Source organism: Cupressus sempervirens, chromosome 5, assembly GCF_028749045.1.
Source record: "Cupressus sempervirens isolate cs-2001-9-10 chromosome 5, ASM2874904v1, whole genome shotgun sequence".
NCBI classification, from domain to species: Eukaryota; Viridiplantae; Streptophyta; class Pinopsida; order Cupressales; family Cupressaceae; genus Cupressus; species Cupressus sempervirens.
In genome coordinates this window covers 390,837,517-391,125,874 of record NC_143122.1, presented here as the reverse complement: position 1 = coordinate 391,125,874, position 288,358 = coordinate 390,837,517, and the positions used below count along the sequence as shown (strand labels likewise).

The following is a 288,358-nucleotide window of genomic DNA, read 5'->3' as shown; positions in this document are numbered from 1 at the left end:
TTTCCAATTTTCAATAATCAAAATTTTTGTTATATTAGAAAGGGGTTTCTAAGAATACAGTCACAATAATTTTCTACAATTTTATCTATAATTTTTCGTAGTCAAGTTTTTTTAATTAATAATTTTTTCTTCTTCAAAATCTACAACATAATTATTTATTCAATAATCAATACAGTAAATTAATAAACAATATGCAAACACCTAGGAAGACAAAAAGTAGACAAATATTTTAATAAAATTCTACAATGAATTTTCAAACTCTACCTCAAAATCACAGCTAAAATTTAAGACAATCTGTGAATGCATGCAAATCCAAACCCTCTGAAACTTTCAACAATTCTTTTGATCCAATTCTAAATTTTGCTTTCCAAAACTTATGTAACTAGAAATGAGCTTTAATTTCCTTAGTAAAGAGTTTTTTCCCCAAATCAAGGCTTTGATCATGCAATATGTGAAAACCCTTTGTCTTTAATTACTATATTTTAATTTTCATGCACACACTTTATGCAATTTAATTAAAATAAACTTTATTAATTTAAAGCTTTCTCTCCTTTATTAAATCATGCGACGTTTTTAATATAATATTTGTTAATTTAACTAATAATATTATTTAGAGTTTATTAAAAATAAAACTCTTAAATAAATTATTATTAAATTAAATAAATATAAATGTGCCTAAATTATAACTTTAATCAAATGTTTTAAATTTAATTCTTTCATACACATTTTAAAAATAATAATTAAAATATTCTCTTTTTTTTTCCTCCACTTATTAATTAGTGCAAACACTGATTAAAGCATAGTTTATTATTTAAATTAATAATAATAATCAAAGCTTATTGTTTAAATGTAATTCTAATTTAATTATTATTAAATAAATAATTATAATAAAGTAATATTAAATCTTTAATATTTTAATATTTTTAATTATTTCTTTTTGTCCAACTTCTTAAATTAAACTTTTGAATTAAATCTTTTAAATTGAAGTACATATTTAATTAATTAATAATTAATTAAATATCATCATATTCTAATTTCTCTTTAACCAATTTTCTAAATTTAGACTTCTAAATTAAAGCACATATTTAATTAGTTGTTAATTAATTAAATATTCTTATGCTTTAATATTTTCTTTTTAATCAAATAATATTTAATTATATGATTAACTCAAATATTATAATTAAATTATTTACCAAATAAATCACATAGCAAAATCCTCATAAAAGTAACATTACCAAAACTCAAAATCAAACAACACGGACAAAGATAACTAACGGGTTTTAAAAACGGTGGAAAGTTAGTTACGAGTTCTCTTTGCAAAACAAGTATTTAGGCTATGGTTGGGATTGGACCTGAACATTATCTCCTCATTCTTACCATTGAGTTAATGTGATAGGGCATGCTCATTTTAGTAATTCAGGGAAGTTGATGTTCGGTACCCACATCTTGCATAAAAGACAAGAATGTACATGTATATAAATATATCTAAACTAAACAAGCAATGGCAAGGAGTGGTACATCATGTAGATCCCAAGTAGCAGGTGACTATGACTCCCTCCCTTAACCACATCAAACATGACAAATAGAAAAATAAAACAAACACACGCACCATACACATGTAAGTATGGGGTAAGTACCATAATAATTATAAGTCAAATGTCAAATGCTCAGATAAAATAATGCATCATTACGAATATGAAGTAATCATCATTAAAGCATCATCTGACATTGCTATGAAAAGAATCACAATTATTAACTATGAATCATTAAAGCATCATTAATGCACTAGTAACTATAATCATTAAACAACACATGAAATATAGTCAACTAAATAATCATCGATGATATATCTCTAGTCCAAGTTATAAAATAATATCTTTGAAACTAACACATCCATGAAATAGGCATAAAAGAGTTTAATAAATATTAAAAATAAATAAACTATGGGTGGGCACAACATACCTTTTAATTTGTTCCTTGTCATTGTGCCTTTAGACTGATCTCCAATGATTTTCTCAAGTGCATGATGCCTTTTGACATATCCAACAAGTTTAGGCTCCTTTTTGAATTCACTTGGTTCACCATGATCTTCTAAATCATGCTTGGCTCCCATTGTCTATGACTCGGGTCCATCAGATGACTCAGTTTGCACTAGCTAAAACTCGGGTCCTTCTGACTACAACTCAGGTCCTTTAGACTATGATTTGGGTTGTACTAGCTGCAACTCAAGTTGAACTAGGGATTTTGGGGACTTGGGTGGTGAAAACAAATGATTTGCTTGAACTTCAAGTAAAGTGGCAGGTTCATTGTAAATAAAGTTTATGTAGTTTGCAGGTTCTTTTCTACTTTGTTCTTCACACTCTTTTGCAAATTCATCAATCTTTACATGTGCACTTTCTATAACTTTGTGAGTAGAAAGTTTCAAATATTTGTATGCTTTGCTCTTATTGGAGTACCCTAAGAATATGTCTTCATCACTTTTCACATTAAATTTTCCTTTTTTTGACTCCTTCAGAATATAAAATTTGCTTTCAAATACTTTGAAATAACAAACATTAGGTTTATAGCCATACCATAATTCATAAGGTGTTTGATCTGAGTTCTTCACTTGAACTCAGTTCAAGGTATGAAGTATTATGTTGATTGCTTTCTTCCAGTATTTGATAGCAACATTCTTCTTTATCATTAGTGTCCTTGCACAATCCATAATTGATCTATTCCTTCTCTCAACTATGTCATTCTGTTGAGGTGTACCAGGTGCAGATACCTATCTTTTGATTCCTCTTTCATTGCAGGATTCATTAAATTCATTTGAGATGAATTATCCTCCTCTATCTAACCTTAGACACTTTAGTTTCTTTCCTGTTTCTTTCTCATCTCTAGAAAGATGCCATTTGAACTTTTGAAAAGCTTATGATTTATCCTTTAAATACATAATTATCATCATCCTATCTCCACATTAGCTTTGTATGCAAAGGTTTGTATGAACTAGCTCCAAGACTTCTTCAAAATGATAATTCTTGCTTTTAAAACTTGTATTTCCCATCTTTCCAATTTGACAATTTTTGCACATGCTCTTATTAAGTTTCTTTAGGCTTGGAATGTCTTTAAACCTTTTATTCTTGCTTATGTTGACCAGGTTATCAAAATTCACATGACACAACCTTTCATTCCATAACCAACTTTCTTCTACTTGAGCTATGAAACATGAATTTTCAGCTAGATCTAGGTAGAATAGATTACCTCTTATTTGATTGACAATTTCAACTAGATTTCTTTTTTCCATCCAATAGCTTGTCTTTCCTATTCATGAATTCTACCTTGAACCCAATGTTATTCAATTCTGCCACACTAAGTAGATTACATTTTAGTCCTTCAACCCAATAAGCATTGTTACATTTGAGTTCATTGGTTAGTGCAATACAACCTTTTCCTTTCACACAACAAGGTTCATTATTTCCAAATCTGACACTCCCACCATCATAGTTTTCCAAGTGCTCAAATTTTAATTTATCACCAGTCATGTGGTGAGAACAACCACTATCTATGATCCATGTATCATTCTTACTAACATGAGAAATGAGGGCCATCTTATCATTCTCATCATCTGATCCATCCTTAACAACAATGTAAACCATTTCATCTTCATTACTACTGTCAGAATCTTTAGCCATGTAACAAGATTTCTTACCTTTATCCGTGTAGTCTTTTTAGCTTTTGAAATCTTTCTTACCTATATGCTTGTCATGCTTCTTTTCTTCTTTGCCTCCTTTGTTTGGACACCTTGCAACAATGTGACCAACTTCGTCACAAGAAAAATAGATCAAAAGAATTTTTCCTTTGTACTTTCCTTTGCCTTTGGGAAATCTTATTGCAAGCAATGCTTTGATGACTTCAAGATCATCATCAGAACCATCTTCATCTTCACTATCAGACTTTTTTCTTTTAGATTTTGCAGCTTTCTTTTTTAGTGATAGTTTGGCTTGAAATGCAGACTCAAAGTTACTAGAGGTAGGAACATAATTATCAAAGTTATCTAACTCAAAGATTGTCAACTTTCCCACTAGTGCATCCAAAGTTATGTCATTCTTAGGATCACATCTCATTTCTTGAATAGTTGAAACTCTAATTGCATAAACAAGAAGAAGAGTTTTGAGTAACTTGTTGACCACTGTTATATCATCAATTTTCTCACATGAGGCTCTGATTGCACTCACACTAGCTTTGATTCTTTCACTATCATGTGCAATGTTCTCATCTTGTTTCATCTTCATTTGATCAAACTGACCTCTAAAACTTTCTACCTTAGCTCTCCTCACATTGTCATCACCTCCATAGATATCTTTTAGTTTGTTCCACATTTCATGAGCAGTAGCACAATCTTTGACTTCATCAAATTCAGCATAATTGAGAGTGGAAGTAATGTCAATCATCATTATGATATGATTCTTCTTTTCAAAAATCTGATCTAGGGTCAAAGTCCCAGTAGGTGCCATATATTTGATCTCCACATATTTCAAACCTGTGTCACCAATGGTTTCCAAATAGACCTTCATGAGTTCTTTCCATGCTTGGAAGTTATCTATGATCGGCTTAGGAATCTCCCTTTTGTAAGACATCTTGATCTTTAGCTTAGGTCATTGAAACCTTCTCTGTAAGCACCAAAGGCTCTGATACCAATTGTTAGAAATATAAGAAGAGTAACTGAGAGGGGAAAGGTGAATCAGTTACCACAAAACCAAATCCAATATCCCTTAAGATATCAATAGAATACAAAACCAAACTTTGCTAAAATTGAAATTTTTTTGTAACTCGGTTAACACAAGAACACTCAGTTTACACTAAGAATTATTGTCATTTGCTAATCACTTAAATAATCACTTCTTAATATGTTTAGTGTGTTTAACCTTACTTAACTTAGTTATAGACTCATAAAGCAAATAACATGAACTCAAGAGACACCAATATTTAACGTGAAAATCCAATTTGGAAAAATCACTAATTGTAACTAGTTATTGTTTTTCACTCTTCTAAAGTGATCCCTATTAGGAGCCAACCTTGTTAAAGGTTACAAAACACACTATTAGGTGTGACCATATTAAAGGATTTAGTTCATCCTATTAGAAGTGGCCTTCTTAGAGGTCTTTAGACACTTCAATCTAGAAATGCCACCTTATTAGAGAATTTAAAAAATAGCAATTAGGCTAGCTCTGTTAAGAGATTTAATTCACTACTACAATTATTAGAGAGTAACAATGACTTCACTTGATTGTTGATGCAACTATCTTTGTTGATTTTAGATCTTTTTTCTAGCTTGAATACTCGATCCTCCTTGATCAAAATGTTCTTTGCAGCTTGGTCAACTCAGATACTCTGATATCCTTCCAAATCACTTCCTTGATTTATCTTTTCAATCCCATGCTTCTTACAATTCAATCCTCAACTTGACCTTATATTTATATGATTTATCTTGTCAAGTTGGCTTGAATACACTTTCAAACAAATAGTATTCATCCCTTGAGTTGGCTGGAACTAACCAACAAAACTCTTAGATCCAATATGCTAATACAGAAACATTTTTTGTTAGTCAACCCAACTCGGTCAACACTAACTTAGAAAATACTTTCCTTCAAACTTCCTTTGGTAATTGAGTGAGCTTGGTTTACACTGGTTCCATGCCAACTTCCTTTGGTAATCGAGTGAACTTGGTTAACACTGGTATTGTATTGTCTTTCCTAGAATGCTTGGCATACAAAGGAAACTTCTTTCAACTCCCAAGTGAGCTCAGCTAACACTAATTGCTCAATAAAAGGCTTGATATTTGTGTAACATCAAAGACAATATACATTTAAATTATTGTATCCAAAAAAGATGATCATGAAGAAGACCACTAAAGCATGTAGAAGATGTAAATTTCTGTCAAAAAGTAAATTTTGATCTAAAGAACCTCCACTGAAATAGAACCTGACTAGGTAGAGAAGACTATAATCTACATGAGTTCTCTCATAAGACACTACTCAAATCAAGAGGCACACAAAGGAAAACAACTAAACTCAAAGATACATATGGCATAAAACACCAAAGCCTGAAGTGTTGATCAATCGAACACGGAAGGTTGCATCCAAAGTAGGAATGAAATCAAGAGTGTCTATATGGTAAATGATCCATCTCACCAAAATGCATAGCTACCCAACTACTGTATTTGCATAGTACATAGGAACAAATACCAAATATATAGCTCACTCCATCAAACCAAAGAAGCGTAAGACCCAACAAAAGAACCCCCCCTAATGTAGACAAGGGTGAGGTGACAAACAACTGTGGACCAAAAGAACTACATGTCAAGGAACCATGATCAAGATGCATAAAATAATTCATATATGTGTACTATGGTGATCAATATCAGGCACAGCATGAGGCTAATGTCATGGGAGGAAAACTCACTGACAAAGGAAGATGGAAAACAAAGGCAAAACATTGACCCCCCATGACACTTTAATCAAAGTAGTGCACATATAATAAGGCACAAGATATAATGAATCTCAAGAATGTAGCAATTTGCATGAGTGCCCTCAGATGATACTACTCAAATCAGGAGGCAAAACAAGGAAAAACAAATGAAATGAAAATACAAATGGAATATGGCACTTTATCTCAACACATTTGTAAAAAGCATACAATAGATGTCTACAAAGACCAAAAGAGACATAAGGCTGATATTAAATATAGTACAACTCATAAAAAAAATTGAAGTAACAAAGTCAATCCCTGGATCTAAAACAACTAAGATATCCACCAAAATGCAAAAAAGAAAAAATTTGAATACAATGTATCTAGAGCATATTTTAGAAAAATAACTAGCATCACTAAAAAGAGCTCTAAAAAACCTTTCCAATGATATAAAGAATTCCCAAATTGAAGACTAGATGCTCAAGATATGTCTCTTAGAGTGTAAAATATAGCTCCTAACTTTGACAAAGAAAAAAGCTATCAAAAAGGCATCAAACAAATAACTACATGTACCACCATGGCGGGCTTGGAACCATCTTTCTGGTAATATCTTACTTTCATAAAATGGAGTTTATATGGCCAAGATATGAGCAAAAATGTGAAGGTAGGTCCAAATAGAGCTAGAAGGATTTGCAAGGTATGTTGATGTAGTGTTGACATCAGCAAGTGACGATCTCAAATTTTATGGTCAAATGATCATCAAGGCAAAAAAATACTTTAAAATGACCCCTACAGAAGAAAAAAAAACTAGTCACCAAAAGCAATACAGAGATGTCGAGAAAAGGGGGTCAGTGCTAGAAAAATAATTCTAGTGGCCAAAATAGCACATGTGTTTTAAAAATCATGTCGATAGCAAAAAAAATAAGAAACCAAGGCAAAAAACATATGCTAACATAGCCTCCCAACAATGGAAAAATAACCAATTAAATGCCAAATCCATTGAAATGTCCAGAAACTACCAAAAAAGTAGATTCCAACTGGATGAACCAATAGGTGCCACATGGCATAAAGTGAGAAGTTCACACATAGAATGCATACAAGGAGGAAGGCATGGAGTAGATGAAGACTTTTCTGGAAATCATGCTAAATTATAAATGCAACCCTAGTCTATTAAATCAAAAAAACTAGCATAACTAGAGGTAAAGTTATAATTGGTATAGGGGGTTGGTGCCACATGACACTTGAAGAAGAAGTCCCATAGCACCCAAGAAGAAAATTTTGGCTTGTCGAGCACTGAGGTGGAGGGTTGTGGAGCACATGAGGTGAAAGCCTCGTTCTATTGTCAAAGGGGATCGCGTGAGGATTTAATGGAGCTCCACAAAAAAGTGCTTGACCAAACCAAAATAAATCACAGGTTCAATGCATGAACCAAGATTGGGGGGCCATGGCATGGGAAGCAAAACAATAAGGTGTTGGGCCCACAGATGAGTGTGTGGGCCAAGGTGAGCTCGTCCCAAAAAAGTGCCCCAACCTAGAAAGTGTGCCCTCCAAAAAGCTTGCAAGACTTCAAAAAAGTGTAAAATGTTCCAATTGCATGGTAGAAAGGCGAGTGAGGACCCCAAAAACAATCTTTCAAAAATGAATCCAACCCCTTTCAAGGTGCTAACAAGTAAAGAGCCATTAACTCGTATAAAAAAAAATCCTTCAATTTTAAAAAAAAAAAATCCATTTCCTTCTTGAAAGGCATGTATAATAATTTATTTTAATAAAATAAATGGACTGCATTTGAAAAAAGTTTGACTTTATCTTTTTAAATAAAAAACTATCATTGCCTCTCGGTTTACTTGCCTAAGTCATATAGCTTAGGTGAAAAAAAACTTTTCCTGAAAAATAACTTTGTACAAAATAGACCAATTTTATATGGAAATAGGGGTTTTCAAACACTTTGATCTCAATGGTGGTGTTTTTTAAGGCTCAAAGTGCTCCAAAACATAGGTCCCCCAAATCTAATACAAAAAAAAAACTCTACAAAAACCAAATCTGTAGACCAACTTGAGAACTCCCATGAAGAGAATAGGGGCAGGCATGAAGATCTAGAGCTTTGATACCATGTTGAATTTGATGAAAGATCAACCCCACAACTCCCGCGAATCACTTGCATGCAAACACCTATCACAGAAAAAGAGAAGCAAAAGTTATGGAGGTTGGAATTCACAAATCCATAGAGGAGACATTTTTTATGAGAAAAAAAAAATTGCTATTAATCAAAAGTGAATGAATCAATTGTAAATTATGAAGAGAGATCATCTTTATAAAGGATATCAAAACCCTAAAAGGTAAAACCTAGGTTGCATTATAATAATGTAAAAAATAATTAATTATTAGATGCCTAAAGTTTAGCTTGAGTAAAATAAAGTTAATTAGAAAATATATAATTGCTCTAACTAATTTCATACTTTTTTGGATGAGGTTATTACTTTGGAGAGTAAATTCATCAAATTCTAGACGCATGTACGTATTGCCATAGGAAAGAAATGACAGGACCTTTAGAAGTTCATCCCTAAAGTTTCATAGTTTGTATGGCCTACACATGTTTAGATTTAAAAGTGGATCAATGACTACATGATAGTTCCCAAATCAAAATAGGTGGAAGCATGGACCAACAAGGAGGAGGAGGTCACTATGGGAGAATAAAAAACATAAAGTTATATCAAATAGTTTTAGTTTATATGCATAGTTAGTTGGTAATTGGATAGTTATTTATGAATAGTTGTATTTTGAAGAGATGTGAAGCTTTCGTTGCATCACTTCATTCTTTATAAGAAGGGGTACCAAGGTCTCATTTTCATATAATTCATATAGATATAGTTTCATATATCAGATATAATTCCTTTTGTGCAATATTACTAAACAAGTTCAACTTTAATGATTGATGCAATTTCAAGGTTTATGCAATTAACAGTATTTTGTTGTTGTTCCTTATTTGAATGGAAATATAAAGATAGTTTCATTTGATGCACAATTTAGATATTTGGTGTTCAATAACTCATTATCAATATTTTCCTTTTGAATTCATGCTATTGTTGATAGATTGAACTTTATATGCATCTTTGATTATCAAATATTGCATGTTATGTGATGTTTGTCTAATTGGTCTCCATCACTGGGGTTGAATTCATTTAGACTAGGGTTCATATTCTTCAATTTCTTTGTCCAATAATTGATGGTATGCACATTGTCTTTAGAGCTTGATAATACTTTGTTCTTGTGGGTTAGACTTTATTCACCCAATGACAAGGGACTGGTCTTGCCAGAAATTAAGTTGATTAACAGTTGTAATTAGTGAAGTTCTTTACCTAATTATGTAAACCACACTAAGTCACCTTCATTCATTATTTTCATTTATCTTTTACATCCACCATAAAGAATCTAATCCTAGTTTCTCTTTGGGAAGAACTTGCAATCTCAAGAGTATCATTTAAGAATTTTTCAAAAGTTAGTTTGAACTAGTATGAAGAGTTAAGATATCGATATAATTGCCTATGTTGGCAGAACCTAAAGACAAGAGGATTTGATCAAGTATCAATCCTAGATGTTATCCAAATTATTTTGAATTATCCAACATTGAGTAGGAAAGGATCATAGGTTTTCAACCAAAAATCTAAGGAACCAACCTACCCAACTAAAGGATTTACAATAAGTTCCAAAACAGAACTCCTAGGTCTAGTTAGAGACTACCTAATTAAGGGATTTTAGAATCTTGTTGCTAAACTATTGGGAATAAATCATTAAGAAATTTGACCCGTAATTGCATTCTTCTAAAACTTTTCAGATCCTTTATGCTCCTTTTTTCTACAATTCCTTTGTTCTTCACTTTGATTTTCAATAACATGCAATTACTCCTTTATACTTCTCCACTCATGTCATACCAATACTTTTTTATCTTGATCATTCTTTTATCTTTTCATCAGTTATGCTTCTCCAAAGTTTGTTCCTTTCCCTAACTAGGTTTTCATATCACTTCTTAAATCTTCTATGAACCATTTTGACCTTGGATATCATCCTTAATTGTTCACTATGTAATCTTCGATGAGCTTTATTTCTATTTTCTAGTTCTTCCTTAAATACACCATTTAAATATTTTCACCTTTATCCATAAATTATTTTGAGTATTTCGTTGACATATTTCCTTCCATATGTCATTTGTGTAGATCCAATGAATCCTTTGTTGTAAAGATAATTCTTCTGATTTGTTAAATTATTTTATTATTTACCGATACCTCTCCTTTGTTTGGATAGTGGTGTTCAAACCTTATGTTTTGATAACTGACATAGTTATATGATAACTCTTCTTCATTTCTCCTTCCGATAGTGGCTTTAGTTTTCCTCTTAGACTTATCTATTCATCTCTAGCTCTTCTCTGTAGATGCACCTTGCTTATGTGATTTTAGTATGTGGCTTTCCTTTACTTATGTGGTTTTACACCAATGATAACCATACCAAAAACTTCGTTTATAATATGTAGAGTATTTTTTCAAGTAACAATCTCCCCATTTTGAATTGATGACAAAACTCATTATTATTCTATCAAAATTTTCTTATTATGCTTCCCCCCTCCCCCCCCTATTTTCTTTACTATGTGCCTTATAGTTTCCTGTTAAGATTGTGTCTCCCCCTATGTACTTGTTCTCTTATTCTCCCTTTTTCTCATTTGTAAATTTTCATTACATTCTCCACTTTTTGTAAATTAAATTTGTAAATGTTGATATTCTTCATTCTCCCCCTTTTTGGTAGCAATGCCAAAGATTATATCATATTTAGGTAATTGGGGTATTTACTAAAAGTCTTTGTACATGTTCCTGATGTTTGTCATTGTTTTTCTCCATAGCTCCTTGAGTTGATTTAATGTAGTGATGTTGCTCTCAACTTTTATTATTATTTTTGTGATGTTCTCAGTTCTACTCACTTCTAACATTTTGGTAGCTATCTTCACTTGTATTTAAAGTATTTCCATAAGTGGTTTCACTATAAAATTAAATTTTAGTCTTCATATTTATATCTCTATCAGTGCATGTTGTATTGTAAATTTGTGTGACTTCTAGAAAATTTTCCTTTAGCTTCTTCGATAATGCTTTTACAAATTTTGTTTCTTTATGTACTAACTTGTTGTCTTCTTATTTCTTCAATCTCTATTTGTATTTATTTATGAGTTCTTTGATATTATGATTGGTGTTAATTGTGTCCACAAACTTCTTTAATTGATCAATAAATAGTTCATCTCTATTTGTTAGTAGTAGACCTAAAAATATATCAACTATTTTTTGTAAAAAATAATCTTCTTTTCTCTTTTTTCTTAATCTATTTTTACTTCTCTAGACTTTCTTTATACATTTCAATACATATCTACATTTCTTTGTGATTCAATGTATTTGGATGTTCTTTAAGTATAGGATATTTTGCTATTTCGTCATGATTTCCATCTTCAGATTTTGATTCTCTCTTTCTTTTCTCTTGTTCGTTAGTGACTTTAACATACCCTACAATGTTCTTGCAACTTTCACTTCCTTTGTTTTTTTAATTTGTTCTTTACCCTTCTTAATATATGTTACCTTCTTCTCGATAGGTATTACTTCTAATGTTTTATCAATAGCCTATACCATATTGGTGACATGTGCTTCCTTCTTGGTTCTAGTATATACAACTATAACTTCTGATTCATGTTTTGCTTTCTTTTGTTCATATTTAGTTTCATATGTATCATCCTCTATTTCAATAGGTTCATCTTTTGATGTATTACCTCCTTTTAGTAGTGTATGATCAATTTCTAATCCTTCATCCTCTTTTTCTTTTGTCAAGTCATTGTATCCTTCAATTTGTCTACTTACATTATTCATTCCATAAATTTCTCCTATGTGTATTAGTTCCTTTGATTCAAATTCATGTGGTATACTTATATCAAAAATTGTTTTACATAGATGTAGTGATTCATCTTCTACTTCTTGTTGTATTCCTGCCAATATCTCTGTTGTCCTACATTTTATAGGGAATTTATTTTCACACTCTTCCATTATTGAATTGATTTCTTCAAAACTTACCTCTAGTTTAGTGATAATTAGTGTTCTTTCTCTACTTTTTCTCTATTGTTCAACTACTTCATCCCATATTACTATGATTTTTCCAAGCAATTCTTTGGGAATATTATTCCTTAGCTTATTTGGGATTCTTCTAAACTTATAGAAATGTGACAATATTGGTTCTTTTATGAGCTTCTTGTCCTCTTTTGACCATGATCTATACTTTATTTCACTTATATTTCCAATTGTTCCATGTTCTTTTATTCTTTCATATATATCTAAATTTGTTCTAGGAATTATGATCCTTCTCTACTTTATTGATGGTTCATTTCTTTGCCTACTTGTTCCTATTGAGGCTTGGCTTCTTGCTCTTCTTCTAGGTTGATATGTTGTGTCTCTTATGGTTTGAGATGTTGTCCTTGTTATTGATATACTTTCTTTATCTTTCTTACTAGTTGCCTACTTCTTGGTAATTATCTTCTTTATTATGGCATATGTTGCAGGTGTTCCTATAGATTTTTGTCTTCTTGTTTGACTACTCCCTACACCTATATCAACTTTTGATATCTTTTGTTCTGATGAAATCTTCTTATACACTTCCTCGCAAGTATTAAACCAACTAGCTTCATCATAATTTGTTAGCCTCACTAGTTATTTAATACTTGTAATTAATTAATTTTCCTTCACTTCATAACCTAATGGTTGTGACCAATATGTTATAGGTTCCACAAATTTGGCAATGCATGAATGTGTACTAACTAGAAAGCATATATTATTGAAGAATTTGAGCAATACAAATCCACAAATCCAATAGAATACTTGCATGCAAGAACTGCCACCATGCAGAAAAGACAAAAGAAGGCAAGGGTTTGGCATTGAAAATATGCAAGATTATATTTATCAGAAAAAAGAATGAATAGAAAATACAAGAGATTAATCCTTATATAAGGAGATTGTAAACCCTAAAAGGGAAACCCTAAGAGGTAAAATACATTCAATAATTAATATTTAATTATTAAATGACAATACAAGTGCGCAAAGAGAAATCTGAAGAAGGGAGTAAAAGTTAATTTAATTAATATAATTAAATTAATACTTTACTCTAGCCCCCCCCCCCTTACGATAAGCAACAATGCAAGAAAGAAAGCAAAGGAACCACAATGTTGAATACAAACTTGGGTCCCAACAACATGGCTTAATGAGGTATCCAATCACAATAAAATATCTACAAAGTGGAGAAATGGAGAAAACCACATGGGAAAAACTCTACTCCAAAAAGAGATGAAAAGAAAGTACAAATGATATGTCTCAAGAGGCTCTCTCAAAACTATAAGTATAATGAAACCCCCCATGATGGAGGCTTGAGACTCCATAGCCTTCCCCCCCCCCCCCCCCCCCCCAGCCAAAATGGTAGGACTCTTATGTCGATAATCGTACCAATCTAGAAGGAACAAAGGTAGTAGGCAAGGAAGATGAAACCCCTTAATATAAGGTGAAGGTAGAAATCCTAGCTAATGGTCAAAAGAGAATACATGAGAATCATGTAATGAAATTTCCAATGGAGGTGGGATAATAGATGTGTTGAATCTATCATGTAGAGGAGATGAATGTCCTTTGATATATCCTCAATAACTGCATAAGGTGGCTTGATGAATGGGGTGATGATATCAGGGAATGTTGAAGAGTAATCTTATGCAACATATGGAATATTAAAAGGAGGTGGAGGCATAGAACTCACAACATTGGTCGCGAGAAGAATGCATAAGTTCAAGTGACCTGATTTCACCTCAATAGGCTCTTGTGAAGAAAGAGAGTGATTCTCTGGTAATGGAGATGGTGCACCAAAATGAGATAAAGAGTACAAGTGGGAAGAATAATCAGCAGTCCCTATAGCAACAATATTTCTTGTCTCACTATCTCTAATGTGCACTGAATCTTGTGTGAACTTAACTATTATCCTTGTCCCATTGTGAGTAATCTCATAAATAGAGAGAAGGTTAGAAGACAATGGTGTAACACATAGTGCATCATGAAATGTACCATCACCAATGTTAATAGAACCTTTCCCACATACAGTCATAATATCTTTGTTCCCCATCAAAATGTGTGGAGTGGGAGAAGCTTCAAAAGAAGAGAACAAATCTTGAGAAGATGTCATATGGTGTGAAGCACCTAAATCCAGTAGCCATCTAGAAGAATGTGGAATAGTAGTTGCACATAATGCATGACCCTTTTGCGTGTATTTTCCATATGTCTAAAATGATGCTGAAGAAGACCTATGAAAGTAGAAGAAGGAATGTCAATATTTCTCTTCCGAAGAAGAGCAGTCAAATATAAAACCTATTTTGCATACTCATCTATATTCTTCTCATAGTAACATGACTCATCATGATTGGGCTTTTGAAAATATGTACATTTTTGTCTTTCTTTGATGTTTCTCTCTTAGAAGAATTTGGGCCTGAGGAGACCTTAGTACTAGAATCCTTCTGAGGCTTTGTAGGTTGTGATTATTATTTATTCTCCTTCTTTCTTGAAGATGTGTGAGCTACCAATGCTTGATTCATTGATCCTATGAGAGAATCCAATTGAGATAGCTTAGCTTTATCAAGCCAAATGATCACAAAAAACCTTAAAGGATGGCATGGTAAATTGAGGACCCAAAGCATCCTTGGTGGAATAAAAGGTAGAAGAAAAAATCTGAAAAAATCCCACAAAGCTAAGAAAGAATCAAGTAAATATACTCTACATCAATCTTGTTCTTCTTATAACCCTGTAACAAATATCTTTGTTGTTTGAATTTCATCAAGTTGTCCTTAATGGAGGGAAAATAATTAGGTACAAGGAAGGTAAGCTCAGCCTCAATCTGAAGTGTCCTAAACTCATTAATAGTACCAAATAAATTCTCAAACTTAGCCCACATATCTTGAGGGGTATTGCACCCTTCAAGATGAAACTAAAAACTATTTGAAACCTATAAAGCAATCAACCTCATGGCCTCATTTATCTTTTTCATGTGTTGCATTACCTCAAAAAACCTCTGTAATAATAGTTGCACTTCATCTAAACAAGACCACAACCCTTTTGCATGGAGAAGTTGTTCCATTAGGGTTTTCCATATATGATAATTGTGTGGGGTCAGAAGTTCTAGACAAGAAGAGGTTACTCCATATTAGATATTAGAAGATATATCTTAGAAGATATAAGTTCTCTAGTGAATTCTTCATATTAGAGGTTACCCTCTAGTGATATCTAATATCTTAGAAGATATTACTTAGGGTAACCTCTAATATCAAGATATCACTAGAGAATTCTTCATATTGAAGATATAATTATGAAGATATAAGATAACCTCTAATTCTCTAATATATGAAGATATATTAGGTCGATCTAATATCTTCAAATTCTCTAGTGATTACTTATTATAAATGTTCACTAGATCTTTGTTCACACATTAGATCATTATATGCTATACCTAAAAATATTCCTTTAATCAATATTAGCTCAATCATCAATAATACTCTCCATTTTAATTAATCACTTCTTTACCTGATAACATAAGACACATTTCCTCTAATAATTTTTTAATGACCAAACTTATCCTTTGTCTCATCAATGCGACTAATCATATTTATAGATGTTATAGCTCTAATGTTATAAGAACTGATTAATTTTTAATGAAGTTCTAGTTCCCTAAATAATTGCTTAGTTTCTTAGTTGATGGATGAATTCCCTTTCCTATCTAACACAGGGTCTTCCACTAATGTGGATGCAACTTCATCTTCCTTCTTTACCCATATTTTTTCATTTCTTCTTTGAGTTGCTTCTTGTTCATAATTATTTTTCATTTTATCTCCTTGTCAATAGTAAAGAGATATTTGAAATTGTAGGTTGTATGTCCAAATGTATGACAAATGTAACATGTTAATCCCTTTGCTCTCTATGGTTGTGCATTTCTGTTCTTGCATTTTATTGTCAAAGGACCTATCTTCTACATTGAAAATACTAAACAAGGTCATTAACCTCTTTTCTCTTATAGCTTACCAATTTATTTTTTGTCAATTGTCTAGTTCTATATTCTTCAACTTTGAGTCCATAGTGATTGCATTTATAAAAAGATCTAGTAAAGGTTTTCATAGATGTCTTATTGACTATCTTGGATCTATACTCATGAGCCTTAAGTCCAAACTTGTTGTAATTGTAATAGTAGCCATTATAATATATTCCTCTTAAGGTGTTCACTTGTCTGCTTCTACAAGAATTTGTATTATGGCCAATTTTCCACAATTATAACAAGTCGGCTTATAAAGATGCTTACCTTTTTTGGATTCCTTAGGGGTCTGTTGTTGTTGTTTAGTTCTAGATTTTTATGATTCTCCAATTTCTAGTTTTCTATTGTGGATATAACCCAGTCTAGTTGTATCACCCAGTTTCCTCTAACTTTTTAGCTTTTCATTAATTATTTGCATATTTTGTTCAAATTTAGTGATTTCTTTTTTAGCTTTCATTTTTTTCTCTAATATTTTATTTTCTTGTTTTGATCTTTGATTTTCTTCTTGCAGTTGTAGGTTCATGTCACCTTCTTGAATCTCTTTTCTTTGTTTATGTAGGAATGGAGATTTGTTTCTAATTATTTATTTGGTGTCTCTCTTTTCTATTTCATGGATTTATTTGGCATTCTTGACAATCCTCATTCATTACAGTGTTTTTGGGCTTGATCTTCATGCTCTCTCTTTGTTTTATTAATCTTTTCAAGTAGTTTATTATTATGTCTTAACAGGTTTGTAATAGGAGCATCTAATTTCATAGAATTGATACTTCCTCTAGACAATCGTTCAAGGTCATCAAGGCTTATTTATTGCTTTTTTTACAGTTCTTTCATTTTTGCAAATGCAAGATCTTTAGTTTTCTCTTCAAATATTATATTAGGTCATTAGTATGCTCAAGGGCTACTGACACCTATAGCTTTCCATTATCCCAAATATACTCCAAGTTGTTAAACTACCCTTTTGAAAACCATTGTTATGATACCAACTGTTGGAAAGATTCAAATAGGGTAGGATATTGGGGGGTGAATCTGTACGACACAATTTTCACACTTATATAACTTACTAACCATAAGTCAATAGACTTTATTGTGGTATTACTAATATATGTTTTATTGTCGACCAGTTTATCAATATCTTGTAACTTAATACTAATACATGAAATGTATAACTTTTCACAAGAAACATAAAAATTCACATGCATAACACTTAACATAATATTTTGGTCTCACAGAAAACCCTTGGTTAGAGGGAAAAAACTGTGGGAGGGATGGTACCCACAACTCACCACTGTAGTAATAAGGTGCTCGGTTAAGAGCTTACAAAAATATCATCTTCTACATGACTTCACCCTATTAGGAGTTGGTGATACCTTGTTAAAAGTATCTAAAGTCCTATTAAAGTCTAATATGTTAAGATATTTTATCACACTTATACATTGTCCACCCGATTAAGGGGTTTACAATAAGTTCCAAAATATAAATCCTAAGTTTGATTAGAGGCTACCCAATTAAGGGATTTGATAATATTGTTGCTAAATTTTTAAGAATAAATCAACAAAAATTTTGACCTATAATTTCTTTCTCCTAAAGCTTGTCAGATCCTTTCTTCCCCTTCTTTGTTATACAATTCCTCTATTCTGCACTTTGTTTTTGTAATGATCCCATCTTTTAGCAGTTGACCAAGTGTGTGTGCGTTAGCCTTGTTCTACATGGTCTCGAGGGCTAAAGAAGGGTTTAATGGGATCCTTGAGTGTTTTGGCCTAGTCATTTCCAGTTTGGGCCAAAATGAAGTTGATTTACTCAGTTTCAGGCATACATACTATTTTTAGTAAGTCGGCAGGACACAGTGCAGGTCAATTTTGGTGATTGGATTCAATACTCCTCGGTGAGAGCTTTCCGATGAGCTATCGCTCGCATTATTCGGAGTCCGATTGCTAATACATTTTAATGTCTGAAGTTTTATTAAAGTAACGTCTAATTTAATTGTAAAATATTAAAGTGTTACTTTAATATTTATTTTATGGTGATGTGTACCCAAGGGAGACATAAGGGGTATTTTAATATATGTTTTATATATTACACGTCTTTTATCTCACATTTCCCATATGAGTTGAATGGACCCTTGGAAATAGAATAAAAGAAAGCATTTGTGGCTTCATTAGACAAGTTGAATATGAGAAGAAATTGGTGTGTGAGTTGCAGCTCCGTTCTTGGCATTTGAGGATGTTTATCCTCTCTTGTAACATTCTAGACATCATTCCCTTGGGGTTTGGCCTTTGGAATTCTTTGTTATCGGCTTCATTATCAGGCAGTTTAGTTGCATTTCCGGCTACAGGCAGATTTGATATTTTTCTCATATCTTCTTCACTAATTGTCTGATGCTTATGCCGCTTGGTGGGAATGGTATTATGAAGGTAGTGGACTGATTGGAGGACAAAGTATTGTAGCAGCAAGTTCGTAAGCATGGGCTAGAGTATTATGTCAATACTGCTGAAGTAATTAGTGAGTTGATAAATCTGCCATGTATTTGGTTTTATGAATTCTGAAAATAACATTTTATTAGCAACAGTTCATTTCCACTTTGCATATCATTGTAGTTTCTTTCTTGTTTATGTTGTATGATACCAATTCCATGCACGAAACACAACAAATAATAAACGTTTGATTTTCGGAGTTATAAGGGGTTTAAAACATTAAATGGAGAAATAAGAAGTTGAATGCAAACTGTTTGACATAATTCCTTTCAGCAATTTGGTTTAGTTTTTTGGGACATCTAGGGGTGCCCATTACAGTGGTATCAGAGCTATAAGTCCTGCCATCCTGTGGAGGTCTTATAGGGAATTTGGAACAGTCGGATAGAGGGAAAAAGTGTTTGATGAAATGTCAAAACACTAAAATCAAAAATAAGTAAAAAAACACAGGCTAAGCATTTATGTTTGAGCATGCGACAAGGGTCTTATAATTTCCGCGATACCAGAGCAAGACAAAATAGGATTTCAAACTTGCAAAGCAAACAGTCTAGTACATCCGTGCAGGTGGACATTGAATCCAACCATACAGACACAGAGGAGATATTCTTTGATCAGGACAATAATATGGGTGATCGAGATGACAGGAATACAGGATTAGGCGGAGGTGGAAATGCTGGTCCAGATCAGGGGGAGGTACTGTTCAGACAGTTACTGGATACGTTAGAGCAAGGGCAGCGTATGCAGCAGGAGTAGAATAGGCGAATGGACATGATGTTGCAGCTTATGGCTAGACAGATGGGCATCAATATTGATAATCTATATGTTGCTCCAGTGCAGAAAGAAGTTGTTTCATCAGGTGGGATCGAGACACATATAGAGCCACCTAGCTATGATGCTGGTGATATGGAGTCCATCGATGTGGGATTAGAAGAATGCAAGGATACTATCATATCAGCAGCCACTTCTATGTCAATTGAACCATCCAACGAGGAGTTTGGCAGTATGCATGCGGTTGTAGATGTGTGTTCTGATGATAGTACACTTGTTATTGCTAATGAGGTGAGCAATATAGTGATAGAGTCATATTATACTATTGATCAACAAAGTGTTAATGTTCACTCTTGGGATAGTACTATGTCCAACATGGATGCAACATTGTCTTATGACAATCTGATGTTTGAGGCTGATGTTGATCATTCACCTGAGTGGAGTTGGGCTCAGTTTTCACCATCTACAAAGATTCAGTTTTATGTTTCAGCAGTTGGGAGGAAGAGGTTTCATAGATCTTCTATGGAGCCACCTTTTGGTGACATCCAGACCTATACTTCATTAGCACAAGTTTTGGGAGCTAACTTGCAAGACATGTGGTTGGTCTTAATGATGTTCATTTCTAGTTTGTTTAATGTCTATATGGATATAACATATTACTTCAATTGGGATCCAGGTGGAAGTTGGAGTTCATTATGTTACTAAATTGCTTGAGGACAAGCAATTTCAAGGAGGGCAGATTTGTAATGATCCCATCTTTTAGTAGTTGACCAAGTGTGTGTGCGTTAGCCTTGTTCTACATGGTCCTGAGGGCTAACGAAGGGTTTAATGGGATCCTTGAGTGTTTTGGCCTAGTCATTTCCAGTTTGGGCCAAAACGAAGTTGATTTACTCAGTTTCAAGCATACATACTATTTTTAGTAAGTCGGCAGGACACAGTGCAGGTCAATTTTGGTGATTGGATTCAATACTCCTCGGTGAGAGCTTTTCGATGAGCTATCGCTCGCATTATTTGGAGTCCGATTGCTAATACATTTTAATGTCTAAAGTTTTATTAAAGTAACGTCTAATTTAATTGTAAAATATTAAAGTGTTACTTTAATATTTATTTTATGGTGATGTGTACCCAAGGGAAACATAAGGGGTATTTTAATATATGTTTTATATATTACACATCTTTTATCCCACATTGCCCATATGAGTTGAGTGGACCCTTGGAAATAGAATAAAAGAAAGCATTTGTGGCTTCATTAGACAAGTTGAATATGAGAAGAAATTGGTGTGTGAGTTGCAGCTCCGTTCTTGGCATTTGAGGACGTTTATCCTCTCTTGTAACATTCTAGACATCATTCCCTTGGGGTTTGGCCTTTGGAATTCTTTGTTATCGGCTTCATTATCAGGCAGTTTAGTTGCATTTCTGGCTACAGGCAGATTTGATATTTTGCTCATATCTTCTTCACTAATTGTCTGATGCTTATGCCGCTTGGTGGGAATGGTATTATGAAGGTAGTGGACTGATTGGAGGACAAAGTATTGTAGCAGCAAGTTTGTAAGCATGGGCTAGAGTATTATGTCAATACTGCTGAAGTAATTAGTGAGTTGATAAGTCTACCATGTATTTGGTTTTATGAATTCTGAAAATAACATTTTATTAGCAACAGTTCATTTCCACTTTGCATATCATTGTAGTTTCTTTCTTGTTTATGTTGTATGATACCAATTCCATGCACGAAACACAACAAATAATAAACGTTTGATTTTCGGAGTTATAAGGGGTTTAAAACATTAAATGGAGAAATAAGAAGTTGAATGCAAACTGTTTGACATAATTCCTTTCAGCAATTTGGTTTAGTTTTTTGGGACATCTAGGGGTGCCCATTACAGTGGTATCAGAGCTATAAGTCCTGCCATCCTGTGGAGATCATATTGATAGCTAGATAAAGATGTATATTAGTCCAGATCAAGATGTGATGTTCAAACAATTATTGGGTACATTAGAGAAGGGGCAACATATGCAACAGGAGCAGAATAGGCGAATGGATATGATGTTGCAACTTATGGCTAGATAGATGGGCATCAACATTGATGATTTGTATGTTGCTCCAAAGTAGAAGGTAGTTGATTTCTTAGGTGGGATCGAGACATGTATAGAGCCAGCTAGCTATGATGTTGGTGATGTGGGCATTTCGGCAGAGTCAGTAGAGACATGTGTGCGAAGTCAGGAGACCACATATGAAGCCTTGTCAGGGGATGATGATGTAGCAATAGTGGAATTAGGAGAATGCGAGGAGACTATCATATCAGCAGCCACTTCTATGTCAGTTGAAGCATCCAATGAGGAATTTAATGGTATAAATGCAGTGGTTGATGTATTTTCTAATAAAGCCACACATGTTAATGATTATGAGTTTTCATCAACTACAAATTCAGTTCAGTTTTCTGTTGCAGCAGTTAATGTTGTTCCTATGTCCATATATTTCAATGCGGCAACACCTATTGTTGATACAGTTAGCATGAGTACATATGGTTCACCTACAACTACATCTTTTTCAATGCATGATGGTGATAATATGCATTCTAGTCCAATATATATTATGTGGATGGATAAAGGGAAGAAGACGTTTCATAGATCTTCTATGGAGTTGCCTTATGGTGACATTCTGACTTCATCAGCACAAGTTTTGAATGCTAGGCTACAGGGATTGGTCCTGAGGATGCGGATTTTCAGTTGGTTTAACTTCCATATAGATATCACCTATTGGGATCCAGGAGGAGGTTGGAGTCCATTATGTTACTTAATTTCTTGAGGACAAGCAATTTCAAGGAGGGCGGATTTGTAATGATCCCATCTTTAGGCCTTCACATTCTCCAAAGTCTAAGTGGAGGATAAGAAAAAATTAGGGCCAAAATGAAGTTGATTTACTCAATTTCAGGCATACTTACTATTTTTAGTAAGTCGGCAGGACACAATGCAGGTCAATTTTGGTGATTGGATTCGATACTCCTCGGTGAGAGCTTTCCGATGAGCTATCACTCGCATTATTCGGAGTCTGATTGCTAATACATTTTAATGCCTGAAGTTTTATTAAAGTAACGTCTAATTTAATTGTAAAATTTTAAAGTGTTACTTTAATATTTATTTTATGGTGATGTGTACCCAAGGGAGACATAAGGGGTATTTTAATATATGTTTTATATATTACACATCTTTTATCCTTCTGCACCCAAGCTCGTGCAGTCATCTTCCTTGTTCTTTCTAATAATGACTTAATTTTTCCTCTTAGACTAATTGATTCATCTCTATCTCTTCTTTATGATCCACCTTGCTTATGTGATTTTCCTATTTGGTTTGTCTTTACTTATGTGGTTTTCCAGCAATGATAACCATACCAAAATATCATTTATAATGTGTAGAGGATTTTTTCAAGTAATGCCATGTTGAGTTAATTTCAACATTGGGTCATCTTGGGATGAAACAGTGGTATAGTTAACAAGAGTGGTTTCTGTGTTTTGTTGGGTAGACCTTAGCAATATGATGTTGTTGTTATTTATGATTGTCGAAGGAATTTTATTTCCTTCATTAAAAAATGGCCAAAAACTTACTTTACTACCTTTGAAGGAGGAAGTAATGAAAGCTAAGAACCAAGTATGATGATAAATTACATCTTGGGATATTGGACTACTTCATATAAAAAGGTGATGGATTTGTAGCAAGTAGCTGAAAGGGTTGTTGAGGTGATATAGTTGTTGATAAATATATATTGAAATAATTATTATGTCAAGATTTATCAGACTAGAGGTTGTGGGAGTAGTAGTAGTAAGATACTTGATTATGGAATGTATCCTTCAAGAATTATGGATTCGTAGAGTTGTCACTGTCATTTCCTTTCAAATAGAGAAGATTTACAAGTCAAGAATAAGTACGGGGTTTATATTCCAAATCCTATCAAATGTTCATAAATTATTTTTATGGAACATCTTTGACTCAGCTATGGCTTCTTATGCAAGATTTTCCTTTAGTCATTGGCAATCTTACATCACCCAAAAAATATTTCCTTTTAGTTTATCTACTTACTAATCTTTTGATAATTTTCTTGTTGTTCTATCTTACAATCAATCTAGTTGTATTATTCTCTTATGTGACCCTTATGGCATGGTCTATGTTTCATGAAGTTCCTATGTATATCTTCACATCATGTTTTGATGTTTCCAAATGAAGTTATGTTAAGATTGGTCTGGTCCTATATTGGCTTTTCTATTCTAATGGTCAGGGTGATGAGTTGCAACTTGTGATGGAGATTCATGACATGTGATGTGAATTAGTGCATTTTTATATGTTGTTATACATTTTATTGATCCTCTCATACATTTTCATGGAAAACTGTATTTATTTGGGGTTGTTCTTGTCATTTAGGTCCTAACCTATTTGTTTGTAATACATTTCCCTTTGTCTTGGAAATTGATTATGGTCGGGTAAGTTGATTTGTGATTCACAATCTTGTATATATATAAGGTATTAATTCTCATTTAGGAAGGGGAAGTGTGGAAAGAGTTCTCTATGATTAGGAAATTATAATAAATTATGAGAAGTAACTAAGATAACTAGTGTTAATTTGTGGTTTCATAATTTGAGGGATGATTAAGTGCAGAAACTGTGATGGATGTATTTATCTTATTATAGTCATATATTTACAATGGTGAAGTAATATCATCATTTTCAAGCTAGCTTGATGATGATACAATGATATTTCTTCGATTTTGTGTCTTTCTTGTGAGGTGGGTATTTTAGATATGGTTTAGTCTGGTTTTTTAGGATACTCTATTAAGATAACTAAGGTTGTGGGTGGTTTCACTCTTAATATCCATCACTTAGGTTTGCATTATTTAATTCTTGTAGTTGTATACATGATTAGATTGATTTGATTTCTTATGCTTGATGTTCTTCATTCCTTACAAGTATTTGACATGGGCTTATAACTGGTAATTTATAAATGTATGGAGTTTGCACATAGATTTGTAATGACCAAGGGAATAATGTGGAAACTTACCATGTTTACTAATTGAAGGTATGTTTTAAAACTCATTTGGAAAGCTATAAGGAAACTTTTAGTGGTGACATATTTTTGTTTTGTACATGTAAAGTCCTTCTATGTCAAAGTGAGTCTCTTATCTATGAACTTGTATATGAAGGATGCTAGCCCCAACTAATGATGTAACTAAGAATGTTATGAATGTATGTGAAAGAGTAATATCAGTTGTTATATTTGATTGATGTCAAAGTCTTAGTTGCCTAGACATTATGCAAATTCAATAGAGTGCCATATCATTTGATTGATGAAGAGGATTTAAAGAAAGTGGGATGATAACAGGGTTGATAAGTCTGGTATTCAATGGGAACTTGAATGAGTTAGGCAGTGATAATGTGGTATTGTTTTGATTATTTTACAATCATGTGATCTTGTAATGTAATTTTGAATTTTATGTATTCACCAAGCTATACAAGCTACACCAAATGACAAGGTGAAAGAAGGATTACAATATTTCCTAAGTGTTTAGTGAAAAGGAAGTTAAAGTTTAGTCTTAACTGAGTAATTCATATGTTAACTGAGTTATTTATTGATTGAGTGAAATGTAATAATCACCAAGTATGACTTGGAAAAACAAGTTAAGGAAGATGGAATATGAGGCAGGCTTATGGGAAAAATTAAGAATGTTTGAAAAGTCCGAAGGCTAAAGTCAAAGTTTGTTACAAGATCTACAATTGGAAAAATGTAAGGAAGCAAAGGTGTGCGGAATCACTTCCTACGCTAATCTTTGAGAGGACGATTATGCAAATTCAACTAACTATTGCAGAGATCTCAAGAAATGCATAAAAACATAATCAAAATAATAATGAACATATAACACAGTGATTACCATGGAGAAACCCTTCCGGGAGAAGAAACACCACCCTCCAAAACCTACACAATGTATTATCAAACCAAGATGATTACAATACACTTGTAATGCAAGTTCTTACAGGAGCGCATCACCACAACTCGAACTCAGAGAGACTCCTTCTAGCACCAAACTTGCAAATTGAACTCAATTACACAAACACTTCCCCAAGCCCTCCTTTTATAGTGATTTTACAACTTGGAAACCACTTGTGGTTTTACAAAACCATGGGCAAAACTACCATGCCACATGTTACCCATTTTTTACATTTAAATTTCCAATATAGAAAAACAACTAGGTTAAAATAGTAATCCCGTCCACAATTTTGTCTCTTAGTTTAAACCCCCATAAAAGTCATAAAACAAGCTAACTATGCTCTAAAAATGGCCCTCCTATATTCTACTATGGGCAGGGCATCTTTTCGTATTTTATACACTTTTTTCCAAGATATAAACAAGTGGAAAACTTCCACAAAAAAATTCTAGAATTTTCCAGAAAAAGATTGCAAGGTTGAGACACATGTTCTCAACATTCTCCCACTTGTCAAACACCTTGCAAGAGTCAAAGGATCCTAAATATCATGGACTTAATTGGTAGGGGCCGAGAGGCCCATAGACTCTTAACACCATCTAAATTTTTTTGTGCTCATGGCTTTAATTAATGCATCAACAACATTCACCAAAGTCTCTACCTTTTCCAACTTCCTCTTGCCATCCTCAACCATATCTCTCACAAAATGATATTGTACATCAATGTGCTTGGTCCTCGCATGAAAAGTTAGGTTCTTCGCTAGGCAGATTGCACTTTGGCTATCACTATAAATTGTCACTATACCCTATTTGAACTCTATATCTGAACATAATCTCTTTAGCCAAATGGCGTCCTTGCAGGCATGAGTATCTGCCATATACTCTGCCTCGGTAGTGGACAAAGTGACCACAACCTTTCGCTTGCTCATCCAACTGATTGCACCGCCAAATAATGTAAACACATATGCACTAGTGGATCTTCTTCTATCAACATCACCAGCCCAGTCTAAATCCACATAGCCTTGAATATCCAAGGAATGCTCATTTCATGTTCCATGAAAACATATCAAGTACTCTGAGGTACCCTGCAAGTATTTGAAAACTCTTGTTACTGCATCCCAATGTGCTCTTCCTGGATTAGACATATAACAAGAAAGTACTCCCACTACTTGGGCAATGTCTGGTCTTGTACAAACCATAGCATACATCAAACTTCCAACAATGCTCTGATATGGTACTCAACTCATCTCTTCCATCTCCAATGGGGATGTAGGACACTGTGAGCTAGAAAGCTTTGTTCCCATAGTAACAAGAACACTCAATGGTCTTGAATCCTACATATTAAACCTTTTCAAAATATTACCAACATACTTACTCTAGCCTAGCCAAAGCTTTCTGTTTTTTCTATCTCTTATAATCTCCATTCCCAGAATATGCCTAGCTATACCAAGATCTTTCATTTCAAACTTTATCGAGAGTTGAGATTTTAACTCTACAATCAAACCTTTTCCTTTGCCAATAAATAACATGTCATCAACATACAAGGCAATAACTAGGAAACCATCACCATCAAACTTGAAATATATACAGTGATCAGATTTAGATTGCACAAATCCCAAACTCAACACATATGTATCAAACTTCTGGTACCACATTCTAGGACTCTATTTTAAACCATACAAGGATTTATTGAATTTATAGACCAAATAACTTTTACCTTTTACCACATAGTGCTCTGGCTATGACATGTAAATTTCTTCCTCCAAATCTCCATGAAGGAAAGCAATTTTCATATCCATTTGCTTGATCTCTAGGTCATAAGCTGCTGCAATAAAAAGAAAAAATCTAATGGATGTCATTTTGGCTACTGGAGAAAAGATCTCACTATAATCTACTCCCTCAACTTGAGAGTAACCTTTTGCAACCAAACATGCTTTATACTTCTCAATGCTTCCATCTAAACCCATCTTCCTTTTGAACACCCATTTACAACCAATAGGCTTCCATCCTTCAGGAAATGGTACAAGGTCCCATGTTTGATTTCTCTGAAGAGCTGCCATTTCTTCATCCATGGCTATTTTCTAGGACTCTGAATCATTCATACCAAGAGCCTCTTGTACAGATCTTGGTTCATCAATATTAGCATTCAATGCAAATATGCACCTCCAATCATCAAGAGAGTACCCATACCTTTTAGGTGGTTTCCTTTGTCTAGTAGACCTTTGAACAATATTTGTTTCAGGTTCATAATTAGGTTCTCCCTCTTCCTCTGATGATTTAGAATTCGTAGAGCTCTCTTTAACATCTCGTCTTTCTAAGGGCCTCGATTCAACTTTCTCAGGTGTAGTAGGAAGTTGAATCACATCTTTCTTTTCTTCTATATGTTCTGGCTGCACTGTAAAAGAAGAAGGCTTAGTTTCTCTAAAAATTACACTTCTAGAATAAAATACCTTTTGTGCAACAGGATCCCAAAGCTTGTATCCTTTCACACCATAACTATATCCTATGAAGATACCTTTGACATCTTTGTTGTCCAATTTTGTTCACTTCTCCTTTGGCACATGAGCATATGCCTCACAACCAAACACTCTTAGATGTCTAAGTGAAGGCTTGTGGCCTGACCACGCTTCCATTGGAATCTTATCAACAAGAGTTGATGTAGGAGACCTATTTATTAGGTAGCAGGCAGTGGCTACAGCTTCAGCCCAAAAATTTTGTTCTAGTCCCGCACCACTCAACATACTCCTAGCCTTCTCCATCAAGGTCCTATTCATTCTTTCTGCAACTCCATTCTGCTATGGAGAATACAAAGTTGTCTTCTCTCTTTTAATACCACAATCTTTACAAAATGTGTCAAAATAATTGGAGCAAAATTCACCACAATCATCAGTTCTCAAACATTTTATTTTCTTTCTAGTCTACAATTCAACCATTTCTTTAAATTCTTTGAAATGACTGAAAACTTCAACTTTACTCCTAAGGAAATAAACCCATGTTCTTCTACTGAAATCATCAATGAAAGAAACATAATAAATTGATCTACCAATAGAAGGAACATCAACTAGACTAAATACATCTAAATGGATTAGATCCAAAATACATGAAGACTTATGAGAACTCGAGTAAAATTGAATGTGGTTTTGTATACCATAGATACAATGCTCACAAAAAATTAAATTCAAGATTGCAGTCATTTAACCAATCAACAAGGTTCTTATTTTTCAAGGTCTGTAGACCCTTCTCACCTATGTGGTTGAGTCTCTGGTGCCATAACATGGTCTTCTCTATAGGAAACTTTGATTCGGTAGACAAAGCACCCTTGGGTACCCAAAAGCCATGACCATTTGTTGAAAGAGAAATCTTCTCCTTCTCCAACTTAGTAGTCTTTTTCACAATCTTACACTAATACATTAGGGGTCAATTTGCGATGGCAAGCAAATGTAATGTGTTTTTGGCTCTCTTTTTTCAATTATATCCCGATGACATGGCAATTGCGACGCTAACAGGATATAAGAGAGAGAAAAAAAATGTTGCTCATTTGTTATACAACATGAACCTGTTCTGCTACCAAACGCAATGTCGATGAATGGAGGCAAGGGCAAGTTTGAGGTGAGGTGGCTTTGGTTTTGAGGCGAGGCCATTTTTGGACTGAGGTGGCTTTGGTTTTGCTGGTGAAGGGGAGCAATGGAGCTGCTAAAGAAGTAGATAGAGTGGAAAGCCTCCCAGGCCAACCCCTCGTAGGTCTTGTTCAGTTTTGCTCCATAGGTCTTGTATTATTTTGTGAGTACCCACACTTCCCTTGTTTCATTTTTTGGCTTCTTTAAATGCCCTAGAAATCAACTTAGAATTGTATTGATTCTTTTCAAACACTTATCTTAGGTCAGACATCTCTGGTCAATTTGTACCTCAATGTAGACTTGAAATTCTCTTGTAGCATTAGTGTTTAGTAGAATTTTTTTTTGGGTAGCATGGTGATGATAAGATGTCTAAAGGTAAAGGTAAATATGTTATTTTTGGTGAACACTTGATAGAAATTTGAACAATCAAGCTTTAGAAAATGAATAATATCAAGGAAGGGCTATTAAAGGCAATTTTCTATCACACTACAACTCCATAAACTTATGTCAAAGGAAATCTCAAATGAGATCTAAAAAATATTAGAGGAAAAAGCATCAATATAATGCCTAATTCACTAGATTATTAGGAATGTGATCTTTGCTATGCAAGATTAGAGTCTAGAGAGAACCACTTGTGAATTTTCAATTTAGCTGTCTATAGAATTGATTGTTCATATGGTTCCCTTAATATTGGAGAAACTATCCACTTTATTCCTCTCAGGAATAAAGAACATAATTCTGATAGTACACATGAATACATAAACTAATATGCACTTTTAAGCATTGTTTCAATACAAAATACCACATTGATTTAGAAGAAACCAAGTTTCTCCATAAGGAATAATATTATTGCAAGTGGAAATTAAGAAGTATTATTGAAATTAATAGGCATTTTCATAATCCCAATAGAGACGAATGGTGAGGTTTAAGTTACTCCTACCAACCTATTGTAAATGCTCACAAATAAAGTTGTACACATTCATTGGTTTCTTCTTCCTCCCAATTTATTACAATCTCTTGGCTTTGTTTATGTAATTTTTTTGTACTTATTAATGCACCTAACCTTAAAAACACTGTATCACACACTTGTTTTTTCTTGCAATGAACTCTAGCATCAGCAATGTTAAAGATTTTATTCTGTGATAGAAATCTTTATCTCTAATTTTTCTCTATGTATTGAAATTGAGATAATACCTATGAATTTTGTTTATAGTTGGATATTTGAGATAATATTATATGAAGTGACATGTGTCATGCATTTGGAAATATGAAGAGACTTGTATTTGGAAATTGAAGAGAACATTGGTTGTGATATGAAGAGTCTCTCAATTATATATATGTGATTGCTTTGTGTGTTGAGATAACGTATCAAGTTGAAAGCATTGTACTTGAACATTTTTATATCAATAAAAAATATATTTTCCTAGTGTGGTTGGGTCTTTCCCTTCAAGCCGAAGTGTTCTCCTAGAATAAATGTCTTGTGTCTTTTGTACCTTTTTTGTGTTCTTTGTTGATGTTTATCCTTACTTCTGGGCAAAACATTAACAATCAAGGGGAATGAGGCAATTTGTACCAAGATTATTTGGGAATGGAGAGATTTATGGTCCAAGCGTGAATGGGTAATGAAGGTCTAATACAGCACACAATGTCTGAATCAACATTGGAATTAATTAGTCTTACAAAATGGTTGATATTAGTTTGCCATGTTGATTGTGTCCTAGGTATAATTAGTTCTGGTATGAGTCTATAAAGATAATACATAAGATAAAGCAACTTCAGATGTGTCAAGCAACTATTTTGTCAAGGGTCATAGTTATCCTTATTTAGGATTGCCATAAAATGATGAATAGAAAAACCCTTGATCTCTCCTTAGCAAATAAATCATATACCAATAATCTAAATGCATATCATGTAAACAATCTTGGCAATAAAGAAATAATAATTGTTTCCACATAACCCATAATAGATTTGAAAAAAATACGGAATTAAAATCCACATGCAAGAGAATAGACAACATACCCACAAAATTGTGACACAAGATATACCCTGGGAAACCCTCATTGAGGGAAAAAACCCAGCCTCCAAAAGCATCCATCACCATGTATTATTCAGCGAAAAATACCATTGTCATACAACCATGGAAGCCTTCATGGCCATAGCCACAACCAAGCAAACTATGTGAACAAGCATGAATCCACACATCCCATGCCATGCTTCCAACCTTCACAAATGCTCCCTTGGCCAACCTGTCAAGCCTTGTCCTGCTTGACTCTTGCCTTTCTCACTCTTTCTCACTACAACAACTACCCTTGTGGCTACTTATATAGTAGCAAGTCCCACAAAACCACTAAGTGGTATTACATAAACCATGTGCTAAAACTATGTGCTACCTAACCCACTAACCCCACATTTAATATTGGGCATTTAATTCTTTTCTCCAATATTAAATAATTACATTAAATATTATCACAATGTTACAATACAACTCATTAAGAATATTCTATGAGAATCTTTACATGTTGCACGTCCATCTAGGCACAACATTACATAATAAAATAATAAAATATAACAATATTATGTAATGTATGCAACACCCATTATCTCAACAATCTCCCACTTGTTGTATACATTTCATAGGGTCAATTCGTAGCCACATAAATGAACAAGGGAACAATCCCTTCCAGCACATCCACCATCATGGATCAAAATATACCAAGTGCTCCATCCTGGTACCCGCAACAAAATCAAAGTATCCAGCATCTCAAACATGAATGATCTCACCTCCTATTATGCCACTGCCACTGGACATACATAGAAGCCATCCAAAGAGAAAGCCACCCAACCTATTGCATTAGAAGATCATAAAATCATTTACCAACTAAAACGCCAAGCACAAAAAACCTGATCCAAAGGTAATCACATGTATTCATAGTTGTCAAAATATCCATAGCTAACATAGCACCCACAGCAAGTGCCAAACCCATCCAACTGTCCATACCTCAAAGGTATAACAAGTGAATCTCATATCGCCGACATATCAAATCTATAACCTGCAATCACAAGCCTCAAGAGAAATACTTGCCACATATATACCAAGAAGCTCCCACTGCAAAAGATAATGTCAAATCTATAACCAATCCACTCACAACATCTCAAAGAAGTGAATTCATGTAGTATCAAGGACATCCACAATACATAATCCAATATCCTGCAAGAATAACTCTCATAACTAGTGTCCAAATTCTCCACAACCAACAGAGGAAAGAGATAAAGGAATAACCATGTCATCTCTCACATGACATACATGAGCACAAACCAGTGATCACAATCTCTAACCAATCTCAAATCCAATGTAAGTGGAACTGAACATCCAGGAAGATAACCAAGATCGGAGAAACCATGCAAATCATAACCTGTATTATGTCCTTCTACACACACCTCTAGATGTAAATTGTGCAAGTATGATCTCCTCCATAAAACCCCAACAAGAAGCCTCAACAACACCCAAACTATACCATATAACTAATCATGGATGTAAGCCTCTCACAAGAAGATCAAACTCATAAACCATTCCTAAACCAAGGAATATGCCCAATATAAAACCATCTCCCAAACTCAACCAGCATAACAACATATGCAAATGGAGATAACCAATGCTAAACCATCTCTCAAATGAACCCTCCAGAACTAACTCATGTACCATAGCTCAAAATCCATATCCATGAAAGACAAGCATAAATATAATGCCACTGAGAGAAGCAATGGGCTATACCTCTCAAGTAGCAAACCGCCGAGTAGACCAAGAGTGGGGAATGAGAATGCTCATCAAGATACCCAAGACTCATCTAAGAACAATCTCCTCTCAAGTCCATATCAGGTGACTGCCCCTCGGACTTCTTGCTGAAACCATCAACCATCCCAACAAATATTTCTCTAATCTAAGAGAAATCAGCATCACCACTATCTCTAAGTATCCATGAGCACCTGTAACCAGTCAATCCATGCCAACTCCAAATGCAACATAATATCATGAAGTATCCAACTTATGATCAGTGTACTCAATACCAAGAAACTAAATCAAGATCAATGTCAAAGTTCCAACCATGGCCTCAGGAACATAAACATGACAACATGATCTAACCATCTCAACCAAAGAGATAACATGCTCCACATGAGCATACTATAACATGTCACAACTCTAAACGCGTATCAAGAGTATACCATGACATAATAATGAAACCATCCTCATACCAAGGATAACATGTCAAAATAAAAGCATAAACCACACCTTTACCAAGAACCCTGTGAGTCCTCAAGATGCAACCATCTCCACACACCATGAAGAAAACCATCTCCACATACCAGGAAGAATCATCTCCACATACCATGAAGATAACCAAGAACTCCATGAGTCCTCAAGGTCTAACCATCTTCATACACCATGAAGATAACAAGTGCACCATGAAAATGTCAAAGACACTTCTGCAGCAATAGGATCTAAGAAAAACCTCCAACATCTGCAAACACTCAATAAATATATCAATGCCAAAAACTCCCACTCAATCGTGGTACCAAGTCACTGATGGCATCATAAAATCCATCTCCTACATAAAGATCCTAAACCAAACTAGGAACTAATCCTGCACTATCACCCCATCATTGTCATAAGCTCCCACTAAACCATGTATCCAAGCTATCCATGACATAATGATGAAAAAATCCATCTTCTAACCATGAGAATCAACCAAGCCATCAAACCATCAAAGAACTCAAAGTGCACATCATGAGCTCCTCAAAAGAAACCAAATAACCATGATCCTCAACCAAGAAGATATACCACCATAACTAAATCAGAAATCCAAGCTAATGAACATCAAGGATGTACCTGTATATCCAATCATGTCATGCCAAAATCCATGACACCATGATCACATCCATGAACCAAGCATCTGGCTCTCAATATGTCCAACCTATCAGCATAAAATAGTCAACCAAAATCCTCCACCATGATTGTACTTGGTAACAACATATCATCCCTTCTATAACCAGCAAATCATGTGACTTAGGCATAGACAACCCAAATCCAAGCCACCAATCTGAATATGCATCAATAATGAAAGATCAATAGGCAAAGACAACCCATAACCAAGCCATAAATGCAACTTGTAAGTATAGACTGCTTACAACACTGCACAACTTGTAGACTCAACAAGTCATCATACATATCCAAACCAAACATTGATAACCATATCATCATGAGACCAATCTGAAATATCAACTAAGTACACAATGACATCAAATCTTAAATCTCCAATTCCATAAACTCATAATGTCACCATAGTCAAAATATACCTATAAACTATTTAGATAAATATATCACCAAATATATCATACAAAATTTACACCAAATCTGAACCAATGTGTAGATATCTCCAAGAGTTTTTCGTTGACTACTCAAAATCCAAAATCTGACTCCGTATGCCCAAGTTATGCCTTAATCCATGCTCAAAATAAATAACATCTGACTTTAGGGCTCTTAAAACCTGATAAAATATCAAAATCATAGAACCAAACCTACACCATGTTGTAGTGCTCTGAATTAGCTTTCCAACACCTATAAGAACTCTAAAATCTGATATTCTGAGAGAAAGTTATGGTCGTTTTACTAAAACAGTCTTTTTACCATTTTCACTGCGAGTTTTCATTTTATTTTTTTATTTTTGTGACGAAAATTCCGACGGGATTAAATTTGACGGCCATCACGGGCTGAAACCAAAAAAACTCTTTCATTTCCTCTGAACATGGCCAAACTAGGGCAAATTATATATCAAAATTTATGGAAATGTCGACTCGGATCCAATGGTGAGGTTTGTTTTTACCCAAGAGGTCATTTTTGCAAGCTACCCCCCAAAACTCTCATTTAAATTAAACATCCAAAAAACTCTTTTGTCCAACAATTTCACATGCCCAAAATATTTTAACATCTCATCATAACAACAAATCCAAAACCTTTAGATCTGCAATAAATCATTCATATATCTTGTCCTTTCTTTTATCCTCTCATGCATTTCCATGGATTCAATCTAGGGTTACAATAATAAAACCATAGCTCTGATACCACTTGTAAAGAATCTTAGCAATTAAGAAATAATAACTGTTTCCACATAACCCATAATAGATTTGAAATAAACACGAAATTAAAATCCACATGCAAGAGAATAGACAACATACCCACAAAATTGTGACACAAGATATACCCTGGGAAACCCTCATTGAGGGAAAAAACCCAGCCTCCAAAAGCACCCATCACCATGTATTATTTAGCAAAAAATACCATTGCCATACAACCATGGAAGCCTTCATGGCCATAGCCGCAACCGAGCAAACTATGTGAACAAGCATGAATCCACACATCCCATGCCATGCTTCCAACCTTCACAAATGCTCCCTTGGCTAACCTGTCAAGCATTGTCCTGCTCGACTGTTGCCTTTCTCACTCTTTCTCACTACAACAACTACCCTTGTGGCTGCTTATATAGTAGCAAGTCCCACAAAACCACTAAGTGGTATTACATAAACCATGTGCTAAAACCATGTGCTACCTAACCCATTGACCCCACATTTAATATTGGGCATTTAATTCTTTTCTCCAATATTAAATAATTACATAAAATATTATCACAATGTTACAATAAAACTCATTAAGAATATTCTATGGGAATCTTTACATGTTGCACGTCCATCTAGGCACAACATTACATAATAAAATAATAAAATATAACAATATTATGCAATGTGTGCAACACCCATTATCTCAACATATCAATCCATTGAACAAAAGTCATCTTATGTAAACTAAACTTTTGTTTTGTTGCAAGATGTCCAAATAATTAATTGGATGCATATATGCAACAAATTGAATAAAAGATAATTGAGGTAAACTTTAAAAAAAGTAAATGAATGTAGAGCTCATAAGAATATTTCTAATTAAAGATAGCAGGCTTCCACAATCCACATTGAATTCTGTAGTATGTTTCTGGAATTTGATTGTGTAACATTATTTTTATAATTAACATTTCAAGTCATACAGCATGATCCAATTTTTGGTTCATTGAACTCTTTCATCCTAATGATGGATCCTGGAGTATGATTCAAACCGTAGAAAGCATGTTTCGGAGCTAGAGGCTGCTATCTCAGCAGTATGAGTAGCAAAGTAGCTAGGAGCCAGAAAACTTCTTGTTGAGGGTAATTCACAAATCATTGTAAATGCAATAATAAAAGGGACATGGGGGCTTAGCACTTGTAGAACTACATAGATCAAATTAATGCAGAATTAGCTTCTCTGGATGACTCCAAATTATCACATTTGAGAAGACAAGGCAATAAAGAGGTCAACACCATATCTGATTAGGCACTATCAACTTCATCCATTGTGATTATTTCTTTCCTTTCTTTTATTGGCCACCACCAACTTCATCCATTTAATGAGGTAAGCAGGCAACGATAGTGATGTGATGGGAGTTCTTGGCGATCCTTGCTTGAAGTGCCACGTAAGTACCATCAATTAGGTTGAAAATGATTGAGAATGTTTGTCTTGTGTGCCCCCAGAATTGAATCCTCGATACAAGCTAGATTTGGTAACCACATTGTTTTTTGAGAGGCTTTTTGCAATTGGAGTGATGGGAATTGCTTTCACTCTCACTTGCACCAAGCAACAAAATTCTTATTATGGGAAGAGTAAGAAGACTAGGGTTGATAAAATGTTCAATTTTATGGACAATAAATTAATGGAGAGTCTTTTGCTTTTGTTGAGGGAGTTGTTCCACCAAGTTGAGAAACATCACAAAACAAACACCGACATCCATTCCAAGATCATGGTATGGGCTCTGCAATTGGATGATCATGATATAGGCTCTGTAGTTGGGCATTGGGTGGAATGGAGGAGCTTTTTGCAAAGTCCATTCCAAGAATTGGGGTAAATTTGGGTGAAAAGAAGAGTGGACTGTCAAGGATTAAGACACCAAGTACATGTCATTTTTGGTGGTTTGATGAAAGATTCAGAAATAAGAGGTTTATAGAGGCCAGAAAGGGATAGTTTACAATGAAAATGGCGGTAATGATCAAGTTCCTGGATGAAGATAAAGAGAGCTTCATTTTTCACTTTGTGTCACATTTGCCGTATCATTCAACATCCCTGAACTCTCAAGAATCAGTCCTCATAAATTATTATGAGATTAATCTAGAATTTGAAGATTCTTGAACGTAAACAACTTTGGTGAGAGAATTTTTTACAACTCATTAAAAGACAAGCTGAGAAATCATAACTCTGCTAGTTCTCCAATCCAAATTGAGATACAGCCCTGAATTTTGTTTTGCAAGTCAAATACTCGAAGTTTTGTGCAATTTTCAATAGGAGGAGGAATAATAGCTTGCAATTTTTTCTTTACTCAGATTTAGTGTCTCAAATAGAGGAAGATTCCCTAACTCTTCTAGTACCCCACCTTTGAAATAATTTTGAATCAAATTCAAAATTCTCAATTGAGAACATCTGACCAGATTTGTAGGAGTGACATCACTTAGTTCATTCTTTGAAAAGTCCACAAATACTAAAATATTATTGGCAAGACATATAGATAGCGGAATAGAGCTAGTTAGCAAGACAGTTGCAAATTTCACGTCACTGGAAATATATTGAAGAGCCTCCATGTTTTACTTGTTGTAATCTTTGTAATGTATTGCTACAAATTGCTAACCAAAGCTCCAAAACAATTTTTAGCAGAAAGAATATCAACAAACAACATTAATCATATTTAATTCAGTACAAATAAGCTCTTATGTTTGCACTCTTGAAATGCGAACTGTTAAGAAGATTCTATCAAGAATATGTATATGGGGCAATTGAAATGTATTTTTAAATTCTCACATACATTCTACTCATTATCGAAATTATGGAAGAATTATATATTTTATTATGTAGATCCACCAAATATTGGTCACCTTTCAAAGTAATAAGAAGTTGCTTCTTGAACAAAATCTAATTGCGCAAAATTATCTTGATTGTTAACAAAATGTTATATCTTTAATATTCAATTGCAAGCACTTAGGGAAAACTGGAATCAAATGCAATATATGAACAGTTAATTTTGAGAAATTTGGTCAATAAAATAAAGGAGAGGAAGAATCAGTTCAACCCATATAACAACTACTTCATGGGACTTCTAACTGTATGTAAGAAGTTAAATATAAAAATTCAAATACATCAGGACCAACATAAAACCTTCATGAGTTCAGCGTTCAAAAGGATATTGGATAAAACTATCCATCAAAGTAAAACACTTGTACCTTGATTTTAGGTGAAAGCACAACATTACAATCACGTTGGCAAATCCAACTCCAAAACACAACCCCACTGACACTGCCCACCATCAATCCATCTCGTCTACATCTCCATCTGCATCTGTCACTACTGTGTTGTTCCTTTGTGTTTGGCCACCTATTTCACCCCCACCAGATCTCATTGCTCCATTTTCAATATGCCCTATGGATGTCCCTATCTAACTATATATCTTTTAATTGCATATAATAACTAATTTATGTGCTTTTTCATGACTATGTTTGACTCATATAATTGTGATCTCTCTAGCACTATGATGTCATTTAATATGTCTTGCTAAAGCTTGTGAATTTTGTTCCTTTTGCCATGTCATGTAATATGTATTTCCTTGTCGCTTATATGTTTTGAAATTGCTATTAGGCCTTGTATCTTGTATAATTTGATTGTTGGGGAGCTTTTACAGCTAAGCAAGAAGGTCATTGCACGAGTTATAGCCATGCGCTCAAGTATGAAAATTGTATATTTTTTAATCTAATGTATATTTTAACTAGACTTTTAACTTATATGTTTTGAAATTTCTTTTAGTGGCTTAATATTGTAAGGTCTCTTGAAATAAGACCTTCAGGCAGTTGGTCAAAGTTTTACAAATAATCTTATCCACAAATTCGCCTAGAGCAATTGACTGAATGTTATAAAAGGTGATTGGGTTAAATGTCTTAGGAATAAAGTCAAAGAAAGTATTTTTAAAATATTAAAGTATTTAGCTAAGTCTAAGAAGATTTGTGTACTTTTGACAGTTTTGCTTAGTTTGTGAAAGTTGTAGACCGAAGTTTTCATAGCCCGATTTTTGCTTCCTATGAAGAACAATCATGTCAGATAATATAAGTGAAGAACAAAATAGGGAGACAATTGCTAGATTGTGGTCTAACTTGAAAAGAAAAGGTGATGGAAAATGTTATTGTCCTTGCAAAATTTGTAAGGGCTTAAACCATAGAAGATTGCTAATCAAAACAATTAAGAGACATTGTAGGGAGAATGGTCACATTGAAGGGGGGCATGACTATCATCCACTGGTAAGTTGTTCATTATATCATTTTAACAATTTATATACATATGAAATCACTTGATGATGAGTTGATTATAATGATTTATTTATGTTAATCAATTTTATATAGGTTGATCTCCCTAGGGAAGTACATCATATGAACCACAACAATTTGAAGAATATGGTTTTCAAAGTGGAGGAACATGGAGGTGTGAATATCCAAGGTGAAGATAATGATCCCATGGAAGATGACGATCATGTGCCAGAAAACACAATTGAAGATGATGGTATAAATACATTGATCCATGACACATTTAGTCCAAGCGTATCTGATCATGATGATGATGATAGCCTCGATGTACCTCTACTTGAGAAGGCATACGAGCCCCTATACAAAGACTCCCAAACAACTCTTCTCTCTGTTGTATTGTTGTTGTTGAACTTGAAGGTTATGAATGGTTTATCCAACATAACAATGTCACGTATGTTAAGGTATGTCATATATGTCTTTATAGTTAACAAAGGGTGAATAATGTACCACTAATATTGTTATATTAACAACTTATATTTTTTACTATAGATTGATAAGCGAGTTTTTGTTACCACCATCAAGTATTCTACCTTGCTCATATCGAGAATTATCTACTGTTATGAAAGATATTGGAATGGAGTATGAAGCAATACATGCTTGTCCCAATGATCATATTATATATTATAAAGAACATGAATTTGCAACACAATGCCATGTATGTCATATGAGTAGATATCAAACAAATCGACTAACAAATAAGGTGCCTCAAAAGGTTCTTTGTTACATTCCCATTATTCCACAGATGCGACAATTATTCAGGTGTAGTAGCTTGGCTCAATTTATGGATTATCATGCATGCAATAGAAGTCGAGATGACATTATTCGAATCCCTGCAGATGGTTTGGCATTTATGCACATAGAGGAAAAGTGGCAACACTTCAAAGAAGAACCTCGTAAACTCAGGCTCTCATTGGCAGCGGACGGTGTCAATCCATTTGGAGAGATGAGATCTGTTTACTCAATGTGGCCTATTTTTGTTATCAAAAATAACATTCCTCTATGGATGTCAATAAAGAGGGAGCACATTATGTTGGAAATGATTGTTCCAGGTATATTATCATTTGATAGTTATTAATTTACATGTACTTACAAATCTTGTAGTAAAATCATCACAATAATTATGTAATGTTACTGTTCATTCAAGTAGGTAAATATCAAGTAAAAGATATGAACGTATATATTGAGCCTCTTATCGACAAGTTGGTGGAGTTATGGAACGGTGTCACTATGTATGACATGTCTAGACCAATAGGACAAAGACAATTTCAATTCCATGCAATACTTGCATAGACAATACATGATGCCCCAAGGCTAACACATTTTTGTGGTATGTTATAGTGAATTCAAGTTGCGCACGATAATTCTAATTATAAAAATCAACATATTTAATAGTCCAATTATATCATTATCTTGTAGGTCTTCAAACAAAGGGAAAATTTGAATGTCCAGTTTGTGGTCCAAAGATGAAATCTCGTCATTCAAAAAATTTAGGAAAGCAGGATTCTGATGAGTGTAGACACTTCCTCCACAGGAATCATAAGTATCAAAGTATGAAAAAACATCTTTTCAATGGGAAAGAAGAGACTACATCAAAGCCATGATGAATAACACCTCGCCTATGGAAGTTGGAATATAATAGAATTAATCATTGAGGTAATGTCGTTCCACCTAATGGTTTATGTTTGTAATTTATATATTTCTATTGTGATGTTTGTTTACTAATTATGTAATTGATGATCGTGAAGGTCGTCAAGGCAGTACTGACAACCTTCCAAAGGGACTAAAAATCTATCCCAAACAATTTAGTAGGTTTCCCTACTACGAGCACTTACAAATTGTGCATTTGTTTGATACAATGCATATTGGAAAGAATATAACAGAGACAATGTGGAAAATATTGGATGGAAGGGGTGACAAAGAAAAAATTGTCACAATTTGTAATGACATTCATGAATCCAATCATGCATTGAAGAATTTCATTCACTCAAATAGAAACAAAGATCAGATTAATATAAGTGCCCTTCCTTGGTTATTAATGGAGCAGCAAAGTGATGCCATAAAAGAAGTCATACAAAAAATTTGATTTTCCACAGGATTTGCTGCGAACATAAACAATCTCATATCAAAAAAAAGTGAATTTGGGCCAAGGCTCAAAATGCATGATTGGCATACTTTCATCAAGGTAAGTTATGTTCTTCTGTATTTACAATATATTCATAAACTACATGTACTGTTCGTTATGTTATGTTAGAAAACAATGAAATGATTGGTTTATAATTACTGCAGTATGTGCTTCCTCTATCTCTCCCAGAGCACTTCAACAATAACATCAAACAAGTGATATACAATCTTGAAAAATACATGAGGTAAGTAGCAATATCTATTAAATTTGTTGTATATATTTATTATATTCGCGATTTGTTTTTCTTGCTATGTAATCTATTGTATATTATTTTGTAAAGTCTCGTATCTATATTTTTTTGTGACTTGAATCTCTTAATGTAGGTGGTTGTCATCTAAAGAAATCCATAAAGAAGATATAAATTATTGGAAGAGAAGAATTCCTCATTTACTATGTGAAATGAAAAAGTGTCTACCTCCAACTTTTTCCAATGCACAGGAACACTACGTCATACACCTAGTTGACGAGATTGAATTGTGTGGACCTGTACACACTAGGTCAATGTGGATGGTTGAGAGGCACTTGAAATCTTTGAAGGCACTGAATATCTTCCTAAGTTTGCATCAAATATCCATGTAGATCGCATTTGGGATCTTGAGCCTTTTAAAAAATTAGAAGGGGATTACTTGATGGGGAAAGGTACATTGAGGAAAGTGAGAGGTAATAAATTATAAGATGTTATTGTAATAAATTATTTCTTAATCTTCAAAATAAATCAGTTGTAAGTTGTCTACTTTTTTTTTGTACAGGTGCTCGAGAGTGGGATGCACTACATTTGTATATTGCAAACAATCTTGATTGGATGATGGTATGGATTGAATGATGTCAACATTCTAGTCGCACATTAACATGGAAAGGTGTATCTTCATTGGTTAAAGAAGCTCATCGTAATGGAGATTCCAATGTTACGCAAAGGGAAATAGATTTAGCACGTGGTTCAAGAGATTTCCAAGTACGTACAAATTTATTAATCACCCATATGTTTATCAACTCATGATACAATAATTTTGACATGTTTCACATATTATTGCAGGTTAAACACCACAAGGCTATGTTCTGTAACGGTCAAAAATTTCGCGTCAAAGTGTTGGATGACACAAAGAAAACTTGTGATTCAAGAATAACTGCAGTCTTTCAAGTGACTAATATTTCATCTAGAAATGACTTACATCCTCAAGAGTCTGAAAATTGATACTATGGCATTTTGGATGATATACTTGAGTGTGACTTTAGTTCCTTCAAATTAGTACTCTTCATTGTCAAATGGTACAGGCTACGACTTAATCCGAATGATCTTGATAGAACTGTTATTAAACATGATAATGGATTTACAATGGTTAATACAAGGTCATTTGAGCCTGTTGGGGATGAGCCCTATGTTCTTCCAAGCCAATGTGAGCAAGTATTTTACTCAGAGGTTCCACATAAACCGGGTTGGTCATTTTTTGTTAGACATGAACCGAGAGGAAGGCCAATAAAGTATAATGCGATGGAAGAAGAAGATACCGAAGAAGTAGAAGATGATGTAGATGGTGATCACGATCGACAGTTATTGGATGATGTTCCTGACACAAATTTTCACAAAGAAGAAGAAGATGATGATGATGATGTTGTTGCTATTGATGATGATGATGAAGATGATGTTGATGTTGATGATAATGATGTTGATGATGACGACGACGATGACAATGATGACGATGATGATGGCGAGGATGATGATGATGATGACGATGATGATGATGAGGAGGAGGATGATGATGATGATGATGATGATGACGATGAGGATGATGATGATGAAATTTAGAGGTATGCCATCAATCCTTAATCTATTTAATATTCATTTCTTGATAGAAATATATTTGTCTTTTATGGTTACATAGTTTATTCATTATCTATTTAAAAGCTACAAGTTTCAACTACAAATAGAATATTGCTAATCTAAATTAACTATTAATCTAAATTAATTAAATAAAACTATTTAAAACACATATTGATGCGTGAATGTATTGAGCCTTGTTTTCTTTCAGGTCAAAAGCATTTGTAAGTGTTTAGTTTAGAAAAGGGAATTCATTAAATATTTATAAAAGGGAGTTGTACCTAGAATAAAATTCATAGGGAAAACATAATATAAGTGCTTACCCAATTTTTTGGTTAATAATTTTGCCTCTATAGGTGATGCAGAGACCCTAGGTGGACTTGCAATCATTCATACCAAGAGGGACTTCCATAGTGTTCTCACAACACCAACCAAGCATCTTCATAAGATCCCTCTCCTTGATCCAATCCAACTCCATAACCTATTAGAGTGCACACCAAATCCTTATGCCACCTTAGGTTCTACATATTTGGAATAATCCAATGAATGTCCCTTAATCCATCCAATGGATTCATCCAAGCAATCTAATCAACAAACTATCAAATGCTCACAATGCCTCAATAGGCGCCAAACTTGAATTAACCTTAACTATGTGTTTCCTCCACCTCCACACACATCAAACAACTTCAAATAGCATGTCCCCAAGGTGACTAAGCCCTCAACTCATCAGCTGATACAAAAACCCAGTTTTAGCCCTTTACTAGGCCTACTTCCCTAGTAGGCTTATAATGTGAGCCTAATTTAAGTGTTATATTGTGTACCTTTTAATGTTTTTAATTTTTATGTGATTCTTATGATGGATTTGATTATGATTATGATGTGATTATGCTCACGATAATTGAATTACATTTGCAGGAAACCGAACCCCTTTCAGGAGCATCCTGCACAGTCTCATTGATTGACAGGTATAAGTCAATACTCCTTATAGATAGTCTATTTAATACACTTATCAATAGTAAGATTGATTTCTTCTAAGATATCTCCCTTTTTTAGGTACCAGTGAATAGGTATTTGTCAGAAGTGTCTTCCTCGAGTGAGGGAAATATAGGAATAGAAGAGGAAAGTGAGACATGCAGTTTATCTAGAACAGGGAGATTAACTAGAGGTTAAAGCACTAGAAGGAAATTCAATAAACGCATGAAATTTTTCCTTGCTCAAGGGGGGTCATGTTCTTATGATGATGAGATAGAAGGCGACATCGAGGTGCCCTTGAGGTACCAACATCTACAGAAACATTGGGTACCCAAGGAACTTCCTCCAATAAACACTGATTTTTGTGTTAACAAGAGGATATATCGCATAGCATCATCATCATTACATGGTTTGGGCCTATTTTCTATGGATGGCATAAAGGTGTCTTACAACAAAGTTTCTGAATTGATGGAGTATGTTGGACCATGTTACGATTACAAAAGTTGGATGTATATTGTTCAATATAAAAAAAGTATGTGTAGGTATGCCCTCTCAGCAAAGTATATACAACAGCAAGACAATAATCAAAGTAAAAGTGTGGCTATATACATTGATGGAAGGCCAAAAGCAACAGGGAATATTGTGGGTTTTATAAATAGTACACGACCTGGGTCAACTATAAAGCAACCTAATTGCATATTTGAGGCCCGCGAGGGAAATCATGTATTCATCTGTGTGATAAAATCAATATGTGTAGGGGAAGAGCTTCTTATTGATTACAATTTGAACCGCATAGATACAAACGAGGCTACTATCATGGGGGTGGTACATACTATTAAACCAACTTCTAATCAATGACTCCAACATACCATTTAGTCAATAAATTTTTGGCTAACATTTTTATACTTGATCTTTGACACAGGGGCACAATATGGAGCAACCGCCCGGAGGGGATGCTAGCGATGTTCCCAACTCATCTACATATGAGCAGGCAAAACTCATTGTAATTGTGAAAACTAGATAGAAGCAAAATGTTATTTTTTTAATGTTGTTTTCTTCATTGTTTTGGAGTAATTTTGATAATACTAATACTATTGTTGTCACAGAGGGCCAGTGATCGAAGGGAGGGAAAGGAACCTGCAGTCCCTCAGCAACCCCCCCCCTGAGGAGGACCCTTTCTATATTGATTTAGCAGAGACCGATGACCCAATCGGTTCGATTAAAACGGTGCTAAAGAAAATTGGCAGAGAAATTATACATTTGGCAACCATAAAGCCTACTACTCAGGAAATAAAAGATAGGGGATCTGAATTGTTGCACACCTCTGAAACCTTAAAAGTAAGTATTAATGAAATTTTTAATTATAACAAGAGTTCAATAATGGTTTTTATGTTATGCTCTTTTATGGAATTAATTAAAATATGGATGCATTGTCTTTACAGAGTTTTTTGTGTGATTTCGAGCCCCATTCCCATGATGAGGGTATTGCAAGTGGTTCAGGTAGATCACATGTTCAATTCCCCACTTGTGTTTTCCACTGAATATATATAGGAATGATCATAATCATTGACAATACATGCTCGAACAATCCTTTTTTTTAATGCTCTAACAATCTTGTCCATGCTAGTCCACGCGTTCTATATTTATGCATGCTCTAACAATTTTATTCTTCAGCTTCAAATCAATAGTATCCTATGATGACACCGCCTCCATCCAAGACAATCACAAATCTCTTTTCGACTGCTGAGTCGACAACACGCAGCTTACAGGCATCGACTGTTGCACCATCTACTGGTACACAAATCCCTCTTTTTCTCTGTTATGACAGCAACAAACAATTTTTTTTTACAACTTTTGAACATCAATTATCATTTGTTCTTTTATACTTCATGACAAAGACTTATGAAACTTATGAAACTTTTTGCAATAGGAGCTGCAACATCATTTCCTGGATGTTCCTATGTTCCTAGTGCGGGAACAGTGAAGGATGTCATATTGATCATCAGTGACGATGAAGGCATTCCATTAAAAGTAGCCAAAGTTCTAGGTACTTTAAAGTTATTATTATTATATAGTGATATAATAGTAATTTAGTTTTTGATCACTTTTCATCGACTAATGATCCCATGATTGTTTTGTAAGGAATGATGTTTTTTGGAGAAAACTTGGTGATGAGTGTTTGCAAATATTTGGGCCCACCCTGCGTACCTGGTGGAACATCATATCCTAACTAAAACTCCAAACCACTATTTTGATTTCATATCATTGCTAGAATAGTTTTCCTTTTCATCCATTTCTTGAAGTATATTAAAGGTAGCTTCACTTCATTTATGAGTCTAACATGTTTTTTTTTACTTAAAAGGTGGAATAACCAAGACAAACCGTTGAAGGATGATCTTATAGAGAGCATGACCCAACTCTTTGGACCTCATGCATTCAAGAGAAACAAGCTCCTTGAAAAAGCTAGTTTATGTTTGAAGTATATTAGGGACCAATACAGAAAAAAATTATAGGATAACCCCAGGTACGAGCGTCCGCCCTATGTTCCTAAGGCTAAGTGGCAAGCTCTGATTTTGGATGGAAAGTATAAAGCTGACAAGAAAAATAATATTACACCAGTAGAGAGTATAAAAAGGTATGTGATACTATTGAGAATGTAATTATGTACTAATTAACCTCTATATTTATACTATCTAACATATTTCAAACTTTTCATAGATTTCTTGACACATCAAAGGAAACAAAGGCAAGACTAGAAAAGCACGGGACACACAAGCTCGGCTCTGGTGGTTTTTCGAAACTTCAAGCACGAGTTGTAAGTATTAGTAAATGAAAAATTGTATCAAATTTTTTATATAATGTGATGGGAAATGTTAGGATAGACTAGCTTGTCTATGCTCCTAATCCTCAACTTGGATCTCAGTGTTCCTCCACACCAATATATAATGCAGAGTAACATGCTTTGGAAGCACCAACAAACTCCTAGCACCTTGGAACAACTAAGCAATTCAAGTTATCACCCCAATCCTCTGTTCTCCACAAGAACATTCAAGGCTTGATTCACCTTCAAACAAGGAACTAATCTGTTGTTACAACTACTCCTTTAATTCATGGACCTAACTCATCACATAAGGCTCCATACTAGTTACTTCTCCATTGTACCATTCAAGGCCTCATACACCCAACCTTGACACCAAGTGTTTTGGACAACTCCAACCCTCTAACATAAATGGAAACCAAAACAAACATCAACACAACCCAAAACAAATCAAGTCTAAGGAAAACTTGTTGTTACCAGTCACAGGACAGATTGTAGCACTTGACCTTTATTCTACACACCCAACCAAGAGTGCAATTGGATCCTCTAGGACTCCCAAACACCAAAGACAGTTTAGAACAACTCCAACATGACCAAAATAAGGTGTAACAAGGGTTGGAAACCCTGCTAACTATTTACCATTTCCTTTTGATATTTTAACTACCCTCCATTGGTTGATGAAAAAATGCAAGTAAAATTCACCATACCACGCAAAAATGTAGGGCTCAGAGTTCAAGAGATGCCTCACAAAATAGGATAAGAGAATTGGCTTCCAACAAGGCTATAGAGCCTTGGCTGAATGGCTACGAGCTGAAATCAATGTGGAAAGTTCTAATAATGATGCATCTGAGCCATAGGTAAATAAGCTAAATGAAATTTATTTCAAATTGAATACTTTACCAATTAGTCTATTTGATGTTAAGTTCCAATATAAAGTGAGTATATTTGTTTTAAGCAAGCAATGATAACAGTGCGTAGGATGTTGGAATGCAGCCTAACAATCCTTCTACACAACCTATGGATGCTGAAGGTTCACATGATGTGCATCCCAGTGGTGGAGGTATACATTTTCTATTAAATTTTTTATATGTAATTGCAATTGGTGTTTGGATTAACGTAACATTTTGTATAGCAACTGTAGAGGATCGAGGGGTCGATGTTCATGAGCGTGTTGACGTTGAGTCCAGACAAAATGATGTGGTCAGATTAGGTAAAGAGTGCCATAGTTATGTTATTTAAAATAATTAAATACTTGTAACAATTATAATAAATTATTTTTAATTTAACTCTTTTATTTGTTATTGTAGAGGACCCCCCTTTGCAACAGCATAGGAATTTGAGATCATCAAGAACAGAGAACAGAACAACTGATGAGGGGGGAATTGATGATGACACTAATGCTCCTCTTAGAGCTTACATAGAAAAAAGAAATAGAAAGAAAAAAAAGAAATGATTGTCATCTACATACCTTAATTGATAATGACTGAATTTTATGTCTCAATGAATTTAATTATGTGCTAATGAATGTTCATGAATTGTGTTAATGCAGAATATTGATGAATGTTGCATGTTAACGAATCTAATGTGTTAATGAATGTTATCATGTGATATTGATTGAATGTTATCATGTGATATTGATTGAATGTTACATTTTATTAATGGTTGAAAGAATGAATGAATGGTAGATGTTAACAGGGAATGTAGAGTGATGTTAGGGGGAGGGGGGTTGGGGCTAAATGAGCTTCCACCCTCATGTGGTTGGCCCTATTTAGTAGAGAATATTAAACTATTCTCGAAACAAAGTGAAGCTCAATAAGATACTAAATATTTCTCTATTTTGTTCTATGTTTAGACTGTTGCCCTATGCATCTAAGGCTTCATGCTTTGAACTATCATGAAGTTCTAAACTTGTAGCTTTTTTATTGCATCCTTGGATCTCAGCACTGTCTTAGGACTGTGTTATCACCAATGATACAACAATCAACATTCATGAGAGAGATCTAATGCACAATCCCTGGATAGCAACATAATAAGATCTTCTGGCCTATTAGAAAAGCTTCCTCATGGATCCATGGAAGAAATTGATCATGCTGAAATTCCCATAGTTTGGTTACCCAAAGACAGTTATAATTGAACATTCATGACAGGCAGAAAAGAAATGTGAAAGAAGCTTTGGGATTGAATATTCTGTGTAAAGTAAATGCCTAAAAGGAATACTTTGAACCTCAACAAGATCAATAGACATTTCATGACTATTCTGATAGTTATCCAAATATGTACGGGAGCTTTAGAAAACATTAAATGATGGATAGGACTGATGAAAAGCATCACAAGAAGGCAAAATTTGACATGTCTACGTAAAATTTGAAAACAAAAAGAACTATAGTCTGTGGCAGAGATTAGGCCATCAAATATGTTTTGGGAATTCTGGAAAAGTTGCTCTTACAGTCCATACAATGCATTACCAGGTAAAGCTAAAACCTCAATTCCTAATTATTGCCCAACTGCAAGGTCAGCTCACCTTGTTTAGTTGACTATTGTTGAAAGCTTGGATTTGATTTGAACAATTGGGTTTCATTTGCGAATTAGCAATCTACTTTTCAGTTGTGTTTTACTACCACCCAAGGCTTACACTAATGGGTACAAGGATTAGGTGGACTATGGAGGCCTAGGCTTCATGGCATTTTATGATAGTACAAATTGTTGTTGAGACAAAAGGTGGTGCCTAACTGTTTGTTGAATGTACATGTCTGTTATGGTGTTTTTGGCCCTATCCTTACAAGGTTGAGTTTCATTAGGTGTTGTCATCACACATATCCTTCATTATATTTTTGGTTGTGTTTTCAAGGTTGATCTTCATTGTTGATTGAAGATACATATATCCATTATGGGTCTTTTGTCTCTGTAGGACGTGGAGCTCCATGTGAGATGAAAATTTGACACATTGGGAATTGAAATTTTTGCAACTTGACTTAGACATAAGGGTTGGGTATGTCTAGATATTGTGGCAGCAGAAGAGATGGTGGACGGCTTTGCATTTATTAGTTTTGGATGTGGTGGAAGGTATTTTTTCATTTGTAAAGATGTGCCAACTGATAGTTTGAGGAGGTACTAGTTATTTTGTTGGGCACATGATAGGGGCAAGGGAAATGGAGGCTTGACCAAAGGGAACTCAAAATTTGGAGAGCTCTGCCAAACATAGTGCTAGTTTTAGGGAACGAAAAGAGCAACATGGGAACATTGGCAAGGGAAGGGTGGAGGCCACTTTGCATTCAAAAGGAAGGGATTCAGGTCAGGAAATAACTTCATTGGTTTTTCTGTTTTTAATATTTTCAGGCCATGGACTCATTTTTACCCTTTTTTTGGATATTTATGATCACCACTTCCTAAACTATGTTGCTGGTATAATTAGCTTTTTGCCACTATTGTATATTTGGTCCTAACCTTGTTTGGAAATGTACTAGTTTGATGAATATTGCTTTCCTAGGTTTGAGGTAGTTTGAGGATCTATGAAATGAAAATAACTTTGTCTATCTTCTTAGATAGCAGTTTACCATTACCTGTTGTTCACAAGAATAAAATACATAAATGAAATAGTGCCTTATATTATTATCAATTCTTCAATGGGATCTTTACATACCGGAGTGTTATTATGATCGCTATTAGTTGCCTTCATAGAATCCAGTTATGTTGACCTACACTACACGTAACAATATTTGTCTCTGAATCTTGAAATCTTTCTCTGTGACTGTCACAAAAACTGTTAAAAATGGACTCTAAATTTCAAGATGCATTTTTTCTAGTTTTCAACTATTTTTCAGAGTTTCCAGAAGTTGGGAGCATTTCCTTCTAGTTTCCTATTTTCTGAAGTGGCATTTCCTAAAGTTTTGGTCATTTCCTAGACTAGCTGCACTAGCTGAGTTCAACTTTCATTTATATAAAGTTTCCTAGTAGTCATCTCTAGTTCTTTTTTGATAAAAAAAGGGCTGCTAGAAAGCTTCTCATACACACATACTACACAGACAAATTTCACACTCACACACCCACAAAAAAAAAGCTTCACACATGTGCATGTGCGTGCACGCATAGTCTCATTTTCTCTCTCACACACATTCACATCTTCTCACTCTCTTACACACACACATTATGTCCACCTCCACCTGACTCACCCAACTCAATCTCCCTTACATACACATTTTACTTAACTAAATCACACACATTCACACTCTCCCCCCCCCCCCCCCCCCCCTTTCTCTCTCACACACACACATATTTTATCCACAGGACTCAATCAACTTAATCTCTCTCCTTCACTCTCTCTCTCACACACGCACATACATTTTATCCATGGGACTCAGTCAACTTAATCACACACATTATATCCATATGACTCGCTCAACTTAATCTCTCTCACATGCACATTATATCCTTATGACAACTTAATTTCACACATACATAATATGCAAATGAATGTCTCAGCTTAGTCCCTCTCTCGCACACATTATAGCCCAATAATTCACTCAACCTAATCTTTCTCTCACACACATGTATCCACATAACACACTCAACTTAATCATGATGTGATTTTAATCTTGTGTGTAACCCTTCCTTTTGTTCAAATGCTAGTAGCGATTTATAATTCTTGTGGCATTATACACGTTATATGCCCACATGCACATAGACATTTTATCCATGGGACTCACTGAACTCAATCACACACATTACATCCATATGACTCGCTCAACTTAATCTCTTTCTCTCACACACAATATCCTTATTAGTCACTCAATTTTTAACTTCACACACACACAGAATATCCAAATTATTTTGCTCAAATTAGTCCCTCTCTCACACATATTATATCCCAATAACCTACTCAACTTAATCTCTCTCTCTCTCTCTCTCTCTCTCTCTCTCTCTCTCTCTCTCTCTCTCTCTCTCTCTCTCTCTCTCTCTCTCTCTCTCTCTCTCTCTCTCTCTCTCACACACACACACACACATACACACACACACACATCCACACAACACACTCAACTTAGTTATGATTTGATTTAATCTTATGTGTGTAATCCTTCCTTTTGTTCAAAACTCTAGTAGCCATTTCTGATTATATGGCATTATTTATATACATTTTTTCATTCCTATACTTCCACAAATTTAGGTGGAGAAGATGAAGGGAAGCAGAAAGGAAGAACTGGAGATAGATCCAGTCCGAGCAAAGTAGTAGGATCAAATATGGCAGTGGCAAATGATTGTGATCCTTGCAAAGGTGTGGCTTCTCCTAATGGAATTGCTCATTCAAGATACCCAGAGAATCTCATAAATGATGAAAATTGGACCTCTGGCAGTACACAAAATAAAGATGGCAGGGGAGATGGTCAAAGGAAAGTCTTACATAGATATGGCTTTGTTAGCCAGTGTTTTGAATGGGTCCAATAGTGGAAGTCTGCGTGGTTGACACTGAAATTAATCACACTGCAGGCAAAAGGTTATGTAGTTCCAAGAGTGGAAAGAAATTATCTTTGGGCTTGTACTTGCCTTATAAATATTGCAAGGTTATGGCTGGTGGTTTTTGTATTGTGGTTAAACTATTGTATCAGAGGCATTGGATCTTTCCTTCATTTAGGCATTGCAGCCTTCTTTGTGCTACTTTGGTGTAGTTTTCCTAGTTCCATAACTATTGTGGGCTTCATTTATGTGCTATTTACTATGGTGGGTTATCTAAAGCTAGACTTAACTTCTTATTAAATGAACTTATTGATTTTATTGTTCATTGCAGTATATTGAAACTTCAATTATAGTTTTGTTTCAATTATGTTGTTTCTTATATATATCTTGCTGGGAGATTTGTGCCCAAATCCTTTTACCCCCTAGTGTTTTGGAAGCTGGTGTGTGCAATTTTGAGTAACAATTGAGATCCAATTTTTTTTTCAAAGAAATAAATCAATGATAAATTATCACTCTACCTATGATGAAGCACACTGGCCTTCCTCAACCCTAAGAGTGATGATCAAATAAAGCTTCTCTTCCACTTTGGGTAGTGACATTGTTTGAATTTGAAATGCAAACATTTGCATCAATGCCACTTTCAATAGAGAGGACAAGCGGGTGCATTCCTTGTCTACGAATGCGGGCATATAAACAATTATGTGATTGTAATATTGGATATAAAGAATTGTAACTCTCTCCAGTATTTGATGAGTATATGGTTTATATGGTACATATTTCACTTTGTTGTTTTTTACATATGGAAGATTAATCCTTGTGTAGTTAGCAATCCTATAACATCAAAACCTGAGTGATATAGTGTTCATTCTCTAAGAAGTGTCAAGGAGAGTTTTTTTACAAAGTTGTCTTTGTGTAAACAAAAGGGAGTTTTCAGTCAGAAAGACATTATAAGATTCTTTACCTTCATTCTAAATGCAGCATCAATATCTCCATTGCTCGAGACACTGTAATAGCTACTTACAGTAAGTTACAATTTTATTAAGTTGGGGACTTTTTTAAAATCTGCTTTTGTTTTTGACTTGAGAGCCTTTTCTTTGAGGTTATTTCTACATATGTGGTACTGCATTATTTCAGGTTCTTGGATGTGTCTTTATCTCTTTCATATTAAAAAATAGTACTTGGGGAAATATACTTTGCTAATAATTTTTAACGTGCCCAGACATTTTATGATTAGGCAAGTCTGATGAACCTCTTATTGTTCCAATAGTAACCATCAAGAACTTGGTAAGAAGAGGCTATCAGCACTTGATTATCTTGTGTCAGTTTTGTCATTTCTCTTTTTCAAAGAGGGTCATCATAAACTCATCATTAGTATTGCTTAGGGATAAACATAATTGTTTTCTCTAACAGGGCTAAGGAGTTTGAGTTTTCACAAAGGGAAGAAATATGCAGTTAATTCTGTCTTATTAGTCCATTATTGTTGTTTTTTGTGCATTCAAGGCATGATATATGGTATTTAGTAAGCTTCATTTGAACCAATTTTGCGAACATGCTTATTATTGACATTTGATTGAATGGCCTAGGTAATAACTTGTGTAGCAGCTTTTTTTCGTGGCAATACACATGGAATATTGATTATGTTTAGTTTGGGAGCACTGATGTTGTGGATGTATGGGAGCTTTTGGATCACAGGGACATTTGCTTTAATTGGAGGTAGTTTCCTGCCCAAAGTTTAAATTTGACCATTTCCTCTTTGTTGTACATGAGTAATTATTTTTTCAGTTTGGAGTTGTCATTCCTAGTTTCTCTGGTTTGTATCTTTTATCAATATATTCCTAGATACAGTTAGCGTTGATTATGTGTTTTTAATTGTATTTTTTAAAATTCAAAGTTTCCTGATGTTGCCATATGGAATGTGTTGTGTAGGTTGGGGCTTGTTGCAACTATAAAGGTATCTAGTTTTAATCTTTCCATCTTGAGCTTGCATTGCAGATATGTATTACAAACATTTGTAATTATGTTGTTTTAAGGAATTTATACTACGCTATCTTGCAAACCCCTGTTTCAATAAGCCTTTATTAAATGCTAATGTTTCTTAGTTTAAAATCGTGTTAAAAATAGTAGGTTGACTTCGAGTTTATTAAGTATTATAGTTTTGTATTTATGTATATCTATATTGTGCTTTGCTCTTTCTGACTGCTTCTTTGCTTTCTGTCTGTATTCAGTATCATTGCAAATTTTAGTATTCATAATGTCCCATTCAAGATTCCCAATTCAAAGTTATCTTTATACAGTCTAAATGTGTGCCTATACCCCACCAATTTTTGACCAATTGTCTTATTCATCTTAAACTTTTATTAACTATTGATTATAATGAAGCAAATAGATATATGAAAGATAAACTCATCAAGTCCATGTTTTATGTATTTAAAATGATATTTCTAAGAGGAAGCTTGGTAGACATTGGTAGAGAAGATAAAGTATGGTAACCTCTAGAATGATATATAACTGTTATTATTTCTACTTTGTGCTATCCAAATAAAAAAGAATGCCACACACTAAATTTTACTTCCAGAGCAAAGATACAAAATCATATGTTATCTGATAATTACCAATTGGTAAAACTACAAGCCATTTGAATGAGAAATAGTATGGGACAAATTGTCAAAGACACATAGCGACATGAACATGGGCTTAGCTCTTGAGATGCCTCCAGAGGGCAAGGTTAATATTAAGTTATTTGCATCACACAAACACGTAGGTACACTCTAATTAGTAGCCATTCTTGGCTCCCCAGAATCCTATAACTTCTTTTCCTATCCCTACAATGGACAAGATCTGATGAAATACTGTAATCTGGAGTTGAATTAAATATCAAATTTCTTTGGATACCTGCAATTGGATTGCTTTTTTGGGTCACATTTTAAATTGACACATGCTTAAGAAAAAATAACTTCCATCAGGCCTGGGCAAAAACTAGAATCTAACTACCAAAATTGTAAAGGTCATCTAAAAGAAGCCAACAAATTTTATTTTTTGTTTTACTTTGTATCTGTCATAATTGTGATATCAACTACAAGCATTGTGACGGGGTCGTTGTAGCGGCAATGCCCACTGCCGTCGCAATTGCCAGGGTACTATTGCACTCGACTGTGCATGCATCAAGATGGTACAATGTACCCAATTTGCTTCCTCTTGCTATTACCATAGCACCTCTCACCATTTTTACACCTACTTCAGAAAACTGTACATGTGCACCCACATCTATTAGCTTACTAATGGATAACAAATTCCTTGCTAGTCCAGGGATATGCAAGACACCATCAAATATTCTACTTCTACCATTAGAGAATTTCACATGAATACTTCCACGACCAACAATATCAAGTACTAAGTTATCACGCAAATACACCTTACCACCATCAAAATTTCCATACTTATTAAACTAGTTTCTATTAGGAGTCATGTGGAAAGATGTGTCTAAGTCTATTAACCATGCATTTTCACCTGCATGAGTGGCCAAGGCTACAATGAAAGTATCTCCATCTTCCTTCTCAGAATCAGAATTAGAATCTTGCTTCTTCTTCTTCTTCTTCTTCTTTTTCTTCTCCTCTTTGCAATGCTTCAAAAGTGTCCAGGTTTGCCACAATTCAAACAGATTGCCTTGGACTTACTAGGAGATTTTGATCTCCCTTTATTTTTGGACTTAGAATGGCCATGCTGCTTTTCATTCTTGCCTCTTTCTTTTGGTCTTCCGCAAACACTCAAAGCCTCTTTGGCATTCAAAGAGACCTTCCTTCTCATCTCCTCAGAAAGTAGAGAACCAACAATGTCCTCCATCTTCAAGATAACTAAAGTGCTCCCTATAGCCATCAAAAGACTATCTCATAAGTCTAGCAATGAACATAGTAAGATTTGGCACCTTTCTTCTTCATCCATTGGCACCCCTAATGAGGTCAACTGAGTCACCAACATATTAAAGCTTTCCAGATGCTTAGAAATTCATCCACCTTCTTCCATTCTCAAGGAATACAACTTCCTCCTCAAGAAAATCTTGTTCACAAGTGATTTCGCTCGATAGATCTCACTTAGCTTTTTCCAAAGCTTCTTCGCAGTAGGTTCTTCATGGAAATTAATCAAAATCAAGTCTGCAAGACACAATCTGATGAGACCTTTAGCTTTTTTGTCTGTCACATCATATTATGCGGCTAAAGTTGGATTTGTGGGCCTCAAATTTTTCTCATCAATCACATCCCATAGATCCCGATCAGTCAATAGATCTTCCATCTTCAACTTCCACATCTCAAAGTTTGTGCTAGAAAAAATTTCAACATCAATTCTCCCTGACATGCTTGCCATCTTTTCAATCCTGCAACACAAAATGAAATACTCTACGCAAGCTCCCACTCAAACCTTGATTAGCTCAAAAAACCTTGTACCCAACAAATAGAACCAAAACTAGCCAGGCTCTTACACCACTTGTAAGGAAGAAAAGGTGCACGGAATCGCTTACTATGCTAATCTTTGAGAGGACGATTATGCAAATTCAACTAACTATTGCAGAGATCTCAAGAAATGCATAAAAACATAATCAAAATGACAATGAACACATAACACAGTGATTACTTTGGGGAAACCCTTCCAGGAGAAGAGACCCCACCCTCCAAAACCCGCACAATGTATTATCAAACCAAGATTATTATAATACACTTGCAATGCAAGTTCTTACAGGAGCACATCACCACAACTCAAACTCAAAGAGACTCCTTCTAGCACCAGCCTTGCAAATTGAACTCAATTACACAAATACCTCCCCAAGCCCTCCTTGTATAGTGATTTTACAACCTGGAAACCACTTGTGGTTTTACAAAACCATGGGCAAAACTACCATGCCACATGTTACCCATTTTTGACATTTACATTTCCAATATGGAAAAACAACCAGGTTAAAATAGTAATCCCATCCAAAATTTTGTCTCTTAGTTTAGACCCCCATAAAAGTCATAAAACAAGCTAACTATGCCCTAAAGATGGCCCTCCTATACTCTACTATGGATAGGGAACCTTTTGGTATTTTATACACTCTTTTCCAAAATATAAACAAGTGGAAAACTTCCACAAACAAATTCTGGAATTTTCTAGAAAAAGATTGCAAGGTTGAGACACGTGTTCTCAACAAAAAATACAATGAAGATTTGATGATGAAGAGTTAAATAAAATAAGGATGATCACAAAATTAAATGAAAAATTTATTTTTAAAGTGACTAAATACATTGAATCTAAAACCTACATATGTGGTTAAGCTACAAAACTTGGAAGAATCTAGAAGTAGAGAGTTCACTATTGAAGGAGATTTTGGAACAAGTTTTTGGTTATTAATTGTATTTTTGGTTGAATGGTGAATGGGTGTGACTTATTAATAAAAGAAGAGAAGGAAAGGAGCTAGGTGAAGTGAGCTGAGCAGAAGGAAGATAAAGCAGAGTTAGAGAAAAATGAAGTGTGAAGAAGTGAATCAGCCAAGTAGAGAGCAGAGAAACAAAAAGATAGAGTAGAACAAAGATATAAACAAGCAAGGTAGTGCTAAATATTATATATCATTTCACTTTTACTTTCTTATTATTATAGTAGAAAAATCTCTTAACTGAGTGGACCTAACAAGTCTATGAAATCCTATACGATAACATCAATTAGTGTTTTTTTTAATTCCCTTAGAGCGGGCCACTCTTTAGACAAGATCAATGAGTGATAAGGTCTAGATGATCTTTATGTTAAAACCCTCTAACAAGGTCACATTAAAAATGTGCATGTAACTTTTAACAAGGTTGGCTCCTAACAAATCTCACTTCAGAAGAGTTAAATTATTTGGGTTTTCCCTTTACAAGCTTTCCACATTAATTATAGAGTCAATTGTGTGAATATTTTCATGTTTCAAGTTATTTTTTTAGGGTATTTACTTAATACTTCAACACAATAACAATTAGGTAACAGTAAGGTAAAAGCTAGCTATATCTCTGATACTAAAATAATAGAAACAGTGAGATAATAGTTTGAAGTAAATTGATTACAAGATTGAATTATGAAGTTAAATGAGATCATTGAGTTATTGCTATTGATGTTTATGAAGTTAAATTGGTACTAAAGTGTTTGAAAGGCATGTAATAATTGGACATATTTGATTCACCCCACTCTCCCCCCCCCCCCCAAATTATCTAACAAAGGATTCTACCTATGTAATCTAATAGAGTTAGTGAATACTTTGACATGGAGAGGAACACTTTACTCATAATTTTTTAGGTGTGTATAAGTATATATTATGTAGTCAAATGATAAAATGAATGGAAATCAATCTCAATTTTGTTTTAAAATTCTCAAATGTATGATCTTAAAATAATGTATTTAATAATTTTCCTATTTATAGAGCTCTAACAAGCTTGCTACTGGACAATGATAATTCTATATATTGTCTCTATGGCTAACAAGTAAGACAATTTGTGAAATTTATGAATGTATTTTTTCAAGTGTTTGTAGGATTAATAAAAATAGTAGGAATAGTGAAACATACTCTCATTAACTATTGGCCAAGTGACAAAAATGAAATGACAAATTATCCCCTTGGTGATATACTAAAGCATAATGAATGATTGTATAATTCATTACTAACCAAACATCTATAATGGGGGATGATGTAACATGTAATAATAAAGTTATAATTTGCAATGTAAAAAGTGATCCATGTGAATAAATGATCAAACTATTGTAACATAAAGCCATAAAATAAAGGAATGGATTATGATAAGATTAGGGTGCAAATGTTGAATTTCAATATTATAAATGAGGATTTATCCTCATCTATTACTATCCTATATGATTGAACCAAGACTTGTAAACTAATTAATGTACAAGACTTTATAATTCTCAGGCAGGACAGGAGGTTTCCTTTACTCCATGCTTTCCTACTATTGTTAACACTAAATTAAGGTACATTTTTTAAGATTTTATTAATAAAATAAATAACTAGCTATAACCTCTTTACCCATCACAAAACAAACCATATCATTCATTGAAATTTTTTCTTCTACACCATTTGGAGATTTCTTATCATCCCTTATTGAATCATTTATTTTGATCTTCTCATCATTAATGTCATACAATTCCTCATAGACTAGAGTAGTTAATGCTAGCCTATTCAAAATAATTACAAAGCAAACTAACTCTTCCTTTGATGGTGACAAAAAATTGAAAATGAAAACAATAGATATTAATATAACATGAACTTGAAAAGGAACTATAATAACTATTAATATGAGAAGAACTTTATAGGATTAGAACAAATATTGATAGTAAAATATAATTGAAATCATAATATGCATAAACAAAGTAAATGGAACTATTCACCTTGCTTATGTTGAAATCATTGTGGAGGATTTGAATCCTTGAATCCACAAGTACAGATGATACAAATGAATGTAGAAATGCATGTAGGATGTCTCAAATCAATGGTATTAGATCTTCAACACCAATCTTGAATGTATATTTTCATAGAAGAAGGCTTAAATGAATGTGGATGGAGAAATCTTCAACAAGAGGGCTCCGTAGAGAGTGAATCCTTAAATGGATAACAATGGATCTGCTTGATGAATTGGATGCTTGAACACTTGAATGCTTGAATGCTTGAATGCTAAAATACTAGATCTTCACTTCATAGAATAATGAATACACTTCATAAAGGGTAGTTCCTAGTTTGTAGAATGTAAATCATAACTTTGCTCATAGATAGTGGATAATAGAGTGTAGATGTCAAAATGAGGGAAGAAGGCTTCCTTATATAGAGATCTAGGGCACAAACTCCTAGAGAAGACCGACATGGGAGCATAAATCCCAATTGACCTTAACCCCTAGAAATGGAACTAGATTAAATGTAATTTAAGAGTTTACCATTCCAAAACCCAAAATAGCCAACCCAGAAGCAAGAAACTTTCTAAAGCCCGAGATCCCAAAACTTCCAAAAATTGAAAAATGAACTTGGGGTTAGGGATGAGGTCAACCCTACCCTAGGTCAAGTTTGAGGTCATCCTTGACATAGGTCAAGGTCGAGGTCATCCTTGACATAGGTCAAGGTCGAGGTCAGCCTTGACCTAAAAATTCATCCTTGACCCAAAAGTCAATAGGCTAGAAATAGCGAGAGAGAGAGAGAGAGAGAGAGAGAGAGAGGAAGGGAGACGCATAATAGGGGAAAACAACTAGATCCATGCAAAGATCGATTCAAAGTGCTTGACATGACCCTAGAATACTTAGAGGGCTAAACACTCTTAGCATGGAAGTGCTTCCATTTTAAGATGATACAAGTAGTAGTTCTTATCTAGGAAGGGGAAGTGTGGTAAGAATGTTAGATTATTATGAGATTAGAATAAATTTGGAGAAGAAACTAGGATAACTAGTGTTTGTTTGTTTGATGAAAACTCTGAAATAGAGAAGGATCTTAATTCCCCAATGAGTGTGAAAAATAAAGAGGTCAAATAGAAGGGTAGGATTGTAACAAATAATGTTATGGAGTTGGCTGCAACAAAAAAGGATAAAGTTAAGGAAGGGGGTGAAAAAGGTGACAATCCTCAGGATGAAGAATTGAATACTAATGACTTGGTCACAAATGTACAACCTGGTGAGTTTATGTCTGAGTTTGAGAAGTTGGGAGTGTTGAATGAGCCTGAGGCAGAGAATCCCCAACTGGTGGATTATGTAGTTTCTAAATCACCTAAGCAGAATAGTTATGGTCCTATTCAAGGTGAACCCATTGTCAACAATGAGGTTGATAAACTAAAAGATCAATCCATAGAGTTAAATTCTAAGGATCTTACTGATGAAAGAGATTGCACTATTGGAGTCCTTCAGACTACAAAGGCAAGGTACATTTACTCTTTCTGCATTAACAAATGGATGGTAAATGAAATATCTGACCTACACAATTAGATTAATAAGACTAGTGAAAAAATGGATAAAGTTATTAATCTTGCTAAAGGTAAACAATTTTTTGAGAAGGATAACAATAAATGTATTATTGGGGATGAGTAGATAAAGGAAATTGTTGACAAGAAATTTCATGGCATCATGGAGGAAAAAATGCTAATTTTTCATGATAGAATGGAGAAGAATGAAATGTGTATGAGTTCCATTCTTCTCCATAACCATGAGGGTATTAAATCTTATGCCACTAGCATAAAGAGCCTCTATGCTATGCTAGAGAAAAAAATAGAAAATATATTGTTAAGGTGGATCTCGAGGAGGAGTTGATTGCTAGTCAGAAAGAAGGCTCAAGGAAGAAAACCAAAAGAAACATGAAAAATAATGATACTTCTAAGGAGTTGGAGAGAACAACCAATATTGATTTCAAAGAAATTAAAATGACCTTTTAGAGGATTGAGGATCTTGAGATGCAGTACATTAAGATCCTTTAAAAACTTGTTTAATGTTCTTTTATTTGTTTTGGTATGTTGCTATATGTTTTGTTTGTTAGTCTAGGTTGTTGTTCGTGTCTATTGGAACTATTAGTGAAGTAGATTTTTTTTCTTTTTTTCAAGTTACTACTAGATTGTTGGAACTGTAATACCCCAAAATTGGCTCATTGCCATGATACCAATTCTGGTCTATTTTTAACCAATCCTAAAGACCTATTCTAATAGGCAATTTTCATTCTGCTATTCGCTACTTGACTTGATTGTTAGATGCAGAAGACCCTAATCTGCATTCATCATATTTCTTATTTAATTCCTATAGTACGTACTAATGTTAGTCGCATTAAACCTATTGATTAATATTTAATTTAATTACTAAATATTTATACTTTAATTAAATTAAATTATATCCTAAAGGCTAATGTACTACGGAATTAAATTTATTTAATTTAATAAATGTGCCTATTTTAATTAATTAAACGAAATTATTTAATTAAATGGAGAACTTACTTCTAATTAATTAAACAAAATTATTTAATTAAATGGGAAGTCATTCCTAATTAATTAAATGAAGTTGTTTAATTAAATAAGAAAAGTGCCTCTAGATTAATTAAAAGATTATTTAATTAAATAGAAAAGGTAATTATGAGAGCATATCTCATTTTATTAAATTAAATATTTCACTAAAATCTCTCTTCAGTTCAAAAAGGGAAATTTCCAGTTCACTATTGATCAAAAAGGAATTAAACCAGTTAACTCCTTTTTCTACTCAAATTAAATCAATTAACTTCTTTTTCTACTCAAATTAAATCAGTTGACTCCCTTTAATTTGGGAATCTTCTTTTATGACTGAACTTCACCTTTAATCCTGACTGTTGATTGAAATCGATCTCAACCGTTGATGGATTCCAGGAAAGTCTATTTAAGAGACCCTCATCTCTTCATTAAAGAAGGGGGTTGAATGAGAATTTGCATCGAATTGTTGTTGGACTGTGCATTCATTTGAGCTCCCTACTTTCATATTCATTTTCTAGTTTAATTTCATTTAGCATAATATGCATATGATTAATCTAGTTTCTTTTACATGTTCTTAGATTAGAATGCATTTCTCATTCTAGATTAATCTACACAACCATATAGATTAGCTGCATTTCTTTAAATCCTTCGTTCTTAGAGGGTCTGGTTGCCTGCACCTTGATTATGAGGATATTAACAGGCAAAATCCCTTTAGATAGAAGGCAACAGGTGCTTTGCAGGGCAAATTTTTGGATGAACAATCCAATGTTCATTCCGGGACGAATTCACATACAATGACCGTGTTGAAGTGTGTGTGTTAGTAGAGGCCGCATTTTCACATATACATTTCATGATCATTGTATGCGGATTCATCTCGGAATGAACATTGGATTGTTCATCCGAAAATTTGTTGTGCAACGCAACCTGTTGCCTTCTATCTAAAGGGATTTTGCTTGTTAATATCCTCAGAATCAAGGTGCAGGCAACCAGACCCTCTAAGAATGAAGGATTTAAAGAAATGCAGCTAATCTATATGATTGTGCAGATTAATCTAGAATGAGAAATGCATTCTAATCTAAGAACATGTAAAAGAAACTAGATTAATCATATGCATATTATGCTAAATGAAATTAAATTAGAAAATGAATATGAAAGTAGAGAGCTAAAATGAATGCAAAATCCAGCAGGAATTCGATGCAAATTCTCATTCAACCTCCTTCTTCAATGAAGAGATGAGGGTCTCTTAAATAGACTTTCCTGGAATCCATCAATGGTCAGGATTAAAGGTGAAGTTCAGTCATAAAGGAAGATTCCCAAATTAAAGGGAGTCAATTGATTTAATTTGAGTAGAAAAAGGAGTTAACTAATTTAATTGGAGTAGAAAAAGGAGTTAACTGATTTAATTTGAGTAGAAAAAGGAGTTAACTGATTTAATTCCTTTTTGATCAATAGTGAACTGGAAATTTCCCTTTTTGAACTGAAGAGAGATTTTGGTTAAATATTTAATTTAATAAAATGAGATATGCTCTCATAATTACCTTTTCTATTTAATTAAATAATCTTTTAATTAATTTAGAGGCACTTTTCTTATTTAATTAAATAACTTTATTTAATTAATTAGGAATGGCCTCCCATTTAATTAAATAATTTTGTTTAATTAATTAGAAGTAAGTTCTCCATTTAATTAAATAATTTCATTTACTTAATTAAAATAGGCACATTTATTAAATTAAATAAATTTAATTCTGTAGTACATTAGCATTTAGGATATAATTTAATTTAATTAAAGTATAAATATTTAGTAATTAAATTAAATATTAATCAATAGGTTTAATGCGACTAACATGAGTACGTACTATAGGAATTAAATAAGAAATATGATGAATGCAGATTAGGGTCTTCTGCATCTGACAATTAAGTCAAGTAGCGCATAGTAGAATGAAAATTTCCAATTAGAATAGGTCTTTAGGATTGGTTAAAAATAGACTAGAATTGGTATCATGGCAATGAGCCAATTTTGGGGTATTACATTTTGCCCCTCTTTTAATGAATGTGCGAGTAGCACGTTCAATTCAAAGATAATCAAAAAGCATGATGCGAACATGAGATTGGTTCCAAAGTTGATTACACAGAGACCAATTAATAAGCTTTTAAGGACTATCTCTAGAACAAAGCTTAATCCCAAGAGATCCAAGCAGAGTACTTAGATACGTAAGATTGATAGAATTTAGAAGATTATCTCCAAAATGGAGCTTAACCTTCAAGGATCCAAATAGAACACCTAGATACCTGAGATTGATAGCATTTAGAAGATTATCTCCAGAATGGAGCTTAACCTTCAAGGATCCAGATAGAACACCTAGATACCTGAGATTGAGAGCATTTAGAAGATTATCTCGAGAACGGAGCTTAACCTTCAAGGATCCAGATAGAACACCTAGATACCTGAGATTGATAGCATTTAGAAGATTATCTCCAGAACGGAGCTTAACCTTCAAGGATCTAGATAGAACACCTAGATACCTAAGATTGATAAAAGATAACAAGGTCCAATCATGAGTCATAGAATCATCCCCAGAACGAGGTTTGATCCTCAGGAGTCGGGGTTTAGACTATCCCAATACCTGTCTATCGAACTCTGAGAAGAGTTGTTATAAGGTTGATCAATTGATGAAAAGATAAGATAGATGGCAAAGATGCTAGATAGAAAGGAACAAAATGCCTCGAGTGATGAGATGCCCTAACTGATGAGGACATGAGATAGGAACAAGATGCCCCAAGCAATAAGTATTCAATGATGTAATCATCCTGCCCCCTCGAGAGTGAAATCGAAAGATGACACACCAGAAATAGACGTGAAGCAATATAGCAATAGATACAGAAGAAATCTGAGATTCAACAGAATGTAGAAGAGATCAAAACAATCTGAACAATAAAGAAGAGATCAGAATGATCAAAAGAAATATGAAGAGATCAGAATGATCTGAAGAAATATAAAGAGATCAGAATGATCTTGAAGAAATATGAAGAGATCAGAACAATCTGAAGAAATAAAGAAGAGATCAGAACGATCAGAAGAAATATGAAGAGATCAAAATGATCTGAAGAAATATGAAGAGATCAGAATGATCAAAAGAAATATAAGGAGATTAGAACAATCTAAAGAAATATGAAGAGATCAGAATGATCAAAAGAAATTTGGAGGTTGATCCGAAGTGATTTCGAGATCCAAAAGACCAAGTTTGAGTTGAAAAGATTCCAAGAATTACAAAGTATCAAAAAGATTTGGATTGCACAAAAAATTTAAAATGCATTTTGAGCCACTTAAGTTTGTCAGATTCTGAATTCGATCTCGAAAAATGGGTTCAAAGAAACCAAAGTAGCCAAGAGGGTGATTAATCAATCATTTGTGCAGTTCGTGAAAGAATATGATACTTTGAAGAGATCAACAATCCCTCATCAGAGAAGGTGAAAGTAGATTTGAAATTGAATCACATGGTTATGCAAGACTATGTTAAATGCAACCTTAGGTCTGGTTACCGAGCCTCGATATTTAATCATCACCAGATATAGAACAAAGCTCGTAGGTCATACAATTCCCACTGACATTGCAATCATGGAAATATGAATATAACATACATTATTGGTTTGTCGGGATTAAATGTAAGCATTTGAGGCACAAGAAGCCAGAATGACTAGAACATTTGTCCCTTTTAATGTAGCAAGTTAACATAAGCATCAGAGCATAAATGCTAGGATGACTTGAATGTTGCTTGCATGATAGGCACACCAAACACACGAGAGATCCCTCTTATGCTAAGTATTCAATATTCATTCTGTCCGCAACGACCCTTGCGTTCATAACCTGAGATAGAAGTGTGCTAGATATACTCGCAGTGACTCGTACATTGACTTAGTAGGACAAGTATCAGTATGTACTATAGCATGAAGATTTCACTCCAACAAACAAGGAGAAGAACCAATGTCATTGACGTATCTGTATAAAAGGAGTCGAGGTACACACGGCCATCCAATACGAGATAGAGGCTCTTATAGTGGACACCCCTCTTATAGGAATATATCAACTTATTGGGACTAAACCACAAACAAAAAGCAAAGAAAAGATCATGCCCCCAATCATTACTTCTCTAGTTGAAGATGAAATCATTGAGTTGCTTGAGGAGATATGATAAAGAAAAAAACAAAGCAAACAAAAGAAAAGCTTAGCATATCCAAACAAGTATATATATATTTTTTTTAAGTTCAATGTTTTTGGGATTGATGTCAAGTGTCAATGTCCAAAATAAGTTTGAAAGAAATCTCTTTAGTAAGGTGACGACAGTAGGCAGATGCAGTCAGAACGACTGGTGACTGAGGTCAAAGAGGAATCTTCACGATGAAGAACCTAAGACAGACTGAGTGACAGTAGGCAGACACAGCCAGGACAACTAGTGACTGACGCAAGAGATTTTCCATAAAGAAATCTGGAGACATGACTTAGCAACAGTAGACAGACACAGCTGAAACACCTGGTGACTGTTGCGAAAGAGATTCTACGAGGAGAATCTTAAAAAGAGTGACACTAGCGATAGTAGGCAGACACAGTAAGGACCACTGGTGACTGTCGCGAAGGAGATTCTATGAGGAGAATCTCAAAAAGAGTGACACTAGTGACAGTAGGCAGACGCAGTGAGGACCACTAGTGACTATCGCGAAGGAGATTCTATGAGGAGAATCTCAAAAAGAGTGACACTAGCGATAGTAGGCAGACGTAGTCAAAACAACTGGTGACTGTCGCGAAGGAGATGCTATGAGGAGAATCTCGAAAAGAGTGACACTAAGGGGGAATGCCCTTGAGCTATGAAAAAACTCAATCCATGGATACATGAGCAAGAAAAGAAGGAAAGCGAAAGCATGAAAGCGACTGTACAGAGAGCCTGAAGGTGCGCTGCAAGATGGAGCATTGGGAACAAAAGGTGCCTGTTTACCAGGTTTTCACCTTCTTGGCAAGATCTCCCCCTTTTTCTTTTCTTTTTTGCTACCATGATGCCTGTTTCCAGGTTTTCACCAATGACACTTTTCTGTTTATAAATTTTTTTCTTTTTTTTTTTTTTTTGCATTTTTTGGAATTTTCAATTTTTTTTGGTGTTACCAAGGCACCTATTGCTAGGTTTTCACTAGGGTAACAATTTTTTTAGGACTTTTTCTGATTTTTAGATTTTTTTTGCAAAATTTTAAAACTTTTTCAAAGATTACTAGCTCTCAAGAAGGATTACCTTGATTTTGTTCCAGTGTTTAGCAAGGTGCAAGACAATATGTAGGAGCAAGCTAGTGCATAAGCAGAGATGGAAAGGCAAGGAGTATGAAGTAATGAATGTTACCCTCAAGGAAAGCCTTCACAAGATTACCCAAGCTAGGGAAAAGGATATAACAATATAAGCTCATGGTGTAATGAAGGGTATCATGTAAGTAATCCACAAAAATGACCATGTCAAGAGATTGCTAAGAACTGAGTTTTCTTCTTTCTTTCATTGATCAAGACCAAAGGGTTAACTAAATAGGATAGCAAACTTTGTTATGGAGGTTATCAGTGAATGAATTGAGATGAGGACATCTAAAGGACAAGCAAGATCATGATAGGATGTCATTGATGGAAGAATTACACATGATGCCTATTTACCAGGTTTTCATCATGCTACTTGTCCAAGGTGCCACAAGAAGTGGTTTTCACCATAGGACAGATTTATTTTTCTTTACTTTTGCTACCAAGGCGCCTGTTTCCAGGTTTTCACCAAGGCACTTTTTCTTTTTCTTTTTTCCTTTTTTTTTCTTTTTTTCTTTTTTTTGGATTTTTAGAGTTTGTGGAAAGAATTCAAACCTTTCTCAAGTTAGATAGCATGCCTATAAGAAAGATAAGTTATGATAAGCCAAGGCCATAGCAAGGTACACTCAAAGATGCTGATAAGGTAATGGAAGGGAGATGTTGGTTTTGAAAGACTAAAACAAGCAAAGGATGGAAAGTAGGCATAAGATTTAGACAATCTCATGAGGGTGGATGAGTTATTAGGCAAGATCAAAATTGACACACACATTGAAGGGTAGTGGAATGATGGATGAAATAGATTGAGGCTTAGATATATGAGGTAGAAAAGCCATTTTGGAGAGGGGTGGAGTAGAAGGTTTTGAAACCTTTTTAGGAAGATGTTGGGAAGAAGATGGAGTGGAAGCCTTTGGAAGCTTGAATGTCAACTTTGATTTGTTTTCAATATTCAAGTCCTTCAAAAGAGACTTGGGAATCCATATAGCTTTTGATTTTTCATTAGATGCTTTGGAATGCATTTCTTCAATAATAGATTTAAGAACCCATACTTTCTTTGGTTGAGCTCTTTCAATAGTGGACCTTTGCGGTCTCTTTTTTGTTTTTTTCTTCTTGACATTCACATGTCGATTAGAGGAGACATAGGGAACTTTTGAGTATGGATTCATGCACTTGTGTTTGATTTGATCATCCAAATTGCTTCTAAAGGACTTGGGACTTGTGGATGAATGAGGCCAATATGACTGGTTTAGATGGAAAGGTGGATGTGAAGAGTTCAAGTATGTGCATCTTCGTTGATCTTGGGGTAGGGTAGGAGGAACATGTAATGAGCTAAGAGTGGAAGTAGGAGATGGAGGAACATAAGGTCCCAATATGGATGGAAGACTTGAAGGTTTTAGCATAGATGGGTAGGGACCAAGGATAGATTTAGAAGATGTGAATGAACCATGAGTATGGATATCAGCATCTTTAGAGTGAGCAATATGACCAAAGTCATCAATAGATTTATGAGTAACTATTATAGGAGCAATACCTTTGACATGAGTATTTAAAGCTTGAGCATAGTTTGGAAGTGAATGTAGTGAGGTAGAATAAGAGAGCGAGGGAACACTTTTCTCTTCAAAAGGAATTTTGGGCAACATAGGAAAAGTATCCTTCTCTTGGTCTTTTTTAATCTCCTTAAGGATGGTGGAAGGAATATCTTAATCTTGCTTAGTAGAGGTGCATGACATGGGAGATGGAGGACTATGTGGCTCTTGAGATGGAGGCATGAGATCTAGGAAGATTTGAAAGGGGATGAAGGAATCTTGGTCTTGATCAACACTTGTTTCTTCATGATTTAAGTGGTCTTCTTGACATGAAACCAAATCCAAGTATGAGGGAGTATCCGAATTTGTATTCGAATATATTTCTAGAGTCTCCATAACAGGCTCTTGAAGAGACAATGGAGGAATAGTTGGATTGGGGATAATAGGAGGAGCAACACATGGAGGTTTTGGATCTTTTCTTTGTGTAGTATGGGAGAGGTTTGCAGCTAAGTCAAGATTAGACAATTTAGAAGGTGGATGTATGTTGGAGGAAGTAGAAGTTGTGTTTGAACCGTTACTAGACAAGGTTTCATGAGGTTGATCCTTCTTGAGAGTAGAATCTTTAGTAGTTGTGAGCTTAGATTTTTGAATTATGCCATTGTCAAAGAGATCTTGGATCTCATTTTTCAGCTCCTTACAATGGGAAGTTTTATGTAAATTATGTTTATGATAGGCACAATAGTTACTCATAAAGGAAACTCCTACCAAAGTGACCTTAGGTAATACAATGAGTTTCTCTTCAAGAAGTTCTTCCAAGGTTAATTCATAAGATTTTCCCAAAGGTGTGAAATCACACTTTGGTTTAGGTTCCCAAGGTTTTTCTTCAAAGATATTTCTAGATTTCTTGGGTGTATGTGAGGTGTTCTTAGATGTCTTCAAGATCACAAGAATGTGATTTTTGGTTGTCATAGAAGGAAGGGAAAATTTCTCTCAAGGAGAATTTGTTCGATGATGTGTTTACCTCTTCTTTTAGTCTGTGAAGTTGAGAGCCCATTGATTGAATTTGTTGCTTCATGTTTGCAATAAGTAGCTTTTCTTCCTCACTAGGAATATTGGATTTAGCACAGTTGTTGTTAGCCATTTTGATGTACTATGTTTCAAGTAGTGACAACCAAGCTTTAGAACATAAGTCAAGTTGCCATAGTCATAGATAATGACAAAAAGCAAAAGCTTAGACAAGGACCACACTAGATCGTAGTCTTAGAAAAGCAAGATAAGAGTGCAGTATACTAAGGTACGAATAGTCTGATTTGAAGGCTAGAACAACCAAAGATTATGACTATCATGATATGGAGTAAAAAAAGCACTAAAGGACAAGAGCAAGATAACTGAGAGACAAGACTAGTTAAAGTATGGATCACAAGTCATTAGCTAAGCAGGATGCCACTGTTTGGGACTGTTTGCAGACAGAGAGCGATAAAAGGACACAGAAAAGGGCAGCGTGCAGATCGCAGATAGCTAGATCAGACCAAAAGTGGAAATGCTGACACAAGATCTCGCACGAGAAACCTTTATGGGTCATAAAGAAGTTTTACAAGTCACGCGAAGAAGTTTCTATCTCGTACGAAGTTCAGTAACAATTTTTAATTTCACACAAGAAAGTTGATAGGGTTGTGCGAAGACTCGTGAAAGAATTTTAATTTTGCGCTAGGAAAAAATGATTTCACGTGAGGACCAAATGATTTCATGCAAGACTAAAAAAGTTTTCGCGCGAGAAAGTAGATCAGTTTCAGAACAGTGACTAATTTTGGCAAGATTTTTGGACTTTTTAGATCGTTTTAGTAAGCAAGCAGATAAACAGGTATGTAGAACAGCAAGCAAGTGATATCAAGCATGTCTGAAAACAATGAGCAAGGGCAAAAGCAACCTTGTGCATGAACAATCAAGTGACTTAGTTTTGTGCTAATCCCTAGGAGAGCTATTTGTGTATGTTTTCATAAGGTTTTTGCAATCATGCATACATCTCTAGAAAATAAAAGTTGGCCTCTCTAAGGTTTTTAGTAATGGTTTGACTCTGCAACTTTTATGACTCACAGGGGTGACCTCCAATCTCGACGCACTGAGGTTTTGACACAGTTCGATTACTTAATCTTCAAGAGCTACTAGGGAGATCTGACAACCCACAATGAACCACACCCGTGGAGATTTCTTCCACAAGTACATTTATATAGTAGTTGTCACTACCATGGCGAAAATGGCTATTACCGCTTGAGGTTCCGTCAACGCAATTTTCCCTGTAGAGGGATTGTCTGCTATGGTTAACCCTCTCTAAAGGTGACCGACTCACAATAGTATACCACAAGGGGACTTAGCTTCTAAATTCAAGGTTTTGACACCTTTTCACCTTTAGCCCAATCAAAGCAGACAAATTAATTCGACATGCTAAACTAAGAGTATCTCTTAAAGATCTATGATATCAACTCCCAGTGATCTATCAACCTCTCTAAAGAAAGGATGCCTTAATCAACAAGTTGAAGATTCATCTATCTGCGAGATGCTCAAAGTATCCTCCCCACCTATAAGGAATCCATCTTAGAGAGGAGTTTCACTAGGAACCCACTCTCTCAAGATTCACGAATAGTGTTCATGGGGGTCTAATTACTATGTGTGTACAGATGTTAATTCCCGAAAGCAAATCTATCCAAAAGCAATCAAAGAGCACAAGGTGGTACACTTAACACTTTAACTAATGCGAGGTGAGTCCAAAGATGTGGAACATTTAACCCCTCACACAAGCCAAAACGAGTCCACAACTTAGAAACTAGTGAGTTCTAGAAAGCACAAAAGGGTTGCCTTGTGGAGCATTTAACGCTTATGTCCTATAGACCCCTCCCCTTTAATGTGGTGTTGATCTTGCAACCACAGGGTGGAATGAGGGGCCGGCGGATTAGTGAGTCCAATAACCCAAGATAGCTAATTAGATCTATCACTAATAACTAAGCCTGCTAGATGAAACTAATAGAGATCACAACCTAGTATCAAATTATGCATGTGTTGTAAAATGAGAACATGGAAGGAAATACACACGAGCTTGACACAAGAGATGTTCGTTTTAGCTCCAAATGAGGTGTTATCAGTCAAAGAGAATTACCTGGTAATCCTCAAAACGCGCTTAGTAGATGTTTTACCTATTCTTAGCAACTTTATCACGCTTTTTCAATTGTCTCGCAAATTGTTGTTATGCTGCAAAAAAAATCAGAAAAATGGATATAAAGATGCTTAAGAGAAAACATGTTAGTGAAAATTGAAGCTTAACTATGGGAAAATAAAATTTAACTTTTTTTGTTCATTTTTATATCCATAAAAAAGCTTAGAAAATGCCAAAACCTATGAAAACATCAAAAGTCAAAATTCGTTTTATACTCTCTTTTTTTTTTTTTTTTTTTAATTTATTTATCTGAAAACAATGGTTAAGCTGCAAGAAATCTAAAGAAACAGAAAAAAAAGTAGATTAGATAAGCTAAAGATCAAAAATGCTCAAAAACCAAGCTACTGTTATAGGATCTCGCGCGAAATCTCTGACAGAGCTGCGCAAAATTGTTTCAGGCCCGCGCGAAATTCTGTTACTGCGCTGCAAAATCTTTCACAATGTTGCGCGAAGAAACAAGTTTCGTGTGAAATTATTTCAGGCCCGCACGAAATTATTTTACGGCTCACGCCAAGAAAACAGTGGCGACGCGAAGTTTCACACGCTCAGGCACTTTCTCACACGATACATAAAGAATCTTTGCGTGAAGATTCTGGATCCTCGCGCGAAAATGAATAGTCTCGCATGAAGATTCTCGAATCTGTATGGAACTATACGGATAGAAAACATGAAAATGATTTTAAAAATGCAGAAAGAGGCCAGAAAAGTTGATTTCTCGGTCCCATGGTGGGCGCCAGAAATGTATATGTGAAAATGCAGCCTCTACTAACACACACACTTCAACACGATCATTGTATGCGGATTCATCCCGAAATGAACATTGGATTGTTCATCCGAAAATTTGACCTGCAAAGTAACTTGTTGCCTTCTATCTAAAGGGATTTTGCCTGTTAATATCCTCAGAATCAAGGTGCAGGCAACCAGACCCTCTAAGAACGAAGGATTTAAAGAAATGCAGCTAATCTATATGATTGTGGAGATTAATCTAGAATGAGAAATGCATTCAAATCTAAGAACATGTAAAAGAAACTAGATTAATCATATGCATATTATGCTAAATGAAATTAAACTAGAAAATGAATATAAAAGTAGGGAGCTCAAATGAATGCACAATCCAACAGCAATTCGATGCAAATTCTCATTCAACCTCCTTCTTTAATGAAGAGATGAGGGTCTCTTAAATAGACTTTCCTGGAATCCATCAACGGTTGAGATCGATTTCAATCAACAGTCAAGATTAAAGGTGAAGTTCAGTCATAAAGGAAGATTCTCAAATTAATGGGAGTCAACTGATTTAATTTGAGTAGAAAAAGGAGTTAACTGATTTAATTTGAGTAGAAAAAGGAGTTAACTGATTTAATTCCTTTTTGATCAATAGTGAACTGGAAATTTCCCTTTTTGAACTGAAGAGAGATTTTGGTGAAATATTTAATTTAATAAAATGAGATATGCTCTCATAATTACCTTTTCTATTTAATTAAATAACCTTTTAATTAATTTAGAGGCACTTTTCTTATTTAATTAAATAACTTCATTTAATTAATTAGGAATGGCTTCCCATTTAATTAAATAATTTTGTTTAATTAATTAGAAGTAAGTTCTTCATTTAATTAAATAATTTTGTTTAATTAATTAAAATAGGCACATTTATTAAATTAAATAAATTTAATTCCATAGTACATTAGCCTTTAGGATATAATTTAATTTAATTAAAGTATAAGTACTTAGTAATTAAATTAAATATTAATCAATAGGTTTAATGCGACTAACATGAGTACGTACTATAGGAATTAAATAAGAAATATGATGAATGCAAATTAGGGTCTTCTGCATCTGACAATTAAGTCAAGTAGCGAATAGCAGAATGAAAATTGCCTATTAGAATAGGTCTTTAGGATTGGTTAAAAATAGACCAGAATTGGTATCATGGCAATGAGCCAATTTTGGGGTATTACAGGAACTACTAGTCAAGTAGGCTTTTTTTCTCTTATTACAATGGTCATGGTGTTGATCAAGTCTAGTTTGATAAGACAGGGTTTATTATGATTTTCTTAATGTAATTATGCTATAAAAGGTTTCAAGTCCATTCAAAACCTAATTTTGAATTAATCAAAAACTAGTGTTTGTTTGTGGTTTCATAATTTAAGGAGTGATCAACTATGGAAGAGACAATGAGTTTATTTATCTTATCGCAGTTGTCTACTGATAGTGGTGATGTAATATATGCATTAGAAGGCCAAATTGATAATAATATGATGATATTTCTTTTGGTTTGTATTCTTTCTTGTGAATTCGTTTGGGTATTTCATTAATCTAGTTGCAAGTTCAAATATATCCTTTGGGGATTCTCTCTCCTTGACTATGTCGAGTGGTATCGTAATTGGTTGTACACTAGAGAAAAATAAGCTCTTGGAATCCATTTTATTTACTTTTATCCCTTATTTTTATGGAGTAGAAGAAGCTAATATTTTTATATACATTAATTGGAAGTTAGTACACAGTGGAAAGAGAAATATTGGTTGTTGGAAGATTGGGAACACACTTGTCAATCTAGTTCTTGGATGAAAGAAGATCAAAATTGACCTGCAATTGTGATAGGTTACACAAGGAGGGTTGGTTAATAATTTTATAGTGTCTTGGTTATTGAAGATACTTAGTTGTTCAAGGTAGGTTGTTGGTGTTGGTATATATTTAGATCTGAGTAGGGTAGTCAACACTTGTAATTAGATTGTCAAACCTAAGGAATTAAAGATTGGAATCTTGGTAAGAATGTTTCCTAAAAGAATGAATCTTAGAATAATTGAGAAAAAGATGGAGGATTTTAGAAATGAAATAAGGAACCAAGACTTGAATTATTTTCATAGGAATAGGAGAAACCCTGAGACTAATGATGAATTTGAGTAAGTCGTTGAAAATCTTGAGATAGCTAAAGGTAATATTCCTGCCAAGGAGGAAAGATTGTTGAAAGCAATGACACAAATGAGGAAGAGTCATAGAGTTGATGTTACATGATTTTATGGATCTTTACATATGGAGGAATTGATAGATTGGATTAGTGAAGTAGAGGATTATTTTGAGCTTGCAAAAGATAAAGATCCATAGAGAGCTATTTTCACACACACTAAGTTAAAGGTTCATGATGACTTATGGTGGAAAGAATTATAGAAAGATAGGGAAGATAATGGTGAACCTAAGATCACTAGATGGAGATTTAAAGTTTTTACATTTTATGAACTATAATTGTTGAAGAGGTTACAAAATATGGAACAAAAAGATCTGACAGTTAAAGAGTATACCTAGGAGTTTTACAAGACGAGCATTACAGCTAGACATTGAGAGTCATCCAAGTAAAAGATGGCTGGGTATGTTAATGGAATGAGACCTAAAATTCAAGATGAGTTAAGTAAATTTAGGATTACTAAAATTAATATTCTTACCTGTATGCCCTAAAGGTAGAAAACAAGTTTAAGAGAAGACAAGCTACCCCTAGGAATAGGGATAAATTGGTTGTTCACAAAGGAAAAAATAAACTTATGATTCAAGGTGAACATGATCAAAATATTCATGGAAGAGGAAGAGGCAATAAATATTTCAAAGTTATTTGTTTGAAATTTGAGAATGGTGCTCACAAATATTTCCAATATTCATTTGGCACTAGTACAGGGGAAAAAATATAGTGGCGCATGACAAACAAGAAGAGAAAGATGAATTTGTTGAAAGTGAAGTTGTACCTAATATGAGAGAATCTTTTATGTTTAAAAGAGTTACATTAAGTAAGAAGGAATTGAAGCCCATCTAAAGAACACAATTTTTCAAATTATTTACAAGTCTATTGGAAAATATTGCAAAGTGATAATAGATGGTAGAAGTACAGATAACCTTGTGTAAGAAGAAATGGTATAAAAGTTAGGATTGAGCGGTCTCAAACAACCTTGTCATTATGGGATAAATTGGTTTCCCTATAATCATATAGTGGAAGTCAAAAAACAATGTGTTGGAAAGATTTAGGTAGAAATGAGAGGGAGAGGGTGAATCAATACCAAACAAGTTTCACACTAATGTAACTTACTGACCATAAATTGATAGACTTTATTGTGGTATTACCAATATCTATTGTAATTTAAATTATTTTACATATATGAATTAACTTAATAATTATCACTTAAATATAAAACTTTCCATAAGAAACATAAACATTCACATGCATACAACCTAACACAATATTTTGGTCTTGCAGAAAACCCTTGGTTAGAGAGAAAAACTATGGTGGGGGTGGTGCCCACAACTCATGACTATAGAGATAAGGTTTTAATTAGGAGCTTACATAAATGTCATATTCTGAGTGACTTTACCCTATTAGGACTGACTGTTACCCTGTTAAAAGTATCTAGAGTCTTATTAAAGACTACTCTATTTAGAGATTTTATCCTTCTTATACAATGTTCACCTGGTTAAGAGATTTACAATAAATTCCACAATATAATTACTAAGTTTGGTTAGAGACTACCAATTAAGGGATTTTACAATATGAGTGCTAAATTTTTGGGAATAAATCAATGAGAACTTTGACCTATAATCTTTTTCTCCTAAAACTTGTCAAACCCTTGTTGCTTCTTTTTTCTGCAATTCCTATAGGTCTTTACTCATCTTTTTCATGACATGCAATTAATCCTTCATACTTATCATCTCATGTCATATTGATACTTCTTTGTCTTGATCATTCTTATATCTTCCCATCCTTTATGCTTCCCTAAATTTTTTTCCTTTCCCTTACTAGGTTTTCATAATACTTCTTTGTTTTCACTTTGAATGTCATCCTTAATTGTTCACTATGTCATCTCTTCTAAGATTTATTTCCATTTGCTAGTTCTTCCTTGAGTTGAGAATTCAAATCTTTTTACCTTATCCATAAATTATTTTGAGGTATTCCTTGACATGTTTCCTTCTATTTGTCATTAGTCTAAATCTAATGAATCCTTTGTTGTGAAGATAATTCTTTTTATTTGTCAAACTATTTTCTTGTTTACGAATATCTCTCCTTTGTTCTAATAGTGGTGTTTATACCTTGTGTATTTATAACTGACATGGTTATCTAATAACTCTTCTTCCTTTCTCTTTCTAATAAAAACTTCAATTTTCCTCTTAGACATATCTATTCATCTCTAGCTCTTCTCTATGATACACCTTTTTATGTGATTTACCTTCACTTATATGTTTTTCCAGCAATGACAGCCATACCAAAATCTTCATGTATAATATGTAGAGGATTTTTTCAAGTAACAATCTCCCTTTTTCACATTGATGGAAAAACTCATTATCATTGTATCAAAATTTGCTTATTATGTTTCTCCACCTATCTTCTTGCTTTAATATGTGCCTTGTAGTTTCCTGTTAAGATTGTGTCTCCCCCTATGTACCTTTTCTTTTCTTCTCCTTTTTTCTTATTTGTAAATTTTGATTACATTCTCCCCCTTTTTGTAAATTTAGATTATAAAGTTTGATTTTCTTCATTCTCCCCCTTTTTAGCAGCAATGCCAAAGATTATAGCATATATAGGTAATTGTGCTATTTACTAAAACTCTTTGTACCTATTCCTAATGTTTGTCAATATTTTTTCTCCATAGATCCCTAAGTTGATTTAATGTAGTGATGTTGCTTTTAACTCTTATTATTATTTTTGTAATGTTCTCTATGTACTGCTCAATTTTGACATGTCGATAGTTATCTTCACTTGTATTTAAAGTGTGTCCATAATTGGTGTTACCATAAACTGATTTTAGTCTTCATATTTATATCTCCATTAGTGCATGTTTTCTTGTAAATTTATGTGACTTCTAGAAATACTTCCTTCAACCTCCTCAATAATTCTTTTGCAAGTTTTGTTACTTTATGTACATAATTCTTATCTTCTTCTTTCTGCAATCTCTCTTTCACCTTCTTTTTGAGTTATTCTTTAATATTATGATTGGTGCTAATAGTGTCTATAAACTTCAATAAATAGTTGATCTTTATCAGTAGTGATTTTCGGTAGTAGACCTGAAAATGTATCAACTATTCTTCTCAAAATTTTCTTCTTTTTCTTTTTCTTAATATATTTTTCCTCATATAGCCCTTTCTTTCAATGTGTTTGGCTCTTCTTTTGGAATAGCAGATTTTGGTATTTCGTCAATATTTTCATCTTTTGATTTTGATTCTCTCTCTCTTTTCTCTTATTCATTAGTGACTTCAATCATACTCTACAATGTTCTTGGAACTTGTATTTCCTTTCTTTCTATTATTTTTTCTTTACCCTTCACAATATATGTTACCTACTTCTCTATATGTATTGCTTCCAATGTTTTACGGATAGCTTGTGTCAAGTTAGTTGAATATGCTTCCCTCTCAATTCCAATAGATACAACTGTAACTTCTAATTCATGTTGTCCTTTCATTTGTTCATCTTCAGTTTCATATGTATCATAATGTATATCAATATGTAAATCTTCTAAAGTATTACCTCTTCTTAGTGGTGCATGATCACTTTCTAATCCTTCATCCTCTTTTTCTTCTTTCAAGTCAATGTTTCCTTAATTTTATCCACTTAAATAACTAATTCCATAAATTCCTCCTATTCGTGTTGGTTACTCTAATGTAGATTCATGTGGTATATTTGTATCAAAAATTGATTCCATGTATATAGAGCTTTGTATTCTACTTCCTGTTGAATTGCTACCAATATATTTTTTTTCCTATGTTTTATATGGAATTTTTTCTCATACTCTTCCATTGTTGAATTGATTTCTTCAACACTTACCTCTACATTAGCGATAGTTAGAATTCTTGATCTTCTTTGTTTCTTATGTTCAACAACTTCATCCCATCTTACTATATTTTTCTAAGTAATTATTTGAGAATATTATTCCTTAGCTCATTTATAAATCTTCTAAATTTGTAGTAATGTGACAATATTGGTTCTATAATGATCTTCTTATCCTCTTTCGACCATGATCTATACTTTATTTTACTTATATGTCCAACTATTACATATTTTTTAATTTCTTTAGATATGTTGATAGTTGTTCTAAGAGTTTTGATTCTTGTATGTGTACCATCTTAAAATGGATGCACTTGCCTTTTAAGACCCTTTAGCACCTATTCCATAATGACTTCATGGACCATGGTTGAACCTGTGCTTTGTGTTCCCTTTTCCATGTTTCCTTCCACCTTCTTCCCAATATCTTTTTTCCTCCACCTAAGCTTTCAGAGGTTCCACTATCCTCTTCTCTAGGACCGAGTCAACCTAGACTGGTTAGGGTTGACCCAAGTCGACATTGACCCTAGAGATTGTAGGGCCTAGAGCTTGAAAAGTTGCCTCTAGGGTTTAATTAATCAATTCCCACTCTCTAGTTGGCCTGTATTATTTTCCTACCCAAAAAATCATATATAAGGAGACTTGGAGGCTTCATTTTCACATCAACTCGCATCTACACTCTTTATGATCAAGCATTTACAAGGCATCAAGCTAGCAAATCAAGGAACTTGAACATTCAAGCAAGGGAGATTTCGTTGAAGGATCCTTTGTGGTCATTTCCTCTTCAAGATGTAGCATTTTGTTGGCCATCAAAGGAATGTATCTTCATTGAAATATTCAGTATCTTCTACATTAATACACACTTATATCCATGGTACCATGATGGGATTATGGTAGATCCATTGCAAATCATGGAGATACCCTACATTTGCATAACAAATTCAAGGTCTTCAACACTATATAATGAAAAATCCTTATTGACAAAAGCTTTAAGCAAGGTGAATCCCAACATTAATCTTGTTTTAGTCATTTACATTCACATTTATCATTTCAAGGTTGTTTCCTCAATCTAAGGCTTGACAAAGGCAAGCCCTCATCCAACAAATAACAAAAACCCTTCATTTTCTGTGTGCAGGAGCATGATAATAAAACTGCAAAGGAAAATCTACAAATAACTCTCCAAGAGATTTCTAGAGAAGTTGGCTTGACTTTTTTACAACACCAATAGTACATGACCTTGTAGGAATCTAACCGGCCAAATGACCTGGACCCTATTTCTTTTATGGAAAAATGATTTTTAGGATTTTTCTATTTTGTCATTTTATTCAGGAATTCACAGTTGTATATTTAGAAACAAGCTTGGATCCATACTTTTTGGAGCTAAAATACATCTTCTACTGCATATTTTAAGGTGAGTTTTTCATACTTTATTTCCTTTCATATCTTTATCTCATATCTATATCTTAATTGGGTTGATTGTATACACTTAGCATCTAGATCTACATTATTCATTCAATTGGTTCCATTTTGTATACATATTATCACACATGGGTCGAAGTGTGTATTTCCTTATATTTCACTCTCCTTTACAATTGAAATTTAGAATTGGCACCCTTTCTCTTTTGGGTATTTGTTGATCTAATTTGGGTTATAAAGAGGAATCATATTTGGGGACTATATCTTTTTCATTACACATCCTTTAAATGCTTTAGCGACATAAAGGGGAGGTATACATATTATTAAAACATCTCCATTTTATCCCTAAACAATATGTTTTGTTGATGGTTCATTTCTCGATATCCTTGTTCCTATTGAGGCTTGGCTTCATGTTCTTATTCGAGGTTGAAATTTGTGTCTCTTGTGGTTGAGATCTTTTTATTCTTCTTGATATACTATATCCATCTTTCTTACCAATGGCCTACTTCTTGTCAATTTGCTTCTTTATTCTAGCATATGTTGCAAGTGTTGTCGTAGATTTATTTTTTCTTATTTGACTACTTCTTGCACCTATAAAAACTTGTGATTTCTTATATTCTAAAGAAAAAAAAATCTTATACACTTCCTTATAAGTACCAAACCAACTTGCTCCACCATTCTTTGGTAGACTCAGTAGTTGTTCAATACTTGCAATTAGTTCATTGTCCTTCACTTCATAACCTAATGGTTGTAACCAATATGTTCTAGGTTCTACAACTTTGATAATGCATGAATGTGTACTAACTAGAAAGCATAAATCACTTTTATATTTTCCATAGCATAATGTGGTATCTGATATCTTCCATACATTATACCTTTAAATTCTTTGAAATAAGACCACATTAGTGTATTGTACAGTCCTCCTAATTACTTAATATACTCACTTATTTGATAGATAATTGGTTTGTCTAACTCCCAATTTACTTTCCCAATACCTAGAAAATAATTTTGTACATAGAAATAGATCATTACCAAAAAAGCTCCAAATTTCAAACCTTGCTTCTTGATTTTCCTTTGGTTCATCATCAATTGATTCCTTGTCATCTTTGTTAGGCTGCATCTATTTCCTTCTATGAAAATTTCATGTGTAGCCTATAATGCTCCTCCCAATATGTTGTCTAATTGGATCACCTGATAAATTTTATAACCAATAACCATTGATTCAGATTTCACTTCCTTGTTAAGGATGTTTCTGAAAGTAAATGTCTTTTGATCTTGCTTGTACATTTTTAGGTTCTAGTTTCCTTGCATAATTTCTTCCTGTATCTAATAGACTAGTAACCATGTGAATAATTTCTTTTGTAATTTCAATTGGATTGTCTCCTTCTAGATAGATCTAGTCCCTATGTATTTGGCTTAGTGCACATTTGATCCATTCCTCTTCAAAATTCTTTGGTAAATACACAATGTGAGTCAATCCTTTCATTTCCAGATGTTGAGATTCTTCTTTTCACATTCCTTCCTCATCACATAGTTCCTTGTAGGATTCCCCAATATATGTATCTCTAATCTTTGTCTATTTACATTAAATATACATTCAAATATCTTCTGTTAGTTACACTCAAGAAGGTATCCATGATAGTGATCAATCTATATTTGCTTCAATAGATTTCAATGATTATTATGGGTATTCAGGTTCACTTTCTTATGACTTCTCAATCAATACTAGCATGTTCACACTCACAATCATGATTAGTAAATTGATATATGAAATTGTAGGCTGTATGTCCAAATTTTTAACAAATGTAACATGGTAATCTCATTCCTCTCTTGGGATATGAATTTCCTTTCCTATATTCTATTGCCAAATGTCTTGTCTTTCTGCATTGAAAACACTTAACAAGGTCAGTAACCTCTTTCTCTTATAGCTTACCAATTTCCTTTCTTTTGGTTGTCTAGTTTTGTATTCTTCAGCTTTGTGTCCATAGTGATTACATCTATAACAATAGTGAGTAAAGGTTTTTCATAGATGCATTATTGTTTTTCTTGGATCTACACTCATGAGCCTTATGCCCAAACTTATTGCAATTGTAACAGTATCCATTAAAATATGTTCCTCTTGAGGTATGTACTTGTCTACTTCTACAAGCATTTACAATATGACCATTTTTTCATAATTATAACAAGTAGGATTATAAGGCTTCTTGCCTTTTTTGGATTCCTTAGGGGTCTGTTGTGGCTATTTAGTTCTAGATTTTCATGATTAGCTAATTTCCATTTTTCTATTGTCAATATATCCTAGTCTAGTTGTATCACCCTATTTCCTCTAATTTTTTAGTTGTTCATCAATTCTTTGCATACTTTGTTCAAATTTAGTGATTTCCTTTTCCACTTTCAGATTTTTCTCTAGTTCTTCATTTTCTTGTTTGAATCTTTGATTTTATACTTGTTTTAGGTTCTTATCACTAACACCTTCTAGCATTTCATTTTGTGCTTGAATCTTTCTTCTTTGTTTCCACATGAGTGAATCTTTGTCTTTGATTATTTCTTGAGCATCTCTCTTCTCCATTTAAAAGATTTATTTGGCATTCTCAACAATCCTCATTCTTTCCAATACTTTTTTCATTCTCAAGTCTTGACCTTCCTCCTCTCTCTTTATTTAATTAGTCTTTTCAAGTAGTTCATTGTTTTCTCTTAATAGTGTTGTAATAGGAGCATCAACTTCCTCAAAATTGATACCTCCTTCAGATAATTGTTCAAGGTCATTAAGGCTTATCTGCAACTTCTCTGACAATTCTTTCCTTTTTACAAATAAGATCTTCAATTTTCTCCTCAAAATCTTATATTTGGTCGTTAGCATGTTCAAGAGCTTCTTCTAGTTGCTTTTGATACCTATAGCTTTCCATTATCCCATATTTACTCCAAGCTATTAAACTTCCCTATAGAGAACCAATGCTCTTATACCAATTGTTGGAAAGATTCAAGTATGATACTAAGGGAGGGGATCAATACTTCATAATTTTCATATTGTATAACTTACTAACTGTAAACTAATAGACTTTACTATGATATTCCTAATATCTGTTGTATTATCTATTAGCTTATTGATATTCATTAACTTAATACTAATCAATAAAATCTAAAACTTTTCATAATAAACATAAACATTCATATTCATAACACTTAACACAATATTTTGGTCTCATAGAAAACCTTTGGTTAGAGGAAAAAAATACGGTGGAGATGGTACCCACGACTCATTGCTACACTAATAAGGTGTCTAGTTAAGAGCTTACATAAATATCATCTTCAAAATGACTTCACCTTGTTAGGAGTGATTGATACCCTATTAAAAGAATCTCAAGTCTTGTTAAAGACTCACTATATTAAGAGATTTTATCCCTCTTATATAGTGTTCATCTAGTAAAGGGATTTATAGTAAGTTCCAAAATAGAACTCACTACAACATTTGGGGTCAATGGCAGTGTAATTTGTGGTGATTTTCATGTTTTTTTTACAATTGTCCCTGACATCATCACAATATCAACATTGGCATCATAATTGTGATACTCGTGTGAGTATAAAAAAAAAAAATGACATAAATCATTCCCCATTTGTTTCGATTGTGGAGAGTTGTGTGTGAAAGATGTGGAGAGCTCTAGACAAGGGTGGAGAGCTCTAAATGTTGTCATGCCCTTGTGATCGGTGCATTCCGTTGTTGTGCCCTTGTGATCTTTGCATTTCATTGATGTGACCTTGCTCTATGATTTCATTTCCATTTCATGCCCTTGTGATATCTATCAATTTTCTTCAAGGGAAGAAGAGGTACCTATGTAAGTGTTCTTTTATTTTCCTTCTAATCATGTATCTCTTTATATATACAGAGAGATATTTTTTAAGGTGCTTATTACATATTATCTCACAACAAAAAAATTGATCTAGTTACATACATATTCCAAAATCCAAATAATAAAATAATAAAACTCACTCAACCCGTGCTAAGTGACTTACCTCAAGATCCTACACAAAAATAATGCAAACTAGGAAAAATGGGCAAAGTTCACAAGAAATTTTACAAAAACATATCATAACAGATACTTTTAGAAAGAAACAAGTCATAACCCAATTAAATTGGTCTAGTTGTTGATTAGCTAGGTTGATTACAAATTCTTGTAGAACTGTCATCAGATTAGGTACAATAAAATGAAAAATTAGTTGTTCCTAGCTAGCAGGATCGAATATAGTTTTTCAAGGTGATAAAATTGCATATGTAGATGCATCACTTGCATGCTAGGCATGAAGTGTGTTCCCAAAATTATAAAAAATGGTTGGATATAAAGGCTCCATACGTTGGCCCAACAATAGAAGCCAAGGATGTAACCATGCATGTAATGGCACAGTCTCCCTGCAAGGATCTCAAATATCTATTATTGTTGTTAATTTGGGCATTGCTATATGATCCAGAATGTTATGAAGTACTAAATCCTATAGTAACTTCTCCCATGTCTCTAGAAAATGTAGCATAGGTTCAGGGTCCCTTGTCTCCCAAGAATTTGTAACAACTATTCTCATTGCTAGAAGAATAACTTTAGTGAAGAGTTGAGTGCAAGAAGTTGAAGAAGCAAGCTCTGCTTCTGTGTAAATGCCATAACCATGAGGCTCATTCCCTTGTAGAAGCCTCTTCCACAATGAAATTAACTCTAAACAATGCAAATGATGTTGAAGTGGTTCCCAACCTTGAAACACTCTTATAAGCAATGGAAAAGCAAATGCATATGCAATACATGACAAATTGCACAACTTGTAGTCTTTATATATACAAAGAGATATTTTTTTAAGTTATTACATATTAGTATAACAGAAAAATTGATCCAACTACATACATATTCCAGAATCCAAATAATAAAACAATAAAACTTACTCAACCTATACTAAGTGACTTAGCTCAAGATCCTACACAAAAATAATGCAGACCAAGAAAAATGGGCAAAGTTTGCAAGAATTTTTACAAAAACATATCATAGTAGATATTTTTAGAAAGAAACAAGCCATAACCTAGTTAAACTGGTCTAGTTGTTGATTAGTTGGGTTGATTACAAATTCCTATAGAACAGTCACAGAATTAGATACAATAAAACCAACAATCAATTGTTCCCAACTAGTGGGAACAAATATAGTTTTCCAAGGTGATAAAACTACATATGCAGATGCATCACTTGTATGTCATGCATGAAGCACAATACCCAAATTATAATGAATGGTTGGATATAAAGGCTCCATATGTTGGCCCAACAATGGAAGCCTTTGCCAAAATGACATTACCTCTAAACCATGCAAAGGATGTTGAAATGGTTCACAACCTTGAAACACTCTTATAAGAAATGGGAAAGCAAATGCAGATGCAATACGAGATAAATTGCAAAACTTGATAGGCCAGTCATAATGGAAGTAGCGAGACAATTATTGTCATATGAAAAAGATCCAATAAAGCACAAACACACGTTTGGGGTGTCTTTCCCTTCTCATATTGGAAATTCAAGTGAGATCTACCCATTACTTGTTGTGTAGAAGAAGATGAGAAATAATTTTACACTATGTCTATACAACACTTGCCCCAACTTCAATCCACATCATCAAATTCAAAGGGCATATAAAGTCAAGTATAAACATATATAGCTCACATTGAAGATCATTGGATTAACATGACTTTTTACTATAAGGTAAAGACCTATAAAGATCAGTGGATTTGATAGTAAATAGGTTATAACTTATTCCAAAGTAATTTGAGGAAGATGAAAACTATTTCCAAGGTGATCATCACACAACAAGAAATAATGTAATTCCTAGTATAGATTGGTTGAACAAATATGAAGTTTTGACATGATATTAATTCATGTTTAACACCATTCGCTTGCACATGGTTAAACCAATAGATGGCTAAGATTAAGGAAAAAAGAATTCCATTGAAATGTGAACTAATGAAAGATGTAGAAGAACCAAATGAGGAATCATGTGAACAACTCCCTGAATGATCAAGAAAACAAGAAGAAGAATGGAGGGAGTGACAAGGAGTTACAACAAGAGGAATGAAGAGGAAGGTAATAGAGGACAAGGGGCCATCTCAAAAGAAGAAAAGGTCAAAAGGAACGATGGATTCACAAGTTGTGATTGAATTAGAGACAACAAGAAGTTCAAGTTCAAGGTACTCACCCTTATCTCCAAGTAAGCAAGAGACGGATTCCCTCTCTAAAAGCAAAGAACAACATATTGAGAGACATTTTGTGGTTGACATTGAGGCCATTTCAAAAGATGATCAAATAGGGCCCTAAGGTGCAAATGTCTTGGACATTAATTTGAGAACCCAAGATCATGATTAAGGAATTCAAATTCACGAGGATGAACTAGGTGAGATCACCTCCCTAACATGGCTATCAAAGTGAATGTGATGGGGACAAATAATAATAGCCAAACCCATTAGGAGTTAGCAAGGTAGATCTAATATTTACCTTTGGATTTGGTTTTATTCATGTAATCTTATTTCATTTCCAAGGTTGATTCCTAGATAAGGGTTCCATTCCCCCATCTTTTCCATATTTTTATGTGTTGGTGTAAATTTTGTAATAGATTCATAAAGGTTAGACTTGTGGGATTGTAACTAGTCAATTTTTTGGGCAAATTCCCCAGGGAACAAAGTGCCTAGCACATTTTGTTGCCTCTACCATAATGACATTACCTCTAAACCATGCAAAGGATTTTCAAGTGGTTCCCAACCTTGAAACATTCTTATAAGTAATGACAAAGCAAATGCATATGCAATACATGACAAATTGCACAACTTGTAGTCCTTTCGATATTTGGACTATAAATTCTCAAAGATACTTGCAAGTGATTCCAATGTCATAGTACCGACCACAATACTTTCCTAGATTCTATCCAGTTCTCCCATAATATCCTCTATGTTGTCTAGCTGTTGTTTCTGTCGTGTAGTCTCTTTCTAAAGTTGCTCCTTCTCCTTCTGGTATATTGCCACAAACTCTCTCTCTCTCGTGCCTTAAATTTTGGTCAAACTTCTAAATATCTACCTCTACCATATCTAAAATCAACTCCACATTGTGTTATAACTCTAGCATAGGTGTTTAATCCTTGATAGCTTTCATTTTAGCATTCAAGTTTTCAAGACTGGTCAACACCCTCACTTGCAGATCTCTCATGTCAAGCACTTTCTATATTGTTTCAACATCATGTTCTTGCTTTTGAGCTAATAGTTCTTCAGGTGCATTTTCTTGTAAAATATTAATTTTTTTGCACAATTGTAAACTTTTAGAAAATTCATTCTTGTTTTCTATTACCATTGACAGACTTCCTTGGAACAAAATCAAAATGAAGAGGCATAAATACACCACATTTTTCTTTCAAAATCATATGTGCAGATATAAACATTAAGTACAACATGTCCAATATTTTTACAGATATACACATTCATTACACCAAATTTTTCTTTCAAAACTATATGTCTAGATATAAACATTAAGTACAACATGTCCAATATTTTTGCAAATATAGACATTAAATACACCAAATTTTTCTTTCAAAACCATATGTGCATATATAAAAATTAAGTACAACCAACTCAATAATGGTACAAGAATAAGTGATTCCCATGAAGAAGGATCATGTCAGATAATACAAGGGAATTTGATCAAAATAGGGAGACAATTGCTAGATTGTTGTCTAACATTCAAAGAAAAGGTGATGACAAATGTTATTGTCCTTGCAAGAGTTGTAACAACTTAAAGACAAGAAGAATCAAAATCAAAATAGCTAAGAGACATTGTAGGGAGAATGGTCATATTGAAGGGGGTTTTATTATCATCCATTGGTAAGTTGTTTGTTATATTATTTTTGCAATTAATATACATATGAACCATGGAATGGGGGTTTGATTATCATCATTTTTATACAAGTCGATCTCCCCAGGGTTGTATGTGATATGGACCACCGCATCTCAGAGGAACGTTGAGGTGTGAATATGGAGGAACATGGAGGTGTGAGTATTGAAGGAGAAGATCATGATCCCATGGAAGATGATGATCATGTGCCAAAAAACACATTTGAAGATGATGGTACAAATGCATTGATCCATGACACATTTGGTGCTGGTGTTGATGATGATGATGATGATGATGAGGATGACATCAAGGCCATCTATGATATACCTCTACTTGAGAAGGAAAACATGACCCTTTATGAAGGATCTCAATCAACTCTTCTCTCTATTGTATTTTTGTTGGCAAATTTGAAGGTTATGAATGGTTTATCCAACATAACAATGTCACGTATGCTAAGGTTTGTCATATATGTCATTATAGTCTATAAAAGGTGAAATATGTACCATTAAGATTATTTATAGTAATGACTTTTTTTTTTTTGTTGTAGATTGATAGGTGTCTATTTGTTACCACCATCAAATGTTCTCCCTTGCTCATACTGAGAATTATGTGCCACTATGAAATATATTGGAATGGAGTATCAAGCAATAAATGGTTAACTTGAAGATCATGTTACTCATCATAAAGAAAACAAAAATACAACAGAATGCCCAAAATCCCATATGAGCAGATATCGAGATGATCAAGTGACAAAAAACGTGTCTCACAAGGTTCTTCCTTACATGCATATTATTCCACGTCTTAAATGATTATTTAGGTATAGTAGCTTGGCACAATTTATAGATTACCATGCATGCAATAGAAGTCAAGATGACATTATGGTTCAACTTTTATGGACATAGAGGAAAAGTGACCACACTTTAAAGAAGAACCTCAAAATCTGAGGCTTTCTTTGACAACTAATGATGTCAATCCATTTGGAGAGATGAGATTTATTTCCTCGGTGTGTCCTTTTTTGTTATCAACAATAACCTTCCTCCATGGATGTCAATAAAGAGGGAGCACATTATGTTGGCAATGATTGTTCCAAGTAGTATATTATTATCTACATGTAATTATAAGTCTTGGAGTGAAATGACTACAATAATTATCTAATGTTGTTCATTCAACTAGATAAGTACCAAGTGAAAGATATGAATGTATATATTGTGCCTCTTATTGATGAGTTGTTGGTGTTATGGAATGGTTTCACTATGTGTAATATCTCTAGACCAATTGGACAAAAACAATTTCAATTCCATGCAATGCTTGTGTGGACAATTCATGATGCCCTAGGATTGACACATTTTTGTGGTATATTATGCTGAAATCTAGTTGTGCGCGCGATAATAGTAATTCCAAAAATGAACATATTTAATCCAATTGTATTGTTATCTTATGGGTCTTCAAACAAAGGGGAAATTTGCATTTCCAATGTGTGGTCCAAAAATGAAATCTAGTCATTCCAAAAATTTAAGAAAGCAAGTGTTTGATGACAATAGGCACTTCCTCCATAGAAATCATAAGTTTCGAAGTGCCAAAAAACATCTTTTCAATGGGAAAGAAGAGACTACATCAAAGCCATGAAGAATGACACTTCACCTATGGTGGTTGGAATATAATAGAATTCAAGATAGTATTGCTCTACCTAATGGTTTATGTTTGGAAATTATATATTTTGATTGTATTTTGTTGGTAGCTAATTATGTAATTGATGATCATGAAGGTCATCAAGGCATCACTGACCACCTTCCAAAGTGACTAAAATGTTATCCCAGAGAATTTAGTAGGTTTCTCTACTACGAGCAGCTACAAATTGTGCATTTGTTTGATACTATGCATATTGGAAAGAATCTAATAGAGACATTATGGAAAATATTGGATGGAAGGCGTAACAAAGAAAAACTTTCCAAAATTTGTAGTGACATTTGTAATTCCAATCATGTAATGAAAAATATCATCAAATCAAATAAAAATGGAGATTGGATTAATGCAAGTGTCCTTCCTTGTTTATTAACGAAGCAACAAAGTAATGCCATAAAAGAAGTCATATGAAAATTTTCATTTCCTACAGGATTTGTTGCAAATATAAGCAATCTATATCAAAGAAAAGTGAATTTGGGCTAGGGCTAAAAATGCATGATTGGCATACCTTCATCAAGGTAAGTCACAATCTTTTGAATTTATAATATATTTGTGAAATTGCATTCAATTTTCATTGTATTACGTTAGAAAATAATGAAATGATCAGTTGATAGTTGTTGCAGTATGTGCTACCCCTATCCCTCCCAAAAAACCTCAAAAATAATATCAAACAAGTGATATATGCTCTTGGAAAATACACGAGGTAAGCAGTGATATTTGTTCAATACATCAAACAAGTAATATATTGTAAAGTCTCATATTTATACATTTTTTTGTCTTGAATCTATTATAGGTGGTTGTCATCTAAAGAAATTCATAAAGAAGATATAAAATATTGGAAGAAAAGAATTTGTTTACTAATGTGTGAAATGCAAAAGTGTTTACCTTCAACTTTTTTCAATGCAAAAGAACACTACCTCATACACCAAGTTGAGGAGATTAAATTGTGTGGACCTGTATAGCTTAGGTCAATGTGGATGGTTGAGAGACATTTGAAATTTTTGAAGCATTTGGTTTGACAAAAAGCACGTCCCAAGAGTTGTATGATTGAGGGGTATATGGTATACCAGATGATGGTGTATGTTACTCAATATCTTCCTAATCTTGCAGCAAAGACCAATATAGATTGCATTTGGGATCTAGACTCCATTAAAAAAATTGAAGGGGAGTACTTAGTGGGGAATGATATATTTAGGAAAGTGAAAGGTAATGAATTATGAGATGTTATTGTAGTTAATTAATTCTTAATCTTGAAAATAAATCTATTGCAAGTCATATATTTACTTTTGTACAATTACTAAAGAGTGGGATGCAATACATTTGTTTATTGCAAACAATCAAGATTGGATGTTGGTATGGATTGAATAATGTCAAGATCTAGTCATAGATTAAAATGGGAATTTGTGGTTTCATTAGTTAAACAAGATCATTATAATGGAGATCCCAGTGTTACACAAAAGGAAATAGATTTAGCATATGGTTTAAGAGATCTCTAGGTACTTATAAGTTTATTAATCAACCATATGTTTTTGAACTCGTGATACAATAATTTATACACGTTGACATTATTGTAGGTGAAACACTAAAAGGCTATGTTATGCAATGGTTATAAATTTTGCATGAAAGATTTTGATGACATGAAGAGAACTTGTGGTTCCAGGATAAGTGCAGTCTTCCAAGTGACCAATATTTTATCTAGAAATGACTTACATCCTCGAGAATCTCAAAATTAATACTATGGAATTTCGATTTATATACTTGACTGACTTTAATTCCTTCAAATTATTTATCTTTTTTGTCAAATGGTATAGACTACGACTCAATCAAAATGATCTTGATAGAACTATTATTGAGCATGAGAATGAATTTCCAATGATTAATACAAGGTTGTTTGAGCCAGTTGGGGATGAGCCTATGTTCTTCCAAGCCAATGTGAGAAGGTATTTTACTCATAGGCTTCACATAAACTGGTTTAGTCATTTGTTGTTAGACATGATCCAAGAGGAAGGTCATTAAAGTATAATGTGATGGAAGAAGAAGATACCAAGGAAGGGGATGAAGTGGATCACGATTGAGGGTTAGTCGATGATGCAAATGATGTTGCTACTGATCACGATAATGATGCTTCTACTGATCACAATGATGATAATTATGAGGATGATGAAGATGATGATGATGATGAGGATGATGATGATGACCGTGGTGGTGATGATGTTGACAACGACGATGATACTAGTGATGAGAAGGATGAAGAATAATATCAATGATGGGGGTTTGATTATCAATGAGAAGAATGAAATGTACAGTTATGTGATCAATGCCTATGTTATTCAATATTTAGTTCTTGATAGATCAATGATTAATTTGATTAACTTGTCATGCACCTTTTACTATTTGTAATTCATATACGATGCTAATATTCAATGTAATTTTGAGTATATGTATCATGAATTTTTTAGCTAATACAAGACAATTGATTTACTATTGCAAAAACCTAAAGCCCTTTCACGAGCATCCCACATGGTCTCATGGATCATTAGGTATAAGTCAATACACCCGATAGAGATTAATGTATTTTACCATTTGTAAAATATCTTTCTCATTACAACCTATCTCTCTTATTTTATGGAGTGCAGGTACTAGTGAATAGGTATTTCTTAGATTTGTCTTCCTTGAGTAAAGAAAATGTAGGAATGGAAGAAGAAAGTGAGACATTTAGTATGTCTAAATCAAGGAGATTGACTTGAGGTCAAAATATCATAAATAAATTCAATAAACGTATGCAATTTTTTCTTGCTCAAGGGGAGTCATGTTCTTATGATGATGAGAGTGAAGGCAACTTTGATATGCCCTTTAGGTACAAACATCTACAGAAATAATAGGTCCTCGATGAACTTCCTCTGATAAACATTGATTTTTATGTTGGAGAGAGGATATATCGCATAGCACCATCCTTATTACATGGTTTGGGCCTAATTTCCATATATGGGATAAAAGTCTCTTACAACAAGGTTGTTGAATTGATGGAGTATGTTGGACCTTGCTATGATTACAGTAGTTGGATGCATATTATTAGATAATAATAAAAAGTATGTGTAGGTATGTACTCGTGACAAATTATATACAGCAAAAAGTTAGCGAACAAAGTAAAATAGTAGCTATTTATATTGATGGAAGGCAAAAAGCATCAGGGAATATTGCAGGTTTTATAAATAGTACATGACTTGCATCAACTAAGAAGTGACCCAATTGCATATTTGAGGTGCGTGAGGGAAATGACATAGTTTTATGTGCAATAAAATCAATACGTGGAGGTGAAGATCTTCTTATTGATTACAATTTGAATCGCATAGAAACAAACAAAGCCACTATCATGGGAAAGATGGTATGTACTATGTACATTTAAAATCAACTCCAATCAATGAATCCAACATACCATTAATTTTTTTTTCTTTTGCTAACTTAGAATAATAACTCATGTGTTTTAACATGTCTCAATGATTTTTTTTTTGAAATACAAGGCTACAATATGGATCAACATCCACAGGATACGCACGACGACGATGGTTCTCATGGGACTTCTTCTTCTCGATAGGTAAAACTCATTGGTGTTGTACAAATTAGATATAAGAAATATGTTAATGTGTACTTTTTATTATGTTTTATTCTTCACTACTATTTTGGATCGATTTTAAATATAACACTAATAATATTGCTCTCGCAAACAAGCATTGATTAGGAAAAGGGAAAGGAAAAAGTAGTCCACAAGGAGCCGCATGATGAGCATGATGAATTCTTTAATTATTTTGCACCAGCCACTAATCCTGTGGCTATAGTGCAAATGGTGATTCATGCTTTACCAATAAAGTTAAAGCAATTGACATCAACTCTACCTCATACTCCTAATATACAATAGACAAAGGATGAGTTGATGCACCTAGTTCATACATATACAGTAAGTATTAATGTAGTATTTAATTATAACAAAAGTTCAATAACAATTTTTATAGTATACTCTTTTATTTATGTCATTAAATAAAATGCATATGTATTTTTTTTTACAAAGGATGCTGAGGATGGAAAATGGTGATGCCCCAGAGGATGATACTTCAAGTGGTTCAAGTACATGACATGTTCTATCCTACACTTGTGTTTCGCTCGAACAATTTTTTTTTAATAGCTCTAAAAATCTTGTTTTATTATGCTCTAACTATCTCTAACATAGCACAGTAACATATGTAGTGGCAGTGCCTATTGTTAAGTAGATTCTTCTTTTTCTCTCTCATTTTCATGTATTTATTGCACTTGAACTATTATTTCTTAGGGGGAATTTTGTAATATTGGATTCATTTTATGCACGAGGTGATGAGGACATTCCTAGGTGTACCCATGTTAGATGTATGGGAACAATAAAGAATTGTGATCAATTGCTCGTTAGCAATGAAGATGGTCTTCCCCTGAGAGTAGCCCAACTTCCAGGTACTTTAAAGATTAATCCTTTCTTTTACTATACAATCTTATACTCATAACCAAATGCACTAACCTCCTGTGTAGTCCCTTGCAATAACTACTAATCCCATTATTATTTTGCAGGGAATAAGATTTTTAATGAAAAACTTAATGATGAATATTTGCGTATATTTGTGCTGACCATACACATAGGGTATCATATTTTGATTTCGTTGCTTGATAATGTTTCCTTTGATCAATTTCTTCAAGTAAATTAAAAGTTAGCTTCAGTTCATTTATGAATCTAATAGTTTTTTTTTTTTTTTCTTAAAAGGTGGAATTTGCAAATGAAAGAGTTAAAGGATAAACTAATTGATGTCATGACAACACTTTTTGGACCCAACGTCTTTCAAAGACTTAGGCTCCTTGATAAAGCGAGCCAAGCTTTAAAGTATACTAGGTACAACTACATAGCCCAAATGAAAAAAGAACCCTTGTTATGAGTGACCCCCTATATTCCTATTATTGAGTGGGAGAATCTTAAAAAGGATGCCACTGAGAACAAAACAATAGATGATGGAGAAATGGTACCACCTGAGGAAAGAAGGTATGTCATAATATTAAGAATAAAATTATGTAATAATTTCTCTTAATACTTATGTGATCTAACATATTTAAAACTTCACATAGGTTGCCTGACACATCAAAGGCAACCGAAGCAAGCAAAGAGAAGCACAGGCAACACAAACCCGACTCGGGTGGATATTCAAAACTTGTTGCACGAATTGTAAGTATAAGTAAATGAAAAATCATATACAAATATTTACAAATTATAAACAATTTGGTCTTGATGAAATTTATTACAACATTAAATTCATGATATCAAGAAAAAATGTAGGCCATGGAGTTTAAAAAAACAACTTCTGAAGAGGACAAGAAATTAGCCTTCAGACGAGGCTATACATGGCTGAATGACTCCAAGCAATGAGTGTGCAAGATTCTTCTATTAGATCTATCGATGAGGTAAATAAGTCAATTGATTTTTATGTCAAATTGAATACTTTAGCAATTACTACATTTGATATTAAGTTCCAAAAATATAAGTCATTATATTTGTTTTAAGTAAGGAAATAATGATTATATATTTGTTGAAAACTTTAAAGTGAATATATTTATATGTATTAAAAATGAATGATTAACATTTCTTAGTATTTATCTTGTATTTATATGTATATATTGTTGATAAATGCACTAACTATTTACATTGGATTGCAGCCTACCAATCCTGATACATCAATGGAGCACCGTGGAGGCACTGATTTGAATGTGGATCGTAGTACTCAAGGAATATATTTTCTATTTTTATTTTTATTTTTTTAATTATTAAGACAAGAAAATATTTTAAATTGAATTTGGAGTAGTAATACAAATTTAACTATAATATGTGTTGGGATTAAGAAAACATCTTGTATTGCAGTTGCAGGGGATGCAGAGGTTGTTCCTAATGAGCATGTTGAGGTCCAAGCCTATGGGCAAGATGATGTGGTTGGACAAGGTAAACAACGCTACAATGCTTTTTAAAATCTTTAAAGTCTCAAAATTTTTAAATTTAACCCTTGTATTTGTTATTATAGAGGACCTATCTTTGCAAAGAACAGTGAGTGCATGTCCACAGGTGAGAAGAAATATCAATCAAGGCATGGATGTGCCTCTGCAACAATATAGGGAAGGACAAAAAAAGAAATGATTCATGTGAACTTATGTAACTTATTTGATAATGATTGATGTTTGTGTCTAGATGCTTTTATGCAAGAACATCTTGCGTCAGAAAAATAAAATGATTAAATTTTTTTTTAAAAAACTAGAGGAGAGAGAAAGTGACGAAAATTAGAGGAAAAAATTTTAAAAATAAGAAAGGGAAAAAATGAGAAAAAAGGAATTTCTATTTTCAAGGTGCATAGGTGGCGTAAATAGAAAAATTAATTAAAATGGTTGTCATTCCATTTATCGAGGTGTGTAGGTGGAATTCTAGAAGTTTGTGGACATTTCCTTAATTCATGAATTTAATATTTGTTGGGCTACATGGTGGTGCTTAGTTGTATTTGGGTGGGAATTAAATATTTGTTGGGAGGTAGTTGCATTTACCTTTTATCCCACATTCGTTGTGTTTGTTACATCTTGGGCGTTAAATGCCTATATAAGCAAGGCATGTGAGCATTTCTAATCAAGCTTCAAGGTGTAATCTTTTCTTAGTAGAAGCTTAGAGAGAAGGAGGAAGTAGAGGAGCAAGTTTTCCCAAGTTTGTGGACAGAGTGCCAAATGTGAGGTAGTTTATAGTAGGATTGTGGTGGAGTTGTGAGTTTGTGAGAAGAGCTAGTGGCTGCGGTTTGGAAACAAGAAGGTTGTTTGGTGGGCTTGCGAGCACAATTTAGATTTTCCTTGGAGGTTTCTACCAGAGTGTGGGTCTAGACTAGCTAGTGTTTGGGTTGGATCTTGAGGGATCTTGCAGAACTATTATCGTAATTGCTATTGTATTTGGCCATAACCGAAAAGGCCTTACAACCTGACACATTGCATGTAAAAAGTTATTTTATGAATAAAGAGTTATATTTGGTATCATATTGTGTATCTTGTGTTGTGTTTCTGTTGTGTGGTTATTTGTTGGGTCTAGGATATCTCCTTCGGGGATTCTCCTATCTTGCTCTACGTCAAGTGGTATTAGAGCGAAGGTTGTTCTTGAGCATGTAGACAGATCGCCAAATTTGAGGCAATTTGCACTAGGACCTTGGGAGGACATGAAGATGGATCTATGGTTGTGAGGATGGAAGGTTGATCTTGTTTAGGAAGATTGATCTATTGGTGATTTGTTGCAGAGGGTTTGCAAAGATCTTGGAAGATGGCTCCAAGAGGATTGGACCCTAAGATGATTGCGAATCTTCGTGACATAATGGAGAGGATGATTAATGAGACAATAGCTCGAGTGCATGTTATTATGGATGTTGCTTTTTCTAAAATAGTTGAGAAACATGAGAAGGAAATTCTAAGCTATTAGAGTTGGAGTCTACCAATCTAGAAGAGAGTTGTCTGGTTGGTTAGAAGACTTGTTCGAGAGAGAAGATGACATAGAAAGCTTGAGATGGAAGAGGTTGGTTTTTTTTATCAATTTGTGGAGTCTGATACAGAACCTGGAGAGCAACTAGAGGTTGTTGTTGAGGATATTCCTAACCTTGTTGATGCTATGATGGAGTTTGGTTTTCATGATCAATTGGTTGAGTTTGAAATGGAGATTGTAGGGCACTCAGTCATGGATGATCTGTTTGTTTTTGGTGGTGACTTGTATCTTGTAGAGTATTTTATTGTGAGAAATGAGATCGCTGGTGTTTTGAGTTTGGCATGTGTTAATGGAGATCTACATATTGTTGCTAATGTGGAGTTTGTTATGGCTAGCATGGATTCATTAGTCATTGATGTGAATGAGATTTTGCTGATGAAACAGTACGTTCAGTTTGTTCCTAGGAGTGAGCATGCTGATTAGATGGTTGAGATTCTTGTGTTTGACAAAGTGATGTAGATGTAGATGATTTGCATCTTGGTTTTCTTGTCCCTGGAGTGGAAACCTTTGGTGAAGGTAAAGATGGGTGCAGATATTTCTTTTGGTGTCAATGTGAGACACACTTTTCTATCTACCTAAGGAGTCTAATGCAGGAGCATCTTGCGTCAGAAATTTTAAATTTTTTTTTTTTTTTAAAATGGAGGAGAGAGAAAGTGATGAAAATTAGAGGGAGAAAATTTTAAAAAGGGAAAAATGAGAAAAGAGGAATTTCTATTTTCAAGGTACATAGGTGGCATAGATAGAAAAATAAATAAAAATGGTTATCATTCTAGTTATCAAGGTGTGTAGGTGGAATTCTAGAAGTTTGTGGACATTTCCTTAATCCATGCATTTAATAATTGTTAAGCCACATGGTGGTGCTTAGTTGTATTTGGGTGGGAATTAAATATTTGTTGGAAGGTAGTTGCATTTACCTTTTATCTTACATTGGTTATGTTTGTTACATCTTGGGTGGTAAGTGCCTATTTAAGCAAGGCATATGAGCATTTCCAATCAAGTTTCAAGGTGTGATCTCTTGTTAGTAGAAGCTTTGAGAGGAGGAGGAAGCAGAGGAATGAGTTTTCTTGGGTCTATGGATAGAGTATCAAATGTGAGACAATTTATAGTAGGATTGTGGTGGAGTTGCGATTTTGTGAGAAGAGCTAGTGGTTGCAGTTTAGAAACAAGGAGGTTGCTTGGTGGGCTTGCAAGCACAAGTTTAGATTTTCCTGGAGGTTTCTACCAAAGTGTGGATCTTGACTAGCTAATGTTTGGGTTGGATCTTAAGGGATCTTGCAGAACTATTATTGTAATTGCTATTGTATTTGGTCGTAACCAGGAAGGCCTTACAACCTGACACATTGCATGTAAATAGTTATTTTATGGATAAAGAGTTTCATTTGATATCAAATTATGTATCTTGTGTTGTGTTTTCATTGTGTGGTTATTTGCTAGGGGCTAGGACATCTCCTTTGGGGATTCTCCTGCCTTGCACTGCGTCATGTTTTATTTATGTTCTATTGAATGTTCATGTGAATGTTCTAATGAATCTTATGTTTTAATATTAATGTGAATATTCTAATGAAACTTACGTGTTAATGAATGTTATCATGTGATAATTCATCAATGTTACATTTAATTAATAGAATGCATGAATTTTAGATGCTAACAAGGAATTTAGATGTTAGGGAGGATGGGGCCAAATGAGCTTCCACCTTCATGTGGTTGGCCCTAATTAGTAGAGAATATTAAATTATTCTCGAAACCAAGTGAATCTCAATATTAACCCATGATTGCACACTAACTGTGTGAATCTCTTGGTTTTAGGAAATGCAGAAGGACATTATAATTCAATATGTAATCTCAATTCATACGCACACGACATCAGGTGGAGCATTCAGAGTGGCATTCACAAGTTTATCGAATCAATTATATGATGTCATTCACATCTACAATTTTGCATTAGAAACTTTAGTTAATTATAAGGTGTTTTGTAGAGTTTTAATTGATAGATTCATGATAAGTAGAAGTTATTCTTTGAATTGTGTCAAATTATGATATTGCTATTAGAATTCATGTGTACTTTTTAAATTAAAACTCATTTATTTATGATTTTTTAATATAGTGTATGAAGTACTCGAAAGAATGACTTTCTATGGGATTGCCTCAAATTTAGTGATCTATTTGACAAGTAAATTACATGAGGGTAGAGTTGAATCTGCTAAGGCGGTTCATGAATGCTACATTTTATTAATAGAATGAATGAATTTTAGATGTTAATGAGGAATTTAGATGTTACATTTCTTAGTTTATATGATGTATACAGGATGAATGAGATGATATGTGGAGAGAGTTGGCCATATTAAGAGACAAGAAAAATAAAATAAGTGGCTTGCTGGATGGAATCATGTGGTCTCCAAGAAATGTAGCAAATAGATCTAATCTAAATGTAGATGATTGGGCATCTGAGCAAGTACTTCTCTCCTCTTCAAAATCTTGTAGCATTATTCTTTCATATATTATAGCCTATGTGGTGAATTTGCATCCAAACATTTTATGCAGTGTGCATTTCAAATATTTTGGGTTCAATGGAATTAGTTGTTTGTTATGCATGAGGTAGTCTTTGAATGCATATCATGGTCACTTAAGGAAAAGTAGTGTACATGGTGCATGCATTATTACCTTTATCAAAAATGATTTTAACTATTTAGAGAATAAAAATGTCTCGCATATCTTGAACTTAAGGTAAAGTGCCAAGCTTTCTAAAATATTAGAGCAGATTCGTGTCTTTGACTAACTTCATAATGCTATATCAAATAAGGTTCAAGTTTACAAGGTCTTTCTATTTTCATTTTGGGTATATATAACTGTAAAACATAGTAATGGAACTAGGTTATAATATCATGAATTTATATATATTTAAATTAGAAGATGTTTTGATCAAACAACTTTGAACAAAAAACTTCATTTATATCACAGTGAGTATATCATAAAATAAATAAGGATAGATGAATTTTTTTGTTAAGAAAGCTTTTTCTAAAATGTCATGATGAATTCTTCAGTTAATATTGACAAAGACATTAATGTCATGAAATTCTACAGTTTATAATGGTGTCAAGATTTTTCTCTAAATTTGGTTAGTTATGTCTTGTTATCAATATTTTTAATTGAACATTTTCTCTTCTCTAAGTATCAGCTAAATACTTAGATGGAAATATTGACAAAAAAATTATCAATGTTTTTTCTCTATATTGATGGTGTACAATTCTAAACAATGTTGTCAATACTCCTCCTCCATGTTGTTTGGTGTTTTTTTTTCTTTGTTCTTTTGTAACCTGTTAATACTCCTCCTTCATGTTGATGTTTGTAACTTGTGATTACAATGAAATCTTTCTTGGGGCACCCTCCCTTCCCTCATCCCTTTCTAAAGCCAAAGGGAAACTTTTTAACTGGTATAAATTTCACATCAGCAAGTAGTGGACTACTGGATTCAACAGGAGTTGGATAGGTAGTTCTACACTATATTTCCATTCCAAATTTGGATTTTCATGATACCTCTATTAAATGGATGAAGTCACAACAAGCTATATAACATTGCATCACAATGAATTATAATAGCTGAAATTAGAGAAAAAATTTACGTAAGTGTTATTTTTTAATCTTCAAATATAATCAAACCCAAAATTCTACATCGAATTTTATTTGATCTTCAACATCAAATTTTCTTTGATGTTGGAATCATAGATGGAAAACTCGCCAAGTACTCGGCGAGTTTCAAACACTCACCGAGTTTTTCAGCTCGGCGAGTTTTTGGCCACTTAACTCGCCAAATCAAAAACTCGGCTGGAAGGTATTTACTCGCCGATTAATCGCCGATTACTCGGCTAAAACTCGGCGAGTTTTAACTAAAAACTCACGATTTCCTGGCCCGCGGACTGTGATGGCTAAAAAGGGCACAAAGTTATTTTTTTGCTCATTGTTTGTTGTATTTGCATTGTCTAGAGCCTTGAGGCATGGAGAGAAGAAGGTTTGGAGGCATTCTTAGCTGATTGCAAGTGATTCAAGACGGATTTGAGTGGATTTTAGAGGATTCTAACCGGTTTTCGAAGACAAATTTCTTTCCAGGTATGTTCATTTTATCATAGTTTGAAATTTTTTTTATAGTTTTATAACAAATGTTCTTTTATTTTTGTTGTTGTTTGTAAATGATTTCAAATCATTTCAAATCATTTTAAGTTTAACTCTATGTTTGAACTTTGAATCATTTGAAACCCTAGCTTCTAAGTTTTAACTTTGTTTATTCATTTTTCTATAAATTTATGTGTAGGGCAGCGGTCAAGCATTAAAAAAATGACAAACTCGCAAGAAGAGTGGCCACAAACACCATGCCCATCTGGATATATAGGCACTCGGCCTAAAAATGCAAGAGATAAGGCATGGCGGTATGCCTATGAAGCTCCAAATCCAAATGATATTGGGAAGGTGATATGCATTCCCTGTGAGAGAATTATTTCTGGAGGCATAAACCGCCTCAAATACCACCTTGCAGGCATAAAGAAACATGACTCAAATCCTTGTCTCAAGGTAACTGATGAAGAAAAAAGATTCATCCATGCCCTACTTGCAGCTGCTGAAGAGAAAAAATTGAATAGGGAGAGGGCAAAATTAGCTATGAGGGCAGCCATAGCTGAATCAAAAGGAGCTCCTTTTGATATGCAAGAGGAAGAAGAAGCACTTGAGAACATACCAGGATCTCTTCGTGGCCCACGGATCCGCAAATAAAATTTCTCATTTACCGGTTCCACTTCTTCTACATCTCCTACTTCTTCATCATCACCATCCGGATCCCCATCAGGGATAGGTGGTTATTTTGTGCCCAGAAACACACCTGGAGCACAACCATCATTAGAGGGCACTGCATGGTTTAAGGAGGTGCATGAGCAAACTGATATTGCAGCAGCTGATTTTTGGTTTTTCAACAATATCTCAATGAATGCCGTTGATAGTCCCTATTGGGTCAATATGGTGAATGCAATGACAATATCAGGCAAAGGGTACAAGCCGCCTAATCGCAAGGATATGAGTGGAAGGTTAGTATTTTACTATTTAGTAATTGTAAATAATTGTGATTCACTTTAGTTCATTGTTATATTTTAAATCTTAATTGTTATAACTTATTTCCTAATTTTTTACTAACACTTACACTTTATTTAATATACACCTAAATTTTGTAGGTTGCTTGACAAAGCGGTTGGTAGGGCAACATTGTTGATAGAAGACCAAAAGAAAGAGTGGAAGAAGTATGGCTGCACCATTTTATCTGATGGGTGGACAGATGGAAGAAGTAGAACCATTATTAACTTCTTGATTGCTTGCAAAGATGATGTGGTGTTTTGGAAATCTGTCGATGCCTCCAACAAAGTGAAAAATGCAGCCACATTGGCTTTAATGTTGGAGAATGTTGTCATGGAGGTGGGAATAGAGAATGTGGTGCAAATAATCACAGATAATGCAGCAGCAGGTAGATTTGATTTTTTATATTTGAATCAATATGAATTATGAATGTAATGCTATGGAATCTGGATAATGGTATTATTCAATTTAGATTTGATGTAATTTGTAAATACTAAATATGGAAAGTTTGTTATTGATTATTGATTTTTTGCTAATCTTTTAGGTAGAATCCTCCAAGAGAGGCATCCCACACTTTTTTGGTCACCTTGTGCAGCACACGTCCTTGACCTTCTTTTGGAGGACATAGGAAAACTTGATTGGGTGAGTCCAATTATGGAAGATGCTAGGCGAGTCACGAAATATATCTATAATCACCCATGGGTTCTCAGTTTGATGAGAAAAGCCACTAAAGGCAAAGATTTGATGAGACTTGCTATGACAAGGTTTGCAACGGTCTTCTTGACATTGCAAAGTATTCTTGACCACATATTGGCTTTGAAGCAAATGTTTGTGTGTGCTGATTGGGTTGCTTCACCTTACGCAAAGAAGCCCGAAGGAGAGGCTGTGGCACGAATAGTGTTTGATGATAGCTTTTTTGCAAAGGCTAAGGAGATTGTGGAGGTAACTTCATTATGTTTTTAGTGTATTCAAGTTTCATTATCAATTCATAACTTACTATGTTATTAACTAATTTGTATTTTTCAAATTTCAAATGCAGATGTCTCTGCCCCTGGTTCTAGTCTTGCGCACATGTGATGGGCAGCAATCCCCAATGGGAGGTCTTTATGAGGCCATGGATAGGGCGAAAGAGGCTGTTAGAAGTTACTATCATGGGGATAGTCTCAAATTTGACCCCATTTGGGAAATAATTGATAGGAGGTGGAACAATATGCTCCACCAACCTATTCATGCAGCAGGCTACTTCCTCAATCCCAAATTCAGGTACTATGATAATTGATTGTCCTTGAAGTTGGGATTTTAATAAGTCTTTATTTTACTTTACTTTTTAAGGTTGTGTAGTAAGATTTGATATCATTTTCTATTTGTTTTAGGGCTGATGATTCCTACTCAGATCCTAATGGAGAGGTCATGGAAGGTCTCTCTAAATGCATTGAGAGAATGATATCAAGTGAAGAGGAGAGAGACCTTATTGTGACCAAACAACAAATCTATGTGGAATCAAGGGGTCCTTTGTTCTCTTCTATGCTAGCAAAGAGAGCAAGATCTACTCAAGCACCAGGTAAAGCGTCAAACTTTAAAAATTTTGCTAATTGATAAGTTGTGCTTCTGATTTTTTTTTTTATTGCTTTATAACTTTTTTAATTTTGTTTTGCAGATGCTTGGTGGGCAAGTTGGGGTGGCAATACCCCCAATTTAAGGAAATTTGCTCTCAGAGTCCTATCCCAACCTTGTAGCTCATCCCATTGTGAGCGCAATTGGAGCTTATTTGAGTCCATCCATACAAAGAAAAGAAACAGATTGACTCAAAAATAGCTTAATGACCTTGTTTATGTGCACTATAATCTTAAGTTGCGCATAAAAAAGGCACAGCTCTTAGAACTACCTGGTCCGCTTGATCTAGATGAGATAGATCTTTATTCTGATTGGATAGCACAGGAGCCAAGTCCATTGTTTACACCAAATGAGATTGCTGATTTGGAGAGGCAGGCCATGGAGGGGGAGGCTAACGCTGATTTTCAGTTCACTATGGATGACATTGAGGATGAGGACGAGGATGATGATGATTCAGGCGAGGATCAGGCATTACCATTAGGAGGAGATGCATCCTCTTCTAGGACGCCGAGCCAGTCAGTAGGGACGTCGAGCAAGGGGGCACAGCCACAAAGTTCACAGTCACGCAGCTCACGCCCTATCCCAGTGCGCGGCACTTCTTCTAGGACTAGACCCCCTCGCTTTCCTGCTAGTGCAAGTGGAAAGAGGAAGATGTGATTGACATTGTCAAATTGTATTGATTTATTTAGACTTTTAGTATTTACTTCTAGTTTGACAGATTGAAACTATTTAGTAATTTACTATTTTGCTTCCTACCATGAGCATTCTGCATGAGAATGCAATTTTGTACGCATTATACATTTATATATATCTAAACTTTCTTTCTTTCTTTTGTATTGTCTTTAATTAACTTATTAGATGCATCTTCTCATTAAATTTTGCAAAATAAATGTATTTTTAATTAAATTTCAGCGGTTTTTTAGGTTCCCGAGTTTTTCCCGAGTTTTTTTTTTAAATCGTCGAGTTTTTCCCGATTAAACTTTTGGGGGGCTTGGCGAGTTTTTGCATTTGGCGAGTTTTCCAACTATGGTTGGAATATTACCACATCCAAAATTCTGCATAGATTTTTCTTTTATCTTCAAATAGAGTATGCAAAGGTTTTCTATTAAGAATATAATTAGACCCAAATTTCTACAAAAAATTATGTAGGAATTTTTTTAAATCTTCAAATATAATTAGACCCAAAATTCTACATCGAGTTTTCTTTGATCTTTGAATATAATCACATCCAAAATTTTGCATTGATTTTTCATTGATGTTGGAATATATCCACATCCAAATCTTTGCGTAGATTTTTCTTTTATCTTCAAATAGAGTATGCAAAGACTTTATGTCATGAAGAAGTTATCTTTCAAAGCATGTTTATAGGATTGTTGAGCCATTAGTCACTTAACAATGTCTTGGAAGCATCCACACTTGGGAAATAAGGAGGTTGAGAATATATCTTAGTGATAAGATCAGATGGACCTCCAGATGATGTTCCAATCATCTCAATCTAAGAGTTAGAATAAGTATGAGTGAGATATGTTGTAAATCATATGAGTAAGATATGGACCTCCAAATGATGTTCTCATTCATCTCAATCTGAAGCAGTTGAATATGTTGTAAATCCATTCATAAATTTAGCCTTGCCCATAACAACAATCACGAGCTATTGATAAGAGAAGAAGATACTTCTCATTGTAGCTTCAATAGCTTGAAAGGCCATCAACAAATGAACTTTTCCATGATGACGATGAGAACTTTGATATTTTCTATTTGAATGAAACAACTTCATAACTGCTTCTTAAAGCCTAGGTCCACCCTTTGGACCAATCTCAACATCCACAAGTTTTGGCACAAGGTTTCTTAGATTCTTATAGGCATCCCTAAGGCTTCTCAAGAGTAGCAAAGTTAAGGCAGTATGCACATTTGCTGACACTGATCACACCCCTCTTAACACCATTTAAAAGGCTTAGAAAGTCCTGTGGATCAACCAGTAGAAACAAACTTTGAATGTCATCAAGAAATTTCCAAATCCTTTCAATGGTCTAGCAGTCTCTGGATGCTCCTACATGATCTTCATGGTCTATCCTTCGATATATTCTTTTCAACAGATCATTGGCTGCAAACAACCAACCCTCAAAGACCTGATGGATGGTATAAATTGTGTGATCCTCCTCTACATTATGGATTAATGGAAAAGATTGCTTCTTGAAGGAACACAAATATCTTGGCTTGCAAATCCTATCATGCTCAATAGTAGGCTCCCATGCTTGATTTTCCTTCTCGAGGCCTAATATGAAAGGAACTCTCTACATATGAAATTCAATTGCCAACCGTATTATCTATACCTAAAATGACAATAATATGACTACAAAATACATTGAGATGCAAACCTTTGAACCTTTAGAAATGATAGAACCTCCTTCACAAATATGATCAAATTCCCCAAAAGATGATTGAAGGAAACTGTTAATTTGAATGTCTACTTTCATTTTGTGAGACCATTATTTCCAATTGTTATTATTAGAGAATACACAGTTGAGAAATATTGATGGGGTGTTTTATCCAAAGAAACAATTTGTCAAATGTTAAGCTGTATATCCAAAGATTCTCTACAATAAAGAGTGACGTATTAATCTCACAATCACATCAATCACATGCATTATCATAAAATTGTAATTGACTGTTCATATTCAATTATTCCGATAGAGCACCACTGAAAGTAAATAATCCATTACTTAAACCAAGAGCCCATATATTCACAATGCAAAATAATGAAACACATTTACCTAGATAAATCCAAAGCATTCTCAATTACTAAGACTTCTAAACGAAAGATGCAAAACATAAACTTATGCCAGTGCATCATACAAATAATTCAAATAGGGACACAATGCCTAAAAAACATTAAATTCATCCATTATATCATACCCATAATTAAAACATTAAATTTTGTCATTAATTCATACCTAGAATTAAAATTAGGATGCAATTCCTGCAATATTTATAAATCTTTAAATTCAGTTGTATTCTCTTTTCCAAATATGGATATATGTGAATATGATAGTTCATCTATGTGGGATGTGCAAGCAGTAATTTTTTATTATTATTAATTCAGCTATCTAGCAGTAATTTATTATTATTATTAATTCAACTATCTGTCACAATTGTGACGCCATGTTTCGACGAATAGTCGTTGCTCCCACAGCACAACTGTCACAACATTGTCAACTACGATAGATAGATCATAAATTTAGACGTCACTTCCACAACACAGTTGTCGCAATTGTGATGGAGGACTGTAAAATTAAGACATCGTAATTGTGACAATGTGGTGTCACAATTGCGATGACATCAACATGGCCTCTTGCCCCTTCCTTCTTCCAAGTTATGACAGTTCTATCCATTGCAATTTGTGAGAACTAAAGTTTGACGCCCGTCTGATGGGAGTCAACTTATGGTTCTGTCACTTGGGCAACAGGTGGGCATCGCAATTCAGGCCTAAATGTAGTAGTGACTCTCAAGTGTAGTTAGAGACTACCCGATTAAGGGATTTTACAATCTTGTTGCTAAAGTGTTAGGGATAAATCAACAAGAAATTTGACCTATAATCACTTTCTCCTAAATCTTGTGAGATCCTTTTTGCTCCTTCTATGTTATGGAATTCCTCTCTTTTTCACTATGATTTTCAATAATATCCATTTACTCCTTCATACTTCTCCACTCATACCTTACATATATTTCCTTTCTCTTGATCATTCTTATATATTCTCATCCTTTATGCTTCCCTAAAATTTTATCCTTACCCTAATTAGGTTCTCATAATACTTCTTCTTGAATCTTCCATAAATTATTTTGACTTTGGATTTCATCCTTGATCTCTTGCTATGTCATCTTATTTACATTTTCTAGTTCTTCCTCAAATTCAACATTCAAATCTTTTCACCTTTATTCATAAATCATTTTGAGTATTTCCTTGATAGGTTATCTTCCATCTATCATTCATCTAGATCTAATGAATCCTTTATTGTGAAGATAATTCTTCTAATTTGTCAAACTATTTTCTTGTTTACTAATAACTCTCCTTTTTTTATAGTGGTGTACTGATAACTGCCATATTTATCCAATAACTCTCTTCCTTGCTCTTTTTGACAGTGACTTCAATTTTCCTCTCATATTTATTTTTTCATCTCTATCTCTTCTCTATGATGCACCTTTCTTATGTGATATACCTATTTGGTTTGCCTTTACTTATGTGGTTTGCTAGAAATGTCAACAATAATGTGTAGTTTACATATGTGGTTTGCCTTTATAATGTGTAGAGGATTTTGTTAAATAAGAAAATGTTGGGTCAATTTCAACATCATGCCATACTGGAATGAAATAGTGTAATGTGGTTAACAATTTTTTTTTCCATGTTTTGTTGGGTAGACCTTGGCAATATATGTTGGTGTTATTCCTGATTGTTGAAGGAATATTGCTTCCATCATAATAAATGTTAGAAAATTTACTTTACTTCCTTTAAAGTAGGATGGAATGAAAGATAAGAACCAAATATGATGATAACTTACGCCTTAGGAGATTGGACTACTTCATATTAGAAGGTGATGGATTTGTAACAAGTGGTTGCTGAGGTAGTATAATTGTTGAGAAATCTAATATTGAAACACTTATTGTTTCAAGATTGATCATTATAGAGGTTGTGGGAGAAATAACAATAAGATAATTGATGATGAAGTGTTTTCTTCAAGAATTATGGATTTATAGAGTTGGCAATTTCATTTCCTTATAGATGGAGAAGATTTATGGGTCAAGAATGAGCATAGGGTTTACATTCCAAATCCTATCAAATATTCATAAACTCCTTTTACGAAACATCTTTTATTCACTTGGGGCACGTCTATTGCAAGAATGTCCTTGGGTCATTATAAAATTGCATCACCCATAAAATATTTCCTTTTAGTATATCTACTTATTATTCACTTGATGGTTTTCTTGTTGTTTTATCTTGTCATCAATGTAGGTATATTATTCTCTTATGCAACTCTTATGACATGGTCTAGGTGTTATGGAGTTCCTATGTATAACTTCACATCATGTTTTGATGTTTCCAAATGAAGCTATCTTAAGATTGTTTGGTCCTATATTAGCTTTTCTATTCTAATGGTCAGGGTGATGAGTTGCGACTTGTGATGGAGATTCACGACATGTGATGCAAATTAGTGCATTATTATATGTTATCATACATTTGATTGACCCTCTCATATATTTTCATGGAACAATGTATTCATTTGGGGTTGTTCTTTGGATTTGGGTCCTAACCTATTTGTTTGTGATACATTTCCCTTTGTCTTGGAAATTAATGATGAGGTGAGTCAACTTGTGACTAATAATCTTATATATATACAAGGTAGTAGTTCTTGCTCAGCAAGGGGAAGTGTAGCAAGAATTCTATATTATTAGGATATTGTAATAGATCTTGAGAATTAACTAGGATAAGTAGTATTTTTTTGTGGTTTCATAATTTGAGGGATGATCAACTACAGAAAAGGTGGTCGATGTATTTATCTTATTGCAGTTGTATATTGGCAATGACAATTAAATATTTGCATTAGCAGGTTAACTTCTCATATTCCTATTTTAATCTAGAGTTTTAATAATATTTAGATAATACAATGTTATTAAATAAATAATGATAATAAAGTTCTATTAAATGGGTTGACTCCGTAGTGCAACAACAAAGTCTTGGTCGTTGCCAGTCGTGTTGATGCAACATCCCAAGTTCGAATCCCCCCACTTGCCAAAAAGGAGACCCGTGGAGGTGTGTGTTGTCACAGTTGAAGGGAATTACAAGGTGGTCACCAGAATGGAGAGATAAAGGGGATGGTGTCAACTAATTGGTGTTCATGCCGACCAGGTTGATAAGTGGTAGTTTCAAGGATGAGGTCCCTAGATTGTAGCCTCACTGGTTCGTAGATCCAATCAAAAGCAAAATATTACCAATAAAAAAAAGTTATATTAAAATTAATACTAAAATATAAAAATAAGAAATAATAATTATTTAATATTATCAATGAAATAATATTTAGTATGATATTTTAAATAAGTAAAAAATAATAAAATTACAGTGAATAAATAAAGAAATAAAATCAAATACAAGAGACAATATTGTAGAAAGTATGTTGACTTTTTAATTAGAATTTAATAATAAATAATAATAAACACAAATAAGTAAGTAAACAAATAATATATCATAGCATAATATAAATTAACTAAATGTAATGAAAAGTCAATAGATATTTAACAAATAGACATGACTCCTTAAAATTAAGATATAAAAGGGAGGAAAGTTTATTTTAGAGGGGCAGAAAAAGAGGAGGAGGAGATAGGAGTTCAAAAAAGAAAAATGGAAGAGGAAAGATGTAATATGAAGAAAATAAGGAAGTGACTTTCTGAAAAGGTATCAATGATATTGAAAGGATGTGAACCTTCAAAGTGGTCATAATTATGAATAGTTGTGACTCTTCAAAAATGTTGTAATTATAAAGTATTGTTACTTTTCCAAAGAATTTTAGTTTTGAAGTGTTGTGACTTTTCGAAAGGATTATAACCATGGAGTGTTGTGACTTTTCAAAGGATTTGTATTATGAAAGGTTGTGACTCTTGGAAAAGAAGAAACAAAAATGTATATTTTATCCTTTCCTTATAATTAGAAAAGGAAGAATTTTAGAAAGTAAATATAGGGTTGAGATAATCTAGAAGGCTTAATTCATTGAAGGGCCAACTAATGATAGAGTCACATGGACCGGGCAAAGAGGAATATAAGAAATGTATGTTTATGGATTATATTTGTTTAATTATGTTTATGAATTTATTTATATTAATGAAACATACTTGTGGATAATTAATGCATATACATATGTATATGCAAAGATGTAATCCGAAATGGATAACACACATGCCTTAATGTTTAATGGTTTAAGATCAAGAGAGTCCCTTTTTAGGGAAGAGAGTGATCTTAATATAGTTAATAGATTAAGATCAAGAGAGTCCCTTTGGGAAGAGAGTGATCTTAATAAGGTTAAAAGCTTAAGATCAAAAGAATCCCTTTGGGAATAGAGTGATCTTAATATGGTTATAAGGCCAAAATATTCTATAGATGTTAACATATGCATATGTGTCAAGAGACCTGGATAGAGAATGTCTCTTCTAGGAAGGACCTTAAAGAAAGCACTTCATAGAAGATAGAAAACTAATTAGAGATTTAAGGATCCTCAAGAGGGTTATTGATCCTGATGTGGAGATGTCTTGAAGGTAGGGTTGAGATAGAGGGTAGAATAGCGAATTATATTTTATTATTGTATAAATTCTAACATTGGTTTTGCAGGTATTATTGTCCTCACTAGTGGGGACATTACACAACTTGATGATGATATTGTTTAGTGGTAAAGTGGAAGCATTTTAATAAGATGTAGGCATCCACTTTATGAGATGTTGGGTCATTCAAATATGTGTTTGAGGGAAATTGGGGGATTTCCAAGTATGATTCCACTTGTGATCTGAATTAGATTAGCTAGGACCCAAAGGGATAAGGGTGCTAATACTAAATCTAGGTTGTAAAGAGGAATGATATATAAAAAAATACACCCTTTTAGGCCCTTGATAGGATAATGTGAATGTGAAATTGAACTAATTTCTTAGGAAATGTAGATCTATATTTTATGTGAATACATTCAACCCAATTAATATGCAAATCTAGGGTAAAGATATGAAAAGAAAAGAAATATAAAAGACTCAACTTGAAATGCAAAGAGGAAGATGTATTTCTACTCAAGAACTTTTGGATTTGAATCTTTTATGAACTTCCATCCATGAATCTAGGAATGAAATGACAAAAGGAACAAAACCCAAAAATCTTCCCAGAATCTGAGACTAAAGGACTAGATTGACATGGAAAGATGTCCTATAACTAGGTTGACATAGTCTGCAACTATGAAACTGATGACTCTAGAAAGCTTGCAAATTGTAGGTTCTAGATTTACAATCTTTTTTTCTCCCAACTTGTAAGTCAACATAGAAAGTAAAGGTTTGGGGGTTGGGGTTTGACAAGGGCTTGCCTTGGTCAAGCCCTAGGTTGAAGAATTAATCGTAATTGAGAAATGTAAATTTAAGTGTCTGTAACGAATAAGATAAATGTTAGGATTCACCTTGCCCATGTGTATGTAAATGTGTTGCATTGTAGATCTTGAATTCAGTATGAAGGGTGTAGGATATCTCCACAATTGCAATGGATCTACCATACATCATGGAGCCATGGATGTAAATGTCCATTAATGAAGAAGATAATGAATGCCTCAATGTATTTCTCCTCCCTTGATGACAAACAACATGCTAGATCTCAAAGAGGAAATGCTAATAAAATATACTTGAATGCTTGAAGAAACTTGCTTGCTTGAACACTTGAATGCAAAAGGCATAAATCTTCACTTGGGAGTAGAAGCTTGACTTACTTGAGAAATTATTGAGACAAGATGGATGTGATATAAAAATGAAGCCCCAAGCCTCCCTTTATAATAGTTTTTAGGCGGGAAAACAACTCATGCCGATAGGTAGTAGAATTAATAATTGGAAAACTTAAGGACTTTCGGGCCCTAAATCTCGTAATCACTAAGAAGCAGGTCGACTTGGGTTCACCTAGTCCAAACCATGTCAACCGAGGAGGACTCAGTTGACCTGGTCCCAAAGGATAGGTCAGATAGGCCACATAAAATGTCAGGAGAAGGTAGGAAGATAACATATTAATATGGTCAAAAGGGTAGGGAGATAATACCTAGAAGACCATGTCAGAAAGAGAGAGATGTCAAATAAGAGTGAAATGGAAGAGGAGAAGAGAAAAAGAGACAATGAGCATATGTCCATCCATGGTCCAAGTGAGGAATTATGGAAAAGGGGGCTAAAAGGTCTTAAAATGCGAGTGTGTCCATTTTAAGACAATATAGATAGAATAATATTCTTCTATTTTATGCATCTTTCTTGTGAGGTGGGCATTTTTATTGTTGTTTAGTCTAGTTGCAAGGCTAGACATCTTCTTTGGGGATTCTCTCTCCTTGACTGCATTAGATTTCATAAGCCAGTTACTCCATGTGGTCTAATTCCTCTCATACAATTGGTCATGTATTCTTATCTATAGGAAACATATACACACAGTCTTTAGAAAACATAAACAAAACCTTAAAACTAACCACTCTCTCATGTTGTTCTAATTGGTTCTATTTTGCTTCCAACTCCTTTCGCCATTGATCATTATTCCACTATAAAAAATAATCGCCCCAAAATATTCTTCATGCTCTATTATGTCTAATATATTTTCCCTTTCCTCACCATTCCTTAACTCACATATTTGCTCATGCCACTACTTGCAACAATAGGTGATTCAACAACATTCCAAAAAGGGGATAATTGGAGAACAAGAACCTATAGTCCTCTTCCATCAAACACAGGAAATAAAATTCACACTACTTTAGGTAATATGTCAAATAATGAAGGAAGAGGGAATTTTGACTCCAACCATTCACAAATCCAAAATGAAAACAAGAACCTAAACCAAAATAAAAAGAAAGAGGGGTTGATGCCCCTACATCAAGATTTTTATGGAATGAAAAAACTATGAGCTCTAGCTCATGAGCATTGAGGGACTGACCATAGATTAATATCTTAGGTGTTATTAACCACAAGACATCCTCAAAGTATGAATTGTCCATTTCACCAAATACATAAAATACTATTTTCTCCAATATTTTATCAATAATTATATCTCCAAAATGCATTCAATTTTTCTAAAAAAATATTTCAGGTCATTGTTGTTACTTAGTGGATTAAAACTTTACCTATGTTGCACCTTGATCTTTAGCACCCTTGTAGTGATATTAGTTAGCTACATTAAATTCCCCTATCCTAGATAAAAGGCCACACTTTTAGGCATCAATTACAATCTTCTCAAGAACATTGCAAGGACCTACTTTTTTCATCTCTAGTTTGGTGTATCACCTATAGAAAACCTTTCTTCCTAAGATGTTAAAACAAGATCACCCAATTGAGAATCAATTTATCTCCACCTCTTATTAAAAACTAATTGTATTTCTAGTTACTTCCTTTGATATATGTCTTAACCTACTTGTGAAGGTCATGGATGAATTTATAAAATTCTTCTCAATATGCACTTCTCTTCTCCAAAGCATTAAGATCTTTGAGATCAAATACACCCTGGGATGCATGCCATAGACAATGTAGAATGGGTTGAATCATGTACTCTTGTTTGAAGAATCACTATAGGCGAACTCATCTTATGCCAAGACTATATCCCAACTTGTTAGAGCAATTCTAACAAGCCACCCTAACATATTTCCCAAACTTATATTGACTAACTTAGTTTGGTCATTTGTTTGGAGGTGATAAGATAAATTTAAAATAACATGCATACCTCATGCCTTCCAAAGGTTTCTCCAAAAGTGATACACAAACTTAATATCAAATACAATAATCCTATGAATACCATGAAATGTCATTACTTCTTTGATTTTTTAAAATAATTTTTGTTGCATTACTAATCCTCTTCCAAGGAATTAAATGAATTATTTTAGTGAATGTATCCACAACTAAAAATGTATAATTGTTACCTCTTCAAGTCATCATAAAATGTGTAACATAATCCATACTCAAAGAATCATGTGATCTACATGGAACTAGTAATGGTTGGTACAAACTAGTGTTTTAACTTATAATCTCTTTGCATGTTGATACACTCTGCATCTCTCCAATTAACTCTTTACATTAGCCTATATATTTGACCAATAATAATGTTCACTTAACTATAGGTAAGTCTTATCCTATCTAAAATATCAAAAGATTCTCTCTCTTTGACCCTTTGGTTATGTACAATCAATTGGCTTCAAAATCAAACCTTCATGTAGCACAAAATCCATCTTATGTTCTCCATCTATAACAATGGTATAGTTGAAAATTTCATATGCATTTTTAAAATATGGACCATTCACATATATCTCCTTCAAATTACAAAACCTAAGACTAATAACCTATATCTCATTTATCATTTTTAATTTTAATTTTTTTATAATACTCAATGCATCAACAAACTTATTTTCTTGCCTTTTCTTATGCTTAACTACAATATTAAAATATGAAGACATTCAATCCATTTTGTTTTCCTTTTGATTTAGTTTAATTGGTAACTATTTATGAACAAAAAACATGGTTATCTATGTAGATAACAAAGTCCTTGAGAAGACAATAATGTCTCCAATTCTTCAAAGTTTGAGGATATGTAGATAATTCAAGGTCACATGTTTAAAATGTATTCTTAGCATCATTTAGTTTTCTAATTAAGTAAGCCCTTTTCTCAGTCAAGAATAACCCCTACCTCTAAGTCACTGACATTACATTCAACCTATAATACTTTGTTAAAATCAAGTAACATAAGTATGGGTTGTTTGGTTACCTTTTCTTTGAGAAAAAATAAAGCTCTTTTAGCCTCTTGAGTCCATACAAGTTACTTTTATTACCTTTACTTATGTCAAGCATGGGATAAACTACATGACTATCATTCTTAATAATCTTTTATGGAAATCAGCAAGTCCATGTAAAGTTATTACCTTAGATGCACTCTTTGGTGTAGGGAAATGAATAATGGCATGAATATTCTCCTTATCCATTTTACTCCATCCGTGGATACCACAAAGTCTGAATAAACCAATTCAGGCTTCTTAAACATACACTTACTCAAATTTATCAATGATTTCTCCTCATGTAACCTTGTTAGAACTATCCTAAACTATGGTGGATGCTCTTCTTTCTAGGTACTAAAAAAACCAAAAAATCTTCATGATAGCAAACAACAATTTTCTTTGGAAATAATTTAAAAATTCATTTTATGAGCATCATAAAAAGTACTAGTTACAATTAAAAGCCCAAAGGGAATAATTAACCATTCATAAACTCATTCATTAGTTTTAAATGATGTCTTTCACTCATTTCCATGTCTCATCCTAATCTAATGTCATCCACTTTTTAGATTAACCTTTGGAAAATAAGTGGAACCAATCAAACAATCTATCAAGCCATCCATTTTGGGATTATGAAACCTATATATGATGGTGATCTTATTAATATCCCTTCAACCACACACATTCTCCTTTCACACTCTTTCTTGGGTACTATACATATAGGAGAAGCAAAAAGGAGCATACTCTATCTTTTCAAACATTTTAAAAGTATTTCTTCAACTTTCTACCTATTATCCTCACTCTTCTTAGTTGTCAATATGTATGCAATCTTATTTGGAAGGTTGGACCATGGAATTAATTGCATACGGCGACTAACACCCCTAGATTAAAAACCATTATACATGCATACACTCTCCAACAAACCAAAAATATTTCAATTCAATTGTCAATCTCCAATTTTTCTAGCTATTTTTGATCTACTTGCTATCCCTTTCTCAACCAATCATTATTCCTCTTGAAAAAATTACCACCACAAAATCTCCTTCATACTCCATCATGTCTAATTTATTTTTCCTTTTTTTATTGTTCCCTAACTTCTATAATAGACAATTGCAAACATTAATAGACATTAGTCTTTATTTTGATTTCATAAGATAATCACCCTATCCATCTTACTTATTCTTCTACATGTGATCAAGCTCATTGATTTGCATTTAGGCATTTGTTAAAGAATGATATTGCTTATAGCTTTTGTGATTATCAAAATATAAATAGACATGCTACATGCATGTTTGCCATACATTATATTCAAAATCTTAGACATTACTTATAATCATCCCAAAAGTTTGTGTGTGATTTGAAAGTGGACTTTTGTCATTGGTCTAGCACTTTTACTCATTGTTTTACACCACCTTTGCATAGATATCTCAAGTATATTATCTTAATAAATGATTTTAATAAAAAGAATTAATATCCAACCTTGATTTGTATGTATTACTTTCAAAGGCACATGGTTAAATTATTCTAAAGCTCTTGTAGATTAAAAAGAGACTCTATATCATTGTTTCACAATTTTTGTTTTACACTACTTTATGAAAGTATTTGTAATATACTATCTTATTATACAAATTTAATAAATATAATATTCTCATTTATTCTAATTTATAGTTATCAATATTTAAAAGCAAAACTTAATCTTTAAGTAAACATTTTTGTTTTTCAATTTATCAATTTCAAAATAAGCATCTACTACAAAATTACAAATTTGGTCCTCATAAATTTAATAAAGTTTTGAATCCTTTTTATTATTGATTAGATACTCTATATTGTTGTAGATATTTTTAGAATGATTCTGTTCAAATCCATTTTTCAATTTTTAACATATTAAACATAAATAGAAAAAAAAACTTAATAAAGGGGAGAAAAAGAGGAAGTGAATGTTATTTATTTGTTTTCTGGTTTTTACAAATTCTGAGATCTGAAAAGCCCAACAAAAAAGATTAATAGAAAGCTGTTTCTTTAACAAACACAAATGCTTGCTCCGAATTCTTAATAAATCCCAATTTTTTTTTGTCAACGCGGGGCTCAAACTGCCTGCGGTTTCTCGCCAACACGGCATTTTTAATTACCTACAAATAAGCACCAGAAAAGAGTCATTTTATTTCCAGGCTTCATTTTTACACATCCATTTCCTGTACAAACATTTCGAATAATATTTATAATAACGGTGACTCGATCTGCAGGCGATGCAGAAAATTTAACACCGCATTTTGATCTGAGCATGTAGGCCGACGCAAATAGATTTTTTATAATCGGCAAACACGAATGAAAAAATCCACGACGAGTGATTCAGTCTACAGAATTCCGAACTGAAATATATATTTTCTGTAAGTAGTCAATGAAGTATATCTTGTACGTGCATCGTAGCAGCGTTTGTTCATTGATATAGTAACATTTTTGTGAGTGTATATTGCAACATTATTTTGTCCGTTCATACTGCAATATGTATACAATTATTGCGTGTGTGTGTTTTGCTCAAATTTATAATATGCTTATATTGCAACACTTGTCTTCGTGTATATTTAACAATTTCTGGGTTAATGTGGGGGAAGGACATTTTTTTCAAAAATTCGTATGTATTTAAGATGAGGAAAGCGACCATGTCTTAAGGGTTTATTGTTGCTTATTAGCAGGATCTCATGATTTTGAGCTGGTAAATCGGTCGCGGGCATCGGATTTTTTCAATTTTCTTATTGCTCAGTTGCTTGCATTGTTCGGATCCAGGCGAGGTTAGTTTGGAATTTGGTCTGTTTGGACCTATTCTGTATGATTGTAATTGTGATCTAAAGTGTGGATATAATATCATTTATTTTTTCGAAAATTAAAATTCTATCAACGAGCATTGATGTGAAACAAATTTTCCATGCAATAGGTTTTGTATGATACGTCGTTAGATATGTTTCCTACTTGATTTTTTCAAATTTAGCTCTAATTTAGGTTGATGCTTTATAACAAAAATAAGTATATTTAGATCCATTAGCACCCTGATTTCGTAGCTCTGGATATTGTTTTCTTTGGACCAATGCAAAAATCAGAGATACGTGCAAGTTTGGCTTTTATTATAGCTGATACTGATATTATATTTGGGGAAAAAACCAAACAAACAAAATAAAGAGGTTCTATCACTAAGGAAAGTTCGTTCCAGTATTATGAATAGTGTAGATGAATAGATATAAATTTTACCTTTTAATTGAAGGTTGATGTTAACGGGATTTTGAAATTTCCTAGATGGATCCTTCCAACAAGAATGATCTGGTGTCAATTGATTTGAGTGAAAGGTTCGGCCATGATGAACATCCAGCTGCTGCAAACTCTGAGAGTTTTGGGGATGACGGAGATGATAATGCTAGTGCTTTAAACCGGCACTCACATTCTACAGAAATCGACAGTAGTGATTGGCCTGGGAAGTTGAGAGGAGAGGCAATGAAGCTAGGTGAAAATGGGAAGGAACCATCCTTGGGAAATTCAAAGGTAGCAGAGAACAGAACAGGTAAGTTTTTAGGTAACATTGGCTCAGATAGTCCCTCAAAGAGTTCAGGTTGGATTCCTAATAGAAGTTTGAATTGGGAGAGGGATGAGCGGAGGGAGTCTCAGAGGATCAATGGCGGTCAAGATTATATTGAGAATGAGATTCAGGAAATTATTGAAGAAAGCCAATTTGAGCAGGTTTCATTGGAGGATCCACAAGAAAGGAATGTGACATTGACATCGATAGGTGAAGCTGAGATAGCAAGTAAGTCTCCTGCATCACAAAACTTGGATTTTAAAGATATGTCTCAATCAAACAGTGGATCAGCAAAAGAGGTTACTCCAGACGAGGAAAATAACATGCATGGCAATGTGTTAAGAAGTCCTGCAAGATTATCAAATTACAGCTCCCAATCTTTTTCATCATCTTCCCATATTGATATTTCAATGTTGTCTCTTGATAGTGGAAGTGCATTTGCCTCTCCAATCAGCTCACCTTCAGTGCAGAAAAGTAAACTGGTTCTACCCGATGCTCCTCCCGAGCTTTTGCATCTCATTGATTGTGCGATACATGATTTGGATTCCAGTATTATGGAAAGGTTGAGGAAGATTGTTTGTGGAGAAGATATCACTTTACAAGGTAGAGAGAATGAGGATATTTCCCAATTAGTGGTGGATGTGCTACTTGCTAAAATAGGTGGAGCTAGAGATCTCAATCAAGATGGAGAAAACTTTACTCCTAATGTAATGCTTAGTGCAGAAGCTACAGTTGTGGCAGCAAGTATAATTCCTTGGGTCTCTCATGTAGATAATACAGATCTTTACATGTCACCAAGGACAAGATTGGTAAAAGGGATGGTAAATATTTTGAAATCCTGTACAAGGAACCGCACTATGAGCTCTAGAGCAGGGCTTCTGAGAGCTCTTCTTTCAGCTGCAGATATAATGTTTACAAAGAAACATGATGGAATGAGTAAATGTCAGAACTGGAATGCCAGCCCATTTTACGATTGTCTTGAGCTATTAGGAGCACATTCCCTTAGTGTTTTTGATTTACGGTGTTGGCTTCAGCTTATAACCGATGCAATCCCTACTGGCAGGGCACTAAATCTTACCCTTGCATTGGAAAAGGCCACATCTGGGAAGGAGACAGAGGGTCCAGCTTATAGTTTTGAATTTGATGGTGAGAGTTCTGGTTTACTTGGTTCAGGAGAGAGCCGATGGCCATTTTCAAATGGTTATGCTTTTGCAACCTGGCTTTATATTGAATCTTTTGCAGACACACTGAACACTGCAGCGACAGCTGCTGCTATAGCTGCAGCTGCTGCAGCAAAAACAGGAAAATCTTCTGCCATGTCAGCTGCAGCAGCTGCTAGTGCCCTTGCTGGGGAAGGAACAGCACATATGCCCAGGCTATTCAGTTTTCTTTCTGCAGACAATCAGGGTGTGGAAGCATATTTTCATGGGCAGTTTTTGGTTGTTGAAAGCGGTAGTGGTAAAGGCAGGAAGGCCTCTCTTCATTTTACACATGCATTTAAACCACAATGTTGGTATTTCATAGGCTTAGAGCACGTACACAAGCAGACAATGCTAGGAAAATCAGAAAGCGAGTTGAAGCTATATGTGAATGGTCGCTTGTATGAGAGTCGCCCATTTGAATTTCCTCGTATCTCCAAGCCACTTGCTTTTTGTTGCATAGGGACAAACCCTCCTCCTACTATAGCTGGTTTACAGAGACGTAGGCGCCAGTGTCCTTTGTTTGCAGAGATGGGGCCAATATACATCTTTAAGGAACCTATTGGTCAGGATCAAATGGCTCGTTTGGCTAAACGAGGTGGAGATACAGTTCCTTCTTTTGGAAATGGTGCAGGGCCTCTATGGTCTGCTACAAATCATCATGCAATGGCTTTAGCAGAGGAAAGCTTAGCCCTAAATGCTGAGATTGAACCCAAGATACATCTACTTTATCACCCAAAGCTGCTTATTGGTCGCTCTTGCCCAGATGCTTCCCCAGCTGGTACAGCAGGTATTGCATATGTTGATTTTTGCAAATAAAGTTAATGAGTTATATTTCCATAATGCACAAATTCTAGAAGTTGCCAAGTCTATTTTTTGTCAGAAATCTGGTCAACTCAATGGCTTGGATTCTTTTATGGTTATGCTTGTATGCAGGAGTTCTCCATTTTTGTTTGTCTTTTTACATATTTTAATGATTTAGTTTTTACACCTTCTATATAAATGAATCCCAATACACTGTTCATTCATGACGGGTGCTTCTAGGGAAGCTGTTAGTTTCATTTGCTTTTCTGGCTACGGAAATATACTTTTTATAATTGTGGGACAATCTTAGGCAAGATTTGCAATATCTAGAGAAATCTATAACAAAGCACAAACATCCAGAGAAAGTTGAGCACTAATATTGCTTGCTTTCAACACACAAGATATTATAATTCCCAATAATTTAGGGACACTCTTTAAGAATACTCTATAAATATCCTGCTTATTTTTTCCGAAAATTCTAGAGTTGATTACAAATCTGGGAGTTGAACATGAGTTTAGTTTTATATGTTTTGATTGGTTCACAGTAGGATACAAGAGATCTTTATCTGCCTTTTGAAAAAATATGTAAACATATTCTATTATTCAATCATTCCTCCGAGTCATAGCTTAATTTGGGCACATTAAATCACAAACATGTTGTGGGTCTTAACAAATAATGTGCTATTCACACTGCTTCTTGTGAGTTAAATTTTTTTAACAGTGAAAGATCTTAAGACATTGATAAAAAGATTCAGGCTTGGTTTCCTTTCAGCCGTTAGGTTAACCAGACACCTTAATGATAGAGAAATGAGATAATGTATGGTATAATATTTAAATTGCTGGACAGGGACATTTGTTATGCTATTTATTAACTCCATAAGCTATTTCATACCAAATCATGTAGTGATTTTATCTGGCAGATATCTATGCTTTTGAATAATGCTAATGGCTATTGTGATCTCAGGTGACAGATCCCATCTGTTCAATCTGGAAAATATATAACCTTGCTATTATTTTTGTGCTTAGAGGTGTTACATAGAAGAAAGCAGGTAGAAATGATTGACCAGGTGCCATCTGGACATGATTTCGTTCATATAGAAAAGGTAGCAAGAAACAAACTATCACACATTAAGTCTCTTGTCTTCATTCACCTTTTGGTGACATTTTTCTTTCTTTTGACTATAGCTTTTTCTAATAAAATGCTAATTGCTTGTGTTATTCAAAGAATGAATGTACATATATAGGCAATTACATTGACGATGTTTCCTAAAGAAACAATTGATAACTAAAGACTAATTTAGAAACTATCCAAACAGACTAATATCATGTTATTGATCATTGATTAAATATATATGTAAACGTTATTTTAATATCCCCCCTAATGGTCAATCTGTGAACTACACCAAGTTGCCCCAAAAATCATACAAACTTGTTTGGGCCTAAAGACTTCTTGAGAATGTCTGCAGTCTGATCATTTGTTGGAACATTAATGGAACTATACTAATCTGTCTTTTACAAGCTTACAGTCGTGATGATAATGAAGCTCAACATGCTTGGTCTGCTCATGGAAGATAGGATTTTTGGCAAGCTTAAACACCCCTAGATTGTCAAAAGAGAGGTGAAGGACTCGCTTGAAAAATGCGCATACTAGAGAACATTTTGAAGCCAAACTGCCTCACAAGCTGCTTTAACAACTTCCTGATATTCTCCTTCTGTCGAGGAAGGATCTACCAATTGCTGTTTCTTGCTAGTCCATGCGACTTCACTTGTTCCCAGACTTAAGGCATACCCAGATGTAGACTGCCCATCATCAATAGAAGCTGCTCAATCTGACTTTGTGAAAACAATAAGTCTAGTATCTTTGCTTTCTCCATATAGAATGCCAAAATCAGAAGTGCCTTTCATGTATGGCAACATATGTTTTGTTGCAACCCGGTGTTCAGCTATAGGGGCTGTCATGAAACGGGAGATGTAACTCATGACAAAATTGAGGTCAGGTCCAGTATCTGCTGCGGGGTCAACACACTATCAGCTAGGGACCCACCTTGGGGTTGATAGTGTACATTGACTCACCCACCAGAGGTGAATTTGATTTGGTAGACAATTTCAACCCTTTTCCATAGGTGTGGATGTGTAGGTTTGCAATCTTGTAACCAAAATTTGTCTAGCGAATTTCTGGCATACATTGACTGAGATATAAAAATACTGCCATTTGTTTGCAAACCTCGATTCTAAACAGTAATCGAGAAGTCCCAAATCTGTCACATCAAAGGATTGGCACAAACTCTATTTTATCTAGTCAATCAAAAGTGCTGAACTACTAGTAATAATTGGCTCATCAGTAAGTATATCAACACCAATAGCTTTAATATTCTGATTGGAATCAAGATCCTCTTAAAGCCTTGATCACTGAGGTACTTATCAATCTTTATGTACCAATCTTGAGGAGCCTGTTTCAGGCCATACAGTGCTCTCACCATTCTGCAGACCTAGTGTTAATGACCAACAACCTTGAAACTAGGAGGCTGTGTCATATCAACCTCGTTTTGCAAGTCATTATTGATAAATGCACTCTTGACATCCATTTGATGGGCTTTGCATCCAAATTTGGCTGACATGGTGAGGACAAGCCGAATGATACTCATTTTAGTTGTGGGAGGAAATATCTTCTCATAATTAATGCCCTCTTGCTGTTTGAACACTCTAGCAACTAGCTGAGCCTTGAATCTATGAGGGGTTCCATTAGCCTTGTACTTACAATACACCCATTCACAGCTCATGGGCTTCTCAGATATAAGATTAGAAAGGGCCCAAGTGTTAGTTCTTCATAAGACTATGATGTTTTATTTTTATAGCCTGTTCTCACTCAGTTATACCGTTAGCTTTTGAATAGGATTGAGGCTCATGAACATTGTGAATGTTGGCCATAAGATCAAAACAGTATTTTGCAGTTTACTCTTGTTTCTAGATGATCTACCCGCAATGAGCTCATCATCATGAAGATCACCTTTGATCTTGGACCACCATTTTAGTTGGAGAGTAGAAGTAGCAACATTTGGTTTAGGAGGAACAATTAGACTTGTATTGGTCGACGTATAGATCAATAGGTTTGTGGGAAAAGTTGGGTGGTGCAATATCATGCCTGCGAGAATCCACAACTTTAGAGTCAAAGTCATTTGAATACCTACGATTAGGTGGACGCAATGGAAGATTAACACCCAAATCCTTAGCTTGCAAAGGTGAATCCTTAGGGCTCAAAACTGGAGAGAAGTTGGAAAGGCCCTCGTTCTTCATCAAAGCCAACATGTCAATTGAATATGAAACGACTACTCTCTACATCTAAGTTACCGATGCTGGTTTGATGCTGATGCGGGTGCAGGGTGCTGATGCACAGATTTTTTTTTTGGGCAATTTTGGATGCGTTTGGGTGCGTCCATATATATATAAACTATAATATATGTATGCAAAGAAATATACAAAAGTAAATCATTCATTATCATAATCAAATTGAAATAACAGTAACGTCTAATTAGTAAATTACTCAAGTTCAAGACTCCAATGCAATTCGAATTACAAAATCAAAACATAATTTATGGTTCAGTGTTGATCAATCAAGAGTCAAGGCTCAAGATTCACAAATCAAATTCAGTCAATCAGAATCATAAGGATTCTCAAAAAAATCCACATTCTCATCATCTTCTTTTGCTGCAACACTTGCAAGTTCGTTTGAACCAAACATGGTTCCAATTGTTCTAGATGCATGTGCCATGATGTTATCAACATCATCATTTGTGATCACAGTAAGATCCTGAAGTGTTGCATCCAAGTTTGCACATTCACGGGCTACATCCCAAAGCTTGGTTGACCCGTCCTTGTATCCGTCCTCCTTACGTGACAAAAGACACAAATTGGTATGTATATAAACCAAGTCCTCAACTTTCTTTGAGCCCAACTGGTTGTGCTTCACTGAATGGATATAGGAGTATGTACCCCTATTCCGTTCAACAGCAGAAGAACTTGCAACCTGAATAGTGTTCATAAAATTAAACATACAAATGAAAAGCAAATTAGAGAATGTTAAAACACTAAAGTGTAGCATACAATTGCTAAATAAATAAATAAAAAACTTGTGAGAGTATCTTGATTGCAAGAGGTTGTAGATGCTTGAATGGTTGATCATACATGTACCACCATGTGATGGCTCCCATGTCATATTGTTCCTTTATTGCATATGGAGTAAGTTTTGATCTTGAAGCAAATAAGCCAAATTCTAGCCTCACCTTTTTGTGCATTTCATCATCTTGGAAGAGTCTTGCAAATGCAGTGTAGCATCCAGTAGCAACTTCTTCATTCGCATATGGTGCAATTCTATCCAACAGAGCAAGTATTTTCTGGCTATAGTACCTTGGAGATAAGGCATATGCAAGGAGGTGCAATCGGGTAGTCATCTTCTCCCAATGATGATGAATGATATCTTCCACCTTTTTGCACAAGGCTTCACATTCTGTGGGGTTAGTCTCATGTGCTTGTGTGGAGAGCTTTACCTTTTCTACCATGGTGTCCAAGCCATCATACACATCCCCCAAGCAAGGTGCATCTGTATTGGCAAAGCGTAGCATAGTCATGAGGTGAAATCCCATACAAATTGCTCACGAGCCCACCAATGCTTATCCAAAATCATACCCCTGACCTTCAAGGCTCTCTCCGAATTTGAAGCATTCCACACAACCTGTTGGTTACAAATAACCATTTGGCCCAATGTTGATCACACCTTGAGGAGTCATTTCAGAACAACAGTATGAGATGCAACTCTAGTCTCAACAACCTATAAACAAGTTGACATTATGACATCAAATATAAAACGAAGTTATAAACAAGAAATGATTTGATAATTGAACATGAATATAAAACTTATTCAAAATAAATAAATAAATGAAACTAAGTTATGCAATTTTAAATCTACCTTCAACAACTCCAACTTGGAGAATGATCTGAATATAGATTGTGGCATGTGGTGGTTTGTCTCAAACATTTGTATCTCCTCTCCCTCTTGGTATATTTGCTTCACCCAATCTATTTGGGTGCCAATTTGTTGCATGACCAAGTTGAGAGGGTGTATGGTGCATGGTGTCCAAAAAATATGGTCGTATCAAGACTCAACCAAAGCACTTGCACCTTTACAATTTGTGGCATTATCTATGACCACTTGGACCACATTCTCACTACCCACCATCTCTATTGCCTCAATGAGAACTCTAGAAATGAATTGTGAATCCTTAATTTGTCCTTCACAATCAATAGCCCTAAAAAACATTTTCCTTTTGGGGGATATTGCAATCACATTTGTCAATGGTCGGTTTCTTGTGTCTTTCAATCCATCAGACACAATAGTTATGTTGGAAGTTTTCTAAGATGTCCTAATTGGTTGAAGAGCCTTGTCTATAGAAATCTTTTCTTTTTGCAAAAGAGTAGTATGAACCTTTTCAAACTCGGGGCTAATGTAATCAGCTGGCACTCTAAGGATGGCTGCAACCATTTCCTTCCAATATGGTGATCTTACCAAATTGAAAGGAAGACCATTGGCATAAAGGCAATGTGCAATTGCTTCATCAACAATCTCTCTTGCCTTGATTTTGAATGCTTGATCTAACAGACATTTTTTGTGGGTAATGACTTGTACTTCATCATCTTCCTCTCCCACTTTCAAGAATGGATGTTTGGAGGATGCAACATGATCGGTGGGCACATTCACATTGCTCTTTGTAGATGAAGGTTTGTACAAACTTCTTTTTGATTTGCTCACTAAATGATGCTCTTTGTAGATGAAGGTTTGTACAAAATATGAGCTATTCCTTTACCAGTAGGGCCCATAAAATGAGCTTTGACCCGAGAATATGAGCTGGTGAATGGTTTACTATGACATACATTGCATTTCCAAATGTATGACCCACCTCCTGAAACCTGTGATGATCTTGTTTTGTGCCTCCATAATGGAGATGCCACATCAATATTAAAGTTATCACTTCGTTCAACTTTCCCTACTGCTGAACTTTGACTACCAGTAGTGGCCATTCTTGCACAATAGAAACTATGAATCTAATATGAAAATAGAAAAAAAATACTTTTCTTACTATAAGATAGACAATCGTGTAGATTACTTTGATTACTAAAAGAAAATAGACACTTGTTTTTGATTTGCTCACTAAAAGATAGACAATTGTGTAGATTACTATCCCCCAGACCTCTTTGGAACATTTCTATGTTTCAATGAGCCATCTGGAGACAACCACATTATTTTGTTGAGGGGTTTAAGATGTGGTAAGTAGACGCTTGATATTGTGACAAGCACAAATGTTAGAGAAATCAAAAGAACAAAATTCTCTCCCCTCCATCATTTGTCCTTTTTGTTATTATTTGTTGATCTAACTCTTTTTCTACCAATGCCTTAATCTTCTGAAACATACTAAACACCTCCATTTCAAAAAAAAATAATACAACCACATCTTAGAACTCTAATCATCAGCAAATAATAGAAAATACTTGGACCTAGTTATTGAAGGAGTGCTCATTGGTCCACATACATTAGCATGAATCAATTGTAACAACTTGGAAGCTTGCCAAGAATTGACATCTGAAAATAGAGTCTGAATACTGCTTTCTAGCCTGACAAGCTCCACAAAATCCATGATTTTGGCAATCCAACAACTAGATTCTTCAGAACTAGCTGAGAGAGGTACTGTATGTTTAAATGCCCATATTGATGCTGGAGATTGCTGATGGAAGAACTATTGTGACCAGAACTTACAAAACTGTGGATAGTTTGCAACTGACTATTTTATGGATCAGTTGCAAAACAGTGGTTCTTGACAACATGTGAGACAGTCTCTCCTACTTCTCAAGGAAGGCTCCTCCCTCTTATTGCTACTGGAATCAGCAAAGCACTTAACTACTGATTTACTCTAAGCTAAATCAAGGCGGGACATTTGTCCTAATCTCTTATTTCAGAATAGATGTTACTACTACAATACAATCTTAATGCAATAGTGTATTTCTCTTTCAAAGTATCTTTTGGAGCAATATTTCCGAAAAGTAGACGATTAGATGTAAGAATAATCTTCAGTGAACCTTTATTTTATATAACCAAGAAACTCATGAAAGCTCAAAGTCTTTGATGACTCCTTATGAGATTTTGAGAACAAGAATGAAACACATGTGCAGCTCAAAATCTCCAGCACATTTTCCACCTTGTATGCACAAATTGAAAAAGTAAAAGCAGCACAAAGTCAGCAAGTTACTTCCTTGTCTATGTGTCCTATAATAGTTTCAAATTTGATAAGTAGCTCAAAAATTCGCAAGATCAAACTTGAAACCAAGTTCTAACTCTGAACACGGTAAGCAAGTCAAAGTCTGCAAGATTGTGTTCAAATCCTTGAACAACAGTACAAAACTCACAATTAACTCAAGAAAATGTCATAACATCACAATTTGGATTGGCACAAAGCATCAAAACAACTTGTCTCTTTTTATTAAAAGAAATTTAATCTACATCCAAGCACAAGGTCTTAGAGTGCATAAACAAATGGGCAAAGTTCTCTTGTATTGCCAAAAGAAGTTGAGAGAGAAAGGTGGGAGAAACCCAATAGACTTTGACCTATTTAAAAACCTAGTTTAACTTATTCAACCTTGCAAGGCCTAATACATTTGCGAGGTGATTACATGTTACAACTTTGTAGGTGATACTATCACATGCAATTACATCATGTTTTCATAGTACATGTAATTTACAAAATGCATGATGAAAAAACACGACTCCTATTACATAATCTTTTGTTGATCTTCATGCTACTATAGGATGCCTAATGATTGATGTGTTCTAGTTTAGTAAAAGCATCTCAAATTGGAATATGAATTTGTATACTTGATTGTTCTATAGTGATAGCATCAACAAATCACCTGCTTAATTGGGCTTGTAAGCTTTTTATGCTGCCATCCTTTTGTTACACATTCACCTCCTTGCACAATCATATATAGATAAGTGGGAAGTTTTTTCTCTTGTAAGTGGGGTTTTTTAAGCCCCATTACAAGTCAAACGTGAAAAGTGCTTGCTACCATCACACATGCTTCTTGAAGTCTATTTGCAGCTATATAGGCAACGAAGATTGACCGAACCCTCTCAAGAATGAAGACAAAACTTGGTCCTCTTCAGATTCCTTATCAATGGCCAGGAATGAGTGATGCAGGAGCATCTTGGGTTTACTCGATGGCTACTTTGGAGTTCATGGGAGGAGGCTTGGTAGTTGCTTTGGAGGGTGCTTGGAGTGATACTCGGTTGAAGAAGAGGTGCTCGGTAGAGGTTACTTGGTCATCTCTTGGCAGTTCTTGGTTGAGAACTTGGTGGATGAATGGACTCGATGATCTTAGAGGTGCTCGGTTGTCAAAGGAGCTCAGCATAGCTTGGGGCACTCGATTGTCAAAGGCTCTTGGTGATGTTTGTGGGAACTTGGCACACATTGGGAGCTCGATGAAGCTTGATTTTAGTGTTGCCTGAGTTGCTCGATCTTTGGAAGAGTTCGGTTGTTGGAGGAACTCAGTCTATGAAGGTGTTGCTCGGCATATATTGTGGGAGCTCGGTTATGCTGATACTTGGCACGGTTTCTTTGATGCTCGGTTTGGTCTTGGCTTTGCCTGAGTTGTCTGTGGTCAGCCGTGTTGGCATTTAATTTGGTTATATGTATTTAATTTCTGTTGTGAGCTGACTTGTGGCTTAAATATGCATTTAATGCAAGGGTTTATTTAATTTGTAGCATACTAGGCCAACCTGTGGCCTAGTTGGACATAAGTAGGGGGTCTTGTAGAGTCTTATGTCATAATCATCCAGCTTGGAGAAGAGGATGAAGTAGAGGAGCGAACTTTGAGAAGAGTTAGTAGCCGAGGCTTGGAAAACAAGGAGATTACTTGGTGGGCTTGTGAGCACAAGTTTAGATCTTCTTGGAGGTTTCTACCAGAGTGTGGTTTTGGACTAGCTAAGGGTTTTAGGGTTGGATCTTGAGGGATCTTGCAGAACTGTTTTTTTGTAATTGCTATTGTATTTGGCCAAAACTCGAAAGGCCTTACAGCCAGGCACATTGCATGTAAACAGTTATTTTATGAACAAAGAGTTGTAATTGGTATCATATCTTGCATTGTTGTATTGTTTCCGTTGTGTGGTAATTTGCTGGGGGCTAGGACATCTCCTTTGGGGATTCTCCTGCCTTGTACTGCATCAATGAGAGGAAGAATGCATGAAGATAGGAAGCCAAAGATTCATTCAAACTTGCAATACGTTGATTTTCCAAGTCATTGCAAGAAAAAATGCAACATGATCCAAAAGCAACACCCCAGTGCGAGAAACACGGTTTTAGTGATAATAGACAAGCTGCAAACTCTTATTTCTTGCCTTGGATGGGCTTATTTAACGGAGCTGCAAGTTATCGATTTTGTATTTGTCTCTTCAAAGTCCGTTTTTGTGCTATACGGGCTTTTATAACATGTTGGCAAGCATAAAATTTGTTTTTGCTTCTCAAAAAACTCATTTTTGTGCCCTATACAGGCTTTTAGATTGGATGCTTGTAAATGAGCAGCAACAAGCTTTTTGGATGTCAACCCAAGTATTGGGAATGATTATCATTAAAAGCATGCTTTTCAATGCCTCATAACAGGCTTTTAAAGTCCCGACACAAGCATATAAAGCTAGGAGAACAGTTCAAAATGCTGCATTAAGGCAGCAGTGGACTTTTCTGTTGGATTCACAAAGAATTTTTCCATATGCACAGGCTTTTGCATGTGAAATACCTATAAAAATTGTTTCTTCTATCCTTTATAACCAACCACAGAGTTTTGGAAAGATTTAGTAAGCTTAACATAGCTCATTTATGCCCTTTACTACCAGCAACAAGCTTTTAGAGAGCTTAAAAATGTTTAAAAAGTCATTACATAAGCAGCGGCATGTTTTTTGAGAGCCTTTGCAAGTTGAAAAACAAGTTTTAGAATAACCTATAAGCTGACCACAGGGTTTTGGAGGGTTTTTACAAGAGGAAAACATTTTAAAACACAACGGCAACTTCATCTAACAATAAAAACAAGCTTTTTAGATTCTACTACAAGTATAAAACATTTTTAAAACAGCCATAACGAGCTTTTAGAACATGTTTGCAAGTCACAATTTAAAAAAAAAGAGCAATGACAGGTTTGTGAGCATATAATACATGTTAAAATTGCCACCTTTACTTCATAAAGCCAATAATGGGCTTTAGCATGTCTAAAACATAATGCAATATCTTTGAAAATCACCACCTTGAATAATGACGAGATTTTTAATATCATATGCAAAGTCAAAACATGTTAGTTTCTAAAGCTAATACCTTGTAAGTGAACTTAAAAATTCCACCAATGAGTATTGAAAACATCATTTGTTTAATAACGGGTTTCTTATGTGCATTTACAAGCATTTGATCTTTTTAAAGAGATAATATTGAAACTTGAAAAGCCCACAGACACATTAAAATCTTAATCACTAATTCCCTTGCAAATATGTACGGTGGAGTATTAATTCCAGATTGCATGTAAATGATACCCAAGATGCCATGTAATGACTAACAAAAAATCCACTTGTGCAAGATTTTAATCAAGGAATGAAGATGTGCAGTCTAGCTTACAAATACCACTTGCTATGTACTTAATCCCTCATTATCTCTTGAAATAAACTCTGATTGAAGCCTACAATAGCTTGAGACAAACTGAATTGAAAATGCCACAATCCTAGGGCGAAAACAAAACCAAAATCAAACAAAACAATTAAGAAAACACCTTAGAGAGTTTATTTTATAAAATTTTCTGTAGGGTTGCCCTAATATTGAAAATACATATTTGAGGACAACAATTGGCTGACTGGGGAACATAGCTCGTTTGTTCTTGGAAACAACGAGGAATGTAAAATCCAGAGTCTTCATGTCCCTTAGTATCCATTGGGCTATAAATTCAAGCATCAAAAACACAAAACACAAAATGGATGACGCGACTGACACAAAGCAAAGCCATGTTAAGTCAAAACAGATTTGTGCGAACATGCTTATTGAAAACAAAGAAAACCTACCTAAAAAAATTAAGCTGATAATGCAACTTTTTAGATGAAACCATTTACCGACTCAATAAAATATCTAGCTTTCCTCAACATCTTGCAATATCTTGCATGTTCATAGGAAAGTTTGTAACCATGAATTACAAACAATTGGAGCAATGATGCCAATGCTTGATATTGTTAAAGTTGAACCAGAAACATATAAGCAAAGAAAACTAAGCTAACAAATGCAGAGAAAACAAGAAATATCCTGGGAAAAACCTACCACACCGAGGGAAACAACCCAGCCTGCCAAAAGACAAATCTTTAATAATTTTCTCAAATCAAAATACAAGTCCTTTGCCTTCAAAAAAGTCCGTTGTCCACAATGATACACTTAGTTCAGAATTATAGAACAATATGAATAGCTGCAACCAATTCACAATAAATAAAAAATGCAGACTCAGAAAATGTTTCATACATATTCAGAAAGTCTAGGTAGATTGATGTATTTTACTGAGCATGAAAGATAATTATCACAAAAATGACCAAGTTTAACACTATACATCATCAATTTAGAAAACACAATATAACTCCAACGTAAACTATATATGAGACTGACAATATCACATTAATAAGAACAATTGTCCGCCATCTAAGGTCTTCAAAAATTTCTTTATATTTCAGTAAATTGCTGAAAATGTTGAAGCGATCACATCTCAATAATCATTGCTTGCAATAAAGACATGCTCATAATGAAAGTAGCTCTCAATAAGAACGAGTAACTGAAGAGACACGGACAACAGTTACCACGAAGCAAGAATCGACACATAAGTTGAGCGCAACATCAAGGAGGAAGTGGATGCCAATAAGATAGAATGATAAGGATAAGAAGATGCCAAGAAGGACTAAGCCAAGTTGGATGGTGCCAATTTGAATGAAGCCAGTAAAGAGCAAAGCAATATATTCGCATAGACTTGAACACATCATAATATATATGACCAATACAAAATTCATGAAGATGATAAATCATGAAAAACTTTGATTGATAAGGAAGAAAGTAAAGACTGAGAACACACAAGGGTGATTGAACATGGAAAACAAACGATAGCAATGAGAAGAGCTTTCGAGAGAGCTTGATGACATGAGAAGAACCCAACCAATGGAGAGATGTTCATAAGGTAGGATATGTCTCTCAACTACTATTGAATTCAATACTCCATTTTAGCAAGAGAGAGATCCTTAGAGTGCCATCTCATTTCTGCAACAATAGTTAATGTCAGCAACAGTTCTCATCATATATTAAAAATAATTGTTATCTCAGTATAACAATATTCACCATAGTTACTCCTAGAGGGTGCCCCAAGAAGCATATAATAAGTCATGGAGTCCCACTCATGACTAAAATCATGCCTAACTTCTCTCACATAGAAGAACTCATTAACAAGGGATTGCACCTCGAACTTTTGTCACAGAGAAGAACTCATTAACAAGGGATTACACCTTGAACTTCTCTCACAGAGAAGAACTCATTTACAAGGGATTGCACCTCAAACTTCTCTCACAGAGAAGAACTCATTAATAATATGTATATAGTCAGTGAAATTGCGATTGTGTCTCAACTAGAGAATCAATTTCCACTATACCAAGCTGTTCCGGAAGTAACAAAGCTTCATTTTCAGAAGTGGCTTGGTAAGAACGTTTGCAGACATCTCCTTTGTAGAAATGTACTTAAGCTCAATGGCTTTCCTTTGATCCACGTCCCTTAAATAATGGTATTTGATTTCCACATGTTTTGACCTGTCCTGGAACACTGGATAAACTGAAAGCTTTACATAGTTTTGATTATCACACGTGATTGTTGTAGCTTCTGAAGGGTGTCCCAAAAAACCTGCAAGTAATTTATGAAGGAACACAACCTCTTTTTCAGCCATACATACTGCAACATATTCTGCTTCAGCTGTACTCTCAGCCACACAAGATTGCTCTCTGCTGCACGAAGAAATCATGGCCAAGTCTAGATTGAAATAACATCCTAAAGTACTCTTCCTGTTAGTTACACACCCTGCTGAGTTAGAGAATCCTCGTAGTTTGAGCTCAACACCTAAAGAATATTTTAATTCATATCCCATTGTGCCACGAAGACATCTCAATATATGTTTGGCTGCTACACGATGAATTTGTCTTGTTTCACACAGAAACTGACTTAATGTATTCATTGCATAACGTATATTAGGTCTTGTGTTAACCAAGTATATTAGTATTCAATTAGCTAAGTTTGAACTTACATGGAAGGTTCAACTAAATCTGAAACAATTGCATCCTCATGTAATTTTTTTCAGATTTGCTTACATAAGAGTAACCATATATTTACACTGTAACATTTCAAATTTTTTCAAAATATTTCTATTGCATATTAATCTTGACTTAAATTAATTTCATTTGATCTTTTTCTGTATCCCGAGTCCAAGGAAATAATACAAAAGCCAAAATCTTTTATTTCAAATTTTGAAGTGAGTTCTTTCTTACACTTAACAATGACATCATCATCTCTAGCAAGAAACAAGTCAGCAACGTGGAGTACAAGAATTGACACCTTGTCCTCATTTACCTTGAAGTATAAATTTGGATCAACATTGTTTTTTTAAAACCTAAACTTAGAAGATAGTAATCAATTCTTTCATACCAAGCACAAGGAGCTTGCTTAAAACCATTTTAATGCCTTTTTTAGTTTGCACACATCAGACTCCTTGTAACGAATAACAAAGCCTTTTGGCTGCTCAATGTAAATTTGCTCTTCAATTACTCCATTTAGAAAGGCTGTTTTTACATCCATTCAGTGAAGTTTCCAACCCTTTACTACTTCAATAGCAATGATTGTTCTGATGGAACTGTAGTGAGCTACACGTGCAAGGGTTTCTTCATGTTCTATGCCTTCCTTTTGTAAAAAACCTTTACCAGCAAATCTGGCTTTATATTTTTCTATGCTATCATCAACAACATGTTTAATCATAAACAAAACTTTTAGAAGGAACTATTGATTTACCTTTTGGTCATGGAACTATATTCCATACATCATTTTTAATGATTGACTGATACTCTTCCATCATGACGTCTTTCCATACTTGCTGATTAGAAATTTCTTCAACGCGGAAAGTTTCAGATGCAGTAATGTGGCTCATTAATGCTACATAAACATCATACTTATGAGACCTTTTACTTCCTCTGAAATTGCCACATGAAACTGCATGTTGTTCAGCTTCTTCCTCAGTATTTCTGGCCCACAATGGTCTTTTCTTGTTGGCTGAAGTATCACTAGGACCTGCTGAAGTATCAACAGGGTCTATAGGATTAGCTGGTTCAATTGAATCATCCACATCTACATTCTCCCTCTGAATCTCACAAGATGGAATCGGATCAGGCATCACTGAATCTTGAGGATGTTTAAAATCATCCTCATGATTTTGAATGTCAGACCCATTGGATATCTTGCAAGCTACATCTTCATTAAAAGTAACATTCCTGCTCACAATAATTTGTCTTTGACCTAGAATATAAATCGTGAAAGCTTTTGAAAAATTACTATATCCAACAAAAATACCTTTCTTTGCTGAAGGTTCAAATTTTGATATTTTCTCTTTTGGGATGTGAATATAAATTGGGCACCCAAAGATTTTGAAGTAATTAACATCTGGTTTGATACCTGTAAAAGCTTCTTCAAGGGTCATGTTGTCAAGAAACTGATGAAGACTACGATTCTGAATATGAACTGTTGTTCTGCATGCCTCAACCCACAGAAAAGTTTGAAGGCTTTGATCATGAATCATTGCCTTTGCCGCTTCAATAATTGTTCGTTTCTTTCTTTCAGCTACACTGTTTTTTTGAGGATTATAGGGAACACAAAACTTCTTAATCCCAACTCCAACATGGTAATCATGGAATTTACCAGAGATATATTCTTCTCCATTATCAGACCTTAAGATCTTAAATCTTTTGTTAGATAAGTTTCCAACAAGTGCTTTGAATTCTTCAAAACTGGACAGCACTTCATCGGATTCCGTAGACTTACAAAAATAGATCCAACACTTGCATGAATAATCATGTATGATTAATGACTGTATACAATACCAAAATTCACTAAGAGAAGCAACTGACATGGGACCACATAAATTTGAATGAATTAGTTTTAGTATTCTTTAGCTCTACTTTCACTACTACAAAAGTGCTCTTACTATTCTTACCTAGAGCACATCCCTTGCAAATTCCTTCTTGATTTTGGTTCAGCTTTGGGAGGCCAACAACAACCTTCTCCATAATGGCTAATGTTCTAAAATTTAAATGCCCAAATCCTCTTGTGCCAAAGTTCATTTTGAGTTTGAAGTATTAAGTGCAAGTGCATGCATAGGACGAGCTGAAAGCTTGTAAAGACTATCATGGCAAACTCCAATTTCATGAGCTGATTGAAATTTGAATACTGTAGTTCTTTTTCGATGCCAAGACTTTACCATCAACAAAAGCAAAATGACACCTGTTGTCTTTTAACGCTGATATAGAAATCAGATCCCTCTTTATGCCAAGTACAAATAATACATCACTTAGATGAAGAGGAATTCCGAAAATTTAAAGGAAGTAGACTAACACCCATTAGTGAATAACTTGCATCAGCACCAATTATGACTTGTAGATGAGAATCTTTTTCCTTTAAATTAAGAAGATATTCTTTGTCACCAATAATACAAATGCAATTCTGTCAATCAGCAATGTATCGCTGTTTGTAGGAATATTGCTAGAAATTGCAGATACAAATAAGAACCCCTCAAATTTTTTACTGGATTCCTTTTGAGGATAAGAATTTTTTACAATGGTTGCAACAACTTGAGTCTTTGGTCGAGAATAACAATCTCTAGCAAGGTGACCATACTTGTCACATTCAAAGCACTGAATTCTGGAAAGATATTTTTTTCCTTTTTTCGGGTCACGAGGCTGATTCAAAGTTTTTATCTCTGAACGTCTTGAAGTTTCCTTTCTCCTCGTTTCCTTTTAAGTGTGAGTTGCAAGAACATGATCAGCTTCATGATGATTTCTATGTCCATTTTCTCTTGCTTCTAATCTGCATTCATCTTGAATGCAATCTGCCTTTAATGTCTCAGATGTAATCTGCCCTTAACTTGTCAAATTTTGGAAGCTTATCTCTTCCACTGATGCCTTGAATGGGGAAGTCCATTTGTAAGAAGCATGACTAGATCTCTTTCTGAAAATGTCTCACCAATTGCACTAAGCTGTTCCTTCAATTCTGTAATTTTTATTAAGCACGGAACTATAAAATCACCCCTTGCCATTTTTAGATGCAGTGGTTGATGCCTCAATGCAAGAATTATGCTGGTATTATTAAACTTATACAGATCCTTAAGAGTTTTGAACATTTCATTGGTTGATTCCAATTTTGAAATGATAGGAAGGAATAATACTTGACTGAATCAATCATGACATTTTCAGCCATAACCTTGTTCTTCTTCCACTAAGTTCTTTGAGCTTCATTAGATGGCTCTACATTATCAAATTTGACGTAATTCAAAAGATCATTCTCTTCAAGAGCAATGAGAACCCTGAGCTTCCATGAAGCATAATTTGAAGAGCCATGTAACCTATCTTAAACTTTCAAACCATATACCATTTTCAAACACTGAGAATAACTAGTTTAAAGATAAACAAAGGGCACAAATTTAAGAATGCTTCTAATTCTAGATGAAATTTCTTCAGACTTGCTCTGATACCATGTTAAAGTTGAACCAAAAACATATAAGAAAAGAAAATCGAGATAAAAAATGCAAAGAACAGAAGAAATATTTTGGGAAAATTCTCCACACCGAGGGAAACAACCCAACCTGTCAAAAGATAGATCCTTATTAATTTTCTCGAATCAAAATGCATGTCCTTGCGTCTTTCAAATTCTGGTCTCCACAATGACACTCCTAGTTTATAATTTATAGGACAATATGAATAGCTGCAACCAACCTACTCCTGATAGATAAAAAATGCACAGACTCAAAAAATGTCTCATACATTTTTAGAAAGTCTAGGCAGACTGATGTATTTTCTCAAAACTGAGCATGAAAGATAATAATCACAAAAATGTCCAAGCTTAATGCTATACAAAATTAATTAAGAAAACACGATATACAATATCATAATAACTCTTTATGTTTTATTAATCTGCCAAAAATGTTGAAGCAATTACATCTCAATAATCATCACTGACAATAAAGAAACCCACATAATTAAAGCAACTCTCGATAAGAATATGTAACTGAAGAGACACGTACAACGGTTATCAAGAAGGAAAATCAGGGTATGTATCATAAAACTAATGTTTTATAATTTGATCTATTGAGAGACTGTTCCAGTTCCATGCCTAGAACATAGTATATAGTTTGGAAAATTAAATTCCTCCTAGATTGGATCTGTATGTTGCCCTTTCCGACAATAGTATATTGTTATCCAAAATAATTGAATCAACACAATAGTGTATAATTAGTGAATCAATCTCAATGATGAGTAAAGTGTCGAGAAGCACTTGTGTCAAGTAGGTAGATGATTGATGTGATTTGTTAGGCATTTGGCAATACCGGCAAAGATGACAAACTCCTCTTGCTCAGTGTCCTTAGGATGCCTTGCTACATTAGCCTTTTGCTAGACCCTTCCTGCTTCTTTTGTTTAGGCAATAGTTGAATAGAATGTTCTTCTTTTTGGAGATGTCCCAAGATTGGCCTAGGCCTTTTTGCTAAGAGAACTAACTGTTCTCTTTGTCTTGAGCATAATAATTACTTGTGAAGGCCTTGTGGAGGATGAGCTAGCACCACTATTGAGTAAAAGTCTCCATCGATCCTGCTATTGAAGTTTGGTGGAAAGATCTGGAAAGTTCAAGTCAACATTAGTTGAAGTAATGTTTACTGTTTCAATAGAGTGTTCATAAGACTCTAATAGACTTCTTAGAGTGATTTTATTACCATGCCTTCTTCCTCCATTGTCTGACCAATCACTTCCAACTGATCACATATGTCTTTGATTTTTGTGAGATGTTCTTACAGGGACATTCTCTCATCCATCATGATTGAAAAAAAGCACATTCTTACTTTTTTCGAATGTCTCATGTAGTCCCTTTAAATATTCCCCTATTTCAGCATTTGTCTTGCCTGAGGGAATCTGAGGTAACTGATCGTTGGTGATTGACAATTTAATGAGCATCACAACTTCCTGATTTCGCCCATCAAATTTATCTTAGCTCAGACTTGGCATTATATGGCGAGTAGACATGCCTAGAACAAGTTGGTCAAGGCATCGATATTAAAAAATGGTTATCATCCGCTGCTTCCAAGTGTCATGGTTGCGGCCTTCCAAGCATCACAACTTTTGACTACCTTCCAACATTATATTGGTCAAAAAAGCCATCTTTTACACTTTTTGAGGCATACAACGCGAGATGAAGTTGAAGAGGCTTAATTTTGATTGCATTAGGACTTCTTTAGGCTTTCACCTCAAATTTCTCCCTCTCAGAGAAAACTGCATTAAGGTTTGCATAAGAAAAACTGAACATTGAGACTCCTCAGCACAGACATCCTCTCAGCAAGGCCAGCATTCTCACAGCCTTGTTTGTCACAATAAATCACAATTGGCTCCAATATTTGACTAAACAATGAGCGTTAGAGGCCACATTGCTTCTCAAGCTTGTTGATCCTTGCAAAGGACTTGGTAGTTTCCCTTTGTCACACAAGCTCAATTTGAATCTTATTGAGCCTAAATAAGTCCTCCCTCTTCAACTATAGCAGGTGTTGCTCGGAGATTGCATTCTTGCTTCTGGCTTGGTTTATTTATGTCTATGCCCTAAATCAGATGGAAATAAGCCTTTGTTTTTACATGATTTTTAACAGATGCAGCAATCTCAAAAATTGGAGCAACACATTATTTGTATTTTGTACAATGCACTCGTGGCAGAAGCTGTAAAATTCCATCTCCAAACCTTCTAAATTAATTGGGATCTTGTAATTCGGAGGCTGAAAGATATGTGTTTGCCCTTGTGTTAGACACTAAGGACTTAGTAACTGGAAGCCATTTATATTAGATGATTAAAATTTGCGCCAAGGCCATTCAAAAGCAACATTCATTTTCTGGCACTCATTTGCATCCTAACAATGGATCACGGAGTGTGATCCAAAATTTTGATGTAAACACTTTACACGATCAAATCCAGAAGCAACATCAATGTTAAACTATGGGTTGTGGAAATCTGACATCTTTGAACATCCATTGAACTAATAAACTTTGATACCCAAATCTAAAACCGGCTAGTACACCATATATAATGCTTAAGTCACTATTATCAAATAGATCAAATGTAAGCTCTGCTATGAGGTATAAAATGGTTAGTCATTGGTGACATTTCCATTAAAGTGCCCCTGCTGTAAACATACTATCATTCAACCATGATTATTATATTTTACAACTTTAGTTAATCATAAATGTATGCAAATCTAGTGTCTTTACCAATTCATTTCTATCTTCAGGCCATAGATTGAATTTGCCAGAAATATTGCTAATTTGTAACAAACAAACCTGGGCAATTCACTTGAGATTTTAGTGGCTAGCGAATTTTCACAGAAACTCTGAGTTCTATGCGAGTTAACTCACAAAATCCAAAAATCCCAGATAGGAAATCGTCTACAGATGTATAAAATACATTCCACAGCCAGAAGAAGGTTAAAAGATTTTATTTTTTTCGACTTCTTTGTCACTTTGACAACATTCAGTACATTTTGAATTGATTTTGTATGATTGTGGACTGTTTTTTCAGAAGCAATTGTAAGTTATATGTAGCACTGTAACCTACAAAGGAAGAATTCCCTTGCTCTGTTTTTTATTTACAAATTTTTGTTTTCTGTTCCCCTCTCATTCTAATGTTTTCTTTTCCTTTATTTTTTTAATGATTTAGCCCTATTATTTAACAGCTCTCCAGCTGCTATGGCTTACATTTTATAATTTTAATTTAAAAAGAATTATACTAAAGTTTCAAAGTGTGTTCTTTTGCCAAGATCATCTACAAACTGAGACCCTAATTTCAAGAATGGAACCCTAGAGGGAGAGGGAAAATAAATAGTGTCATTAGTTGGAACAAGATTATGGGAATCAACCACTTACAAATATCATCTTGCACGGATCTCTAGAAGAGATGTTCCACTTTTTGGTAGAGTAGAGTCCAATGATATGAGAAATAATGGCAACAAGAGGGGCAAGAGAATAGGTAGCAGCAAATGTAGTGGCCAGTGGCCATTATGATCTATTTTGAATCTTGATACTTATCTGGCCACTATGATCATGAGTTCATGATTGTTGAGGTTCACTGAATCATTGAACTTGATACTAATTATGTACATGTATATTGGAAGCTTGCTTGTTTCTTCATTCAAGAAAAGTAAACTTTGAAATAACCACTCTTTATTGACCTTTGGAGATATATAGATATATTAGTGAAAGCTTCTTTTATGCTTATGGATGTGACATTGGTTTTATTGATTCATTTGTTTTTGGAAGGTAACAATTTAACTAGACCCACAATAATCCCTTGACGAATAAAAACAGGCATGATCTTATCTATACAAATTTCATCATAGTAACAACTATATTTGCAAACTTGGATTTGGTAGACCAAATATTTCTGGCTCGGTGAAAAGTCTGCAAAATATAAAACATAAATTTTATGCAAAATACAGCTACAAAATGTATTAAATGAGTTTAGTGAGCGCTTGTTGCAGTTAAGTTAGTGGGTTGGAGGGGCAGTACCTCATGGAAGGTCAAGGGGCAATGACCCTCATGGGGGTTCGTGTGTAGCATCCCATGTGTGGTTTGGGGGTTGTGCCCTTGTAGTGTTCCTTGTTGAGTTACAGGGTGGTGTTGAGGGGTAAAGCCCTCACTGTCAAGGTCAAATAACGACCTTCGAAAGCACACAAACCATGGGGGATCATGTTTATCAAGCATTTGGACCCTACCTAATCCTCATCTTGCAATTTTTCCAGACATGCTTTTGTTTTAGGAATTGTTTCAATATTTTTGACATGTTTGATGTGTAGGTGAGTCAAAGCATTGGAATTTACAACTTAGCAAAAAATTGACATTGAGATGCCAAATATTTTGTACCTGAAACTCAGCGAGTTTATTTAGTTGAAAGTTGGGATGGAAAAAATTTGGTTAGTACTCAGTGACTTGCTAAGTTTGTAAACAATGGCAACAACCATGTGTTCCTTGTTGAGGTATAGGGTGGTGTAGAGGGGTAAAGCCCTCACTGTCAAGCTCAAATAACGACCTTCAAAAGCACACAAACCACGGGGGATCATGTTTATCAAGCATTTGGACCCTACCTAATCCTCATCTTGCAATTTTTCCAGACATGAGTTTGTTTCAAGAATTGTTTCAATGTTTTTGACATGTTTGACGTGTAGGTGAGTCAAAGCATTGGAATTGTACAACTTAGCAAAAAATTGAAATTGAGATGCCAAATATTTTGTACCTGAAACGCAGTGAGTTTACTTAGGAAAAAGTTGGTATGGAAAAAATTTGGCTAGTACTCAGTGACTTGCTGAGTTTGTAAATGATGTCAACAACCATGTGAATGCTCAATATACCATTGGAAAACCCTTACAAGAAAAACCCAACAATGAAAGCACAATCAATGTGTTAATCTCAACAAGAAGGTTGCAACACATGCAGAGTTTAGTGCTTCATAAGGACATACTCCCCTCTAATTTTGGTGTCAATACAATGACATAGCCCTGCAATACCTTGCAATTTCCAACCCAAGCCTCCAATATATGTGTCAAGGTTATCTATGAAGCCGCTGATGGAATCCTAAAACATTGTGAGTTAAGTCTTGGCCTAGATTATCCAGGTTGGACCCTATGAGCCCTTTTTAAAGAGTAACTCCTGTTAAATTATAATGTAACTACCAATGGGACTGTTGACTCTTATATTCAGGGGGGCCAATGTAATTCGATGTAGAATTACTAATTACATTTACTCACCTCTTATGTAGGGTTATATTTAGCCAGTCAAAGATGTTCTTATAGTTCTCCATGTTACCCTTGTCTTCTGTGTTCTCCTACATCTGTCATAATACAATTGCCAAGTAGGTTATTGTGTTATCCAAGGAATCTTAAAATTTCCTCCAAGTATGGAGGGCCCAAATATTACAAACATTACAATAATTAAATTATTGTATTTCCCTTGGAACTTCAAGGTGTACAATATTTACTTCAGATGGTATCTACAAGATAAAAATTCATGATTACGCAAAGAATATGTATCAGTATGATATCTTGAAGATGCATATGATGTGCATAAATTGTCGAAGTACCTTTTATATTGGATTGTGCATTTCAAATTTGTACCATTCAAACTAGTCAACATTGGTCTTTGTTCAGTGTTGAGAGCATGCAATATACTTGAATGTTTTATGTTACCATCTTGACCTTTCTCTTACGCTACTTATTGAAACTAATGTTTATTGTTTTCTTGTTCTCTTTTTTGTCTATAAGCTTGATATTTATTTTTGTATAGATGAAGGCTGATCATTGATTTTCTCCAGGCACTCACAGGAGACCTGCGGATGTCCTTGGTCATGTCCATGTCGCAGCACGCATTCGTCCAATAGAAGCATTGTGGGCCATGGCTGAAGGTGGTCCAATGTCATTGTTGCCATTGACAGTCAGTGCAATGGATAGTGCTACATACGAACCCATTAGTGGGGAAACATCTATATCTATAGCGACAAGTCAACTTTCTGCACCAATTTTCCGCATGATAGCCTCATCTGTACAACATCCTGGAAACAGTGAAGAACTATGTCGAGCTCATGCGCCTCAAGTCCTCGCACAGATACTCCGTTACCTGCTAAAGATGTTATCTTTATTGGAGCCAGGAAAAGTCAATGCCGAAGCAAGGGATGAAGAACTTGTTGCTGCTATAGTATCTCTTTGCCAATCTCCTCAGAACAATATTGAACTGAAAGTACAGCTTTTTAGTAATTTACTCTTAGATTTAAAAATGTGGAGTCGCTGTAGTTATGGACTACAGAAAAAGCTTCTATCTTCACTTGCAGATATGGTTTTTACAGAAGCAATAGCAATGAGAGCTGCTAATGCAGTCCAGTTGCTTCTGGATGGCTGCCGTCGCTGTTATTGGCTCATCAATGAACCTGATTCTGTTGATATGTCTGCTGTTGCAAAACCATCTAGGCCTGCAGGAGAATTGAATGCATTAGTTGATGAACTTTTAGTCATCATAGAACTCCTGGTTGGATCTTCTACTGGTCCAATGGCCACTGATGATGTTCAGTGTTTAATTCAGTTTGTTCTTGATTGTCCCCAATCTAATCAGGTGACTATATTTCTATATTGCTTATCTTACCATTGTTACTCCAGAGATGTGTTGCCTTATTTAGTGGTTTTGTTTTGTTCTTTCTTTAATTGCAACTGTTGGCCAAAGCTTTGACTCATCAGGTATTATTTTGATTGGTGCACTATATACGCACCTCTTTTATTATAGCCCTAGAATTTAACACTTGTCTTTTATATATTAGTTTTACGATAGTGCAGATCATTTGTCCTTTTTAGACAATGGCTACATTCGGTTCTTTTATGTTATATATTTTTGATCATATGATATATACACATTTTCTTTTAGTATTTTTTATTTGCATTATAGGATGTATAAACCAACCTGAATGACAGCTTTTTAACAATTCTTTCTTTGTTAAATCATGAACATTTGTTCATTTCATTGATTTTTAATGGTTTTGGACCTTGGTTGAAACAAAAACTATAATGGATTGGTTCTCAAATGTTCTTTTGTTGTCTGATATTGATGATAATTTTTCTTAAACTCTGGAAATAATTTAATTGGCAATGCTAGCTCCCTAGTACAGAATTTCTATATTCAGGGCCGGATTTTCTTTTAGTGCCACAGTTAAGAAATTTATAAAGATAAATTCCTGACAGAACTCAAATTCAAATATCTTCAAAAGTCACCCATAAATCTCATTCAAGGTTGACATTGCATCTAGATTTATGGCCTTGCTTTGACATAGTGGTTAAAAGTTAAAACCAGTAAGGATTTTGAAATGATTAGATTATTCCATGCTGAAAGGTGCAACTGTTTGAGATTTTTATACAAAGATACATTGTAAGACATAATTCTACTGATACATGTCTTCCAGAAGTTCAGGATATACTATATATACATCCTTATTTTGGTCCTTGATTTAAAACTCAGTTTGAGTTTGAATTGGTCATAGACTCATATGTATGTGGCAGAAAGGGGTGGCTGTGCCACTGGAGCTGTATCTTTGGATGAAGAAGCCCCCATCAAATGACTTAGTTGTTAAGGGAGGTATATCAGTGGCATATTTTCATAATTGATAGATTTTTTCTATGTGTAATTCATGAATCGTGGTTGATTCTTTTGTAGGCAATTGTTTTTATATGTCAAGATTGCCAAAAATAGTTGAATACATAACGATGCTACAATCTAGGTTCAGGATATACTATATTTACATCCTTACTTTGGTCCTTCATTTAAAACTCAGTTTGAGTTTGAATTGGTCATAGACTCGTGTATTTGGCAGAAAGGGGTGGCTGTGCCACTGGAGCTGTATCTTTGGATGAAGAAGCCCCCATCAAATGACTTAGTTGTTAAGGGAGGCATATCAGTGGCATATTTTCATAATCGACAAATTTTTTCTATGTGTAAATCATGAATCGTGGTTGATTCTTTTGTAGGCAATTGTTTTTATATGTCAGGATTGCCAAAAATAGTAGAATGCATAATGATGCTACAATCTAGGTGCGGGGATTCCAAAAAAATATAGTAAATTGCCAGAATATATGAAATTTCAATTACATTTTACCACACCTCATTTTAAATTTACATTAGATAATATGAAACACCATTAATCCATGACATACAATAAAGACTATTTTCATGCATAAGTCATAATTTAATCTAATATTATAATTTATTAGTGATAATAACAATCAAAATTTCAAAATTGATAAATCCACTCATAACATATTGAAGATAAGCAAGCAAAATATTGTAATATACTAATACAAGATTGCATTTCCTAGCAATCTTATACATGACTCAGCATGCTGTGTTAGGTGGTCATGCATTGCTGATCTGAAGGAGAGAAAGAAGCAAGATGATTTGTCCATAGTGGACATACCTTATCCCCATGGCCAAATGGTGATGGTTTGGTACAAGATTGCACGGAAAAATTGTTCTTCTAAGACCAAATGCAACTACAATGAAATAAAATATACAGTGTACACATATAAAACCTCTGATCCAACAAGTACATGCCATAACTGTTTTATGTTCCATAGTAGAAACTATGAAGGTAGTACAATCTCATGAATTACATTAAAATTGTAAATGCTAAGAGTGCATCTAGAATGTAGTATAGAGGATTTCAGGCTCAAAGTTTCTAACAGCTATAACATGGTAGGTGCCAACTTGATGTAAGAGTCCATATTGTACATGCTAGAGTGTTTTTCAAACTTCACAGGGACAAAGCCTCTTCAGTAAAATTTGTTAAATATATTAGCTTCATATGAAATTCTGAATCCTATGATTTATAAATCGCATATATATGCACTAACATATTTTAGAGCAATTTGTATTTGGCCTTGTATGAAATTATCATCTAGGTGTCATCGTAGTTAGTCTGACTTGGAGATATCTACACAATCAATTATATTCCATCATTGGTTGAAATATGTCTCATATTTTATTCTGGGTTTCATTTATTTGTTGGCATTAGTTATCTTCATCGGTTACTTGATGCACAAACATAGAAGTAGATATATGATCGTTCCTGAGAAGATTGGGCTGTAGTTCTCTCTATCATTTTCAGTGTGATATTCAAAGAATAAAGATAGTTGTTGATCATCAAAGTTTTTTATTTGAACAACATCCAGATTGGTGTTTCTGAACATCCGTCACTTGTAATATGCGGATATTGTCTTAATGCCTGGATTTGATTCCGTTTCTTCTAGTGTTCGAAGGGCAGTAATTCTGAACGAATATACTTCTCCTTATCATGTATTGGCAATTGAAAATTGCTCTCTATTAATCTTTCTTTAAGTGATTCTATATATTACAATGATGCTGATATTGTAAACATGTTGATTTCATCAATATAAGGTTAAATTTGTTGGGGCCGGATTGTTTCCCTCTGTCAAGAGGGTTTTTCCCAGGATAGCTTGCTGTGTTAAGATTATTATTTTGGTTCAAGTTTTAACATGGTATCAGAGGTAGGTTTGTGATTCTTAAGGTTGAATCAGTTTACTTCTTTTGTTCTTTGCTTTTTATCCCCATCATGGTGCCTGGTTTGAAGGTTGAAGATAGACTGGAAGGAGCATCATATTTCATATCTTGGAAATCCATAATTTATTGGTTCTTGAGGAAAACGATCTTCTTTCATATGTGGAATCTAAAGTTCGAGAGCCTACGGACCTTGCAGAGAAAGCAATCTGGAAGAAGTATAAAATTCAGGCCAAATGGATAATCATTGACTCCATGAAAGATCATTTAGTTCCTACCATCTCTAAGCTAAAATCGGCCAAGGAGATGTTTGATTCCCTTCATAGTGTGTATGAGACAAATAACACTAGTAGAGCTCTGGCGCTTCGTATGCAGCTTCTTCATATTAAGATGAGTAAAGGAGACTCCATTGTTTCATTCTTCTTGAAGATTTTTGAGTTAAAGGATCAATTAAGTGCCATGGGAGAGATTGTCAACGACAAAGAACTTGTCATGCTTGCAATGAATGGTCTCCCAAATTCTTGGGAATCATTCATTCAAGGCATTAGCAGTAGAAGTGATCTTCCAACCTTTGACAGGTTGAGATCTGATTGCATTCAAGAGGAATGTCAGCTGGAGGCTAGAGGGAGTTCTTGTAAATTTCACAATGTGGAAGTTCAAGTGCTTACTTCTCACACTTAAAAGAAAAGAAGAAGCAAAAGGAATTTTAAAAGGTTTGAAGATAGAAATCCGTCCTCGTCTTCTGATTTTAAAAGAAAAGAGGACTTGGCCAAGATTGAATGTTTTAGGTGTGAAAAGCTTGGTCATTTTGCTAAACATTGTATAGTGAAACTCAATCTTCATAATGTGGTTGTGTTTGACATGAAAGATTCATCTCCTTCCAAGGATTCTTGTGATCATTCAAAAGGTCTTGTACTATTTCAGCTTTGTCTAGTCATGTACAAGCTGATTGCAATATTTGGTTGATAGATAGTGGTGCTTCTCATCACATCTCTGGTTACAAGCAACACCTTTCGAATCTGATTGAAAATGATTCTCATCTTCAAGTGATTATTGGTGATGGTGCATTTTATTCTGTTAAAGAGGCAGGCATCACTTCTTTAAAATTAAAATCTGGTATCCCTCTTCATCTTAGATTTGTTTTATTTGTTCCTGGTATCAAGAAGAATTTGATTTCGATTTCAGCCTTAGAGGATAAAGGTTTCAATGTTGCTTTCTCTAATGTAAGTGTGGTCTCTTGGAAGAAAGATTCTGATTTCAGTTTTGCTCTAATTATTGGAGAACGTCATGGAAGTCTCTATAAGCTTTCAGCTAATCAAGTTCAAGTTCATGTTGCTTCCAATAATAATTAATTATGGCATAAAAGATTTGATCATCTCAACTTCAAATCACTTTCTTCCTTAGGTAAGTTGGTTGTAGGTCTTCCCATTCTCAACCCCTCTCATGATGGCATTTGTGAAGGTTGTGCCCTAGGAAAGTTTTCCAAGATCCTTTTCATTCAAGTGAAAGTAGAGCTAAGCATGTATTAGAGCTGATTCATTCAGATTTATGTGGGCCAATGTCATCAGCTTCTTTAAGTGGCTTTTGGTTTTATGTCACCTTTATTGATGATTTTTCTCGCAAGACATGGATTTACTTCCTTAAATCCAAAGAGTCTGATGAAGTTCTATTCAAGTTTAAGGAATTTAAAGCCTTAGTTGAAAACCTTTCAAAAAAGAAAATTAAGACTCTTAGATTTGATAATTGAGGTGAATTTATTTCAGGTTCTTTTCAATCTTTTTGTGTTCAAGCAGGAATCAAGAGGGAGTTTTGCATTCCTTACAATCCTCAGTAGAATGGGGTTGCTGAAAGCAAAAATAGGTCTATTGTTGAGGCTGCAAAAGCCATGCTTCATGATCAGAGTTTGCAGATTTTTCTTTGGGTAGAGGCTTGCAAGACATCAATATATGTTCAAAATAGGAGTCCACATCAAAGCCTAAATAATATGACTCTAGAAGAAGCATTCTTTGGCTCTAAACCTAACGTAAGTCATCTCAAAGTTTTTGGTTCCTCAGTTTATGTTCATATTCCCAAAGATAAAAGATCTAAATTAGATTCTTCAAGTAAAAAGGGAATCTTTGTTGGTTATAGTGAATCTTCAAAAGGTTATAGGATCTACATACCGGGGCAAAAATTAATTGAGCTAAGCAGAGATGTTTCGTTTGAAGAAAATATTGATTGTTGCAAAGTTGTTGATTCTCCTATCGATGTTGATTTGGATGTTCCTACCGTTCCTCAAAATTCTCCTCTTCTTGCTCCTTCTAGTTTCTCTGAGAGGGAGGATTCTCCTCCTTTCTGCCCTCGTCCTAAGATTCAAGTTATTTCAGAAGCTGGTCCTCGTGTTCAGGTGAATGAAAATAAGAGACCCTTGTGGGCAAGGAACATTATGCAAGAAGCTGAGAATTATTCAGCCCCTAAGGGAACTTTTTGTGAAAGTAAAAGACCTCGAACATTTAATAATTATACTGCTTTAATGTGTATTATCATTGACTCTGAACCCTCTTGTTTGAATTAGCAATAAGTCAGTAGGTTTGGAAGGATGCCATGCTGGAAGAATATGAGTCTATTTTGAAAAATAAACTTTGGGTGATTGTTCCTCGTCCAAAAGATGCTACTGATGGGAGTGTGGACATATTCAAAGCTAGATTTGTCGCTAGAGGTTTCAGTCAAAAGGAAGGTATAGATTATGATGAGATTTTTGCTCTTGTAGCAAGGTACATCTCTATTAGAACCATTATTGCTATAGCTGCAGCTAAAAAATTGGAAGCTTCATCATATGGATGTCAAAACAACCTTTCTCAATGGCTTGATTAATGAAGAGGTTAATGTAGAGCAGCCTGATAGATTCATCATTCATGACAACAAAACTCATGTATGTAAGCTAAAAAAAGGCATTCTATGGCCTTAAAAAAGCCCCTCGAGCTTGGTATGAGTGTATTGATGGCTATCTCTTGAGTTTGAAGTTTACGAAAAATGAAGCTGATACAAATATTTATCTTAAAAGGTATAATGATGTTATGTTGATCCTTGTTCTTTATATTGATGATCTCTTTATTACAGGAGATGATAAACTAATTAGCAAATGCAGAAGGGATTTAACTTTTGAATTTGAGATGAAAGATCTTGGTTTAATGCACTACTTCCTTGGATTAGAAATTTGGCAAAAATCTAATGAGATCATTATTAGTCAAGGTAAATATGCTCTAGACATTCTTAAGAAGTGTGGTATGCTTGATTGAAAGCATATGAAGTGTCCTATGGAATCTAATATGAAGAAACTTCAAGTAGTTGCAGCTGATTCAGAATTAATTGATTGCACTCCTTATAGGCAACTTATTGGTTCTCTCATGTATCTCGTCAATACAAGGCCTGATATATGCTATGCTGTTAATACTTTGAGTCAGTTTATGAGTGAGCCAAGAAAATTTCACTTCATTGCAGCTAAACATATTTTGAGATATGTCAGAGGGACCTTAGAATATGGGTCGAGGTTATCTTTCTCTAATGATCTACAACTTCATGGGTTTGGGCTGGTTGTATTGTGGACATAAAGAGCACTTCATGCTTTTGTTTCAGCATTGGTTCAGCTATTTCTTGGTGCAGTAGGAAGCAAAAGTGTGTGGCTCAAAGTACTGCTGAAGCTGAATTCGTGGCAGCTTGTTCAACAGCCTGAGAAGCTGTATGGCTTCGGAAACTTCTAAGTGGATTATTTGGAAATTCCACTGAATCTACTACAATTTTCTGTGATAACCAGAGTTGCATAAAGATTTCTATTAATCTAGTTTTCCATGACTAGTCAAAGCATATAGAAATCAAGTATCATTATTTAAGGGACATTGTACTTCGAAAGACTATGGAGCTGAAATATATCAGCACTGATGATCAAACTGCTGATATTCTCACCAAGCCTCTTCCAAAGGTGAAATGTGCTTATTTTTGAGAAAAGCTAGGTATGGCAAATCTTAATACTTAAATGGAACAAAGTCTTGTTTTGTAGATTTATCTATGACTATTTTGGTGTCTATAATAATATTGTAAGATCAGCTATGACAACTCTTTCAATATGCGATAGCGAACATCATCATGATGTCATCACGTTGAGAAATTTTGTGATGGGAGTTGGATGTCATGTTGAGAGATTCCATGGTTGTTCATGTTGAGAGAGTCCGTGATTAAAGGCTTAGCTGTGAGTCTTACAAATTTTCACGTTAAGTAATTCCATGATTATTGGCTATGAATAAATTACTTTATTTTCATGTGAGCAATTCCATGATTATAAATAATTGTGTTATTATGTTAAGCATGCGAAAGGATACTGATCTAGTTACTAAATTTCATATTTACTAAGAGGGAGTGTTAAATATATTAGCTTCATATGAATTTATGAATACAATGATTTATAAATCGCATATATTTGCACTAACATATTCTAGAGCAATTTGCATTTGGCCTTGTATGAAATTATCATCCTACAAGTGTCATCATAGTTAGTGTAACTTGGAGATATCTACATAGTCAACTATATTTCGTCATCGGTTGAAATATGTCTCATATTTTATTCTGGGTTTTGTTTATTTGCTGGCATCAATTACCTTTGTCAGTTATTTAATGCACAAACATAGAAGAATATTATGGTCTCTTTTATTTATTGCCTTCGCATGAGTTTCAAGCAAGAAGCAACCCGACGCGGTTACACTTGGAGTTTCTTTGACATTCTCTACTGAATAGGAAACGTATGTTGTTTCCATTTTTCCATCGTGTAAGGATGTTTCATTCACCTCTTGCATCAGATATATGATTGTTCCTGAGAAGATTGGGCTGTAGTTCTCTCTATCATTTTCAGTGAGATATTCAAAGAATAAAGATAGTTGTTGATCATCAAAGTGTTTTCTTTAAGCGACATCCCAGATTGGTGTTTCTGAACATCCGTCGCTTGTATTATGTGGATATTGTCTTAGTGCCTGGATTTGATTCCATTTTCTTCTGGTGTTTGAAGGGCAGTAGTTTTGAACAAATATACTTCTCCTCCTGATCATGTATTAGCAATTTTCAATTGCTCTCTATTAATCTTTCTTTAAGCGATTCTATATATCACAATGATGCTGATATTGTAAACATGTTTATTTCATCAATATAAGGTTAAATATGTTGGGGTTGGGTTGTTTTCCTCTGTTAAGAGGGTTTTTCCCATGATATCTTGCTGTGTTAAGTTTATTATTTCTGGTTCAAGTTTTAACAAAATTCTCCAAATTGCATTCCAAAATCCATAACTAGGTTGCAGGTGCAAGCTACGGGTCAAAATTAGGTTAGGAATCTAAATTGTTGCTACAAAGTCATTATTTAGATTAGTCGTTTGCTTCCTGTTTATGCTCATCACCACCCATAAATTTGTAGAATCATAGACGAGTGTTTCTCCTGCAATTAAAATGATGAAAAAAATGCATTTTAATGTTGAATAATCATTAGTGAAGCAGATTGGTGCCCCATTAATGGAGTTTATGGGTTTTGTCTTCCCATTCACGAAAATAACAGTTAAGAATTTTCATAAATTTTAGGGAATTAAATTATAATGATAAATTCACATGTGGTTGTTCAAGTAAGTCGGAGGGTCTACATACCAGTCGACCTTGAAAATGGCTTTGTAGGTCAAAATGCAATAGCCATCTCGGTTAATTATTTAAAACTTTTATAATTGAGAACCTACTAACAACATTAAAGAAGTGTAATTGCACAAACTGGTGTGGCTGTTAAATTTTTGGGATTCATTTCGTGAAATTAATAATTCTTAATTTTGAGCGTGATTGTTGGTCAATAAGTTCACGAGATTTATATGTGTCCTGTGCATGTTCAAGGATCACTGTAAGAACTTGAGACACGTACAAAATAACAAATGGAAACTAAAGAGAACTCTTGCAGTTGGTGGTGAAAATGGAGCAAACACATGAATGGCCACAAAGTCATTAACTAGTAAATTACACAATTTGATGCATCCTAGATCACATTTTTTTAAAAGGTAAAGTTTTAATTTCCACAAGTGAATAAATTCAGTCATTGCGACTCTACTTGCATCTACCATCTAGCTGATAGGAGGATCTCTGCACTTGCATGCATCTACCATCTATCACTCACTTTCAATGAGAGAACCTCCCCCCCCACGTCCACCATCCAGCCATTTTTGTCACTGCTGGCCCAATCCTGATGCATAAAACTTGATCTTAGTTGAAGTTTTTTCCTTACAAAAAGAAGTGCTGGGGTGAAAAGAACATTAGGTTCCACAGTATTTTTTTTTTATTGTGATTGAAATGAAGGTTATTATTCTGCATTCATAACATCAAGGATTACTATTTAGGGTTATATTTTTTTCCCTTTGTCATCTGCTATCAATGATGAATTTAGATCTTGTCTATCTTGTCTTTTTCCTGTGTCTTTTCTAACCCAGTGACACGTTGATAAATTTCAAATGAGGAATTATAAATGATTATACCAAGAGAATAATGTAAGAACGGTGTCTTTGGTATCATATGAAATTATGAATCTTGTTGTAGAATTCTAGATTGGTGTTTTAATATTCACACTATTTATTTTACTAGTGGTTGGTCAGAGGAATATCAATGAAAATATTTTGGAAGTTGTTTCTTAATATCAGTTACAAGAGTTTTATGCGGCTTGGTAAATTTCTATGGTTATTGCAAGAAATTATATCATAAACTTTGTGTGAATTTTCTTATTCTTCATTTTTATGAATGACAGTTTTCTAAAGATGGTTTTATTGACGTTTTCATCTTTTTATCGATTTGGCTAACATATACATGTATTTAAATATACACAGGTCACTCGTGTATTGCATCTCATTTACAGGCTTGTGGTCCAACCAAACACTTCACGAGCAACCATGTTTGCAGAGACATTCATTTATTGTGGTGGCATCGAGATGCTTCTTGCCCTGTTGCAGAAAGAAGCAGTAGCTGGGGAAGGTAGAGTCATGGAGTGTTCAAGCAAAAAGAATATGGGAAACATAGAGAGAAAACAAAGTGAGAATATGGCTGGAATATTTACTGTGGAGGGCAAACAGGATGGATATTTGAGCCGCTCCAATTCAGAATGTACCAAGGAAAATATTATCAATGATCAACTAGAAGATGAGCTAAAACAAATTGGACTCAAATCTAGGGGGAATGATCAAAGTTCTGCTAATGACAGTGGCAGCATTGTTAGCCAAAAAATGCTCTCAGCTAAAGAATCATATACAGGGAGAAGTGTAGGAGGGATAAGTTTTTCCATTACTGCAGACAGTGCAAGGAACAACTTTAATAATGTAGACAGCGGTGATGGTGTAGTTGTTGGCATTGTTAGTCTTCTGGGGGCACTTGTTGCAGGAGGGCAAGTGAATTTTTCAAACTCCACTACATCTGTTGCACCTCTTCCTGGTGTTCATTCTGGAATCACTTTATCAGATGAAACCAATCATTCATCTTCGGCAAGTAATACTTTGTTGCTATTTGCTTTACAAAAGGCATTTCAAGCAGCACCAAATAGATTGATGACTGACACTGTCTATGCAGCATTGCTGGGAGCTGTGGTATGTTATGACATTGCAATTCAAATATTTTCTGTGCTGTTTTATGTATACAAGTACAAATTTTTATATGGATCATTTGTTTGTTCAAAACTAACATGAAATTACAACGTTCCTTTCCTTAGGGTCAAGTCAACCTGAATATTTACTGGCTCGCTAATAGAAGTAAGCAATTTAAGTTTTAAGGCCTTCCAAGCCATGAAATACAATCAAGTCTTAGTTTGATAGCAAGAAAATATAATATGCCTCTAAAATATTGGTTTAAAAGGGCTTTATGCTTGACCACAATGAAGTGTAGACATATACAGTAAGTAAATACTGACTTGAAGCAGTGATCAGACCAAAAAAATGTTTTTATACAATGAAATGGTGTAGCAGCTAATCTACAACAATAACAAATGCATCACGAAGCCAACTTTTGTGTGTATGTCATGCTCGTGAATGATTAACAAAGTTAGTAATCAGATAAGATGGATTACAAAAATTATAGGTTCATTCACAAGCAGCCACTAAGATTGTAGCTAGCAGGCTTTATGGTTGCCTCTTCACAAAAATAGATCAATGTTGAATTTTAAATCAATGCTAACCAGTCTTTTCCTAGCTCTTCCATTGCTCCAGTCCAAATCAACAACTGACTCGAGGTTACTGAATTTTAAGGTCTTCAATGTGCCACATTCGTGGAAGATATTGATTTATAAGGTAGCCTGCATGTGTTATCTGTCTCTTTTTTACATATTAACAAGAGTAGCACATCTATAAAAATTACATCTATCAATTTTAAGTGCATCCAACAACCCATACCAATATTTTAGATCGATAGGTGGCATAGAATGCAATACTAAGAACAAAAAAGAGGCTTGTAGTATGTTAAGAAGATACTCTCTAATGTTAAATGAAAAATGTGAGTGGATGATTAAATAAGATAGGAAATGGCAGGGTCTCTACACAGGACTCTATTAAAAATTTGTTTCAATCATCAAACCATTTTCTTTTCTTTAGCATCAACACTCATGCCTTAGTTATTATCATTAACAATGAGCCTCCCAGATGTCTCTCTTCTACCTGAAAAAACAATTACACTGCACCGACTTAAAAACAGTCACATCAAAATTAATATTACCATATAGAAGGGGTTCGCCACTTAGCGTGTTGGTTAAGTGGTGGTGGTGGTGTTGTCCCCACTGAGGTTCAACTGCCCACTAGGCCATTGCAATTACAGGCTTGTGCCTTTTCTGATGCAATCTACTCACGCGTTTGGTCCCCAGCTTTGTAATAAGGGGATGAGGTCACCCATTTGTGGCCACACTAGTTCATAAAGACATGTCAAAAGTGTTTCATGTGGACCCAGATAGGCATGTCAGGCCATTGTCAGTGGTGATATTAAATTTTTTATGAGGCACTTTAAATTTTTTTTTTATTATTATAATAGGCATTTTTTCACCCCCTAGTAAGGTCTAAATATATAATTTTAATGTATTTACATAAGCTGGAAGATGCAAGAAAAACAAAGTGGTGCAATGAGGAAGAATAAGTGGAAGAATAAGTGGGATATTAGTGATCTATTAATAAGTTGAGTTTAGATAAACCCAACACAACATATGCCAAGCCAAAAATTAGAAATCATTATAATGAATTTTTTTGTTCAAATTTTTAAAATAGCAGATCAAAAGTGGTTGTAAATGTAAGAGATAGCAGTGTTCCACAATCCATGGTAAATCATTGTTCTGTTTCTAGATGCAAATAAACATACATGATTGAATCCCAGTAGCAACAGAAAGAGTTGTATAGGTAATTATCCTCTTGTAACTACTTGATGCTAGGATAAATAGGGCAAAGAAGGTTGGACCGTTTCTGTATATTCAATCCTTCAATCATTATTTTGCAAGTATTTATGAAGCTTGGGTTCATCGGGGAAATGCTACTTTTCTGATTTGCTTATTTTGCAAACAGGAAAATGTCAGAAATTTGAAGTTTTGGTCTCCAATATTCTTGCACAGCATAATCTGTTGTATAACTTGACAAACTTATTTTTTTGTGCTGAATAGCAAATATAGTTGTGTGTAACTTAAAATTGATTAGGATCTCTTTTCGCACTCAGTCCAAGGCCATCTATTTATTGCTTGGAAATTGCATGTTGGCAAACAGAGTAAATTCATGTGCTCTACGGATCAAAAGGATCTGGAGAGTAAAATGTCAGCTTCTGCACCTTGGTTACAAAAATGTTCTGATAAACAAGCTTTATGAATTTGTTTTTATTGGGTTAATATTGGGTTAATAGTACCCATCTTACAAAAAGTGAGTACTTACATATACTATTTTTTCTCTGAAAATGTAGTAATAGTTTGTGTTTCACAAGGTGAAATATTGGAGTACCAGAGTCTGCAAATTTATTTCTACAATGATTAACAGATATTGAGTTAGGCTTCATTTGTTTCTGTTTTAATCTTTTGGTCCTCCTTTTAAATAATTTTTGAGGTTCCCTTTTTCCCTCTACGTACCTACATCTAATCATATATCGCATATCATTGCTGTATTTGATAATTTTAATATTGTTACTCATTTTATCGGATTTGAAACTGTTGGATTGTCGTCCATTCTGATGTAAAATTGTAATTCCTATTCAGGTCTAAACTTGAGCAAAAGAATTCAGAAAGCATACATGCAAGATAAATTGTTTTTTAGAATATTTTTATTAATAGCCATTTTAATTCTGTATATGGAGCTGTGTACACAAAAATAAACATCTTGCATGCTTTATGTGCTCTTCATCTGAGTATCTTAAGATAGTGTGATAATCTGAATTCCTCCTTTTTCTTTGTGTAGATAAATACTTCATCATCAGAAGATAGCTTAAATCTCTATGACTCTGGTCATCGGTTTGAGCATATTTCACTTTTGTTGGTTCTTCTTCGTTCACTTCCTTATGCACAAAGGGCCTTACAAATTCGAGCTATACAGGTTAGTTCAATAAATATGGACCAATACCTTTTTCAAGTTTCAATTACATCTTGCATGTGCATTTTATGAAAAAATATGTTTAGAATTGTTGTGGGGTTACGCTTACAGGCTAGAATATGTATAGGAAATTGACGATTTCAATTAAGGTTTATACAATGCATGACTGTTGTAGGCATTTTGGATGGGAATATGTTGAAAGAACTACAGAGTAATCTTCACTTGTTTGCAAGAAAGCTTAGAGATTGTGAATTCTGTTAGTTTGTGTGGATTTAAACTTGAGTTCTAAAGAAGGGATACCTGGCATACAAATTGTTCTGCTGGTCCCAAAGCTATTAAAATATGAGTGGCAGAAATGCTTTGGTGTAATTCTACTTGATAACTCAAACTGTGTTGAGCAGGCATTGATTCAGTGTGCACACATTCCAAAAGTAATTTCAATAAAACATTTTTCTATTGCAATTCACATACTTGTTAAAATGGCTTTTGCTATTTGTATGAATAGGATATCTGGCCATCTGCTGCATTTTCTATGCCCTTCTGAGTTGTAAATGGAAAACACATCAATTGATACTGATAATATTACATCTAGGTTTTAATTTTTTGGAATTTTTTTAAAGTGGTAGAAGAGGCTCAAATTAAGTCATTTATTGATTATATAGATTTAGTGATGACTGGTGCTTCTATATTTAACATATTCCTGTACTATCATAAAAATATGAGGTTATACATATATATTCTGTATCCTTTGCATATTAACCAGGTTATCATCAGCACTGAATGTGGAATTTTTTATTCCTTTCAGGATATTTTGTTCCTGGCTTGCAGTCATCCAGAGAATAGAAACACTATTACTTCTATGTCAGAATGGCCTGAATGGCTCTTGGAGGTTCTTATTTCCAATTTTGAGGTATATCTATGAGATTTTATGATCCATTTCTTTCTTTAATTTTTTATCTAGTAACTTGCAGATTTGACTTGAACAAAATTCAGGAAGGCTGGTAAACTGACTTCCAATTTTATGATCAGACTATTTATTACTAATGAATTTCTCAGTAAACACATCCTATCAAATTTGACTTTTTTTTTAAATTCTATTTTTTTCCTCCGAAGATTTGGACAACAGTTTAACAATTGTGTTTTATAAATTTACTTTTCTGTTTGTAAATTTCATCTGTTTAATATAATTATTTTTTGTCTGATGAATTCTTAAAACTTATATGTAATATAGGAATACATTTCTTTGTTCTTTCACATTTTATGAACAGATGGCTTCAAAAAAAGTACAGACTGATGATGGCATTGGAGAGATTGAAGATCTTGTTCACAATTTTTTAAGTATAATGTTAGAACATTCTATGCGTCAAAAAGATGGATGGAAGGTGCATATTTCTTAGTCCCATAGGCTCTATCAACTTTTATTTCCGCTGTTGTCCAGGCTACAAATTCATTGAGAATCATGTCAGGATGTTAATCAATTTCTTTGATCACAGAGTGTGACGAATTTTCCTTCTTACTCATATTTTCGGTTTTGTTATTAAATCTAGAATAATAGTTGTATGAAAGTTACTTTTGATGGTTTCATGTGCTCATAACTAGCAATTTATTTTGTCAATCAAATTAGTTATTTTTATTGCTCATAGTTTTGTTTTTAATCATGAATCCCTGCAGAGACTTTTTAAGTAGAATTCTTCATAATTAAGGGAATTTAATATTAGGTTCTTTAATTTCGTTAGACCTTACTCTTTATTTTTACTGTTTGTTTATCCACTTGTATCCTAGTGAAATCATTTCTTTTAAAGTTTGCATCTTTCAAAAATTGTCATGTGCCTTTTGTTCAAAAGTGATTTTTGTTTAATAGTAACCCATTTTAATCTTCTAGGGGTTAATCATAAAATATTAAGGGGAATAATTAATTTAATATGTTTATGAATGCCCAAATATTGTCAATATAAAAAGGATGTTCAAATATTACGTTAAATATTTAAAACAGTTATTGGGGATTTGGATTTTGTGCCATATTGGGAAGTTCAAAATATTTCTAGTTACGACTTTTCCACCAAGAGTGGAGTAGGAAATTGAAATTTTTCTAATTAATGATTTTCCCACCAAGCACAAATTTGGAAAGCAAGAGTGGAGTGGGAAATTGAAATATTTATAATAATGATTTTCCCAAGTGCTGATTAGAAAGTAAGAGTAGAGTGGAAATTTGTAATATTTCTAATCAATGATTTTCCCACTAAATTGGCCCAAGGAAAAGACAAATGTAAATAATTTATGGAAAAATGGAGGTTATGCCATTTCTACTTCACAATTTCTCATTGTATGAACTTAATGTTCTTCAATATTGTTTAGAGGACAAAAGCCCATTGGAGATTTGGGGCTTGTGGGCGGAAACCCATAAGTTTCTTATGGATAGTGGACAAAACCCCATTGTTCGTATAGAGCAACAGCATCCAAAGGTTGTAATGGAGCTTTAAGATTTCAGCAGTTTCAACAATTTTCCATTGTTGTGTTCAAGGCTTCATTAATATTGTTTCAATAATTCCCGATGTGCTTTGAGAATTTGTTTCTGTTGCTAATCTTGTATCAAATGATAGTCTAACATTTCAAATACATTTCGAATGGATGGGGCAGTACTATGCCTCAAGATGAAAAGATTATCAAAATATTTGAAGAGAACCAGTGCAAGTCTAAGGCCCTAAAGCTTTCAAAAAATTAATATATTTTGACACGTAGTTGTGAAGGCTGGAGAGAATGGCAGTTGTGAAAGGATAAAAATTACAGGAAAAGAATCAAAAGGAGGATATCCATGATCATCAAGTAAATGAAATGTCTCCACAGAAAGATGAAGCAGCAGAGCTAAAAGTTGAAGGAACAATCATTCGGATCCTAGGCAATGGAATGGAGGTAGAACATGATGACTTTCAAGCTAGCTTTTCAGAGGTTTCAAAATAGAAGCATGCTGAATTTGGGAATGAAGTCAAGGGAGATTTGGATGAATCTTTCTCTATTAACAAGTTTTATTTCAAAGATGAAGGTGCTGCTACAAATATTTTGAGGATATTGACATTATCAATGGAAAGTAAAAGCATCAATTTTTTCTTTGGTTATATTTCAAGGAATAAAGGAGATAATAGTAGAGAAGAGTTATTGCATCAAATTGGTTGCATACCATTACACATGTTTAATCATCATCAAAAACATTGTAATGATAAAGACAAGATGAAGGGTGAAAACTGGAAGGGAAATACTTTCTCCCTACTTCAAAATATCTTCTGGATGATGTTGTGGGGTCTTGGTCTTTCAACTAACTCCAACAAACAGTTTGGACTTTGGAGGCAAAAATTATTTGGTAATAGAAAGAGTTTTATGAACTTTTAATGCTGGCAAGTGTCAGCCAAACAACATTAAAGTCATGCAAGAAAGGGGTTTATTTGTTGGGTTTAAGGATTTCAAGATGAAGGATTGTGCCTTATCCTCTATACTCTCAAAGAGTGATCCATTGATTGAATTTCATAGTAGCATCATGGATAAACATGCATTTGAAAAAATGTTTTGAGTTACAAGAATATACATGTTGAGGGTATTTCTACCTCATGGAAGTAGGTTGAGCTCATTATTGATAGCTTAAGATATGAAACTGATGATTGAATTCCATAGTTATTTCTTCTTCTTATGGCACCACAGAATTCTAGTCCTCGTGGAAAGCATTCCAGCAAGCGTGATAGAGTAAGGGAAGACGATTCTTGATTCAAATTCGCTATTGCTTTTACATATGGAATTCTAGTGATATTTTGAGCTTCAAAATGGATATGCACCTTGATATGATTATTGAATTCTTCATCTCTTGCATTTGGAGTGAGAAAACTTATAGGAATTAATATGCATTCTAATGTCCTAGTGAGGACTCTTATAGATAACTCATGGGGATTAGGTATCACAATTATGGAAGAAATGGACGATTTCCTATGGGAGATTGTCATATTGAGGGCTTTGATGTTATTAGATGATTTTAGGACATGAGGTATACTTAATGAGACAGGTTGTTGGAGCAGTAAGTTGCTTAGTCTTGGAGAATATGCATACCGTTTCAGGTTGTGGTGAGAAATACAATAAATTTGATTTTCAAATGCTCTCAATTGAGCATAATATGGTGTTCGATAATATGTTCCCAAGATAAATATCAGCCAGGGAATGTCAGCATACTATAAGTTCTGAAATTGGTTGTGAGCACGCAATTCTTGTTCTTTATTCCTCAAAGACTTTTTTAAAATCAAGATAACATGAAATCGTTGTTTGCATGGGCTATGGGCTGAACATAACCATCAATTGCCTTACTGGATACATTGAGCTCTTGGTGGTACCATCTAATATGATTAATGCATCTACTACTTTTTCATCCATGGTGAATCTGTAATATCTCGGAAGGATATTTTCCTCAAATTCACTCGGAAATAATTTTCAGAAAACCATATACATATTTTGCAAATAAATCTAGCAGTTTAAATGAACAATGAACCAGATTACTCATTAAAATATCTCAAAATACGTTATTGCATTATACATCAGCAATACAATAACTAGCTATTTAAATCCAATTTTAAACACAACAAGAACAGTTAGATTGGAAACATATAAAAAGAACCTGTAAACCTAGTATGAACTCTGACTTGAATCCACTACAATGATGAATAGGGCTACGTCCAATCCACCAGAGATGGCCTGAAGGCTTGCATCCAGGTCTGAAATGGAAGATGTAAACTCTCCCAATGTCTTTCCAAGAGAAACTCAAATTCTCCAAACAAAACAATAATCCAAGCATTCCTAGAATCTATGAGGCTTTCTTCTTTTATGCTCAAAACGATGACCCTCCAGTTCCCTTTTTCTGTCCTTTCGTCTTTTCCTTCTTTCCCACCTTTACCTCCCTTAATAATATTAACTTGACCCATTTTATAACTTTTTTTAAGCTCCCTTAAGCCAAAATTAATATTTTATGGACTTAGACTTTAGAATTCTTAATGTCCCAAAAAAGGGACATTACAAGTCCTCCCTCGAGATTGCTCGCCCTTAAGCAATCATGGGTCCATAATCCAATACTAGGGTCCCATGTCCATTTGAAAGGCATTCCATAGCTCGTACTAGTAACTATATAATCAAGATATGCCAAACTTTGGAACCAACAATAATAATGCAACCAATCTACCACTATGATCCTTGGATCCCAAATAAAAATTTGTGTGATGTCCCTGATATCAACCACTAACTCTTGTAATACTTGTACCCAAGAAGATAATATTTGCCAATTTGCCTCATAAACCATAGCATCCTGCTAGAAATCGTGGAGTAATCCAATAGTAGGTGTCACAAGAGTAAACATCTCAAAAGAGAGCAACTCAAAAATCCATCTTGTCTCGCCTCCCTCAATAGTGTAAGAACATATATCACACTAACTATCCAAATTCTGCTCAAAAGAGGAGTCCATCAATATCAAAACATATCCAAGAAGATAATTAGACTCTTGTCGCACAACCCTAACATCATCCTCACCACGCCAGGATTGGTGAAGCCCATTGATGAAGCCCAACCAAGCTGTACTGCCAACTCTATCAATATTGGAATCAATAGAAAATAATTCTTACATCCATTATTTGAAAGGAGATACAAACCCTTGAAGGAATATGCAACCTCGCAACTACAACCAACCCCCGTAAGACTCCTATGACTTTGTAAGTAATCTAGCTGGTGGCAACTGATACCATAATCATCCTATAAACCTATACTTGCATGATACCCCTGTGACATAGAGGTTAGCAACCACTTGGATACATATAACTATAGTGCAAAATTGGCTGGTGCCCTTGTAAGCTATCTCCCATTACTACCTGATTCAAATACTTGTACCTTCTAATATCATCTTCCGAAGATGGCAGACCTTCATCCCACAACAGATGATACAATTTGTGAGTAAACCCACACCTGTGACATGTGGATCAAATGAAAAGTGATGAGCACTCACCATTGTATAGTCACAATGCTTAACCTTAACCTTCATCAATGGCTCGTCATAAAGTACAATCTGCCTACTGGAAGTGCATGAAGCTTGCTTAACCTGATCAGCGCTCGCGCTATCATCACTAATAACCTCCTCAACGCTCATATCTAAATGCTGGGCTAAATTGGAGTGCACCAAACCTAATTTCTGATTCAATTCAGCAATCTGATTTTCTGCTTCATGAAATGCCACTAAAGTAGCCTCAAGGGTGTCCTTGGCATTCATGAGTTCATATGTATACACATCTACTTCTACTTCCTTCTTTCTCAATGCCTCCAAGTAAATCTGTGGAAGGTCAAAGAGATGATCACTATCTGGAAGGTGTAGGAAATTTGATTTCATAGTTTTCAAGCCTTCTTGTATTATTAATAGCTGTGCAAATTCCTCTTATAGTCTCCTTTGTCTCTCCTTCATTTGTTCCTTCCATAGGTGTTTCTCAAACATCCCATAAATGTCATTAAAGTGTGATAAAGCTGCAATAATCTTATGTTCAGTTACTCTCATTTGACTCTCCAAATGAGGTGAACTAGCAGGTGTGTGAGATAAGTCAAATGCATATGAAGTGGGAGGAAGTTTTTCATCATACATATCCACATCATCAATGCCCTCCTTTATACCCAATAGCGAAAAAGAGTTGGAGACAACATTGTGATCACAATTAAATTCATCATAAGAAGAATATCATTCTTGTTTTGAAGCTTTGGATGATGTCCACTTAATCAATAAAAGGTAAGTCTTTTGGAACCTTTGTTGGGAATTTGTTATACTCTACATATATGCCAAGTATTTCAGCTCTTATATCGGGCTCAAAATTCTGGGCTAACTGCTGCTGTAGCTTCATAATATCTTTCCTACTTTTATTGAGGCTCTGTACCTCCCCCTTGGCTAAATAGTACTTGTCTTGGTACTATTTCTTCTAAAATTTTTAGACAATGGAGTGACTGGCTATATTATGCTTCTGTTTAGTGCATTCAATTTATAATATATAAAGTTTCTTTGTAGTTAAAATTCTGAATAAAAATGTCATAGCAACTGTAAATTTGTAGACCACTTCCGCACTTTGTGAGAATGAGAAATATTACAACAACAAAATAATTCAGCCTTAACAGTTTCCTGCAGGATTGCTATTGAGAAGTCTTAATGATGTTCCCAATTTCTGGGATCAAATCCACTGATATTTGATATTCCTCGTGTGATTGTTTACTGCACTGTAGTAACATGAGTGCATCCCACATGATGTCTGATGACTCACACTTGTGCTAAAAATTAAAATTGATTCATTTCTGTTTCAAATTCACGACAATTCTCTGAATATGGCTTACGAGACTATCAGACAAGTACTAAGTTTTCTACTCAGGATAATGAAATAACATGGTCTCCGATGATGTTCGTCCATGACTAGATGGTACGACTGCAGTTTCAACTTATGAAATGATATTAGATTCTGACTGCGTCGTTACGCTATGAGAGTATTCTGCTTAGGAACGTTTACACCGTTATACTTTCCAGTAAACTATTACCCAGTCTAGAAAAAGAATGGTTCATTTGTTAAAAGAAGAGGTGGCATGTCCGTTACAAGGAATCTACTTGAAGCTCTATAGATTCCTGACCTGACACTTAATGTCTAAATGATACTACGAATAATGTTAAAGTTGTAGCTTCAGTCAGATTGATTCTATCTGATAGACATTATTGTTATTGGTAATCATCATTTCCTATATATACTTATCTATGTTAATAATATATATTATTGCATATAATACATATGTGTGACTGCATGGTTTGATGGGCCTACTCTTGAGTGCATCATGAGGAAGTATTGACTTATCACTAGAAAATCGGAAGATTAATATCAGATTCAGAGTAATTTTGACAAGAATCCTTGGGGAAAGAGAAACTCTAAGGGAGTAACTAGAAGACTTGACTTCCCAGGATCATTGTTCAGAGGGAGAATTTTGAGGTGCAATCCTTTGTAAACAATATCTTCTCTATAAGGAGAAGTTCTAAGTGAAATTCCTTGTAATGAATTTTTTCTGTGAGAGAGAATTGTGTTGAAAGCCTTTGTACCACCCTCTCATTGGGTTCATGGTGGTTACTATTTCACATATGATATGTAATGAAAGGTAACAATTTTTCATTGACATAAATAAGCAAAAGGTAACCATTGTAAGGTGACGAACTTATAAAGACTTGTTATCATGGTTCTTTGGGTCGGATTTTGCCGGACACCATTATAACCAACTTGTTATGGTTCTTTGGGCCAAATCTTGTCGGACACCATGACATAGTTACTATTATAGACCACACTTAAGGTGGTGTTTAAGTTTATATTAAAGTTATGGAATTTAGTTCAATTGTGTGTTATAAAAGGTGAGATGATATCTCTTCATATACTTGAGATTATAATGTGTTCTATTTCAATCCTCCCTAAGTAAGAGGGAGTGTTAAAGTTGTAGCCTCAAACGGATTGATTCAATTTGATATACATTATTGTTATTGGTAATTATCATTTCCTATATATACTTTTCCATGTTACTATATATATATATAGTTATACACATTATTATTATTCATGTTAATATAATATTATTTAAATGATGATTACACCATAGAGGCTTGTCTCTTCATGGGACATGTCTCCTCTCATATTTATATGAGATCCAAATCTGCATTTGGATATCATCAATAACAATGGCTATGATTCTACATTTGTAGAAATGATCCATGTTACTCAACAAAGAATATATCCTCTAGCTTGAATTATTTGAAGAACCTCATCAATAAGACCGCTAGCATAAATAGTTTCCCTTACCACTAACTTATTCAGTCAATACTATTTGAATCCTTGTTGATGCCAGGACGAAGAAGCTCCTCCTTCAGTTACGGACTTTGCTTGACACATGTACTCGCAAATGTCGTTACAATTTTGATAAGAGACACGAATGAGAAAAAAGGAATTACATATTCCCCTTCCCAAAGATTCGTTGAGAGGTATTAAACAAATATTTGAAATGCTCGCAATCATTCACTGCAAATGAACTGACCAACTCTCTTTGCATGCGAACCTCAGAGAGAAAACAAAGGACGTCTAGACCAATCTGGACATGCATTGTAAACAACTCGAGCACCTTATCGAATGAATACTAGCTTTAACTGATACCAAAATTCAAGCTGATGCAACCTTATTGATAAAGAGAGGTTCAATCCTTTCCACACCACTGTTCTCAACATCAAACAAATTCCTCACAGTGACTTGTGCGACAGGGGAGACAATGACATCGCGGGGAATACATTTGGCTTATGTGGACTCTGCCCCCGAGTGCCACACAATACTCTTGTTGTTCGCTTGGGATTTTGTACTTACATCGTCACAAATCAGACGAAACAAGGCTCATATTTGTTTTGTTTTGTTTTTGCAAGTCTCTTCACGAGCAAAAATAACGGCTTCAGTCATCGTCCTTGGCCTGCAATATTATACAGCAATCTTCTACAACAATTTTGAAGCTTCCAACTCCACGAAAACAATCTAAAGAGAATTGGTTCGGCTATTTGCTACTAGTTTCCACATAGCTTATTTTCACCTTGGTTGAATATGTTCGTAGAGCCACTCGTATGCATATACATCTACATTTGATAAGATTCGACCTTGGATGAAGTATTTCTCTTCCACCTTATAATATAATTGGCGATTTCTCTAGACTTTTATAATATATGTTAGATCAATGTCTCCCTGCGGCTCGTGACATGTAGGTGCCAGAAAAACTTAATTCCAAATTCACCATACGCTAATGTTTAGTGTCGGATGACCAAGTTATTACTTGGGCCCCATGTCTTTAGTTTGACGGCATAAAACATTTAGTTCCAATACTTTAATGAACTGAATATTGCGGCTCCAATGAATATTAATATTAATTGCACCATATTGAAGTTTAGCACTCGACCTTCAATTGCTATGCATGTATTCATGCTAATAGAGTTTGAATATATAAATATTTGGCATAGGACTATATAGGCAATAACTCCAAGTATTTTTTTGTCAAAGCCACAAACGACAATAAATCTTTTGCAATTAACTTCACAAGAAACTGACCAAAGGCTATAGATGGCTGGAATAATATTTGGTTTGTATAACTTTTGCCAACATTATCATAAAGGTGTTGTAAAATAAATATTTCCAGTCTGAAAAATGACCACTGGCAGAATACACCTTTGATAAAACCCTTCTAAAAATATGCCCCATAGACCGGCAAGTGCAATGCTCTGATACCACTATAATATCCCGTAAGGATATTTTCCTCAAATTCACTCAGAAATAATTTTCAGAAAACCACATACATATTTTGCAAATAAATTGAGCAGTTTAAGTGAACAATGAACTAGATTACTTAGTAAAATATCTCAAAATACGTTATTGCATTATACATCAGCAATACAAACCAGCTGTCAAAATCCAATCTAAAACATAGCAATAACAGTCAGAGTGGAAACATATAAAAAGAACTTGTAAACCCAACGTGAACTCTGACTTGAATCCACTGCAGTGATGAATTGCGGCTACGTCCAATCCACCAGAGATGGCTTGAAGGTTTGCATCCTCAGGTCTGAAATGGAAGATGTAAAGTCTCTTAATGTTTCTCCAAGAGAAACTCAAATTTTCCGAACAAAACAATAATCCAGGCATTGCCAAAATCCATGAGACTTTCCTCTTTTACGCTCAAAATGATGACCCTTTAGTTCCCTTTTTCCTTTCCTTTCATCTTTTCCTTCTTTCCAACCTTTAAGTCCTTTAATAATATTAATTTGAACTATTTAATAACTTTTTATTAAGCTCCCTTAAGCCAAACTTAATATTTTATGGACTTGACTTCAGACTTCTTAATGTTCCAAAAAATAAACATTACAGAATCAAGTGTGAAATGATCAGTTGGATAATTTGAGGCTCTGTAGATTGATTACTTGGATAATTTTCGCCTTTCTTCTCTGGCATTTTTCTTGCATTGTGATAATGGATCACAGAGTGTGATCCGAAATGTTGATGATAAAAGTTCTTACACAATCAAACCCAGGAAACAAGCTAATATCTCTAATGGATTGTGGAATTCTAATAGCTCTTACTTGGATTCTAGACGACACGGGACATAAAGGAGCTTTTGGATGGATGAATTGAACTCACAAAGATTGTGATAAGTTTCACCAATTTAGTCATCTCATATTTCGTATTTTTCATTTCAAAGTTCTCACAACCATTGGTTATAGAATGTGATGCATCGGGAAGATGATATGTAGAAAAAGCTTCTCTGATTGAGGAAGCAAATGGCGCCATAAGAACATTTCAAGAAAGTATCCCCTGCAGCATGAAATTAGAGCTAAATAATCTTGGTGCAATGTATTGCAAAGTTGGCAAGCATTTGATAATTATGAGCTTGAAGAGTTTGAGAACTATGCAGATTCTTTCAAAGATGATTTATTTTCTTCAATGGCTGGCCACCCATTTTGCAGTGATCACATTGATTGAATTACACAAGATTCCCATTTTTGCAGTTGGTACATGATTTGTATGGTGCTGAACTTGGCGACTTTAGTTTGAACAACTAGATTTTCTTGCATAATGAGAAGAGATGGAGATAATCTTTGTCAGAGTCGATTACTCCAGTAATCATAACATTTGTTTGGAGGAGATTCAAAAAGGTTGTCCCGGTAATGCAATATTTATGTGCGTTCTTTAAGTTTTCACTCAAATTGTATGAAGTTTTGCGGATGTTGTGTACTATGCACTATACTGATGGTATATATCATTTTGATGCTAATATAGACCATTTCATATTTATATTTTCTATATTCAAATCAGATTCAAAAGTTGTGGATTTAGCCATTTGGTTTGGAGCAGTACAATGTTGGGAATATAGTGTGATTTGGAGACTTTGCTCAGTTTTTGGAGAGTCATGGATCATATGTTGCTGTTGTATGGTGGTATTTTTAACTCCACTGAATTCTTTCTATTATAGATCAGTCCATGAAGCTGTAAGGAACATGTCTGAAGTTGAGGTTGAGTATGGGCCTATTGTAAATTCTTGTGATTTATATTTCAGCATTGTGGAGCAAAATGAAGTTAACTATTTTGAAATTCATATTTGCTGTATTGGGGAGTACACTGAATCTTATAACAAATTTTTGAAGTAGGAAAAAACACAGACACACACAGAGGATTTTTTTGTAGAACATATTTCCTGCCAGTGCATATATACAACTAGAAAAGCAAATGCCCAAAGGAAGGAAGATGGATGAAATGGCATTTGGTAAATTTCTTTGGAAAGATGTGGTTCAGATTTGGTTGGAGCGAATATACAAAAAGTTTGCTTGGATATCTCTGTTGGTTTCATGATAGTGTCACTCAAGAATTTGTTCTATCAAGTTTGCATAGTGAGTCTTGGCGGACAATACTGTTAAAGTTGTAGCTTCAGTAAGATTGATTCGATCTGATATACATTATTTTTATTGGTAAATCATCATATGCTATGTGTACTTATCCATGTTAAATAATATATATTATTGCATACATACATACATACATACATACATACATACATACATACATACATATATATATATATATATATATATATATATATATATATATATATATATATTATTGCATATAATATATATAAATATTATTTTATATAATATATATAATATATATTATTTATATTGTTATACATATTATATAATAATATATTATATATGGTTATTTATATTACGAATATATTAATATGTTAACTAGTCATGATTAACCGTAGAGACATGTCTCCTCTCTTATTCATAAACCTTCATTTGCATTTGGAACACAATTAATAAAAATGACAATTGTTAGTACATTTGCCTTGATCCTAGAATTTAACATGGTATCAGAGCCAACTACAAATGTATTAAACTGTTCAAATACATGTGATAAAGAACACCATAAACAACCTGAATGGTTAAAGCATATAGAATTTAGAATGCGGTTTGGTGAAGGAACACTTTTGGCCAAATTTATAGTCACCCATCTTGATGTAGAATTCGCATTCTAATTGACAAGGCCTTTCAGGGAACATACCTTACCTATTGCTTGATGGAAATTGATGAGTTTGTAGTCGAGAGAATGGTTGAATAATGACAACAGGCATTCAAGAATCTGCACTGATTGGTTAAGAGATTAAATATCACATGCTTATGCTTAAAACCAAGAAAAAGAAAATGTCCACCCACTACAGTACAGAGGCAAAGCTCGTTTAAATATTGCTTGTTAATATTCTCACATAACTTTTCATAGCATGGCGAAGAAATTGGAAACCATTGGTTGAGAGAGGCGCGGAAGAAAGCAATTCCATGGCCGCGTTGTTGAGTCACTAAATGATCTGTTTGGTTAGTGACGCTGAAATGGGTGGATGATATCATCACATTCCACATTTTACAAACGATCTTTGCCCTTATCTGTGATGGAATAGGAAGCCTTCTCAAAGTCTCCTTCATTGTGTCCTCATCCAGAATAGGATTTGTTTTCGCAATTATTATGACTAGATGAAGGATTTAGTGGCACTAGCTGCTCACCTTCTTTCTTAAATGTTTGGGAACTTGATGGTACCCACTGTTGGGGGTGGTTGCAACATCCAAATATGTGCAAGCTCGTGAAATCTCTCTTAATCAAGCTTATTAAATGAAGGTAGAGAGAATGCATGCAAATGGTCGATGTAATGAATAAAGCCAATCCTTTGGGAGCTGCGCTTACTAAATGTCAAAAGAGGGGATCTCAGTCATCGATGAATCATGTAGTCATCGGGTTATCCAAGTGAACATGGCATTGCAAGTTGCCTTTTAAGGTTAAGCTATCGGGTCATGTGGTAATTGATCTTTTCAAATGGACAACAACGAAATCAAATAAAGGAAATGCGGATAACAAACACATGCACTATGATGGAGATTAAATTCGGGACTTGTCAAAGGATAATGTGATGTTAAATGTATAGGGTATCGGGTATTGCCAATAACATGATAATCCCTGAATCATTTGAAAACAATCGAGACAACTAAATTAAACACACATATCCCTAGTAGAACATCCTTGAGCGGACAAGGGTATTTTGTAGACTTGATTCTCTGGCCAACTCTTGTTTAGTATGTTCATGGTGATCAATGTTGACCGACAAAGGTAATTAGTATTTTAAGGTACGTGTTGTATCAAATTAACATTATTTAATTTTTTTATACTCTCCCCAACGTCTACAAAATGGCAGGCCTCTCCTTTGCTTAGTGATTTTGGCATGGTATATTTTTTAGTTCTCATAGGAAAATATTATGTGGTATAATAAGTTTCATTTGTTATTATTATTATTATTGAATAATATTTGAAGTGGTGTATTATTTAAGGTTCCTCTCTCTCTCTCTCTCTCTCTCTATATATATATATATATATATATATATATATATATATAGAAAGACCTTATCGCCCTTAGGTAAACTAAGAAATAAGAAAATTAAAAGGTGAGATTATTATATTTGATTGTTCTTGTATCATATTGGAAACAATATAAATTGATAGTTGTTATATATATATAAACATGCAAGTATTCTAAGATTTTTCATTTATCTACTCACTCTATTCTCTCTTTTTTGTATTTCTATGTGATTTTTATGTACCATAAGAAATATGTGCCTTGATTTTTTTCCTCCAAGAATGTTATTACAGGAAGGAGATTGAAATTTGGAGGGGGCCTGACATTTCATTTTAGGCAACCTTAAAAGAGAGGAAGCATATAGAGGATATGATTCAATCAACCGTTGGTGATCTTGATCATATTAATTTAGAGGGAGTAAACTATGTTGTAATAGATTCACTAATGATATAAATTTGGAATACACAGATTGCAAGATGTGTGTAATATAGGTTTAATCAAAAGATCAAACAAATACCTTTGCATCAACGAAGGAAATTTGAGTTGTTATGAACCATCTACGAGTCTCTCTTTGATGAATTAAACTCGACGTATGAGTTGTAGGTTCATTCATGTGGCACAATCATATTCAATCAAGATATTGGCATATTGTGGACAAGTTTGAGAAAATGGAAGGACATGTTCGCTTCTAGTGTTAAGCTAAATGAATGTTTGGACCTTTAATGGATGAAAAGAGCAAGTTGGAACTTAGAAAGGAGTTGTCATATTTGATACAAAATTGTTCAACAATATAAGAATGAGTTGGAATTTAACATTGTGGGGCGAATAATAGTCAATGTTCCATTCCCACTTGAACCTTATTTAGAGGGGAGATGTTCCATTCTCAAATAATCTAAGAAGACAATTTCTGGATCTTCATATGCAGATAAGTATTCTTATCTCTTACATTTATCTACTCTTTGTAGTATCTCTCTTATTTGTAATTCTATACATACTATAAGGGTTATTTGCCTTGATCTTTTCCTTTATGTTGAGGATATTCTTATAGGAAAAGAAGGTTGCCTTGATCTTATACGAAATTGATAAATTGAAGAATGAGGCCCATAGTCTAGGCGACCATTTTAGGGTGCATAGAGGTACTTTACGTATGCTACCAAATATTGTGTAGACTCAATCTAATGATAGTAGCTCCAAAGACCCTGATGATCAAGATGGATAAAGTGAGGCTCTTGAAGCAAACATCTTTGATGATTGAGATTATGAGATTCTTCTACATTAAGAGGGAGTATGACACTTCTTCTAAAGCAATGCAGGAGCTTAGAAGATTGATACTCAGAGGGAGTCTAGAAATACATGTGTGTGACCGCATGATTTTGATGGGCCTACTCCTATGTATATCATGAGGAAGAGATGACTTACCACTGGAAAATCATAAAATTGATATTAGGTTCAGAGTGAGCTTGACAAGAATCCTTGGGGGAAGAGAGCCTCTGAGGGAGTGACTACTGGATCCGACTTCCCAGGATCATTGTTCAGAGAGAGAATTTTGAGGTGCAATCCTTTGTAAATGATATCTTCTCTATGAGGAGAAGTTTTAAGTGAAATTCCTTGTAATGCATTCTTCTCTGTGAGGGAGATTTGAGGCGAAAGCCTTTGTACCACCCTCTAACTTGGTTCATGGCGGTTACTATTTCACATATGATATGTAATGAAAGGTGACAATCTTTCATTGACATATATAAAATAGAAGGTAATCATTGTAGGATGACAATCTTATAAATGGTTGACCTGTTATCATGATAGACTTCATTAAGTTGTTGTCATAAAAAGATTAAGTTTTTTGCAATTGTGTGTTATGGAAGGTGACAATCTTTCATGTGTGTAAGGTCACTATTGTAGGGTGACAACCTTATCAATAGTTTGACCTATCTCCTAGATACGCTACATTAACTTGTAGCACGTAAATGTGCTGGATGTCTAGGAGCAAGTGTTATCATGGTTCTTTGGGCTGGATTTTGCCGGACACCATGGTAACCGATTCATCATGGTTCTTTGGGCCGGATTTTGCTGGACACCATGATAACCAACTTGTTATCGTTCTTTGGGCCGGATCTTGCCTGACACCATGAGATAGTTACTATTATAGACCACAATTAAGGTAGTGTTTAAGCTTATATTAAACTTATGGAAATTGCTTCAATTCCCTACTTGCCAAAGAGGGAGTGTTGAAAAATTTAGCCTTATAGTGAATTGAATATCATACTGAGATGATATCTCTTCATATACTTGAGAACATAATGTGTTCTACAAATCCTCCCTAGCTAAGAGGGATTGTTAAAGTTGTAGCTTTAATCAGATTGATTCGATCTGATATACATTATTGTTATTGGTAAATCATCATTTGCTATATATACTTATCCATACTAAATAATATATATTATTGTATATAATACATATATATATATATATATATATATATATATATATATATATATATATATATATATTATTGTATATAATATATATATTATATAGAGATTGTTATACATATTATTATTTATATTACTAATATATTAATATGTTAACTAGTGATGATTAACCATAGAGACATATCTCCTCCTCTCTTATTTGTAAGCCTTCATTTGCATTTTGAATAAAATCAATAAAAATGGCAATTGTTAGTACATTTGCAGCGATCCTAGAATTTAATAGATACTACACTCCATAGAAAAAGGATCAAGGTTTGGTATACAATTTTATTAGAATAATTTTAGTATCCTAGGTTCTTTCTATATTTAGCTTGTTATTCTAGAACCTTAGTTAGCAATCATTTAGATGTCATTTTTAATTCTCTTAATTAGTTATATTTTTAGACATTGTCTTTACTTAGAAAACTTTGCTTTTTAGTTTACGCTTTTTATCAAGGGAAATGTTGAACGGAACTGAACACCCTGGAAAATATTAAAACCTGAAAGAAATAACCTTTTATTTGAAAAAATTCAGAAAAATCTATAATTGGGCTTAGGGGTGAAAAACCCAGATCCCCAAAAAGACGGGAATTCATTGGCTGAAATCCAGATATCTGGATTAGGGTTTTGGCAGAACCCCCCTCCCCTCCCCCAAAAAAGTGTGGCCCAGTAATATCAGAAACACTGCAGTAAACATTGCAGAATGCTCTGACCATGACACGAAACAGCGGGGGGGTTGCAAAAAATAGCACCTAAGGCCAAAAAAGACACAGGCGGGCTGCTATAAATAATGCAACGTGAGCCAAAAAAAAACCGAAAATCACTGCATTGGGGAGAAAATAATGTGGAATTTGTTTGTGGGTCTCAGGAGTTTGACCGCTGAAAAAGTGGGACCTTATTACAGCGCAAATATTTTACTAATCTGACAAAATCGCAAGTGGATGTAGATCTGAAACAAAGCTACCAGGTGTCGGCTGGACAAAAAGACACATGGGGGTTGTTGAAGAATTTTTTTTGTTTATCACAAACACAAATACATGTGTAGACCCAGAAATTTCTGTTGGAACAAACACGGATTTGTAGAAAGACCCTAGGTGGGGTTTTATAGCGGACTGTAAATAGATGGAGGAATTTTAATTTATTTTTCTTCACACATTTTAAATTCACAGAAAAATAATCTCCTAGAAAATTTTCTTTGATACCACAAAATTGAGAAAAACGAAACGAATTGTCTACAAATACATTGAAATAAATAGAGTTTACAAACACTAAAATCAGTGTTAACTGAAAAGCAAGTTGTTTAAATAAAGACAATGTATACAAACAGATCAAACTAAGAAAACTCAAAATAAAGCCTAAATGACCATTAACCAAGGTTCTAGAAGACTGTGCTAAAGATAGCAAGAACCTAGCATACTAAAAATAATCTAATATACTTGCCATTCTAGCATTAACTTTCAAAACACTATCAAAGCTATAAGCTTTACCTTGCTTTTCAGAGGCTTCTTTTTAATCTTTAATAGAATCTGAGACATTCCAGATCCTCATTTGTTTCTATATCCATATGCATGAAAGTTAGCATTATCCATTCATTTTATCTTAAGGTTTTAAAAGTTTTTCTTTAATTTCAATGTAATGAAGAATTTTCATTTTAGCATCTATAAGCTAGCTTTATTATGGGAAATTTGCAATTATCAATGGTCAGCTGCAACATAATGGCCTTTCATTTCACATGCATTCATTATGTAGCTTACTGAAAAAATCCTTAATGTTTTTCAATAGGCATAGAGTTATAAACTCTTGGTTTTGCTAAACTTTGTTATCCAGGCTGAGTGCATGATGTTCCTCATATCTAGCTCATGTTTGAATCACATACTTTTAAATGCTTGATGAACATTAGAGGTCATTGTAGTGGTGTTGTGAACACATTGGAAGATGGTGCTGGCATGAATTGTATTTACTATTAACATAGATGTATTGGATCATTGTATGGAGCTTTGATCTTGAGATTATTGGACATTTCTTTTTCGCATATATTCTGAATGTTCTCAATTTGAATTGGTTTGCTTTACACAGGTGCAATATAGATATTCTTAAATGTGTTTTCCAGCTGTGTGTATTGCTATTAGGTTATTATGCACATCATTTTGAAAATCTATTTTGGAGTGCTGTGTGCGAATTTTTTTACTGAACTGTTTACAACTTTACTGTTTCCTTCAGGATATTGAGTCCACAATTCATTGTTATGAATGGCTAGCAATGATTGGGGGTTCAAGTACTGGCGAACAACGCGTAAGGTACATTTTCTTCAAACCAGTCATAATCCAAGCCTCAGGAATCAGAAACTTGAAATTTTTTTGAATTCATAAGCTTTTTGGAAGAAAACTAAGTCAAGCTATCTATTTGATGTTCCTAGTTAATTAATAGAGATCAATGAGTTGAGTGCTTGAGTGTATTTCTGAAAAGTGTCTATGGTTTCTTAATTTCTAGGAGGACGGAGTCGTGGTTTCTTCAGTTAGATCATTGTTTTGTTTTATAATCATTGATTTTATTCCAATACAATATTATTTATGTTTTGTAATATACCTTGGACAGCTTATCATTGCTGCCCCTAAAACCTATTAGGGCCTCCTCTCCAAAACCCCCATTAGTTAGTGGGATCACTTGTCATATGAGAAATTTGATTCCAATAAGGGGGTCTGTACATGGATATCAGAATTCTGAACTTAGACAAGTAAAATTATTACTATTAAATGTCAAAAGGGAAAAAAGAATTGCCCATACACATGTACTTGGTTCTTGTACTTTAGCATGGAATATGATAATAGAAGCTGCAAAGTCTTTACAATGCTCACACCGAGGAACAAATCTCCTGTTCAAAACAGAAAGAGTGCACACCATTTAATGTAGCTTTCACTCATGTAAAAATTCATCGATTCCAGCATAGAATATTGCTTTGAGGAACCAATAGAATATTGCACATGGAGATCAGAATTCAGAACTTAGATAAGCAAAATTATTATTCGTCTCCTCTCTTCTCTTTTGAGCTCTTTAGCTTTTTGGGCAGCTATTTTTTCTAGCTTAACACTCTGTTGCTTGAGAAGTCTTTGCTTTGATTCCCGCTTTCTTTCCTTTTTGTTTGAATACGCTTTTCAATCTGTTGACTTGTTTGAATACCCTTGTTTTGGTCATCTTTTGGTTTCGGTATATATTGAATTGCAGGTCTGTGATTATTCTCTTTCATACGATCCAGATAACTAATGCCATAAGATCATAACTGTGACGTTTGCTCCGGTTCTTGAGTTGTGTTATAAAAGACGCCTGGTATTTGGCATTGGTCAGTGATGAACTATCATACTGTCAAATTTATTTAGCTTTGCAATTATGTATATTTCTATGTTACCTCGAGTTTCTGGGACGGGGGGATGAGGAAATGGGTTTCGGAGACGGTTTTTTTGGGGCTAAAATAGGGGACGGTAGGGGACGGCTATATATATATATATATATATATATATATATATTCATGAATTTCAGAATTACATAACATTGTCACATTCATCATAGCAACATAGTGTAAAATTATCAATTTCATTCATCAAATCAGCATAAAACATAGCATCAAATTGAATCATCGTTTAAGAATTGGAACATAGGATGACATCAAATGAGAGAATCAATCTGACATAGATTAGATTAGATTTTAGAGCCCTTTCTTGTGGGTTTTGGAGGAAAGCCGAATTTGTTGTGTCAAATCTTCCTAGACGGGTTGCAACCATCTTGCTTGGGTAGTAATCAGCTAAAACAATTTATTTTTGGGCAGTTATTGCTGCTATTAGAGCATTATCAAAGGTGAAAACAATCTGAGTATTCCTCAACCCAGCAGCAATCATTTCTAGGTCGGCAATATGAATATATCAAATAGAAGTTTGATTTACAATCATTTTCAGGTCTGGTTTGTTGAACAAAAGTTGAAGTTTTAACTTTCAGTCATAGTTGGATGCTAAGTTTGTAAGGGCTTCCAAAAAAAACTCTTTCAACATGGGTTATATTAACATATATTATTATTTTAACGTGGGGCCAGCGAATGGGTAGAAAATCACCATTTATTAATTTTTTTTTAAAGTTGAATTTTATTTTAAAATTGGAAACTTCATGCAGTCCCCAGGACGGAAGGGAAATGGCTACGGAGTCCCCGGGATGGTCAGCACCCTCTGGAAATGCGTTGACCATTTCCGAAGTTTCGGGGACGGGTTTCCATTTTTCTTGCTTGGGTGGGGATGGCTTGGAAACGTTTCCGGCCGTCCCCAAGTCCTCGAAATGGGGATGGTTTCCGAGACTCAAGGCTTAGGGCTGGAAACGTGTCCCTGGGTAACATAGGTATATTTCTATATACTATATAGTACATATATATATATACACACACACACACACATACACAAACACGTACCTAAGGGAAAAAACTAAAAAGAATTGCCCGTACACATGTACTTGGTTCCTATACTTTAGCATGGAACATAATTATAGCAGCTGCAAAGTCTTTACAGTGCTCCAACCGAGGAACAAATCTACTGCTCAAAACAGAAAGAGTGCCTACACCATTTTTTTTTGGATAGGTAAGAGGCCATGAGGCCCAAGATTGTGTTAAAAAACCATCTCAATTGGGTACCAAAGATTAGAGATGTATAGGTATCCTTGGTGTAGCCCTTACATAAATATCTCAGAATAATTTAACCAATTTTAGCGTCTATTTTTTATTTTCGAATTAACAACTACGATCAAGTTGTTAGAACAAAATTAAGTATGCTACATGATCAAAATGAAACTTATCGCCTTTTAACTTAACTTTTAAATCAAATAGTATATAAGGAAAAGTTTTGAATAACCTATGATACGCCTCTTATTAACATTAAACTTCCATGTTATCAGCTAAATTGGTCAATCATATAGCTTACACATAGACATACAAAATCTATCAAAAGAAATTAATATGATTATTTTGATAATAAAAGTTCTAAACCAATACCGCTCCAAGAACAAGTGTCCAACTTATACTTATCATATTAGCTTGTCTTATTAGAATCTCTTGTCCATCTGCTCCTTTGTTAGCAAGATTATCTGCTTCTCTATTACCTACCCTATAAATATGCTTTATGATTGTTTCTTCGAATTGATCAACGATGGCTAGGGCATATTCAAGTTTAGAACTAATGATCCAATTTGGGGATTCTCTTTTTCTTAACGCATTTAGGATAATTTGCAAATCGCCTTTGATAACTAATTTGTTAATACCTATCTCTCTATTTAGGGTTAAGCCTTCTACCAGGGCCTGCAATTCTGCTAAGTATTAGACATTACTCCTAAAGGTTTGGCGCATTTAGTTAGGGCATGATCCGTTATCTGAATAAATAATACATCCTAAGCCTTCTAGTCCTGGATTACCTCTAGAGGTTCCATCAAAATTTAACTTTGACCATCTTGCAGAAGGAGGTTCCCATTCACATTCTTTCCTAGGAAATTTGTTGGGTTTTATGTATATCATTGGTGTGTTAATTAGTTTAAACCAATTTTTACGCATATCTGCATCCCAGTTTGAAAAGAAACCTTCCTCCTTATATGAGTATTTGAGATTATTGTTAGTTACCTCAATAAATTAAGCCTGCAATTTATTAAAAAAGGATGATAGTTCTGTCTTGTTGTAAAAAAAATTCTTCTATTTCTTTCTTTCCATGTTCCCATAGGAGTATGGAAGGGAAATTTTTCCATAAATTAATTATAAACCTTAGAACAACCATGTTTTGGCCAACTTTAAAAAAAAAAAAAAAGGCTATTAGACAATGCGGTTTGCCAATTTAATTTCTTACATAACCAGTACCAACAATTCATAGCAAAGGGACAACTATAAAGCAAGTGTTCAGAAGTTTCTGACTCTTTTTTCACAAAGTGGGAAGAGTGCCTACACCATTTAATGTAGCTTTCACCCATGTAAAAATTCATCAATTCCAGCATAAAATATTGCTTTTCTGAGGAACCAATAGAATATTGTAAACATGAATATCAAGATACCAATAAATCTCCTTTAACTCTGTAATTTTGTCAATTGAAAGAGTCTTTAGGAAATTCCCAATCTTCATTTATGGAGCAGTGGTTATGGGCCCAACATGTCCAAAAGTAATAGAAGTTGATTGATAAGACTCAAAGAACATACAGTTACAACTCACATTATTCAACTTCAAAACATAATTTGAGAGGACCCTTCATAGAAATGGAACAAAAACCTAAACTAGCACAGAACAGAACTAGACTGGTTGTCTCTTGGACAATGAAAACATGAGAATACCATGAAACATAAAAATATGCTACACAAGCTTGACTTTGGCATAGTAGAGTTCCAAAGTTTTTCATTTTCTCATTATATATAATCAGGACTATAAAAAGTATTTATTTCTTAATGAGCCTCCTCCGATTTGATATGCATGCGTATTCAGGCATAAGTTGTTCTATAAACATTATTACTACTTTCCAAGTTGCACATACACCTTAGTGAAGTTGTTGATAGTTGGAAAAATATTATCATTTCAGTTTTTAGATTGGAAGGAATATAGATGGATCTGAATAAATACACTTTTGGATATCTCTGAACATGTTAAAAACCAGTTCAGTATTTTAACAATTAAAATCTTCTGTCAAGAGTAAAGTACAAGAAATAACATTTGAAATAAAATTTATACACCTACAGGTGATCTGGTTCCCAATTTTGTTAAATAGGTTGTTTCAAAAGTACCCCTATCTGAAAATATTCAATAAAGGGAAAACTACATAAATAAGATGTGACCTAATGAGCAATCTATTAACTTCAAGTGTTCTTAGACTTTTATAACTTTACAAACAAAGATCACACTAGCAATCAATTATAATTGAACAGTGATGAGTTTGTTTCACTAATTATTGGTATTGGTCCTTGGAAAAGAGAAGTTGCACAAATGGCTGAAACTGGCAGAAATAACATTGAAAACACATTGGTTGACCTGAAATGCACTTAAAAGGGCAGAAACATCCACAAAATACCCATGATGTTTGTTAAAATTTATAGCTTTAGTCGGATAAAACATAGAGTATAAATGAGATAATAAAGGATAATTCTTTATTACATATCTTCATAAATTAAGTAATTATTATTATAGAAATTAGAAACATCTATTTGAATAAATATATAACTATATATACCCTAATTTCATATTATTAATATTTAATGACTTGATCATCATTTAAATTTGAGCAAAATACATATAATACTATATCGAGCACCTTAACTTTATCAGGCATTATAATTGGATTGTTTTCGGTGACTGATAGTTGTTTAAGTGTTTGTGGAAGACCATCGATGATGGGTGTGTCCTCCACGTGGTATGCACCCCCATCCATGTGTAGGCCTTCCCACCCTACTCTCCCCTATAAATTCTTGTGCAGACTTTGATCTCTGTCCAGTTCGAATCGAACGGTTAAGAATTTCTGTCTCCCTGCAGTCATAACAAAGTACGATAAACTTGGTAAATACAGTATTTAACATTCTTCAGTCTTCTAACTATTTACAGAGTTCAGCATTGGCATCAATTCTTAGGAGGTTTCTTATGCTATTCGGGCATTGGCATTCATTCATTAACCTGTATGCCAGCATCGTTCAATATTCTCAGTCCAGTTTGAATCTGCCTTCTCTTACTTGGGTTACTCCATGTCACCTTGTATATAAGATTATACAAATATTCTTATTTAAGTCAATTGACTACTTACACTCTTCTTATTGGATCATTAGATATTTTCTCACTTTGATATCTGTCATAGCATTATAAGGAAGAAATATGAGATCATATATTTCAGGAATTAAGAAGAATTGTTCCCCCTCAAATAAAGTTTGATATCAGAGCAGGTCTAAGAGACAATTCTGATCAGATTTATTTAGTGCACTCAAGCATTATTAATTCCCTATCTATCATAATGGTAAGTGGTATTAAGGTAGAGGATAGACTCGACAGTGACCTAAACTACACAGGGTGGAAACTATGAATAAAGTTAATCCTGAAAGAGAATGACCTAAAGCAATTTATTGAAAAATTTGACCAACCACCAAAGGGAAGTGATGAATTGAATAAATGGGAGAAGGATAACACTAGAGCCATGAAATTGATTGTGGACGGTGTTAAAGATCATCTACTTCTTATTATTTCTAAATTAGACACGGTATATGAAATGTTTAAAGCACTTCAAGAAATGTTTGAGATAAACAAGACCACTAGAATTCTAACTCCAAAAGACGATCTCTCCAACATTAAGATGAACAAAGGAGAATCTATTGCTTCATATTTCATGAGGATAACAGAACTAAGGAACCAACTTTCTATGATTGGTCAAATCTATGATGAGAAAGAATTAGCCATGATTGCTCTAAAGGGTCTGCCACCATCATGGAAAGCTTTTAGACAAGGAGTATGCGCTCCATCCAAGCTTCCTAAATTGGCTCGACTCAAAGCTGACTGCATACAAGAGGAGTGCATGTTAATGTCTCAAGATGATACTTCCATTGGAGGTGATATTCAGATTCTCACCACTACAATAAAAAGGAAAAAGGGCAATTTATCTAATAGTAAACATCCGCACAAGAGACAGAGAGACTACTCCAAAGTACAATGTTACAGATGTGACAACTATGGGCACAGTGCAACAATATGTATTGATAGACTCAAACATCAAGCTTTCTTCGCTGAAGTCAGTAATCAGAAATTGGACTCAGAGACTTCTCTATTCTAATGAAACATCCTTAAAATTAATGTAAAAGTGGATTAAGAGGGAGTTCACAATCATTTACTATCAACACCAAGCCTCTGAAAGTAAAACATTGTAGAGGTATAACTTGGTATGTTGTTATTATTGAGAAGAGTCTTAGAATATTTGATTATTGTACTAACGACTTACTTTTTGTTTCATATGGGCCCTGTGTATATCATGAGGTAGTGACGACTTCCAAATGGTTATCAATTGTACTTGCAAAAGTTATTGAAACATGACGAGCTTACAATAACTAAATTTCTATCATGATAGATTATATTATTACATGGTGGATTAAGTTCCTTAAATAGACCATGGCCTTCTATTGTGATCGACATCTCATGATGTTTCTGTAGAGTACATTAGAAGATATCTTGCATGGTGGATTAAGTTCCTTAACCAAACCATGGCTATCTATTGTGATAAGACATTTTATGATGTCTAAAGAAGATCACGATAGATGATGAATTGCATGGCGGATTAAGTTCCTTAAACAGACCATGGCTCTGATAAGACATTTTATGATGTTTGAAGAAGATCACGATAGATGACAAATTGCATGGTGGATTAAGTTCCTTAAAAGGACCACGGCCTTCTATTGTGATGGACATCCCATGATGTTTGTGCAGATCACAATAGAAGATATATTGCATCGTGGATTATTTTCCTTAAGGATACCATGGCATCCTATGATTTATATCTTCTATATTATGTTGAGGTAATATTTACTCTTGTGTTTATCCTCCCTAGCTTAAGAGGGAGTGTTAATGTTTATAGCTTTATTTGGATAAAACATAAGGTACAATTGAGATAAATTAATAAAGGATAATTCTTTATTACATATCCATATAAAATTAAATAATTATTATCATAGAAATTTGAAATATCGGTTTGAATAAATATATAATTATATATACCCTAATTTCATATTAATAATATTTAACGACTTGATCATCCTTTAAATTTGAGCAAAATACATACAATACTATATTGAGCATCTTAACTTTATCGGGCATTATATTTGGATTGTTTTCAGCGACTGATTGTCGCTTATCACTTAAGTGATTGTGGAAGACCGTCCGTGAATGGACATGTCCTCCACGTGGGAGGCATGTCCATCCATGTGTAGGCCTTCCCACCCTACTCCCCCCTACAAATGCTTGTGCAGACTTTGACCTCAGTCCAGTTTGAATCGAACAGTTAAGAATTTCAGTCTCCCTGTAGTCATAACAAAGTACAGTAAAATTGGTAAGTACATTATATAACATTCTTTAGTCTTCTAACTATTTGCAGAGTTCGGCATTGACATTAATTCTTAGGAGGTTTCTTATACTATCCCTGCAGTCATAACAAAGTACAGTAAAATTGGTAAGTACATTATATAACATTCTTTAGTCTTCTAACTATTTGCAGAGTTCGGCATTGACATTAATTCTTAGGAGGTTTCTTATACTATTCGGGCTTTGGGATTCATTCATTGACCTGTATACTTGCACCATTCAATATTCTCAGTCCAGTTTGAATCTGTCTTCTCTTACTTTGGTCGCTCCATGTCATCTTGTATATAAGATTATACAAATAGTCTTATTTAAGTCTATTGACTACTTACACTCTTCTTATTGGATCACTGGATATTTTCTCACTTTGATATCTGTCATAGCATCATAAAGAAGAAACAGAAGTTCATATATTTCAGGAATTAAGAATTGTTCCATCTCAAATAAAGTCTAATAAAATCAACAATGTTTACTCAAATTTTCTGACGTCCCAGAGTTTTTTACCAAATCCTATTGGTTTTTTGAATAATGGGGATGAATAGTGTATTTTCTATCTGCAACAAATTTTATTGAGATTTATGATTTCTTAAATTAGAGATTGGCTAATTGTAGGGTTCAGACCCCATTAGCCAGGTTCAGGTCCAGGTTCATTGCGGGTTTGGATTAGGGCTAGGTCTATGCAGGGTCCGCACCATGGACTATGGGTCCACATGGACCCACATTCTGTGGTGTAGACCCCCTGCATGGACTTGCCACGGAACTTGGTGGACACCACGCAGACACATACTCTGTGGTGCAAACCTTGCATGAATTTGCCACGGACTCGGGTGGACCCCACACAGACCCTCAAGGACCGGCAAGAACCCATTGTCCATGGGGCCAAAAAGTAACTTAAAAACATATTAAATAATATTTTATTATTATTTTTTCCTTCTAACCCCAAAAAGAGCCTATTAGAATTTTAGTTGCAGTTGGGGATGAACCCATTGATCCCTCATTCTTTTGATGACCCATTTGACCCTCAAAGGGCTTTAATACAATGATAAACTATTAAGCACTTGTCACTATTATCATTATGTTTCAAACTTTATTATTTGATGAGCTAGTCTATGTTTTGAAATTTCATTTTGCAATTTAGAAATTCAATGTATGATTTTCTTTAGAATCGTGAACATAGATTAATGAATGAATGAGTATTTAATGTTTAGCTGTGACATTTGGCATTGATCAATGATCAAGCAACATATATTCATACTATGAAATGATTTAGTTTTGCAATAATGCATGTTTTGAAATATATATAATTGATCAATGATCAAGCAACATATATTCATACTATGAAATGATTTAGTTTTGCAATAATGCATGTTTTGAAATATATATATATATATATATATATATATATTCTGCTCACAAAACCCCCATTAGTAATAGCCACGGGAAAATGTCAAATATGTGCCTGTTTACCCTGCTGACAGAAGGGTTAATAGAAATGCATCGCTTGATGACATAAGGAACAGTAGGTCATTCTGCAACCTTAACATTTTGAAGTAAGTGATCCAGTTGGATAGTATTCCAATAAATATCAAAGCACATATATTTGCTTAACTATTGTGTGCACAATTGTACTTCATTTCTGTAATAGATCCTTTTACTTCTGCTTGTTCTCTGTTCTATCTTTCGTGTAACTTTAACACAGATAAGGTCAGGTTATTGATTATCATGTTTGTTACTTTAACTTGGCACTTAGTTCTTAACTTTTGGCTTTACTCATAATGGGTTTTTACACGACTCTATTTGTTTGGCCATTAAATAGAGTATTTTCTGTTATTTTTCTAATTGAGGATATTCAATAAATACTGGTGGGCCTAGACCTGTATTGGGAGGGATAGGCTTTAGTCTTGGATGTGTTATTCAACATGCATGTGTCCTCGAACTTCTGTTTGCTATATTGTGGTGTGGTGCCCTGCATTTGGGTCAGTCTCTTCATTACTTCAACTTTGTGGACAGGGAATTAGTTTGATTAATAAAGCTCTTTATTTTCATCTCTTTTGTACACGAGCACAAACATGGCCTTTGTGATGCTTGTATCCCGTGTTTAGATTTTTGTGTGCTCTGTATTCTAAATTTATTTCTTACTTGGCTTTAGAAGGTTGTATATTATTATACAGGTTGAATATGCATTTTTAGATTGACATGCTACTATCATGTGCTTTATTTATAATAAAAGAATCCAGTTTCATTAGAATACATTAGAGGACTTTGGCTTTGAATAAATAGTACATTTGCATTGTTTCAATACTATCTTATGCTAGAATTATAACGTGTAAGAAAACCAATTTTATTAGAATACTCTGGAAGACTTTGGCTTTGAATAGGCTTTGCTTTTGCATGAAGTGAAAGCAAACTAAATAACTTTTATCATTTATTGTATTGAAGACGTGAAGAATCATTACCAGTTTTTAAGAGGAGGCTCTTGGGAGGCTTGATTGATTTTTCTACAAGAGAGCTTCAGGTCCAGGTAACTTTAGTTTATTTAAAATATTTGCATTCAGACAAGGTTATGCATCGTGCCTGTTGCACTATTAAAAGAAAATTAACTACCTAAAGTGATTATCAAGAGATTCATCTGAATGTTGTAGTATAGCCTACAATCATAACAATCTTAGGATTTAAATATAACAAAGCAGTTGGCACAGTGCTGTTTCCTGTCTTGCCGAACTCTCAAATGTTAATGTGGAATATCAATTAGCGTAATCCTCCTCATTGAAGGGTTCATATGCTGAAAATTGAGTTATCTATCTCTTGCTTGTAGCCCACCTAATTTTTCTTTTTAAGCAGATTGATAAATATCAGATATAGTAATTATATAAATGTCTTGCTTTTTCTAGATAAAATCTCACGTGCCATTTTCTTCAATTGGCTTTTTAAAGTATTGGTAAAACATCAAAATATAATGTGATCTTCAAATTGCAGCGTGGAAATTTGCACTTATCAATCTTAAAAGTCTTGTTTTTTTTGAAATACCAGCATATAATATACTTACATTTCTTTTTAATTTTTGCATATGTTTTATTTCTAGTAGAATGATTCCTCTATAAAATTTTCCTTTGCTTCTTCTTTGACCAGTGTTGATGTGAGTTTTGTGGCCACCTTAACTTGTAGAATGAAACAACAAATATCTAATTTACTCTTGAACAAGGCTTTAAATGCTAATAAGCAATGTTAATGTTTGTGTGATCATGTAAAAAAAAGCCCAAGGTTTATAATGAGTACTTGCGACTTTTGTTTGGGGACTTGTGCTAGCCTTTTGTGGAGGATATATAAAGCTATTAATTTTCTTAGTTCACATGATTTGGCAATACAATTATGTTACTTGGAAACATGTTTACACCCTTAAACCTCAGGTTTCAGAAACGGGGATGGTTTTTGGGATGGAGGGACAGCCTGAGACGTTTCCAAGCCATCCTCAATCAACTAAAAAATTGGAAACCCGTCTTGGAAACTATGGAAATGATTAATGGGTTTCCTATGGCCATTGACCGTCTTAGGGACGACTTAAGGTTTCCAACAACCAAAAAACTATTGACAAAAAAATAATAAGTAATTTACAATTTTTTTGCACGTTTGCGGACCCCATGCAGATAAAGGTTATGAAATAATAAAACGACAGATTGTATCATATGATACGTAAGTTTGAAACATCATAACATATCATATGTTTGTTTGCTATTTTATTTTTGCTGAGATGCTCGCAGTAGGGTTTGGATGCATGGCAGAGACGACTTGTAGATACTGTTTAGGGCACTTACAGAGGTGTTGAAGGGTATTTGTAGTGGCATTTGACAACTGTAGGGTAACAGTGACATTTATATGAATCAAGATTAGGGGTGGTCATACTATCTTTGATGGAATGATTATATGGTCATCGATAGTTGGTACATTGATGGAAAGATTATATGATCATTGATAGTTGATAATTTAAAGTTTTAAGCCTATATGTTTTCATTTTGTTGAAACTTGAAACTTAAAACTTGCAGCCTTTGTGCATTTTGATATACGATAATGATATGAATCTGTGATACTTTTGGTTCTCTCATTCGATTTATTTGAAGTCATCCTATGTTTCTAATCTTTGTATTCTACGATGATTTGATTTGATGCTATTTTCTATGACGATTTGATGAATGAAATTAATAATTTTAAATTATGTTGCTATGATGAATGTTACAATGTTATGTAATTCTGAAATTTATGAATATATTTGAAAATTCAGATTTCTATATATATATATATATATATATGTATGTATATATGTTATGTAATTCTGAAATTTATGAATATATTTGAAATCTGAATTTTCAAATATATTCATAAATTTCAGAATTATGTAACATTGTGTATATATATAGCCGTCCCCTGCGCTAGCAAAAAACAAAATGTCTTGGAAACCCATCCCGTCGTCCCAGAAACTCGGGGAAACATAGCAATACAAGTGCATCATCAATTTTTAACAACAGTTTTAAATAAAGTGTAAATGGGATGAAAGTTTAGAAATCTTAGTTACTTCTGCTTCTAACTTTACTAATGCAAGACACTATTGAAGTTGTGGTGAGACACACAAATTCCCCTAGGATATTATGTCCATTGTTTACAGTTTATCTGGCACATTGTTTGGAAAAATATAAAATATTTAGCCAAAGTAGAAATTTATGAAAATTTCAAATAAATCTCGAGTAGAACAACAAAGGATCCAATCGTAATCACAAAACTTACAGCCAAATTGGATAACCTGAAATGTGAATATGAAATACAAGTAAGACACTTGAGTGATATCTCCAACAGACAATGAATTTTTGTCCATTGCCTCCAAGCTCGAGGGTGTCAGTGCTCAAACCAGCTGAAAGCCAAAGCTCCCAAATTCTCCAAGAGGAGATAATAAATCAAACATAAACCAAGCCTCTCCAAAGTGAGCCTCTCAATGATCTTTTATAATACATTCCTGTGACTCTTCATTTTTCTCCTTGCCTATCTTTTAGAATATTTTTCCGACTCTTTGTTACTCCGTTTTAAATTAAAATTACTTTATTATTTATTCACTTAGCTCCATTAAGTCGTTTTAATACTTTATTAAATAATTAAATTAGGTTGTCATTATTTTGATATTAGTTTGACACCTTAAAATTTAATTATTTAATTTACTCTTAATGACCCAAAAAAGGGGACATTATGGTCCTCCCTTCCCAGACATTGCTTTCCCTCGAGCAATCTACACCTGTGTGCTGAAATCAAATGTTCGGATCCCATATCAGCGTCAAGAATGTTGCTCCACCAACCTGCTGTGCTACTCTGATATAAACAACAACATGCTTAGGATTGTGAAGGTACTCATCGAAAACCCATTGAAGTGTCACAAAATAACATGCTATCACAATTGTCATATATGAGGAGATAGAGGTATCTCAAGGAGCTATCGTCATTGAAGAACTCATGCATAAAACCCATCGTAGACACCATAAAACTATCAGCCCATCCTGAATTGCTGATGTAAAAATTAAACTGCTCAAAACCTGAGGTCAACACCAGTAGTGTAGAGGGGCTAGTACAACAATAATCAATCTGAAATGCCACTAAATACATACATAGGTATCATGAGTAATGAAGTGGCTGAAAATCCATCTCATATGAACAAACCATAACTACTATCAATCTTCAATCAAGAACTATTTAGCTGCTAAAACATTGAATCCAATAAACTTATACGTAAATTAGAAACTGATCCCGTGTATAAGCTGATCAAAGAATGGGTAGTAGTACTAACCCTTGAAAATGATCCACTACTCCAATTCTATGACCGAAACTCATCACTAGAAACTGCATCTGAGTCCCAAATCCTGCAATTAGACCTATCCTCATCATGGAAGTCAAAAAGATTTTCCTTATCCAGCTGAAAAAGTTGATTATCAATTGTCCAATCAGTACTCAACACACAAGGAGGGTTATCCGTAATTTGAAAATATTTCCCTCTTTCCAACTTAGGTCTAGTATCTTGCTATCCTAGTTCGGAAAATCCCAATTAGGACACTGCTCCAAGTCAAAGCCTTCCTGAATTTGGTCAAGCTTATCTACCACCTGTTTTACTTACTTTGTCATTTCTTTGTTTCTCCACTCCCTTAGCTATTCATTGACAATAAGCTGATTTTCTGCTTCTAGAAGAGCTATTTGTGTAGCCTCCAATGTGTCCTTAGTATATTTAAACTCTATGACGAGCTTATTTTCTTCATTAGCATAAATGCCAACAACCTTTAAGATGTGATCTCTATCCAATGTAAGTTCAAATAATCTGATGTTAGTCACCCAAAGGCTTCTTTGACAATTTTAAGTCAACAAGATAGAGTTACCTTCCATCCCCTTTTGGTTCCTCTCAAACTGAATCTTCCAATAGAGCTACTCTATGTTCTTGTGAATGTCATCAACATGTACTAAGTGTTGATTTTCTCAGGATCGCTGCAAATGTAATAGCACTGACATTATGCTTGGTATGTACTTTCCAAATGACAAAGTCCTCTTGTACTTGTATGAGGAATAAACCAAGGGAAGAGACATGCCCCTAATGGGACATTTCTATTCATTAATATAATTAGTATAATGACAAACTTAATTAAAGTTGTATCTATATATATATATATATATATATATATATATATCATTGTAATTATATTAATTTCTCTTTGATCTCACAGGTTTATCCTACTAAAGCTACCAAAATATCAACACTCCCTCTTAGCTAGGGAGGATAAACACCTGTCACATAGATTACCTCAATGTAATATAAGAATATCTTTGATCAAAAGATATTGAGTATTGGCCTTCAAAATATCAACATATGATATTCACCAAAGCTCTGAGTAATGGTCTCCAAAATATCAATACTTGATATTCACCATTTACTCAATAAGGCAATGGTTTGCAGAATATCAACATATGATATTCACCATTTTGATATCACATTTGAGCATTGGTCTCTATAAGAACAATATTCACGAATCACTCAATAAGGTTTTATATCACATCTAATATTATGAGTATTGGTCTTCCAGAATATCAATGATATTCACCAAATATTCTTTGAGTAATGACCTTCTAGAATGTTGAGATACATGATATTCACCAAGTATTGTGAGTAATGGGCTTCCAAAACATCAAGTTACATGATATTCACCAAGTAGTCTGTGAGTAATGGCCTTCTAGAACATCAAGTCATGTGATATTCACCAAGTGCTTTGTGTAATAGCCTTCCAGTATATCAATGTGCATAACATCAATGAGCTTAAGGGGCTTTCTAATGAATGGTTCATAAGGCACAACACTTGGTGAAGGTTTTGCAAATGAGGTTGCAAGTAGAGTGGGTTCAACTATGGAGGAAACTCCGTAGTTAAGCTTGCTCAAGCTGGAGTAGTACTGGGATGGGTGACCTCTCGGGAAGTCTTGGTGCTTCACCTTTGTGAGCATCACCTAGATCCAATGAGTGCTAAGTGTTCCATTTGTTCTCATGAGAGATGGATTCATGTTGAATCACTACTCATGAAACATGGGTCAATGAGTTTGACTCAAAAACTACACAGTTAAATCTTGATAGCAATATCACAATTCACCATGTACTCAAAAAATGTTTATAAGGTATGTGCACACGCATTCTCATAATGCTTACCGTATAAACATCCACCATGCAAAGTATAATCTATTACGATTTGCATAGATGCCATGAGATATCCATCATAATAGAGAATTAAGTTATTGTAAGAACATCACCTTTCAATAACTTCTGCAAATACAAGTGACATCATTTGGAACCCGTCACTTCCTCATGATGTACACAGGGGGTAGGCCCATTAGAATCATATAGTCACGAGGTATATTCATGAATCATAATTCTCTTGATTGCTACAATTTATTGATCACTGGAGAATCCATCTCAACATGGTTTACTCCCTCTGAATCAATATGATTGAGATTACGAAGGCTGACTTAATCACATCCTCTATTTGCTCCCTCTTTTTCAAGGTTGTCTTTAATGAAATGTCAGGCACCCTTTGAATCTCAATCTCCCTCTTCCTACAAGAACATTCTCAGAGGAAAAGATCAAGGCAAGCAATACTTATAATACAAAAGAATGTTAGTGTTTTAACTCATGCAAATCAATTTTATGTTCAACCAATCTTTTTGGGAGCCCATAAGCAATAGGTGATACAACCTGCTCAATCCTCCAAAGAGATAACAAATCTGTTTGCAACTGCTTACAGATATCCCTCATCCTCTATGATTAAAGACATGATGGTTTGCATACAAGTCCTCACATTGTTTGGATGACGTTTCCCGATTCTAGTTAAGAAGCTTTGAAACATTGGAAGGATCAATTAATCAATCTGAGCTCAACATAATTATAAATGGCCTAGCTCTTGCCATAGTTTCTATAATCTTAGCTTTCTTACTAAAGTTGGGGGCTTTGACATAATGTAATCCATGTAGACTCTCTATAATCAGCTGTACAACCTTCACTAGTATGTCATTATTATAAGGTGCTACAAGAGATGTTATTTGTATAATCTCACAGAGACACGAAGCACCTGCAAATCTAACATCTTACCTAGATATTCCAATAACTCGTGCTGAACCAAAGCAACCATTGAGGGCTGCAAAGCCCAATTCAGAAGCCATTAATCTAACTGGTCTACTTTGGACAGATTTCAGTCTGATTCCTCCAGCTTAGAAAGGACACCATCAGCACATTTCATGAAAACTAATTGTAATCCAATCAAATAGAGTCAATTTCCTATTTCCTTTCCTTTCTGCAAATCTCTTAACTGTTCACCATTGAATGCATCACTCAATTCTTTTCAGAAAAGCTTAGAACTAAGTTATTACTATACTTTGCAATGGCTGATTTAAAATACAATGTGATAAAATTTAGCTAAAAAATAATAATAAGACTGCAAGCTTCAGAATAACATTTGGCCTCTAGCTCCTATTACTAACAAAGTGCTTGGATATCCATCACTGTAAGATCCACAGAAAAATCTTCCCACTTTCTTACCAAGCACTCATCTCTGAGAATCACTATACTGTTGCTCTCAGATTTACTTTTTCCTGAATCTCTTTACTATTGTAAGAATGGTTTCAGATTTCATATGTTTATTGACAACAAAAGAACAAACATAATAAGAATAAACAGGGTTGTAAACAATTTCTGAACTTTCAATTGCAAAACTGAGAAACTCAGATTATGAATACATGATGATTCTTTGAAGATGTATGTTCTCAGGCTGGTGAGGACATTGATACAGTTGTTTTGAGTTTAGAAAAGTTTCCTCTCTCAGACTTTTACACTTGCATGGTTTGGAAAATACTTATAGCAGCACACACAAATTTGCATAGCAGCAACAACCTTCTAATCCTTCGCACCAGGAAACATAATGGAACAAGTCATGATACTTTTCCAGGATACTCGTGCACAGCTCCCAAGGTGCATTCAGTTGTAATGGATCAATTAAATCGATGCATCAGTAATATACCCTCTATGGAAAACAAGTTTGGAACTCCTTAATTCTCTTACTGCTCGAAACAAACACTGACTAGAATAAACATTTGCTTTCTAAGAATAAGAGACGAAACCCATAGCTACCAACTACTGAGTTTTTCAACAATCTGCAATATTGATGAAATCTCCAGCTATGCTGAAGTTGTTCCATCTAATTATAAAGAATGATCAAGCTCTGACAATTTCCATTAATAGCAACCTGAGATGTTGTCATCTATGTTGATTGCTGTCCATAAGAGTTGGAAACTGTACGGTTTCTAATACCAGAAAATGTTATACGAAAGCCGATAGAAGTTTATGCACTGTTAAACTTCAGGAAGCTTAAAGGTCCAATCACAAGAGAAAAACTCATCACCCAACTCCATCCCTGGAATGAACTACCTATCTTGTTCAGTCTCTGTGCACCCCATTGTCTTTTGTAGCAGCAAAACCTCTACAGCTCATGTAAAAATACCACCTGGAATCCCTCAAGTGGCTCCCCACAATTCAAAGGCCCCTTCCCTGATTTAAAAAAATGAAACAACAATGTCTTTGTGATTCTCTGTTTGACCAGTTCATATACGCCCAAGCTGTTTTGTGCGACACAATTATATCCTTCCTTCTTATTACAGTTTGCATGTGCAGTTTGTTTTCCAACAGAGATTCTTCCGCTCAACCTTGTGCTGAAACAATAGAATATAACACCATGAATATTCTCATTGTGAGTTGGGGCTCTCAGCATGATTAAAAAACTCCGCTCAATATTCACTGAAGGAAGAATTTCTCAAGCCAATATGGTGGGAGAATTAAATTGCTCAACATTTGACTCACTAGAATGAGTCAATATAGTTTTGTTTTATATTCTCACTCTGGCCAAATATTCATGGGTCTTCCAAGTTATCAAACCTCGAAATTCCCAATCATATAATAACATTAGATGAATAATTAAACGTCTTCATTGCCAGAATACATAGTCAGTGACTAGAGCTTGGTGAACAAAAAAATATTATCCCAGGTGCATTAAAAAATATTTTGAACAAAGAAAAAAAAATGCACCCATGAGATTGTTCGACACCACAAATTTGGGAGCCGATACCATAGTCATTAAAGTTTTGTTGTAATATACTTCATAATATGATGTCAAACCATGTTTCTCAGAAGATATGTAACGACCATGAGAAGATATGCAACGACCACAATAAGAGCCTGCATGCCAATATACTTGCTATTGCATGGGGTATTAATCCAAATATTTGGCAATGACAACATTGAACTATAAAGTCTTTGGTGCTAAATATTAGTGATCTCAAATGTTTCAATTTGCGTAAATCACTCTATTATTCCACAACAACAATGACAAACCTGCACAATATTTTAATATATAGAATAATGTTTTTTTATTTTCTCAAAATATCTTGCAAATATATTATTTCTTCAAATTCGTTTCCAGCAGAGGTGACTTCACAATGTTGCCCTTTTGAATCTCAGAGGCTGGTAGGAGAACCAACTCTGATTACACTGTAATATAGCCCTAGGATATTATTTCCAGATTTGACCACAGAAATCCAAATAGATAATTTGCATGTAATTGTTTCTAATTTATCCAGCGCACTGCACAGAAAATGTAAAATATCCAGCTAAAATAGAGATTTATAAGAATTGCATGTCTTTAGTAGAACAAAAAAAGATGCAATTGCAGTCACAGAACTTAGAGTCTGATTGGATAACTAGAAATATGAATTTGTAATACAAGTGAGACATGTGAGTGATATCTCAAACAGACAATAAGTTTCCGTCAACTGCCTCCCAAGCTTGAGGATTTCAATCCTCAAATGGCTGAAAACCGAAGCGCCCAAATTCTTTAAGAGGATTCTAATATACTTCATAATATGATGTCAAACCATGTTTCTCAGAAGATATGTAACGACCACAATAAGAGCCCGCACACCAATATACTTGCTATTGCATGGCGTATTAATCCAATATTTCGGCATTCACAACATTGAATTATAAAGTCTTTGGTGCTAAATATTAGTGTCTCAAATGTTTCAATTTGTGTAAATCACTTTATTATTCCACAACAACAATCACAGACCTGCACAATATTTTAATATTCAGAGTAATTTTTTTTTATTATCTCAAAATAACTTGCAAATATTTTATTTCTTCAAATTGGTTTCCAGTGGAGGAGACTTCACGATATGGCTCTTTAGAATTTTATAGGTTGGCAGGATAACCAACTCTGATACCACTGTAATATCCCCCTAGGATATTATTTCCAAAATCTACCACAAAAGTTCAAATAGATAATTTGCATACAATTGTTTTCAATTTATCTAGCACATTGTACGGAGAATTTAAAATATCCAGCTGATATAGAGATTAATAAAAATTGTATTTTGATTTAAGTCTTTAGTAGAAAACAAAAGATACATTTGTAGTCACAGAAAAGTCAGATTGGATAACAAAGAGGGACCTAAGTGATATCTCCAACAGACTATAGATTTTTGTCCACTGCCTATAAGCTTGAGCATTTCCGTCCTCAAAAATAGCTGAAAGCCAAAGCTCCCAAATTCTCCAAGAGTAGATAATAAATCAAATATAAACCAAGCCTCTCAATGATCTCTTATAATACATCTTCGTGACTTCTTTTTTCCCCTGCCCATCTCTTAGAATTTATTTTCTGTCTCTGTTAACCCACTTTAAATTAAAATGACTATTAATTTTTCACTAAGGTCCACTAAGTGATTGTAATACTTTATTGAATAATTAAGTGAAGCCGTCATTATTTTGATATAATTTGACAACTTAAAATTTAATTATTTCATTTACTCCTAATGTCCCTTTTCAGGGACATTATAGTGCTATCTTCTAAGGGCGTGCGTATGATTTTCAAACGACTTATGCTCATCAAAACCATGTTTCAAGAACAATCAACAAGTACCAAGAGGTACGAACACTAGTTTCACCATGATTCAACATTAATATCTTTCTTTATCTATCTGAGATACACATCTTTTAACTTCTACTCGACTGAAGCACATGTAAACTAAAGTGAGAAATGTTGAAATTGTTAGGATTACAGAGACAGAAATAACAATTACATGCAAACATAACCAATATCACAAAGGAATAAAGCACACATAAGTGAATAGAAGACACAGATTTAATGTGGTTCACCCAATCCTTGGGCTATGTCCACCAAACAATGAGTCCAATATTATTGTCTAGTGATTTCAGCTTGATTACAATCAGCAATCCCTTGGAACTCAATACCGTAACAAGAAGCTATTAAATCATCATATATCATAAAATCCCTAATCCTATGCCATTTTATACAAGATTGATGCCTCTTATAAGTTTAGGGCTAGAATATGATGTCCAATAGAGAAAATAACTTCCGACCCCTATCCCCTTTCTTTTTTGTTGCTATGGTTGAAATCTTAAGTCATTCCATAACACATTGTCAGTCAATTAGATTTTGGAAAGGAGTCCAAATTCGCAGCACAACAATGACAATTCATAGACTTTATTTGCAGACGACAAAACTCTGTTCTCATAGGCATCTCTCCAAGAAACTAAAAATATCAAGAGGCTTTTAGATGCCTACGAAGCTGCATCAAATCAAAAGATCAACACATTGAAATCTACAACATTTGTATTCAACTATGGTCCCTCAACCAAAAGAAACATCATCCGGTGTTATGGGCTTTAGAGAAGATCAACTACCTAGTTCATATCTCGGAATCCTCCTATTTGTGGGAGCTGACCGGTCACATTATTGGCAAAGTATCTTAGATAGGCTACAATCTCGTACCAACTCATGGAAGGCGAAGTGCTTCTCCTTATCAGGTAGAATCTTACTGGTTAAAACTACCTCTCCACAATCCCAAATTATTTCTTGTCAGTTCTACAAGCCCCTAAAGCAATTATGAAAAAAACAGAACCCGTCGTTTCAAACTTCATATGGAGAGAGAATATGACAGATAAAAGGAAAGTTCCTCTAGTCTCCATTAAGAATATGGCTTGTGGCAAATTTGAGGGCGGAGTAGGACTCCATTATATGCATTTGAGAAACATAGCTTTTGGTGCTAAATTAGTTTGGAAAATGTATTCTCAGTCAGATGCACTCTGAGCCCAAATTATGCAAGCTAAGTATCTTGATATCCCTAATAGTTCTAGGATTTTCACTGTTCTAAATCCCCCTACGGGCTTTGTAATGTGAAACTTTGTGATTCAATCTATGGAAATAGTGACTAGATATATCACTTGGGAAGTACAATGTGGTCAGGAAGTAAAGTTTTGGACTGATTCATGGGGGAGATATCCTCCTCTCACTTCTATTGAGTTCTGGACTGATTAATGGGGAAGATATCCTCCTCTTGCTTCTATTGATGCCTTATCCCATGTTTAGCACATTGTCATTCCAATTTGGGGGGAGAGGCTCATTGATTATGTAGACGCAGTAGAGTATAATTCAGCTTGGGTCTGGAAAGATTTATGAGCTCTCCCTATCCCTTTCAATTCACAGCAAACTCTCCTCAAGAGTTTTATCAAAGAGGCTAGCATTTTAAAATGGTTCCGGCGATAGAATTATTTGGGCTTCAGTAGGTAATGGGACATACTCAGCTAGAGAAGGATACAATTCTTTGAATGTAATGTCCCCACTTTAGCAGTTGTCCAGTTGTGTGATTGTTAGCCTTTTTCTTTTATTTTATTTTATTTTATTTATCCCACACTGCTTGTGAAAAGTGATCAACCCTATGAAGTAGGAATAAAAGGAGAGCTTGTGGCTATTGTTAGTCAGGTTGAATATGAGAAGAAAATAGATGTGTGAGTTTCAGATTTGTTCATGGCATTAGAGGACGTCTATCCTCTCATGTGATATTCTAGACGTCATTCCCTTGGAGTTTGGCCTTTGGAATTCATTGCTATTAGCTTCATTAACAGGTAGATTGGGCGCTTTTCCAACTACAGGCGGATTGGGTGTTTGCTCATATCATTCACGCTTTTTGTTCGATACTTATGCCATTGTGAAGGGATGATTTTATGAGTGTCTTGGACTGATTGAAGGCAATTTTACTGTAGCAGCACTATAGCGTGGCACTATTCATATTATTGTAGCAGCAAGATGAGAAGTCAATACTGGAATATCATACTATAATTAGTGAGTTGAGAAGTTTGCTATATATTTGATTTTATTAGCTTGAAAACTAATATTATTTCAGTAGTTCAATCTTCAGTTTTGCATAAATTCCTTCTTGTTCATGTTATGTGGTTTCAAATCTATGCAAAGACATTAAAATCACTATCAACAGTTGGTTTGGTTTTTTTGGGTGTTTCTAGGGTGCCCATTACAGTGGTATCAGAGCTATAAGTCCTGCCATCCCGTGGAGGTCTTATAAGGAATTTGGGACAGCCGGATAGAGGGAAAAGTGTTTGACAAAATGTCAAAACACTAAAATCAGAAATTAAAAGGGCTAAACATTTATGTTTGAGTGTGTGACAGGGGCTTTATAATTTCTGCAATACCAGAGCAAGACAAAGTAGGTGTTTAGAATTGCAAAGCGAATAGTCTAGTTCATCTGTGCAGAGGGACATACAATCCAGTCATACAAACACGGAGGAGATATTCTTTGAACAAGACGACAGTATGGGTGACTGAGATGACAGGGATATAGGACTAGGCAGAGGCAGGAATATCAGTCTAGATCAGGAGGAGGTAATGTTTGGACGGTTACTGGGTACATTAGAGAAGGGGCAGCGTATGCAACAGGAGCAGAATAGGTGAGTGGATATGATGTTGCAGCTTATGGCTAGATAAATGGCCGTCAATATTAATCTAGGTGATGCCAACAATGGAAACAATAATAATGGGGGAAACGATAACAATAGGGGCAATGATAATAATGGAGGCCGAGGCAACAATGGTCTTGAGAATAACATTAATGGTAATGATGGACATGGAAACAATGGGAATGAGGCTAATAACTTTAGACACGTTGCATGCCCAGCTCGAACAGTGCGCTCGAGACTTCTTCTACCCACCTTCCCACCTAGAGATCCAGTTTAACCAGTAAACGGACTGCAAATTACCGAGTTACAGGATCAGTGCAAGAGGGACAGGGAGGTTAGTAGACCGGAGTTTCAAGTGGACACTTCCCTTAGAGATTATATGGACTTGAGGATGAGACACATGCCTAGAGCAGGAGGGAGGAATCAAAACTTTGAGTTGAGAAAGAAAGTTGGAAAACTTTCTTTACCTTATTGTGATGCTTCATGGAAGATGAGTGCACGAGCTTGGGTGCAGAAGGTAGATACATACTTGCAGCTGAATCCTATGCCTGAGGAGGCTATAAAGTATGCGGCTATTCATTTGGATGGCCTAGCGCATGAGTGGTGGCACCATGGCATGGTAAACCTTGGGGCATTATCATATCACATCTTATGAGGAGTTCACTAAGAAGCTCATAGAGAGATTTGATACCAGGGATCTTGAGTTACAGTTTAGGGAGTTGGCACAACTCAAGCAGTGGGGATCAGTTGAGACGTATATCAATGAATTTCAGAGGTTAGTTGTGTTGGTCACAGATATTTCAGAGAGGAGGTTAGTAGTGTTGTTTATGGATGGACTCTCAGATCCCTTGAGGGGTTGGGTCAACAGGCATGACCCAACTACATTACAGGAGGCTACTAAGAAGGCTTGTGACTTAGCATCTTCTTCTTTTAGGAGAAGATTTCAGCATAGGGATTCATATATGAAAAAGCACAAGGAGAAGGACAAAAAATCTTTTCACAATGATGCTCAGCCAAAAAGGGATAATAAGTTGGATAATGACACCCTGAATGAGTTGAGGAAGAAGCTATGTTTTCATTGCAGAGAGCCTTGGGACTTATCTCATAAGTGTCCTCTCAAGGCTAAGGGTAATCAAATGGAGTATTTCTTAGCAGAGGAGTCACAGTCAGAGAGGGAGGATCAACACTTTGATTCAGATGAGGATAGCAGTATAGAGGAGAGCAACATTCTTGAGGATGAGAAGTCATTGGCACGATTAACGGGGGCTCATAAGGCAATCACATTTAAGGTTAGGGGTACTATCTAGGGGCAGAAAGTGATCTTACTCATTGACACTAGGGCTACACATAATTTAATAGATGCACGATTGGTAGCCAAGAGAGGTTTATAGACCGAGGAGCATGCCGGGTTTAGAGTCATGGTAGCTAATAGTGACGAATTATTATGCACTCGGAAGATATCTAATCTTCACATCAAGTTTGAAGATGGCTATGAGTTGGAGGATGAATTCTATGTAGTAGACATGGGAGACTATGATGTCATCCTCGACATGACATGGATGGCCTCGCTAGTTGAGTTGACACTTAACCTAGCAAAATTGGAGACAAGGTTTCAGCATGAGGGCAAATCTATTGTACTTAGAGGACTTTCAGATGGGAGTTGCAGAGTAATCTCCTTGAGAAAAATGTAGAGACTGTTGCGGCATGATGATGTAGAGTGGGCGACAGAATGTTTTACTATGCTAGCCTCGTAGGAAACACAGGTGAAGAGTCATCCAGTAGATATCCAGGAGATACTTGATAGGCATGCTAAAGTTTTTGGCGAGATTTCGCATGGGGTTCGTCCTGACAGAGGGATGGAGCACGTTATTGAACTCGAGGAGGGAACCAAACCAGTTATGATTACTCCCTATCATCACCCTAAGAAACACAAGGATGAGATAGAAAAGGCAATTAAGGATTTATTGGAGATAAGAGCCCCTTTGCTTTAGCAGTAGTATTGGTAAAGAAGAAGGATGGGACGATACACATGTGCATTGTTTACAAGGCATTAAATAAGAAGACCATTAAGAACAGATATCCCATCCCATGGATAGATGAGCTGATTGATGAGTTGCATGGTGCATGCTTTTTTACGAAGATTGATTTATGGTCAGGGTATCATTAGATTAGGATGAGGGAGGAGGACATTGAGAAGACAACTTTTTGGTGTCACTATGGTCACTTTGAGTTTTTGGTTATGCCATTTGGGCTAAACAATGCCCTTGCTACATTCCAGAGTTGCATGAATCAGGTATTCAGGGGGCAGCTTAGGAAATTTGTCCTAATTTTCTTTGATGACATTTTGGTCTTCAGTAAGACTTGGGAGGAACATTTACAACAGCTTGAGATGGTGTTGTCCATTTTGGAGAAAAAGTTACTATATGCCAAGGAATCTAAGTGCGAGTTTGTGTTAATTGAGTTACTGTACCTTGGGCATATCATCAGTGTAGATGGAGTTCAGGTAGATCCTAAAAAGATTAGAGCTATTGTTGATTGGCCTACTTCTACGAACCTTACACAGCTTTAAGGGGTTCTTTGGTTTCGGCGAGTTTTATGGGAGATTTGTTAAGGGATTTTCACAACCGCTGCACCTTTGACACACCTTACTAGGAAAGGGGCCTTCGCATGGACAGGGGTAGCTCAGAGATGCTTCGATCATTTTAAGAGGGTGATGTCATCATGTCCAGTATTAGCTCTATTGAACTTCACAATGCCATTTGAGCTTCGTTGTGATGTGTCAGGTGATGGGATTGGGGCAGTCTTGATGCAGGAAAAGCATCCCATTGCTTTTGAGAGTAGGAAGCTTTGTGGAGTGGAGAGGAGCTATTCCATCTATGATTGGGATATGTTGGCTATTATGCATGCATTGGTCCTACCTAGTTGGGGGGAAGTTTGTTATCAAGACTAATCTCAATAGCATCAAATACTTCATGAGCCAACGTGATTTGAATGATATACAAAAAAAAGTGTATTACGAAGTTGCAGGCCTATGACTTTGACATTGAGTTTGTCAAAGGTAAGAAGAATGTGGTGGCAAATGCTTTATCTAGGAGACCTCATATTTGTGCTCTAGCTGAGATTACAAGAGATTGGAGAAATAAGATTACAACAGAGTATGCGAGGGACACTTGGGCTTTTGATGTGATTGCAAGCACCATACACGATGATTGTTACGTGGTGGTGGACGGATTGATCAAGTTCTAGGGTAGGATATATTTGATTCCTTCATCACAGTTTAGGGAGGTAATACTGAAGGCATTTCACGATGCACCAATAGTTGGACATCCAGGGATCTTTAAGACCGACAGGCAGATACGTGAGCAGTTCACATGGAAAGGGCTCAAGGATGATGTTCAGAAGCATGTCAGGGAGTGTGCAGTTTGTTAGCAAAATAAGGGAGAGCACACATATCCTGCAGGGTTGTTACAACCTTTACCCGTTCTGGATAGGAAATGGGAAAGTATTTCTATGAACTTCATCACTGGGTTACCACGAGTACAAGGGAGAGATTGGATCTATGTGATAGTTGACTGGCTGATGAAGTTTTCTCACTTCTTTGCTATTCCATCCACTTACATGGCAACACAAGTGGCCAATCTTTTCTTTAGAGAGATATTTAGGTTACATGGGCTTTTCATTGTCAGTGATTGGGATAGTAAATTTATGAGTGTTTTTTGAAGGAATTGTTTGGGTTGTGTGGTACAGATCTTATACCTAGTACTAGTTATCATCCGTAGACAGATGGGTTGATAGAGATTGTGAATAAATGGGTGGAAGGATATCTAAGGAATTATGTAATTGCACAACAAAGGGCTTGGGTCAAATGGCTACATATGGAAGAGTACTGTTATAACACCACTTATCATATATCCATCTATGTTTACTGCATAGATTAATTAAGAAACGCACACAGACAATGAACACGAACACGAATAGCAGAACTCTTATTATTATTCGCATATGCCAAACAGTACATTATGCTTCGATGATATGATCTCATGATTACAATGCTTACTGAAGGGGTTATAAATACTTTCCGAAGAACTTTCTCGAAGGAGTCCGTCGGCCAGATACATAAACTTTTCCGAAGGGTCCTGTCGGCTGATACACAATTTCTTTTCCGAAGGGACCCGTCGGCCGATACACAATTTCTACCGACGACATCATCCCCCCCAAAAAGAAAAGTCGTCTCCTGACGACTAGCAAAATTAGGAGACAACCCACAACCAAGAAAAAGAAATACTAGAGAGAAGAAGGAGGTATTCCAGAAGAGTGCTGTTGACGACGTAACTCATACACTTGGTCAGTCCGGATGCGTAGATCTGTCTGAATCTGTGAATTAACCTCTACGGCCTCCTTCAGTAGAAGCGCGGCATCCATAGCCTACCTCTTGGCCAACTGTAACTCATGCTCTGCCGCATCTTTATCCCGGATAGCCGCGTCCCTCTCCTGTACCACTGCTGCCATATCCTTTAATAGTGTTGCCCGCTTTGCTGCCCAAGCTGCCTGCTTGTCGGCCAAATCAGTGGCTAACTTTTCTCTTGTCTCTTTTTCAACCGCGAGAGATCTCTGGGCTGCAACACTGTCTGCTGCCCTATCCGCCTCCGCGCGCTGCCGCGCATAGTAAACCTCTTTGTACAGTCCCACGATCTCATGTGCCAACTTCATCATCGGAGTGTCACTCGGTCCCAATTCTGGCTCAGTGGCCCAATTTGCCAACATCTCTGGTGTCTCAACTGCCGGCCAATCTCTATCCACAAAAAAAGTTTGAAATCGCTTAGGACAAATCCCACGAATATACGCTCGAATCAAATGCCACTCCCTTCGTCGAGTGAGAGCTTGAATCGCGACATCATGCCCCTTCTTCAATGCAGACTTCATAGTCCTGAGGTAGTCCCTGCACCTGTCCTCATCCGACCCGTAATCCTCCTTGGCGAAGTCATCCAATGACCATTCTGCATCACTATTTTCCTCCTCATTAGCGGGAGCCATGCCCACATCCAGTGCTGCCTCCTCTGCTGTCGGTGCAGTCACGGCATGTGGCATTCCCTCCTCCTGAGACTGAGGCTCTGGTATAGGTGCTACTCCGGAATAGCTGGGGGACTGAATGGACGGGCCACGCCTGTCAGGGACGAGTCGGAACTGCTGCCTCAGAAAGACACTGGCTCTATCCATGACCTCTGGTTGTTCGGGCTGCGTTGGGTCTGTACACACCTGCACTCCTCCGTCTGGTATGTTCTCTATTGGAAGTGTCTGAGCTTTTGCCGACTGTGCTACGGTAACAACTGCTGTTGGCTGACTTATGGCAGGCGCCACAGGTGCTGCTACCGGAAGTGCTTTAGGGGCTGAAGAAGTCTCTCGGTTGACGGGTGCTGTCAGGTGGGCAAAGCTGATCGCAAACCCTGCTCCCGGCCGGACAGGAGAAGGCCGTACCCCGTGTTGCCATGGTGCGGCTAGTGTGACTGCCTGGTGGGATCCTCCAGTCATCAATATCGGTCGCCGAGTTTGTCCAAACTCTGGAATGTGAGCCATGTGTAGACTTCGGGGCACCAACTCAGAAGTCATAGGAACTGTAGTACGCGGAAATAGCAAGGGGGTAGCCGTGACAATCTAAACCTCCTCATCATCCTCGCCCTCCCCTTCTTCTTCCTCCACACTGTCCTGCTCAGAAGATTTCTCCTGTTGGCCGTTGTCAGTATCACCTGCCATGTCCATTCGGGGTCTCTTTTGGCCTGCTGAACCCTTCTGCCCAGAGATTGTGTCCAAGTGCTTCCATCACATGATAGGAGGTTCTCCTGGAGCCAGTGGTCCAGGCTTTGCCTCTAACAAATCCGTTGGAATCATCCGTGCTGCGGCATCAAGGAATAGACCAATGGTGTAATGGGGCATATAGAAGGTCTTGTGCTGGAGAGTCATAAACTCATGCATCCGTTCGGCCAGCACAGACGCCCAATCGTACACTTTCCCAATCATTATGCCGTTCATCATGGATACTTGCGGAAATGTGATATCCGATGCCCTAGAGGATCCCGTGAGCCTGCTCTTGACCAAGTCCATCAGACACCGCCATGGCCCCTCCTGAATGTCGGTTTTCTTTAAACCCCTTCCCTTCGATGTCTCAGCTAATGCCGCCTGTTCTGCTTCTGTCAAATCTCCACATACTAATCTGATTAAAAATAGTTTCCCATCCTTTGGAATTTTCTTCGGCTGAATCTTTTTTCCCTGCTGCCCTGGAATGCCAAAAACACGTGTGAAATCTGCTGCCTTGAATGATACCACTAAGTTCCATCCCAGATACTGAAATGTGCTCCTCCGAGAAACTCTGCCATATGTCTCAATCATGGTACGCAGATACCCTTCATAATCTCCAATGCAAAAAAACGGCATCTGAATGGCCCATTCAACCTGCGCTCTTCTGATGCTTGCTTTAATTGGATGGTCATCAGGGGTTTCTTGCCACCATTTCCGGCAATCCGTTCCATTTAATCCCTCAAATTGTATAGTCTGTGGTGTGATTTCAGCTGCTACAGGTGCTGTAGTCTTACGCTTCTCCTTGCTGTTGCTCGAGCCTTCATTCAGATTACCTGTAGCTGCCATGCTCTTTCCTTCCACAACTTTAGACTGTGCTAACTGTTTTTTCCACTGCCGTTTACCTGCAAACTCCATTAATTATATCTTTTGTCTTTTCCTAATAGTCTTCCAAATCCGTACGGTGGTGAAGTTGAAAAATCCGTACAACAACAAGAGCACAAGTCTATAGAGTGGTTGCCCCAAAAATCCATACGGTGAGTTATAAGAATGGTGTGGTTACCGTACGGCCATGCAATGAGATCAATTTGGAATCCGTACGTTACAAGCTTATAGATTGTACATTCAATTGTAAATACCTGCCGTCATGGAAAGAGCAAGAAGACCTTGTGGATATTTCAACTGAAGACGATCCATCAATACTATAGTCCTCTGTTGCACAGTAGGATCAGTAAAGGCTCAATGTCGAAGAGGGCTCATCAATTTTACCTGCAACTCTGTCTTTGGTATCCACACAATTCCATACCACAATTCCGTACGGTATTCAAAGCTCAGAAAATCTGGTGAAATCCTTATTGCCCAAATTTTGATGACTGGAAAACCCGTATAAAAAAACCTTATAGTCCAACCTTATCATATACAAAGCCGTACAGTGCACGGGCAAGAATCCGTACGGTGGTCTCAATGTTATAATATACAACTCTTAAAAAAAAAAAAACCATACCTGCCAAAAAACCGTACTACAATTTTGAGAACCGTACTACATATTAGATTTTCTGAAAACCGTACCTCTTAAAAAAAACCATACACTGCCACAAAAACCGTACTACCATCTTGAAAGCCGTACTACATATTAGATTGTCTGAAAACCGTACACCATCATTTAGATATTAAAAACCGTACGGTGCTCCTTCCTACAGATATTAAAGACCGTATGGTACTCTCCTTCCCTTATGAAGCCGTACGGTGCTTTTTTTCCTAAAAACTGTACGGCACTCTTTTCTCTGAAAGTTGTACGGTACATTCCATTCTCTGAGAAATCCGTACGGTGCTTGTGGAAGCCGTACGGTGCTCCTTCTTCATTGTGAAATCCGTACGGCACTAAACCGTATGGTACTTTTTCCTTTTCCTTTTTTAAAAAAAATTTTAAATTCTTTTTTTCTTTTTTACACAAAAAATAGCAATCAGTTTTCCCTTTGACCGGCGTCACCGTCGGTTTGCAATGACGAAGGGGTCTCCCGAAGGCCATTCTGTGATGCAGAAGTCTTCCGGCCGTGATATATCTTCAACTTCGATCCATTTACCACCTGAGGCACTTCATGTCCATCCAAAGTCCATAATTTGATTGCTCCATTGTCCCCTACTTCCCGAATCTGATACGGCCCGACCCACTTAACTTTGAACTTGCTCGGTTTGATCTCATTCCGACCGTCGTACTTCAATACCCACTGTCCGGGCTAAAACCTGTTTAGCTTCAGGTGCTTATCGTGCCATGCTTTCCACCTATTCTGCGTTACTTCAGTTGTCCACTGTGCTAATAATCGCTTCTCCTCTAACATTTTCAGTTTATACAGCCGCTCCCTTAAGCTTTCCATGTTGCCCAACTTGTTTTCTAGTGCTATCCGCAAGCTTGGTATCATAAATTCTGCTGGTACTACGGCCTCTTGTCCGAACATCAGTTGAAACAGCGTGTGTCCTGTTGTAACTTTATACGCCGTGCGGTAAGCCCACAGAGCAGAGGGTAATTTCTCCTCCCAATCCTCCCCTTCGACTGCGCAGGATTTGTATATAATTGATACTAGGATTTTGTTGGTAGCTTCGGCCTATCCGTTTGCCCTTGGGTAGTACGAACTTGATAGCGAATGATAAATTTTGAACTCCGTGGTAAGCAGTTGAATCACATGATTTACAAAATGTCCGCCTCTGTCACTTGTTAATTGTAACGGAATGCCGTATCTAGTAATTATTTGTTCATAAATAAACTTTGCTGTACTTACCGCTGAGTTGTCCGGTAGTGCACGCGCCTCCACCCATTTAGTCAAATATTCTGTCGCAACAACAATGTAACGACACCTTCTGATTCTGCTTGTCTTCAGCGGTCTTATGAAGTCCAAACCCCACCGTTCAAAGAGCTCCTGAGCATGAGAAGGATTCAGAGGCATGAAATCTCTTTTCAAAGGTTTTCCAGCTCGCTGACATGTATCGCATGCAACAACCCATTCCTTGGCGTCATTGTATACTGTTGGCCACCATAATCCTACTAGAAGTATTTTTCGCGTACTTGTGTCCGGCCTCATGTGTCCTCTTGTCGGTCCTTCGTGCGCTTCCTTCAATACCCGTGGAATTTCTTCCTTCAGGACACAACGCCTCAGGATCTGATCGGGTCCCATTTTATACAACAATCCATTAATCAGCTGAAATGTTCCGCTCCGTATCACCAACTTTCGTTTTCCATTCGGTGGCATGGTATTTGGAAACTGTCCTGTTGACAAGTATTTGCCGATGCTTGTATACCACTCCGGTAGTGCAGCAATTTGAAACAGCTGTGCATCAGGAAAGTCATCATTTACACCGTCTGCCGGTTCTCCTGTTCTGATACGTGACAAATGATCTGCGCTTACATGTTTCTTTCCTGGCCATACAATGATCTTGAAGGTAAACTCCTGCAACAGGAGTAACCATCGGCTGATTCTTCCTTGAATGACTGGCTTGTTGATCATATACAACAGGGCCTGATGATCGACATAGAACACAAATGGAGTGGCCAACAAGTAATCTCGGAATTTCTGCACAGCATAGACCATCCCCAATGCTTCCCGTTTGGTTGTACTATAATTTTGTTCAGCTTTTGATAGCAACTGACTGGCGAAGTAGATCGGATGATCCAACCCGTGGCTTCCCGTTTGCGCGAGAGTTGCTCCGATCGCATAGTTCGATGCATCCACATGCACATGAAACTCCTTCCAATCCGGGTATGCCAAAATAGGTGCTGTAGCCAGTCGTACCTTGAGTCCTTCAAATGCTTCATCCTGTTCCTTGTCCCATCAGAACGATTCTGTCTTGCAAGTTAACCTATCCAACGGATATGCTATGTTGGCAAAATTTTTGATGAAACGCCTGTAATACCCTATATGGCCAAGGAAAGATTTTACCTCTGTCACATTGGTGGACGACTACATCTCTAATATGACCCGCACTTTGTCCGGATCTGTCTTCAATCCCTCCTTACAGACTATGTGTTCGAGCAACCTTCCGTGTGGGACCATAAATTTGCACTTCTTCGGGTTTAGGGCCAAACGCGCACGGTGGCACCTTTCCATACACTCGCCTAAGGCTGCCAGATGTTTGTCCTCCGCACTGAACACTCACCAATCATCGAAAAATGCCTTGAAGTTTCCGACGGACATCTTGTCAAAAATGTGTAGTATGATCTGCTGAAATGTCGCAAGCGCATTGCACAGACCGAATGGCATCCGATTATAGGCATAGACCCCATCTTGTACGAAAAATGTTGTCTTCAGTTTATCCTCCTCTGTGATTGAGATCTGATTGTAGCCGGAAAAACCATCCATAAATGAGTAGATCTCGTGTCCAGCACCTCCTCCAGGATGCTGTTCGTGAATGGGATCGAGAACGGATCCTTGATGGTGACTGCATTCAGGCATCGAAAATCAACACATATTCGGATCTGAATGGAGTCCTTCAGGGAGATCACGATCGGGGATACCCATTCACTGGTCTGCACCTTGAAAATAATTCCGGCTTCTAGCATCCAATTGATTTCCTCCGTAACCCGGGCCACATAATTTTTGTTCATTCTGTAGGGCCTCTTTCGTACGGGTATTGCTCCTTCGATCAATTGAATGCGGTGCACACACAATTCAGGTGGTACGCCCTTCAGGTCCTTGTATGTCCATGCAAAGACATCCTTATACTTAAAAAATATCTTGAATGCTGCTGTCTTTAGTACTAGGTCCCAATTGTCTCCTACCAGTATGTTCCGTTGTTTTGCTTCGTCTCCCAAATTCATGGTCTGCAACGTGACTTCATTGTATTTGATGGGTTCTCCTTTAGTGAACTGATGTGCCGAGGTCACATCGAGTGATGCATCCCCTTCCTTTATTTCAGTGAACTCCTTTGGAAATTCATCGGTATTGTGTTCTTCTATTGTCAGTATGTTGCAGGTTGGAAACAATTCATAATCCTCTATCTGCCAATGGTAAAGACCATTTACTGAATCCAAATCGTCATCTCCTTCCAGTCGTAGAACTCCCTCCTGATCCGGTTCCATAGTTTGCCCCTTTTCATCCTCTTCTCCCTCAGAATCTGACGATAGGGCTTCTTCCTCGACCATCTGAGTGTGCAGATCGATGACATACTTCCGGCCTTTGCTTTCGAGTGATAAAGTATTTTTCTTCCAATCGTGCTTTGCTTTTGCTTGTATCAGCCACCCCTGACCCAGAATAGCATCTTACCCCTTCCGCCTGAGAGGAATTACAACGAAGTCCAACAGGAATGGTTGTGTTCCAATTGTCATTGGTTGCGCTGTGAGTATTCCCAATGGCTTGATTCTGTGTTGATCGGCTGTTAACAGCTGGAAGGTAGGTGGCCATAATGTCGGTTGTCCCAACTTTTTCCAAGTATCCTCTGGTAGCACATTGACACTGGATCCTCCGTCGACGATCGTGTCCGTTAGCACAGTTCTGAGAATGCCCATTTCAACAACCGCTAGATAGTGTCCAGATGAAAGAGCTAACAGCATCGGGTCTTCTGCACTTGTACCCCCCTGTTTCTCCTTGTCTTGCTCTACGGGTTGCTTAGCACTCGGGACTATATTTGTGAGGGCCGTACGGAGTTGAGGCATAGTGAGTAATAGATCATTTATCCTGACGGGTATCTCAGCTTGCAATATTTGCCATACCATGTTCTGTTCCGCACAGTTCTGGACGGAGGTACTTGGCGTGTCTTTCAGGTGTGCCGTTTTTGCCTGTGTTGCTTTCTGGATTTTTGTCCGTGCTTCCTCCAGTCTCTTTTTTTCCTCCGCTGGGTCAGGGTATAGCTTCGCCTGCTTCCGAGTGATTACCAGAACTTCTTCTTCATCCATCCCGACAGTAATCAAGTTCACTCCGAACTTCGAGCACTTAGCATCGTCATGATCGCCAGGTCCACACCATTGGCATAGTAACTTTGATGTGTTCGTTGTTGTGCACTCTCGGGCAAAGTGACCCCACAGATTGCATGCACGGCATTGAACAATTGGCCGACCATTCGCATCGTACTGAATTCGACTCCTTCCGCCATTATTGTTGTTGCCGTCATTGTTATTGCTGTTGTTGTTTTGACTGCGCCAATTGTTTCTGTATCCACCTGATGTGGCACCTTCCATTGGTATTCCCGTTCCCTCCTGACGGGGATGCCTCCTGCGTCAGGAACACTTGCTGCGGTGTTCTTGCTTTCAAATTGAAAGGGCATTCCTTTACCGAGTGTCCCAGAATCTAGCAGATTTCACAAAATTGATCTTTCGGGCAGGATCCCTTCGTATGGCCTTCTTTCTTGCACTTCGTGCACCATAGGTCATTGCCCTTAGTCTCCTTGTTCATGTTTTTGAATTCCTTCATCATCCGCATCATGTCCTTCTGGAGGGCTCGGACCTTCTTATTGCTTTCTTCGTCATCGCTGCTATTTTCTCCTGAAGATGCATTGTCTTCTGAATCGGACGAGCTGTTTTTCTTCTTCTTCTTTGTCTTCTGGTCACTTTCGAGGTTCATTGCCCGATTGTACGCTTCATTGTATGTTGATGGTGGCACGATCTTCATCTTTTTCTGGAGCTTCGAGTGAAGGCCTTCAATGAACCATCTTTTCTGGAGCCCATCTGCTGGCTTATTCTCCATTTTACTGATTAAGTCCTTCAACCTCTTGGCGAAGACCCGTACTGTTTCATTCTTCTTTTGCTTGGTATTGAATATCTTCGCTACAATTTCATTATCGTCACGCAAAAGTTGAAATTCTGCGATGAACTCCTTCTTAATGTTATCCCAACTGTTTAACTTTTGTGGATCAGTATCAGTAAACCAATCGATCGCAACACCCCGTAGGGTAGCGGGAAATTGTCGGATCCATTCGTTTGTATCTGTTATGCCCTTCGCCCTCCAGATTGTTTCACATGTTTTACAATGTCAAATGGGATCAGCTGCTTCATCACCATCAAATTTAGGCAATTTTTCCTTCGGACCTGCCATTATCACTGTATGTTGAGGGTTTTGTTGTGTACTTGCGCTGTTTTGCACTCCCGTGCTGTTTTGAACACCCACGCTATTTTGCACACCCGCGCTATTTTCTACACCCGCGCTGTTTTCTGCTTCCACACTGTTTTCAACACCTGCGTTGTTTTCTGCTTCCGTGCTATTTTCAACACCCGCGCTGTTTTCGACTTCCGCGCTGTTTGGTGAAGAAGAGGGTTCGTCAACCGAAGCTGTTCGTTCCGGAAGTATATCTCGGACGAAGAGGTCACTCCACGCTCGTGCTCCTTAGGCACTTCGAGCCGTGCGAGTCAATCTCCTTCCGTCAGGATTCTCTTCCCGTGGCGTATGCAGATTCAGAAACTCCTCCCTCGCTTCTTCCACCAACTCAAGCCGTTGTCGAGTCTCCTTCAACAATCCTTCCGCACTCTTGTTTCCGTTGGCAATCTTTTGAAATCTCCTTCGGCGCTTTGTCTGCTAAGCCAGAATTAAATTTTCCTGCGCAACGCGTATGTCATCTTTTTCCTTCAGCTTATTCTTATCTTTGTTCAACTGATTCGGCATTTAATTCATATCCGCTTGCCTGTGTACTAGGTCCATCGGGCAACGGCACCAAATGTTTACCGCATAGATTAATTAAGAAACGCACACAGACAATGAATACGAACACGAACAACAGAACTCTTATTATTATTCGCATATGCCAAACAGTACATTATGCTTCGATGATATGATCTCATGATTACAATGCTTACCGAAGGGGTTATAAATATTTTCTGAAGAACTTTCCTGAAGGAGTCCGTCGGCCAGATACATAAACTTTTTCGAAGGGTCCTGTCGGCTGATACACAATTTCTTTTCCGAAGGGACCCGTCGGTCGATACACAATTTCTACCGACGACAATCAAGATGTCTCCATTCATGGCCTTGTACGGTTATGAAGCACCTAGTTTCATGGATTTGGTTTTGGGGGATAGTAGAGTGCCCAAAGCAAAAAACTTCTTGCAGGATGGTCAGGAAATTTTGAGGGTGCTCAAGAAGAATATACAGCAAGCCCAAAATCAGTAGAAATTGTATGCTAACTAGCACCAGATAGAGTGCAGGTTTGGAGTTGGGGATATGGTTTACTTGAGGCTACAACCATACAGACAGTCATCACTCAAGAAGAGCGAAGTAGAGAAGTTGAAGCCTACGTTTTATGGTTCCTACAGAGTGATTCGTAGGGTGGGCGAGGTTGCCTATGAGATTGAGCTTCCAGAGGGTGATTGGGTGCATAATGTGTTTCATGTGTCGAGGGTTAAGAAAGCCATCGGTCAGAGAGTTGTGCCTTTTGCAAATTTGCCACCATTAGATGAGGAGGGGAAGCTTGTATTGATTCCTGAGGCTGTTCTGGATACCAGGGAGAGGACTATGCGGAACTGGGTGATTAAAGAATATTTAGTCAGGTGGAGAGACTTGCCAGAGGAAGATGCTACATGTGAGAGTGAGCAGGTGTTATAGCGAACAGGACTAAGATTGCTTGAGGACAAGCAATTTCGAGGGGGGCAGACTGTAATGTCCCCACTTTAGCAGTTGTCTAGTTGTGTGACCGTTAGCCTTTTTATTTAATTTTATTTATCCCACATTGCTTGTGAAAAGTGGTCAACCCTATGAAGTAGGAATAAAAGGAGAGCTTGTAGCTATTGTTAGGCAGGTTGAATATGGGAAGAAAATAGATGTGTGAGTTTCAGATTTGTTCTTGGCATTAAAGGATGTCTATCCTCTCTTGTGACATTCTAGACATCATTCCTTTGGGGTTTGGCCTTTGGAATTCATTGCTATTAGCTTCATTAACAAGCAGATTGGGCGCATTTCCAGCTATAGGTGGATTGGATGTTTGCTCATATCATTCCTGCTTTTTGTCCGATACTTATGCCATTGTGAAGGGATGCTTTATGAATGTCTTGGATTGATTGAAGGTAGTTTTACTGTAGCAGCACTGTAGCGCGACACTATTCATATTACTGTAGCAGCAAGATGGGAAATCAATATTGGAATATCATGCTATAATTAGTGAGTTGAGACGTTTGCTATGTATTTGATTTTATTAGCTTGAAAACTAATATTATTTCAACAATATTTCAATCTTCAATTTTGCATAAATTCCTTCTTGTTCATGTTATGTGGTTTCAAATCTATGCAAAGACATTAAAATCACTATCAATAGTTGGTTTGGTTTTTTTGGGCATTTCTAGGGTGCCCATTACATTGAAAGCATCGCAATAAAGATTATCTACTAAGCAGCTAAACATTTTTTGTTGGTCACCCATGGTTCCCCCTAAAGCAGGTTGTCTAGCCTGGTTGGCAATCAAGCATAGAGTCCTTTCTAGTAATAGATTGGCCAAATTAAACATCTCTGTCCAATTTACATGTATCTTATGCAGGAAAGAGTTAGAGGATGCAGACCATCTGTTTATAAATTGTGAATTTGCACAAGCTGCTTGGTCTCATGTCCTTTCTAAACTCCACAATAGCACGTGCTTACCAATTAAAGTCTTGAACTTATTTCAGCAATAGCCTATTCTTTATTCAGAGTCTTTTTTTGGTTGCTTATGGATTGTGATACCTGCAGTCATAGTTCATGCCCTATGGTGGGAAAAAAACCTGAGATTTTTAGACAACAGTCAATCTCATCCTCTTAGTTTCTTACAAAACTTGAAAGAGGTATTTAGGAAGCAGTGCAGACCTATATCCAAACAGAAAAATGTACATATTCAACTTTCAAAGCTTGGTATAATGATGTCCTTAAATCTTGGAGTACTATAAAAAATAACTTAACCCTATAAAATAACTTCGTTTGCAATTTATTTCACTTTTGTCACTGATTTGGACTTGGAGCTTGCCTTTGCAAGGGGCTGGATTTTGGAGGGTCAGAGGATTTTCCCTTTAGGGTGGGCAGAATCTGCCATGCCCAGAGGACTTTCTCTTTGCCACTTGCTTTTCATATTGAGTCTTTTTTTCCTCTTTGCAACATGCTTTGCATACTTACTTCTTTCTTTTCTTTTTTGATTGATAAACGGCTGAAGCCTAGATTAATTATTATTATTTTTTGCTATTATATTTGTTGAAATTTATTATTATAGGTGTTAAGCTTGAGTAGACTTGAACTCAAGACCTCCCACATGAGAGTCAAACAAGTTACCATTGTTTTGTAGGCTCTTGCCTGCATACTTAGTTCTTTCATATACTTTAAGACTTTAGGTTATATTTAATATAAATACTGTTAGGATCTTTGAGATAGGTTTCAGCTTCGTAGGAGTTATAGTAAAGATTCTAGATTTTGGGAGTTTTTTGAAAAATTCCAGCCAAATTTCAGGGTTCAAAACGCCTTTAACGTTGTTACCTCCCATAACCTTTCCTGGCTTTCTAAGATTGAAGTTAGAACGAGCATTTTCAAAAAGCTTCAACTCATTTCATCACACATCACTTGGTTTTAATTCCATATCCCATACAGACTTAGCCCAACTCTCACTTGCAGACAGTCTTTAAGGCCAACATCACAATAGTAGTGGGGTAGCAACCCTGACACATTTCCAATCAAGGCCTTTGAGGCCACATAAACCTTCATGGTGCATGCTACATTTCATAATTTGTCACTTCTAACCAAAACAAGAGGAGAACAAATCATTGCAATGTCTTCAAACTTTTTTCTGTGGCCAAGTTTGTATAGAAAACTTTTCAGAATCATATTTTCACATTAATATCTGCCCTTTAATTTATATTGAAGGCATGTGTGCACATTTAAGTTATTCAATTTTAATTTCAAGGGAATTGTCACATGCCTCTACCCACTTCTAGTTGCGAGTCAACCTTCAAGGAGAAGTCTAATGTATCGATGAGCTGTGATATTTAATAAAACAAAAGAGACCTTGCTGATCAATATATTGGAAAATGGATTGAATTAAATTGTTATGAAGGCTGAAATAAATCTTTTTTGTTGGAAATTTGGTGAACATGTTTTTGAAGGATTTAAATGATTGAATGGAATTGTTTGTCTATGGAGGGACATTATGAGAGAATAGTTGCCAACACACTAGAGGCAAAATTCAAAGTGCATTGAAAAACTTTGAGGACAATGTACCACTACTAATTCAGGTCATAAAACAAGAGAGATCACGCTCATCGATATATTGGAAAATGGAATGCAAATTTATTAAATTATTACCAAGACTGAAATCAATCTTTTTCGTTGGAAATTTGGTGAACATGTTTTTGAAGCATCTAAATGATTGAATGGGATTGTTTGTCTGTGGAGGGAAATTATGAGAGAATAAATAGTTGCCATCACACTTCAGGCAAAATTCAAAGTGTGTTGAAAAAATTTGAGAAAATGTACTGCTACTAATTCGGGTCATCCAAGTCTATATGACATTTGGGATTTTAATGAACATCTTATACTGTGTTTTCTTGCTTGCACCTATTATACAATTCGTGTGTTATAGAACAGTTTGGCTACATACTGTTTTATTTGCTTGTCAACATGCTTGGTAAAATTGTATATTTCCATTTTTCTTGATGGCCAACTCATATAATATAGTCAGTCCGGTTTGTGTCCATTTAATTAAATGTAATTTGTTTTAGTAGATGGTTCAGTTGAATGAAGCTTTATTGCCATTTTCTGCAGCAGACTCAAGTTATTGCAGCTGCGGCAGCCGGAGTTGCTGCAGGAGGGTTATCACCTCAGGCTGCAAAAGCTGAAGCAGAATCAGCAGCATACCTATCCGTGGCTTTGGCGGAAAATGCTATTGTTGTTCTGATGCTTGTTGAAGATCATCTCCGTTTTCAATCCCAGGTATTCAATACAGCACCATCTTTCACCACACCAGGCTCACCTGTTTCAGTTGCATATTCTAGTGGGGGGCGTTCATCATCTTTTGGAAAATCAACATCAGAGGGAGTGGATAGTCCAGGACCTCGAAGAGTTTCATCTTTCAATGATTCTGGAGGTGTCTCTTTAGATGTAAGTAACTCATTCTGTGGTCTTGTCTAATAATATGAAAGTATTTGGAGGTTTGAGAGCATATTTTGATTACTTCAATTTTTGTGGTGCTTATGTAGTAGCTGTTAATAACTTTTACCTTATGGTGTATTATTAGCCAGATAAACTTCTTTAGATGTGGACAATAATTGTAAGTTAGTGACTACTTGATTTGAGTGTGTAAATGGCATTCTGAAAATTTCTTTAGGCTGAACTCAGTTCTATCAATTGACTATGCTTTTAGATTAGTGTCTTTTGTTTTATTAGAAAACTGGGTCTTTAGCCAGTACTCTGATGAAGGCTATCACCGGTCAGTGATTTGTCAATGCTTCATGTTTGTCTTTCACATCCAATGGATTATAAACTATGATATGTTTTGTCTCATATATTGTTTTTAAGTTATTGTCTGCTGCTGATGCTGACAGGTTCTTGCTTCAATGGCGGATGCTAATGGGCAAATTTCTGCAGCAGCCATGGAACGCCTTTCAGCTGCTGCAGCTGCTGAACCTTATGAATCTGTTCGTTGTGCTTTTGTCTCATATGGGAGCTGCACAATAAACTTAGCTGAAGGATGGAAACGGAGGAGCCTTATGTGGTATGGAGTTGGTCTTCCACTTAAATCTGAAAGTTTTGGTGGTGGAGGAAGTGGATGGGAAACCTGGAATTCTGTGTTTGAAAGGGATGAGAATGGGGAATGGATTGAATTTCCCCTGATCAAAAAATGTGTCACAATGCTTGAGGCTCTGTTGTTAGATGAATCTGGACCTGGTTGTGGGCTTGCAATTGTAGGAGGATCTGGAATTGGAATGGGGGGAATGATTGCATTGCAGCAGTTGTTGGACAGTGACCAACCATTTTTAACAATGCTGAGAATGGTGCTTGTTTCAATGAGGGAAGAGGATACTGGAGAAAAATTGGGTCAGTCATTGAGTTCCAACACAAGGGAAAGCACAGCAGAGGGTGTTCATTGGCTCATAAAACAGAATTCAACTCTAGAAAACAGTAACCGTCTGACAAGACGAAAACCACGATCAGCACTACTTTGGAGGTATTTTAAATTTATTCTATTATATTTTCAAAGTTAAAGAAGGCTGTGATGGTTTTGAAGTCTCAGATTGCCTTACTGTGATTTGTCCAAGTCATCTGACTCTTCTAGGTCCCTGTTTATTGCGTTTTGTGGCCAATACTTGCTTAACTTCACTGTATTAATTTACCAATATTTGTTTGGCTATGTTTCTCTCCTGTCATGAAATAGACCAGGATCTATATTGTGTTTCTTATAAAGAAAAATTGTAGGCACTGGCAGTGGAGATTAAAACACATGTTTATAAGCTGTCTTTTGTGTTTTAAAGATTTGAAAAGATTTAAAACATGCAAGATAATTTTTGTCCATACCAAACTTGTGATAAAAGTCGACTGAAAGGTTAAGAAGAGAAAATAAGCAAAAGAATGGCTGCTTGCAGACACAGGTTGGGGGGGGAAAAGCATTAGGGTAAATTGCACTAATTCTCTTTAAAATATTTTGGATGAAGAAAGTATTCGAATGTCTTGAAATAGGTTCTAAACATCAGACACATTTACTCCAGAAACTGACATTCATTGAATAATGATGCATTATTATGCAGAGATATTCATCAACCTATGGTAGTCAAAGTTCAAAGTGGTGCAAGGATATTCCACTTGAGTTTGACCCATGTATGAAACATGTATATAGTATTTAATATTTGAATACTATAATTGACCAATATTTTTTTAAAACAAAAAATTTAACACATTCAGTAGCGAACCTTTTAAAATAAACACTTTTCCAGCTGAAATTGTAAATTTAAATGGAATTTGGCTTATGAGCCAAGGATGGATCAAAGCAGTCCCACGTTTTTTAAACTAGTAGATAGAGACACCATAATATGAAATTCATGGAGCGATGTTTTCTAGATAAATTGCTTTCATATATGTGTTTTGGGAGGATTGATTGTTTTGGTTGCTCTCATATCCTGTGTAGCTTTAAATATGTTTAGATAATTACCATGTTACTAAAATAGTTGTTTATCTATTGGAGCTCTAGACTGTAAATCTTTGTAATATGTTGAACACCATTTTCACAAGGTACCAGTCTTGGTACGCAAATGGGTAGACTCTAAGGTTTGGTTATCCCTACACAATATTTTTTTAACATCCAAGTATAGGTGTATATATAATTAGTAATTTTATATATATATATATATATATCAGAAACAGTAGGGGATCATTTTGTGGTGTAATGGTTAAGTAGTTGCATAGTTAATGGCTATGTCACAAGGTTCGCTGAATTTTTGGTTTCAGGTTCTAAATTTGGTGAACCTATAAAAATATTTAAAAATTTAACCTCATCCTAAATTTAATGCCTGTTTTTTATTTCTGTATTTATAATTTTACTCTTGATAGTTTCTTGTGAATATAACCTGAAAATTAAACTTGGCTACGATCAAGTTGTTAGAACGAGAAGAAGTATGCTTTATAATAAAAAATGAAACGTATCTCCTATTAACTTTAAGGAAAAGGAAGACCCCAAACTGGATCCTTAATTCTAAACTTGAATATGCCGTAGACATCGTTGAACAATTCGAAGAAACAATCATAAAATGTATTTATAGCGAAGGTAAGAGAGAAGCAGATAATCTCGCTAACAAATGAGTGGATGGAGAAGAGATTCTAATAAGACAAACTAATATAAATAGCACATACTTATGAACATGTCAATACTTATATTATTTTATACTATTTATCAATTATTAAAACATATAATAATAAATAGTATATACTTATAGGCAAGAGCCTACAACACAATGGTAAATTGTGAGCTTCCTATGTGGGAGGTCTTGGCTTCGAATCTACTCAAGATTAATACTTAATAATAATAATTAATCACAACACATAATAATAATAATGAACCTTGGCTTTGGCCTCTGACCGATAAAAAAGAAGAAGTATATACTTATTTTTTTTTGAAAATCACATTAAGCGAATTCAATCTCAATTTTTTTCCAATTGTTTTGACTTGTTGAACTTCATCTGAACTTCATAGTTGTTGAACTTGAACTCGAACCTTGTGACTTAGGCTAATGGTGCAATCATAGTTCAAATTGCCACTTGCCCCCCAAAAATGGTGTTAATGCCGGTTGAATTCCACCTTTGTTGGGTTTGTGTGCTTGCAAGCTCTATGCCCTTGCCAGGTTTCCATGCTTGTAGGTTAATATAGACAAAAAAAGAGCAATAAATACACAATGAAAATTTACAAATTTTCATATTGTTCTTTGTAGAGAGCATCAAAGTCAACATTTGGCTCAATTTCATTTGAACCATGATGAGTTACGTTGCTTCTTGACTAGGCTTATATAAAGAGAATTTGGCAAGTTGTGCAACAATAATATCTAATGAATGAAAGATTTTAGTAACGTTTGCGAGGCCAAAGTAGCCTATGGGACACACAAGTCAAAAGACAAGCACACCCTTGAGAAAAGGGTGTGAGAGCACTAAGCCTTTTGATGTTGCTTCTTCAAGATTGCTCTGTGATACTGAATGTTGATCAGTACATTTGCTGTCCCGTCTAGCTGTGTTTCTGCAAAAAGAGTACCTAAATTGCTCGTTTTTAGAATATTCTTGTAGTTGGAGCGGATGTCATTGTATGCTTGACATTCCATGAGAAAGTGTCGATTGGTCTCCACCAATCTCGTGTTGCAAAATAGATATATTCTCTCCTCCCACTCTTCCTTGGGTATCATCCATCTACTCGTTTCACATCTAAAATGGTGAGAGCTTGTCCTAAGTTGTGCTATGAGAATTTTATCTTTCCATTTGACATTTGCTTCTATGTATGCTTTCTCCTCATTGTCTTGTGTTGGGTTAAATTCTTTGATATAATAGTCTTTTTTGCGCCCCTTGTTTGACCGTATACAACTTCTGAATTTTTCCTTCGCGAGCTTTTTAATTCCAACATTGTTATTCAGACATCCATACATGCTAATATTACATTTTTCCATCCATTTAACATTTTGCTTCATCCACGTGTTCTTTCTTCTGCCCAGCCTTTCTTCCATGATCAATTCTTTGGCCAACGATGATTTTCCATGCTTGGATTTTTGGTTTTCTTGTAGTGCAGCTAGTGTTGGTCTTCCGGGTTGGTGTTAGTAGAATCAAAGTGGTATTTCAATGTTGCCAATGTGTTTATCACCGAATTTGCAAATCTAGGCTAGGAATCAAATTTGGATTTGGATCGGATCCAGATTCATGAAACGATTCGTGCCGAATTAACACAGGGTCTGGATTTGATCTTGTGGGTCCGCTTGGATGATCCACGGATCCAGACGGACCCACAGGATCAAATCCGAACCCTGTGTGAATTTGGAATGATTTTGAATTGGTCATGAACCCATGTGGACCTGGGAGAATCCAATGTGAATCTACTTGGATCTCAGGGACCTGCAAGCCAAACTTGGAATAAGTACACACAAATCCACATATATAATTTAGATATATTTTAATATATAATGCATATATATACATACAAGCACATGCACACAAATATGCACACACACACACACACACTCACAAATCCATACAAATCATAATGGGGAAGAATTTTTACTAATTATGAATCTGATTCTCATACTCAAACCTATCCCTGAATCCAATTTAAAAACTTAGGTTTAGACAAATCAATTGTTACATACCAATTTTTGGCTCAATTTTAAATGTTCCTTTATAGATGTCAAGGCTTCATGCGAAGTTGAGTAATTGGTTAAATTAGTTATTCGTTATAGTTTCATGTGAAAGTGAAGTGTTGGTTATTTGTTGTGATTTCATGGAAAATGGAATATTGGTCAATCGTTATGGCGATATATGAATTGGAAATGGATGGCTAATATGAATTTATGCTATGGTAATTTTGACTTTGTAAAATGATGAGCAATATGTTGTTACTAAGATAAATTTTCACTTGAACGTGACGAAGGGGCAAGCATTGCTAGAGAAGGAATTGGGCATGGGGGTAGCACCTACCGTTGGGGTGAATAGGTATGATTAAACAGGTAAATAGTAAACAGTTGGGTAAGCAAGAGTATACAATGGACGACCATGAGCTAACTAGTCAACATATATCATTAAATAATAAAAGAAAAATCACTAAGCATTAACAAAATTTGTTTCCTTTATAATTTGAGAACCTTCTATTGTGTAAAGCATGTCTTAATATAATGACATCAGGATACCTATATATACTCATACATGTACATACATATATATGTATATGTGCGCAAGTCACTTAAGATGTATGTGCCTATTTTGAATGTATACATAAAATTTATATGTTTAGGACTTACGCATGTATGCATGTATGTGTACATACACATGAGTATAGGTAAGTATGATGATGTCCCTATATTAAAACATTAAGAGGGTGAAACTAGTACTATTTTCCACCTCGACTATGGATTAATATTATTTCATGATCGACCATATTTTTTTAATTCTCCTTTGGGCCTTATATTCTTCGATGGCCCTTTTTAAGTTAAAAAAAAAGAATGTTGCCAAGTATTTGTTGTTGGCCATTGTTTTCTTGCAACTCTTGTGCCACCTTTCCATCTTGCTCTTGCTTGTAACCGAGCATGCAAGGGAGCGCCTCATATTTTTACAATGTTTTGTTCATCTTTGGCGACTATTCTTCACATTTTCTCAAGTTACTTGTTTTGCTCGGCAATCGTTTCTCCTTATAGCCGCTTAGCTCAGCAATTCCCACCATGCAAGATCCTTGTTTCACAATCACAGTTTTAGACAACCAGTTTATTGTATAATTGCTATCTTCAGCAACATATATTTTGTGAGCACAATCTGTACACTTTCGTGAGCCAAGTTAGAGCTTTGCATACTCTCTACAAGTGCTAAAAGCCAGACATCACATCGTTCCTCTACCGCAAGGAGGCAATACTTATTCTGGTCATGCAATTCTCCATTCTAATACTTTGTTCTTCTCAATTCAGTACATGAAGTTCTCAATTTTCAGTTGGAAAAGGAGAGTGATAATAACACAAAAAGAGTCTAATTCGGAAGTGAATCTATTTGCTTATTCATGATTGGCGGAGTCCAAATATAAGAATTAAAGAACATTTTTCTTTGTGATCTTTCTCAGAATTTGTTTAAAAAGAATTCTTTACCGTGCAAGTTTATATAGTTGCATCTCTCATATGCCTCTGAGATAAGCGACTACACTCTCAGGAAGAGCCACCAAGTAATTTTTACAAAGCAATATATATATCTTTATTAAGACATAAGCCGGTTGGGCTGAATACAAATGGCTGTGATTATATACTATGCAAAAAGGGTCACCCCCAGGAATTCATCAAGGATGACCAGTAAGGCGGAGATGAAGGGAGTGAATCGATAATCAATGAATAGTGGGCTAATCCTGCAAGATACAGATAATGAAATCGGTACCTAAAAAAATTAATGAATGTAAGAAAATCAAATAATTGAGTCAACTCATGGTAGTCCATTGTATAGGTCTTGTTGTCTAGTTGAGTGGTGGGTTGACACTCTAACACAAGATGTTCAGTGGCAGGATAGTGGTGTCCCAAGCCTAATTCTAGGGTAGAGAGGGCCTTTCTTAGTAGAGATTGTGTGGGGATACTTAAGGGTCTACGGTTGGGAGGTTAAGCCCTTGTCAATGCTTCTCTCCATCAGATGCCAAGACTTGCATAAGACAAAGATATGATTTGCATTCAAATATCTTCTAGTAACAAGTATTTTACTTTATGAATTTGCAATTTCAAGTTGAACATATGATAGATGGTTAATATCACTTATTCAATTATTCTGTTATAGCCGGTGGTTCTCTTCCATCTAAATTTGTAAGGTAGTTGTAAAACTACCTTCATGTGAAAATGAAAGGTAACGTATCTTTATGTCCATTAAGTAATGGTTAGTTATGATGGCAGCTATAGATATTGCATTTGTTGGTTAAATGCTCTTCCAAATGTTGGTTAAGGCAATTCAGTTAAATTGTTATAACTGTTGATCTCTTTCATATGAACATGTAAAATAACTGTTATAAACGCCTTCTCATCTTCATGGATAGGAAAAATAACTGTGTTCAATAATATGATAGTTGATATTTAAGGCTGGAAAAAAGGGGTTGTCACATCAATGGAGATTACGGACACTTCCTAGAGGTGTTATCAGAAGCAATTTCAGAAAGGTACCATTTTTAGTAGTGGCCATTTTTAGCACTTCCTATTTATAGTAAAATTTAGTGCACATACTACTTTTGGAAGTTGCTATTATCAGAAAGTTGGCCAACCTCTATTTCTCCAACAGGGTAATATTTCATATTTGGATGTTGTGTGAAGTTTTTCAATATGTTTTAATTTTAATCACCTAAGTCTCCTATATTGTCACTTTATGACTCAAGCGACTTGTGCCCCTTGGCCTAGTAATACAATTTTGCTTTTAAAATGGGGCCTTTTGACATCCAAAGTGAGAGAAGAAAATTAATATTTTTAAAAGAATGAGGTCTTTAATGTTTGGAAGATAAAAAAAGCGATTTATTTATCCCACATGACTTGGTGAAGAGGATCGACCCACATGGAAAAAGTATAAATTAGACTTAAGAGCTCATTTGAGGGTGGTTGTGTTTTTGGATATCATTATGCTGTTGGTTTGGTGGGAACTTCTACTTCTTGGTTTGTGAGGACCACATCTCATGCAGGCAACATTCTAAATGCTGTTGAGAGATACAGTATGGAAAATCACTTGGTGCTATCATACAAGAAGCACAGTTGTATTCGTTGATCATATAGAGTTCTGATTTGTGGAATTAGGGAGGAGGTTGTTGCGAACTTGTGGGACTGACTTGTTGCTGGCTATACTTCTTCCATTGGTGATAGGGCATACACTGGAGTTTGAAGGCATACGTGTGTATTTTTTTGTCGCCCTTTCTTTGCTTTTCTGATTTGCTACAGACAGCTATAACTTGGAGGCATTCTTGGGAAGACACCTAGGATTTCTGGGAGTTGAATGAGTTGGTTTTAACTGCTATAGCATTTATCACTGATTTCCAACAACTGATTTGTGCATCTGTACATTTGTAATGTGTTCTGAACAGCTCCATTTCATATTTGCTGTGTACTTCAGATTTATACTTGCTTCGAGTTGAGAGTTGAGAGGGGAAGATATCGATTGTATTTTTTTCATTTTGACACATCCTCATGTAAACAATTACAATGCTGAGATACATTTATTATTTATCATTTTTTTGCATTATAGTGTATTATTTGACTTTGAAACTATGAAGTTTCAAATTTTGAGTGTTTGAGGATTATATGACATGTATTGTTTGAATTATGACAAATTGATTGTCAAAGTAGACTTTTATGTTCTCTAAATGCATTATTTTTGGGTTGCGGAGTCAAGTTTGAGTCCGAGTATTTATGTTATGGTCATTCCTATTAATGTCAATCTTATGTGATCTTTTGATTAGTCATTGGCCATTCTCGCTAGCATATTTCCACTCCACGTATAAAAGTAACTCATCCAGTCCCACCATTTGATTATTTTATAGAAAAAACTTTAGCCTAGCACTTAAAGATATTATTAATTGTATCTCCCAAGTTACATTGGGCTAGTATGCTCATCTATACTTCTTATATCCTAATCCATAAACATGTTAATTAGTTACTAGCTAAATAGAGTAAATGTAATAAGCTTTCTAAACCAAGAATAAATGTAATCTCTCAACTATTGTATTCATGCATAGATAGTTCAACTTCAATTCATTCATCAATAAAGCATAGTCCTTAGCAAATGGTGCTCACTTTCAAAGACCTCACATTGTACACATGTGAGTAGTCATTCTTTGATACTCTTTTATTTATTTGGTTATTATTCGAAATTTTAGTAGTATTATCTATCAGACGAGACTTGCCATATCAAAGTGGTTGATATCATAGTTTGATCTATCTATTCTAAATATAGATCAATCTTCTCTTAGTCTGAAATATCCCAAATTGGATATTTACTCGATTTTTCCTCAAAATATATTCAGAACTAAAACATAGGCAGAAGTATTTACAAAACAACAATAGAAACCCATAGATTCTCCAATAGATATAAACCTGTTCTTTCTAAATAATATTTAGGATTCAAGCATATAGAAATGCATTACAAATCAATAGTATAAAATCCGTAAACTCTCATAAAACTCCTCCGAACATGTTATTGCATTATACAACAGCAATACAATAACCAGCATTCAAAATCCAATCTTAAATACAGTTTTACAGTCAGATGGAATACTAAGAGAAGAACTTGTAAGCGCATATGAGACACCTGAAGTGACCTCTCCACGGACAATGGATTTGCGTTCATTGTCTGCTAGCATGAGGGGCTACATCCTCACATTGGTTGAAAGTTGAAGCTTTCCGAATAACTCTCGCAAGAGAGAACTAAAATCTAAATCATGAGTCAAGCATGCCAAATGAATGAGTCTCTTCTCATTTTATCTTCACAGTTGTGACTCTTCGACTCCCTTCCTGGCTTTTCATCTTATCTCTCCTTGTCCTTTTTAGCCCACTTTATAATATTAAATTGACCTTTTATAATTTGAGTCCAAACTCTCCAAGTCAATTTTAACATTATATAAAATTGTCTTTAACTTTTCTAATGTCCCAAAAAGGGGACGTTAAATAGTCTTTCACAATTATATATTTAGATAATGTACTAGGATTTAGCAAGCAAGCCATCAATCCTTGGGGCTTTAGGTCTTCCACATTTCCTATTTGCCAATGGATCTTTAACATTAAGAGATCTTCTAAATTTGGACCAAAAGAAAAGCTCATCCCCCTTCCACATGATACCTTTGGCCCGTTTCTTGTCTTCTTTGATTCAATCATGTTATAGTCCCAAGTACAAATCCAAGGGACTCTAGGGAGATTAGAAGTTAATAAGCTCCATAGGGTCGATCTTTCTCTATAATTATTAGGAGCAAAAAGTGAACAAAGACCAAATGATTTGTCTGCTACTTTCAAAATAATCCAATCTACTCAATTACCGGGTGAAGGCTTTAAGACATCAACATGTTGAATACACTTAGGATTGATAAGAAATACAATTCTTCCCTTACCTGTATTATGTTGTGAAATGAATGGTTTCGCATCATGCCAAAACAAATTCAACATAGATTGAGCATGAAGCTAGTAACTTTGACCTCCTGAAGGCAAAGGAAAGCAATATTCTGTTTGGCTCTACAATTTTTGTTACCACATATCTCTTGTTTGGCATCTCAAGACCCCTCATGTTCCAACTACAAAAATTTAAATTCATTCATTCATGAGGGGAGGATACTTCTTTGATTCTTGTAGAGTCTATCAAAGCATTTAGGAATAATCCATTTTCCTGAAGGCTTTTTGTGCAAACTATATTTTGGGTTAGTACTCGTATGTCCCAATTGCTTTGCAGGGGGGCTAGCTAATATGATTTCCTTTCTTGTAATATTGTTAGAGGAAGAGATGCTCTTCTCCAAATGTATCTAGGGCATTGAAACCCATTAGCATACTTGATGCCATAATTTATCTTATTCTTGCATCTTTCTGTTGTATAGGATCAAGTGCCAACTGTTGGGCAGTTTTCTTATGACAACTAGAATTAGAACTTTATTCTACTTGATGAACATGTTGGATAATGTAGATAGTTGATTTCTCAACTGGGATGAGAATCAACGCCTCAAAGAGTGGGTCTAAAAGGGACCTTTTAGCTTTGCCCAAGCTTGATCACTGAACAATCCTTGTTCCCTTTAAGAGGGGGAGAAGGAAAATCGTTCATCTCAATATCCACAATTTCAGTTTGTTCACCTTGATATTTATTACTATCATTGTTTGCAGGATTGTATTTATCCCCTGTTGGGATATGTTTTGGAGGAGGTTCTGTTTCTTTCGGCACATTATTATTAGTTTGGGAAGAGCCAACTAGTTTAGGCTAAATACTCGGGCAGTCTTTCTTGAAATGTCCATTTCTTTTGCAATAAAAGAAACCATTTGGATTTCCCAACAATTCAATATCCCAAGGTAAATTGATATCTTCCATGCTTAGATCAATTTTGTTAGGGATATCAACATTTGGGTCTAGGGCAGTTAACATCCTAGCCTTCATGTAAGGCAAGGTGATCTCTTCAATCTGGATAACACTCCTAATGGGCTTTAAAAATTTGTGGCAAGAATCTTCAATATTCCCCTTGCAAGCTTTTAGCCTCAAGTCCATTAGGGGAGGATCTTTTGACGGCTGCTTTAAGGTTTCCTTTCGTGGACCAAGGGAGAGCCCTAAATAGGAACCCCCTCACATTCCAAAATTCCTTTTTGATCACTCTTTTGTGCATGGAGTGCACTTTAAGCATAACAACAATCTTTTTGGAGCATTCAACAAAAATTAACATAGACATCCATGTTTTTCCTGAAGTCAAAGAAATCCATTCATCGATTTTTTTTCTAGGAGGGAGTAAATTGGCATCCCAAATCCAGACAAGTAAACAAAATAGCAATATTTTTCAATCCCGACCATTCATTCTCAATGGCTTGAACTATCTTCTAACTAGGAGAAATAGTAAGAACCTTCGTTATCCACTTCTCATCTGTCAGTGTTTCTATTCTGGATGAAGCCTCTATTTCCCTATCACATCTGCTTTGATCCTAGAAGTCCTTCGGTCACCACTTTAGATTCTCTAGCCACTAAAACTCCTCCATCGAAGGCTACTGAAGGTGTACATTAAAAATCACTGCAATCTGTAACAAGGGCTTCAAGGTATGAAGTTTTCTTCTCTTTATCTTCTATGACAAACTTAACTTCTTACCCAACATTATCTTTTTGTTTTTGTTTTTAACACCATCCTCTCCCTCATTAATGTCTCCCATGAGTTGAACTGACCTAGGGGATACTTATCAAAGCTGAATTAATTATGTCGGATGTGAGGCTGTGGTGAGGCTTATGTCAAGGGTTATGCAAGATAAAAGAAGTGAAGCACAAAAAAAAGAAAACAAAGAAAACAAAGGCAACAACTGCACAAAAGAAATAAAGAGGAATGGAGAGAAGCAATCTGCCCTGAAGGAAAGCAAGCTGAAGACAGACACAAGAACATTACTCTACGTCAATGGCAAAAGACCACTGGCCTCCTTAGAGTACTTTCCAGTTATAATAAATTTATATATTTTTAACTAAAGTCAAAAGAGTATCTTAATTTAGGTGGGGCCAGTCCTAAGTTGTACTGAAAGTGACACACAAAATCACTATTGACACGGTGTCTTGAGACACCATTTTGACACATTTAGCAAGATGACTTAATATGAGAAACTGCCTAATCAAAAGCCAAACTTTCTTTTATCTTGGGTACAAATACTATTATCGCTAATACATGTACAGCACATAACATTAGTTTTCCATCTAAAATGATGCAATGAACTTTGATTATAATAGTGCTGAATTGACATGTCTTATCAATTTCAATTTGAGGATAATTTTCTTGGGATGCAAAATTCACATTTTTGTACAAGTAATCCCTTGATTTGTACATACTCATTTAATATGGCATTCTTGGTTGGTTCCCTGATAGGCTGCAGCAAATATTCAGACTGATATTTAACAATTACAATGCCTAAAATGAACAGAATGATGGAAGGAACCTGGAAGTAGATGGTGCAGTGATTTGCTGATGAAATGATAGCCCTCCCAACCTTTAAACAGCGAGGGTGAACAAGAAACTCAATGCAACACTGTTTGCGTACTGTAGCAGCACTATTCACGGCACTGTAGCAAAAACACTATTCATGTGTACTGTAGCAAAACACTATTCGTGCGCACTGTTGCAAAATCACTATTCACACACACTGTAGCAAAATCACTATTCACGCACACTTTAGCAAAATCACTATTCATGCGTACTGTAGCAACTACTGACCTGAACTTTAGAGCTCTCTTCTACTATCTGCGAACTCACCAATAAATTCCACTGTGTTTTCCTAAATGAAACACCTGATAATCTTCCTGACTGTGTCTTTCAACAGCAAAGAGAATGCTAGCAAAAAGGGATTTCGTCCTCCAAGCCCAACAATTAGATTTCCCGGAAATCCAATAGCATAATAGTAATACCATCCAAGCATGCCTCAACTCATTCCAGCCAAGAGAATATAAAGTCCTTAACGATGTCAACTTCATTTACATAAGCAATGTGGTATAAATGGGAAACACCTTTTTAAAACAACTTTATAATAAAGTGACTTAATTGATAAGTATTTTATTTAATTATCACTTTATAATAAAGCATTGCTTTATAATAAAGTAAATTAACTTCGGCATTAAAATCGTATAAGAGTCGAACTCAGAATGCCATGTATGATAGCTCGTCGAAAAGAGCTCAACCAAATCCACCAAGCCGAACATTGGAAATTTCCATATCACTTGACTCCCATTGACTTAATAAAAATAGTAACTTTTGAAAATACTGCCAAATGAGCTCTCTAATCGTGTCATTAGCCTACTGAAGCTCCTATCATAGGCTGATCTACCGACCCTGACGGTCACATTAAGTCGGGGACATTACACTATTAATCTTATACTAGTGCCTTCCTTGGCATATGATTGTGTAAGATTTGGCTATGGACATAGCCACCCAAGATCTAGAGGCCTAATAGAAAACACAGTAACAAGAGAGAATCAATACGAGGAGAATAAATTGTATTCTCACCAAAAATGCAATAAAATAACTGAATTAATTGAATTGACTGAATTTACTTCATTGAATATGACAAAGGAGATCCCTTTGTTAAGTAGGTCAAGGTGAGACATAGGAATGCAGAAGAGAATGACAAATGTCTTAATCTTATACAAGATATATAAATGATAACTTATCCCACATAAGGTGGAAAAGTGAAACTGTCATGTGTTCGCTAAAGGTGGATCACCTCTTAGGTAGAAAAGGAGCTTGTGCAACATGTTTGCTAAAGGTGGAAAGTTGATAACATGATAAGTTGATTTAGGGTGGAAGTCCCACTTAAAGTGGAAAAGTGATAATGTGACAACACCATTGAAAATGGGAATATTCCTATGTGGACCCTATGTAAACTTAAGTACATATGTGTTTTAGAACCTAGGAGAAGAACTTACTAAGTACAACATTTAAACGAACCAACAGATTCGCTTTCCCTAGAAACTACATTTGATCGTGTACTTCCTTTCTTTTGATAAAGGTTCTTTATATTGATACAAAGGCAAATTACAAAAAAACTTGTGTTTCACAGATTTTCCAAGGTGGGGATGGCAAGGGAGGCTTTTCTAGGATAGGTGTGCAAGAGGCCAATTATTAGGGGACATCAGGTGTAACATACGAATTTTCATAACCAAATTTTAATCTCAAATTAATCTAATGTCATCATTTGACATGACAATGATTTCTACCAACTGAAAGAAACTCTTTAAAATCTATCTTACATATTCAACTGAATTCACGAGAAACAAAAAGAGATATTTATGTATTGCTAACAATTTAACCATTTCTAATTGTTCAACTGAAAATAAAGTAACGACTAATTATATCAATTGAAAAGCTTATTCATCATAAAAGTAAATGTTTTCTCCATCTTGAAATGAAATTAGCTATCTATTTTTTTTATAGAGGTAAAAGGTGAAAGGAACATACAGTAATAACAAAGAATCTCTTTAACTTGTTGTCCAAGCCTCGACATTGGTGAGAGGGGAAGCATTGACATAGGCTTAACCTCCTAACCACGGACCATTACTTATCCCCACACATCCTAATTTAATAGAATGGCCCTCCCTACCTCGAGATCAGGCTTGGGATGTTCATATGTCCAGCCATCTAAGTAATCAGGCGGGTTGAAGTCCCAACAGTTATTCTCCAAAAGAACTGAAGCATTTGGACAATCAACAAAGATCACATATTTGGAACATCTGCCTAATTTCTACTTTGGCGAAGGATTTCAAATTGGGTCTACAAACCCGATCTCCACCACTTGACTTGACAACATTTACATAATTGGAACATGCATGAACAATTGTAGTTTTAAACTTATTATTTATTTAATCTGATGCCATTCTTATTGTGTAGGCTCTCTACACCTCCTCACCATTTTTAGGCTACCATGCCAGTGATTCCTAGGTGCTTCACGAGTCTATATTCATGGCATTGCTTTACACCTTCGTCACCTATAATGGCATCATTGCCTGGCGAAATCCTCGGTGTTATGATTTCATGATATCATTTTCACCTTTGTGAGATATAAATGGATGTAAATAAATCTTAGCTGAGATAATTGTTTATGCATGATTGATACACTATCCTGGCTAAAAAGCATCAATAATATATTTGGCAGATTCCATGTTTTTAAATCTATTTAATATCCCTTGAATTCGGTCTGAAATAAATAGGCATCGGTGTTATGGATTCTATGTATCAATGGCACAAAAGATATACGATTGGTACATTAATATGAAAAGAAAATAGAAAACGGATTCGACAAAATATAAGTTGTATTCCGTATGAATTACATCAGACTTAGCATAAGAAAGAATACAAAATAAATCATGTTACGGCAGTAGTCTTACGTGACACCTCTTATTATATCTTGGAATGCTCTGTGATCAGGAGAAAGGATTCCACTTCTTGTTTTGATTCCCACAGCAAGGTATGTGAAGGAAATATGGAGAAAGAATGGTAGAAGCACTAATATCAGTCGGAAATTCATCTCAGTCGTTTGAGAGCAACTGATAGCAGAGAATATGAAGGAAGAAAGAGTGTTTGATACGATTATGAGGCTCTACTAAAAAGAAGAAGCTTAACTCTATGGCTCCCTTCAGTTACAAGAATTCATTCGAAAGCCATTCAAATCGATAAAAGAGAAAAGAAAAGGAGGGAAAGAAAGAAAGAAAATAAGAAGTTAAAGAATTATTATTTATTATTTTATTATTATTATGATTCTTATCTATGCTCATGTATATGTATTGATAAGGTGGCATCATTAGATTATAATTTATAATGTATTGGTGTTAACTTATTTTTATATCCATATGTTCGTATTTGAGAGTGTATAATAATGATTAAATAATAAATTCTTTGACAATTCTTTTAAAGGTATAAATTATGTTTAATTTATTTTATTTATTATAATGTTTCTTTTATAGCTCATGCGTGTTCCACCATGTAACATATTGTCAAATCCTAGTAACCTTGCCAGAGTGGTCTTAGGTCAAACTTGTTGATTCTGATGACTGGACCATTTGATCATCCCCTTCCAATGACCCCGTTTAGCAATGCTTCCCCTCTCTTCAGTCTTCTTCTTGTAATCACTCAAACAAACATTCTTGCCAATACATTAATTCAAGATATATTAATTGTCAATTCAAAACCATTGCCAATCATCTAGTTACCGTTAGAGATTTCATCAACGTCTAAATGACTAACTCATTCAATACAACATATATAATTCAACTAACTCGTTTCACATGATTAGGAAGAAATAAATTCATACAATGGCTATAATTAACTAACTCATTTCACATGATCAGGAAGAAATAAATTGATACAACGGCTATAATTAACTAACTTGCTTCACATGATAAGGAAGAAATAAATTAATACAATGGCTATAATTCAACTAACTCACTTCACATGATAACCAACAGCTATGTTCAAATTAAAATTTAGGGCAAAAATTTGGGATGTAACATTAGGGCCTGGAAATGAAAATAATAAGGAAAAAAAAATCGGGAATTTCAGCTATCCATATAAAATCATGCAAATTATAGAGCTAGCAAATAACATTCGTGAATTGGCAATTCACGTGAATGTTGACGTGCAAATTACCAATTTTTCATTGCTTCAGTTGTTAATGTGCATATATGTAATATATAAATTGCAACAAAATGCCCATATTCTACAAGTGACAACTACAAAATGACTAATGAAAGTTGGAAAAAGAAAATCATGGGATTTAATAATTGATACCTGCGTCAGTAATATTATATTCTTGAATTTGTTGACAACATGACAACTCTTCTGTCAACATAGTTGGCTTCATCTGCTATGTAGAGTCATCCGTTTGGTACTCTGAATAAAATGTAACAATGCTGCTGGACTCTTTTAATCTCGCAAGGACTGCAAAGCTAAACTAAATTGTCCCGGTTAAGAGTCGTGTGAACTTTCATATTTCGTTTGCTGCATTCATTTGGGCTTCATTATGTAGTGCATATTCACCATTGAATTTCAGAAAGTCATATCACTGCCAGTAAAATAAACGATAGTAAATTATAGCATTTATAATGCAGCTATTCATATTCATGTGGATCAGTCTGGGTATAGGCTGAATTACTTGACAGTTTTATTATAAATTTTCTAAATTCATTTTGAACTAAGAACATTTATAAGCTATAGTCCTTTCCTCCTCATTTTGTATGTTTTTAAAGTACAAAATTGCACTTTTTGCAAGCTGGGCTGTGGGGAATGGCTAGCCATGTCTAGAACAGTTAGAGGATGTCAAGGCATCTCATGGTTGTCCCCTGCCATTTTTGAGGTGTACGAGAAATGCTTCACTTTTTTATTGTAGGGGACAGTCATGGGGACATATCCTACCCATTGCCATTCCTCTATGTCCATGGTTTGGTAGTGGTTGGAAATACCCTGGGGATGAATGCTTGTGTAATACAGTAAATACCTATAAATGGCTATTACAGAGAACTTTGTAAAGCCACTAGTAGTAGTATAGAAGGTATTATACATAGACCTGTGAAAACATAGAGATATAAAATAAGTTTAAGAGCTATAGGAAAATTGCCAGTACATCAGTTTTTATCTTTTTGAATTTTTTTAACTGAAGTCATTTAGCTTTTCTAAGGAAACTGGAAGTTGAAAATTTTGAAAATTGACAAAACTTCTAATTGTAAGTATTTGTGATGCTAAATAGTGCTTGTAGAATTTCAGTTTATGTTGATTCTTATAGCTCGTTGGTTTTGTTCTCACTGCAACAGCGTACTCAATCCAGTTCTGACCATGCCAATATCGGAGTCAAGAAGACAGAGAGTTCTTGTTTCTGGGTGCATTCTTTATGCCGAGGTTAGTTACCTTTATCTATTAAAGGAACTTGTTAAAACATTTGTGTATGGAGGATTTAGTAAAGAGAAGGAACTAAAGAATACTGTGCATGATATGCAAATGATACATTTATCTTCAAACACAGTACAATGCTTTTTGTTGACATATCACAAAATGTATATGGTCATTACAAAAATATAACTGTTCTAAAGTATTGCATGCTTTTGCAATTTTGTTCCACTGCATGAAAATATGATTTCTTAGTACCTTTCTGTTTGGTGGTTCCTTTGCTCCATAGAGAATGGTTGCGTTCTACTATATTCAATCTCTTTATTGAATTATAGGAACTAATTTGTTTGTATTTCAGATATGGCATGCAGTTTCTGCAGACAGGAGACCTCTTCGCAAGCAATACCTAGAGATAATATTACCTCCTTTTATTGCCCTTCTCAGACGTTGGAGGCCACTTCTATCTGGCATTCATGAGCTTACTGATCCAGATGGCTTCAATCCTCTTGCTGTAGATGATCGTGCATTGGCAGCAGATGCACTCCCCCTTGAGGTATCTCTCATCTTCGACAATTGTCTTATTGCTACTTTACAAATCACATCATAATTTCTGTTCCACTCAAATAACGGTCTATAAAAAGCAATCTGAACATCAAAGTTTCTACTGCCGTGTATGATAAGCAGTGAAGGATGACTGGATATGGCTCAAACATTAAGATATGTGAGAGTACCTTCTTCATTAACTTCATGAAAATAATGCACTAAGAAATGGAATCAACTTTGGAAGCTTAGTGAGAATTGAAATGACAAAAAATGAAATTAGTTTTTGAAAGTTATAATATAAGAATACACCAAATTGATCTCAAATATTACCCGATTCATCAAGGAGAATCAAGTGGATAGGATCCTAAATAAATTTATCAGTCAAATTAGGAATATGATAGAACAAAGAAGTCTAAATGTGTACTGTTAAGTAGGCATAAAAGCAAGGTGTCTTTGCAAAAATTCCAATGTTTTCTATTTACAGAGTATAAATTTCATGGATTATGGACATACACATACAGAAATCCCATTGGTCTATCTCCAACATTTGATTAAATGTGTCCTGGTAACTTGATCCTTGGACTTATATCGAGAAATATTTCTGACTTTAATATTGCAATACTGTTGCCTGGTTTCATTTGTTGCTGTCTTTTTTTAGATTCTAATCAGATAAATTTCAAATTTGATGGTATCTTCCCTTTCAGCTGAGAATTATTCATCTCAGTTGTCAACTGATTATACTATTTGACTGCATATCTTTGTAAATTATCCTTGTTCATTAATGCTGGTTGATATATTCTTAATAAGTCAATCCAATGTCTGAGTTGAAAATTGTTTCTTGGCACATGTAATAATCATTTCTTGCAACGCATCGATAAATTGTGAGCCTCTCATCGGAGAGGTCTTGGGTTCAAATCTACTTGAGATTAACATATAATAATAATTAATCTTAACAATAATAATAAATAATCTAGGGTTTGGCCGATCACCTATTAAAAAAAACAAAAAACGAAAAATCATTTCTTGCACAATGCAAAATATGCTTATGCCTTGAACTAGGGGGAGAAAAAAGAAAAATTGCCTACAAAAGTTTGGAATTGACTCTTTTTTCAAGTTACTCAAAAATCAAACGGAAGAAATGGGAATCCCACTTTAATTCAGTCAATAGATATAAATAATTTCCGGAGAAGCAATTAGCTAGATGCGGAGCAAAGCTTGTGGGAAAATACACAAACAAATCTGCTCTGTTTTGTTTTAGCAAAATCTTGCCTCCATCAAGGGGTGTTAAAATCCTGAAATTCTCTGAAATATTCTTTATACAACAGCTTAAGAACTAAAATAATGAGGTGTATCCATTCTCTCAAGCTAACTAGAACATTCAAATCTTTATTGGCCTTTTTAGGTCACTTTCTGAAAGTCATTTATTTGTAGAAACTTGCAAAATACGAATTCATGACTGGCAGATTGCCTGCACAAGCCGTTTAATATTTTACTTTTCTTTTTCAGTTTCAGTGAAGAAATTTATGGTAGTATATCTAAAGCTCATTGTTCCTTCTTTCTATCGAGTGACATGAGATATCTTTTGGTTGTAAATACTTGGAAGCTAAAAAACCACAATATATCTGGTTACACCTTAACAACAATGGCAGAATGGAGCAGATTGTGAAGGCATGGGTTTATTAACAGAAACCCCTTATTTTAGATTTGACGACAAATCACATGTCAAATTATCAATATTTAATAATAGTTTTAATATTACTTAATGCCTTTTAAGGTAATAAAAAACAAAAAACAAAAAATAGCAATTGGTAATTGGTAAGAACTATCTAATAATTGTTTGCATGTGCTATGTTATTCATTTTAATACTGTGAAAAAATAATACAGCTTTTCAATTAAAAATAAAATGGCCATCTCTAAACTATAGTAACTTAGATAGTTATTAAGAATGAAATTCAAAGATAAAGTAAATGATTTGTGTCTGGCTTTTTATGACTTATCACATTGCTATTAAACAGCACTAGTATAGATATTTTTAAATACATCTATCTAAAAACTGCTGATAGTTATTTTAAAACATCTATCTTAAAGACACCAAAAGATATCACTCTTTAGGTTCCCATATTGAAATTGTCACATAGGATGGTACTTTCATGCCACAATGTATTAAAAAGGAACAAGGAGCTTTAGATAATGGTTTACGATTATTACCATAGCACTGATGTTAGATAGCATGGTCATATCCAGAATTAAACTAAACTGAAAACTGATCAATGATAAGCCAATAACCTGTATAGTTGTTGAATTTGGTTGAGGTAAATAATAGAAAGCCTTAGTATTGATCATACTGAAGGATTAAAAAACAATGTGCTGCTGTTTAGGCATGCTTATGATCCAAAGTACAGCTATATATGGAAGAAATTCTGAGGTTCAGAATGAAACTAAACTGAAATTGATCAATGACAAAATTCAATCAAGGACCCATATAGTTGTTGGAATGATTGAGGGGAATGATAGAACGCCTTAGTACTGATCATAGTGAAGCATTAAGAAAACAATGCAATTTTATTTAGTTATGTTTATATTCTTAAGTACAGCTGCATTTAGAGATAACTCTAGTGGTAGCACTAACATTGGTGAGACTTTAGCTTCTCTCTATATGGAAAGGTTGAGTAGCAGGACATCCATAATAACCATTATCTCTTTCTATATATGCAATGACACCCTTTTGGCTGTAGTAATATCATATAAGCTTTTTAATTGTCATAGCCAATAACAATAGTCAAAGGTATATTTAATCTTCTGAAGATTTTCTCTAATGTGTCGTCATCTCATCCTGATTGGCATGGAGACATTTGATTATATTTTAATTGCTTCTATCATACTGTCTCAGAAAGGTTCAATTATTAGTATTTAATGCTCTTTCTCCCCATCATATGATTTGATTTAGCATCATTTTATCATGATTTGATATTTTATAGAATGAGAAGTTGAGTTGGAAAAGATGTAATCTTTTCAGGCTGCTTTGGCTTTCATATCTCCTGGTTGGGCTTCTGCATTTGCTTCTCCTCCAGCTGCAATGGCATTAGCAATGGCAGCTGCTGGTGCAGGTGGCGAGGTGATACCATCCAAAAACACACAAATGAAACGTGAGAATTCGGTATTTGAACGTAAAACATCAAAGTTACGCAGCTTTTATAGCTTTCAGACAGCTCCTGATTCACCAGGAAGATCTCAACCAGCACCGAAGGATAAGGCAGGTGCAAAAGCTGCAGCTTTAGCAGCTGCACGGGATCTTGAGCGTAATGCCAAAATAGGTTCTGGTAGAGGTCTTAGTGCTATAGCGATGGCAACAGCAGCACAGAGGAGGAGTATTAGTGACCGGGAAAGAGTAAGGAGATGGAATATTTATGAAGCAATGTCAAATGCATGGTTGGAATGCTTTCAGTCTGGTGGTGTGGGACTGGCTTCAGAAAAGGATTTTTCTGTTCTTGCATCAAAATATATGGAAAACTTGGTGGCAATGGTCAGTCTAGCAAGAAACATGCAACAGAAAGAGGTAGGCAAATATTAATTCTCTGGCCTAAACCAGTTTCCTTGGGTGCCAATTTTTCTATTCAATCAAGTTTTAGTGTTTAACAATATCATATACAGGTTGAAAGGCGGGCTTTAGTTGCTAGTGCTGATTTGCAACGGGCAAAAGTTGGTTCACATGCATGGCGTAGACTTGTCCGCTTCTTGATTGAGCAGGATGCACTTTTTGGACAGATGGGTTACCATTTGGGTCACCCAGAGCGCGTAGGTTTTAATATGCTTTTATGTCACTTTTTTGACAGCAATATTTAATGCATTGCTTCGCTGTATTGTATTTCATTGTTGATTTTTCTCTTGTGTGCATTCATTCATTTAGTATTTAAAGAATTTACTGAAATCATATTTTAATCAGGTATTTTGGAAGCTGGATTTTATTGAAAACTCTCTCAGAATGCGGAAGCGTCTAAAGAGATACTATAAAGGAACATCACATGTAGGAGCTGCTGCAAATTATGAACACCCTAAACTTGCATGTGACAATGATAACAATAAAGATTCTGTTATGGATGCTGAAAATTCATTGGTAGCCACTCTTCCAGCTAGCACCTCAATTTTGGTTCCGGAGAAAAGTGTGCTTGATGAATGCCATGATGATGAAGGGAATAGGAGTGATTTGGAACCTTATGAGGATAAAAAGGATGATTTAGAGCATGATTTTGTAGCATCAGAAAGTGTTTTTCAAGAGTCAGAGTATTTGAAAGAAGAGCCAGGCAAACTTTGTGCAAGAGAGATGTCTGCCAATGCTGAATCACCAAATTTTGGTACAACACTGGTTGGTTCTGTGGTGATGGAAGTTGATGAAAAGATACTGCTAGAAGTTCCAGCAATGATGGTTCAACCGTTGAGATTGATGAGTGGAAGATTTCAAGTAATATCACTGATTCTTTCTGGTTGCAAGTTCTTTTGATTCAGCATATGCTCCTGTTATTTATTGAGATTTGGATTTGGGAAATTGTTGAACTAGACCATATTGTAATAATAAAAGTAGTAATATTAGAAAGAAAGTAGTACTTTGGCTAGATTTTCATTCGTTCCTTTAGCTCTTTAGCTATGGCTGTTATATAGAGCAGGGAGATTGAATTTTAGAGTGTATCAACAATTGTGCTTAGTTTTTTCCTTATTTTCAGTCATTAAAATGAGAACTTAGTTTTCTGCTTAACATTTCTCTTTAATTTCTATGTTACATTTCTCTTTAATTTCTATGTTGGAGTGAAAACTCTTTGCTTCTATTTTATGAAATAATTTCAATCTCAGTTGTAAGGAAGGCATTATAATCATGTTTTTTGATGTTAGGTTAAGGCAAGGCAATGCCAAGACAGCTTAGAGATTTTTGAAAATGTGTTGCCAATTTTGTGATTCTTTTCTTAAAATTTAGTCTAATGTGGATTTCTTACAAACTTTAGTGACATAGGAGTTTTCAAAGCAACATATGAATTTAGATGCTCACTAATGGCTTTGTTATTTCAGGTGACTAGTAAGCGGATTAATTTTATTGTAGATGACACAGTTGATGTGGGGGATGGGTGCAATGGAGAATCTGGTGCAACGATAGAGAACAAAAATGGAGGAAGAGATCGAAGTTGGTCAATTTCTGCTCTTCATGAAGTTTATAGTCGAAGGTACTTTCTGAGTTGTTTTGTTTGCTGGTACCTTGATTTTTGTAAGGGCATTTCAAATCATTTTTCTAAAATTACAGATATGGAATCAATGTAGTTGTTTCAATGGTAACTCATGATATTTAACTGTATAATTTGCACCCTTTGGGCACATGATTGCATTGAGAATACACATGCAATCCTTCTAGTATAAAGTTATATATTATACTGCTTTACGCCTTGCAGATTCCTCTTGGAATAAAAGAATTATAGTAGGGATCTGTATGAAAATGCAAGAACTTCTTATAATTTCCTTTTATAGGTATTTTAATGTAGCATTCTGCTCTTAAAAAAAAGCGTAAACGTACAAAGGATGCTGAAGGACCACAAATATAGAGTATATATAGAGGATATACTGCAATACTATTCAACCATACATCCTGACGTCATGAAGAAGGGATACAATGTGGTAATTTGTACCTAGTGCAATCAAATACATAAGTAGTAATAAAAGAATTATTTAGTAGTGCTATACACAGATCTAATAAAATGCAATAAAATTTCCTTTAACCCCTTAACCACAAAATCGTGTAACGACAATGTCTTAGTCTTTAATAATAGTATGATGCTCCTATTCTGAGATAAAAGTGCAATATTTGGAAGAGAAAGTTCTCAAGTGAATGCAATAAGATTAGTTCCTTGGTTGAATCTTCAGTCTCAACTCAGCTAAGTGGTCCTAAACTGTCCTTGGTGCTCTAGGTTTAAGTATGTCTTTAATGATAGTGTAGCATGAGGTCAGGAGCGATGCATGTTGTGCATATTAATTATGTGCAACGTTCTCAAAGTTAGATTGAACATTGAATTATTGTAAATTGTTGAGATATTTTGAACTATAGTATACAAATTAATAATCTAAACGTTATGCCATGAATATTGTCTATAATTTTCTAAATCACGTGGACTTTTTATAACTGCCTTCATGCAGCGTCTTGGTTTCCAAGGATGGTATGCTAAGTTTGAATGATTTTATCATGTTGAAAATAGGAGTGGTATATTCTTGTGCATCTCTTGAAATGAACGTCAAATTGGTGAGTGTACTATGTTTTTTGGTGCTTAAAGTAAAAATTCATCTAGTCTTAGCATTATATTCTTGTCAATTGTAATAATTGTATGAAAAGATACCCAATACTGCTTGTTGAACACTAGCTTGTGTTTGTAGTAGAATCGTCCATTTTTCATGAAAAAGCTAAATGCTAAGTTCTAAATGGCTCATGCTTGGTCATTGATAGGGAATTGAAGTTAATGATATGTACATCATAATGCTGATAAGAAGACGTGCTTTTTTATGATAGGCATGTGTGAGTGTTTCGGATTTTGTTAGGGAAACTATATATAGGAAAGATAAATTAATGACAAATGTGTCAAAGAAGGGTTCATTAGAAGCCATCATTAAAGAGACAAAAATAGTTGGAAGGTGTATCTGCCGGCATTAATCAGATATTGTTTTTGATGGGTGCATGTTTGTAAATGCTAAATAGTGTTGTCTGCTATTTTGTTTTCACAAAATTGGGCAACCCTACACAATTTTTCATGAATTTGTAGTTTAAATTCTCTAAGATAGGTATTCTTAAGATGTTTTTCAGAGACAATCAATTATACCTTGATTTGGCCTTAGTTTCTCGTCTCATAGATCCCATTTTCAAAGATTTTCCTCAAAAGCTTTTTTGGCATTTCTTGCAAAACTAGGTTTTTCTTTCCTGACTGCAAGTGCTTGATTTTTGAAAATCTTGAAACTTTGATTGATTTTTCTTGTTTCGTTTGTTAGTTTTCATTTTTCTTTTTGTCCTAGGTTTCTTGCTTTTTGAATCTTGATTGTTTTGAGTTATTGCAGGCTTAATGCATGATAAATTCTAAGAGAAAGTAAAGAGTAAAGGTACTTGCAAGTGGGGTTTTAAAGTTTGATTGGAAGTCATCTTCTTTGTTTAAAACTTGTAGTATGAGATCAAAAGTCCAAAGGCTTTTGAAGTCGTATGTTGGGATTTTTCAGAGTCAATACAAGTAATTTTCATATGCACTTTTATGGAAAAGACGAACCCCAACATTGCATTTGCAATATTGTTTCTAACAAGGAATGTATGACAAGTTCATCTATAAGTCATAATGCATGTAATTGGGCTTTTAAAGTCCAATAACGTGCCGTCTTGAAAACATCTATACTTGCAAATAATGAAGTAAGTCCTAGCTAAACGCCCAGTTACCATTTTTTCTAGGCATTATAAGTATTCTGATACTACTATCAGGATTTAACTATCTAGTTTTTGAGTCAAACTCGTTGACCCATGTTTCATGAGTAGTGATTCACATGAATCCATCTCTTAGGAAAATTAATGGAACTCTTAGCACTCATTAGATCTAGGTGATGCTCACAAAGGTAAAACACCGAGCCTCTCGGGAGGTCACCCATCCCAGTATTACTCCAGCTTGAGCGCGCTTAACTACGGAGTTTCCTCCATGGTTAAACCCACCCTGCTTGCAACCCCATTTGCAAAACCTTGACCAAGTGTTGTGTCTTAGAAGTCATTCATTAAAGTTTGTTTTAGCAGTTGCAACATTGTTTATAAAGACTGATTTAGGGTATATATGGCAAACACAAAGTGTTATATGCTTGTATTTTCAAATACAAAACACGTTTTTGTATAGAATTGCCGTTTTTGTGCAAGAATGCAAGTCAACTTGTAACGCTTGATAAATACCCCGATTTGGAGGTTGAAAGAGTCTTTGGAGTTGCTACATTCAAGCCTTTTGGTTTTCAATCTTTTCCATTTGTCAAGGAAATCTCAAGTGTCTGAAAATGCATTGATTGTAGAAGGGATTTGGTCAAATTTTATTTGCCAATATTGCTGCTATTTGAAGATTTTTCCTTAGACTGAAAGCAAGGATTTTGTGATTTTCTTCAAGTTCAAGGTAACATTCTCATTGCATTTTTGGTTTTTCCCAAGAAGTTTGGCTTTCTTTATTTACATTCGTTCTTCATTTTCGAAAATTATTGTGTGAAGCTTTATCCTCTTTGGTGTAAAATGTCTAGTGTTTTGTTTTGGTTTTGTATATACGTTTGTGTTTGTGTTTTTACAAAAGCCTTTTCAGTTTTGTATAGTTTCTTGAGTTTGCAAGTTTGAGTGTATTGTTTTCAAAACAATACAAGTTCTTCCCAAAAAATGATGCAAGAAGAGATGCAAGTTTCCCTCCCAAAGCAAATGCTTCAAGAATACATGTTCTTATCCACTTGTGATCGGATTAAAAAACCCCGATTGTGAGTTCATTTTGCCAAAGAAAAGCTAAGTTATTCCCCTACTTACAATCAAACTTTATAAACCCAATTATAAGTGTTTTTCAAGCATTAATGAATACTCTTTCCTACTTGTGGTTGGACTTTAAAATCCTGATTGCAAGCAATGGACCTTCCCAAATACACTTGTAATTGGATTTAAAAACTCCAATTACAATTAAGAAAGTTCTCTTGTATATATATGCATTTGCACACCATTTTGATACCAAATGCTTGTGTCTCATTCATGTGCACAGCCTAGAAAAAACCCCAAAACTCATCTTTTCCCTCATTTCAAAAGTTGATTTCATCCATTTTTCATGTCCCATTGCTTGAAAAGCTTCTATTCATATTCTTAGGCATACCCTTCCAGGTCTGTAAAGTTTGAGGCTTTAACAATGTTTTATGGATTTGTTGGTGTCTCATGAAGATGTACTAACTCTATGAAATGTTCATATTGCAAAACTCATTTTTCCCTCATTTCAAAAGCTGATTTCATCCATTTCTCATGTCCTATTGCTTGAAAACCTTTTGTTCATATTCTTACACATACCTTTCCAGGTCTGCAAACTTTGAGGCTTTAACAATGTCTTATGGATTTGTTGGTGTCTCAGATGTACTCACTCTATGAATTTTCCATATTGCGGCCTCGTCATCCATACGTTTGCTTGCTATATCGGAAGAGCCAATCTCTCCCAAAGGCAAGAAAAAGATGAAGTACAAATATTATAAGTACCAAAATCCCTTTCCACCTTTACAAGTGACTACTTCTATTGATGAAATCAAAGATATGGAGATAGAACATGTTGACATGTCTGATTTCTTCAAATGATTTGAAACATCTACAAAGAAAGAGATGGTGGTCCTCATTTAGAGAAACATACATCTCTTCTCTACATTCCCGGTGGCTGCCTTGGAACCTGAATTTGTATTGGCATGTGCACAACACTTTGATTACAAATCTAAAACCATCAAGGGTGATGGAAACATTATTAGCAAACTGGATCTGGACATAATTGACAAAATCTTCAAAATTCTGCCTATTCTAGTATTTATAGATATATCAGGCTATGAAGAGGTGGAATGACAACAAACGAGAATGTATAAGGTTCATGAATGAGAATTGGTTGGTGACTAAGAGAACTTGTTTTTTTAGATGGTCAAAGTTGAACAAACTTCTATGAGGAGATCAATGATTCAATCACTCTTCTCAATAGGATTGTGGGCCTAAGGTAATCTAGTGTATTTGAACCATAGTTCCAAGAATCACGGTGATTCATGCAATTCACACGATTCGATTCAAGCCAAACGATTTTTTGTGAATCGGTGAATTGAATCAGCGATAAAGGGTTTATGAAATAAGTTGCTCACTAAATTTCAAGGGTTATTTAAATTTGCCAATTCGTGGGCGATTCGATTCTGATTCATGGATTCACTATTCGATTCGGCCTTGCTGATTCAAACCCGATTCCGATTCTTGTTACTTTGATTTGAACATTGAATGCGCATGTTCATTTCTCTAATTGTGAGGTCTAAACAAAAGTTCTTTTGGGGTGAGATCATCGACGATGCCTTGTGCAAGCAATTGGCTTGTGTTCCTAATACTCGTTCTTTCTACATTGTGGCCTCTTTTGGACTGTCTTTCAACCAAGGGTGATAGATTGTTGGCTCTAGTTTGGGAATATTATGAGCTGACATTGAGGCTTAGTAGGGTGCATTACAAAAGAGCGCATGATGCCTTCTACGGACATTAAATTTGTCTTTTTGACAAAATATTTATGACAAGGCGAGTGTCTGATGCAACTTGGATGAAGGTAAACGAGTATGGATGCATGTTTGGGTAGTTTTCAAACTTAAAATACCCGAGGGTTGGTTGCTACTAGAGTGAGCCCAACATACTCCCACAGTATCCCATCGATAGGATCATTCAGCTCCATGGTTGTCTAGGCATATTAGTCTAGACAACACATAACTAGAGTTGACATCTCTTCATAGAATCCACTTTGGATTGCAAGGTATGCTTTGGTCACTATTCCGAAAGCAAAGTGCATGGAAATTGAACTAAAAGAGATCTTGAAGTTCAAATCCAAGAAACACTTTGACTACCAAGGGATGAACAAAAAAATCAAGAGAAGCTTTACACATGTTCATCGCCTTGAGGACATTTGAATTGACTTGTACATGGAAGTGGATATAAGGAGGATGTATTACTTTAGGTTGACCTTGAAGCAAATTATCGATTTCGATTTGACTTAGATTCCTGAGGTTGCGGAGGATGATGATGACATCCTTGATCCTGAGTAGCATGAGTGTCAAGTTGAGAAACTCCCCATTTTGCTTGTTCCATGGTCACCCAAGGAGAGCATGTCTATCGTTGATAGGCCCCAACCTATTTTAGCCAATACCAATGCATGGTTAAAGACAAGGGGCATAAAAACTATCAAAATCAAACTTGGAAAAGCTTTTGATATTGCTGGTTCACTTGGGCGCGAATTAAAGATTGTAGGTAAGGGTAAAGATGGTGCTTTATCATCAGTGATTGTTGGGATTCCAAAGTTCAAAATTAAAGGGGACAAGACAATGATTAAGTCACCTAAGGAGGCCTTGATTGTAGAAGAAGTGTCATCACTAGAAGAAATATAAGTGTAAGCTAGTAAGGGTGAGCTGTAGGTAGATTCCATTCCAAAGGCATCTCATTATGAAGACACAAAGGTGACGCTATTCCTGAATCAGTGATAGTATTTGATAAGCCTCCTATGTCTCCTCTTGACACCGATGTTGATTCATTCTCTACAGTCTATTTTCCTTCAGTGAATACAACCATTATGCCTATTTCCTTGGTTGTTCTTCCTTTGATCCTTGAGGAGCAATATGACAATGTGATGAATGTCTTAAAAACATATTCTACATTCCCCAATTTATCAGATGGCTCCATGATACTTCTTGATAGTCTAGTTGCATGTTTTGATTAGTTCATGGCTGAAACTATCCAAAGCAATCAAGTGCTTGTAGCCATTCACATTGAGGCACCACCCATTGTGATGACTATTGAACCTTCCATTGCTTACTTTCATAAGCTTTTGAGCATTTAGTTTGTGTCTTTTGGAGACTTTGTGGTGCAAAAGAAACATGTTAATAAAGTGGCCTCAAATACTTAAAGGCTGAAAGATTTTGTGCTTTACGCTTCCAGACTTTGGGCGTTACCATGTACTCAAGTTGTTAATTTATCATTTGGGAAATGTGTAGAAGACTTTGGTTTTCTGCAACTGCTCCACACTAGAAAGTAGATTGGTATCTTTTGTGGTGTTCTTATGTCAACTTAGAAGCTATCGATATTATTGCAGCAACAAAGTCCTTTTTGTATAAAGTTTAGTGTTGTTCAGAAAATATTGAGAAATCATTCTTGAAAAAGAGGAATAGATTGTGAGAGCAACCCTTTTTACAATTACAAATTAAGTCATTGTTGGAGCCACCTATGATAAGAAGGGAGCCTCCCTTGATGTTGAGAGGAAAGAGTAATATCAAATGACGATTAAAATTACAATTTTGTAAGTTGTATTCACAGTAGCTTACAAAATTTTTAGCCAACAAATAGCAAGGTAGCTGTATTCATTTGCACAAAAAGTTAAGCCTTAGAAGGCCATTTGTTGGAAAATAATCATGTAATAAGCCCACAAGGCAATCCAAGATAGCAATTGAAGCTTTCCCTGTAAATATAACAGCTTACCTTGATAGCTACATTGGTTGAATTTGAAATTTTCACATCAAACATTTGGAATAATGCTATGAATAATGGAATAAGTTCTTGATGCTCTTGGTAAATTATGTGGTAGATTATGATCTCTTCAAATTTTAAATATAAAACTGATACATAACGAGTACTTTTGCTGTTCAATATTTAAACAAGTTTATCTGATGTTTTAAAAGTCATTGACCATTTTTTTAGGATCTCAATCTCAAACACTTATAGCCTCAAGAGGCAATTTTGTTGCAGTAGAAGAAAGGGTAAACTGATATTATATAAATTTTTGAGAATTTGTTTAAAGCATCCTAGAATGCATCCAGAAATATTCACCAACAATTTCAAACCTAAGATTGAAGTGATCCATACAAATTTATATGTCAACTGCTATAAATACGTAAAGTCGATGAGATAAAGCATGTGAAACAAATTACTTACACTTAATAGGCGACAAAAGAATAACGTTAAAGGGTGAGGCGAAGTCGTGACCAGTACTATAGTATGGTGAATGGCTTGAGATAAGAGCATATGGTATTCTATTTTTGGAGGTTGTTGAGTATATCTTGCAAGAAAGGAAGAGGAAACTACCTAACAAGGCACAATATCTATGAACAAAAAATTTGTTTCTGGTTTACAATGTATATGAAATTCTTGGTATGTAGTAACATTTCACACTCGTATCTTCTATTTTACTAATGTGAATAGGTACTCTACAATTATATTGGAATATAATGGCATGAACTTGTTAATAGGAATTCTTATTTCTATCTTTTTGATGTTGAGATACAATCACATATCAACTAAAGTTTTTTTTCTTATGCGGACAGACATGGCAGTATAATAATGATAGGCATGAAGATAATAAACTAGTCTTAAATTATGGCCTTATTGCTGTACTATTGGATCTCATAAGAGAAGCTAATGTTAAAATTGAAACTATTCATGATTCCATTTGTTGTGGCCACTAAGGGCCCTCCCCCTTTTTTTGGTGTGATGATCGATATATTGGAGAAGCAGATGATCAACTAGGATTACTTCTTGATCCTGATGATTCAAATCACGTCTTGATCTTGATCATTTATCATTATGAAGCATCAACTTTTGAGGCCAATAATTACTTCTCAATGAATCTTCACCATTTGGAATTTCAGAAAAAGCCAAATGCCATTTGAAGAAGCCTTGCTTCTAGAATGAAGAGCTTGGAAATGCCCCAACCTAAAGGGTCTGTGTGATATCAACATGGATCAACTAAGTGGCCCTGTCACTATCAATTGGTAAGGGGCATCTGTCTGTCATTCTAGTCAATATCAAGAGGATCTAATGAAGATGTCCTTGGAAGTAACTGAGTAATCCTTACAAAAAAAGTAGTGGAATGTCTCATAGCATATAAGTTTAAATAGATCTTTGAGAAAGATAAAATTGCAGTGATGCAAACTTGGTAGTAAGATTTGGATCTTTGATTTCATGCAGTGCAGCTGTTGCCCTAGCTGACTATTGTATTTGACAATGTAGACTATTCTTGGAGCTAACTAGATGTTGGGACATTGTTTGACTTTTCTACAATTCTCAACACTAATTTGTCTAGTTACTGTTTGTATACTTGCAATTATCTTAATAGAATATTCAATAGAATATATGCTTTGAAACATTTGGTCTAAAATTTAGATATTTCGAGTGCTAATAATATCCATATAATTGGGTAGGGTACTTAAAGTGGTAATTGGCTTCATCAAAAACATGGATACAGATACGATATCGGATATAAACATAACCTTTCTTCAAGATCACTATTATGGAGGATATGTATGCATACAAGATTTATAAAAAACATAGATATGTTTAACAAAATCTTCCAAGTTATTAGAGGAGATTTTCATTGCTTCAAAAGCAACATAGATACAATTACCATACAAATAATTATAAATTGATTCAACAATGTTTAATATGCAAAATAAATATTTAAATCTAAATTAAAATAAAGTAAAATGTTAAAAGAAAGAGATACAAATATATTAAAAGATTAAAAAATTAATTTATAGCTCCATATAGTTTCGAGATAGGGGGATGGGTGGATCAAGGACATAAGTTTGGGGATGATTGGGGGAGAAGAGGAATGGGTGAGGGGGAGGGGTGGTGGTACAATCTTACATATTACTGGAGAAATTAGTGTAAGGAATTATTATAAGCATTGTAAATGAAACTTTGGCGCAATATGTAAAGTTTTAACGAAAGTCTAATATTAAAATAGGATAACAATTGTAGTGAAATTTGAACAATAACAATGGTGGGCAGAGCTCTTAAGCATTGAAAGAAGACAAATAATAAGATTTGCAAATTAAATTTTGACATACTAAGTGAAGTTTAAACCAGTAAAAATTATGACAATGATTAAATTATGTAATAATTATGGGTGGAGATTTGAGGTCAAGGGGTAGTGGCTCTTGTGGAGATTCGGGGTAGAGCCCTTATTGAGATCAAGGGGCAGCTCCTATTGCATGGATATGAGGTAGAGCCCCTAGTGGGGTCAAGGGGCAGTGCCCCTTTTGGGGAATCTTGGGACAAAATCCCTAGTGTGGTCAAGGGGCAACAATTCTCATAGCATCTAGAGGTATCTTGAATACCATTTTTACAAATTTCTCACCCTTAGTTGTTTTCAGTTGGAGGTTCTAATTAGAGGCCACGAGAGATTGCTAGACATCCTTGGGATGGTAAGGGGACTTTTGGGATGTCTTGACATCCCTAATGTCTTTGTGGCATTCCAACAATGGTGGCGGTGAAATGGGGCGACATTCCCCCTAGTCTCCACATCCTAGAAACCTATCCGTACAGGAAATGTGGGCATTTTTGGGGGACACCCCCATGGAACAAGGATATACATATAAAGAACAAAATAAACACTAATATTCTAAAAATTATTATTATTTTTTTAAAAGATCGGCAATAGGCCAAAGCCTAGATTAATTATTAGTTGTTGAGATTAATTATTAATACATGTTAAGTTCGAATAGACTCAAACCCAAGACCTCCTAGATGAGAGGCTCACATGTTATTGTTGTGTTATAGGCTCTTGCCTTTTATTTTTAATTTTTATATCTTAGTGGAAAAATGCAAAATGAGTAGAATGATATATGTTCTGAAGGCTGCATTTGAGCACTTGGTCCAGATAAGGAAATTCTCAAAATTTTGGTTCGTTTTTATTGATTTGCATTATTTTGGACGATGCTTAGGGTTTACAACTTAGGGGCAATGTCTTTTTTGGCTCATTGGAGACTATCTTCTTTTTGAAGCTCAAAATGTTATAGACATTATTACCATCCTTCATGCTTATATGGATTGGATATGGCTTTTATAGTATTTACTATTATTTCTTACACTCTTAAACTTTAATTTTGTATTTAATTACTCTTCTCAGTAATACAAACTTTGGCTTTGGCCTTTTATTGATAACAAAAAGAATGATAATAAAATAAGTAAATATAAATTAAAATAATAGAAAGTGTAAATATTTTTTTTAATAGATAATATGAAGCGTAAATATTAATAATATAGTAAATAATATAAAATTAAATATTGCTTAATAAATTTTATTTATATTTGTAAAATACATTTAAACTTTTTCAAAATCTCCAACATTTAAGCAACATAAAATTTATATTAAATATAAATATAAAATTATAAACAATTAATTATCTAGAATGCCAAATTTTTTGAAGACTTGCATTCGAGGAAGACTTGAAAAAAGGGGGTTGTTTAAATTAAAAAATTTCCATTTGACTTACTCATTTGTTGGAGGCTCTGTTTATATAAAAAATGAATGATTAAAGTTTTTCTATATTATGTTTAGGAAGATTCTCACTAGAAATTTTAAAATCAAATCACATGGTATTGGACATGGTTTGAAAATAATTTTTTTGGGCACATGTAGGTGTTGTATGTCACATGTTTCCACACCATATGGTACTTATTACAAGTATAGGGACATGTGTACCCTGAGAGGGGTGGGGCCATATCCAATTGCTCTAGGCTTTCATCCCCCATCAATGGAAGGGTAGCATAAATGAATATAAAAGATACCTTGAAAGAGAACCACTTCATCCAATTTTGTTTTGGCCATCTAAAAATTTGGTTGGAATATATTTATTTGTTCATAATTTATGAAGTAGTTCTTTTGGTGAGAGGCATTCTACAATAGCGACAAGGGTTGGAGCATAATGGCATGAGCATGATTTAAAAAGGTCTAATCTTTCACTTTAAATATGACACACTTTTACATGTCAAAGTTTTAATATTTAATAATAAATAATATTAGATTCAAATATAAATATATCAAATAAAACTTCAAAAATTATTTCAAGTTCTTAGAAGATAAATAAGTTAAAAAATTGCTACATCTTTCTAATTTGCCGTGGTTGAAGGAAAAAAAGAAGGGTGAGAAAAAATAGTTAAAATACTTAGTACTGTTATAAGTAAAATGATAGATATAGTTAACTTAGGTCTTTACTGTATTTATCTTTTATTTTATTGCAATTACAAGTAGCTAAATATGTAATTTGTTGTGTTCTCATTTCAAATTTTCTAAAACATAAGATTTTTTTTTAGCTTAAAATAAAGTAAATACAAATATTGTGTTTTTGAGAAATTAAAATATTGAGTAGAAGCAAAGGGTTGCATTTCAATTAATTAAACACGGTGAGGGTGAAGATGACGATATGTCAATTGATTATGCCTTTCACCAAGGTTTAAACACTTGGGGGCATCATATATAAGGGATGAGGCTGGGATTGTGCCTTGTGCAACTTTGGTGGAATAGATACCCTGTAGTCATTGACTCCCAGTGCAGGAGGTATCAGTGTATATTCGACCTCCCCTATTGTGTAGCTAAAATAATTTATTAAAATTGTATAAAAAAAATCTTAAATACATTTATCTAATATATATTAGTAGATATTAAAATTGCTCATAAAATATATCCTAAGTACATGTATCTAAACACTCCAAACATCAAGAATCTCATTCATCATCTTTTAGATAGACTTATTTAATATATCCTTACTTTTAGATAATTTGATATAGATTGATGAATAACATGTTGGAATCTTAGAAGCAACAACTTTCAAGGAAATGTTTTTTTTATAATTGTGGTATTTGTTTTTTTAGCATTTTTGAATTACGTGGAGGTTATCTATTTTGTTTTAGTCTAAGATCATTTTTTATTCTTGATTTCTACCAAATTTTGCATTTGCTCTACATGTGGCTGGAAATATGTGTCCCTATATTTATTTGCAGGTACCTTCTGAGGAGAAGTGCATTAGAACTATTCATGATTGATCGATCAAACTTCTTTTTCAACTTTGGGGTTAGTTTCATTTCCATATTTCCCATTGTTGTTCAATTTATTTGTCCTCCTTTTGCACAAACTACGGCATGTGCATGTGACTGTAATTCAAAAGGGCAACTTCCTATATTTCTTTGATTCTAATTATAATTATAAGCATTTTTTTACATTTGCAGAGTATAGAAGTCCGTAAAAATGTCTACAAAGCCATTGTTCGGGCTCAGCCTCCAAATCTTAATAACATCTATTCAGGCACACAGGTCTGTTGGTTAGAGCTCTGTGCTCCTAGTTTTTTTGTATTTTTGGTTGGAAGTGTAAAGTTGGATATATTGCTGATACCTGATAGTGTAATCTCTTTACTATAGAAGCCAGAACTACTTTTAAAGAGGATGCAGCTCATGGAACGATGGGCACGCTGGGAGGTGAGAACTGTTTATGGAACATAAATTATATACTACTTACAACTTTCTTCCAACATTTTCTCATTGTGACTACACGCCTAGAATCTAATTTTTATTCGGGCATATGACAAATTAGTTACGGTATTTTTTTGTTGCAGATAAGTAATTTTGAATATTTAATGCTTCTCAACACTCTGGCTGGAAGAAGCTATAATGATATCACCCAGGTTTGTTTTCTAGATAATTAAATGTTCAAGATTCTCTATAGATTGGAAGTTTGTGAGAATCATACTTTTATTTACCATTAATTCATTGCTAACATGGTGTTTATTTTTTCAAGTATCCTGTATTTCCATGGGTTCTTGTGGACTACACATCGGATAGCTTAGATTTCAGGGACCCTTCTATCTACAGGGATCTTTCTAAGGTACAGTTTCAGATTGTGTCTGCTTTATGCATAAAAATTTCCTTGAATTTATGTCATGGACTCTTATTGAAAATTATGTTTTATGAAGCCTGTTGGAGCTTTGAATACTGAGCGACTGGAGAAGATCCTTGAGAGATACAATACTTTTGATGATCCTATTATTCCGAAGTTTCATTATGGATCACATTATTCAAGTGCTGGAACGGTTTGTTAACTTCCTTGCATGTTCATTAAAAGCTTTTATGTGCTTCTAGAGCCGAGTGTACTCTTTTGTGCAAGATTTATTACAACTTGCTTAGACATTTTTTCAGTAAAATAACTGGCTTTAATAATTTTTTTAGAATTTGAAGGACTTGAAACTGTATGGAACATTTAAGCAAAGAGAAAAAAGAAGAGTTTTTACTGATTAAGATTGCCTTTGTCTAGAATGAACAAAATCATACATCATAGCTGATAATAAACATGAGATCTAAAGCAAGAAAATGTGTGTAATCCAAATTAAAGAAGCAAAAAGATTTTGGGGAAAAAATGGCATACCAAAAGTACAATATTTTTCAAATGATTAAGGATTTAATTTATAAAAAGATGGATTTTAAAATGGTTGAAGGCACAAAAGAATAAAAAGAGAGATAGAGAACAAATAGAATCGAGGGTTTGCCCATGAGTTGTGGATTCTAAATGATTGAATAATAACTAGATGCTAATAGTTTTCAAAGTTTCAATTACAAGTCACTTTGAACAAAGTCAACCTACAAACTGAGTACAATGTTCCAAAGAATCAGACATAGCCAATTGTAAATGAATTAATCTTCTATCAGACTGTATATTTCTTTTAATTTTAATCACAGGTTACTAACAAGTTTGCACTTTTACTTGCAGGTATAAGAGCAGATGTACCTTATAAATGCAGAGTAATATGTTCAATCTTTAATACTTTCAGTATATGTGATTTGTCCTGTATGTAAGAGCCCAATCTGCTGTGATGTAGACATCTGGTTCTCGATCTGCAATCTGTTAATGTCTGAATCTCGATCTTTAATATATATTAATCTCTGAATCTCAATCTGCAATATATATTAATCTCCAAAGACTGAGAATGCAATACAGACAAGATATAAGTCAGATGGTATAGAATGATTATGAGCAATATGATAATGTCGATCTGTTGTTGAAGGTATTGAGCATTTATTAATTTCGATGTCAATTCAACAATCATTGGTGCACATATATATAGATTCCAATGGACGCCTTCCAAGATAGGTCACGATCCTTCAATATCAATAGTCACGAGTTTCCAATTTGATTAGTTAGTATTAACTAATTAATCTGATCTTCTACAGGATCAGATTAGTTAGTTAGTACTTATAAATTTGTGATTGATATGTTATTTATAAAGAGACATATTGGATTGATCAAGACCATCATATTTTTGGTATTGAATGTAAATATATATGTACAGGTTTCATCTTAGTTTGATATGAAGTGCTTGATCAGATTTAAGATATATATAATCAGACTGAGATTATATATGTATGTGATTGTATGTAAAACATACATGCACATACATGTACAATCTGTAGTCTCTGACTGACACTATTTAATAATACTCCCTCTTAGCAATGGAAGACAACTAAGTATGAATTTTAGATATCACCTTACTTGTGATATCAAGGAGTATAATGAACATCAAGTCACATGATATTGAACATATTACTTTGCATTTATAAGGTACATCTGCTCTTATACCTGCAAGTAAAAGTGCAAACTTGTTAGTAACCTGTGATTAAAATTAAAAGAAATACAGAGTTTGATAGAAGATTAATTCATTTACATGGTATCAGAGCCAGGTTAAAACAAACCAAAATTAAACTTGAGTATTCAGACTGCATACCTTTAACATATCATATTCATATTTTAAAATGACAAGTGCAATAAGACTCGAGGATTGCCTTGAGGAGCAAATATCTTCACAGCATGGAAACTAAGAATAATGATGGTATTGGAAGCTAAGAATAATGATGGTATTAGATGAAAGCAAAGTAGACTCATTTGTTAAAAACAAAAGTACTGAGCCTGAGAATGAACTGGAAAAATCTCAATGGATTGAGGAAAATAAAAGGGCTGTGAAATTAATGGTGGATTTTTTAAGAAGCCACATTGTGCCTATTTTAGCAAAATAGACAACTGCATATCTCATGCTCAAATCCTTAGAAAATACATTTGAGATAAACAATACTGGAAGAAATCTTGCACTAAAAACACAACTGAATCATATAAGCATGAACAAAGGTGAATCTGTAAATGCTTACTTTATGAGAATTATAGAATTAAGAGATCAATTGTCTAATGTTGGATATGAAATAGACAGTAAGGAATTATCTCTAACAGCACTAGGTGGCCTTTCAAGTTCATGGGAACCATTCAAACAAGGTATTCGTGCAAGATCAAAACTCCCTAAACTAGACCGATTGAGATCTGATTGTCTACAAGAAGAAGCTAGACTATTACCAAAAGGAATCAGACAAAAAGCCTTAGATGAAGACATACAAGTTCTTAATACAAATACTAAGAAGAAAGGAAAGAAGAAGAACTTATAAAGAAAGAAGAGTTTTCATGGGAAAGGAAAATATAAAAAAGATACTTCATAAGTTCAATGTTTTAGATGTGACCAATATGGGCACTATGCCGTAAACTGTCCTGACAGGACAAAGAAACAAGCATTTGATGCCCACGTTGGAAAAGTAAACTCACAAGAAGAATCTGAAAATTTTCTATTTTATTCAGCACTCTCAAATCAAGCATCAAACAAATCAAGCACCTAGGTAATTGATAGTGGATCATCCAGACATATTACAGGATTCCAAGAAAATATGAAAACTATGATAGAAGATTAATTCATTTACACCAATGACTCTTGATGTAACAAAGAATGGTACATTAGAGGTCTGCATATCCTGATAATGAAGTTCTTGGGTCTGAAACTCTTCTGAGTTGTTCAATTGGATCACCATCAGAGTTGCGATCTTAAGCAGATCATTATCATCACCATCATTAAGGACATCATTGTTTGCAACACATTCGTAATCCAAATGGATCTTGTTAACATCAATTGGTCAGTGATGATTCATATAGAAATTAACTGACAGGTGTCATTTTAATCCTAATGCATGTTGGAATTCATAACATATTATATAAGGAGTAGGTGTAGTTTTTTGAAATGTGTCAAACTAGGGAATGTTTTCTAAGGATTCAACTATGCATTTTTTTGAGTCTATCTCATTACATTGTTGAACCATGATAAAATAACGCATTTTGTATGGCTGTTTGGAATTTATGATGAACGAATGCTAATATCTTGGCACTTTTAGTGGTGAGCTTCCTTTCAATTATGAAGTGATGTGTTTGTGATGAGGGCATAACTTGAGACAAAATGAACACAACAGAAAAGAGAAATTTACATTATTTAAAATGAGAATCTACTACATGCATTACAGCAAAAACAGACCCAACTGCATGCCCTATGGGCTACAATATTATCAGATTCTTGGAGAAAAAACTCTTTTCACAGTACCTTCTCTGAACTCCCCCCAAAAATTACCTTTACACCTCAAGGATGGGTTTTAAGTAGCCTATCTTAGGTTTAGGGTTAGGAATATAATTTACGTTTTGACATTTGGCGGTCAGCGCCAAAAGAGAGGTTCTAGAATTCAAATTAGAAGTCGGTGCAAAAATAGAACGTTCCAAAAAAGTAGTCCAACTTTCAGGAGGCATAACTTTTGATCTAGGACTTCAATTGATGAACTGTTTACATTTCCGGGAAACTCTTTGAGTACTTTATAGCCCAATGGCCATTTTTCGGGTCTATTTAGTGCCTTAAATCTTGCTCCAAAGCATTTCTAGGAGGTCCCCGAACAACTTAAAGTTGCAGTAACTGTCAAACCGTCAAACCTTTTGGCCTGATTCTTTTTCTGGAGTGCTTGAAATTTCAGTTACAACCTTCCTCCAACTTACACCCTCTAATTCTTCATAATTATGGCTCTATAAGAAAATAGCCCATTTTCTGCATTTGCACATATCCTGAGGTGTGTCAAAATACTAACCCATAAAAGTCACAATGGAAATCTGAGAGTTGGAATCTCTATTTTGCTCAATGTGTATTCGAAAATGTAAACACATAAAATAGAAACTAACACTAAACATATTTTTACCACCACCTCCCCCCCCCCCCCCCCCCACACACACACACACACACAATAGAAATCACACTATCATATTTAAAAAGTTACAAATTTCAAAAACCTAAAAATATATAAGTTAAATAGTAAAATATTAAAAAAAGTGTCGGATTGAAGGGATCTTGTTTTTGTATTGATTAAGTGAAGAGTGATAAATTTTCTTTTTGTGAAGCTTGATTTTATCAAGCAAGATTTTCTAAGATACACAGTGAAGAGTTGTGACTCCCTCAACATAAGATATAAAAAGGGCGGAGAGTTCTTTTGAATGGGGATGGAGGAATTCCAGAAATAAGAGAGGAGCATAGAAATTAAAGAAGGATTAATAGAAGAAGAAAGGAATGGCAAGAAAATAAGGAAAATACTCATTCAAAGGGCAGCAATGATCAAGGGTTGTAATTATGAAGGGTTGTGACTCTTCGAAAGGGTGGTAATTATGAAGGGTTGTGACTATTTTAAAGACAGATCATTATGGAGAAGTGCGGGTGTCCCTCACATTGGAGGATATAAAGGGGAGAAGGTTAATTAGAGGACCCCTGAGGGATATCAATTTTGGGAATACCATATCATTCTTAAAAGGCAAAAAATGAAAAGTGGTGACTCAATCCTTATATAAGGTGGTCCCTTCCACCAATAAAGTACAAAGGAGGATTCATTCTAAGCATTGATGGGGTACATTGTGCTGTGAATTAAAGGATAAATAATTATTACTCAATCAACAATTAGTGCTCATTAGAGGGCAGATTAGAGTATAAGACATAAGCAGATCATCCAACAATTAATATATTCAGCAGTCTCTTGCATCATCAAGGATATCATCATTAGTCAACTTCTTCCTATAGTATCATAGCATAATCGTACCTCATATCCGCTTGGCTATGATTGTTGTATAGTCAATGGTAATTACGTCAGTTAATATGGAGTCATTAGGGATGATCGTGTGCATCCAAAATGTCATTTTTTACAAACTCAGCATGAATGGAGTTGGCTTGTGTGATAAAGGCCACAATCAGAGTATGCATAGTGTGTGAGAAGCCATTGAAGAACAATAGACACCCATATAAAAGTTTTGTGTTCACCTATGGAAGAACAATGATTATATGAAAATTGTTTCATAGAGGTCTTTAGCTTGAGGATCTTGATAACCAAGCTTCTGAGAATGTTGACGATAACTGTGCCTGTTTTGCCCTACATATTTTATGATCAATTAATTTTGTAAAGGATACAATCTTCGTTATTAAAGTTCGTTTACAATATGTTTAATATTATAAGAAGATATATATTTTATTTATATTAATATTTATTAATATTAGTAATAATAGTTGGCTGCATCATAATTACTATGTAATATTATATATAAATAATAATATAATTATAATTTATTATTTATTATTATTTATATAATAGTTGTTTATTAATTTATATTTTGATATTATCATTCTTCATTTTATATAAGATAGGGAATACTGATTTGTCGATAATCTTTATATTATATTATAATTCATTATTAATTAATTTATTTCAATATCTTTATTATTTTTAATTAAATTAAATTATATTTTAATTTTTTATTCACTATTAAATCCTATTGTGACTGGGACATCACATTGAGTCCATGTCGATCTTGGATTTCCAAGTTATATTTTTCATTTGTTAACAAATCTGATTCCTTGTATGATTTGACTTGAATTCCTTCTCCCATGTGGTGAGTTGCATCCTTCCTTGATGTAAAGTCTTCTTTATCTTCGTCTTCCATATGTTGATCTTGGTGCTGCTTTTCTTCACTGTCCATCACCTTCTTTGAACAGTTTGATCTTGATATTGTTTTCCTTAACTCACCATAATCTTCCTTGAACATGTTGATCTTTCATTCTTTGCATTGCCATGTTTTTTCAGTCAATTCTATCCACATCTTTGCACAACTTGAATCTTCATCATGTAAATCAATCCTTGACAGCTTCTTCACTTTTTACTTGTAAGTTGTATTTTTAATGTTATAATTGCATTGCTGAAGTTGTGATCCCCCACTTTTTCCTTCATTCATCATTCCTAAAAAGGAAAATAAAACATTGGATCAAAGTTATGAACAAAAATATAATGCAGGATTAAAGAACATAAGATATTTTCACGATAATCAATTCTTCTAAGTATCTTTGATTTGATCTTGAAATTAATATGGAAATGGATCTTTAGTTTTAGAATTTACTGGATTGTAATCAGGATTGTAGGTCAGGGTTTTGAGCTCTCGACCTTCATGTTTGATTGATGGAATTCCTTGATTGGATTTTGATTTGCGTATTTCCGATTTGATTTTGCACTTTTGGTCCTTTAATTCTTACTTTTACCCTTATCCCTGCTGGAAATTGTTTCAATTCTGATCTAATTTTGTTTCCTGGAAATCACTCTTTATTTTGCTTATATTTGCACCCAGTTCTGGAAATTCATTTTGTTGATGTGGATTCTTTCTTTGAATGGCAGTATCATTCATCCTTGAAGCCAAAGAAGTGTCCATCTCACTGTAGTTAATGTGGGCTTACCCTCTACTTTCATCCTTTTGAACATCCTTATCAGACATTGATCCTTTTTTATCCAACCTAACATTTCTTGTTTTAGAGTGACCCAATTTACAACAACAATGACAAACAATCGAAGAGTCTTTAAAAAAATTCAGCTGCATTCAAACTTTATACTTGGAGGAAAGGGTAACCTAGGAAGGGAGCTTTTGTCTTTATCTATAAGCACACGAAAAAGAGCAAAGATCCAACACGCTTTGAATTTTCTGACAGATCAGTATTAAAATATTGTCCAAAAGTGCTGGCAATGACTTTGCTAAGGTTTGATCAGCTTTATAGGATTAGGAATTTTTAAGTTCTAATCATTGTTCTTCAAATGTATGTGCAGATTGTATGTGATATGTTGTATCTCTGCTGTAACTTGTGATAGCACTTCTTTAATTTCTGTTTGTTTCAAGTCACCTTCTTAATGAATATGTATATGATATTAAGAGGCATGTCTCCCGTAGAGACATGTCTCTTGTTAAATATCTTAACTCACATTAGTTTGCACAAATTATATTTAGGTATTATCATGATTATGATACACACACACACACACATCTACTTTATAATATATTATCAATAATAATAATGATCCATGCTAATAATAGTGAAGGATAGATATCAAATGTTTAAGGCCGATTGGACATCCAAACATTTGATTTTATCGATTGGAATCATTTGATCGAAGCTAGAATCGTAAACACTCCCTCTTAGTTAGGGAGGATGATTTCTATCCAAATAAACAACACATTGTACAACTGTCACCTCACGGTTACATCAGAAGTATGGTATGCCCAAGAATATCAACCATATGATATTCACCATACTCATCTTTTCTTGGTATGCGCTTTGACATCACATCTCATGATGTCTACCAAAGAAGATATCTAACATAGATCCATTATTTAGATGTTACTTTATGGTATCATCAAAAGTATGATCCAACCATGAATATCAACCATAAGATATTCACCATACTTATATCTTCCTTTGTATGTACATTGGCATCAAGTCTCATGATGCCTACTGAGGAAAATATCTGCATATGGTGTCTCCATATACTAAGTCTTGTAGTATACACCATGCTATGTTTCAGTAACTACTCACTCAATTACATGAGATATGCACTATCATGATCTCCAGGGAAATGATATCCACCATGTCCATCATGATAGCGAGTTAAACTATTGTTATGTTTGTCACCTTACAATAGTAACCACAAGTAAGTTATTGAAAGATTGTCACCTCTCAAGAAGTTTTCACAAGATCATGTAATAACTCACATGACATCCACCATGAACTATATTAGAGGGTGGGTCCCTCATGAATATTCGCAGAGGGTGGAAGAAGGGTTTTCACCTCAAAATTTTCTCTCATAGAGAAGGATGCATTTAAGATACATCCCTGGAAATCACTAATGCTGAGTTTCCCTCTCAGTAAGGGATCTGATCCATAACTCTGCGCTTGTCTTTAGTAGTGTGCAAGCTTCACTTTGGCTGAAAGCTTTGGAGAAAATATCAGTTCTTAGATCTCCAGTGGTAATTTGCTCTAAATAAATAGCATTCTAGGCATTCATCTACGGTTTACGCATTCACATAAAGGCCTTTTAGTCTGCACATATGGAACTTCATCTCATGAATAATAGTCCTCTAATTGCTATAGTTTCTTGGTCACTAGAGAATCCATCTCGACATGGTCTACTCCCTCCGAATCAATATGACCAAGATCCTTAGCAGTCAATTGAAGCATATCCTCTATTTGCTCCTTTGTCACAGAAGGATACTTTGATTTGTAGTAATATGATTGAATGTACTAAACTATAGATTTATCCTTAGGCTTGGCAACGAAATGTTAAGATAATGTAGTTCCCCTCTGAAGCTTGAAGTACAGCATCAACTTCCTGACCTCTTTGTCCAAGGTAGGTAGGTAGGTGGGTGGGTGGGTGGGTGGGTGGATGGGTAGTTTGGTGGGTGGGTAGGTAGGTAGGTAGGTAGACCATTCAAACATTTCATTTCATTGATTGGAATCATCCAATTGAAGCTACAATCATTTACAAACTTAAAAAGTTCCTCATCGAAGAAATCCAAAGGAGCTCTAGTAGTTGAACCCACATAAAGAACTTACTACTAATATCACTTAACGGATTGAAACCAAGAGGCCAATTTTTAAGGCAAAGCCCATTCTACCCCAAGAACCAAGGACCATCTAAAAGGGTCCTTCAACAATCATTGGATTTTAAAGGAGAATAAAATTAAAATTAATCATTGTAGCAACCTCCAACTTATCTCTATGTTCTACTTCTTTGTCATCCATCTTGTGACAACATCAATGTTGAGACAACTCCCACAGAATTTCAAAATAAGAGAGTTACCAAAACTTGTTATCATCTTGCAAACAAGTGAATTTGGGGTAGATATTTCTCTCACATCCATCTCAGCTTGCATATAAACAATGGACTCGGGGATAATGAGTTCCATCCCTGCCACTTTGTCTAGCATAGAAGCAACAATTTGCAAGTAGATAGACAAATCAGAGACAACAATTTCACAACTATCATTAGTAGAGGAACTTACAAGGAAATCCTCGAAACTAGGTAGTGAACTACAAACATCTAGGAAAGCATTGTCATCTTGCAAGGAAGTTTATAATTGTTGAGAGAAGAAACACCTCCACATGGTTTATAGGTGTTGAGAGAACGAATCCCTATGAAGAGTAAGTTCAAGGTCACCCACCTTAGACTTAGTTACAGTTTAGGACCATGATCAAAACATATTAGGACTCTTTGTTTTGTCTACTACCAAAGTGAGAGGAAGGATTCCTACTCAATGTCCTCTTCATCACTCTACACAACAATAGACTCATCTAATAGATTGGCCTCACATTCCTTTTTAGCTAAATGAGCCTCCAACAATATCAAGGAGAAGTGGATCCGCCTCCACCCACTTGTGACCCCAAGCATCAACCATATCATCATCAGAAAAGCCATCATTACCAATGCCACAACTATCACCATCACATTTATGGTTTTACCATCGGTGTAGGGGGATGTTGCATCAAAAGGGTGTGGGAGGTCGACACCAATGCCACTACACCACCAAACACAATTGGCCAAACAATTAGAACCAATCTGCCTGCAGCGAAAGGGCATCCATTACCAATAGAGAGGTTGCCATCGCTGTCACCAAGTCCCTCATTATTATTGCACATGGAGTATGGTGTGCTTGGATGGGAATTGGCTGTCTTCCTTACGAGGGCTAGGGTTTTCACCGCTTTTCCCTTCACTATCATTGCAATCTTTTAAGGTTTAGTTTCTTAGTTATGTTAAGAATTCTATTTATTAGGAAATTAGTATTAGATGTGCAAGAGACAATGTTGAGTGATAACTTGATAAGAAAGAAAAATTAAATCCAACTCAAACTTTGGAAGGAAATTAAAAGCATTGTTATGATATCATGCTTGAGGATAAATGATATAATTTGTGGTGTACTGATACAAAGTGAAAGTATTCAAATTTTTCATGATCACTAACTTAAAAACAATTTGGTAATTGCATAGAAAATCCAAACAAGAAGGTGAAAGCTTGAGAATTTAAAAAAAAAAATATTTGTGTACTTGGGGAGAATCTCTAGTTCTTAAATGACAAAGGCAATAGGAAAAATAATGAAAAAAAAATTCTATTAATGTCTATGGATGACCAGAATAGATTGAAAGGATTAAATTCATATGGCTGGTACAATAGGATAGATTATAGCAGGAAAGGGTCGTAGGTACTAAACAAAAATGGAAGAGTGGGAAAAACTTAAAAATAAATACATGCATAGGGTTAACCTAAGAAAAGTGACCCCCAAATAATACAGTTATAAACAGATGAGAGGAAATACTTCACAAAGTAGTAAAAACAAATGACTGCCTCCTTGGAGAACAAAAAAATTCTTGGGTGTCAGTGTTCAGAGATACATTTGAAGAGAATATCACTTATCACTCTAGTAATAGCAGTACCAATGTAGAAACTGAGAATACTATTTCGGGGCAGTCTTGGTCTGATATGCTGGATGATTTAAGGAGGCTGTTGATTCCTTATAGAGTCTCTCCTAACATTGGAAGCTGGTAGTAGGTAAAATACTGGTAAAATGATTTTGCCTCGAAGACCTGTGCCACAGAATTGTTTTGTGAGAGAGTTCCCGACATCTTGGAGAGAATGAGAATCAAGGTGCCAAGAAGCCTTAAGTTATAGTAGATCATAAGGATGAACAATGGCTCCCAGCTTTATCTCCATCTGTGGATGAATCAGTAGTACACAAGGTGGACTCTAAGGTGTGTTGGAATAGTAAATTTTACTATCATGGATCATTGTAGGAGTACCAATTCAGATTCTAAGAATGCTAATTGGAGGAAGTCCAGGGCTCATAGGATGGACAATCTTGTGATGTAGTTGATTTTGTATATTCTATCCTGGCATTCAAAACAAAAGAACTGTTGGTAGCAGAAAAAAACAGGTAATGTGATGACAATACATTAAAACAAGATGATAGGATTATGGTGCTCAGACAACATTAAAAAAGCATGATCAACAACAATTTACTAATCCATAGCGAAATCGAGGTTTCTGAGAAGATGATTTGTTGGTGTATACCCAAAAGTTTGAACCTATGCATACGTAATCTATGTAGTAAATTTACTCATACAAATTACAATTGTTTCTCAGCTATTTTTGCATGCTAGGTGTGTTATTGTGACAAGATGGAAACAGACAATGTGACATGAAGCATCCTTATGCAGGTTCTTTACTATCTTACTCGAGTGGAACCATTCACAACTCTGTCAATTCAACTACAAGGTGGAAGGTTTGATCATGCTGATCGTATGTTTTCTGATTTAAATGCAACTTGGAAAGGTGTTTTTGAGGAAATGAGTGATGTGAAAGAGTTGGTAAGGACCAAACTGTATGGCAGGCAATTGTTTACATAAAGATATATTTACAAGGGTTGTAATGTTATATTTCTTGATTACTAATTGCGTAATGTGTACTTCTTGATCTACATTTTCAGATCCCTGAGCTATTTTACCTTCCAGAAATTCTTGTTAATGAGAATGGCATTGATTTAGGCACAACACAACTGGGAGAAAAGATTGGTACGAACAATTCTATTTCCTTTGGTAATGTGAGTGTACATATGGAAAGGATGATATTAGATTTTAGTTAATCTGTTCGTCTATTTCGTCTATTTTACAGATAGTGTCAAGCTTCCTCCCTGGGCAGATAGTCCTATTGACTTTATTCACAAACATCAAACAGCACTTGAGAGTGAGCACGTGTCTGCACATTTGCATGAGTGGATTGATCTTATATTTGGGTGAGCCAGAGACCGTACCTTCAGAACTATAGATGTTGCAATACATAAAATTGGAATTGTTTGATAGACGAAGATTAAAAACATCCATGTCACCAAAAACATATTAACATTTGAAAACAAATGACTTTCATGTTGTTTTAAATAGAGTTGTCATTAATTTTGTCTAGGACAAGGTTATGTTTTATTAAAGGAATAATGTTGGATATATCTGGAATGTTTGAATCTCAGTTATAAGCAGAGAGGAAAAGAAGCTGTTGCTTCTAACAATGTTTTCTTCTACATGACTTATGAAGGGGCTGTTGATATTGACAAGATTTCTGATCCAGTAAGTAATTCTGTTTGTTTTCTTGAGCAAATGTTTTGTTACCATTTGTTAGAATCAGTGGGTTGACATTGACACTTGTATTTTCCGCACAAGGCTCTCCGCAGTGCCACACAGGATCAAATTGCTTATTTTGGGCAAACGCCATCTCAGTTGTTGTCATTCCCCCATGTGAGGAGGCGGCCTTTAGCTGATGTTCTTCACCTGCAGGTGATTCCTGGGTCCAGCTAGGAAATTTCTTTTTGTAGCCTTAAGGTCTAAATTCTCGTGTATGGTGAATTGTAAAATTAGTTAGCATACAATAATTTTATGCATTCTCTCACCTGTAGCTGTTTTTGTTTGTCTTATTTTGGTGAGCGCTGTGAAATTTATTAATTCTGCTGCAATAAAATATTTCTGATTTTTTGCTGCAGCAACTGTTGTTGATCTTTATAAGCAAGGTTTGCCCCAGAAGTCTTGATTGAACATGCTCATACTTAATAATTTAGATGTTGAAGATTTGGCATTCATAAAGAAACAGAGCTTCTTTATCAACATCAGAAAAAATATATTAATTAAAAGATAATTTCCAAATGATCTGAGAAGGGAGCCCAAGGGGTTTAGCTTAGTTGGTTGAAACACCGAGTTCTCATTGTGGATACCCTGGTTCAAATCCCAACAGGGACATCTTTGTGGAATTCTAAGTTGTGACTCTTGGTCTTCTATTGGTTGTATTCGTGTCATTTGTAAAAAGTGGATTCTAAGTTGTGACTCTTGGTCTTCCAATTGTTGTTTCTAGTGTGATTGCTTGAAAGGAGCTTGAATAAGTTGTAATTGTTGCTCATAAGGAGCACCCGATATGTAAACAATCTTAAAATAAAATGATCTGAGAAGGGATAAAATGTGTAAAAAGTCAAACAAGTAACAGAAAGATTTTCAGAAAGACCAAATGCTGTAGCCTGTAGCATTGTCTATCATGTGTCCCATCTGTTGAATATACTGTAGGGTTGTGCCTTCGTCTAGTTCCAAAACGTATTGATTATGTTGATGGGAGAATCTGCACTATTCTTACTTTCATTACTTTGTGCTTCTTTTGGTTTGTTTGAGATCCACCTTGTTAATATTAATTTTCTTATTCTTGGGATTGCTTTTCTTGTTTTGCTCTACTTCTCAAGCATACAATCAAGAAAGGAAGTAATAGAACATGAAAGTTTTGTGGACTCTAGTGATTATACCGATGTTCTGAAGCAAGGAAACAAATTCAAATTGTTTATGACCATTGCTCCGAAATATCTATATTGAAACCAATGTTCCATGGTGCCTTTGTGATGAGCTGTAGGGACAAGGGTACAAGGTTTCGTTACATAATTTTTTTCCTCAAAATTTGGGGATGGTAGTTTGGGGGAGGGAGAGGGCTAGTGTGATAATTGAACTCAAAGTTCTATGTTATTGGTAAAGAGATTTGTCACTGCAAAGGCTTCTGCACAAATGACCCTGTTCACCCTGTGGGCAGTGACAAATGTTTCAACAGTTGGAGAGATTGCAATCAAATCACTATCAACTTGCAATCTTCTTCTGCATTTTGATAGGGGCAGCTCCCTCGTATGATGTGTATTGAGATTTTTGTGTACTTTTCACCTGAAGGCAGATAAAAAGCATTCAACTAAAACGAGATAAACATAAGAAAATCCAATGATAGACATACGAATGCCAAATAGGATTTCAGAAAAGATAATGATTACAAATTCGTATTTAGTGCAAGATGCAATGATAATAAAAGAATGGATAGCAGACCTTGACATATGAAAAGATGCAATATCTCAGTATGTTCACATCAAGATACCAGGAAGTGAATGCATTCAATAATATCAATTACATAAATAAGAGAACAACTAATCCACCCATTACATAAAGTTTAAATGATTACCGACATAACATATGAGAAGCCAATAATGATGATTGATAACCACATTCAAGACATATGATTAAATGGGATCATCTTTATTGCTTTTGAAAATAGACAAATTCAAAAGCATTTTTGCTCATGGTGTAGACCCAAAAGAAAACTCTCTATAGTTCCCTATTTGACAAAAAGTCTCTTTTTACATTGCTAAAGTATTGTATGTATAGACTCCTATTGTAAGTAACTTTTTGGGTTTCTGACTACCCAAGTTAGAGTGTGGAAGTCATTCATGTCTTTTCCAACTAATTCTATCTTTTACAAAATTAAAGTCAAAATCCTGACTTTTTGCAAAATATAAGTTCAAATCCTAACACCTTCACTGGTAAAACCTTAAATCTAACTTCCATTACAATAAGTGACTCACTTCATTTTTACAATAGGCTATTTCAAGGTCAAGACATTAAAAAAAGACCAAAATGTCGATGAAGTGAGCTCTGTCATTTTCTTGACCGACGAGCTATTTGTTTTTAGCAACTTAACCTCCAGGAACATGTTCATCATTTATGCACAAACATTGCAAGGCTTCTAAATTCATTGCTGACTATTGCGTGCTTCCCCCTTTTATCAACTCTTTTCTGTGCATATAATTGCAATGATTGTGTCACCCATTCAATAGACAGTTTTCCATTTAATGACATATATTCAAGCTACATATTGCTAAACATCATTCTTTCTCCATCAGTTATAAACCTCCTTTGATGATACAAAAGTATGTATGGAGTACGGCCAATTTTGGAATGCTCACCTTTATTACCACTATAAATATGGCAAAGATTACCATAACATTGAATCATGGATTCATTATAGACTTCATCCACATACCACAATGCTATTTTCCTTCTTGATGTACCTCCATGCATTAAATTCTGAGGGAGATACATATTTTGCCTAAAAACCTTGCATTGGTCCAATTATATCACATTGCAGGAGAGGATTTACACACTTTTCCAATTGTACTTTGTTGTAAAGTTTCCAAAGAATTTTCAACAAGCACCTATGCTCAGAAGACAATTTTTATCTGAGGCGTAAATTTGTTGACCCTTTCTTTTCCACATGCTGCACATGATGGTGATGTAGTACATCTGGTTGTGCCTTCATATTGCATTAATTTCCATTCATTTCTTATCATATGGTCATGAACTTTGCTTTATAAGACTCAAGTTCCTCACAACATGGTAGTTATGAATATTTAATTGGAACCCAACTATTGCTTTTATTTTGATGTTTTGAAATATTCAAAACAATCCTATTCTAGAGAGCTGACATAATGTCTTTGGAGAGCTTCTGACAAAGAATTCGGTCTATTATCTATTCCTTCACGTTTTGTGTTCACATCTGCCAAAAATAACCTTTTTATATGCTTTGAGGGGTTTCTATACTGTTTCAAAAGTTTCCATTTGGGCAGGGCAGTAATGACTTTGGTAAAGGCTATGGAATTTGGTTTTCTCCTTGCTCTTCACTTAGTTCGATAGTTGTCCAAATCATTTCCTTTGTTTTGCGACTTTTGCAATTGCAGAAGTCCACCAAATATCATCTCTTTGAAGCAGTATTAAGTTTGGGATTCCTCATTTGGACAGGTATATCTGTGAGAAACAGTTTACTTAATGCTTGTAATGAGCATAGAATTTGATTTGATTTTTTTCAACTGAACTTGCCTAAGAGTTTCTAAAACCTTTTTAACAAATCCATTTTGTGCATTTCTTGTGCTCATTGAGCTCTATGAAATGACGTTTCTATAAAGCATTTTGTCCAAAGGTTCACGTTCCTGTCAATGCATTGACATTTTGTTTAAATGTCTGTCAAATACTTTATATCTGGTGAATAGTCTCCATCTGTCCCTGCCCTGATCTTTGCCCAACCTTACATCCTGTGTTCTCTAAGGTTTCATATATTTCAAATTTGCATGCATGTCATCTATCGCATCAATTATGATAATTATAAGACCATTTATCTTATAGGCAGGCTGTGAAACAATTCACATACGCTGTCTGTGATTCCACCTATAACACACCTGGTTACAGATAATTTGCTTCATTTTGCCAAACGATTACAGTGTATCACTTGCAATTCCACATTCTGCATGGATATTTAACAAGCGGATGCACCTGCAGCATTCGAGAGAATCTAACATCTTTTATGATTTCATTGACGCTGAGACTCAAATGTAGAGTTTCTTATTTCGCTATGAGTTGAGAGCATATTGAATGAGGTGAAAAGCATCAGACTCTATGCCTGTACATTATTTTATCATACTTGTGCATGTGCCTTGCATTTCTTAGAAGAATTTTATCAATTAATTTGCAATATTGCATATGGCTCCAAAGCTGGCTAGAAGTCTATTCATCATGATTTAAATTTTAAACAATGTTCATGCCATGTTTTGAAATCTTCCATCTAAGCCTAAGCCACAACTTCAGATGCATGTAAATTCCACAAAGATGAATTCCTATAAATTGTTCCATATACCAAAGTGCATGCAAACCCACATAAGATGGTATGCCAGTAAGTAGCAGCAGCTGTATATCTGCAAGAAGATTTCTGACTGTATAATTGATATAACCATACGGTTGTGTTTGCTTAGCAGTTGTAAAGGTCTCTTTTACTAGTACAATTTCTGCATATTACCATAGAAACCTTTGTATTACCGAGGCCACAGAATTGTTGGAACTTTTTTTCAAGCATTTATCCATCTTGTTCTTTTCTTTTACATGGGAAAATCTTAAGTTTCTTAAAACGATTTTTTCCTTTATATCAAGCAAGCCATTCCCTTCTATGAGCAACATTTCTTTGTGGTGTTCTGTCAAATTGATTGGGTGTTGGCAAGGTTGTGAAATTTAGATATGCCTACTAACATTAGTGTCTCGCTGCTTAATGCCTCTAACTTTGCTGGCATCATGTAAACTTTCTGAGCATGAACTTTGACAGTCTCCTCGATGTTTTTCAAACAAGATGACAGAGCTTCTATTCCGGAATGGAGGACAGAATACTGAAAGCATATATCAATTGCAAAAGGGGCATTTTAAATTTTTTACATGCATTTTAAATTTTAAATTTTAAACTCACCTTTCCTGTGTATTCACATTGCATTACATGCAAATAAAATCCTGCAGAATTGATCTCTTGGGTAGTTATGAACCTTTTAGAAACTGAATATTGAAAGCCAAACTAATAACAGGTTAAGGTTCTGGTTTTGAGTTTGGGCTGAGATTTTGATTTTCTTTGCAAGCTTAGGATTAGGGTAAACTTTTTGGGTATAGTTTAAGATCAGGGCAAAAATTTGGCAAAAGTTGAGATTCTAACTCTTAACTTGTTAGAGGTTAGGATTAGGGAAAACTTTTTAGAAAAGTTAGAACTCTAACTTTCTAACTTGTGAAAAGTTAGGATTAAGGCAATCTTTTTGAGAAAAGTTGGCAATTTGGCTTTTTAACTTTTTTACCAAAATCCTAACCATTATCCATTAACCTCCTTTAGTTAAGGCATTAACCTTTCAGTTAAGACTAACCTTTTCCTTAACCTTTCTTTAGTTAGTAAAAATCTCCAGTCCAAACCTTTTTGGGTTAATATCTCAATTCTTAACTTGTTTAAAGGTAAGATTCTATAATTCTAAAATTGAATTTTATATTTCAAATAATTGAAAATTATTGTTCCAACTTCAAATGAGCAGAAATTCACAACTCTGATTCCATAAATTCAAAGTGGAATACGAAGCTGAGAACGAGCCAGGGAGTTTGGAATCATGATACTACCGAAAATTGGATAAACTCTTGACCATTTTAAAGCTTGAAGTTTGGTATTCCTTTGCTTTCTTTTGACCCAAGTGATGGAATTTTTGAAATTTGGGTAGGGTAAATACTAGGGCAACATATTTAAAGATCAATATTTGAACGATTAATTATAAAAAAATAGTTATGGAAACGTAATTCGTCATTTATGTATATAATTTGACAACATTTCAAATATATATAATAATATTCAATTTCATCAATTTTGCAATACAAAGTACAATTGGCCCATTGGTAATGGGAGTCATTGTTTGATGCAAATGCTGTGGCATACTCATTATTGCTGATAGACTCATCTCTCTCCTGAAGTTGAATCCACTGTTTAGCCTTATTTTCATCAATTTACATGGCTCTATTGGGTGTACAGCTTGCTTTTCTGTTGAACCTACCTTGTACTCTATTGTCTTGTGATTCATGGGATGCAAGCCACCATCTACAACTGAGAGCTTCTCAACAATCTAGAGATAAACCTATTCCTTTTAATACATTGGATGAATTATAGGTGGACTAGTTCATCTCGACAACAAGGAACTACAAACCTGTGGTAAAAAGAAAACAAGTATGCTTATTATTGATGAAATCACCACCAACTCATTGGGTTGTCTTTGTCCAAAGTCTCTTTAATCTTTGTCAATGTCAAGTAGCCCATAAGTTCGATGAATTTGGTTCACTTATTTTGGATCATTAAGGCCTCATTTGCATCTCTACAAAGACTAATTGTTTTGCTTCTTTTGATTCTACTTTCGCTGCCATTGTGCCATCTCGACCCAAAATAATGGTGATTTTCAATTCTTTTACGGCTTGGGCTCAATATGCTTGTGTCATTCTCATCTTCAGGAGATTTGGTGCCAAAGTTTCCACTGACAATTATCCAGACAATTCTGCTAAATAAAAAAGCAGCAGTCTCAAGTTAACGTAAATTCTGAAATGAAGGTGATGCCTCACTCTCATCCTAAACGGTTTAGCTTTGATTTATTAGTTGTTTTGTAGTTTCCGTTTCACTCAAAGTGTGTACCATATAAGTAACACTATGGAAGAGAGCCGTCACCGCCTCACTTGACTGATAAAAGAAAGGAAGGCACAATGCTTGGTAAAAGGTTGTAATGGATACCACCAATATTTTATGTTGAGATTGTTTGCAAATGTTTGATAACATGCAATGGAAAGCAACAGATAACTTTCTGATTGGAATAGTTTTCATTCATTTGCTTGTTTGGATGCATTCAATGCGGGCTAGGTGCTCACATGATATGCACCACAGCTTGCGGATGCACCCGGGTGCACATGCTGTGCATCCTGGCACATTGACAAGTTGTGGCTTGCATCCTTTGTGCACCCAGCCTGCATCTGGTGTGAGCCTGCAAGAGGCACATCCTGCAACTAAGAGGCAAATCTATTGTGGCCCCTCATTCAAAACATATTGTGATGAATGCAGATGTGAAATGGGCTAAGTTGCCGGTTTGGGTTCGGTTCCAAGTTAAAAGTTCGAGAACTGGTTTGCAAGTTCAACAAAATTTTGGAAAGGGGTTTGGGTTCGTTTGGGTTTGTTAGTACAAAAACATGTAAAATATATGTGTGTGTGTGTGTGTGTGTGTGTGAGTTAAAATTAGAATGTAGCAGAGTAGCATAAATACATTTAATGATATAAACAACAAAAACTTTAAAACACCATAAATAGTTAAACTTGTAATCATAGTGATTATACCATCATATAGTAACATAGTTCAATCAACTTCAACATCAAAGATTCAAAACATTTAAAATATCAAGTTCAAGTATCATTGTTTCACGTTCATTGTTTAACTAGTGGATTGAAAATCTATTAATATTTTAAGTTCTTAGTTCTAAGTTCTTCAATCTTCATCTTGTTCTTCATATTCATCTTCTTCTTCAACTCCTCGTTTCACAACCGGATGCTTGCTCAAAAACTTATGTGCTCTCCCTTAAGACAAAATAACTTGTTTAGAAACATAAAATGACAATGAGGGCACAAAACCAATTAATAAGGTTTTATTGATGCCAAAAAAAATTAATAAATTGCTATTAAAATGCTTTTCCAGCCGTCTGTGGGGTCTAGTTCGAACTGGGTTCAAAATTTTCAAGGTGGTTCACCCGGGTTCGAACCCAGTTCAAACCAGATCGAAATAATCGCACCATGGTCAAACCAAGTTTCAACCGGAACCGAACTTCGAACTTTCTTGAGTCCGGAGGGGTGGGGGGGTGTGGGTACCCGTGCAACTTAGGAAACAGGTTATATAATGAATTGTAATGATTGTACTCATTATAATGAATTAATCTTATGCATTATATATTTCAAGTACTATACAACATGGTTGCATAATTTCAACCAGATTTATCTTAATAAGCAGATTGTTTTTTTGATAGGTAATGGGTCAAAGGTTAGATTAATTATTATTATAATTTGTTAATATCAATTATTATTATGCGTTAAAGCTTGAGTAGACTCAAACCCAAGACCTCCCATATGAGAGCCTCAAAAGTTAGCACTGTGCTATAGGCTCTTGCCTTAATAAGTGTATTTTATTGGTAAACACATGATTCTAATTATGTCACATTCTTTATTTTTTATTGCACTGTTATCCTTATTTTTTATTGCCCTATTATCCCCGGGCAAGATTGTGATTCTAGGACAAGATCCTGAATCCTTTGAAAAGGGGCACATTATGGAGAATCCACATTATATTTAAGGAACTTAGTTTAATTAATTGATTCCTTTTATCTGGGACATTTTTTGGTATAAAACTTGTGACTAGTTATTCTTGTTCAAACTAGAAGATAGATGAGAAGTAGATAGAGGTGTGTTTGATTATGGGCTTATCTAGAATATTAAAGATTTCTCATAGGGAACCAAGCCTTGGGATTAAGTTTTTGAAGTAGGACTTTCTTTGGGAGGGGAAGGTGTTGTGAAAGAATTTTGAGAAACGATGAAGGGATTCAAGCAACTTAAGTTGCTTAGACTTCTAAAAATGCACATTTTATGGTTGAAGGATGTGAGATATAATAAATGTAGCCTCAAAGAGTAGGAACACGGATTACAATGGGGAATAGAATATTGAACCATGTGGAGAAAAGAGCGAAGGGCTGCCTCCCAAACAATGTCTGCAATGGAGGAAAAAGGGTAGCCAGTCGTAAATAGGAAAGATGAGTAGTGTAATTAATGGTATCTACTTTCAAAATGATTTTTGGCTTTTGGATTTTATCAGTCTGTCTTTTCCCTTGTTAATGATTTTCTGGTTCCTATTTATTATTTATTAATTTAATGTACATTAAGGTCATATGTGATACTAATATTAACTTATTTTATCTAAATGCAGACCATCTTTAGAAATCCCGCAGAAATAAAATCCTACATAGTTCCAAATTCAGGGCGCTGTAATGTTCCAGCTTCTGCAATTTATGCTTCTCAAGATTCAATTGTCACGGTAGATACAAATTTGCCAGCAGGTCATGTCGCAATACACAAATGGCAACCAAATACACCAGATGGCCATGGTATGCCTTTCCTGTTTCAGCATGGTAAAGCAACTGTGACTTCCACTGGTGGTGCTTTCAGGCGTATCTTCAAACCTCAACCTGGTTCTGCCTCCGACGAATGGCATTATCCTCAGGCTATAGCACTTACTGCTTCTGGAGTAAAGAGCTCATCCATTGTTGCAATCACTCAAGACACAACAATTTTAACAGGTATACTGTTTGCACTTTTGGTAGAAAACTTACAACACTGCAATGCATAGGCTTCTGCTTCCCACTGAAACAATTTGTTTAGATTATTTTTGATTATTCACTTTTTTATCATTCCTTTAATTTATAAAGTTCTCCATCTCTTCAGGTGGTCATGCTGATAACAGCATAAAGTTACTATTAGCTGAGAATGCCAAAACTATAGAGAGTGCAGCTGGCCATTGTGCTCCAGTTACTTGTCTTGCAGTTTCTCCGGATGGAAGCACCCTTGTAACAGGATCTCGAGATGCCACTGCTATGTTATGGCGTCTTCATAGAACTTCTGGCAAGGCCCTTAGCAGCATGTTAGATTCATCTGGAAGAAACAGTTCAAATATAACTATGGATGGTAGAAAGAGGTATATTGAAGGTCCTTTGCATGTCCTTCGGGGTCACAGTAGTGAAATTACATGCTGCTGTCTAAATTCTGATCTTGATCTTGTTGTCTCCTGTTCGCACTTGAGTGTTGTGCTGCTCCATTCAATCAGAACAGGACGTCTGATAAGGCGGCTAGAAGTGAATGGAGCAGATATTCTATCGTTGTCATCTGAGGGAATTATAATCATTTGGGACAATTCCTCTCAGCAACTTAGGACCTTCACCCTGAATGGCACTCCAGTTGCTAAAAGAAATCTCTCTTTGTTTCCTGGGGATATTTCATGCATTGAAATCTCACGAGATGGAAAGAGTGTTTTGTTTGGTACAAGTGCCAATCCAGCTTTCTCAAGTGGAAAAAATCTGACACCAACAGAAAGAAGGCATAATGATTCTACATATTCAAACTCAAGCTACTTCTCTTACAGAGATCGGAGAGATTCGGATGGTCAAGATAGAGATAAATGTTCACAACAACAAGATACAAGTGGATCATTCAATGGGCACGAAGAGGATAGGATTGCTATTCCTGTACCTTCCATTTGCCTCTTAGATTTGCACACATTAGAGGTTGGATGCGATCCCCAGAATTCCTACAAACTTGTGATTTGTCCTAGAACTGAACAATCCATTTTAATTATGTTGAGTTTTATAAATAGGCAGGTATGCCATCATGCTTCTAACAAATATGTTTGCAGATTGTGCGTATTTTGGAGCTCCAAGAAGGGCAGGATGTTACAGCATTGACTCTAAACAAGGATAACACAAACCTGGTTGTTTCTCTCCTGGATAAACAACTTCTGATTTTCACAGATCCTGCTGTAAGTGCCTTCTGATATACATAGGCATTAAAATTCATGAATGTCTTTTTCTTTTTTCTTTGTCTTTCTAGCGGGAATGAGCAATTTTCTGTTTTCTGGAGCAACAAAGACTATATTACACGTGATGTATTTACACGATCTATCTGCAGGCATACAAGAAAGTTTGTAATGTTGTAATTTTAATGGAATTTGTTTTACAGTTGAGTGTCAAGGTTGTGGATCAGATGCTCCGTCTTGGTTGGGAAGGGGATGGTCTTGCACCTCTCATGACTTAGGAGGTTTTCAGTTGGCTTCATCTCGTCCATGAAGTCCCGCGTACTCGTACTGGGTTTTTGTTAAATTCTACACACCTACAGTTTTCGTTTCTATTGTGATTTAAGATCATCGCCAGAAGAAATTAAAGATAGCGGTCTATGTTGTCTGTCAATTTTTTTCTAGATGCATGACAGCATTTGTTACTTAGCCATCCATGCATCTCCATGTATTTTCATTGCGGGAACTGTTAACATTGTATAATATTCCAGGCTTATGTTGCAGGCGAGCACAAAAGTGTATTTTATATCATCTTACCCGGTATTGGTAACTTGTAGAGTTCAATCCCATTCATTTATTCATATGTTTTTTAGTGGAAATAAATGTTATCTGACAATTCTTTGAATTGTGTATTGTGTTAATTACTGTATCTTTAATGGCTTTGATCAATTTTAATTTAAATATTGGAAACATTTTTATTAAAAGCATTCATGAATGCTACTTCACATAGTAGGTAAAATACTATGTTGCCGGATTTGTCCCGTGCTGCCTGGATTTGGGTCCAGGTCCGCACGGGTCCGGATTCGTCCCTGGGTTCGCTGCGGGTCCTTAGTTTTGACTATGGATTCGTCTGAGTCCTTGCTGGAGCGAACCCAGACGAACCCACAATGAACCCGGGGCTAAAACAACTTTAAAGAGTGTGTTTTTAAAATTGTTTTCTTATGTAACTCTCAAAGGAACCTAATAAAAAACATTTCACTTATCTAATCCCTTATGTCGAGGAGGAGGACGATGATATAGCAGCATATGGGACTAGTGGAACCGGTTTGGGTTCCAATGATGAAGATCTAGATATAGTTTTGCAGTTGGGGATGAAGCCATTGATCCCTCATTTTATGATGATCCATTTGACCCTTGAAGGGCATTTGACACTATGATTATTGATAAACTATTAAACATTTGTCATCTATCATCATGTTTCAAACTTTATTATTTGATGAGCTAGTCTTTGTTTTACAATTTAGTAATTCAATGTATTATTTGATAAATTAGTCAATGTTTTGCAATTTAGTAATTCAATGTATAATTTTCTTTACAATCATGAAGATAGATTAATGAGCGAGTATTTAATGTTTTTAGATTCAGGTAAAAACAGGTTTTGAAGGGACCCGAAACCCTTTGGCATTTGACATTGATCAATAATCAAGCAACAATTGTTCATATTGTGAAATGACTTTGTTTTGCAACTATGCATGTTTCACTTTTGTGTGTGCGTCTATATATATATATATATATATATATATATATATATATATATATATATATATATATATATATATATATATATGCTCACGAACTCACCCACAAACCCAAATGGGGAAAAAAAAACTTACCCGAACCCACGAACCCGAACACGTCCCCGAACCTGAATCGGCAACTTAGGTAAAATATGGAGAAGGCTAATCTCCCAACAAAATGCTACACCATAATAAAGGTAACATGCATTTTAACATAGGACATGCATTCCATTTCCTGCCACTTTATTGCAGCTATGAATGCCATTCAACTTGAATGGAAGCTAGTGCGGCTCTCTATGGTCTTAGTTATGCCAAGAGTATGAATTTGGACAAGATTTGGTTGAGGGGGACTCCCTCAACATTATTAATTGTTTTAATAAAATTAACAACCCTTCTTGGACAATTTATAATATTATTTGTAAGGCTATTTGTTTAATTAATTCGTTTGAAACTTGTGTTATCACTTATAACTATAGAGAAACTAACCATGTTGCTGACTGGGCTGTGAACGCGGTATGCAGAAGTGATGAAAAGTTGATTTGGAATCAAGATGATAATATTCCTATCGAGGGGTTATCCTTGATTGAGTATGGCAAGGTGAGAAGTAAGCAAAAAAGTTTTATTAATGATGAATATGGCAACAAGGATTCATTATGATTTGGGCAGATTTGGGGTGTGGCAGATTATGATTAGATTGGCAAGGACTTTTCATTCATTGCCAAACAGATTGTGGGTTCATTTATTTATCAACTTCACTTGCTGTGATATCGACACCGGGCTTTTCTTTCTGAATGTTTATTATGAGATAGTGAGAACCTGCAACAACTTGAAAAATATGGGAGGAAGAAGAAAGAGGGTTGAACTAGCTAGCTGTAAGGACTAGAAGAAGACAAAGATTTTGGAAATTTTGGAATAGGGGAATTTCATGGGTTTTATGGAGAAGCTTAAAGGTAGCAACCCTTCTATTACTTGCCAATTTATCAAGACCTTGAAGGATGAGAGTATTTTGGTGGGTAATCAAAAAATGAAGGTAACCGAGGACATCATTTTGGAAGCTACAGGCCTTGACACAAAGGGAAGCAATTTTTACAAGGATAGAAAGCTTTCTGATCGGGCAATGGAAGAATTTGTGGATACGGCTAAAGAACATAACAGGTTGGTTAAAATTGGTAATTCCTATTTTTAGTCCTGGTTCCATATCCCCTGCATACCATGAAACCTTGAAAGAAGCTTTAAACCACTCTTCTAACTCCACCTCCTAATCAAGATAACATCAATGAATTTTTATAATGCATGAATGCTACACCAATCCCAACTCAATTTTTTTTACTCATGATGATTTACCTCCTAAAGAGACTCTAGATTGCTATGACTCTCTTATGGTAGCTATCCTAATCAATGGTGACCTTATTCGTTGAACCCTAGTTGATAATGGATCAAGGATTAATATTTGTAGTCTGGACATGATCAAAGCAATCAAAGCTGATCTTTCAAATATTAAACCTGCTAATAATCCTATTCGTGGCTTTGATAATGTTTCTAAGAAAACTTTAGGTACCATCACTTTACCTATCAAAGTAGGTCTAGTTATTCTGAATACTTATATTCATGTTATGCTTAGACCTCTAAATTACAACCTTCTTTTGAGTAGACCTTGGTTGCATGCTATGCATGATATTTCTTCAACTCTTCATCAGAAAGTCAAGTTTATCTACAATAATGAGATGTACACTGTTCATGTGGATAATAAATCAAATTGTTGTCTAAATGTTGAGGAATGACTAAATCAAGGATCTAATGACGATCCTCCTTCTAGGAGTGCTCTTTCAGAAGATGATTGGGGTTCATTAGGTTTTAATCTAGCTTTCATTAGAGAACATAGAATTAATGATCTTTCATTCATGAAACCTAAACCAACGCTTGTTTCTAATAACTTTGTTACTACTTCTCACATTGAATCTATTAAACCTAGTGTATGAATTCTTGTTTTGGTCCATGTTATCATAGATTCATTAAGACCGACTTTGGTAAGAAACAACACAAAAATCATAAGCTCTTAGGCAATGGAAGGCATGAGTATTGTTTTCATACCATAGTTGATCATAATTTAGGATGTATGAAGCAAAATGTTGAATCTCATTCTTTGTCCACTGTTTGAATATTAGGAAAGGTAGGATGTTGGGGATGTGAATCAATATCCTCTTAAGTGTTTGTACTTGAAGAAATTTAATATATATGCCTTCGTTTTTGTAAATCGGTAATCACATAACATTTACCACAATACTTGTAAATGAAAGTAACTTTGTCTAATCTAAATTTGCATTAACTATGTAAACATAAACATAAAACCATAAAATATAACACAATCATCTATTCACACAGAAATCCTTGGTAAGAGGGAAAATTGGGGTGGGGATGGTATCCATAAATCCATCACCACTATAGTAAAGACTGTTAGGTCTACCTTCTTCAAGGATCTAGACTACTATAATGATTAGAAAGTAGCAACAAATGATCTTTATAATAAAAACTTACTTTTCTTGATTAGATCCCTTTTCTGCTCACTGATATATCATCTTCCATGATTTATCTGCAATTCCTTACATCTCTGCTTGAATCTCTAATCTCTAAAATTTGATAGACTCTATACTACACTCTGTCATCAACTCTCCTTTTTTCCCACTTCAATACTTCTCTCAACAACTTTAAACTATTCCATATAGGCCCCTTTATAGTTACCTTTTTATTCTTCAATCTCTGGCCTAATTAGGGTTTTGGAATTTTCTAGAATGCATCATTAATAAAAATCAACGATCAAAAGCAATCCATGATTTCATTCCTTCCCTTTCCTATTTTTCATTGGTCCTTTTTGCCTTGAAATCATAAAACAATCAATGCACAATCTTCAAGAAATCTTTGCAAATCTTTACCTCAAAATGTGTAAACCATTTTCCCACTCGGTATGATCATGTCACATCATATTTTGTACCAATTCAAACTTTTGTATAGCCTCTGTTCCACTTGGTAAATACTTTGTTCCATATGCTATCATTTAGTAGTGTCTCTTCTCTGTGACTTCTGTCAGGCTCGGTGATGTCTACTACTTGACGAGTACTAAGCTCAGTATTAATTATACACTTAACCTTTTCTTCCTCCATTTCTCAGGCAATATGGTGACTCGGTTACTATGTTCACAATCACTTATCCTTTTGATACTAATTGGCAATATGATTGATTATAGGATTAACATTCTCCCCCTTTGACACTAGTGGTGAAAACATTATGCTTCAAAGTAACTTGAAAGTTTTATACAAACTCTCCCTATACACATGCTTCCTTGGTATGACTTGTGTTTTAAAATAATTTTCAAAATAGTTTTTGTTTGCATTATTATATTACCTCCTTATAACTCTCTAAATAAACATAATACGTACAAACATATATAACTCCTGTTTTTTCCCAAAATGATGTCAAAATAACTTGAAATATGAAAAATACTTACTTTGGATGCAATCCAAAGTGGTTAAGAAACACCTTGTGAGTGTTCACCATAGTTGTCATTGTATTGTTCCAATTTGTATTTATCAGTTCAAGTGTCTACTTCTCAATCATCAACTTGGCTATTAGATCTGTCATGTGTTCTGCAATGGATAAGCTTGGGGCAGCTACAAGTTCTCTAGCAATCTTGATATGAGTTTGCATAACCTCCAGATGAGGTAATAATAATGCTTGAATTTCATTAATATTGGCCCTCAGATTGCTCTCTTCTTGTAAAAGTTCAGGTTGAAGTCCCGTTAGATATTTCTCATGAGAATGGTATACTTATGAGGTGCTTGGATTCTCTTTTAGCGCATCAACACTAGCCTTCATATCTTCATTTATCTTCTGCAATTTTTCTTTGACTTCACTTGTAATAGAGGGGATATCACACAAATTTTGTAACAATATTAAAACATTTTGTACAATCACCTCCAGCTCGGTAACATAAGTGGATAATGCCACTTGTTGGATTTTAATGTTAGTAGAGACTTTCTCTAGCACCTTTCCAAATTTTTTCTCATTTCTTTGCATCAATTTCGATTGAGTGTCTATATCTAGTTCATTGAGGTTATCAACAATTTGTACTAGCTGGTCTAATATAGGTTTTGTTTTTTATTCAGAACAATATCTGGCACAACTTCTAGTAATGTCTTTCACATCATGTAATACTTATTTCTACTTGTGCTCTTATCGTAATCTTGCTTGCTCAATATTTCTTTCACATAGCTTGGTATATATAGCCATTTTCTCTTCATCCAGAGCATTTGGCTCCCAATTTGGTATAACAATAACTTCATCTAGTGTCACTTGGTTTGACTTTGTAGGTGGTGCACTCTCCTTATTTTTCTTCTTTGACTTCTTTCCCTTGGAATCTATAACAAAGGTGCTCGATGATACACTCGGTGGCACAAGAACTTCTACTTCCAGATTTCTCTGTTTGGTTTCTGCTTCTTTCTTTGGTTTATATCCCCTAATCTATTGGCCAATAGTAGAGACTGCAATGGATTGTACAAATGAAACTTGATCCATGCTTGGTAAAGTACTAACAATCTCATCTTTCTTTGGTTCTTGACTTGGTTTCTCCTCTTTGTTAAGTTCTGGCAGTGTCAAGTTAGTAGAATATAGTACCATAGGATTGAATACAAAATTTGCTATTAAAGATGACAATGAAAAACCTTCAAAATTTTGATTCTTTGCAACTATGAGTTGGCCATGCCCAATAATTCCCTCTCTTAGAGGTTTGTGGGCTAGTGCTCGTTCACCTATAGCAGAATTATCTTCCTTGTGCTCTGTGGAGTCTCCTCCAGTTTGAGCATGTTCAACATCAACATTTTTATTCCCTTGTTTGGTGTCTATAGTTTCAGTCATTTTCCCCCTTTGTTACCCTTGAGTTTCTTGATCCTGCTACTTGGTATCTACATCCATTTGTTGTCCTTTGGTGTCTATGGGGATAGTGTCAACTAAAATGTGTAGAGCCAATAGGAATATCACTTACAGTTTGTACCTCTGGCTTGGGAAATTGTTTAATCTATTCAATTACAGGTGCGAAGCTAGGTATATGTAAATGAGCTGGTTTGATGAGTGTTGATACTTCAGTGTTCATCTTGGTTGCTACTATGATATCTTCATCCTTCTTTAGCTCCCTAGCTGGATCATCTTCTGTTAGATCTTCACTAATGATGTTATCCTATTTCCTAATTATATCTTTTACCATCTCGTGCACATAATCTCCCCATTCTTGTGATGAAATACTAATAGACTCTTCCTCTTTGTTGTCAAGCTCAATTTTTTTCTTGGTCTGAGTGTTGTCAACTTGAATCACTTCTTTCATATCTTTAATGTTAAATATCTATTTCCAGATCAACTGAGTGTCTTCATCAACTAATTGCAAATTTCCTGTCAAAACATAAATAGCTCTTCGCTTATGAATAAATATATTTTTGTATTGCTCCAATGCTTCACTTATAGCTTCAAGTCCAAAATCTTGCATAAGAGTAGCCAATTACCTTCCTCTCATTTCCTTCTTGATCTTTAGAGCATATTTACATTAGTTGTCAATTCTTTGGTATAGCTCACCAGGAATTTGATTTCCAATTAATATATGTGTATTTAATTCTAGTGATCATGAATATTACATCTTCTACCCTTTTCTTGTCCTCTTCACTCATAGAATCATACTTGAAGAATTTAAATGTAGGAAAACCTCTATATTTTTAATACTTTCAATTATTTCATCAATAGTCTTGGATCTCCTATGTACAAAAACTCTAAAGTGTTTTGTTTCATTAGATTTAGATCTTCCACTATTTTCAACTTCATCATCATCTTTTGGAATCAAGTTCCTCCTTCTCTTGGTTGGCTTGTTGGAAAATTCATTGGCACTCTTTTTCCTTTGAAAAGTCTTGATTTGTGGTTGGGCAGGCTTTGTAATTCTAACTTCCCTTCTTCAATAGTGGAGTTATCTTTTGTGCAGCTCGGGTCTGTGACTTGGTGTTCTTAGGACTCATGGGGGTAGCTGAAGGTCTCTTCTTACCTTTCTTTGTCTCAGGTCCTGTAAGAGCAATTGCTTTACCTTTATCCACTTCTCTAGAAACATCTTCATCCTTACCTTTAGTGGTCATCAATGGTTGATTAACTTCTCTTGCACCGAGTACATTCTCTAGTCTACTCATAATCTTTTTAGACTTCTTATAAACTTTTGTAACCGCAATGCCCAGTCTAATCCTTGTCTTATTAACTTCGTAGGTATCAAATGGTTTGGCTCCCTTATCCACATGTTCACTTAATAAAGCTTCCATTGCCTTGGTATCTTGGTCAATATTTATTTCATATTGAAAGGTGTCTATGTCCACAAGAAAAAAATGTCATCGTGATAATTGCCAACTAGTTGGGGTGGGATTTTGTACCTTTTTTGCATTCTTTCTTTGAACATGGTAAAATAAGAAGACATGACATCATCAAAGTTATCTCCTAATTGTTCGATAAACTCATTTATCTAATAAATTATAGGAGTGCCAATTTTCTAGTTTACTTGTCAAATGGTAGGGAATAAGTTTTACATATAAAAGAATACACAAACTAACAATGATCCAAACTTACATGCGCTAGACTTAGTCACTCAGATAGTCTTCATATTCTCAGCTATCTACTTCTGTTCTAACTCGGTTAGGTCAATTATGGTTCCCTTCTTTACAATTTTATAAGCCAAATCAAGAACAATAAATGCAACAATATTTGGCTTGCTTGATTGAATTTGTATGACATACATGCCAAATTTTGTCTCCAAATTAGTAATTGTGTTCACCTTCAAGCCTCTTCTATCCTACTCAGTATTAGTGTTCTCTTCAATTTCCTTCTTTGATGTCATATGGATTGCCTTCTCTTTTTAGTAATTGGGTATGCAATAACCATGTGTATTACATCCCTTGTAATTTTTATGGACTTATCCAACCACATTTGAATGTTGTGGACTCGACTTAACACAATTCGATTCCAATCTATTTTAAACACCTTTGGAAAA

General features: G+C 34.9%; 2 protein-coding genes and 1 pseudogene across 4 annotated transcripts; 2 read left to right on the top strand and 1 right to left on the bottom strand.

The window, feature by feature from the left end:
* The first annotated feature begins 103,243 nt into the window (after positions 1-103,243).
* On the top strand, positions 103,244-105,381 carry LOC149556443 (uncharacterized). The gene is made up of 6 exons (XM_089829847.1): positions 103,244-103,523; positions 103,668-103,954; positions 104,111-104,508; positions 104,606-104,829; positions 104,940-105,127; positions 105,224-105,381. Exons 1-6 carry the CDS (start codon positions 103,423-103,425, stop codon positions 105,379-105,381), a joined length of 1,356 nt encoding a protein of 451 aa, XP_089685973.1. The 5' UTR covers positions 103,244-103,422.
* A 1,150-nt stretch (positions 105,382-106,531) lies between these two features.
* LOC149556442 (nematode resistance protein-like HSPRO2) lies at positions 106,532-118,967 on the bottom strand (annotated as a pseudogene).
* Positions 118,932-280,384, top strand: LOC149556441 (WD-40 repeat family protein / beige-like protein). 3 transcript variants are annotated; one of them, XM_089830752.1, is made up of 33 exons: positions 118,932-119,071; positions 119,378-119,473; positions 119,973-122,238; positions 144,980-145,770; positions 155,585-156,334; positions 159,155-159,289; positions 160,092-160,196; positions 160,555-160,668; positions 178,462-178,538; positions 188,778-188,859; positions 219,187-219,519; positions 219,963-220,585; positions 237,589-237,673; positions 238,020-238,214; positions 241,222-241,761; positions 241,857-242,000; positions 242,149-242,664; positions 243,264-243,415; positions 255,745-255,814; positions 255,970-256,053; positions 256,159-256,215; positions 256,353-256,421; positions 256,535-256,621; positions 256,710-256,826; positions 268,191-268,340; positions 268,460-268,544; positions 268,645-268,765; positions 268,994-269,090; positions 269,184-269,297; positions 278,147-278,516; positions 278,662-279,497; positions 279,626-279,748; positions 279,949-280,384. In XM_089830752.1, the coding sequence occupies exons 3-33, from the start codon at positions 119,973-119,975 to the stop codon at positions 280,021-280,023; spliced, it is 9,363 nt and encodes a 3,120-aa protein (XP_089686878.1). In that variant the 5' UTR covers positions 118,932-119,071; positions 119,378-119,473; the 3' UTR covers positions 280,024-280,384. The 3 variants fall into 3 exon arrangements, with proteins under 3 accessions (XP_089686878.1, XP_089686875.1, XP_089686876.1); XM_089830749.1 differs by having other exon boundaries at positions 219,184-219,519; XM_089830750.1 differs by lacking the exon at positions 118,932-119,071 and having other exon boundaries at positions 119,375-119,473; positions 219,184-219,519.
* The last annotated feature ends 7,974 nt before the right edge of the window (positions 280,385-288,358 follow it).

Bases quoted from the DNA above. Each gene is read 5' to 3' on its own strand.
- LOC149556443 (XM_089829847.1), top strand. From the start codon at position 103,423: ATGAATGCCGTTGATAGTCCCTATTGGGTCAATATGGTGAATGCAATG. The intron at 103,524-103,667 runs GTTAGTATTTTA...TAAATTTTGTAG, and splicing joins CGCAAGGATATGAGTGGAAG to GTTGCTTGACAAAGCGGTTG. The intron at 104,830-104,939 runs GTACTATGATAA...TATTTGTTTTAG, and splicing joins TTCCTCAATCCCAAATTCAG to GGCTGATGATTCCTACTCAG.
- LOC149556441 (XM_089830749.1), top strand. From the start codon at position 119,973: ATGGATCCTTCCAACAAGAATGATCTGGTGTCAATTGATTTGAGTGAA. The intron at 159,290-160,091 runs GTTAGTTCAATA...TATTCCTTTCAG, and splicing joins TACAAATTCGAGCTATACAG to GATATTTTGTTCCTGGCTTG. The intron at 242,001-242,148 runs GTAGGTTTTAAT...TATTTTAATCAG, and splicing joins ATTTGGGTCACCCAGAGCGC to GTATTTTGGAAGCTGGATTT.